Source organism: Delphinus delphis, chromosome 1 (assembly GCF_949987515.2).
Source record: "Delphinus delphis chromosome 1, mDelDel1.2, whole genome shotgun sequence".
In the NCBI taxonomy this organism is placed as follows: domain Eukaryota; kingdom Metazoa; phylum Chordata; class Mammalia; order Artiodactyla; family Delphinidae; genus Delphinus; species Delphinus delphis.
Genome location: NC_082683.1, coordinates 57558223 through 57846580, shown reverse-complemented (window position 1 = coordinate 57846580; position 288358 = coordinate 57558223). Strand labels below are relative to the sequence as shown.

At 42.4% G+C, this 288358-nt stretch overlaps 2 protein-coding genes and 2 long non-coding RNA genes across 7 annotated transcripts; 2 read left to right on the top strand and 2 right to left on the bottom strand.

Moving 5' to 3' along the window:
- Positions 1-166472: 166472 nt before the first annotated feature.
- LOC132432853 (uncharacterized) lies at positions 166473-168967 on the bottom strand. Its single transcript, XR_009521010.1, has 3 exons — positions 168324-168967; positions 167831-167869; positions 166473-166697 (listed from the first exon to the last, which is right to left on the bottom strand). It is a non-coding gene; the product is annotated as an uncharacterized lncRNA (long non-coding RNA).
- On the top strand, positions 168963-185346 carry SERBP1 (SERPINE1 mRNA binding protein 1). 4 transcript variants are annotated; one of them, XM_060023674.1, is made up of 8 exons: positions 168963-169382; positions 173171-173321; positions 173818-173958; positions 174089-174160; positions 174801-174875; positions 177583-177760; positions 181339-181512; positions 183106-185346. In XM_060023674.1, the coding sequence occupies exons 1-8, from the start codon at positions 169070-169072 to the stop codon at positions 183160-183162; spliced, it is 1161 nt and encodes a 386-aa protein (XP_059879657.1). In that variant the 5' UTR covers positions 168963-169069; the 3' UTR covers positions 183163-185346. The 4 variants fall into 4 exon arrangements, with proteins under 4 accessions (XP_059879657.1, XP_059879639.1, XP_059879648.1 ...); XM_060023656.1 differs by having other exon boundaries at positions 174756-174875; XM_060023665.1 differs by having other exon boundaries at positions 174071-174160.
- An 8336-nt stretch (positions 185347-193682) lies between these two features.
- On the bottom strand, positions 193683-266654 carry IL12RB2 (interleukin 12 receptor subunit beta 2). The gene is made up of 16 exons (XM_060023635.1): positions 266514-266654; positions 263866-263977; positions 262059-262346; positions 255086-255200; positions 253992-254176; positions 252631-252773; positions 251363-251513; positions 242309-242388; positions 228859-229078; positions 214270-214470; positions 210773-210871; positions 210524-210682; positions 206376-206513; positions 203515-203605; positions 201046-201145; positions 193683-196716 (listed from the first exon to the last, which is right to left on the bottom strand). Exons 2-16 carry the CDS (start codon positions 263939-263941, stop codon positions 196177-196179), a joined length of 2586 nt encoding a protein of 861 aa, XP_059879618.1. The 5' UTR covers positions 263942-263977; positions 266514-266654; the 3' UTR covers positions 193683-196176.
- LOC132432848 (uncharacterized) lies at positions 197003-201686 on the top strand. Its single transcript, XR_009521004.1, has 2 exons — positions 197003-198336; positions 199192-201686. It is a non-coding gene; the product is annotated as an uncharacterized lncRNA (long non-coding RNA).
- Positions 266655-288358: the final 21704 nt, after the last annotated feature.

Here is a 288358-nt window from a genome sequence, read left to right as displayed (position 1 = left end):
CTGGGGAGTGGCCATGTAGAACTGGATCATGTGAAAGAAACTTCTAGCAATCACTGAGAAGCAGACAGCTGCTAATCCAGTTTTTGGTTGTGGAGGAACAGAGCTGGGCACCCAATCAATCCTATTTGTGGTCCTCTAAGTGGAATGTCCTCTTCCTTGTAAAAGGGTTTCCAGGTGAAGTGGCAAGGGGAGTGAGTCCACAATGAATTTACTGAGTGCCTAGTAAGGATGAGGCGTTGTCTTCAAGGAAAAGTTCAGAGTCATAGGTCTGCAAAGCCTTAAGTAGGTCACCTTTGCTGTGACACAGCAGGAACTCTCTGAGATTGCAGCCTTCTGGTAAACCACCAACACTTTCTCTCCCAAGACTCTTCTCGCATGTGTGCACTGACCCAATTGCCTCTCCAGATGGTCCCAGGTCCTGTGCTGAGGGCCGTGGAGATCTTCCTCTTTGGTGTCCCTTCTCAGCAAGGCCTTATGTGTCCTGAACTAATTGCAGTTGAAAACATTTCCTTTTCTGACCTTTGCCAAACCACCTTTTACCTAATTCCTGGTGTTTACCCTGTCGAGAGGGGGTGTGGCCAGAACCCAGAGACCAGACAGACCCACAGAGGCAAGAGAGATTAGGAAAGTCCCAGTGGGATGCCGCAAGCCCCAGCTACAGGTCCCATGAGTGTCAGCCAACAAACTGAGTCACAGAATCCAGTGGCAAAGATCAAAACCAAGCCTTGAGGGCAGCCACCGGATTCCACAGATTGTCCCTCGGGTCCACCTTCACTCATCTTTCCTTCTCCATATACCAACTATTACTCACCAAATGTTTTTCTTTTTAAAATTCATCTTCATCTTTTATTTTTTTAAATAGGCAATCACTTTTATTTATTTTTTTAATAAATTTATTTATTTTATTTTTGGCTGTGTTGGGTCTTCGTTGCTGCATGCAGGCTTTCTCTAGTTGTGGAGAGCAGGGGTTACTCTTTGTTGCGGTGCACGGGCTTCTCATTACGGTGGCTTCTCTTGCTGCGGAGCACTGGGTCTAGCCGCGCAGGCTTCAGTAGTTGTGGCACTCGAGCTCAGTAGTTGTGGCACACAGGCTTAGTTGCTCCGCGGCATGTGGGATCTTCCCGGACCAGGGCTTGAACCCGTGCCCCCTGCATTGGCAGGCAGGTTCTTAACCACTGCACCACGAGAGAAGCCCCTAAAAGTCATTTTTAAACTTAAATAAGTAAAATTGTATATCAGTAGGATAAATGAAGAATGAAGGTCACTTGTCAAAAATAAAAAAGGAAGCCTTAAAAACAGATTTAACTATCAAGGTAGAAATCATCTGTCCACGTTTTACCTAAAATTGTAGGTCATGGCCATGGCAGAGTGCCTGCCTCACCTTGGCCTGCCTTGGGCTGGAGTGTCCAGGCCTGACCCAGAGTCAGCCTTGCACATGGGGCCTGTTTCCACCACCTGTGGTTGACAGACTGAAGTGACTTCAGCTAGCTGGACCTGTTTCCTTCCCCATCAATGGGGGACCACAATAGTACCTGCTTCGTAGGGCTATTGCAAAGATTAAATGAAATAATGCAACGAAAGCTCTTAGCACAAGGCCTGGCACACATTATACACTCCACAAATGCTGTCTATCTTTTCCAGAGCTCTCCCTATAAGTGCACTTGTGATTTTCAGACCGTTCATCCCACTGTTTGTTTGGGAAGCATGGTTTTTAATCAGTAAGACCAAAGTTCAACTTGAAATAGAAGGCATCTAAGTTATGAAACAGCGAGAAAAGTATAATTATAGTGCTATTATTGCTCAGGATGAGAAACAGTAAACTAGAACAATGGCTCACGAGGAGCAATTGGCCAAGATTAAACGCATCTTTATGAGGGCGGTCAGGACTGCCTCCAACAGAAGGGGCTGGCCCCGCCCCCTGGCTCCACCCCCTCACCCAAACAGCCCTGTGGGGGAACCTAACCCTGGCTTCTTGGCAGCACTGGGAGCGAATCAGGTCAGCCTGAGTCCAGAGTCCTGAGCCCCACTTGGCACAGCTTCAACCACAGGTCTGGGGTCACAGTCGTGCGCGCTCCAGGCCAGAGGCGTGGCTCCCTGCACTCAAGGTGCCTCTCAGCTCGGAGCAAAGGGGCACAGCTGTGGCTAGTTCCCAGCCTCCAGCACAGCAGCTTCCAGACATTCTGCCACAGAATTTTCCCAAATGAAACTTCCCCCCTTCCTGTACAGCTTGGCTCTGGCCACCTTGAACTCCTCTCACTTTCAACCACTTCCTTTCTTTCTCAACACGAGCTTCCCTCCACATGTCCTGAGTTTCTTCATCATGTCACTTCACCCACCTTCCAGGACACTAATCTACCTTCCTCCCCTCTTCTCCTCTCTCCCCTCTCATTCTCTTATTCTTTCTTTTTCACCCTACCTTCTCCTCCCCTCCCTTTCTTCTTTCCCAAATGTTTTGAGAGCATTTACTAATGGGCTAGGTATCGTGTTAGCGATTACTGTGGTAACAGGATCCTTGTCCTTATGGGATGCTTTCTCTAAAAGGAAAGACTAACACTAAAAAATAATTTCTTGAATAATTATTTAATTACACCCATAATAATGCTGAAGATAAGGGATCCAAGTGGACCAGATCGTACAGACCTGACTTGACATTGTCTACAGCCAGCTGGCATATCTAACGTGCTAGACGGGGACTGCCCTGTAGGGCAAAGATTATGTCTGCTTCACATTGTATCTCCAGGGTCTAGTACAGAGCCTGGCACGAACATAGTAGACACTCAACAATTACTTGTGGAATCAATGAATAAAGTGCTTTTAAGTATAACCTGTTAGTGCTCATTTACACATGGGAATCATGAGGGAAAGTCCCCTTTCTCAATCCCATCTCCTCCCCTCACCCTATCAACAGACAAGTAATTAATAGCCAATTTGATGCTAAAGGACTGAGGTGTCAAGGAATAGAGGAAGGCCAAGTGTTCTCCTAGATTCTCTGCCCTCAGCTCTCCCACTGAGGAAAAGGTACCCAGAACCTCCCTTCCAGGAACCCCCAGCTTTGGGGACACAAAAAGGGCAATGCCTCTGCCTGGCTTCACAACTTCTTTGGTGTGGAGTCATTTCGACTACCCTCACCATGGCCAAAAACGTGTCTTTCAATTCACATCCGCTTTGGGACTTGTTATTCCGACTGCCTCAGTTATGTAGGAAGCAGTGGGTTACTGAAAATCATGCTAATGTGAACAGCTATGAAAAGATATTAATCCAAAACGAGGGGCAGGGTACAACTTCCAGTAATAAGTGAAAGGAGAAAATATCCAGAACACGTCTACTCCATCACAGTTTCACTTCAAAGTGGAAAATAATAATAAGGTGTTAAAAGATGGGAGGAAACAAACTGACAAAGTAAACAAACCGTCCAATTACAGCACAGGCACCACTGAGAGGAGGGCAGAGTACCACTGTGAGCCTCAGGCCCTCAGGGAGATGTGTGGAGGTCACGATGTGTCAGAAGGGAGGAGATGGGTCATGGGGCAAGAAATAACCAGCCTTGGGCTTGACCCGAACTTGACCTGGCTCTGATAGGAATCCGTCCAACTTGGCAGTGATGTGACAGTAAATTCCATGGATTTGAAAGCACAATTCACAGCAAAAAACTTGATTGCATTTTGGACAGAATTATCCTCATTGTTACTGAGCTGGACAAAAAAAAAATGTGCAAGAGATGCAGCATCTCTAACTGTCTGGCCTGGGACACAATTGGTCCCTTTCTCGCTGGTACCCAGGGGAAGTAGGCTGATAGAAGGGCTGGTGAGGTCACCTTCAACGCACCGTGTGTGTGCCGACAGGCACGTCAGTGCGGAAGAGAGACGGATGCTCAGCCTGCCTGCTTCATAAACTCAGAATTTAATAGCTGTAAAGGATGTTAGAAACTGCCCAGTCCAAAAGTCCTGAAGAAGTTCAACCCCATTGTTTCCAGGGTGAGACTGAGGTCAAGACACAGGAAATGACTTACTCAGAGAGCATTGCTAAATTGGTAGCAGAGCCAAACCTGCTCACAAGGTGCCTTCTTCTACTTCAATTTCCTCATGTGGTAGAGGTCAGTAAATGTTAGCCATCATCACCTCTGTTACTGTTATATGCACTTTGCACACCCTGTGGCAATTAGATTGTATCTTCCTGCCTTGTGAAGGCAGAAACTGAGAGGCACACAGCTAAGGAGGAGCAGCCCTGGAACCTTGGTGCTCGGATTCCACTGCTATGCTCCCCCTGGTCCTCACACTGTCTCCGTGCACGCTGTGTCCCGTGATCCGTAAACTGCGAAGCTCTGAGCCTAGAAAGACCCTGTGATTGTTGGTTCTAGAAAATCGCTCTGCTAACTTTGTCTGCACAGCGGCTGGGCTGTTGGGATGCTCCCCAATGGGGACAAACGAACAACCTCTTCAGGATGACTCTTTTCTTTCTGGTGAGTGTACAACTGGGGACCGTGCCAGAAAGCAGAAGCAGTTCAGACAGGATGCTGGAGAGGCAGACAAGCAGTAGATCCCAGAAGGGCCCTGTCCAGCTTAGGGTGCTTGGATTTTAGTTTACCTATGGAAACGCTGGTGCGGTTTAGCGATCAGATGCCGTGGCAAGATCTGTGCTCGAGGTATTTCGTGCTGGCGTTTGGGCGAAGGATGATTTTGAGAGGGTTGGGGGAGCGGTGGGGAGATGATGGTTGTAGGGGAGCAGTGGAGGGGCAGACTGAGGCCAAAAAGGGTGGAGTCGGGGTGAGCCTCCAGTTTGCAGCTTTGATGGCTGAGTGGGATGAGGGAGGAAGACACATGGCACCGGGGGGAATACTAAAAGTTCGGATTTAGACAGTTTGAGATAAAGATGCCCAAAGGATATCTGAGCCTGGATTCCTCCAAAGCAAGGCCTGGCACACAGATTTATGCACTGGTTGTTTATTTCAGAAGTGATCCCAGGGAACAGGAGTGAGAGACCAGGGAGGCTAATATAAGACAGGATGGAAAGTCAATCAAGGATGTGTATCGTGTTGGCCCCTCCATGGGACACTAGCACTGGATCCTCCCAGGGCTTCCTGGGGGAACTTACACTACATCTCAGGATTGGCCACCAAAGAGACAAAAGGGAGAAGCATTATCCACTGGTTCTTGTACCTCATTGGTCCAGGGCTTCTCCATGGAATGTTAATGCCCGCCCTCTGCCCCCATATCTGAGTTGTACATGTGTAAAGGTCAAGCACTTCCACAGGTGGCCGGGATGAATGAATAGGTGTCCAGGGGCATCAGAGAGGCTCCAAGGCAGGAAGCAAGGTGTAAGCTACTTGCTGAGGTAAGTCACTATGTGAACTAAATCAAAGCCAGGGCAGACTGCCTGCCAGAGCTGCTTCTAGACTTGGAGGTGAGACCAAGGGTCTGTGAGATGGTGCACAAGAGGCATCCAATTCATGAGACATCTAGGTGGGACTGTCCAGTGGGCAGATGCATAAATCATCTAACCACTTCCCTGGTGGCGCAGTGGTTAAGAATCCGCCTGCCGATGCAGGGGACACAGGTTCAAGCCCTGGTCTGGGAAGATCCCACATGCCGCGGAGTGGCTGGGCCCATGAGCCATGGCCGCTGAGCCTGCGCGTCCGGAGCCTGTGCTCCGCAACGGGAGAGGCCACAGCAGTGAGAGGCCCACATACCGCCAAAAAAAAAAAAAAAAAAAAAAAAGTGATGCACTTTTAGACTGGGGGAGCACATGAGCTAGAACTGGCCATTTTTCTTTTCCGACTGTGATCTTCACACCTGAGGATCACAGGAAGAGTCTGCTCTAGCACTTAGTTATTGCTATTAGTCAGTTAGTATTTATGAAGCCTCGTGAAAGTAACTGAGGACAATACAAGAGTGACTGTGATCCCGTCCCTGCTTGTCAGGAGCACTCAAGCTTAGAGCATGGGAATTAGCTACACTCCAGAGGAAGTTAGAAACTGATCTGGGGTCCAGGAGTCTATTCATTCTTTCAACAAATTTGCTGAGGGTCTACGATTGGCCAGGCCTGATCTAGGTGCTGAGAATACATCAGACAACAAAACAGACCAAAATCTTGCTCTCGTGGACCTTATATCTTAACAAGATGTATTAGTCAGAAGGGTCTGCAAAGCATCAGGGGCTTAATCAAGCAATGCTTCATTTATTTCTCCTTCACACGAAGTCCACTGTGATTCTCCAGGGCAACTTTCCTCCAGGCAGTGATTCAGGGGCCCAGAAGGCTTCACCAACTCAGTCTGAGGTTCCTTGGTTGCTACGGCAGAGGAACAGAGGAGAGACGGGAACCTGCCATGGGCTGGTCAGTACAGCAGGAAACACCCACCACACTTTTCTTCAGGACTCGTCACATGGCCTCACCTAATGACACACAGGCAAGAAATCTGGAGGAGCAAATGGAATAACTGGTGAGCCCTATCATTTCTGCTCCTTGCGAGGAGACAGCCTATAGACATAATAAATAAAGAAGTTATACACTATATAAGAAGGTGGTTAAGTACCACGGGAGGAGAGCAGGGTAAGGTGGATGGGCAATGTCTGGGCTGGGGGGGAGCATTTTTAAAGAGGGTATTCATGGTAGGTTTCATTGAGAAGGTGGCATTTGAGCAAAGCCTTAAAGGAGGTGAGGGAGCCATTTGAATATCTGGGAGAAGAGTGGCCTCAGCAGAGGGAACAGTCTGTACAATGGCCCTAAGGCGGGAAGATGTCTTGGGGAGGAGACAGCAGTAGTAGGAAGTGAGGTCAGATGGGTAAGGGGTGGGGGGCGGACGGAGGAGAGGAACAGTGTATAGATTGGGTAGGGCCTTAGAGGCCATTTGTCAAAACTTCGAGGGGAAAGGAAGCCACTTACAGGATTGGAGCAAAAGAGCGTGAAGCTTTAACGTGACCCCTCTGGCTGCTCTTTGGAGAATAGGCTGTAGGGCAGGGAGGCTTCCGGGAAACCAGATAGAAGGCCGTGCTCGTCACCCAAGCGGGAGACAATGGTGGCTGGGGCCAGGAGGGTAGCACCGATGAGAAGCAGTTCAATCCTGGACATATTTGGAAGTCCGAGCCATGGGGCGGAGTTTCCGGAGCTTTTGTGCTTCATCAGCTCTGACTGTGTACGTCACAACAATCCAGAGTCCCCGAGGTGAAAGTGAGTCCGGGGGCGGGGAGAGCGAAGGTGGAGGGAGGGGTTAGGTAGGGAATCCAGTGACAAGGCTGAGAACTAACTGGACTCTAAGCCACGCCCTTCCCTGCGCAGCGAGCCTGCGGAGGGATTTGCCCTACGAGCTCACGGAACCTGCTGACTGGATGGTCATGTCCATTTCCCACGAGATCCCAGCCCTGCAGTCTGGCCGCTTGTCAGTTATCACAGATACACGTTAAAGAGCAAGGCGAAGAGCCTGAGGTCTGCACAGTCAAGATGACCTTAAAAGCCAGGGTCAGAGTCAGAAAAGGAACGCTGGTGCCCTGCCTCCGGGCTTAGTGCAGCTGCTTCCTTCTCCTGCTCTTTTCTCTTTTACCCATTTTTACCAAGGTCAGAAGAATTGGGGCAGCGGGGAGAGACGATCAGAGCGAGTCTTTCCGACCTATCCTCTCATCCCACCTCACTCCTCTGCACTTGGCACAGGCTTTGGGAGTCCCCGCACCAGCAGAATGTTCAAGTCTAGCCCTGTGAGGTGGATGGAATGTATCAGGAAGCACAGCAAAACAGCCGCAGTCTATGTAGTGGTTGGAGGTGAAAAGCAAAACTCTGGTATTAGAACTGGTTCCAGTCCTAGTTTTGTCACCAGTTATGGTACCTGGGACAGTTACTTTAGCTTCAGTAAGGTTCAGTTTCCCTATCTGAGAAATGGGGATAAAAGCTATGTCATAGAATTGTTATAACAGACATTATTATATGTAAAGTGTCTGGCTCAGAATAGGAGGATATGACAGATCCAGTACGTTGGTTCACTCAAAATCTTTTCTCAAACATCTTCTGCCTTCCTCTACTAGAGAGGGTAGAAGAGGGACAATACTCAAACTCCCAGCTCTTCTGTAGCTAGGGGTGGCCATAAAACCCAGTTATGGCCAATGGGATGTAGGTAGAAGTCCTTGACTTTTCCAAATAAAAAGGCAGGGCTTCCAAGCAGCAAGTCCTTACTCTTCTCTCCACCTCCCTCCCCAACCTTCTTGCCTGGAACTCAACTGTGAGAGTGGAGGTACAGCAGCCATCTTGCAGTCATGAGGTAACAAGACAAGAATCATAAGCAGATGATGATGGGGTGGCAAGACAGAAAGCACTGGGTACTTGATGACATCGTGGAGCTTCTATTTTAGTCCATGGCTACCTGCCCAGAAATTTATTGTTGTGCGAGACAAATACCTCCTCACTGGTATTCACCAGTGTTTGGTGGGGTTTCTGCTATGTGAAGCAAACACAATATCAATAGCTATCATCATTATCATCTCTGTTCTCCTGCGTCTATCACAACTTCCAGTCACAGATTTAGATTTTATTATCTAATTGGGGAGTCAATTAGGGTTTATTAAATGAACCTCTAAGGTATCATTTCCCAGGGAGTATTCCAAGAAACATTGGTTCTTCCAGATATTAATAGGTGTTCTGAGAAAAGAAAACTCTCTACTGTCAAGTGAACAAATGGTGGTACCTGGCAGAGATATTTTAACAGTGATTTCAAGTCGATGTACTATCTGAGGGCTTTCCAAAGGATATGTGTAAAAAGAAATTATATTAGAGAATCAGGTTCAGATCCTCAACTACCATAAGTACTCTTTGCAAAAATTAATACGTCTAAAGACTCCTCATTAGGGTTCCTCTCTCCCTCCTGTCTTTTCATCACGTCCATCTTCCCACCTTACAAGAGAAAGGTGCATCTCCCGCCCGGCCAGAAACTACCCTGAGGCATTGCACTAAAGTTGTAGAAAGCTCTGTGCCACAAAGAGACGATTCCGAATATTGCTACTTAACTGGATTCTAATGGCCAGGTCATCCTTTTGCAAGCCTTGTGGTTCCCAATTCTTTGCTTTCAACAGAATTGAAGGACACCCTAATTGAATTGTCAGCTGATAAATCATTAAAATCTTTTCTTAATGATGAATCACCATGTGATCTTCATTTTATATCTTTGAAATAGTGCAGACGTGAGTGGCAATGCTATTAAATATTTTCACCTACTTATTTATGTGAACACAGTTTCTCAATGCCTATATCTGTAAAAATAATAAATAGGAATAGAATGGATGCTGCACCCTGTCTCATTCTAGCAATAAATAACTCACCCATGGATACAAATAACAATTGAGAAAAAGGCATACTCAGCTTATTAATGAATGCAATTCCAATAAAAATTTATTTTTACGTTTAATAATTTTGTATCATAATGAATTGTAATATTTGTCTGTTGTTTTGACTAATTCTGTGCTAATGATAACTAAGTCCAGAAGAAAAACTTTTACAACACTTTGTAGCCCTCGACTTACATTTGTGTGTGTGTGTGTGTATGTAGGTACAGAAGTATGATAGAGTGACCAGTAAAGGCCTTTAAACATTATTTTAGAATAAAATTCTGTGGGAAGGACTTCCCTGGTGGTGCAGTGGTTAAGAATCTGCCTGCCAATGCAGGGGACATGGGTTCGAGCCCTGGCCCGGGAAGATCCAACATGCCGTGGAGCAACTAAGCCCGTGCGCCACAACTACTGAGCCCGCGTGCCACAACTACTGAAGCCCACGCACCTAGAGCCCATGCTCTGCAACAAGAGAAGCGACCACAGTGAGAAGCCCGCGAACCTCAACGAAGAGTAGCCCCGGCTCGCTGCAACTAGAAAAAGCCCACGTGCAGCAACCAAGACCCAATGCAGCCAAAAAATAAATAAATGAATAAAAATTTAAAAAAAAAATTCTGTGGGAAAAGTGGAAAGGAGAAAAATGGTGACCATGTGTATTAAAGAAAAGCTTGTTCATGTACTTTGAAACTAGATGGTGGTGGATATCAAATTCTCGTAGCCGGTGTCAAATTGCTGTGGTATTTAGAATTCCTTGGAAAATATTTAAGAGAGCAATGTAAGAGCTTTATTTTTAAATGGCAATATTTATAATGTCAGAAATCATATCCTTTGCAACTATTTAAACTTATTGTGAAACTTTTTAGATGTTTATTTTTAAAATGGATGGGGGTATACAGTTTTCAAAATTTTGGAGGCGTATACAGGCAAAAATTTGAAGATCACTGCCTTAGAGGATCTGCTTTCACGGATAGATTAAAATGCCAAGTATTAAGAATGATATTGTGGAACTAGTGCTTCTACAATCATTTATTCTTCTGAAAAAGGCTAATTATAATCACTGCCTTGCATATTATACTGTACCCAGCATCCTTTACACATAGATAATGCAAAGCTAAACTTTACTCCTCTCTCTCTCTCACTTAATCACAAAAGACAGCTGTTTGGAATCCAAAGTTATTAATCTATTAATAAGATTTCATCTAAATTGTGAGGACAAGAATATAGTCTACAATCAAGTAGCTTAAAAGAGAAATACATTTGGAGGACAAAATACCAAAAAAAAAAAAAGAAGATAGGATTCATAACAAAAAGCAAATTAAATATGTTGTCAGTGAGAGTTGAGTAGGAAAAACAGGCAGTGCCAAGGGATGAGAGTTAACTGCTCTGCCCCAGCTGTCTTTTGAAGAATGTATTGTCTACTTTTATGGGATGCATATGTTGGGACCCAGTAGATCTAGAAAGAGATGGAAAAGGCAAAGAATAGCAATCAAGGACAATGAAGATCTGATTTTATTGAAAGGCCTAGATTCACTTTAAAGTAGTTAACTTATTAAAAGATTTATGTTTCTGTCTAAATATAACAGGAAGTCAAATGGTAACCCAGGGGATGTTTTAGAGTCAAACCTCTCAGAAGAAGGAAATTACTTAGGGTGTATTAAGGATACATTAATATTTTTTTGAAGGGATATTTGTTTTGGTAAAGAATCTTTGGTGATCAAAATTCCTGCTTAGATTTCTTCCACTGTATAAAAGGGAAAATGGGATAAAAGGGAAGAAAATAAAACTTCAGATTATCACAACTATTGTAAGATGATAGAATTGTAGCTTGAATCAATTCTAATAACTAAAGCCAACTTTTGGTTAATAATCATAAGAGATGCTATGAATAATATTAACTCAATTTATTCGTTATTAACTAGTACTTATAACTGAATAAATTATTGTTTCATAACTAATTGTCAAGCTTCATTTAAGCCAAAAGTCCTAACATCTCCTCTGGTAGAGGTGTCAAAATGATCTAAAGACAGGAGAGATGTAGAAAAGACCTGACTGATTCACAGTAGGGACTCTTGACATCTGAAAATAAGGAGCCAAGAGAACAGGGCTGTTCTCGCCAGCCCACCCAGGAGAGAACAGAAGACCTGCTTTTAAGAAATCAAAACAACAACAAAACAATTCTCTCATTTTCAGTCCACTCCAACATCACATATCAAGTGTTAGTTATTTTGGTATGAAGAATAAGACTTTTCCCCAGTGAATTTGCTCCTTCTCCTGCATTGCCTTGCTCATTGTGAGTCCACAACCTGTACACCTGCACATGGCAGCCTTGATTCACCATCTACCATTCTCCCACACTAGAAACCTGGGAATCATCCTTGGTTTCCTCTAATATTTCCTTCATCCACTTCTCTCCATCTGTCTGTCTCCTAGCAAAGAACTCAAATATGTATGGAATAAATGACCTGATTTAATATGATCTATGATTGATCTCTTTCTTCAAGGAGTGCTCTGTGAAAAATGAGGAGATGGATACAAAAACCCCTTGCCCTTTAGCTCTTCAGGTGCCACCTCCTCCAGGAAGCCTTCCAGATCCCCTTCCACCAATCAGACTCGGGTATGTGACCCTCCTCGGATCTCCCAAAGCACCCTGTGCTTACATTTGCCGAAGAACTTATAATTCTGTCTTGCAACCATTAATTTACTTGCCTGAGTCCCCCACTAGTTAGGAACTTTTATACCTGGATCCCCAGTGCCTAGAAGAGTATCTGGTACAAAATACAAAGACAATGAATGTTGTTGAATGAATGAATGAATGATACAAGGAATAAGTGCAATAAGAGGTAGCCACAAATCAGTCCTATGGGGAGACATATGAAAGAGCAGCTAATTCTGCTATTAGGGTGAGTCAAAATATGAGTTGGAGTTTCCCTAGTGAATAAGGCAAGGAAAGGTGTTATAAGCAGAAAGAATAGCATGAACAAAAGCATGTGGGCAAGAAAGCACATGAAATATTTAAGAAAATGGGAGCCTGGCAAAGCTCAAGAACGGCTTTGAGTGGGAGGAAATGGGGCAGATGTGGCTAGAAAAGTTGTTTTAAACAAGTTGTAAAAGATCTGGAAGAGATATCAAGGGGATTGAAAATTATAAAGTAGAAAGTCACTGAAGTTTTTAAGCAGAGTAATAACATGATCAGATCTCTAAAAGAGAAAAAAATACTTTGTTTCCTTTTTGGTAACTAAAAGCCATAGATCTACCTTCCTCCATCTTTATATTTCTTGCTACTTCATGAAAGTAAAAAAACAAAGGCCAGCTGAAGCAATTCCTTGCCTGGTCTGAACTAGGCACTTTTTTTTCTTTTCCTTGTTTTCTGACCAGTTGCTTGGTGAAGTGAGTGCATCATACAGCTGGGAAAACACGAGCTTCTCGAGTTTGTTTGGCTTCAGAGCTATGTGGGTGAGCGTGAGTCTGGGCAGTGTGTCAGCTCCTTCCTGAAAGTCTGGGTCAAGGAAGTCCACGACACAACCTTGTTTACTTGATTTTGCTTTCAGTGTTGAGAACACTGGTTCTGATGACTACAAAGGTGTATGTGGTCGCTGTTGGCTCACAAGCCTGCAATTCCTTTGAAAAGATGATCTGATTGGGACAACTGTGACCTTATTTTAATACCTCAGTTCCTTTTGAAATGCCCAGATGGAACTCGATGCTTTATTTTCCTAGTGGATTTTGTTCCTGGCTAACCATCATAGTTCAGTGGGTCACTGGGAATAATTCTTCGGGACTGAATAGCTGGGCTTGCAGATTTGGAGGTGGGGGACTCCCACCTTGAGGGACCAGTCTGCTAGCCCAGATATACAGAGGTACAGTTAATTGACAAATGTTCACTGAGTGCCTGCTTTGTGCCAAGCACTGGGATCCCAAGACCATGAAACAGTTTCTACCAGAGTCCAGTAACTAGACTGAAAACTCATCAAAGGTAAAGCCAACTTTTATTTCTCTTATATCTCCCAAACTGCCTAGTGCAGTTAACTCAAGGTGGAGCCTCAGTAGAAACGAAGGTCTTAAATAAACAGGTATATTTCAATTTTGCCCAAAAAGTATTTACTAAGAACCTACTGTGGGCCAATATCATGTTAGGTAGTGGAGAGACAAAGATGCCTTTACCCCCAAACTGCTCCCGGTCTGGCGGGGAAGACAGACATTAAAACAATTATTCAGCCTATTTGAATCTGAGCCTCCAAGGAACCCCAAGGCCTCTAAAGAAACTTTTGCCACCTTGTCCCTCTTCTGGAACCCCCAGGCCTCCCTACAAAAAGGCTGGCCGGGATGCTGCCCAGCACAATGTCCAGTCTGATACTTTTGCCTTTTCAGCTGTTATTTTACTATCATTCCTACAGGCAGTAATAGAGGCACAAGCCTCTCTTACTTGGTGCTCAGAGGAGGGAACAACTTGACAACATGACATGAGACGAGAGCCTGATTAGATCTAGAAGGGGATTATGCAATCTCCAGCAAAACCCAACACAGCAGGTGATGTTTTGCTTCAAGGAGTCTACTCAAATCAAAAAAAACCCCTACTCCCCCAAGCATGGCTTGTGCAATCCAGATAGAAGGGCACCTGACCATTATTTCATGTTGGAAATGATGGATTCCAGATACAGAAAATCATTTTGAAATGGTATTATAAAACATTTTAATTTAAAAAGTTAATTTAAATAGTCATGTCTTCCGATTCTACACCCAACATTATCCACAAGCCTGGTTTTGTAGCCATCTTTGTTCAAATGATCTTGTTACCTGCTGAATCCTTACACTCACTCATGAGCCACAGTGATCCAGAGAACCTTCCAAGGACCAGTTTAAGAATCTCTAGAGCTAATCCTCCAGGCAGAGGAGAAAAGAATGCTTTTGTTTCCTTTTCATCCCTTGCAAAGCTGATATTTAGAGCCTAGAAATGTGGAACCTTCAACATTCTGAAAAACGAAAAGAAAGAGATGGAGAGAGAGTGAGAAGGAGAAAGGAGGGAAAGAAAAAAGGAATGAAAGGGGGAGGGAGGGAAGAAAAGAGAAAGGGAGAGAAAAGAAGGAAAACCATTTACCCAAACCTCTCCTCAGATTTTCAAAATATAAATTCATAAAATCCTAAAGCTGAAAGGGCCAATTTCCCACTTGTAAAAGCATCAAACATCACCTGAGCCGGTTTTTCAGTAAGAACCACAATTATTCTACAGAAACATGTCAACAGTTCTCTGTTCAATTTTATGAGCAAAAAGCAATGAAGCAAATTACACTCGTCTGTGTTCTATAGAATTTGGCTTCTTAAAATTCAGGTGTTGGGGGCTTCCCTGGTGGCGCAGTGGTTGAGAGTCCGCCTGCCGATGCAGGGGACACGGGTTTGTGCCCCGGTCCGGGAAGACCCCACATGCCGCGGAGCGCTGGGCCCGTGAGCCATGGCCGCTCAGCCTGCACGTCTGGAGCCTGTGCTCCGCAATGGGAGAGGCCACAACAGTGAGAGGCCCGTGTACCGCAAAAAAAAAAAAAAAAAAAAAAAAAAAATTCAGGTGTTGGACTGTTGAGCAGAACATGCTAGTTCCTTTGTTAATGCTTTTGTTTTTATCTCCTTTCACCCAAAGCAAGATTTCATAATTGGATTATTTAAAAATAAATTACTGGCACAAGACCAGACTAGTCTCTCGTCACTTTTCATCTGTCTCCACTTCTTGCTGTGCCCACAAACTAGAGCTCTCGATTCCCATGCAGACACCACACCATTTCACCTCCAGGCATTACCCACATCCCCTCTCCACGGAATGGCCTCTCCCGCAGTTCTCCCTGCACGCATGGGCTTCTCCAGGATGACCTTCCTCCTTGCCCTTCCTTTGCGCTCCTCTCTCACGCTTAGTGCATCTTCACCGTCCCACTTACCACCTGGCATTGTAAGGACCACATTGGTGCACACACCCCTCTCCCCCTCTCCCCAAACACGGTGACTATGCATCACTTATTTTTCACGCTCTTATGGCCTAGCATACTATCTGAAAATAGTAGGTACTGGTATCAGTTCTTTATTGCTGCCTAACAAATTGCCTCCAAACTTAGCAGCTTAAAGCAACAATATTGATAATCTCACTTTCTGTGGGTTAGGAATTAAGGTGCAGTTGCAGCTTAGTTGGGTGATTGTGGCCCAGGGTCGCTCACGAGGCCACAATCAAGGTGTCAGCCAGGCTGCCATCATCACAGGGGTTACTGCAGGAGGGCTCCGCTGCCTAACTTGCTCCTCAGGCTGTTGGGAGTCCTCAGAAGACCGACTTCCAAGCCAATCACATGGCTGTCCTGCAGGCTTTAGGTCCCTCTGGGCTGTCAACTGAAGATAGTATTTCCTTATCGCGTGAGGCTCTCCGCACAGTTACTCAAAACATGGCAGCTGGACACCCCCAGAGTAATGGCTGAGAGAGAGACAGAGACAGACAGAAAGACAGAGAGACAGAGAGTTCACGTGCGTTAGAGCACCTGAGCAAAATGGGAGTCTCTGTCTCTTTGTAACCTAATCTCAGAAGAGACATTCCATCACTTCTGCTGTGTTCTATTTGTTAGAGCCCAGTCACTAGGTCTAGCCCACGCTCAAGGGGAGTGGATTGAACAAAGACGTGAATACCAGGAGGTATCAGGGCCGACCATAGTGCTTAGTAAATATGTTGAACAAATCGATGCATCTCTCTAGTCAGAATGAGTTTTTCCCTCCCTGGAGATGTACAGCATTGAATCTGTTTATTAAGGAACACAGCACAGTGTGTGTGACTTTTTAGCTGAGCATACGCTCATACGCATCAGTGGATTATAAGCAACTGCATAAAAACAGTGCCAAATATATGGCTGAAATGAAATAAATAATTATTGATCGGGTGAGTAAGGGCAAGAAAGGTTGACAGAGACTAGTATGTGTCCACCAATATTTGTTCTTCAGTAAAGGAATTGTCTTCCTTTTAGCTGGGCACATAGGTGTTCCACCGGAGACTATATTTCCCAGTGTGCCTCACAACTAGAGATTGGCCATGTTACCAGTTTTTGGCAAGTGGGATATGAGTGGAAGACTGGGTGAGCACTTTTCTTCCTTTCTTCCCCTGCTGACTGGGGAAGACAGAGGTTTGGGTGGGTTCCTAAGAAAGAAGATAAACAATGAGGGTGGCAGGACCACCCTATCAGACAATTTCCCTATGGACTAATACCTGAAGCAGAACTAAACTTTTACCTTATAAAAGCTATGTGCTTTATACATATATATATTACTCAGCCATAAAAAAGAATGAAATAATGCCATTTGCAGCAACATGGATGGACCTAGAGATTATCATACTAAGTGAAGTAAGTCAGACAAAGACAAATATCATATGATATTACTTATACATGGAATCTAAAAAAAGTGATAAAAATGAACTTATTTACAAAACAGAAACAGACTCACAGACTTAGAAAACAAACTTATGGGTACCAAAGGGGAAAGGTGGTGGCAGGGGGAGAGATAAATTAGGAGGTTGGGATTAACACACACACATTACTATATAAAAAATAGATAATCAACAAGGACCTACTGTATAATACAGGGAACTCAATACTCTGTAATAACCTACATGGGAAAAGAATCTGAAAAAGAATAGATATATGTATATGTATAACTAAGTCACTTTGCTGTACACCTGAAAGTAACACAACATTGTAAATCAACTATACTCCAATATAAAATAAAAATAAAATAAAAACAATGTACTTTAGGGTCTTGCTGTTATATCAGTACAGGCTATTACCTGTCTGGTACAGAGTCTTTAAAAAATCCAAAAAGAAGTCTCCCACGACCCCGTCCCCTACCCCAGAGCTTGCCCCATGCTTTAAGCATGCTCTAGGAACTCCACAAATATTTCTTAGATCAAATTGTGCCTGAAGGCCCACTGGGCTGTGCTGGTGAATAAGAGAGGAGTATTAAGGTCACCACCTTTCCCTATAGTCAGGCAAGTACAGGCTTCTTGGGTCAACTCTTGTAAAATCCAGGGGCTACGAGGCTTCTCAGTGAAGCAGCTAGAGCAGCATGGAGTGGCCTGAACTTTCAAAGGTCGGAGGCAGAAAGCCAGCAGGGAGAGGCTTACGTCAAAATGGATTCTTCTCAAGGAAAATCTGTCAAGATTGAGGTTTCCTCACAGGATGTTGATTTGCTTTCCCCAAAAGGAGAAGAGTTCTCAGCCCAGCTCCTGCAGAGGGCCAGGCCAGCAGCTCCTCCAAACCCCACAGCCATCAAGGGCAGGTGTCCCACTGGGCAGCAGCGGCACTGTCAGCCTTGCTCCCCCCTCTGCTCTTGGAGAGCCAGCCAGCTCTCCCATCCTGGAGGAACAGGGCCTCTGCCTTAATCTGGAGCTGGAAAGGATCCGTGGCCTCGAACTGAATGTTTTTGTTCGGTTTGTGTTCTTTTACAGTATATGGACAGAAGGCTCCAACCAACACCATCCGCAGATGCCAAAATAAAATGCTCACCTAGCCAAATCATCTCTGCTGAGGCTGGCTCAGGGAGATGACAAACCCTTGTTAAAATACAGGAAGGGGAGAGGAAGGAAGTGGGATACACTTGCCTGGATTGAAAATCTGTTAATAAGATAGCTGTGTGCCAAGCGCAGAGTAATTTGAAGCTATTTCTCTTTTATGGGAAGGCAAATTGGAGAAACCAGAAGAGGAAGAAGGGCTGAGGAACTTCAGGTTGAAGTCTACAGATTCAATGGTCTTGGAACATGGGGAAGCCTTAAAGAAGCATTCAGGGTGCTAAAGATGACGGCCAGGTCCATTACCGAAGGTGATTCCGAGTGGGCAAATGTTTTCATGCTGTTGTTCTCAGAGGACGGAGACGGTCAATCTGACCGAAGGGTGGTTTTATGCAAGGGGACTGAAGGGACTCACCCTTGAAGGATGATTAAGGCTTTCCAGGTGGTCACTGGCATGCAGTGGAGGGCATGTCAGGCAGGGAGAGGCTTGAACCACACTCCAGAGGTCTCAAAGGGCAAGGTGTGTTTCTGGAATTCCCCATAACCTAAGAAGGTAGAATCATAGGACACCTGAATTAAGTCTTTGATAAGAAAGAATAGAGATGACTTCAATTAAAAATATGGAGACTATATATAAAATAGATAATGAATAAGGACGTACTGTATAGCACAGGGAATTCTACTCAATACTCTGTAATGACCTACGTGGGAAAAGAATCTAAAAGAATCTAAAAAAGAGTGGATATATGTGTATGTATAGGTGTAGGTATAACTGATTCACTTTGCTGTACAGCAGAAACTAACACAACATTGTAAATCGACTATATTCCAATAAAATTTTTTTAATGTTAAAAAATATGGAGAAAATAGTGCAAAGGAGATGGGAGGGGATGAGGAAGGGTTAATAGAGCAGAGAGAAAAGAGAGACGGAATCCATTCCCTAGGATCCAGCTATAACAGGAGTAGGTTCAGCAAAATGGTTGTAAAACTTGGTGGTTTAAAAGTCACAGGCTCTTGAGTCAGCCACTGCATTAGTGTCCTTGGGCTGCTGTAACTACGTACCACACACTGGTGGCTTAACCATCAGAAACTTATTGTCTCGCCGTTCCAGAGGCTAGAAGTCCAAGATCAAAGTGTTGGCAAGGTTGGTTCCTTTTCAGGCCTGTGAGGGAGAATCTGTTCCATGTCCCTCTCCTAGTGGTGGTTGGCTGTCAATCTTTGGTGTCTCCTGGCTTATAGATGCAGCACGCTGTTCTCTGTCTTCACTGTCACACAGCATTCTCCGGGTGTCCATGCCTGTGTTTGTGTCCAAATTTCCCCCTTTATAAGGACATAGGCATTTGGATCAGGCCCACCTTAATGACCTCATTTTAACTTGATTACCTCTGTAGAGACACTCTCTCCAAATCAGGTAACATTCACAGGTACTGGGAGTTAGGACTTCAACATCTTTGCAGGGACGGGGCACTCAGTTTAGCCTATCACAGCCATCTAAGTTTGAATCCCAATTCTGACACCTCACTGGCCGGGTGGTCTTACAGAAACTCTTATTAGCCCCATTTTATGGGACTGAGGGCATCCTCGGTGCAAGGATGAGCACGAAGCAAGCGCCTGACCAGCATCAGTGGTTACTACCGCACGCCCTGAAGGACCACATACGCAAGTCAAGCCCTGGCATCCTTCTACTTCAGGAATGGAGACTGAGGGGCCACAGACAGGCCCCTATTTTACTCAGTACTTTCCCCCCACCTCCACTGCCTATCCTAGTGCCTGGAATCTTAGGGGCTCAGTAACTACTTTCTGCAGTTTATGACTCTCTAACTCAGTTTAAATTTTGAGCCACTGTACCCCCAGGGTGACAGTAACAGAACCGATCAATCTGGGGTTTCCCTCTCCTTTTTCTTGGGATTGTGGCTCCATTTCAGTGAATCCCATGGTGCCGGGACTCAGGACAGAGGCGTGGGAGCTCGTTGTTGTCTCACTGGTCCACCAGGCCTCTGAAGAGGATCGGTTGGTCCTGGTTGGTCCTACAGCAGCAGTCTGCACAGGCCTTGGTCCCATCTGAACGCCCCGGCCTCTCCCATGCCCGGCCACCATGTTTCCTCCATACCAGCCCAGAACACAGAAGTCTTTCTGAGTCTGTCTGAGGCTTCATCTCTGCAGCCACCCACTCATGGGGCCTCCGTTTCCCCCAGGCAGAGCACTCCTGCCCCCGGGCTCCCCAAAGTTTCCTGAGGACATGCAGCCCCCCGACTCTGCCTCCTGGGAACCCCCCCCACCAAGACCCTCATTAACCCTCCCTCTACCGTCCCAAAGCCAGCTGGACTGGAGGAATCTTTCCTCTCTCTTTACTGTATTGTCCACAAGCATTTTGGGGATAGCCCCCCATCTTCTCCGTCCACTGAAGAACTCGGGTTTGGAAAGCAAAGCCAGGAAGAGACCTGCAGGCTTCCTCCCCACTCACCCTCCCAGGCATGGACCCAGACCAGTCTATTGACTCAAGGGGGAAATACCAGGAAAGGGGGAAAAAAAATAAGTTAAGATTGAAAAAATATTATCCAAGCTTGTTTGGGTGAATCAATAAATGAATACATGGCACGGGCCCACAGAGCTTGGGGGAGATCCTAGGCCAGCTTCATGAAAATCCTCTCTCCTGAGGCTCCACTGAGGCCTCTGTTCCCAACGAGAGGACCCAAACCCCCTCACAACTCTCCCACCCAGAGGTCTCAGCTCAGGGCTGAAGCTTCTACGGTTGAGGTGCTGCCTGGCCACGTGCCTCAGGTGGAATCACAGGTTTCTTCCCCGCTGTGCCCAAGTGTGGCTGGCAGTTCTAATGAGCACTTAGCCCTGCTGCCTGGTATTATCACAGTTAATATTTGACATGGCTGACCTCCTTGCTACCTGGAACCGGTTCTTACTCAACCTATGCAGCAAAGTGAAAGTCTTGCCACTTACTACCCAGGTGACCCTCTCCCAGCCTCATTTTCCTCATAGGTAAAATGGGGGTAAGAACTCCCACCTCCCGGATTGCTGTGAGGATTAAGTAACGTTACCTAAATAAAGCCCCAAGCCCATGGCCCTCTAGGCGATGTCTGCCGCTGCGAATCACTGTGGTTGTGGCTATGGCTGGCTTGACCGGGCTCTCCTGTACCTCACCTGTGCGGAGAGCGAGGGACGGTCAGGCTACCAGTGTTACCACAGCACAAGGGGCCCTGCCTGGGGACTTCACTCAACAGAAGGGCCATCACTAAAACCCACTCATGCCTTAAACCACCCCAGATTAAGATCAGCGTTGATCCACTCAATAGCTAAGCCCTTATGAAACATCAACTATGAGCCTGGCACTTGGATACGTCTGAAAAAGGGCTCCACAGGGAGGTAGATACACATGGGCAGAATAATAATGAAATGAGCTAAAACAACTGAGTTTAAATGGAGGGAAATCATTTGTTTGCTTGTGGTCATTGATTTATTCATACCACCTTCGGAGCCTCTTGTGTTTCCAAAAAGGATGTAAGGAGGCCTGGGAGAAATAAGGAACTTTACCAGGAAGTCGTCTGTGAGCTTGGCCTGGAAGATTGTCACTGGATAGCAGTGAGAACAGAGATACTCTGGAAGCAGCAAGTGCAGGGACGTGGCTGTGTGGACACGCCAGGCCCAAGATGCTACTTTTCCCGGGAAGGAAGCAGAGTGCTCATCCTCAGATATCCACACACCTTCTCCCTCACCTCCTCCAGGTTTCTGCTCAAATGTCACGTTCTCTACCAGGCCTTCCCAAATCACCAGCGGCATGCTGGAGCCGGCAAGTACCAGCTCAGAAGAGCTGACTTAAATGTTCAGGAAACTTGCAAGCTGGTTAGTATACATGGTGATTAATGAGAATTAAATTATGTAAATGTACAATTAAATGAACTGTATTCGAAATCAAGATTTAAAATATCCAAACTCATCACTTCTTAATATTTTTTGGCTCGTTTATGCCAACAAACAGTATTCTTTACATATATATATATACATATATATATTATTTTTCAGATTCTTTTCCATTATATTGAATATAGTTGCCTGTGCTATACAGAGGCCCTTGTTGTTCATCTATTTTGTATAGAGGAGTCATCACTTATTAACTATTTTACTATTATCTCTACTCAAAGTTATTTATATCTACTATATTGGTTTGGTAGAAATTGTGTATAATATTGTACTACTGTGCACTTCTTCCCAATTTCGTGTTTAGTGATGTCACATTCATAGCATGCAATCTGCCATGACAAGAATATTTACACCATTGAAATTGGCCATCGCTACAAATCAGGACTTTTTCCACCCGGAAAGCCAGGTATTAGACATTTCCCAGCATCCCGCTGCTGGCCACCTTCCCGCTTCCCACTCCCAGCCGCATTTGCTCTGATTTGTTGTTTCCATAGACCGTACTACTTTTTAACATGTTGCACAATTTGCTCGGTATCGTTATTTTCTATCTCACCACATCAGAATTAAGCTCCATGAGGGCAAGGATTTTTCTTCTATTGTGTCCTTCACGTATTTCCACACCCAAAGAGTGCCTGCCACCTGGCTGGTGCTCACTAAATCTGTATTAAATAATGCTGGTGAATGCTGGACTCACCGTGGGGTAAGATGGGTGGGCATGGGGCTGTGGATGGGGCAGGAGCCCCTTCTACCTCTCTGCCTTCGCCCAGCAGCACACAGCCGCTGTTTTCCTGAAACTCAGGCTGACCTGAGTTTCGGAAGCTCTCTTTCCCTCCCTCCATCCCTGCAGTCCCTGTGCTGCCTGCAGCCTGAGGTGTGTCTTATGTAAATGTGTCCCCCAAGGGCCCAAGTCTGAGGATTTCTACCCCCCCCCCCCCCCCCCCCGCCCCGCCAGCTCTAGTCACAGGCCAGAAGGTGCTCAGCACATGTTCCTTAGTGCTCTGGAGACCAGCGCTTTGCCACCTCTAGGGCAGTGGTTCCCAAGTGGCCCCAGGCCAGCAGCATCAGTAGCACCTCATTGGAAATGCAAATTCTGGGGCCCCACCCCAGACATTTTGAGTCAGAAGTTCTGGGGATGTGGCTGTCTTAGTTCGTTCAGGCTGCTAGAGCAAAATACCACAGCCTGGGCGGCTTATAAACAACAGGAACTTATTTCTTCGTTCTGGAGGCTGGAAGTCTGAGATCAGGGTGCCAGTGTGGTGGGGTGAGGGTCACAGACATTTCACTGCATCCTCATGTGATGGAAGTGGCAAGGGAGCTCTCTGGGGTCTCTTTTATGAAAGCACGAATCCCATTCATGATGGCTCTGCTCTCAGGACCTAATTGCCTCCCAAAGGCCCCACCTCCTGATACCAAGAGGGTTAGATTTCAACATATGGGGAAACACATTCCAACCCTAGCAGAGGCCCAGCGATTTGTGTTTCCAAGATTCCAATGCAGTGGCTTGAGGACCACTGAGCTAAGCCTGAGTTCTCTAAAGCAGTGGTTTTCAAATGGAGCTATGTTTTCATCTGCCCTCCTCCCCACCGAGGGGACATTAGGCGTGTCTGGAGACATGTTTGGTCATCAAACTCTGAGAGTCGGGGTTCTACTGGCATCCAGTGGGTAGAGGCCAGGGATGCTGCCCACCCTCCTACAATGCACAGGCCAGTCCTCCACAACAAGAATTATCTGCCCAAAAGGTCTATTGTGCGGGGGGTGGAGAACACTGCTCTAAGGTAGCCTCACTCCCCCGTATCCATCCAGCCCTCCTTTGCTTCTTTCCTATCACATGTTCCTAGCACCCAGCAGCTGATTAAAACCAAGATGCCAGCCTCTGACAGGCATCTGTGAGGAAGACAGATGAGACTGGGGACCTGCTTCATGCAGAGTCCCTGCACCAAGGAATACAAGCACTGCAGCTGACCTTTACAACCCAGCATGTAAGTGTTATGATCAGAGAACTATCAAGGAGATGCTCCCAACCCGAGCTTGGAGCATCAGGGAGGACTTCCTGGAGAAAGTGGCTTCTGTGCTGAGACTGAGTTAGGATTCATCAGGGAGGGATGGATGGGGGATAGCTTTCCTTACGGAGAACTTACTATGTTTCAGTCACTATGCTGTGTGTTTTATTATCTCATTTCATCCCTGAAACACTCTCCAAGGTTGATACTATTATTATCTCCATTTTATAGATGGGGACACTGAGGTCCAGCTACACTAAATAACTTGCCTAAAGCCACAGAGCTGGGAAACATTGAAGCAGGGATTTGAATCCAGGTCTGTAGATTTTAAAGCCTGATAGGAGGTGATTGCCTGACAGAGGGCAAAGAAGGTAGACTGGAAATTTTTTAAAAAAACACCACTAACTCTCGTGTTAAGGGGTGAACTGTGTCCCTCCCACTGCCCCAAATTCATATGCTGAGGTCCCAACGACCTCTAGTACCTAGAGAATGTGACTGTATTTGGAGATAAGGTCTTTAAAGAGGTGATTTAGCTAAAATGTGACCATTAGGGTGGGCCCTAATCCAATATGACGGGTGTCCTTATAAGAAGTAGAAACCTGGACACAGAAAGGGACATCAGGGACATGCATGCACAGGAAAGACCCTGTGAGGACACAGCAAGGCAGTCGTGCACAAGCCAAGGAGAGAGACCTCAGAAGAAACCAAACCTGCTGACACCTTGATCTTGGACTTCCAGAACTGTGAGAAAATGAATTCTTTTGTTTAGGCCCCCCAGTCTTCTGTGCCGGCAGCCCGAGCAAACTAATACACTTTGTTTCCTCTCCGGGGACATTGCTTTGAGGGTGAGAAAACTTAAGGCATGTTAAATCTTTTTGTGTTTTCTGTTGTAAGATAAAAGAGAATGAGAAATCTAGGTCTGTGTCCCCTTCTCTTCCCAACCTGACCCATGCATCCCCTGCCACAGGGACATCTGTTCAACCAAAGCGGCTAGGAGACACTTTCTCTCCCTGGCTTTTGTTAAGAGCCAACATTCATTCATTGAGGAGATTGTGCAGAGCGTCCTAGCAGCGGAGGAGAGCTGGGAGGGTCTTAAGTGGCAGAGGCAGATTCTCTGAGGTGAAGAGGTGATAGAGATCTGAGGGTGCCACCCAGGGGGACCCAAGCCCATTTCCTTGCAGTACCACAGGGAGTGGCCATTGGGCAGCTGACATGGCAGACCAGGCCTAAATTCTCATGCAACAGAGCACTGGCACCTCAAGGCATAGAGCACGGACGTCTCAGCCGCAGCCAGGGTAGATCCAAGACTGTAGACAGGGACCGTAGGAAGTTTTCTTTCCGGTTGTGAGCCCTAGAACTTATACTGCTTCTGAAGGATGTGGGGTGCAGTCAGCACCAACACAAGCTGAGATCGAGTCTTCCATCAGCCCAGAGGGATGGAGGGCCCGAGTTAGACTGAGATGAACTTAAATGTGATATTTTTGCACATCCAAACTTGTGCGTTAAGATCCAAACCGACTAAGCTTTATTTTCAGAATTGGGATACAGAAAAGCAGGGCAGAAGCCAATTCAAGGCAAACTGAAAACACTTCTGTCAGCAGGAGAGACAGTGAGCCAGAGGGGAGGAGTAAGCGACCCAGTGTTTTTCTTCTGGCTCTGCCGCTGTCTCCTGGCTCTGTTTTGTCTCCTGACTAGACCTAATTACGCTTGTCATCCGCATCAGAAGGATGGGGCTAAGATTAACAAGTTAATGTGGGTAAAAGCTCTTGGAGCTCAGTAGATGAAAGGAGATCTAATTAGCAAGGCCAGCAATGACCGCAGGCAGGCTGGCCAGGGTGGGCTCCACCCCTGTACTCACCAGAGAGCTGGTTATAGCTCCTGGGAGGGGCTTCTGCAAATTCCACCCAAGCCTTCAGCACTGAGAGAACTTTCTGCACTTTCTTTTCTTTTCTTTTTTTGAATTTTATTTACTTTTTTTATACAGCAGTTTCTTATTAGTTACCTATTTTATACATATGAGTGTATACGTGTCAATCCCAATCTCCTAAATCATCCCATCCCCACCACTTTCCCCCCTTGGTGTCCATACGTTCGTTCTCTACATCTGTGTCTCTATTTCTGCCTTGCAAACCGGTTCATCTGTACCATTCACACTTTCCTTCAGCCCTAGAATTCTGTGACTCTTCATGGGTAGAGGCAAAAATGTGTGCAACTCTCTAAACTGACTGAGACCAGGAAAAGGTACAACTCTCATCCTTCTTTTTCCTCAACATGGGCTGATCTGCCTGAACAGGCGTTAATGATTGCAGAGAGGTCGAGTGAGTTCTGTGAGGGGCATCAGAGGGGTGTGGGTTCAATCCCCATTGCCATTTACTAGATACGAGCATTTTGGCAAAACACTCAATACCCTCGAGGCTCCGGTTCTTCCCTTGCCCAAATGAGGATAATACTTCCTACCTCAGAGTCGCGAGGCTTAGATTTGTTCATGCTGGACCCAAATAAGTGCATTTTTAAAAATTAAAGTTAATAATAGTGGTGCCTGGAACATAATAGCTGCTTGAAATATTGGTTGGCGTTAACTCTTTCATTCAACAAAAACTTGTTGAATTATCTATTACGGGCCAGGGAGAATGGGCATTGTATATCCTGGGTGTACAATGATGAGCCCCAGAGACGACTCTGCCCTCACAGAGCGGATGTGTGTATCAGACAGTAACCTCCATAAACTCTCAAATCTTCCCCCAGTGCCTTGCTTCTACTCTTAAAAGGCATCACTTGAGAACTTTTTTAAATTAAAAAAAATCCTAAAACCGGCTCACAGGTATATCTGCCTGAAAGAAAAAGACAATTGATTCTACCCTAAGAATTAAAGGGGATGATTACTTTAAAATACCCCAAATTACCCAAGAATTTTTAAGTGCAAATGCTGGAGCAAACCTCGTAACCTTTCCCCTTCAGCTGCATGATGTGTTACCCAGAGTTTCACCTGTTATGTAAATGGAAGCCTGGCAGGCTTGGAAATGGGGGAAGAGTTTGTCCTTTGACTGTGAAAAGGACTGGTTCCCACTGGTCTCTCTCCTTCTGGGCACTCACTTATCACCATTGCTGCAGAGCACAGGTCTGTGTAAATATTTAGTTAATGGCTATCTCCCCCACTGGCCAGTGACCTGCAGGAGGGTAGTGACCCTGATTGGGGTTCCTGGTTGAACCTCCTGGGCCTGGTGCTACCTTGTACACCTGGGCTCGGGGCAGGCAGTATTCCCTGAAGTTCTCCTGCAGGATCCTTATGAACTGGTACTCTTATCAGGTACTTTTTGCACATATAGAGTAATGTGGCATGGGAGGATTGCTGACTTGCTAGCAATTCTACAGCTAGGGAGGGGCAGAGCCACGAATCAGAGCATACAGGCACGCTCACCCACTCCACCATGCTGACAGATATTAGGTGGACATGTGTAGGATGGGAGGAGGGGTGTGAGGGCTGTCTGGAGAGCTGGGTGCTCAGGTGCAGCAGGGCCCAAGAACATTATGTGGTGCAGGCTAGTCTCTACCCATTAGCTGAACAACCTTAGGAAAGTTACCTCGTATTTCGAAGCCTCAGTTTCCTGTTTGCATAATGGCAATTTAAAAACACAAACCAGGGGCTTCCCTGGTGGCGCAGTTGTTGAGAATCTGCCTGCTAATGCAGGGGACACGGGTTCGAGCCCTGGTCTGGGAAGATCCCACTTGCTGCAGAGCAACTAGGCCCGTGAGCCACAATTACTGAGCCTGCGCTCCGCAACAAGAGAGGCCACGACAGTGAGAGGCCCGCGCACCGTGATGAAGAGTGGCCCCCGCTTGCCACAACTAGAGAAAACCCTTGCACAGAAACGAAGACCCAACACAGCCAAAAATAAATAAATAAATAATTTTTTAAAAAAACAAAAAAACCCCCAGCAAATCACAAGCAAATGAGATACTACCTCACATTCTTTGGGATGACTACTATTAAAAAAAAAAAAAGGAAAAAGAAAAAGTATTGGCAAGCATGTGGAGAACTTGGAAATTTTGTGCACTGCCAGTGGGAATGGTGCAGCCACTATGGAAAACAGTTCGGCATTTCCTCAAAAAATTAAAAATAGAATGACCATATGATCCAGCATTTCCACTTCTGAGTATATACCCAAAAGAATTGAAAGCAGGCTCTCAAAAAGATATCTGTACACCTATGTTCATAGCAGCATTATTCACAAGAGCCAAGAGGTAAAAGCAACCCAAGCGTCCATCAAAGATGAGTGGATAAACAAAATGTGGTCTATACATACAATGGAATATCATTCAGCCTTACAAAGGAAAGAAATTCTGACACACACTACAACATGGATGAAAACTCAGTACGCTATGCTAATTGAAATAAGCCGGTCACAAAAAACTAATATCATATCATCCCATTTATATAAGGTACATATAGTAGTCAAATTCATAGAGACAGAAAGTAGAAGAGTGGTTGCCAGGGGCAGGGGACAGAGGATGGGGCATTGTTTAGTGGGTACAGAGGTTCCGTTTTGCAAGATGAAAAGAGTCCTGGACATCTACAGTGTGAGGGTCCTTAACACTACTGGTCTGTACACGTAAAAATGGTCAAGATGGTAAATTTTATTTTATGTGTATCTTACCACAATTTTAAAAAGAAAGAAAGAAAAAAGAAACAAGCCTGGGAATCTACCTGGGAGGAGTAGATGAGATAGAGTCTAGCACATCAACCATCTGGAATGAAGAGGTTAAGGGCCCAGATACCTTAGGATCTCCCTCAGACTGCATTTTAAGAGAGAGTTTCTATACTTTTAGCCCTAAAGAAGTGACGAGCACTGCAAGACTTTCATCCGGTGTGGCGGGCCACACAGAGAGGTTTATTGTTGGTGGTTGTTTGGTTGTTTTTTTTAAAGCAGAGAGGACTTTGGGGGCAACTGCCAATTACAAAGTAGACACCTCTCACCATCCGCAGCCCACAGGCCTAGGGAGGGTTTGGAACTAGCCTCCAGACAGGGTAGGGCAAGCACAGGGCCTGACGGGGTGAGGTCCCATTTTTATGTCTCTGCCAGACACTGGTGCCAGGTTGCTACCAGCTGCCGGCATCTTTCAGTGCTGCCAATAAAAGTTTCAGCAACACTCACCAAGCCAGAACTGCCAGGCCTAGTGCCCCGGTCAGCACCCAGCACAGCCGTCTGCACTGACGCTGCACTGTCTCTCTCTGCAGAGCAGGAACAATAGATTCCATTTACAGAGCCCTGGTGTTTTGCATATATGATCTCATTTAATCTTTACAGCAACTCAATAGGGTGTTATTATATTCACTTTTTAGGTGTGCAAACTGAAGTTCAGAGAGGTAAAGTGACTTGCCCAAACTAGTAGGTGGAAGAAACTAGACTTAAACTTAGGTCTGGGGACTTCCCTGGTAGCGCAGTGGTTAAGAATCCGCCTGCCAATGCAGGGAACACGGGTTCGAAGCCTGGTCTGGGAAGATCCCACATGCAGCAGAGCAACTAAGCCCGTGCGCCACAACTACTGAGCCTGCACTGTAGAGCCCGTGAGCTCCACTACTGAGCTCACGTGCCGCAACTACTGAAGCCCATGCGCCTAGAGCCCGTGCTCCACAACAAAAGAAGCCACTGCAATGAGAAGCCCGTGCACCACAACGAAGAGTAGCCCCCGCTTGCCGCAACTAGAGAAAGCCCACGTGCAGCAATAATGACCCAATGCAGCCAAAAATAAATAAATAAATAAATTTTTAAAAAGCTAAAGAAATGGCCAAAAAAAAAAAGAATCCTAACCAGTTTCCCTGCTTTCAGTCTAAGTCCTCTCCACAACAACACCTACAAATCTATTCTTTTAGATTGACTAAATAGTTTTAAAAATTATTTTTATCTCTTTACTAGATAGGAAATTATGCACTTTTTGTTTTAATGGTTATCTTTAAAATTTTAACATGCTTACTTAATAGTGTCTAAAGTTTATTAATATTTTTAACTTCTCAATATTAAAAAAACTTAAAATGCTTATATTTAATCACTCCCCTTCCATCTTGATATTGTTACCAATATTTTATTTCACCTTGTTTTGTTACCAGAAATTAGTAATTACTCATTTTTTAAAATATATATCCAAAAAAGATAAATAAATTAAATAATTAATTAAAAAAAATAAACTTAGGTCTGTCCAAAGCTGCCATCCATTTCATTATGCTACATTGGAACAGTGTGAATGAATGGATGAATGAGTGAATGAATAAATGAATGAAAGAAAACTGTAGGGGTTATTTCCAAATGTCTTCAACTGAGGATTTCAAAGCACTTCTCAAGAATTCAACAGTGATTTGTTGAATATCTACTTTGCAGGCACCTCAGAGCGCTGGATTTATAAAGTCAGGCCATGGTTGTCCTTGTCCTCAGGGAGCTTGCAGCCAGCTAGAGAGACAAACGTGTGATAACTAGTAATAGTTAATATTTATTGACATTGCTGGGCTAGCTTTCACAGGGGTTATTTTATTCAATCCATACCAAAAATAGCCTATGAAGGAGGAACTGTTATAACTCCATTTTTCAGATGAGGAGACTGAGGCTTTGATGGGCTAATAAACTTATTTCTGGTCCTATAACTCAAGGCTACTCAAACGATTGTCCTTGGCCCTAACTGCTTATCAGTGATCAGCTACAAAATTAGTACAGAAATAGAGTATTAGTGTATTGTATCAATCTAATAGAGAAATTTTATGTCTGCTGAATAAAATACTTTTTAAAAGTTGGTCTTGTATTTCATATATTCATTTCTTTTTATTTCATCTCATTTGTAATGAATTCCCCTCAGTATTTGAGGAGAATTGGCTCTATGACCCCCAAAGATACCAAAATCCACAGTTGCTCAAGTGCCTTATATAAAATGGTATAGTATTTGCATATAACCTACACACATCCTCCCATAAATCATTTCTAGACACCTAATACATGTAAATGCTATGTAAGTAGTGGTAAATACAATGTAAATGCTATGTAAATACTTGCTGGCATGTTGTAAATTCAAGTTTTGCTTTTTGGAAATTTCTGGAATTTTTTTTCAAATATATTTGATTCACAGTTGGTTGAAACTACAGATGCAGAACCCACAAATACAGAGGGCCAACTGTACTTCATTTCATTCTATTTTACAAAAGCACTGATCTACTATGGACTGAGAAAAAAACAACTGCTCCTTTGCCAGAGGTAGCTGGAGAAGCAATGAAACAGTTAAGCAGTAGCAGATGTGGGATTTGACTTGTGCAGTCTAACTTCATAGCCTATGCTTGTCCTCAGGGTTGAAAGATGGCTGCCGCGCCTCCAGGCTCTGTATCTGCATTCCAAGGAAGAGAAAGGAAAGAGAAAGGGAAAAGGCACATGCCAGCTAAGTCACATGGCTCCTTATCGTTTGTCTGTCAGGCCAAATTTATTCCCTAACTCATGGCCTTTGTTCTTCGTATTTCTCCTCTCCAGATATCCACATGGCTTGCTCCTTCACTTCATTTCCCATCTGCATTTGAATGTCACCTCCTAAGAGAAGAGGCTGTCTCTGGCCGACCTGTCTAAAATAAGGCCACTGTCCATTCACTCCCTAGCTCTGTGCTGTCCAATACCATAACCACCTGTGCCTAGTGAGCACTTGAAATGTGGTTGGTCCAAACTGAGATGAGCTGGAAGTGTAAAATACACACCGGATTCAAAGGCTGTTTAAAAAATAGAATTTAAGAATCTCATTAATAACTTTCATATTTACTACATGCTGAAATTATAATATTTTGAACATACTGTACTAGGTTAAATAAAATATATCATTAAAAATGAATATCAGGGCTTCCCTGGGGGCACAGTGGTTGAGAGTTCACCTGCCGATGCAGGGGACACGGGTTCGTGCCCCGGTCCGGGAGGATCCCACATGCCGTGGAGCGGCTGGGCCCGTGAACCATGGCCGCTGAGCCTGCGCATCCGGAGCCTGTGCTCCGCAATGGGAGAGGCCACAGCAGTGAGAGGCCCGTGTAACGCAAAAAAAAAAAAAAAATGAATATCACCTGTTTCTCTTTACTCTTTTAAATGTGACTACTAGGAAATTTGAAATTGCAAATTGTAAACATGTGGCTTTCATTATATTTCTATTGGACGGAGCTGTTCTAGCCCCATGCTGCTTTATTTCCCTTCATAGGCGTTATTACCACCAGACGTTAGATGACGTATTTCTACTTCGTTTATTATTAGTCTCTCCCACTGGGATGTAAGCTCCGTGATGTCAGTGACCTTATTTCCTGTTCATCACTCTAACCCCAGTGCCCAGAACAGTGCCTGGTGCAGAACAGTTACTCCAGATCTGTTATATGAATGGATGAGAAATGAACAAAACCAACTAGACTAGAGAGTCTCTCGGGCCCTTTCATCTTTGTGATTGTATCATTTGTATGTCTGACAATTGCTTAAAAATATGTTTTTGTAAAAAGTGGAATCCATGTGTGTATTCTAACTTTAATCTATACCCTCCAAGTGGTTAGATAATATTCAGTGTCCTACTTAGAAATCCACACTCTAGTGGAGACTGCTTAAGCTTTTCAAATACAGAAATCTGTATCAGGGGTTTCTTAATTAGCATCAGGAATGTCAAAGATAATTATTCATTGTTGGAGAAAGAGCAGCGCTCCAAGTAGCTTATCTAGAAAGACTATACAGTCCAACTTGCTTGCAGAACAAAGTAGAAGAATCAGCAAGTTTGGCAGCATTGTACCATGCAGCGCGCTTGTGGGATTCACCCCTCCTACCTCTCAGAAGAATTGATTGTGCCTAACTTGCTAATAAATACAAGTCTGGCAGAATTTGGTCTCAGACCTGCTTTCATAATAGCATACCCCTTGGTAGCAAGGTAAGGGGGATCAAGAGTATGCCCCCAATCCCACCCCGTCTACCTCTGATCCCTGGGGGCAGCTGACATTTATGAAAAGAAACTGACGGTCGTTAAACCAACAGACTGGCTTGGGCCTGGTAGTCAGAGACTGTTAGCCCTCATCCCAGATGCTTCATCTTCAAGCTCTCCCTCTGAGTAACAGAGCCCTGACCCTAGCTCAGACCATGCCTATCTGCACTTTGGCTGCAGTGCTTCTGGTCTCTTCCATGCCTGTTGCAACAAGCTGCTGCCAGGGTGGCAGGCAGCACGTCCACAGCATCAGAGGTCAGGGTGAGTTGCTCAATCTGAGCTAAGTGTTTAAAGGCAGCCGACATTCACACGGCCAGGCCTCTGGAATTAGCTGTGGGCCTTTATTCCCCCTTTGGTGAACACAGCTTCAATCTGTATTAACTCGGGGTAGGCCTGGCTCCAGGTTCCCAGCCCATCTCAGGGTGTTGCAGGTGGGCTGTGAATACACACACACACACACACACACACACACACACACACACACACACACACACACACACACACACACACACAGCATTGTCCAGGGGCTAAAGAAAACAATATGTTTCTCCCAAGCATTTACCATATTTTGTATGCATATAGATAAATACGTTTCCTTTTGATTGTGTTACTGACTTCATAAAAATTTCTCATCAATATCTAATCCATAGATCCTAAAGGAACAAATGCTATCCCTCAGGGTCCCCAGTACTCAAAGGCCGGGTGCTACTGAACTAATGATAAACTTTTGAGCTGGAGGAGAGTTTAAAGAGCGAAAAAGTCAGTGATTTTCAAAACTGGGGGATGGGGGGCGTGGGGGTGGGAGGGAGGCAGCATCTTTTTTAAAAAAACTAAAATACAATTTTAAAAAGAGAGAGAGAGCAATGAAAGTCCCAGAAGTCTCCTACACAAGCAGGTATATAGGGGACGGGCTTACCCCAGATGTACCCTTGCAGATCTGAGCTGAGATGTCCTGTCACTCATGCACCACAAATGTCTGCGAACCCTGCACCCCTTCAACATGAGGTCCGCTACCTACCGCTCTGGAGGAGCCATCGTTCATTCCATCACTCCACCAACATTCATGAGCACCTGTGTGTGCCAGGCAGAATGGTGGGCCCCGAGAAGAGACTGGCGTACAAGTCAGCAAGGTTCATCAGACAAGGGCACAGTGGTGTCATGGTGGAACAGGCAGCCATAGGAGTCCAGCGACAGAGCCTGTGACCCCTCAAGGGAGGCGATTTCTTAGGTCACCCTGGAAGGTGGATGAAGGGAGAGGAAAGAGTGGGGATGGGGGCAGCAAGGATGGTGTGAGCTCTCCAGGCCAAGGGAATCACATGCAGAGGAAATAGTTATTACAACTAATCCATGTGACAGAGATCTAAGTGCTTTTGCATGTATACAACCCACTAAGGTAGGTACTATTATTTGCTCCATCTTGCAGATGAGAAAATGAAGGCACAGAGCAGTTAAATAACTTGTCCAAGGTCACAGAGCTAGGAAGAGGTGGAGCCCGGATTTGAGCCCAGATTGTCTAGAACTAGAGTCTTTGTGCAGAACCACTGTATTGTGCTGCCTAAGAGTTCAGAAGAGCAGAAAAAACAAGTCAGTCGGGTTCAGTCAGGTTCAGTCCAGTGCTGCAGCAGACTCAGAGGTAAGGCTGGGGAGGCAGGACTTTGCTTTTAGTGCTGAGGAGCCAGAACTTGATCCTAAGGGCGATGAGAGCCCTTAAAGGGTTTTAATCAGAGAAGTGAAATGAACAGATTTCACTAAATTTCCTGCTACAAAACCAGATTCTTATAAGATCATCAACACTGCTCCCACAATCTCCCACCTCCTTGTTCACCTCAGTCACTTGCAGAAGGTCAAGGCCCCTTCTACGTCAACCACCAACACCCTAACCCTTATCTCCATGGCGCTCTGCACATCTATTAATCTGACCAGTTGCCACCCTGCCCGTCCTTTCAGCAGCCTCCCCTCCTATATCCTTAATCCCTTCTCAGAAGGCTTCTCTCACCTCTGGCCCTGTCTAGTGCCTGAATTTGCCTGAAAACTTTGCTTCCATTGCTGCTACTTGAAAGTAGTTGGCTTTTTTCTTTCTCTCATACCCTGCCCATGCCACACAACCCGGAGATGGGATGGGTATGTGCCTTGCTTCCCGTGGCCACTTCCAAATCATTTTATCCCCTTCTCCTTCAACCCTTCTTCCCTGGAAGCTTATTTCATTAGACTTTGCCCCACCTCTTCTGGACTGCCACCCTCTCCGGTCCATCCTGTTTCACCCTTTCTACTAATGACTTTTAGCATCTTCTCATTTCCTTCAATTGCAGCCATCCTTGGTTACTTCAGAATTCCAATGGCTTATCCATCTAATACCTTGGCTGCTTGTTCTTCAGCCAACTCCTGCTAATGACCCTTTCCTCCATCCTACCTAGCTATCCTCTTCCTTGGTCCTATCCTTTCATGTTGCAAACCCCACTCACTGTACCACCTCTGAAATTTCAACCTCAAATATCCTAGTCTCTGTGCTTCTAGCTCACTTTCTCTGATCCTCCAGTCCTGTAAGTCCTGAAGGTCATAAAGACCTTCAATGATTATTCACTTCAGAACTTTCTCATCAGTCACCTCACTCTCACCTCGCTCAGCTTAGATTCATGGTTCTTTCACTTCCCTGCAAACTCCCTCCCACAGCCTTACCTGCCAAGTTCCAACTTGGAACTCCCATCTCAGGTCAGGCAATCCCTCCCCTCATGCCCATGTGGAATCCCCTCTCGCCTTCTCTTGGACAGCACATCTGTAAGTATCTCCTCTCTTTCCTGCATCACTTTCTCCCTTTCTACTGGCTCACTCCACTTGCCCTTCCTCCCCTCCACAGAGGGTCAAAAATCAAGGTTCTCAAAAAATAAAAGGAAAAGCACAACAACAAACTTTTCTGAGCTCCCCATTCCCCTCCAACTATGGTCTAAAGCTCTATTCTCCTTTACTGCAAAACATCTTAGACGTGGTTCTCTACAGCTGCTGTCTCCTCTCTCCTACTTCAAATGTTCTACGCCACCCATTCCTTCTGAGGTTCTATCTCTCCACCTTGGTTGAGATGGCAAGTGGCTGGTGACCTCTGGATGACCAACCCAATGGTCCCTTTGCCATTCTTACTAGAACTCTGCAGCAACATTTCACAGTTTACCAGGCCCTCCTTCCTGGAAATGCTTTTTCTTTTGGTTTCTGTGACACCAGATTTTCCTGGTTTTACCCCCACTTCACTGGCAGCTCCTTCTTCATTTCCTTTGCTGACTTTCTTCTCTTTGATTTTAAATACTGGAGCTCTTTTCTATATTCATTCTCCCCTTTGGTGACCTAATTCAACCCCATAGTTCAAATACCAATTTAAGACCATGTTTCCTGAATCTCTGTCTCTAGAACCAACCTCTCAGCTGATTCTGAGACTCATATCCAGCTGCTCTTTTGACACCTCCATGTGGATAACAAATAGACCTTTCAAATTTGATGTGGTCAGAGCACGACTCTTCATCGCCTGCCACCCTGAGCTTCACCAGGCTTCTCAACCATGGTAAATGACACCGCCACCCACTTAGTTACTCAAACCAGAAACCTAGGAGTTATCTTGATTTCCTCCCCCTCCTTCATTCTCATGAGCCAATGCTCTTCACCCTCTTCTCCAAAATATTTCCAGTACCCATTCACTTCTTGTTCTCTCTACTATTACCATCCCCAACCAAGTCTGCAGTTATCTTTGAACTTGACTACAGCAAAAACATTCCTAATTATGCTCTCTGCCTCTTCTCTTGCCCCTCCCCTATAACCTATTCTCCACACTTCTGCCAAATTATCATTCTGAAAAGTAAAGCATAATATGTCTCTTTGCTCCTTAAATCTTCCAATGTCTTCCCATCTGACTTAGAATAAAAGCAATACTTCCTGTTCCAGCTCACAGAGTCCTCCATGACCTGTTCCCCACCCACTCTCCCCTTTGCTCACTCTGCACTACTTGGTGACCTTTGTGCTCTGGACTTGGAAGGTTGTTCCAGTCTTAGGACCTTAGCTCTAGCTCTACTCTGCCTAGAATGTTCTTCCTCTAGATCTCTGTATGCACGGATCCTTCTCAAGTCTCAGCTGAAGTGTAGCATCCTCAGAGAGGATTTCCGCATCATCCAACCTAAAGAATCACCCCACCACCATATACATGTCATTTCTCTCACGCTATCTTGTCATATTTTTATCATAGCTGGTGAAGGAAAAAATAACACCACTTGACATTCTTATGTTTATTTGTTTGCTTATCTAGTGTCTGTCTACTTCCATCTCCTCACCCCTGTCACACACACACTCTAGACTGTAATCTACACCTTTTCCTGTTCACTAACCTAGAAGAGTACCTGCACTGGTTGAATGAATGAGTTATAAACTATGTGTTTTACATTCCAAAGTCCAGAATCTGCACCTGTAGCTAGATGTACTGTGAGAAGGAAGCATGAGCAATCAAGAGAAAATTTTTCAGGTAAAATATGAAAAGGCCTGCAAATAAGTAATTTAAAACCTCCCAACAAACAAAAGTCCAGGACTAGACAGCTTTACTGGTGAATTCTACCAAACATTTACCTTAATACCAATCCTAAAACTACTGCAAAAAATAGAAGAGGAGGGAACACTTCCAAACTCATTTTATGAGGCCAGTATTACCCTGATAACAAAACCAGTTAAGGACACCACAAGAAAAGAAATTTTCTGGCCAGTATTCCAGATGAACATAGACACAAAAATCCTCAACAAAATATTAGCAAAACAAATTCAACAGTACATTAAAAAGATCATAACCATGACTAAGTGGGATTTATTCCAGGGATGAAAATATGGTTCAAAATAGATAAATTAATCAACTTGATATACCACATTAACAAAATGAAGGATAAAAATCATATGACCATCTCAATAGATGCAAAAAAAACATTTGACAAAACTCACCATTTGTTCATGATTAAAAACTCTCAACAAAGTGGGTACTGAGGGAATGTACCTCAATATAATAAAGACCATATATAATAAGCCCACAGCTAACATCATACTCAACAGTGAAAAGCTGAAAGCTTTTCCTCTAAGATCAGGAACAAGACAAGGATGCTCACTCTCACCACTTTTATTCAACATAGTACTGGAAGTCCTAGCCAGAGCAATTTGGCAAGAAAAAGAAATAAAAGGCATTCAAATTGGAAAGGAAGAAGTAAAACTCACTATTTGCAGATGACATGATACTATGTAGAAAAGCACAAAGACTCCACCAAAAACTTGTTAAAACTAATAAAATCAATATATGGAAATTTGTTGTGTTTCTATACACCACTTCAGAAGGAGAACTATCAGAAGGAGAAATTAAGAAAACAATCCAATTTACAATTGCATCAAAAAGAATAAAACACCTAAGTATAAATTTAAACAATGAAGTGAAAGACCTGTACACTAAAAACTATGACATTTTGAAATAAATTGAAAAAGACACAAATAAATGAAAAGATATTCCATGCTCATGGATTGAAAGAATTAATATGTTAAAATGTCCATACTACCCAAAGCAATCTACAATTCATTGCAATCCCTATCAAAATTCCAATGGCATTTTCCAGAGACAGAACAAACAATTCTAAAATTTGCATGGTACCACAAAAGACCCTGAATTGCCAAAGCAATCTTGAGAAAGAAGAACAAAGCTGGAGGTATCATGGGCCCTGACTTCAAACTATATTACAAAGCTATAGTAATCAAAAAAGTATGGTGTTGGCATAAAAATAGACATTTAGGTCAATGAAACAGAAACAAGCCCAGAAGTAAATCCATGCATATATGGTCAATTAATTTACAACAAAGAAGCTAAGAACATACAATGGGGAAAGGGCAGTTTCCTCAATAAATGGTGTTGGGAAAACTGGGCAGCTATATGTAAACGGATGAAACCAGATCACTATCTTACACCATACACAAAAATTAACTCAAAATGAATTAAAGGCTGGTATATAAGACCTGAAACCATAAAACTCCTGAAAGAAAACAAAATAGGTAAGCCCTTTGACATTGGTCTTGGCAATGATATTTGGGGTTTGACATCGAAAGCAAAGGCATTAAAAGCAAAAATAAACAAGTGGGACACATAAAACTGAAAAGCTTCTGCATATCAAAGGAAACCATGAACAAAATGAAAAGTACACCTACTGAATGGGAGAAAAAAATTGCAGAGCATATGTCTGATAAGGTGTTAATATCCAAAATACATAAAGAACTCATACAATTCAATAGCAAGAAAACCAAACAGTCCAATTAAAAATGGGCAGAGGATCTAAATAGACATTCTTCCAAAGAGGTACAGATGGTCAACAGGTATGTGAAAAAAGTGTTCAACACTAGTAATCATCAGGGAAATGCAAATAAAAAACACAGTGATATATCACCTCACACCTGTTAGAATGGCTATCATCAAAAAGATACAGAATAACAAGTGTCTATGAGGATGTGGAGAAAAGAGAAGGCTTGTACACTGTTAGTGGGAATGTAAATTGGTGCAGCCTCTATGGAAAATGGTATGGAGTTTCCTCAAATTATTAAAAATAGAACTACTATACGATACAGTAATCCCACTTCTGGGTATTTATCTAAAGAAAATGAAAACAGTAACTTGGAAAGATATATGCACCCCCATGTTCATTGCAGCATTATTTACAATAGTCAAGATATCCTAAGTGTACATTGATGGATGCATGGATAAGGAAAATGTGGCATATATATATATATATATATAGATAGATAGATAGATAGATAGATATAGATATATATATATATATATATATATATATATATATAAAATTCAGCCATTAAAAAGAATAAAATCTTGCCATTTGTGACAACATGGATGGACTTGGAGGGCATTATGTTAAGTGAAATAAGTCAGACAGAAAGACAAATATTATATTATCTTCCTTATATGTGGAATCTAAGAACAAAAACCCAAAATGCAAGCTCATAGATACAGAGAACAGATAGGTGGTTGCCAGAGGTGGGGGTCAGGGGTTGGTAAAATGGGAGTCAAATGGTACCACTTCTAATTATGATATAAATGTCATGGGGATATAATGTATAGCCCGGTGACTACAGTTAATAATACTGTATTGCATATTTGAAAGTGGCTAAGAAAGTAAATCCTAAAAGTTCTCATTACAAGGAAAATAAATTCTGTAACTATGTATGGTGACAGACGTTAACTAGACATTTATTGTGGTGATCATTCCACAATATATACAAATATAGAATCATTATATTGTATACCTGAAACTAATATAATGTTGTATGTCAATTATATCTCAATAAAAATACATTGAAGAATATTTATTGCAATAAGAAAATATACTACTTATAATATAATGAAAAATCAGTGCATATAATGGCAGTGCAAATAATGGCACAATGGTATGGTAACTATCATTTTGTAAGAAAAACAATATGTAAGAAAATATTGTCAATTGTTACTATGTTTCAGATTTAAAAATATTTTTAGGGCTTCCCTGGTGGCACAGTGGTTGAGAGTCCGCCTGCCAATGCAGGGGACACGGGTTCGTGCCCCGGTCCGGGAAGATCCCACATGCCGTGGAGCGGCTAGGTCCGTGAGCCATGGCTGCTGAGCCTGTGCGTCCAGAGCCTGTGCTCCACAACGGGAGAGGCCACAACAGTGAGAGGCCCGCATACTGAAAAAAAAAATTTAGTTTATTGTTTTCCTGTGTTCCTGCATGAAACTTAGATTCTCAGTGTAATAGGGGAAAAACAGTATTTTTTGAATGTTAAAAAAAAGGTTTTTCAAATAATTAGAGCTAAAAGGATTGGGTTCTTCTAGAAAGTGGAAAAGTTTCAAGGAACAATTATTTAGTACCTATCACAAAAGTTTCTCTCATTCTCACAAGAATGCCTTGAGGTACATATCATTATGTACCCCATTTACTTATGGAAAAACAGGTTCAGAGAGGTTAACTGGCCCAAAGTCACACAGAAGGAAGCAGGAGCTGAACCACGGATGTTTAATTCCATAGGCTATGCTTTTCACTACCACACTAACCTGGCCCCCTTACTTTATCTCCTCAAGTCTCAGGGTCCTCAAGTGCAAAATGATGACAATGACATGCTTCACAGGTTGTCATGAGTATTACAGAAGATAATGCATTGAGAAGAGTTTAGTCAGTGTCTGGCACATGAAGTACACTCATTCCCTATTCGTTATTATCAGTATCAGTGTTGTCTAATATTACAGAATTAGTGGATGGGAGAGCTAAGAGGTGAAACCAGTCCTAGCTAATTCCAAAGCCTGTGATTTTCCCATGGAGTTGGGTGGGAACTAGTCAGATCTGCTATAGAATGAAAGGTATTCAAGGATAGACGATCTACATAGTCCCACCTGATTCCAAGAGTGTATAGTTTCTGCCTTTATTTTCATGGGCCAATAGCAGTTAGAGTTAGGCTGGGTAGGAAAGACATTCCTTCATCCTCCCTACTTCCAAGTGGCCATGGCATTATGGGAGCACAGGTGAGGTCCCTTGGCTTCATCTCACTAGTCAAACCCAGCTGGGTGTGGATACCACTCCTATATCAAATTGGGTGAGCAGGCAAGTTCCCTTGTCACCTAAGGCCTTGGTTCTTTTATCTATAAAATGGGGATAATAATAGGAGTTAGCCTCATGGATGGTAAGGATTAAAAGGGTTAATACACGTAGAGCACCTGTCTCCATGCCCACAGAAACTGGCTAAAGTTCAGAGCGGCCTCCTCTAGCTGGTGGCTCTGTTTATTATTCTCATCCGGGAACCGAGGGTGAGCAGGGCATTGTTTAAGGACCCGGGAAGCCATGTTTTGCAAAATTCACTTCCTATTGTTGGACCTGTCCGACTTGTAACCGGCTGATTTAGCATTTGCTCACATGTGTAAAAGCCAGGACGTGAAAGGGCTTGGATCCCTGTACAGAACACATAATAAGGCAAACAAGTTTTGCTGTTCCTGTTTTTGAGCTGCAGGGAAAGACCAAGGGCTATTTTTAGCTGTGGTAGGTGTGGGTTCTGGGGAGGGCACTGGGGCCGTGTTTGTTACATTACGTTTTAACATAATACAGAGTCACCAGGCTGAAGGGATCTGTTACGAGTTGTTTTTATTAATCAAAGAGTGGTTCCCCCCCCACCCCGAGTTGAGATGTTCAGACTTAATGGGCAGCAAGCAAACGGTGCCTGATACACAGATTTAACCTAACAAAAATAAATCCTTTGTTCTATCAAGTTTCCATGAGGTATCCTAAAAACAGGAAAAAGAAATATGTCATAAACACAGCATTGTCTTCATTTGAGTAAGTTGTTCTCTCAGTAAAAAAATATTTTGTAATTATACTATTGTATATCTCACACAAATAAACTTTGGAAGAGGGTTCTGTGATTCAGGAACGAAGCACGAGCAAGACCTTCCCTTGGAATTTTCTTGAGCTCTTTCAGGTACAGACAACACATCTATCCTTCTCCTGAGATGAGAACCAGCACAAAGTGGGGGAGGTGGGAAATAATTACATCAAGTACAGATAATTTGGGTTTGAGATACTAGAAACAAAATGCATATTGCTGGGGTATAATAAATGATGTCCTCCAAAATCAGACATCACGAATTCACTTAAGAAACATTGGTGAGTGCCTGGGATGGGCATGCCGCGCGAGATGCAAAAAAGAACAAGACAGGGCTTCCCTGGTGGCACAGTGGTTGGGAGTCTGCCTGCCGATGCAGGGGACACGGGTTCGTGCCCCAGTCCGGGAAGATCCCACATGCCGTGGAGCGGCTGGGCCCGTGAGCCATGGCCGCTGAGCCTGTGCATCCGGAGCCTGTGCTCCGCAACGGAAGAGGCCACAACAGTGAGAGGCCCGCGTACCACAAAAAAAAAAAAAAAAAAAAAAAGAACAAGCCAGATTCGGTTCTTGCCTTAAGGGAGCCCGCAGTTCAGAAGGGAAAATATTATAGATAAGAAAACGGCGTGACAGGTGCTCTCACAGGGGAGATACCCTGCTAGGCTGACTGGACCATTTCCAAGTTGCTTAATATTCCTGAATTTCAATTGCTTCATCTCTGACATGAGGCTAAGAATTCCTGTGAAAGACGGAAAGTTTGTGCGTATGTGGTTAAAGCAAACAAAAAAACGCCCGTGTCCTCTTTCCCACACCACAAAATGAAACATTAAGAAAGAGGTAAGCACAGGACACAGAAATAAGGAGTTTTAACCTAAGAGAGAGGCACAAGGAAGGCCCAGGATGACAGTGAAGGATCCTGGGATGACAGCTGTATACTAGGCCCAGGGGCTACCTGTCCAGGTCAGAGCCGGTCAGAAGGTGCCCAGAGGGATTGCTTCAAAAAGATAACACTGATAGAATCCCAAATGTATTTGAAATTTTTCAGAAAAGATTTATGCAACTGCAGACAAGTTTGAGGTTGAATTAGAGCTAAGTACACAGAAAATTAAGCAAGCTTAAATAAACAGGAAAATGACTCCATGGGAAATTAAAAATTGTGCAGGAAAAGTAAAACATCTAGTGTGCTAGATGACACAGTTGTGAAAATGCTGATCTGGCTCAGATTAAATTACCTATACTGGGAAGATAGGAAAACTGGGAAAAGTGTGTATATGTGTGTTGCACGTGGAGTGGTGGGTTGATGTCAGATAAATCCTCATCTTCCCATGGTGGAAAGCCAATAAATAATGCCTAAAACAGAGAAATCACCAATTAGCAACATAAGCATGTTATAGAGAGATATGGAGTTGAATAACAAAAAAGTCAGCTGAGGTGTTCAAAGTGGTTGCCCCTGAACCATGGGAAACTGCACTGTGTGGGTTTGGGGCAAGAGAGGGGAACAGGAGGTAACTACCATCTCTTGTATCAAAGCATGCAGAACTTTTTGACTCATTAACTACCTGCACATATAACTAAGTTATCCAAAAACTAAAATTTAAATTATAAACTGAATTTTAAATTATAGCTACACAAGAACAGAAAGTGCTGGAATTCCTTGCTGTGTTTGTTGACAATCATAAAAGTCATGTGCACATCTCATGAAAACTTTTCTGAGAAAGAACTGTCATCACATGGTGTACCAGGCTGACTGGGCCTTCATATTATTTCTCAGATTTGCAAAGTCGGCGTGTTGATAAAACATCATTTGCTTAAAAACAGGAGGGAGGATAATAACATTATTTACCCTCATAAGGTAGCTGACAGGGTCAAATGAGAAAAGGCAGTGACTTAGCCCAGCACTCTGTAAATATTGGCAAGTTATCCTATCTGTCCTCCTCCTCTCTGTCCTAATTATATAATTATCCCCAGGTGATGCCCTTAGAGCCAGGGGGAGAAGGGGCTTGCTCTCTCCCCCTTGTACTCAGCTCTGGCTGCCATAAGAGAATGCCAAGGGCTGGGTGGGTTAACAATGTCTTTATTTCTCACAGCTCTGGAGCCTGGAAGCATGAAATCAGGAGGCCAGCATGGTCAGGTTCTTGGTGAAGACCCTCTTCCTGGTTTACTGGTGGTCAACCATCTTCTCATTGTATCCTTACATAGCAAGGTAAGTGGGGATAGGAGAGAGTGGGAAGGGTGGTGGTAGAGAGAAAGCGCTCTCATTTTTATTCTTATAAAGTCACTAATCCCAACATGAGGGCTCTACTTTCATGACCTAATCACCTCCCAAAAGCCCCATCTCCAAATGCCATCACATTGTGGATTAGGGTTTCAACATACAAATTTGGGAGGACACAAAGATTCAGTCTATAGCAACCACCATACTGGCTGGATAGCTGGAATGTCAGGTGTGGTGGTGAGCCAACTGGGACCATGCCAACAAGGGTCACCACGCTGAGGATGGTGAAACAACAAAATAGAAGGAGACATGACCTGTTGCCCAGTCCCCAACCTCCAGTCTAATAATGAGAAAGAGATACACTTCTATCTTGTTTAAGCTCCAGGCAGCTGTCATATTCTAATACTCATCTTAATTTCATTCATATTAACAGTAGGAGTTCTAGTAGTAGCAGTTACTTACGGTGTTCTAAGGAGGGACACCTAGCTCAGACTGGAGACCTGAAGTGCTGATATGTATACAAAACTGAACGAACTATTAAGCAATCAGGCAAAAAGAAAGGCAAGAATATTCTGGGCAGAAAAAACAACATAGACACAGCACTGAAGATGAGAGACACATAGTGTTTGGGGAACAGAAAGTGGTTGAGGTTGGAGTGGGAGAGGGAGGATGCAAGAAGCAAGGCCAATGAAGTAACAACGTTATGCCCTCATAGGTCTTACTGAGGAGTTTCAGTTATCAATCAGGGACAACAGGGAGCCACGGAAGGAAAGTTGATGTGATTCGATTTTTTTTTTCCCTGTGGACTAGCACTCACTGATCTTATTTTTTTTTTTTTTTGAAAATTTTATTTATTTTATGTATTTATTTTTGGTTGCTCTGGGTCTTCATTGCTGCGTGCGGGCTTTCTCTAGCTGTGGCGAGCGGGGGCTACTCTTCATTGCGGTGCACGGGCTTCTCATTGCAGTGGCTTCTCTTGTTGCGGAGCATGGGCTCTAGGTGTGTGGGCTCAGTAGTTGCGGCTCGTGGGCTCAGTAGTTGTGGCTCACGGGCTCTAGAGCTCAGGCTCAGTAATTGTGGCGCACGGGCTTCGTTGCTCTGCAGCATGTGGGATCTTCCCGGACCAGGGGTCAAACTCATGTCCCCTGCACTAGCAGGCAGATTCTTAACCACTGCACCACCAGGGAAGTCCCTGTGATTCAAATTTTAGTTGATGTGTTTGCAGTATGGAGAATGGATTGGAGTCAGACAGGATGGAGGCAAGGAGACTGTTTCAGTAATTAAAGCAAGAAATAAAAGGGGCCTGAACTGTGGTGGGGTACCAGGGGTGGAGACACGAAGGCAGATTTGGACAGATTCAAATGACAGGAGGTAGAATCTGACTCAACACGAAGGTAGAGGGGGAAATGGGTATTGAGAATTAGGACCAGATTTCTGTCTATTTCCCCGGAAGGATGACTGGGCCGTTCATGGAGACAGGCAACAAAGGAGGAGGAGTGGTTTTGAGGAGGAACACAGAAGATGCTGATCTTGGTTGCAGGAACCTGCAAACATCCAAATGCTGAAGTTCCAGGGGCTACTAGATATTCAAGAGAGAGTCTGGGGCTACCCATGGATTTGGACGTAATCCAGAATTAGTCTTTTCAAGCATTTTTGAAAAGTGAATTAGGAAGGTGATAGGGTAATCACCACCACCAGCAGAGGAAACTGAAGCCCAGAAACATCCAAAACCTGCAGCCAAGAAGGTTAATCCCCTAGTTTTGCTGAAAGGAAGGAAGGGAGGAAGGGAGGGAGGGAAGAAACCTAGACCGTACAATTAAATACAACATACAACCCTGGATCTTTGCAAAACTTCTACTCGGTACTACCAATCACTTCTCTCACTAAGTCAATTATTTATTCACCAAACAATAACTGAGGACCCAGCTGTGCTTTGCGTAGAACTAGGAGTTGCAAATATATAAGGTGAATGAGACAAAGTCCCACTTGAATGACTTCTTTTATTGAAGAGGCTATTCTGACTGGGGAAGACAGAAATTCAGCCAACAACAACCAGAGAATGTCAGGTAGCGAATGGTGAATACTACGATGAAAAGAAAGCAAGACGGGCTTCCCTGGTGGCGCAGTGGTTGAGAGTCCGCCTGCCGATGCAAGGGACACGGGTTCGGGCCCCAGTCCGGGAAGATCCCACATGCCGCGGAGCGGCTGGGCCCGTGAGCCATGGCCGCTGAGCCTGCATGTCCGGAGCCTGTGCTCTGCAACGGGAGAGGCCACAACAGTGAGAGGACCGTGTACCGCAAAAAAAAAAAAAAAAAAAAAAAAAAAAAGCAAGACAAGTATGATCAAGAGTGATGGGAGATACTTTAAACTGGGAGATCATAAAGACCTCTCTGAGGATGTGTTGTGAATAACAAGATGAGCCAGCCATGCAAAAAAATTCTAGGAAAAAAGGGACCTGCCCGTGCAAAGGCCCTAAGGTGAGAAGGGGCTTAGTGTGAAGGTGCAGTTAGAGGCCCGTGTGGCCAGGGTGTGGTGAGCCCAGGGAAGAGTCCCAGGAGATGGGGTCAGGGAGGTGGGTGGGGGCCAGATCAGGGGGCTTGTAAGTTAGAGTTTGGATTTTATTCTAAGTACAATGGGGAGTCATCAGAGGGTTTTAGCAGCAGAGTGACCTCAATGAACCTACATGACCAATGGTCCTGGCCGCTGTGTGGAGGGCAGACTTTGGCAGGAGTGGGAACAGGGATGAAAAGCCATAGCCCGCTCCTGTTCTAGCTCCACTTCTATGCTGTCTGTCATCACAATCTTCAGTTCCTCACGATGACTGGGAGAGGTGGGAGTTACACCCCAGTTTTCAATGAGGATTTTAGCTTTATATCCTTCCACAAAGCCAAGTTCAGTTTGGGGCATGTAGCTGTCTCTTTAATAATATTGGATGTCTGATTAATAAGTTAAACAACCCATTGATTCCATTTATTCCAAGAATCAGACAAAGCAATTAAAAGGCCTAAAAACAAAGGCCAGACATAGCAGCTGTTTGCCGGCCCTGGTCAGTTGCTTGACCGAGAAGCCCTGTCAAACTCAATCAACAGGGTGAAGGCAAGAGTTCACAATGACACAGAGTTCCCAAGTCTGCCATTGTTCTCTCTCCCCAGTGTTGAGCTGTGTCTCTGTGCCTCCAGGAATCTGCAGGAAAACAAAAACGTTCTTTCTAAACCTGGTGTTTTCAAGTCTTCAGTGGTGTGTCATTCTCTAGCCATCCTAGGAGCACCCCAGGTTCGGGTGTGAAGCAGCACACACCGGGCAGAGCGTGGCTCACACTTTATCTGCTTCCTCCCAGATTCACTAGTTAACACAGAATCTTTGGGCTTTCCTCGCAAACAAGGGCCTGAATCACCACAGAAGCCCGGGAAAGGCACCGTCATACTTCCTGCCCTAGCTATGCAGTTCCTGGGCCAGGCCAAGGCATCAACACCAACCACTGGATCACTGCCATTCTCACATAAAAGGCGCAGGGCACTAGAGCCGCCTACCCGACACAGCCCCTCCTGGGGAGCCCCACCCCGCCCCTGCTGAGAAGATTCCATGACCTGATGGTCAGGAGTGAACCTCTGACCCAAAAGAATTTCCAACATAGAGTAGCCTTTATCTTGCAACCTGGCATGACAAGATGAATGAAGGCAATCAAATCACTCTCCTAGGATGTAAAACCAAAAAACAGAGGCTTGATAGTCAAAAGTGGGCCCTGGGCTGAGAGGTGAGGCAGTAAAAGTAGAGCTAGTAACTGTGGTTGGCCACGTGTAAAGGATGAAGAGGAAGCCAGGGTGGAGTATTTGTGCCCATGCACATTTGAGAGAGGGAGAGAGGGAGGGAGAAACAGGGAGGGAAGCAAAGTCAAGAACCGTGCTGTACAGTACTGTAGCTGCATATGGCTATTCAATTTTATTTATTTGTTTGTTTGTTTATTTATTTATTTGGCTGCGTTGGGTCTTCGCTGCTGCTTGTGGGCTTTTCTCTAGCTGCGGCGATCGGGGGCTACTCTTCGTTGTGGTGTGCGGGCTTCTCACTGCGGGGGCTTCTCTTGTTGTGAAGCACGGGCTCTAGGTGTGCAGGTTTCAGTAGTTGTAGCACGCGGGCTTAGTAGTTGTGGCTCACGGGCTTAGTTGCTCCGTGGCATGTGGGATCTTCCCAGACCAGGGCTTGAACCCGTGTCCTCTGCATTGGTGGGCGGATTCTTAACCACTGTGCCACCAGGGAAGTCCCTCAATTCTAGTTAAATAATAATTTTAATTGATTTAAGTTAATTTGTTTAAATTTAAATTAATTTCTTTAAATAACATTAGAAATTAAAGATTCAGTTTCTCAGTTGAACTACACAGATATAGAACATTTCTATTATCGCAGACAGCTCTATTGGACAGCACTGGTCCGTAAGATCCACTAGGATAAAGAATAAAAGATCTTAGTGCCAGGTTTTCAATTCCTGATTCCAATTGACATGAAGCTCAACTATGTATACCTCCTGCCCTGTATTCCATGAGATCCTTTGTATCCTGATAATTTGCATCTACCACCCTACCTCTCCCATCACTACCTTTTACTTGAGCTAGATTTTAGTTCTTATTATATTCAAAAGAATCTTAATTAAGAACATATTTTTGACTGATATTACTAATAGAAATAATAACAACCAGTACAATTTATTGAGTGCTTCCATGTATGAACACCATGCCTTAGCATTTTACATGCATGTTTTTATTTCATCTTCACAGGAACCTTATAAGATAGATTTTTATCTCTATTCAACAGCTGAAGGAACCAAGGCACAGAGAGGTTAAGCAAGTTATCCAAGGTCACAGAGCTCACAGGTGGTAAAGTAGGAATGGAATCGATCTTCCATCTTCAATGATTGATGCATAGGTACCTGGCTTGACTTTTAACCATGGAAGCAGACTGCAAAAAGTGGCAGGTACCCCATCCTGGGACATCGTAAATAGGAACTAGAAGTCTGAAACTTCTTTAGAGATCTGTGGATTCTGGGACACCTACTTAGGGCAGCTGGTCTGGTTCCAATCATCTCTCTGCCTAGCATTTTTTTCTTCCACTAAAGAACAGGAAGTTTGAGAAGTGACAGGCCATGGGCACAGGCTGACCCTGCTGCAAAATAGCCCCTCAGGAGCAAACTGCATGTCCTGTGAACCCGGGGACTGGCCAGCGAAATTCCCTGATGCTAGAACTTTGGTCAGAGGACCTAAGTTGTATGCTGATTGGTGCTGGAAGCCAAGTTTGGTGGGGGGAGGGAGTCAGCACATACTTCTCTGCTGAACTCCGTTTCCCATTTGGTCTGGCAGCTTGTTTTTAACGAGGCCAATCCAAAAATTCCGTGTCAACATTGCTCCTTTTACTGGAACCGCAAATGCAGCCCCCTGGGACCTGGCTCTATCTCTGGGCAGACATCAAAAACAACTCCTTTTTACTTTGAAATCATAACAGTCTTCTAAGAGCTACCCACTTCCTTACTTTCTTTCCCCTCTCTGAGAAAGAAAGAAAGGGCCAGGCTTTGCGGGGTGCAGCACCCCAGGATTTACGGTCGGCAGAGAAAGCCTCAGGGCTGGCCAGGCTGAGGGGGTTTTCCTGGACCCTGCTGTCAGTTTTCCCTTTCTTGTGCTTCCAAGTCCTCGCGGTTCCTGCCTGCCTGCTTGTCTCCTGTCCAGGACCAGCCTGATGAGTAGGCATGGCTTTCCCAACCCCCTCTTCACCCTGCCACAGCTGCCTTCACGTTGTGACTTCTGGGGGTTGTAAAAGATGCTGCCACAACCAAAATCTTCTCTCCGTGGGTGACCGAAGCATGATGCATCCGTCAAACTTCCGTAGCTCCCCGGGGTTCCTCTGCTTTGGGGAGAGGGGCCACTTTTTAGCCGCTTCAGCACTTGAGATCCCAGCAGGAGGTGGGAGGTGGGGAAGGGTATGGGGGTAGGAGGAAAGAAGATATGTTTTGGGAAGGAGAACACTAGTGATTAGTGGACAGTTAAAGGTGGATTTGTTGGCAAGTGGTACGTACTGACGGGGCATGTCAACGGTGGGGTTTGCTGCATATAAGGTTCTCTCCAGGAGAGAGAAGGTGAGAGAAAGGCTTTTCATGCCCTGTCCCCTGGGCATGACCTGGCTCCAGGTCTCCTTTCTCTAGGAAGGCTTCTGTAACTCCTGACTCACCCAAACATGGATATGTAGTCCTCCTCTGTGTCCTCATAACATCCTGTGTTTCCCTCCTTTGTGGCACTAGCCACGCATTCATCGCCTCTCCACTTTCCTGCCATTCCTCTTCACTGTTTCCTGCGGTGTTCCCAGCACCCCTGCATCTACCTAGTGAGGTTAGCAGACACCTCCACTATTTTGAGTGAATGAAGGAATACTAGCTGCTCCTTGCAGAGCTAGGAGAGGAGCAGCTGAGGGAGTGGTGGGGAGATTGGTGCTCTAACCGAAGTTGAGGCTGTGATTCACGAAGAACGTGGTGGTTAAGCGGCGTGCGTCGAGTGTGTCGAGTGTGAACCTGCGCTCCATCACTTACTAGCTGTGTGCTTGGGCAGGCTGTTTCATCTCTCTGTGCCTCAGTTTTTTCATTCATAAACTAGGGATGATAATAATACCTATCTAACTTTTTGTGTGAGAAATAAATGAGTTAATATATTTAAAGTCCTTATAGTTTAACACATTGTAAGCTCTTAATAAATGTCAGCTTAAGAAAATTTTTAAAAACCCTAGAAGAGTCAGCTCTTTAAGCTGTCATCATTCATTGCTGACTTGCTTTATTCCCACCTCGCTGGCCTCCTCCTGTTGCTTTAACATGCTGGCCCATTCTTGCCTCAGAAGCTTTTCTTTGGGACTCTATCTGAAAGAGCCCACCCCTTGCCCTCTTTGGGTTTCATCATGAAGCACTTACAGTACAGTGCCAGACACCGCATCTGGGCATTACTTTATTTGAGTTTTGTTTGTGTCCACGTAAAAAAGTAAGCTCCATGAAGGCAGGGGCTTTGTTTTATTCACTGTATCATTCCTTGTGCCCAGTATACTGTCTGCCACATAGGAGGTGCTTAGCAACAGTTGTTGGATGGATGGATGGATGGATGGGTAGATGGATGGGTAGGTGGATGGATCCACTGACCTCCTTTGGGAGACTTCTGGGACCACTTCTCCCGTCCTTCCCCTCCTCAATCTCCCAATCACACACCCTCATGTGCAGCCCTTTCTCTGACTCCCATTCTACCAAACTTGCTCTCTGGGTCCCTTTCCCCTCAAATGGCCATTTGCCCAAGCCATGCACTGTCTCAGGTGGTGGGGTTCCCACACAAGCAGTTTGGAATTTGCTGACTAGTCCAGAGAGGTCAGCTGCCCAGTGTCAGCTGTTAAGGGGACACAGTGAACAAGACAGTCCAATGGGAGAGGCAAATGAATGGAGAGATGATTACATCTGCATTGAAGCTGTTTCAGAGAGAAACCCAGGGAGTACAGGGCCACTGAGGAGGGGCCCATAACCTACACCCAGGCAGGAGTTCCCCTTAGACCCAAAGCTAGGCTTGACCACAGAGCCTCATCCTAAATAAAGCACGTGAATAGATGACACACAGCTAGTCTGTTGGATTTCTCCTGAGCTGAAAAAATACCTGGAGGACCAAAGTGAAACCGAAAGCTTTTATCAGTCACAGGAGCGCAGATTTGATATCATCAAAGAAATACTTTCAAGACGTGGGGAAGGGCAGACAGTGTAATTAGCTGTGAGTAGAATACTTCCCGCTTTTGAGGGTGGAGAGAACTTGGGCTCCAGATGCTGTGGGCCCAGAATGGGGGGAGGAGTGACCCAACTCGACTCGCAAATCCCTGCTGGGAAGGGAACATTTCACCAGCCTCCGTCATCTGTAAATCACAGACTCAAAGACCGTTTTGGTATTTTTTAAATTAATTTTTATAGTCCCAGAAGATTCCTGCTGATCATAGTTCCTTGATATGATTTTTAAAATAATTTTCAAAATTAGAGTGTTATGGGTTGAATTTTATCTCCCCCCCCACCCCCGCCAAATTTATATGCTGAAGTCCTAACCCTTAGTACCTCAGAATGTGACCTTATTTGGAGAGGGGATCTTTACAGAGGTAATCAAGTTAAAATGAGGTCATTAAGATGGGTACTAATCCAGTATGTCTAGTGTCCTTCTAAGAAGGGAAATTTTGGACACAGAAAGGCCTTGAGGGAAGAAAATGTGAAAAGACATAGAAGACAGTCATCTACAAGCCAAGGAGAGAGACCTGGAACAGATTCTTCTGTCCTCAGAAGGAGTCAAGCCTGCAATACCTTGATTTTGAACTTCTAGCCTCTAGAACTGTGAGATAAATTTCCGGTGTTTCAGCCACCCAGACTATGGTACTCTGTTACAGCAGCCCTAGGAAACTAATACAGAGAGTAAATAGCAATTCTTCTTCAGACTGAGACAAAAAAGGACCCCATCCATGTCTTTCCTAATCACTGGTAAATTCAAGTATTTCACAGGATAGTTTAGTTTCTCAATGAGAGTATATATGTTATATGGATATCATACCTATGGTTTGGTACAAGACAGAGAGTAGCCAAGCCTTTACATTCCTGGAGGGGCACATAGATTCAACTCAGTTTAACAAATATTTATTGATCCTTCCATGTGCCAGATGCCGGGCTGGAAACGCAGAAAATATAGTCCCTGCTTTTAAAGAGCTCACAGTCTGGTAGAAAAAGTGCAAGCGTATAAACAACTATACCTCAGAATGATAAGCACAATGATTGAAATGCATAAAATGACACAAGGAGGAAGTGCGTATCTCAAGGAGCGGGGGTTGATCAGAGAAGCTTCTCAGAGGAGGGTCTGATCTGAGTTAAACTTGCCATCTTCTCTATGAGGTTACAAATCAGGGAAACAGATTGCACTAATACACGCTACCAGTCTGAATATGTTTTCAGAAGCAGAAAAACCATTTGTGAATCATTGCAGCATTGTTTATAATAGCCAAAAGAACTGGAAGCCTCCCAAATCTTTATTAATAGACAGTGTTAAGTAAATTATGCTATATTCATAAAATGGCCACCCTATAGCAATTATGCAACTGTTAAAAATGAGGTAGAGTTATATATACTGGAAAAGTATATATACTTTTATATACTTTATATATACTTTCCAAGTTATATATACTTGGAAAGATCTCCAAGACATTAAGTGAACAAATTAAACGGTAGAATAATGTACATAATATGATACCATTCATGTTATAAGTAAAAGGATATATGAATAGTTACTCAGATTTATGAATGCATGGAAAGAATCTGGAAGAATACATAAAAACTGGTAATATTAGTTACCTGAAAGGATGGGAGAGGAGAAGCAGGGATATTTTATATATATGTATACATTCATTTAATCTTTTACAATAAAAAGGTTTTAAGGCAAAAACAAATTTTAAAAATATTTCCTGGGAACTTGCTCTGATGCCTGAGCTGACTGCTGGAGAATTCACCTCCCAGACAACTCAGCTCTGCTCTTTCTCCTCATGCTGCGTCCACCCAGCCAGCATGTCCATTTACACAGTGGCCCTGTCCCCAGATCCTCAGTCATGTGCACACTGTTTGCTTTGCTAGACTTATAGCTAAGAGCTGTGAATTTAACAGCAGGCAGAACTGGCTTCAAATCCCCAAATTTTCACTCACTAGCTGTGTGACCTTGAAAAAATTATCTTTATCCTCTGAGCCTCAGTTCTCTCATCACAGGGTGATTGTATGAATTTAAAAGGCAATCCCCATTGAGGGCTCAATGAATCGTTGCTTAAAAAAAGATAAATAATAGGAATCAGCCAATGTTCAATTGATCCCCACTGAATTCAGACCACCCCCCAGGTTGTACTTACCTGTGGCCAACTGGACTGTCTACCTCATCTTAGGTGACTGAACTTCTCCAGTTTTAGTGAAAAATTATATTATATCAAACCAAAAGGAAGTAAATAATGGGATTTGAAGATCTGATCAAGAGAGTTCATCTTCAGTAAAAACAGATTCTACCTTCTCCCTCTGTCCTCTCTATTCCCACTCCCTCTGACACACACACCCACACCTCCCCACACACACCTCAAAACCACTAGAAGTTTGGGCAGAACTGTTCCCATGGGAAGAAAACCCAGTATGACACAATCCAAATGTGCAGATTTGCTCTATCCATCAAGAAGTTTCTTTAAAATAATGCTTGCCCGGCAGCATTTAGCATATGTTTATAGAATAAATGCAATTCACTAGATATTTATTCAGTCATCATATTAAAAATAATAGTGGGACTTCCCTGGTGGCACAGTGGTTAAGAATCCGCCTGTCAATGCAGAGGACACGGGTTCGAGCCCTGGTCCAGGATGATCCCACATGCCATGGAGAAACTAAGCCTGTGGGCCACAACTACTGAGCCTGCACTCTAGAGGTCACGAGCCACAACTACTGAAGCCTGTGCGCCTAGAGCCCACGCTCTGCGACAAGAGAAGCCACCACAATGAGAAGCCCGCGCACTCCCCGCTCGCCGCAACTAGAGAAAACCTGCGTGCAGCAACGAAGACCCAACGCAGCCAAAAATAAATAAATAAATAAATCTAATTCTTAAAGAATAAATAAATAAATAACTGTGCAAATAACAATCTAGAAACGCTAGCAGAGTATTTCAAATAATGCCTTTAGAAAGTAAACCCACCTAAAATAATAATGCACAAATTGGTGCTATTTAAAGGCAAAATAGCTGTACTATAAAACGTGACACTGATACTACAGTCTCAGTGTCTACATGTCTTTCAAACAGTATGAAAAGCTGTAACTTCAGGGTCTACCTCAAATAAAAGCAAAAACAAGTAAAATAAAATAATGGTGTAGTGAATTCTTGTCATTTTCAGCTATGTAGCACCTGAGCCTCCTTCTTATGTTAGGGAATTCTCTCATTCTGTGGGTTTAGGGAAGAAGCAGAGACCTTCCTCCTTCAACAGAAGCTGAAAGAAAACAGGCATCTTTTCATCCCATTCCCTGGCAGCCAGAGCTCTGGTCTGTACACCAGACTCAGCCATTTGGATGTCTCCATCTGGAACTTTAAATCTGGAGCAAGGAATATAAAGACAGGGGGAAGTCTCGAGGTGATCACAGCCTCACAGTGAGTCTCACAACCAGACAGTTCCTGGGTCCAGGCCTGGGCTGTGTTCTCAGCTGCCCAATCTACCTTAGTTCCTGCCCATTTTCCACGCCTGGTTCTCCAGCCTTCCTGTTGATCCTGTGAACTACCCCAAATCCTTTCAATAGCTTCCTATTCTCTTTAAGTTAACCAGAGTTGGTACCTATTTATTTGTAACAAAGAACCCTGACTGGAACTAATCACTGAAAATTATTGAGCAGCTACAAGCAAGGAATTATTCTAAGCTCTTACATGGAGTACTTCACTTAACCTTCATAACAACCCTGGGAGAATGTAACCGTTTACTCCCATTGGAAAAGTGAGAACACTGAGGGTTGTTGATGTTAAATAGCTAACACAAGGTCAACAGCCAGAAAAAAGGCAGAGTCAGGATTCAAATCCAGATCCATCTGACTGAAATCCATTTAGCTCTCTCCTACTCAGCTCCCCACATATTTGTAGATTAGTTTACCAGTTACTCAAAGTGTCTTATACCTTACCTCATGTAATCCTGACAGCTCCTTGAGGTTGGAATTTTTAATCCCTTTTTTACAAATGAGGAAACTGAGCCTCAGCAAGATTAAAAGCAACTTGATCCAATATTTATCATAAGCCTTAAAACTGCACATACTCTGATTCAACGATTTCAGGTCTGAGCATTTATCCCAAGGAAATAATCAGAGGTGTGACCAAAGATTATTCACTGAGTTGTAATCTATTGCAGAGGAAAACTAGACACCATCCTTATGTCTGACAATCAGGAAATGGCCAAATTAGGGAATACCATATGATGGAATATTATGTGGTCATTAAAATTAGTCTGTAGAAGCAGATCAGTGGTTGCCTGGGCTTGGGGGGAATGTGGGGACTGACTTCAAAGGGGGTATTCCGGAACTTTCAGGAATGATGAAGATGTTCTAAATCTTGACTGTGGTTATAGTTACATGAGTGCACGCAGTTGCCCAAATGCATCAAATCATACACTTAAAATGGGTGCATTTATTATATGTAAATTATACCTCAATACATTTTTAAAAAATTCTTCTGTAGAAAAGATTTTTATCAAGAACAATGTTCCTAAAATATTAAGTGAAAAGGTTACAAAACGATATTTACAATATATTTATTTCCATGTGTGTTACATGCATAGAGAAGAGATAAGAAGGAAATATACCAAAATAACAATAGTGGTTATCATTGGATGGTGGGGACTATGGGTAATTTAGACCTTCTTTATACTTTTCTGTATTCTTAAGTGATCAGAAGAAATAAACATGAAAAAAAAAAGTTAATGACTTGCCGTATGTCACACAAGTATTAGAAGAGGCTAGAAATTAGGACTTTGCAGCCAATTTAATTGTACCTTCTACTATGCCTCAGAGTTTCTACTCTGTACCAGGAATTGTTGTATTGCATGCTTTGGAAAATTGCCTATAAAACATGTTCTTGCCTATGAGGAACTTGAACTCTGCACAGAAGGGTGAGGAAGGAGTGATTACATCTGATTAGGGGAATCAAGAGAGGCTTTACGGAGGTAGATTCTATGATGAGCCAGGAAGGATGAGTGGAACCTCGATGGGCAAAGACCAAGGCCAGGAGGGCGAGAGAGTCTTCAGTCTGGACCGGGGGAGTCCTGTGGAAGGGAACACTGGGGGATGAGGTGACAGGAGAATCTGGAAACTCCATTAGGAGGGGCTCTTGAATGAGGCCTCAGCACCTGGGTCCAACAAACCATTGTACAAGGCATCCACATGTTAGCAGTGCTTAATCCCTCTTCCTGATAAAGATCTCTGAGTTATAATGTAAATCCGTGAGAAAATAAAACACAGTACTGAAAAACCTAATTTAGAACTAATTTGGGGGGCACATGACAGATGTGCCTGTACCATGGCCAGCTCAGACCTCCAGAAGAACAGCTAGGTGGCTCAGGGTTACTCAGCTACCTCTCCTTACCATACCATGAGGACCCCAAGGGCAGTATGAAGGCCTTATTGAATTTTGTATTCTGGTGCCCATCACAATGTGTACCTGTGACTGTTACGGAGTAGAGGCTCAGTAAATGGCTGCGAAACAAATAAGAGAGACATTTACATTTTAAAAGGAAATCTAAGAGAGGAAGTATGGTGTGATGGTTAGAGCATGGACTCTGGAACCAGATTGCTTGGCTTTGAGTCCAGGCTTTACCACTTACTGGTTGTGTGGCCTTGGGAAAATTGCTTAACCTCTCTGTGCTTTGGTTTCCTGTATCTATCAAATGAGATCATGAGAGTGTCTGTCTCCTAGGCTGTTTTGAGCATTAAATGAGTTAGTAGATAGAAAGCACTTAGAACAATGCCTGGTACATAGTGAACTCTATATAAGTGTTAGGTATTATTATAAGAGATTTTTCTAGTCCAACCTCCTTGCTTTAGAAATGAGGAAACTGAAGTCCAAAGAAAGGCAAGTGACTTGTCCAAGATCACAAAAGGAGTTGAAGGTGGAACTGAGGGCTTTGCGTCTATCAATCAATACATCTGTGGAATGAAACATATACTGGTTGGCTTCTTGCCCTGTGTCTGGCATTGTCCTAGATTTCGGCTGGGGAACATAAGCCATGTTTCCAGTCTTTGGATGGGATGAAAAGATGTTTACACAAGAAACAGCTGGAGACCAGTGCAATACAGAATGCATTCCTAACTGGACAGCACAGTGAGAGACGGGAGGTCAGAAAATGAGAAGATCAACATGGGCTGGCTGAACCAGACAGAGGCCTCTTGGATCTGCAGGGTGGAGAAATAATCAGGACAGTGGCTTTCCATTTTTGTGTCTGAGAGTGACTGGGAAACATCAGACACCCCAGCTCCACAAACTCACCCTCCACATAAAACTGAAAGGGGCAAGCCCTTTGGGATCAGGCAATCTGAGTTGAAATCCTGGCTCTGTCACTTATCAGGTAAGTGACCTTGGGACAGTCACTTGCTGTTTCTGAGCTTTAGTACCTTAACCTGTAAAATGGAGGTAAAAGTACCCTGACCACTGGGTTGTTGTGGGACCAAAGGAGCTAGTACCTGAGAGACACAGAAGATCAATCAAGATTAATCCCTTTTTTTTTTTTGGCCTTCTTCTTTGGCCCACCAGATTGAGGAGTCCTTTAATACCTCTCTAATGAGGGACAAGACGTAAGATGGAGACAGAACAAATCAAATTAAATCATTAGAAGAATTTTAGTTATCTTCCCCTGAGAGCTGGCAGGGGAAGGAGGGTGGTGAGGATGAGAGAGCATAAGGCTTTGGAAAGGGAGTGGTGAGGACTGCAGAGGAAAGTCCCAGTAAGGGAGAACATAGGCACTGAGGACGTTAGTTATGGCCAGCTCCAAGTAGGGTATCAACTTTCTTTTGGTGGAAAGGAAAGGTACCAGCATGTGTTGAGCCAGGCATCATGTTAGATGACAGGGATACAGCCTTGAACTATATATGAGTCTGAGCCTTAGAGGCTCCAGTCTTTTGATAGATATTAGCAGGAAAATAAAGCATTACAAGTCACATAATTATAATAAGAACAAGACAGCACAGAAGACAGCATGATGAATACTATGAGGAGGTCATATGGAAGGTGGGTTTTGAAGAATGAATAGGAGTTCAATTCAGGTCGGCAATCTAAGGAAGGGCAAATGACATAAGGTTCAGTACTGCTGGAGTAAAAATGGTTTGAAAAGATGAGTTTGAGAGATGAGGCTGGGGAGGTAGATGGAGGCTAAATGATGATAATTAGCCTTTATCCTAGAGTGATGGGGGCTAATAAAGGGTTTTAAATGAAAGAAGGACTGTGTCCAATTTTTAAGTTAGAAAGACACCCTGGCAGCAAAATGCAAGGTGCGTTGGAGTGGGGGCAAGCCTGGAAGCAGAATGCTGTTGAAGACACATTTCTGTGGCCCAGGAGAGAGGATGAGGGTCTGAACTAGGACACCATGTGGCTGTCTTCTCTAGAGCTCCTCAACCACGTGCAATCTTATCCTCTTCTATCCGCAGCATATGTTTTCCCTCACTCATGGCCCCCTGATTCTGGGCCATGTGTTGTGATTATCTGTATATTTGTCTTCCCTCCACTTCCAGTTTGGGAGCACTTTTCTTTCTCTGCATCCCTGGGCCGAGGAGCTGGTTCACAGTTGGCACTGATGTGTTTTGAAGGTCATGGGGTTTGGGAAGAAGAGCATGGGGTGAACACAGCATGTGGTCCAGTTCATGAGCCAAACAAGAGCTCCAGGCCTTCTGTTCACTCACTTCCCTTCTGTATAAACTGTGCAAAGAAATATTAACCGCCTTCTCTATTGTTTTGTGAATCAACAGAAGAGTCTTGCATGTTTACCATCCAGAGCTTTAAGGAAATAACACATAATCAGGGGAGGAAAAGCCAGCTGGTGGTAGTTGGAGTTTGCCCGCATGATTATTTGTTTCCCCTCTCATAAAAAAGTTGAAGTTGGTTCAGTCTAGGACATATTCCAGAGGTGAATTTGCCAGTCCACAAAGACACTTGGGTGCAAGTATTATTTTCTCCTTTGTTCTTCCACGACTTTCCCTTTGCTGCCTTCTGATGCTTCTGTGTGGGCACAGACAGGGCGGCTGCAGGATACCTGGAACCTAAAACTTGTTATCCCCTGACATCTGCACCAACAGCTTATGTAAAACGAGCTGGTTCCAGCAAGCACATGTCCCAGGCAGGAGCCGGTCCACAGCCAACATCCTCCAGGCGCCTGTGAGCTGCACACTGCCAGGGCCCGAGAACCAGGCAGCGCTGAGGGCTGCGGCTGCATGGGGCGGTGGAAAGAGCTGCCTCTGAGGAGGTCCGGGACACGTGGGCAGAGAAGTCAGGCAAGAGAGGACTGAGAGTCCCGGGCAGCACCTGTTCCCAGGGAGTAAATAATACTTTGCCCTCGTGTCATAACTCCTGTGTGTCACCCAGCAGGCAGCCAGTTCATCCTGCACTCTGGGCCGCCAGCCTTGCACCAGTGCGCTGCTGGTTTCAAATGTGCTTTGGAAAAGAAAGCAAAGGTCCTGATGGCTTCTGCTCCCTGCTCGGCTTGGTGTCTCTCCCAGACTCTCATTTCACAGCTGCCGTCCAGCTGTAGGGCTCACAGGGCGAGCCTTGCCAAGTATTTGAATCTGGTGCCTCCAGCTTTGGCGAGGAACGAGGTGACAGGGGTAGAGAGCCTGAGATGCACTCGGCTGTGGTCCCAGGAGGACAGGTGCTGGTGGCTGTAGCCTCATCCCTTCCCCCACTTTTCTCTCCTTCCCCTCCCCCACTCGCCTCTCTGTTTACAGTCTATTCGCAGGACAATATTTGAAGTATTCAAAATATGGGCGTCATATCCCAAGATTGAATGCCAGGCCCATTGTGCGGAAGGAGAATTAGTTATGTTTAGAGACAGGGAAGATTAATCCGTCTGTTTGGGAATGTGTCAGAGTTCGGCGATCACTCTTTTTTGAAAGGACATCATTTATCCGTTTAAGTAATAATGCAGTGGTTCAAAACTTGGGTACTAAGGGCAAACAGGCCTGGATTCAAATTCCAGCTTGGCCACGAGCCTGCAGCAGAATTATATTTGGGTAAATTCCTTTGCTCCCATTTGTTGAGTGACCAACTCATCCAGGTTTGCCCTGGGTTTTCCAAGTGCTGGGAACCCCCTCAGTCAGCCCTGGGCACACTTAACAGAGGATAATGATTGTGCTTAGTTTCTCCCGTGTGAAGTCTAACTGAATAAGACTCATACAGTGTTTGCCACAGTGCCTAGTGCACACCGAGCACGCTGCTAAGTAAGCCAGTATGATGCCCTTTGGAGTGCTCAAAGGTCTTGGCGTACTCAACTGTGTCTCTTGTACTGCTAGAGTGCGAGAGACACAGCTGCAAACAAAGCTGTCACTGTGTAAACATGGCAGCATTTGTGACCGGAGCCAGCCCTGTTAAGTAGCTAGTGTAACCTCTACTTTACTTTACTGATGAGGAAATTAAGACTCTGAGGGATAGGACTTGCCAAATGTTAATAGGAAAGGAAGGACATGGACTTGAACCCAGACCTTCTACATCAAGCCCTGAGTTCTTTTGCCCTAGATCATTCCACCTCCCTTGAGGCCATTCACACTACAGCTTGAGTACTGCCTAAGCCTTTGCTCAAGCTGTCCCCTCTTCTGGAACGCCCCAGCTCACTGCCCTGGCCTGTGAGCCCTCCATCTCTTCACCTGGCAAACTCCTACTCTCGGCACCCAGCTCAGGCATCACCTTCTCCAGAAACCTGTACTGACCCTTCTTCTGTCTCTACCCTCTGAACATCCCTTGTGTATCTCTGCTGCTATAGTTCCCTCATGGTATTGTAATGACTTACTGATAGACTGTCTCCTGTGAGCCCCTGGAATGCAGGGATAGTTTCTCTCTTTCCACCTCCCCAGAGCCAAACACGGTTCCTGACACAAATCAGGTGCTCTGTGAATGTTGTGGAACTGAACTGAATTCACTAAGGTCTGACATGATTGTTTTATACTTAGTAATAATAAAATAGCTACAATTACTTGAGTCTTATGATATGTCAGGCAGTATGCTGAGCATATATATTGTCTCATTTAATCCTCACAACAAACTCATGAGGTCTGATAAATGACAAATAGGAAAACAAGGCTCAGAGAGGTCAAATAACCTGCCCTAGGTCACACAGCCAATAAGCATCATATCCAAACTTTGAGTCCAGATCTGACTAACACCCTCTTAACCTCTGCGCTCTTTACTGTCACTGGTGCCTAACTCAGTTCCTTGCATAGATGAGGTGCCGGTTACTAGCAGACAAGGTGGATGGATGGCGTGGTGCAGGGACTGAAAAGCTCTCCACGGGATGGGCAGTACCGGACACAGGCTCACTGTCTTTGGGCCCTCAGAGCCAGCTGGGGTGTGTTTTCAGGAGCTGCCGGCTCCCTGGGCTGGCACCGAAAGCCCTTCCGAATTCCAGGGCTCATTTTCACCCTCATACCTTCCCAGACTTTCTCATCATCCCAGGGCAAGGTGAGGGCTGACAAACCTAAGGAATGCAGTTGAATTGTCTTCAACAAAGTTCTTGCCGGTAAAACTTGGGGGACTTTCCAGGCACTTTCCTCTGACATTTCAGCTAAGAACACCAGGATAAGCTGCAATGAATCAGCTCATGGAAAACGAGGGCCATCAAAGTCTCCCAGGAAGTCAAGTTGTTGTACACATGTCTTCACCCAGCCAGGCAGGAAGTCACAGGCAGCCCAGGGTCCTCCAGCCTCCCTGTGGGGTGATGGGCAGAAGGACAGAAGAAGGAGCACTGCTGCCCGGGTGAGAAAGGCTAGGTCTAGAGGCAACTTCTGAACTATAAGAAGCCTCAGGGAGAAGCAAGAAGAACTATGATCCTGCAGCCTGTGGAACAAAAACCACATTCACAGAAAGACACACAAGATGAAAAGGCAGAGGGCTATGTACTAGATGAAGGAACAAGATAAAACCCCAGAAAAACAACTAAATGAAATGAAGATAGGCAATCTTCCAGAAAAAAGAATTCAGAATAATGATAGTGAAGATGATCCAGGACCTCAGAAAAAGAATGGAGGCAAAGATCGAGAAGATGAAAAAATGTTTAACAAAGATCTAGAAGAATTAAAGAACAAACAAACAGAGATGAACAATACAATAACTGAAATGCAAAATACACTAGAAGGAACTAACAGCAGAATAACTAAGGCAGAAGGACGGATAAGTGACTTGGAAGACAGAATGGTGTAATTCACTGCTGCAGAACAGAATAAAGAAAAAAGAATGAAAAGAAATGAGGACAGCCTAAGTAAGAGACTTCTGGGACAACATTAAACGCAACAACATTCGCATAATAGGGGTCCCAGAAGGAGAAGAGAGAGAGGAAGGACCCAAGAAAATATTTGAAGAGATTATAGTCAAAAACTTCCCTAACATGGGAAAGGAAATAGCCACCCAAGTCCAGGAAGTGCACAGAGTCCCATACAGGATAAACTCAGGGAGAAACACGCTGAGACACATAGTAAACAAACTGGCAAAAATTAAAGACAAAGAAAAATTACTGAAAGCAGCAAGGGAGTGGCATGATATATTTAAAGAGATGAGAGGGAAGAACCTACAACCAAGATTACTCTACCCGGCAGGATCTCATTCAGATTTGATGGAGAAATCAAAAGCTTTAGAGACAAGCAAAAGCTAAGAGAATTCAGCACCACCAAACCAGCTTTACAACAAATGCTAAAGGAACTTCTCTAAATGGGAAACACAAGAGAAGAAAAGGACCTACAAAAACAAACCCAAAACAATTAATGGTCATAGGAACATATATATAGATAATTACCTTAAGTGTGAATGGATTAAATGCTCCAACCAAAACACACAGGCTTGCTGAATGGATACAAAAACAAGACCCATATATATGTTGTCTACAAGAGACCCACTTCACACCTAGGGACACATACAGACTGAAAGTGAGGGGATGGAAAAAGATATTCCATGCAAATGGAAATCAAAAGAAAGCTGGAGTAGGAATACCCATATCAGATAAAATAGACTTTAAAATAAAGAATGTTATAAGAGACAAGGAAGGACACTACGTAATGATCAAGGGATCAATCCAAGAAGAAGATATAACAATTATAAATATATATGCACCCAACATAGGAGTACCTCAATACATAAGGCAAATGCTAAGAGCCATAAAAGAGGAAATCGACAGTAACATAATAATAGTGGGGGACTTTAACACCTCACTTACACCAATGGACAGATCATCTAAACAGAAAATTAATAAGGAAACACAAGCTTTAAATGGCACAATAGACCAGATAGATTTAATTGATATTATCCGACATTCCATCCAAAAACAGCAGATTACACTTTCTTCTCAAGTGCGCATGGAACATTCTCCAGGATAGATCACATCTTGGGTCACAAGTCAAGCCTCAGTAAATTTAAGAAAACTGAAATCATATCAAGCATCTTTTCTGACCACAATTCTATGAGATAAGAAATCAATTACAGGGAAAAAAACGTAAAAAACACAAACACATGGAGGCTAAACAATACATTATTAAATAACCAAGAGATCACTGAAGTAATCAAAGAGGAAATCAAAAAATACCTAGAGACAAATGACAATGAAAACATGATGATCCAAAGCCTATGGGATGCAGCAAAAGCAGTTCTAAGAGGGAAGTTTATAGCTATACAAGCCTACCTCAAGAAACAAGAAAAATCTCAAATAAACAATCTAACCTTACACCTAAAGGAACTAGAGAAAGAAGAAGAAACAAAACCCAAAGTTAAAAGAAGGAAAGAAATCATAAAGATCAGAGCAGAAATAAATGAAATAGAAACAAAGAAAACAACAGCAAAGATATATATAAAACTAAAAGCTGGTTCTTTGAGAAGATAAACAAAATTGATAAACCATTAGCCAGACTCATCAAGAAAAGGAGGGAGAGGACTCAAATCAATAAAATTAGAAATGAAAAAGGAGAAGTTACAACAGACATGGCAGAAATACAAAGCATCCTAAGGGACTACTACAAGCAACTCTCTGCCAATAAAATGGACAACCTGGAAGAAACGGACAAATTCTTAGAAAGGTATAATCTTCCCAGACTGAACCAGGAAGAAATAGAAAATATGAACAGACCAATCACAGGTAATGGAATTAAAACTGTGATTAAAAGTCTTCCAACAAACAAAAGTCCAGGACCAGATGGCTTCACAGGTGAATTCTATCAAACATTTAGAGAAGAGCTAACACCGATCCTTCTCAAATTCCTCCAAAATTCCATTACTCAAATTTCCATTACTCTAGGAGGTGAATCAAAAAGTATCTCGCTGTGATTTATGTCAAAGAGTGTTCTGCCTATGAGTTTTGGAAAACTCCAAAACTCATTCTATGAGGCCACCATCACCCTGATACCAAAACCAGAAAAAGATACTACAAAAAGAGAAAATTACAGACCAATATCACTGATGAATATAGATGCAAAAATCCTCAACAAAATACTAGCAAACAGAATCCAACAACACATTAAAAGGATCATACACCATGATCAAGTGGGATTTATCCCAGAGATGCAATGATTCTTCAATATACACAAATCAATCAATGTGATACACCATATTAAAAAACTGAAGGATAAAAAACATATGATCATCTCAATAGATGCAGAAAAAGCTTTTGACAAAATTCAACACCAATTTATGATAAAAACTCTACAGAAAGTGGGCACAGAGGGAACCTACTTCAACATAATAAAGGCCATATACGACAAACCAACAGCAAACATCATTCTCAATGGTGAAAAACTGAAAGCATTTCTTCTAAGATCAGGAACAAGACAAGGATGTCCACTCTCACCACTATTATTCAACATAGTTTTGGAAGTCCTAGCCACGGCAATCAGAGAAGAAAAAGAAATCAAAGGAATACAAATTGGAAAAGAAGAATAAAACTGTCACTGTTTGCAGATGACATGATACTATACATAGAGAATCCTAAAGATGTCACCAGAAAACTACTAGAGCTAATCAATGAATTTGGTAAAGTTGCAGGATACAAAATTAAGGCACAGAAATCTCTTGCATTCCTATACATTAATGATGAAAAGTCTGAAAGAGAAATTAAGGAAACACTTGCATTTACCATTGCAACAAAAAAATGAAGTACCTAGGAATAAACCTACCTAGGGAGACAAAAGACCTGTATGTAGAAAACTATAAGACACTGATGAAAGAAATTAAAGATGATACCAACAGATGGAGAGCTATACCATGTTCTTGGATTGGAAGAATCAATATTGTGAAAATGACTATACTACCCAAAGCAATCTACAGATTCGATGCAATCCCTATCAAATTACCAGTGGCATTTTTTACAGAAGTTCACAAAAAATCTTAAAATTTGTATGGAGACACAAAAGACCCCAAATAATCAAAGTAATCTTGTGGGGAAAAAAATGGAGCTGGAGGAATCAGACTCCCTGACTTCAGACTATACTACGAAGCTACAGTAATCAACACAATATGGTACTGGCACAAAAACAGAAATATAGATCAATGGAACAGGATAGAAAGCCCAGAGATAAACCCAAGCACCTATGGTCAAGTAACCTATGACAAAGGAGGCGAGGATATACAATGGAGAAAAGGCAGTCTCTTCAGTAAGTGGTGCTGGGAAAACTGGACAGCTACATGTAAAAGAATGAAATCAGAACACTCCATAACACCATACACAAAAATAAGCTCAAAATTGATTAGAGACCTAAAGGTAAGACCAGACACTATAAAACTCTTCAAGGAAAACATAGGCAGAACACTCTTTGACATAAATCACAGCGAGATACTTTTTGATTCACCTCCTAGAGTAATGGAAATAAAAACAAAAATAAACAAATGGGACCTAATGAAACTTAAAAGCTTTTGCACAGTAAAGGAAACCATAAACAAGACAAAAAGACAACCCTCAGAATGGGAGAAAATATTTGCAAATGAGTCATTGGACAAAGGATTAATCTCCAAAATATATAAACAGCTCATGCAGCTCAATATTAAAAGTCAAACAACCCAGTCCAAAAATGGGCAGACCTGAATAGACATTTCTCCAAAGAAGACATACAGATGGCCAAGAAGCACATGAAAAGCTGCTCAACATCACTAATTATTAGAGAAATGCAAATCAAAACTACAATGAGGTATCACCTCACACCAGTTAGAATGGGCATCATCAGAAAATCTACAAACAACAAATGCTGGAGAGGGTGTGGAGAAAAGGGAGCCCTCTTGCACTGTTGGTGGGAATGTAAATTGATACAGCCACTATGGAGAACAGTATGGAGGGTCCTTAAAGAACTAAAACTAGAATTACCATATGACCCAGCAATCCCACTACTGGGCATATGCCCTGAGAAAACCATAATTCCAAAAGACATATGCACCCCAATGTTCATTGCAGCAGTATTTACAATAGCCAGGTCATGGAAGCAACCTAAATGCCCATCGACAGATGAATGGATAAAGAAGATGTGGTACATATATACAACGGAATATTACTCAGCCATAAAAAGGAACGAAACTGGGTCATTTGTAGAGACGTGGAAGGGCCTAGAGACTGTCATACAGAGAGAAGTAAGTCAGAAAGAGAAGAACAAATATCGTATGTTAACGCATATATGTGGAACCTAGAAAAATGGCACAGATGAACCGGTTTGCAGGGCAGAAACAGAGACACAGTTATAGAGAACAAACGTATGGACACCAAGCGGGGACAGTGGCGGGGGGGTGGGGGTGGGGAGGGCGGTGATGGTGGGATGAATTGGGAGATTGGGATTGACATGTATACACTGACGTGTATGAAATGGATGACTAATAAGAAAAAAGATTAATTTAAAAAAAAAAGAAAGAAAGAAACCTCAGGGATGGACTTGGAGGATGGGTTCCGGTTAGAGTCCTTCCAGTGTGACAATGGCCAATGATGCAGCCTTTCTGAGCTTTGGGGTCTTCTCTGCAGAATGGGGGGAATGGTACCTACTTTTAAAGGGCTGATGTGAGATTAAAAAAATTAATGTCTACATGGTGCTGAGCAGTCCCCACAGCGAGTAGCTGCTTGACAGCAGTAGCTCTTATATGTGAGTGAAGGAAGGGCAAAAATATGAGTGGGGCCCTGGCATCTGGGGTGGCCGTGAGTCTAGCCGATTCCTCACTGCTCCCCCTCTGAAAGAGTCTGCTTGCTGTGCCACCGCGACTGCTCCCAGGCTGAGCGGCACGTACCACGTTCCCCTGACCAGTGGCTCCCAAAGTGTGTTTTCCGCAGGCTGGTATCTGCAGGAAGGACTGGTGTAGCCACAGCCCACCGTGTTCACAGCGCATGTGTTTTGCAGCCCTGGCAAGCTGGGAGTGCGTGACCCTGCGACACTGTCTCAAGGGGACCTTTCCTCCAGAGGTCAGGCTGGGTCTGCACTCTTACTCAGCGAAGCCCTGCCTTTGAGAAATTCCTTCTGGACACATTGCAGGAAGGCTCATGGGCTCCACGGTCTTGGCCGTGTTCCTTTCCTCTCCCTACCACTCACCCCCTTTTTTGGCAGAACCTGAGGGCAGTGGAAAATTTGTACTCAGGTGAAGAAAGATGTGTGATGTCTTAGATAATATCTCTTCTTCTCTGACTTTGAAGTGTGTTAAAGAAATACACATGACCTAAAATTGATAATAGCCTTTAAAGTGTGGTCATGTCTTCTTGTCAAGTCAACAAGTATCTATTAAGTTGTTAAGTGTTTGAAGACTGGGGCTCATGAAGCCTTTATGGATGGAAAGGCCTGTGGAACTAATGTAAACAGTTAAGAAATGAGAGCCTCAAGAGAAGTGACATTCTGAAGATTATCAGCCGGCTGGGGGGATTTAAATCCAACACCCTGATCTTTGGCTTAATTGTCTCTCCTCTTTCTCCTCCTGCTTCTTATGGCCACCTCATGGTGTGGTTGGTATGGTGCTGGGCAACATAAGAACACCAAGAATTAAGGGGAACACCTCTGCTTTTGAGAACCTTTCAATCTAGTAGAGAAACCAGCAGGTTAAACGATGAGCAGATGATGCTTAATAGTATGCTCAGGAGAAAGAGCAAAGATATCGTACAAGGCTGATGTACCCTGGCTCCATCTCCTGGAAAGGCCCCACCACTCACCATCTGTGGGACCTGGGACAGGTTGCCTAGCCTCTGGAAGCCCCAATTTCCTCACCTATAAGCCTGCCTCTTAGGGTTGCTATGAAAGCATTTAGTGTACAGCCTAGAACATACTAGGTGCTCAATAAATGGAAGCAAAAATAAATCCAAGTCCTACAAAAATGCCACCTCTTCCTATTAGACTTTCCTGTGGGTACCCCATCATTTGCATTGCGAATTTACATCTGTTTTTTCCTTCAGTCCTCACAAGAGTGTTCAAAGATAACTGGAGAAGATTCTGAATAAACATTCATTGAATAAACAGTGCATGAATAATAAAACTAACAAGCGCAGCTCATATGTCAGAAACTATTCCTAGCACAACCTGTTCTATGTAACTTACGTAATACATGCATTATACCCATACAACCACTCTATGAGCTGGGTACTATTATCCCCATTTTACAGATAAGGAAACTGAGGTCCAGAGATACTAAATAAAATACCTAAGATTATACGGGTAGTATATAATTTAGATGAGAATGAAGTCAGGTCAGCTGGCTCCAGTGTTTGTGTTCCTATGAATGAATGGTGAATGAGTGAATATATCCCCTATCTTACAGACACTGAAGCTGAGGCTGCCAGAGCGTAACTGAATTGCCCAAGGTTACACAGTTGGTTTAGCGCTAAAATGGCCATCAGATGGCAGGAGACCACTTCCCTGCCCCCATCTGAAGTGTAGCCATGTGACTTGATTTATTCAGTAAAACGCGAGTGAGAGTTGCCTATAGCATTTCCAAGATGGAAGCTTTAAGAATTTGCCACATTTCTTAGAAGCACGTGTTGAAGTGAAGCCTCTGTCTGCCTGCGTCACAGAGAGACTAAAATAAGCAGAGTCCACCTGCCTATCAATGATAGCATTAAGTGAGAAATAAATTGTTTTTGTATTAAGCCACGGAGATTTGGGGGGCTTGTTATCACAGCAGAACCTGGCTTCTCCTGACTCATACAGGTAGAACTAAGAATGAGAGCTTGGGTAAGCAAACGCTCATACACCTCCTGTTGCATTACCTAACCCCAGTCTCCAGTGCACACTCAGGGGTTTACCCACCAATGGCTTCTTCCCCTGAGGGGCTAAGCTCAGACTGAGTGGGCTGGATCATTTATGGCAGGGGTCCCCAATCCCTGGGATCTAATGCCTGATGATCTGAGGTGGAGCTGATGTAATAATAATAGAAATAAAGTGCACAATAAATGTAATTGCGCTTGAATCATCCCAAAACCATCCCCCGACCCCGACCCTGGTCCTTGGAAAAAGTGTCTTCCATGAAAACAGTCCCTGGTGCCAAAAAAGTTGGGGACCGCTGATTTACGGCATGAAGAGAAGACAGCTGCAGAATTCCAGCTCCTGACAGAAGGCTCCAGACAGACATTGACAGCTTGGCTCTGCTGGTTTGATGCACCAGAAACCCCCTCCCCAAAGTGCTATCTTGTGTCCATTTTTCTCAGTGAATAGAATGCTGTAGAGAGAGTGAGCTTTTCATAAAGCAATCCATAGGTATTGAGATTAGCATCACTATCTCCCAAAGCTGAAGATGTAAAGTCAAGTTTAACTGACCAATTTGTATTTGACTGATTTTTTAAAAGGTTGTAAAGAGAGTGGCATGGACATATATACACTACCAAATGTAAAATAGCTAGTGGGAAGCAGCCGCATAGCACAGGGAGATCAGCTCGGTGCTTTGTGACCATCTAGAGGGGTGGGATAGGGAGGGTGGGAGGGAGACGCAAGAGGGAGGAGATATGGGGATGTATGTATCTGTATAGCTGATTCACTTTGTTATACAGCAGAAACTAACACACCATTGTAAAGCAATTATACCCCAATAAAGATGTTAAAAAAAAAAAAGAATAGTTACATAAGCTAATAGGCTTATCATTTTCTATTTGACAAACACATTAACATTGAAACTATTGATACTGACACCAAAAATGTTCAACTACTTTTTCAAAAAAAATTTTGATTGGTTAAATGAATCCAACTAGAATTTTTTTTAAAAAATGGTTTCTATATATAGAGATTATCCCTTATATTAAACTAATGAGAAGATTATACACAAGAAGAGTTTCAGGATTTTAAATACTGACTGACATATATTGATTTATCTTAATTAAAAAAATTTGGTGACACACACCAAAAAGTTAATGGTGTCTCAGACTAGATGAACTCTATGTTCATCCTTAGATTGATTTTTCTGCATCCTCTAAATTTCATTCCTAGGCTCTATACTTTTCTTTGTTTTTCAATATCTTCTGAATTTTTGCATTAGACTAGTCTTATAATCAAATAGAACAATCAAGGTTTGGGTTTTTTTTTCTAAGTTATGGTAAACTTATGTGTCCTTTCCTGAGATTGTCTGGCTATCTTTGGGGCCACTGGAGGCCAACTTGAAGGTGAATGTGAGCCCAGCTGTGTCAAACGGTGAGGGCAGACCCAGAACCACACCATGCGGGGGCTGGAAGAGACCTTGGAGCACACTGGGCACAATCTCTCCATTTCACAGGTAGGGGAACTGAGGCCCAGAGAAGGGATGTGCCCAGGGCCACATAGCTGGTGAGTGGTAAAGTAGAGCAACCACTAGAACCCAGGTCTGTCTGATGCCAAAGCTCATGCACTGCTCGCCAGTTTTGGGGAGACTGGAAGCCTCTGGTTTGCACTACTGCACTGGATGTTCTTCTGGAACTCAGGTAGATATAACATCATTCCCCATGTTCTGACACCATCTGCATTTGCCATGCACTTTCCAGGTAAAGCATATACAAATGCATAATCTCACTTGAACCCCTAACAACCCTGTGGGCTACAAAAGACGTTGAGCACTAAAACTCAGCCTCCTGTTTTCCTGGCCCCTCTTTGCATGTCAGCACTCTCTCTCACCTTTACACATTCAGGTGAAAAACTGTGTGGCACCAGCCATATCTTGGTGCTTCTGTTTCTCAACTGTGTGGTTTAGGACAAGTGACTTAACCTCCCTGAACCTCACTTCCCTCCTCTGTAAAATGGGTATATTAATGTAAGTTGTACGAATGATCAAAGGAAATAACGCAGGTAGTGTGCCCGGCCCACATTCATTTCCAGGCTGCAGCTCATCGGGCCCTCTCACAGAGGCATTTGACCAACAACTTCACAGCATGCCCCTTCTGTTCCCTTCTATGAGGGCTTCTCCATGTCATAGGCTGGTGTCCTCCGCCTCACCAAAACCTGCCCCTCCAACGCAGTGTCACCTCCTCTGAGAAGCCTGCCTTGACTCCTTCAGCCACGCTGAGCACTCCCACTTTTGCATTGCTATTGAAAGTATGGTTCCTGCCACACTTTCCTGTATTTTAGGCTCATGTCCCTAAGTAGGTGACTGCCTTTTCTTTCCGGCATCCACCGTGCCATACCAGAATCAAGGATCTTTCATAACAGATAAAGCTGGATCTTTAACTCAGGCTCTCAAAGAGTTTATGTATCTATACCTATATCTATTTATCTATCCATACACACACACACACACACACACACACACACACACATATATATAATGTGTATATAGGTATATAAGTAGACACAGGTATATTTGCATGTATATATAAAATATATATGCATATATATTTAACAATTCATCCCTAATTCTTGTTCCATTAGAAAAGTAGGTCAAGACCTGGAAGATCTTTGCTTTTCTTCACTAGTTTTGAAAAGCAAAGGTAAAGAAATGTGGATGTTGAACAGAGGTAGAGGAAACCGGGGAAAGGAGGAAGGGAAAGCTTGAGAAGGGAGAAAGGGGAAGACAATGGCTAAACATATGATCTCATTTAGTCCTCAGAACAACCCTGGTGTGACTTTCACTTTGCAGATGAGGAAAGTGAGGCCTGGAAGGATGAGTGCCACACACAAGGTTGCAGAGCCAGATAGATCCTCGCTCTGCCTGATTCTGAAGTGGGTGCTTTTGTTGCAAAACCAGGCTGTGTCCCCTCTGCCAGGTGTGGGATGGTGGTTAGGTGCACACACTGTGAGCCAGACTGCCCGTGTTGAATCCTGACCTGCCGCTTACTAGCTTGGGTGAGTTACCTCACTCTAGGCCTCAGTTTCATCATCAATAAAATGGGAGTGGCAAAAAGAGAAGGATCGCTTCATGTGGATGTTGTGGACATGAATGATCTCTAGCAAGTAAAGCACTTAGAAAAGTTCCAGGTGCAGAGTTCATCCTCCGTCAGCACTAGCGATGGTCATTCTCCCAGCTCTCCCCATGACTGGAGCAATGGCTCCAGCAGAATCCAGCAGACTCAGGTGGAGCCCACTTCCTCATTACTCCAGATCCAACTTCTCCCTTGTCCTCCTTGCCCAAGGTCAGGACCCCACCAGGACCCTGCTGCTCACATCATTACAACATGGGTTCCCATCATTTGTGTAGATGATTTGCAACTAGGGCACAGGTGGAATTTTGACGACAGGAAATATGTCTTGTGGAGAACCAATGAAGGCAAAACTCTTCAATATGCTCCATTTTACCGATTTCTTCTCTTGAGTTTCCAATTCATAGAGCACCAGCATTGGTTTCTGCTTCATTTTCATATCTCCCATCATTTCCAACATAGGAAAATGCCCAGGATCACACAGCTACCAGGTGGAGAAACTGGGATTTGAACATAGATCATCAGATTCCAGACCCTGCCTGCTTAACCACTACTCCACAGGGCCAACCTTTCCCTATAGAATATAACTTGAGGACAGGCATCGCCTATTACACTTCCAACCATGGCTGGTACCTCACAGCTTGCTTATAATAAATAATCAGTACCCACTGATAGACTTGTTGCCTGAAAACATTAAAGACCTTCATTTAATCTCTTCTCTTCAGAGTTGATTATCTCAGGGTTGAATTGAGGAAAGGCTGAAATAGTTATTCATTCATTCATCAAACATGTACTGAATGCCTAACCAGGACAAGACTCTAAGCTGTGTGCTAGAGAAATGAAAATCAGCAAGACAAGTCCCCTGCACTCCAGCTGCTTCATGTCTATGTCAGGGAGGCAGTGCAGGGATTCCCAACCCTGGATGAACATTTAATCTCCTGGGGAGCTTTTAAAAAAATCCAGATGCCTGGGCCTCACCTCCAGTGGTTCTGATTTAATTACTCTGAGGTGGGAACCCAGGCTTTGTTTGTTGGTTTGGTTTTTTTTTTAATAGTAAACTTTTTTTATTTTAGAACAGTTTTAGATTGACAGAATTATTATGAAGGTAATAGAGAGCACTCCTATAAACACCATGCCTAGTTTCCCCTATTATTAACATCTTACAGAAGTATGGTACATTTGTCACAATTAACGGACCAATATTAATGCATTATTATTAACTAAAGTCTATCCTTCATTTAAATTTCCTCAGCTTTTCCCTAATGTCCTTTTTCTGTCCCAGGATCCCACCTGGGACACCTCATTACATTTAGTCATCATATTTCCTTAGGCTTTTCTTCTGGGACAGTCTCTTGGCTTTGGTATCTTTTTAATTCCTCAGATTATATTACGCAGCCAGGGCTGCGAACTTCTGGTCTGGGGTCAAAAGCATGGAACTTCTAGAGGCGGCTGTCTGGGTGCAAATTCTGGCTGGGCTGCTTGATAGTTCTGAGGCCTTGGGCAGTAAGCAATCCCGTAGGGCCCCTATTTTCTCCCATGTAAAATGGAATTGTTAATAGTAGCTACCCCGTAAGTTGTAAAGGGCGAACGAGGCCAGTGCTTCTCAACTTTGTCATATCAGAGCAGCCAGAGAAAATACATAGTATTTGTATGATGTATTGACACAGCACACAACCCAAGTTCTAGTGGCATACATGGATGAATCTTCTCACAGCCAGGGATGAGGGGATCAAAGCTTGAGCCGCCTGTAGCTCTTCTGTGCCGGCTTGGGAAGTTCTGGGTTGACATGTGTAGAAGCACTTAGGCTCTACCTCGGCCTGTGCAAGCCCTCCATAAACGTGGAAGAGGCAGACCTGTAAAGCGCAAGGGGCAGTGCAGACTGGGGAAGTGATAGGGGCAAGGCAAGAGCAGTACTTCCGGGGCCCATTTGTACCGACCTTTTGCCTTTCCAAGGGGAATGGGCATTGTCTCTGGAGCAGGAAGGAGCCGCTCTCACTTCCTGAAGCTGGGTGACCAGCTATGGACATAAACCCAGGGCACCTCGTTACACTGCGAGGAACAAGAGCAGCCAGGCTGCTGACACACGAGGAATGCAGTGCGCCGGGAAAATTAAGTAGTGGCCCTTGGAAACAAGATTCAAGATTTCGTGTCCCGAGCCTCCTGCAAGGATGATCCCGCCTGCTCGTTACTGCCTCTCTGGCGCCACCCTGTGGTCTCGGCTGGGTGGTTCACGACCGGCCGAACCTGCCAAAACTCTGGCAAGTTTTTTTTTTTTTTTTTTTAACTAAGAAACTTAAGACTTGGGTAGATCAAATAAAAACAACTTCTAGGGGAAAAATTAAAAACTCCCAATGAAATAAAACGTTAACACTGTCTGGGCCACTGCAGAACCCAGAGAATATATTTGTGTATTTGAAAAATTCTAGGCACTTTATAATTAACCTTTTGATACAAAATGACCTGTTAAATTTGCAATTTGTAGTTCTTGGCTTTGAGGTTCACAGGACAAGCTGGGAAGTCTTCAAACCTTGAGCTGAATTAATCCCAAGAGGAGTTATTTGGCTTTTGAATCAGTTTTTCTTTGTCTAAGAGGTAACAGCGGCAACAGCACCCACCTTCTGGCCTCGGCGACCGTGCAAGAACCACCACAGCTTCATCTGCCTGGGAGCCGAGAGACTCGAAGACTATAGCACGCACAGCAGCTGGGAGTCGCCCGTTCCCAGCAACATTCCCTTCATCTTTCCAGCCAGCTTTGAATGCAGTGTTTGGATGAGTGGGATCAAACGTTCTCCCAGCATCTGCTTCTGTTCCTGGGCAAGTGCTGCAGCCAGCATGGAGGGGGTGGGAGGGTCCAGCCCCACGCACGGACCAGCAGGCTGTGCTCCCCTCAGAGGTGCTATGGTAGGATGAGGGCTGTGGCCTCTGGAGGCATATTTGTACAGTGCAAAGATGCTAATCATTTTGATCCCAGCCAAGCTTTGTTGCCTCAGAGTTGATCTTGGGATCAAGCTCTGGGTTCAAATGTTCCAGTCCATCTTCAGTAACAAAGTCTTTTTTTTCCTTCATTTGCTAGGTGTGAATTTCCCGAGTCTGAAGAAATTAGAGTTGTGAAAGATTGTTACCAGGAGATGGTTCTCTCTGCAATTTGCCCACAAATGTGTCAGCACCATCTCTAACAGACAGTCCTTGTACCTTTGAGACCCAGAGATGTTCATAGATGATTTAGAAATAATAAACGCTGATATGCAGGAAAGACCTCTCACTACTATAAAGCATTTCTGTGTTCCTCATCTTATAGTGAAGTGTGTCAATGGCAAGAGTTTTATAGTTGACAGACTAGGTTTCAAATTTTAGCCCTGCTGTGTGACCTTGGGTAGGTTGCTTAACCTCCCTGAGCCTCCATTTTCTCATCTGTGAAACTGAGATACAAATGCCATCCTCAAAGTGTTGTTTTGGGAGGATTAAGAAGCATAGTAATTGCTAAGCTGAATGTCTGGCATGTGGTAAAAGCTCAGTCATGGGTGGCTAGGACTGTGATTACTCCCACATAACTTTAGGAGGTGGGACAGGCCCACCTTACAGATGAAGGAATTAGAGCTCAGAGACACAGCGTGACTGATCCACGTGAGTGGCACAGCCCATGGGGGCTCAAACTCTGGTTCTCCAGGCACTGAGTCTAGAGCCCTTTCCTCATTCCACATATAGGGTGCCTGCTCTCCTCCCTGCCAGATTCGCAGACACTCAGCTGAGGCTCAGACCACAGGGCTGGAGAAACAGCCACATCAGAGGAAGCCAAAGCAAGGAATGGAAGATCCACCAGACAGGCATGAGCTGGCTGCCGGGAGCTCAGGGGCTTGAGGACCCAGACACAGGAGTGGGGAGATTCAGCCCTGTGTCCACAGCAGGGAGGGCCAGGCTGAGGTCTTGGCATTAAAGGACAGACGGCCTAACAAGCAGCCAGTGAAGGCTGACTCAGGGAGCCATGGACTCGAGAGGCCAGAGGCTGGAGACAAGGACAAATACGAAGAACCCAGAAATGGACAGAAATAGAGGGAGGGAAACTTGATGAGAGGCTCCAAGATAGTATTAATTGAGCATGGCACCTGGCTTCTGGGGTGTGGCAGGTGAAAAGTCTGTCTGTGGTGGAGTCAGTTAAGATACTCCTTTAAGATTCCTTCTAATGAATGACAAAAAAAGAAAGTGTCTTTCCTTAGCAAACCAAGCAAACTTTCATAAGCCAAGTTCCTCCAAGCCTCCAGTGAAGGGAAATTGGCTAGGAGAAATTTGATTTGCCATGATTTGATGTCAGATGCTCTGGATATCCGTGTGAGGTGTCCATGTGATGTCCACGTGTCGGCCCAGTAGAAGTAACCAGAATCTCTTTCAGCTTGTTTTCCAGAGAACCTGGAGTCGTGGAATCTTAGAATGAAAGGTCATCCAGCTCATATATTTCTCCAGTGCATGAAGCTTCCCTTTCAAAGTGGTCTGCCAGGCTCTGCTCGAACACCTCTGGTAATGGGGAGCTCACTAACCCCCAAGGCAGCCCTTTACATATATGGACAGCTCTGAATTTCAGACAATGCTTCCCTATTATATTCTTCAGTTGCCAGTGACAGAAAAGACTAACGGAAACTGCCATTAGCAACAAATAAATTCACAAATAAATAATAAGTAAGGAATACATTTTGCAGTAGACCCTTGAGGTGCCCCCCAGATCCCCCCCCCCCCCATGAAGGACTTTCAGCACTAGCTGCTGGAGAGCTGCCAGCAGACAACCTTTAACTGCCAACCCCTTCAGGGGTTGCTTCCCTGCAGCCGTCTTTCCTGGGGCAACCCACAGCTGATGACTAATCGACGCCAGACTGTAGCTATCTGGGTCATCTCCACCTAGGGCTCCTCCCGGGCTTGGCTGAAGCTGTCATCAGGACTGCATTTGGCTTGAGTCCTCCCTCTGCAGCTTCTGCTCCCTTCCCTTCCTCCGGCATTCATCCTTAGGGCACTCCTGGCACTCCTGAATAAACACCCTGCACCCTAAACTCTGCCTCAGAGTCCACTTTCCAGGGAACAAAATTGTGGCATACTGGCTCCCCTAAGTGGAAGGTCTAGGGCAGGGGTCCCCAACCCCCGGGCCATCTGCCACTCTCCATTGCTCTCATTACCGTCAGAATCATTCCCCTTCTGCCCCTGTCCGTGGAAAAACTGTCTTTCATGAAACAAGTCCCCAGTGCCAAAAAGGTTGAGGACCGCTGGTCTAGGGGATATCAGGCACAGCTGGTTCTAGGGGCTCAGGAGGAATGAGTTTGGGCATAGTGTCACCCCTTCTCTTGGCCGTGCCCAGCTTTGTGCCAACTTCACTTTCAGATAGTCACATCCATGCAGCCTCAAATCCAAGGGGAGCCGGCTTTTCACCAACAACTCCATAGCAGTTCAAAATGTACTTCTCATTGAACTGAGTTGAGTCACAGGCCAATTCTTGGATCAGTCATTGTGGCCAGAGAGGATGGGATATGCTGATTCTCTTAGGCCAGAGTCATAAGATCATCTGGATGAAGGGACGGAGTCATCGGCCAAAACAAGGGCCAAGAGTAGGGGAGGGACTCTCCCATGAACAACACGTGGGTTCTGTGACCAGAAGAAAGGAAGGCAGATGCCATACAGGAAAACACCCAGAAAGTCTATCACAGTTCTGCTGTGCGGAAGTCCATCTCCTCGCTGTTCCCGCTCACAGGGTCACGTGGCACGAAATTCCTAGCCCTCTTCCACGGGACGCATATTTGAAGAGCCCCGTTCTCCCCCCACCTCCAGGCTGTCCCTCCAGTGTCCATCTCCCATCTTCTCCTGCGTGGCTTGGCTCTGAGCCCTCTTACCTCTCAGAGCATTTTCTTCTAAAAACAACCTCTTTTGTCTTTAGTTTCACAGTGTGCCGCCCAGAATGAAATACAATGCTCTTAGAAGTGTACCAGATAATCACTTCTCTCCTTTGAGACATTCTGCTTCTATTAATGAAGTCCGGGGTCAAAAGAATGAGCTTTTCTTGGTGGACATAAAAATTGACTTCTAACAATAAATTAGGTGCTATTTGCCTAAAGCCCTGAGTTGCCTTCCCAACTTCCAGTACTGCCACGTACCTTCTCATTCCACAGTTGTGCAGTTAGGTTTTTGAACAATATTGCATATCATGAATGACAATTCTCTCTACATATATTGATTGGATATCAGAGCTCATCCTACTTTGACTCTCCGGGTGTAGGCGTATAAAATTATATACGTGAAAAAGATTATTGGACCAGAATCCTGGATTCAGGTTCTAAGCACCAACACTTAGAAGCCGTGTGACCTTTGCTGATCACTTAATTACCCGGTCTCCACTTCATCATATAGATATGAGTTAAAAATGAGTTTAAATTTTACCTCATATAAGTCATACATATCAAACCAAATATCATATATGCTTTGAAAACTATACGTATGTGTGTATATAGTATAAAATGTTTTATATTATTAAATGCTTTTCTTACTGTATAAGAAACATTACAGTATAAAATGTTTTCTTTCTGTAGGTCACAGTTTAAAACTTTGAAGAAAAATACTCATTCCAGGCCTATACCTGTCTTATTCACCATTGTACACACACACAGACACACACGCACATACCCGTGCGCGCACACACACACAAACTGAAACAAAGTTTCATGAAACAAAACTCCCTCTTCTTGGGCTTCCCTGGTAGTGCAGTGGTTAAGAATCTGCCTGCCAATGCAGGGGACACGAGTTCGAGCCCTGCTCCAGGAAGATCCCACATGCCGCGGAGCAACTAAGCCCATACGCCACAACTACTGAGCCTGCGCTCTAGAGCCCGTGAGCCACAACTACTGAGCCCATGTGCCACAACTACTGAAGCCCTCGCACGTAGAGCCCGTGCTCCACAACAAGAGAAGCCACCGCAATGAGAAGCCCGCGCACCGCAATGAAGAGTAGTACCGGCTCGCTGCGACTAGAGAAAGCCTTCATGCAGCAACGAAGACCCAACGCAGCCAAAATAAATGAATAAAATTAATAAAGAGAAAAAAATCCAAAAAACTCCCTCTTATTACATATGCATAAGATACAAATAACAAAGTTAAATAGCAAACATAATTGTATTACTATTCAAATACAGCATAGAAAGATTATCCCAAAATAAATAATACAAAACCCAAAAATGCTGGTCACGACCCCACTACGTTGATTTCATAGACCATCAATAATCACAACTCAGACAAGTGGATGGCGATTCCAGCAGAGTGCGGTACAGGCGGGGCTGAGGAAGCTACACCTACGGGTACCACTTACGGTATGGAAGCCCCAAGGGGGACACCCAGCAGAGACCCAGGACATTGGAGGCATTTAAGAAACAGAGAAAGTGGCGTTTAAGCTGAAAGCTGAAGGCTGAATATGAGTTGCAGAGGCTGGAGGGTGAGAGAAGCCTGGATGAGCATGAAGAACTGCAGGCAGAAGGCTCTGCAGAGAGAAAACAGACCCCTGGCCTCTCACCACTACAGTACAAGAAAAAGGAAGATGATGTTTCCTCCCTAAAACATCATGGTGAGAACAGGTCATTGAACTGAAAGTTTGCAAGATAAAAACAAAACAAAATCTTGAAAAAAATATTAAGTAGAAAAAAAATATGTATACCCAAATAAACAAAAATTCAAAATTCTTAAGAAAGGTCCAAAGAAGTCAATTATGATCAAAATATTTGATGGGTGGGATGAAGTTTAAGATTAGTCTCTCACACTTCCTTAGGGAGTCGTAAGTCAGGCATCATTTACCTAATTGCTCACACTTACTTTTAATCTCAGTGGAAATGAAACTGCTTCAATTGCAAAGTTGATAAAGCTTTGAAAAATGTAGACAGGTATGGTTCCTGGCTCCAGAAAGCTCCCTTCCTCCCCGGGGCCTGCCACTCTCAGCATTACTCACACCTGCAGACAGGCAGGGCCTGAGACTGCAGCTCCCAAGTGGAGACAGGGCAGGACTATAAAAAGCACCTCAACCGCAAATCAACCATCTTCCAGCTGACTCGGCCTCACTCTCCACTTTCGGGCGCTCTGATAACTGGGCCTCTGATTGACCTGTTTCCTGGTCTGGGTCCATCTCCCTCCTGCCAGGACCTGGCTCCCATACTTCACCCCCTTTGGCATGGCATTTAAGCAAAGGTTTCCACCCCCCCCCCACCCGCGCTTGGCTCCAGGCTCTGCCTCTGCCGTTTCCTATCTGCATAATCCTTCCACACACCTGCAAGCGAGTTACTGCATGAAAGGCCCTTAGAAGCCAGATGGTCTGAGAAGGAACACGCATTGTCATTCATTTTTTGGATTCATTAGAAAAGTGCAAGGGGATCAGAATAGATTAATTCTGAAGGAGAAAAGGTGGATGTGAGGAAAGAAGCAGGTCTGAGAAGACAGGAGGAGAGAGAAGGAGAGAGAGAGAAAAAGAGAGAAGCCCCGGGCATCCAACAGTCCACATGCAGTTGGAGGCTTTGAAGTGATGGGTTGAGGCAAAGAAAGAAAGGAGCCCACAAAACAAAGCTCTTTCTTTACATCAAAATTTTGCTGCCACCCTGGCCTTTCAGTTGCTCCAACACAAGTTCCTTCCTACAGCGTGTGGACCCCTCTGCTGGGTGGGCTATCCCCCACCTGGCTCCCTCCTATTCATTCTGTAAAGTCACCTTCCAGGTCCCCTGCTTGGGGAGGTCCTCTGCTTGGGGAGGCCCCCCTGGACCCTGAGACAAAGTCCCTATTGTAAACCCTCAACCCACCCTTTTCCTTAGTGTCTCCCATCTCACCAGGATTCCTCTGTTGAATCTGCCCTATTTAAGGTCTCTCTTCTCCACTAGATTGTAAGGCCTGCAGGACAGGGATCACATTTAGCTTGACTTTCTGCCCAGCTGTGCCTGATCGCCCCTAGACTGTCCACATATGTTGCAGCTTCACTCCTGCAAAGTGGACTCTGAAACGGAGTTCAGGGTGCAGGCTGTTTGTGAGGGAGTGCCCTGGGGGGTGAACCCTGGAACAAGGGAGGGGAGGGAGCAGAAGATGCAGAAGAAGGCCCAGGGACAGCCTCAGCTGCAGCCAGGAATTGCCCTGGAACTAGAATGGCCTCCAGAGTTAAGGAGTGGGGCGGAGATGATGGGCATTTATACTCAGGCATCGTCAGTCACTGAACGGGGCTGGGGGTGTGGTCACTTCAAGAAGGGGAGTGCTGGGGCGGGGTGACTTGGTGCAAAGCCATCCCTGAAGGGGCTGACTGTTAAAGGATGTCTGCCGTCTATGACGGCGCTGAGTTAAAAATTAAAACGCGTTCCATAACGATTTCATTGTTCCTCATGGTTACTGTGGTGGCAGTGGAAGCCTTTAAATGCACGATTTATTCATTTCTCCATCCATCCCTCCATCCATCCGACCACTGACCTCACAAATATTTGCTGAGTGCCTACGAGGTTCCACATGGCCCTCCATAGCACAGAAAGAGCCTACTCATCACACCTCCAGTGGAGGTTTCTCTAAGACTGGAGAAAGTACGTGGGGGGAATCAGGGGCCCGAAGAGTAATGAAAAGCAATAGAAGGGTCACCAAAGCAACACCTACACCTGTGGCACAATTTGAGGAAAGGAGCAGGTAAACGATAGGCACCAACCTCAGAGCAGCACTCACCCTACATATTTTCATCTCCCCAGTGAGCGACAGACAGCACTGTCACGTTTCATTAAAAGGAAAACTGAGTCTCAGAAAGTTCATGGAACTTGCTTAGAATCACGTAGCCCCAAAGGGTGCCAGAGGCAGACCCAGCTCTGCCCGAATGGAGGGCTTTTGCTCAACCTTTGCTGAAGACCTTGGCTCAGCCCTCGCTGCGAAGCCATCAGACAGATGGACACAGAAGCTGCAGCTGCAAGTGGGCCTTGAGGTTGTTGGGGAGACGCCACCAGCCAAGGATTTGACCAACTGTGTCTGAGCCACCGTGGTCCTCTCTGTCTGCTTCCCCTGCGGGTGAACCCCAACGTGCTCACCTTACCTGGCCTGACCCCTGACTGCGCTCCTTGCAGGATGAGTCAGCTCAGCCCTCCCGACCTTGGGCTGTACTCTGACTCCAGTTAACCTGAACACAGCCACAGCGGCTCAGCCACGAGGGCCCATAACCTTTCCTCTCATGCCCCGCCTACTCTTAAGTGAATGAGCTCATGGAGTGTAACAGGTATAGGTGACCTTGCTTCTATGGAAATTCCCAAGACTCCCATTGTCTGTGTCCTTCCATGAAAACATGAACTTGAGCTGCTAATTGGTAAACTCCTTCAAGGCAGGATCACAGTTTAATTCAACTTTGATTCCTGGTACCCAGTGCCTTACCCAGCTACAGCAAATGCTCATGACGCATTCATCAAAAAATGTACAACCAGTCAACACACATACACACAAAATGAGGAAGGCCAGGGCCATTCAAAACTAGAATGACACTAACAGAAATTACTAATGTGTTCCACTATATCAGAAAGATCCAGCTTTAGAACATCTTTTGTTCATTTAACAAATACTTATTATGCAACACTTGCTAAAGGTCAGGCATTGCGCTAGGTGCTGGAAAGACATCACTGAAAAAGAAGATACAGTTCCTAACTTCATGGAGCTTACAGGCTAGTGAAAAAATATATACATATAAAACAAATGGTTGACCAGATGGCAGTCATTGTGATCAGCAGTACAGAGAAGCAGCACGATGCTGTGCAAATTAGCATCACTGGGGGCTAGTCTGGTCCCAGGGGTTGCAGATTTTCCTATGGAAGGAATATTCAAGCTGGAAGTGAAAAGATGAATGAGAATTAACCAGACAAAGAGGAAAGAAGTACCATGACAGCAGGGAGGGTCTAAGGGATAGGAGTGTGCCTGTGAGGCAAGAGCCCTGAGAGGTCAGAGAAGGAAGGCATAAGGAAACCAGAGGACATTGATGAGGAGGGCGTAGCCAGGTCAGGCAGGGCGCTCTGAGCCGTAGCAACAGATTGGCGTTTTTTAATACAAGAAATGGGACATCACTGATCATGTTTAAGCAGGGGAGTAACATAATTAGATTTGTGTTTTTAAAAAAATCTTTCTGGCTGTGACATGGAAAATAGATTAGAGATCGCAAGAATGGACCTGAGGCTTCGTCCAGGCAAGAGGCTCTGGTGTCTGGTGTTGGGGAACAGGGTGCAAGCAGTGAAATGCAGAGCAATGGACAGAAGTGAGAACTCTTCGGGAGGTTATTGGGATGCAGGACTTGATGACTGTCCGATCATGCAGTGGATTGGGGTGCAGGGGAGGTGAAAGGGAGAGGCAGTGTCAGTGATGACACCTCCCAGATTTCCTCCTTGATTATCTAGGCGTTTGGCGCTGGTCATCCTCTGGATAGGAAACCAAAGAGGAGGGGCAAGTCTAGGAGACCGCTAATAAAGTCACTTTAAAGGAGTCGAGTTTGTGATGCCAGGCTGATATCCAGATGGTGGTGACCAACAAGTCATTGGTTGGAGACAGGGGTCTGAGCTCAGAAGACAGAACTGAAATGGAGATATATGGTAACTACTCCCACATTTATAGGTGGCATTAAAAGCCATGGGAGTGGGTGAGATCACGGAGGGAGAGACTAGAGGGGAAAGAGAAAAAACCGACAGGAGCCAGAGTCTAGAATAAAATCTTCACGACACCTCGCCACCAACAACAAAGGCTCAGGGAGGACCAGGAGATCCTCACATGTGCCCAGCACGGATCCTTCCATGTAGGTCTTGGAGCTTACAGGATCAACAGTGGACGAAGGTCAGGCAAGCCCTTGGCAAGGCAGCCTCAGGGGAGGGAGGGAAGTGCATGTTTACACACTGATAACCCTGAAATAAGGCAGTTCCCCACAGAGGCACTACTGGAAATCTAAGCGTCTCTTGGGGAAAAGTCTCTGTGTCCACCTCCCTCCCGTTCTCGTCCTTGACATTTTTGCAGCATTGAAATGCTGGAGTCCTGTAGGGTTGATCCCCACAGCTGAGGAAATCCAGTTTCTCAGACATGAAAGGGACTCTGGCTCCCAAGTATCAGGGCTCGCCCAGGAGCTAACCTACGCAATCGAGTTGGTTAAACATGAACTCGCCCATAATCAGAACATCACCCCACCGTCAAGCCTCACGGTCCCCAAACTGAATTACGGAAGCTCGGCGGGTTTACTAAGAGCTATTTGTCAATTTAATAGCACAAAACCAAGGAGAAGCCAGATTCTCGACTGAGGCAGACAAATTTATGAAGACTATGACTCAGGTGCTTTCCCCCTGGAAGCTCCCTAATGAAATGCTGCACGGAGATTAGCTTGTACCTTAGAAGCGGCGGCTTCCAGAAAATCAGTTGTGAGATTCTTGATACCCACCCACCCACTCATGTACCTATCTACACCTGCATACGTATGCATGCACACATGGACACGTACACATCTGTATCTGTGTAAACACCCATGTGGATGTGTAGATGTATAAATACTTTCCAGAAATGAGAAAAGCATTAGTGGGAGTGAAGTCCTAGATCCTAAGTCTGCCCGGTAACTAACCCTCCTTTGCACAATTTACCATATGTGTGTGTTGGTGTGTGCACACACATGCACATCCAAAGAAGCACAGTATGTTTTAAGCAATGACAAAGCGGTGGTAACTGACTTTCCCATCCCCCCGCCCTGCCCCCCCCCCCCCCCCCGCAAGGAAAAAAACACTTGGCTCCGTTCCTAGTGTATTTATTTGGAATGGAACAAGGCTTTCTGAAGAAGGTGGCATCTGAGCCAGGCCTAGAAGGTGGCCAGGGGTTCTAGTAGCTGGAGAGTTGGTGGGGATGGCGTTCTAGCAGCGAGGGAACAGTCTGAACAGAGATGGGAAAGTCAGGACCTTGAGAAACCCTAGGCTTTCACTAGAGCATTGGGTACATCTGGAAAAACAATGAAGGTAAAAACGAACAAGCAGGTTGGGCGGACGGTCCTATCGTGGAAGGTCTCAAATTTGGGGTGAAATAATTTGGACTTCATCTGTAGGACATGGGGCATGGGAAGCATTTCAAAGGGTTTCAACAGGAAAGGGACATGGTCAGGATGATGCTTCAGGAAGACTAATCTGCTCACAGGTTGGTGAGAACTGGAAATGGCAAATTCGGGAGGTTGTAACAGCACTCCAGGCCAGAATTTAAAATAGCGAGATTATGAATATCTCTTAACATGGAAAGATGCTTGTAATAAAGTCCTAAGGTTAAGTCAGTTGCAAGTTGATGTGTATTATATACATAATCTCATTTTTGCAAATATAAATACACCTACACCTACAAGCTATAACTGCAGAGGAAAAGTCCAAATACACAAACACTGGTTATTTCTTGTTGGTGGGATATTGGATCACTTTTATTTTGTATTTGATTTTGTGTATTTTATATTATTTCCTACAATAAACATTTTGTGTTAAAAAAAAATAACAGGAGGAGAGAGGAGGGAGACGGAATCTGCCTCTATCAACCAGAACGTCTGTCAAAGTATTTTCCTAAACAATAGAATCATCTACCTTGGAGCTGGATTGGGCCTCTCCCCTCACTTAATGGCCCAAAGTCGAGGTCATGGTGACCTAAACCAGGGAGGAAGCCACTGGAACGGAAAGGACACGGTATTTTCCTTCCGAGGTTCCTAGGCCAGTCAATCCTGGCACTTGAGAGCTAGACAACCTAGTTTAGGTGAAGAATGCCAACAGCTGTGAGTCTGGGCTGCAAACTGGACAGGCCACAATACCACTCACAGGCTGAGAAAGCCTTATTGCCAGAAGGGTTTGGGGATTATTAGACCAATCCTACCACTGAGTAGCACTGAAAAACAGGACAGTGAAAGTGAAAGGGCCTGACGGCGTTCGTGCTTGTTAACTCAGGCTGTATCAGTCACCACACACACCTCAACTCCACCCTCCTCGCTGAATCTAATCCAACCACAGCAAATCACGTATCAAGCTCTTACCGTGTACCAGGCACTGTTCTACGGGTGGGAAGCCCAGCGGCGATCAAAGCAGATGCCGTGGGTCAGACCGGTGGCATTTCACGTCCTTGAAGATCCCCGCCATGTCTTTTCCTCTTCCATTCTTCCTGCTCCCTTCCTTCTGGTTTCTTGAATGTAAGCTTCGCGATAGCTGGGATTTGTATTGGCGGTTATCTCAGCTGTGGGCCCAGGACCCAGAACACCTGCTTGGCCCATAGTAACGGCTCCACAAATAATTGTTGAACCAATGGCCTTTGCATGGGCTGTGTCTCTGACAGAGGTCACGCTTCCACTACCATTTTTGTCAAGCTTATTTCTCTGAACCCCTCAAACATCACTCTCTCTGAGAAGCTTTCTGGAATTTACCAGATTCTTCTGTTAATGATTCTCTTGGTATCCTGTGCTGCTTCTCTTAGCATTTAGCATCACTGTAATTACATAATTACTTAATCTGTCTCTCCTGTGAGTATAGCGACTCCATGAATCCTGGGCCTGGCTGGTCTTATTTACCTCTATAGCCCCAGTTCATAGCACAGAACTGGGCCCATGGGAGTCATTCAAAGTTATCAAGTGACTGACTGACCGAAAGAATGCATACAATTTGATGACCACTGAATCCGAGCTGGAAACAGAGTAATCATCATGCCTGTGGTTACTAAGGATGCTCCTGGACAGCTGTTGGCAGGGTGGATCACAGCAACCAGGCTAAGCCCCAGGGCATTTTTTTGCCACCTGGTCCTGTTTCTGAGAGTAAATTCAGGAAACTGGAGGAGGCACTGCAGTCGCTGATTCATTCAACAAATATCTAGGTGTCATTAGATGAGGTACAAAGATGACTAAAACAGTCTCTGCTTTTGAGGGAATTGTCATTTAGTGGGGGTAATGGAACTAACAAGATAAAGGCACTGATATTGTGGAAGCTGTATTAGTTTTCTAGGGTTATCATAACGAAGTTCCGTAAACTGAGTGGCTTAGGAATCTATTGTCTCACAGTCCTGGAGGCTAGAACTCCAAGATCAAGGTGTCAGCAGAGTCATGATCCTTCTAGAAGCACTGGGGAAAGCTCTGTCTCAGGCCTGTCTACTAGCTTTGGGAGTTCCTTGGCTTGTGGCAGCGTGACTCCAGTCTTTGCATGGCGCTCTTACTGTGTATGTCTGTGTCCAAATTTTTCCCTTTTTATAAGGACACCAGTCATATTGGATTAGAGCCCAGCCTAATGACTTCATTTTAACTTGATTACCTCTATAAAGAGCCTGTCTCCAAATACAGTCACAGTCTGAGGTACTGAGGATTAGAACTCCAGCACAACTTTGGGGGAACACAATTCAGCCCAGGACAGAGCCGCTCTGAGAGACGTCTGCACAGGACCCAGAATGGCAGCAGGAGGAAATAATCCACTCCCATGGAGATGGGGATGGAGGCTGAGGAAAGGGTGCAGAAAAGGCTTCTCAGAGCACATGAACCTCAGACTCAACCTTGAAGAAGGAACGAGTATTTTCCAAGTCATGTGGGGTGGAGGTGGGGTGCAGAGAGGGTTGGACAAGGTGGGCAGGAACCAGATGATAAAAGGCTCAGTGTAACCAAAGGGTTGGTCCTGAATGTCCCCCAAGTCCTCCAGCTTTCTAGAATGATCCTTTTGTTCAATATGCAAATGGAAAAAGCTGAAATAGCTATGCCGTGAACAGCAGGAAGCCTGATATCGCTGAGGATTCAGTGTGATTCTGGTGGAGGCAAGACTCTCCTGGGTCACGTGGCACTGCAACTCACCTGTGACTGGGGCTCGGCGCTGCTCTCAGCCTCTGCTGCTGCCATCGGCTTCTGCCACAAGGGCTGGTTTTGCCAAGGAGTTTGGACTTTATGTCATAGGTAGTAGTTTTGAGTGAGGGAGTAACATGGCAATGCCTGGCTTTCCAGAACCACTTTGTCACATGCCCGTGAGGGTAAGGCAGGAAGGCTCCTCAACGGAACTGGAAAATCAGGCCTGCCTAGGGGTGAAGGGATCCAAACATTGTTCCTTGGGAGCAGGAAGGATTTTGATTCCCTGTGCTAAGGCCCTCGTGTCACTGTGGTCCAGGGGCTATCCTTAGGGAAGGCTCATCTGCTCTCTCCTAAGAGACCCTAGGTGGTAGCCTTCACTGCCTGGTGGATGAATTCTCCACCTGCAGGGCTGGCTCTCTCACCAGACCAGGACTTGACTCTGTGGGTCCTCTCCACCCGGGGTCTTCTTCCCCAGGTATCCTAGCATTCACCAGGCACACACAAGAGACCGAGGTATAAGCCACAGGATCCCATTTGTCAAGGTCCAAAGGGAATTAAAGATGACAGGCAGACACCACACGCTGGTAGGGAGATCAGACCATTCCCTCCTTGAAGGCAAATTAGCGGGAAAGCCAAGTTGTCACGAGAAAGCCAGTTGATTCACTTATAAAGAGAAAATCAACTTTCAAGAGTACTGAAAGTTCACACTGGCTGGAGCATCTTGTTCTTTGCCTGTTGAAAAAAGAATCCAGAAGCAGCCAAATCATCCAGCAGAGACTTCGTGATCAAGGAATCGGGGCAGGGGTGATGGTTAAGCAGTAGCCACGTCTCGCAGCTGAATTGCTTGCGTTGCTCTCCTCCGCTAGAGGGGTTGCTGTGCCCAGTGAAACTCACTGCTCAGGTCTGCCTGCCAAGCTTGCTTCTTGCCTGGACGCTGAATGGACGGACCTCGCCAGCGTGTGCCCCTGAGACTTGCCATGTTCAGCTTCCAAGGCTGGCCCGTGCCCGCCTCTGACAGCGTGGCCCTCCCACCCCCAGAGGACTTGGGGCTTTGTTTACTCCCTCATGGTCACAGGCAAGCCCAGCCTCATCTATCCAAGAACACATTTAAGCACAATCTCTTGGATTTTTCCCACAAATGGCTTATCTCAACTTCCGGGTGTGTAGTTCAATATTTAACCCTTCACAAATGTACTTACAGGCTCTTCAGACTCCTGGCTGTCACTTACTGGGGACAAGCACCAGGAGGAAATGGCCTTTTTAATAAGGAACTTAATTTCCCTTTTTCATCCTGGGCATGGAAACCCTCCCTCCTCCTGGGTTGGAGTAGCCCACAGAGCTTGTGAAATAAGCAGGATTTCACCTGCAGTTGAGAGGAAGACAAGAGCTCGTAGCCCAGGGAAGTCTCATAAGTAGCTTCAGGGCAGCGATGGATTTTGCTAGGCCTGCATCACAGGGGTCATCTTATCAGAGCGTTAGCAGCACAGACCCTGAAGCCACACAGAGCTGGGTTCCAATCCTAGCTTTGCCTTAGAGACAGCACTCAACCTCTCTGAGCCTCGTCTTTAAAATGGGATAATAATACCTGTATCTCCTGGAAGGATGAAGTAAAACAATAATGCACAGTGCTTGGCACACAGTGAGCATTGTTCCTTCCTCTTTGCTTTCTCAGTTTTTCTCATTATTGGAAAGTGTCCCATAAAAACCTTAGACCTCCACAAAAATCTCCTCTTCACCCTCCCTGCACAACCCCACCCATTGGGCAATTCAAAGCAGTGGAAGAAGCCTAACAGTTAAATTTTCTTCTTCTCTTGTCTTTTTTCAACAATATCTTATACCCACCCTAATATTCACATCTATGTGTTTACTTCTAAGATTTACTTGAAAATAATAGGATGAGGAAGTGGGGAAATGGAGAGTATAGAGGAAAGATGATGGGCCATGAGTTGATAGTTGTTAAAGCTGCGTAGTGTGTACAAGGGAACTCATATACCATTCTCTGTACTTTTGTGTATATTGATATTTGAAATTTTCCATATTAAAACATATTTTTGAAAGAAAAAAATCATATTGATGAGTTTCTATTTGCCAGACACTGGTTGAGGAGAGAGGGTTTGAAAGAAGAATAAATTCAGACCCTACCCCTGAGAAATTCACAGACTGGTGGAAGAAGACAGTGCAGAGAAAGATATGCCTGAATGGACATCATTTCCATCATGACCCAGTTCATACGTCCAGGAGCCACTTCATCCTTCTCTCTTCCAAGCTGTGTTAGGTGCCTTCCTCTGAGCTTTGTCTTCCTGAGCCTTTATAATGCTGAATAGAGTGATTATATTTGGGTGGGGTGGAGAAGGGAGGAGTCATCCCTGAAAACCTTGTAAAATGCTAGGCTCCCATAATTCAGGACCAATCCTGACAGAATGGCACGTATGTCCACCTACCAAGCAATGGTGGCGCCCCCGTGTGGCAAAAGTGTGAACGTTATCTGCAAATGACCAGGTTCACCTGCGTTCAACTTAAGCAACTCAACCGATTTACAAGTTCAGAAGCTTCTCATTTCTTCAATATTTGCACATAAATGAGACTTAACATAGTTCTACCACACTCCTTCAAATCTGTGGCATAATTTAAAATTGCCTGTTTCCTGAATTGTAATTATCTACAATACAGGGTTCTCTTCCTTACCTCTTTTTTCCCAGCTGAGTAGGAGGGAGAGAGGAAGGAAGGAAGGAAGGAAGGAAGGAAGGAAGGAAGGAAGGAAGGAAGAGAAGGAAGGGGGACTTCCCTGGTGGCGCAGTGGTTAAGAATCCGCCTGCCAATGCAGGGAATCCCTGGATCAGGAAGATCCCACATACCTGGAGCAATGAAGCCCGTGAGCCACAGCCCCCATGCCTAGAGCCCATGTTCCGCAGCAAGAGAAGCCACCCCAATGAGAAGCCCACGCATCGCAACGAAGAGCAGCCCCCGCTCGCGGCAACTAGAGAAAGCCCGCGCACAACAACGAAGACCCAACGCAGCCAAAAATAAATAAATAGAAATAAATAAATCTATAAAAAATTATTTAAAAAAAAGAAAAGAAGGGAGGGTAAGATAAGACAGAAAAACGGTCTTCTCTTCCTCTTCTCCCTTCTCCATCCCCCAATGAAGAGGCATATCATGAGAATTTGACATTAGAGATCATCTTTTCTGTGCTGAGCAGTAATTGACTTATAAGTGATATTATACCCTGATGCTGTCTAGCTCCCCCATCTTGGGCTTGTCATTTCTCCTTCCAAAACCTTTATTCCCCCATCTCTCATTTAGGAAGAACAGTACCAACCAGACCTCTGGGGGGTCATAGAAGGGTCACATTCGATAATGCAGGAGAAAGCCCTTTGAATGCTGTAAAGCTGCAGACTCACGTTAGGGGCATTGTGACCGGCTGACACAGGGCACCCACAGCCTGGTACTTCCAAGTGACTCACCAACCTCTTATATGAACCCCTCTCACTAGGAGGCCCTGAGGGTAGCTGAGCTAATGTTTGCAAACCACTTTAAAGAAGAGAAGGGCTTTAAAACTGCTTGGATCACTTCCAGTTAGATGACCTCTTTACAAGAGTACAAAGAAAAGCAAATGTGGACTTTTCTCTTCCTTTTAATTTTCTTTCAAAACGGGAGACAACTCACTCCATCATTAGTGCACATCACTGTGTTTGAATTAGCCAAGCGAGGGCAGAAGAGTTTGGGGGGTGACAGGCTTATTAAAAATATCATTATTGTTATTTTTTAATGGAGAGAGCAATGTGTGCTTATTTTTTAAGTGTAAATGATATAGAAGTATAGAAAGTAAAAGGGAAAAGCCCGACTCTTCTGAATACCACCTCCACCCCTTCCCAGAATTGGCCACTGTTAAGACAGGTGTAAGAGCTTTCTGTGCATACGGTCCTGCAATTCTCTTTCTTCACTTAACCATAAACAGTAGGTTGTGTTTTTTTTTTTACAAGGATGGAAGTTTTAAAAGAAATTTAGAAGGCAGTATAAACGTTTTACCAAGGTGACTGCTTATTCAAATCTGTTTCTTAAGCCAAAACCCAGACTTGGAACATTACCCCAGCATCTGAGGGGAAGGATGTCCTGTGCACACCTTTGTCGCGTGTTCGTCCTCCCAAACTAGAATGTGAGCTTCCCAGAACCCAGCACCATGCCCGGCACAAATCAGTGTTTGATTGATTCTGCAGAATTAATCTCTGCTGGGCCCCTCTGTGCTTCACAGCATCTTGCTTTCCCAGCACTTTCACACTTTGGGTCATTTTGGCCTCACAACAGCCCTCTAATGTGTGTTGCACTTCATATTTCATTTTATGGTTATTTTATAGTGGGGGAAACAGTCCCAGTGAAGTCACAGAGCTGGGCCTAGAACCCTGGTGTGTTCTTTTGCACCCACTCTTTGTATTCACCAATGCCTGCCTCTACTGTGTACAATGGTCAGAGGATAACAGAATCAGTTGAATGTCTATATAGCTGAAAGCTTGCTTTGAAGTGGTGAGGGTTAATTCTCTTCAGTCTGTGAGCTAGGAAGGCTAATTTATGTTGGGTGCACTAAACTTTATGAAGGCCTCTGGTTTGCAAATCCATCTTCCGCCATCTGCTGGCTGAAAGCAGCATTTCAGTACTGCCGCTCATCAGCCATGGTAACAGTTACCATCTGTTAGGGTACTACTTAGTGCCATGCAATTAACACGTATAATTTCTTTTACTCCTCCAAGCAACCCTATAAGGTAGGTCCAATCTTATCCCCATTTTCAGATGAGGCAACTGAGGTTCACGTGGTTAGGTAACCCACCCTATAATTACTAGTTTCCTAGGGTTGCCGTAACAAATTACTGTAAAACTGGTGGCTTAAAACAATAGGAATTGGGCTTCCCTGGTGGCGCAGTGGTTGGGAGTCCGCCTACTGATGCAGGGAACGCGGGTTCGTGCCCCGGTCCGGGAAGATCCCACATGCCGCGGAGCAGCTGGGCCCGTGAGCCGTGGCCGCTGAGCCTGCGTGTCCGGAGCCTGTGCTCCGCAACGGGAGAGGCCACAACAGTGAGAGGCCCGCGTACCGCAAAAAAAAAAAAAAAAAAAAAAAACCATAGGAATTTATTCTCTCAATTATGAAGGTCAGAAGTCTGAAATCAAGGTGTCAACAGGGGCTTCTTCCAAAAGCTCCAGGGAAGGATTTTTCCTGGCTCTCCCAGGTTCTGGGGCTCCAGGCGTTCCTTGGCTTGTGGCTGCATCGCTCCAATCCCTGCATCCATCTTCACACAGCCTTCTCTTCCTTCTCCCTGTGTGTGTTTCCTCTGTGTTTCTCCTACAAGGACATTTGTCATCTAATTTAGAGCCCATCAAGATAATTCAGGGTGATCTCTTCTCAAGATCCTTAACTGAATTACATCTACAAAAACCCTTTTCCCAAATAAGGTCACACTCACAAGTTCCTAGGGTAAGAAGGTGAGCATATCTTTTGGGGGTTGGGGGAGCAACCAGTTAACCCAGTACCCTATGTTCTTTAGTTGACATGTTGCAGAGTCTATACTCTTAATCAGTTAGGTGGGATCGAGACAGCTGCTAGCAACCCTCCTCTCTGTGTCTCCTCTACCCCTCAATCCTTCCCATTGTAGGTCCACCCCTTCTCTCTTTTCAATTAAAGGACAGGCCAAAAAAAAAAGGCTTGCACCCTGAGCCTCCCTGCTCTTGATCATTGCATAGGGTGACCACATGATTTACTATCCAAATGAGGACACATTTGAGGATCAAAGAGTAAAAGTGAGTGTTAACAATGATCCTGTGATGACAGGCACATCAGGACTGTGAGGGCAAAGCTAGATGCAGAGGGTCCCTGCCAGGGCCTCCCCAGGGTGGGCCTCTCCTGCTGGCTTTCCCAAGACTCCGTGCCTCCCTTTTCTCTTGCACCCGAAGTCAACATCCTCTGCCAGGCACCTCCACCTGGCAGGTGATCAGGAGACTCTGAGGCCCAGGAGACACCTACTAAACGAGTGCTGAATTCTTTTTTAAAATATTTGTTGAACATGGACTTTGTGCTGCTCATCGTTGGCACGAAATCCCTGCCCTCAAGGAGTTTATAAACTAGCAAGGGAGTGGCTGACAGTGGAAGTGCGTTAACTTCACCGGCTGCCGCCTAAGGGGGACGTTGCACGTGGGAAAGGCTCACTGGGGCGAAGGGGAAGGAAAATGCCCCGGCAGGGCTGATCCAGGTGCTCTAGCCCACCATCTCACACAGCCCTCACATTCCTGTGAGGAAGGCATGGATCCATGGTCTATTATCAAAAATCCCTGGGGCCAATGTATTCTGGAATTCAGATATTTCTCGATTTCAGAGCAAAAGTGTGTTGTAACCATTTTCTATTCTGTACCTGATGGTCTGGGGCTATACTCCCCCCCAGAGTGAATATATTCACAATACATAGCAAAACATGTATATTCACATTAAATAAAACAAACACAGACTGTAAAAAGTTTCATGTCAGTTCAAGGTAGGATTTTATGGCAAATTAATTCAGATCAATTAGATTTCACTGCTAAATGAGTTAAGGAAAAAAATGTCCGTTTTTATAGTTTGGGGATTTGGGGATTGGAGATAAGAGATTGTAGGGCCGTAGTATTTGCTCCAGTGTGAAGACAAAGAAACTGAGGCTCAGAAAAGTTATGAAACTTGCCCAAGACACACAGTAAGTGGTGCAGCTGGAATTGAACGTTCATCTGTCTCCTGGCTCACCTGCAGTATCACTCTGTTTTGATTTTTTTTGATTCAGGTAAGGGAGTGAAGCCCGATCATGAGCAATATCATGATTTCTGAGATAATATTGGCTGCTCTGTCCTGCTTGTCTTTGTAGAAACACTTGAACCAAAGCTTTAAGTCACATAAACATGCATGATCTTTTTGTCTGCCCATGTTTGTAGCGTGCCATTCTTGAGCCATCTGTAGTGTGAATGATTCTGTGGTTTCAGGCACGGGGGTGCAGTTCCTACTCATGAACTTGGAAGGGGCTTTAATTAAAAAGTGATGCAGGTGACAATGCAGGCAGAGTTGCTTAGACAACAAAACCAGACAGCTCCTTTTTGTTCACCTACTTCAAACACATAGGATTACTTAACTTTATAAAAAGAAAATAAAGTCCCAGGGAGAGTAGTAATCATTCCTAACAGCACCTTTAAAAGAAATGGTCTGATTAGTAGAAAACACCCAACCCACGAATAATTTAAAATGCTTGCTTCCTCAACCATAGTGCGAGATCAGATTCCCTGACCTGGCAGTCCCAACACACACACACACACACACACACACACACACACACAGAGAGAGAGATGATAAACATCCTATGGACGGTGAAGCTTGGTTGAATTTGTTCTTCTCGTCCCCTCTGTTGGGTGGTGGAGTGCTAAACTCCACTGGATGTTACGAACCCCAGCTAAAGTCAGGTGACCAAGGATTCCGTATTGTCAGGCTTCATGACCCCATGACTTATCACCACTTTTTGGCTTCCTGGGGTGAGAATCCACTCCAGGCCAACAAAGATGGTAATATTCTTTCCATAGTTAAGCCTTTCAGCCTCTCCTCACGACTAGGTTTTCACCATTGTTTTGTCTCTTGACACAGAAGTTGACATGCCCAGAAAATTCCCTTAACAGGTCAGTTTTGTGTTCCTCACACTTCTGCAACAAGGAAAGAAATAACAACTTACTTAAAACGATCCAGAGTTTTCCATTCAAGTTGCAACAATGACAGTATGATGATTCCTAACTTTACTGAGAGGCTACAATGACCCAGGGGACACAGCATGCTGTGTGATTTATCTTGGGAGAAATGAAAGCGATCAAATTACAGCTTTCAGGACTGTATTGTATGCAAATACCAATAAATACTTACACAGCATTGTCATGGGCCAGGCACTGTTCTAAGTGCATTATATGTAATCCTCTCACTGTAACCCATACAACAACCCTATATGGTAGATACCTATGTTATGCCATTTTACAGATGGGGAAACTAAGACCCAGAGAGGCTAAGTAACTTGTCAAGGTCACACAACTAAAAAGTAGTGTAGCTGGAATTATGATTGAGACACTCATGTCCTAAAGTTCATGTTTTTCCTGTTACTGTGAAAACGTTGTTTCTCTAGGGATGAGGTCTATGTCTTATTGTCCCTGCATCCCAGCTCTCAGCATTGTACCTGGCAGAAATACATGCTTAACACATGTTCAAAGAGGAAGTAAAACATGGGGGTATGGGAGGGAAGGAGGACACCTGTTTCAGAGACATACCTGCACAGTGCTCCCCATGGAAATGAAGGTCCGGGGCCCATTAGTAATCAATGAGAGAGAAGAGCTGATGGATAGATCTTTGGGGGTTTGCTTTTATGAGCTGTCTGCTGCAACCCCATAAAGGGAGTACCCTTTGCAACTTTACCAACGGCCAAAGGACAGAGCCTATCAGAATATGCTTATCATCCCAACAGCAGGATTAAAGGGCTCTCCACGGATGGGGGTGCAATATGGGGAGCACAGAAGCATAGCTAGGTAGGGAACAATCATTCTGCTGGGTCCATTCTCTAAATAACAGTACTTTCTAATATTTGTAAGGAAATATTTAGATCTGAAGATTGTGAAGACTACGTTGATGCAGAGCAAAAGCCAAACTGTGCAGAGAACCGGGCCTCTATTTCCTGAGGTTTCCAGAATATCAGTCATACCTTAATAATGTAGGTAGCATGTTTTAGAGGAGTTATTTGTTTATATCTATCTCTCCTGCTAGCCCAAGTGTTCCTGAGGTGGAAGGACCTTGTTACTCATCCTTAGTATGGTGTGAGTGGTTAAACATGTGACTTGGGGAGTCAGATTACCTGAGATAACATTAAGGCTTCCTCATTTACTGTGTGGCATTTGGCAAGTTACCTAACCTCTCTGAGCCTCTCTTTTCTTATTTGTTAAATAGGAAATAATGTTTTCCATAAGGGAACTTCACCAGCTTCTGAGCAAAGATCTCTGGCTGCCTGGGGAAAGTCTTACTGGGGGGAAAGGAAAAAGAATGACATTAAAGTGGGGTTCTGCATGCATTACTTCATGAAACCTTGATGATTAAGTGAGAGATTTATGTAAATTGCTTAGCACAGCGCTTGGCTCATACTGCATGTGACAAAGACTGCTTCCTAGTACCTACACTCCCCTTCTTTCTTTTTTTTTTTTTTGAGGTACACAGGCCTCTCACTGTTGTGGCCTCTCCTGTTGCGGAGCACAGACTCCGGACGCGCAGGCTCAGCGGCCATGGCTCACAGGTCCCAGCCGCTCCGCGGCATGTGGGATCTTCCCGGACCGGGGCACGAACCCGTGTCCCCCGCATCTGCAGGCAGACTCTCAACCACTGCGTCACCAGGGAAGCCCCCCCTTCCTTTTTTAGTAATAGTATCACCAAAGTTTTAGTGGGGTGTGTGCCTGGTTTCAGAAAGAAGGCTCTGGAGAACCGTGAAGAAATGGTGGGGTGCGTGTGGCTAGGAGCAGGTGTCCACTTGGCCATGGCCAAGGTCAAGGTGAGAGGAATACTGAGCACCCTGTCAGTGGTGGAAAGGAGTGGTGAGCACTAGGGTGTTTCTGGGGCAGAGTCAGCCAGATTTTATGAATGACACAGGGAGAGAAGAAGGCAGGTGGCAGGGAGGGGAAGAGACCAGAGGGCACCCAGGTTCTCAGCATGATGACTAAGTGTGGGGACTTAGTAATTAATAAGTCACTGAGCTAGAGAATGGAGGAGGAGGAATAGGTTTGGGAGGCAGGTGATGAGTGCAGTTAAGGACACACTGGGCAGAGGGGCAGAGGGGATGTCCCATCCAGAGGGCCAGCCAAGTTCCTTTGTTCGCCGCCTCTGTGGAACGGCCTTTCATCATCAGTATGAATCCTTAAAAAGAGAGTGGCATGGCCATATATACACTACCAAATGTAAAATAGATGGCTAGTGGGAAGCAGCCACACAGCACAGGGAGATCAGCTCGGTGCTTTGTGACCACCTAGAGGGGTGGGATAGGGAGGATGGCAGGGAGACACAAGAGGGAGGGGATATGCGGATATATGTATACGTATAGCTGATTCACTTTGTTATAAAGCAGAAACTAACACACCATTGTAAAGCAATAAAGATGTTAAAAAAAAAAAAGGGTTTTGCAAAGATCACGCAAATGTTCTGTGCCTGGAAGATCAAAATAACCTGCAGAGGGAGCAACTTTCACACACACACACACACACACACACACACACACACACACACACACAGCCTACAGTCAGCCCTCAGGTGGCTCCCCCTGCCCCTCCAGGTCTCTTTCCAAGGCTGCAGCTCAGCCTGGTCTTGCCCCACACCAGGGTCCCTGGCTGGGATTCAAAACATGTGCATCCACAGCACAGAAAGACCATATCTACCCCGTCAGCGATGGTTTCTGCGGAATGTTTGGTCACAGTGTGTAAGTTTTTGTTTTACTGCAGAGTCGTTTCCGTGAAAATAGCCAACGTGATCATGTTGAATTGCACAGCTCACCTGGAGCTCTCTCCATTGCAGTTCTGCTCCCTGCAGACATTTCCCTGCAATTCTATTTTGCACCAACTCCATGCAGGCTCTTACAAGTCTTGTAAAACTACAAAGGGCCTGAAGCAAGTGTGCTACCCAATCCCCTGACCTCAGACCAGGGAGGTCAAACAGCAAGGATGGATGATCTTTTTTCTCAGCAGGGAGTTTTAAGAGGTCAAATCACCACCTTGAAGACCCAGCCCAGTATTTAATGAATGCTTGTTAGTGTCTGTCACTAAATAAAATATTGTGTATGTATTATCTTATTTAATCCTTAGACCTAAAGAACAAGGCAGGTAAGATGAGGCTCAGAGAGGGTGAGGAACTTTCCTAAAGCTGTGCAGCTAATAAATGGTAGAGGTGGGATTCCACTCAAACCTGTCTCATACCAGTTCTCAATGCCTAACCACTGGGATGAACTGCCCTCCACCATCAGTCCAGGGCTTCATTCTCCTGGTGACAGGACCACAGTTAGCATTGCTGTCATTTACTTCCAGGTCCTCTAGCTCAGTTTGCCCTATTTTCCATGTGTTGTTCTTCACATCTGGACTGGTTTACTGAAAGGGATGTGTGTGGCTTCCTACCATCCACCAAGTGTTAGAAAAGGAAAGGTCTTGGCCATGAGGAAACTCAGAAAAGGTATCTCTGGCTCTACTTGCTCTCCTAGAAGTGATGAGTGGGGTAGACAGGGGTGACCAGTGTCATGCTGGCTCTGTGAGAGTGGCCGCTTGGTGAGCTCTTTGTGCAGGTGACCATCACACCTAGCTCGGGGCATAATGGTCTTAAGACAGAAAAGCTATCTATTTGGGTCCACATCAGTGTACTTTTTATAAAGCAAATCTGGGCTATGAATGTTTAGAGTTCTGAGGTAAAACAAATGAGACAGGATGGACATGTTTAGAAGAGACTTTGATAGTTCTGTCTTCTCTCTGAATCATTTGTTTCCTCTGAATTGCCCTCTCGTTTTCTCTTTGTTTGCCTGCATCACCATCTTTCCCGGTAGACGCTGAGTTGTCAGAATGGGACAGGCTAAGTTGCAGTGCTTATAGGGTTGCAGAGGTAGAGGAAGAGCAAGTGTCGAGGTAGCACTCGGGCTTTAAATGCTTCAGCCCAGAAGCAGCACACGTCACTTCTGATCAAATTTCACTGCTGAGAGCTAGTTCCAGGGCTGGGGAAAGCGATCTCTCCCTGTGCCCGGGCAGGAGAGGAGAAAGGGACCTGGGGAGAAGTGGTGATCTCTATCATTGAGACTTTCCTTTGATGTCTACTGATAGTTGTTGACGTGATTAGGGACAAGGAGAATTCTGGTAAGATGTCACGGTAATGGTGCAGGGTTGTTTGTGAGGTGTTTTGTTTTTTTTTTAATTTTGTCATAAAATTCACCCACTTTCAGTGTACAATTCTATGATTTTTAGTAAATTTACCACTTTGTGCAACCAGGTAGTATAGCAGTTTTTTGTTTTTTGTTTTTTGGTTTTTTTTTGCGGTATGAGGGCCTCTCACCGCTGTGGCCTCTCCCGTTGCGGAGCACAGGCTCCGGACGCGCAGGCTCAGCGGCCATGGCTCACGGGCCCAGCCGCTCCGCGGCATGTGGGATCCTCCCAGACCGGGACACGAACCCGTGTCCCCTGCATCAGCAGGCGGACTCCCAACCACTGCGCCACCAGGGAAGCCCAGTATAGCAGTTTTTTAATCTCCTTGAATCCCACCAGTAAAACATTCACAGCCACTAGGTTAGCAAAACCAAAAACCCATGGACCCAAACCTGGCAAGCAGTGTTTCCTTGAACTCCAAAATTTGAGTCGGTAGGAACAAGCTGCCAATAATTGCCTGACCCACCTGATATCAGAAACCGCAGAAGAAAGAAGAGAAAAGGTAAAGGGGCTTCTGATGCCCCTAAGAATTGGAGGACCCCCCCCAAACACCAAAGAAACTCACTGGAAAGTTCCGCAGGTGTTGGGCTGCACCCGGCAGGCCTACAAGGCCTATGCTGGCCAGTTTCAAGACCAAAGAAAGAGCCCGGAGTCAGCGGCAGAGACAGCGATGGTTTAATGAATGGGGGAGCTTACCCATCTGTAGCAAGGTCCTGGAGAGACACCCCACCTTGTACGGCACACGGCAGGCAGGACATGATGGCAGTCTGCTCCCAGGGGGGAGGAGCGATTACCAGTTATAGGGGAATTGATGTCAGGTGGGCTTATTAGTTACCAGGGAAACCAGCAGAGGGGCACACCCCTCACAACACCTTTGACAAGAAGAGTCCCTAGCTGGGGCCTGGGGTAAGTATGCAGGAAGGTCTGTCATGTGCGTAGGTGTAGGTGAAGCAGGCACTGGTTGGGCAGGGGATGTACAGAGAGCAAGAGAACAGCCATCTGGAGTGGCCTGACCATACAGTGGGCCATTTAGAGAATGGAGGCAAAGCTGGGGTCTGGTTCAGGGGAGGTTCTAATGCACACATGAGTACAGGATGACTATGGGAAGATCTGATCATGCTGGTGGGGTCCAGGGGTCCCAGAGTCCAGAGGTCCAGACCCTATGAACTCTTAAAGCCAACAAGCCAAAGCACTCTTCCAGGACGAAGCCCCACCCTGAGGAGAAAATGCTGAGAGTGTCATCCAAACTGAATAAGTCAGGGCAAACAGGCAAAGAAAAGTGATGATAAAATAAAGGGTGGGGGCTTCCCTGGTGGCGCAGTGGTTGGGAGTCCGCCTGCCGATGCAGGGGACGTGGGTTCGTGCCCCGATCCGGGAGGATCCCACATGCCGCGGAGCGGCTGGGCCCGTGAGCCATGGCCGCTGAGCCTGCGCGTCCGGAGCCTGTGCTCCGCTACGGGAGAGGCCACAGCAGTGGGAGGCCCGCGTACCCACCCCCGCAAAAAATAAATAAATAAATAAAGGGTGGGGAGGTGAGCAGGGAAGAGGAACTCAGAACGTACAAGGTCATATTTATCGCTACTTCATGAAATCAACAGAAAGGGATGCTATAGACTGTGAAACTAGAAAAAGCTCTCTTGTTTTTAACTCCTGAAAGTAGAGGGGAAGCTCCTTTCCCTAAAAAAATGAGCCACAGGAAAGGACTGTAGTCAAATACCAATAACATTATTATAAGGAAGAAAGAGAATAAGAAGCAGAATAATACAACCATGAGAATGAAAAAATACCAAAAAACATGCCACAAAAAAGATGAAAATTGTGATCTAATATTTCAAGATGAGCTTAAAAAATAAGAAAATGATAGAAACTATGAAAGACAACATAAATCAGAATGAGAAAAAAAGTAGGATGATTTAGGAAAAGGAAGATTTGAAAAGAGATAGAATTCAAAAAAGAATTGGAGATAAAAGAAAAATCATTTCAGAAATAAAGGCTAAACTAGAAGGAAAAGAATAAACAAACCAAATGAAAAGTGCCTTGAGAGAAGTAGAAATGGAAAATGGAAAAAGTTTTTAAAACCAAAAAGGAAAAAAAAGAGATAAAAAGGGCTTGAGGGAAAGTAACAAGCAGAGAAAACAAGCAAAGAATATCCAACGTACCTATTAGAGTCCCCAGAGAAGAAAACAAAAGAATGAGACAAAAAAAATTATTAAAAACTAAAATACAAAAAGAACTTGAAATTTAAAAAAAAAAAACACCTTAAACCACATATTGAAAACCAAAAGAACCTACTATATAGTACAGGGAACTATAGTTAATATCTTGTAATAACCTATAATGGAAAAGAATCTGAAAAATTATATATATAATATATATACTATATATTAATGTACAGTATAAAATTTTTATTATATATAATATATATAGATATTGAATCACTTTGCTGTATACCTGAAACTAACAGAACATTGTAAATCAACTATACTTCAATTTAAAAAGACTTTTTGGGGCTTCCCTGGTGGCGCGGTGGTTGAGAGTCCACCTGCCGATGCAGGGGACGTGGGTTCGTGCCCCGGTCCGGGAGGATCCCACATGCCGCGAAGCAGCTGGGCCCGTGAGCCATGGCCGCTGGGCCTGCGTGTCCGGAGCCTGTGCTCCGCGATGGGGGAGGCCACAGCAGTGAGAGGCCTGCGTAGCACAAAAAAAAACAAAAAAAAAAGACTTTTTAATTTTTAAATTAAAAAAAGCACACATATTGAACAGACACGCTGCATAAATTGGAAAAATCAGCCCTCAATAGCTCCACACTGAAACTACTGAATTTTAGAGAAAAATCTTAACAATCCTTTTTGCAGCCAGACAAACAGAACAAGTATTTTATAAGAGAAAGAAAATCAGATTGTCGTTAGACTTCCAACATCAATGCTTCATTTCAGAAATCAATGGAGTAACTTATTTAGGATATTCAAAGAACATGTGAGTCAAGAATTTAAAATCCAGCCAAATTGACCTTCAAATATAAAGTCAGCAAACATCCTGTTATGAACACACAAGAACCTGGGAGGCAGTAGTACTTCTAGGAGTCTTTTCCGAGGAATCAAAGAATGCAACCAAAACAGCTGGAGACAACGGCATAAGAACTGCTCAAGTAGGCCAGATAACAAAGGAAGATTAATGATAGAATTAAAATACATCATTTGGCAACCCAGATGAATTAATAGATTTGTTTGTTCAATGATCATCAGTGGCTGCTAACATCACAAAAAGAGAGACAAAGATAAATTTGCCACCAGAGAAGCCACCAGGGAAGCCCCTATATATATATTCTTTTTCAGATTCTTTTCCTTTATAGGTTATTACGAGTTATTGAATATAGTTCCCTGTGCTATATAGTAGGTCCTTGTTGTTTATCTATTTTATATATAGTAGTGTGTATCTGTTAATCCCAAACTCCTAATTTATCCCTCCCTCTCCCTACAGATTATTCCATATTTTTAAAGAGAGAAAGACAGTGCACACATGATTGAGAGAGAGAGATTAGGAGATTATGGGAATAAAAAGTGAACTGGGGGCTTCCCTGGTGGCACAGTGGTTAAGAATCTACCTGCCAATGCAGGGGACACGGGTTCGAGCCCTGGTCGGCAAGATCCCACATGCCGCGGAGCAACTAAGCCCGTGCGCCACAACTACTGAGCCTGTGCTCTAGAGCCCGCGAGCCACAACTACTGAGCCCATGAGCCACAACTACTGAAGCGCACATGCCTAGTGCCTGTGCTCCACAACAAGAGAAGCCACCGCAATAAGAAGCCCGCGCATGGCAACAAAGAGTAGCCCCTACTCGCCGCATCTAGAGAAAGCCCGCACGCAGCAATGAAGACCCAACACAGCGAAAAATTAATTAATTATTATTATTTTTTTTAAAGTGAATTGGAAGTTCTGGGTGTGGTTTCTACTGACCTGGGGCCTCACTATAAAGTTATTTGCTTCAGCCATTTGATGGCAAACTCCTAATATCAGTACCTTTCAGTCTTTTAAGTTGGTCAGGTTATATTCCCCAGAATAGATTCTTCCTATTACTAGACATAGATGGTAAAGGCCTGGCGACCAGCTTCCTGGGAGCTGCATGAGGAATTGTGGGGTGAGGGCCTCAGCATTTCATGGTTAGGGTACCGCCATCCTCACCTGTGCCTGAGGTCTCTCCATCCGGAGACCCTATGTTTTTCCTTCTCCAGAAAATAAACCTCTAACCTTCTGCTTGGAGAGGGAAGCAGGAGTCATCCAGCAGTCCTGGGTAGAGGACGGGACCTACAGGTCTAACTACTTCTGAAACAGCCGCCAAAAAACACTCCTTATTGTAACACCTATTTTATACTATTTCTTGATATTCCAGGAACCAAAACTTCCTGAACCTTTTCAAGATTCTGCAGTGAAAATAAAGTTGGTTCTCAGCTGTCAACAAAAAATGAATCAATAGTCCATCTAACAAAGAAGTGGAAAATTTATTTTAGCCAACCTGAGGATTAGAACCTGGGAGACAGTCTTTCAGAAAGCTCTGAAGACTGCTAGAGGTCAAAGCCCAGTTACACACGTTTTTGAGACAAAGGATTATACATCAAATAATGTACTGACAGTTTATACAATCCAGATCTACATGAACCAGTAGTGGGTCACCGTGACCCCTTAGAGGATTGAGGGAAGGTTATCTCCTAATAAGGTCTAGTTAATGCAGATGCACAATACACACTAAAGGGGAGATAGGAGGCCCAAATGGGCAGAGAAAATTTTTAGGCTTAAATTTTTTTTTGTCTTGCCATAAAATTTTGGCCCAATGAATTTTATTTCATCACAGCTTTCCCCATTGCCAGTTTAGAATTCTACGTCAGTGAATCTGTTGAGCCATTTACCTCTCATTCATCTGTGTTCTCTTCTTTTACTCTCCTGGCCATGCGAGTCTACAGAAAACACATACACACACACACACACACACACACACACACACACACACACACACACGACATTTTTAGCTGGGTTCTGGGAGAGAACAAAAAATGAAATGTGTATACCAACTTACTCACCCTTTACCCATTTCTTTATTCTTTAATTCAAAAACAATAATATAAATACAGAAAAGTACATACAAATATGTATAGTTTAATGAATAATTATAAAACAGGTCCATGTGACCACTACGCAGGCCAAAAACAGAACACTGCCAACGCCAAGGAACCTCAGTGAGCCCCATCAGATCCCAGCCCCGTCGCCACCAGGGGCAACCTCCATCCTGACTTTTTAAAAAATCCTTCACTTGCTCTTCATTTATTTTTCACTTTTCTCTACAGTAGCCATCTCTATACCATATAATTTAGTTTTGCCTGTTTAGGAGCTTCTTTTGATGGGAAACGTACTATCGTATTCTTCTGTGTCTTGCCTCTTTCCTTCAACATTACGTTTGTGAGATGTATCCATGTTGCACGGAGCTCTGATGTATTCATTTTCTTTGCTATTATTCCATGATGAATGCACGGTAGCTTTGTTTTCGCATTTTATTTTGTATGGACACTGGACTGTTTACAGTTTGGGTCTATGATGCATAATTGTGCTGCACACATTCTTGGACTTGTATTCTTGCAGATTTACACAAATTTCTCTAGCTATATGCCTAAAAGTGAAACTGCATACGATAAGATATGTGAATCTTCAACTTAACTAAAAATCCCCAAGGTGTCTTCCAAAGCAGGCCACCTCACTGTACAATTGGAGAGGGCGTCACCGCCCCAAGTGTCCTATGCAGATGGACACTCTTAAATGTAAGATGAGTTGGCGACTTTTGGGCTCTGTCAATTTGTTCTCCCACCAGAAGCTTTTCAGAATTATTCCTATTGTTCCACGTCTTGCCAGCTCTTGGAATTTTCAGACTTTAAAATTTTTGTGAATCTGGTGAGTGTATAATTATGTTTCATTGCACTTCCATGGTTACAAGTAAGACTGAGCACATCTTATGTTTATTGGACTTTGGATTCCTGATCCTCCCTTTTTTAACATTATTTTGAAAATATGCATTTGTTTCTGTAATCTAAACCACGTAGTTAAAACCTTATATATTTGACACAGTGTGTTACCCCTGTAATGACTCGGGATGGGGCGAGTTTACTGTTTCTATGCCAATATGTTAAATTCTGAATAATGCCAACTCAACATAGTACAGTTGGAGTCTTTGTCCAGCATTGACAGCACAGCTAACACTTTTATGTTTACCTATAAAAATACAACTAACTCCATCCTTTTAACTCACAGAAATCTGATTTCTTTACCACTTTGCTCCTTAAAGTGATTTGTAAAAGGTTTTCTGGGACTTTTTGTGATCAAATGGTCTCTGACGTTGCTCGTCCTTCTTGGCTGTTCCGTAACATTTGACGCTTTATGCCTCCCTCCTTCTCTCTATTGGTTTTCTTCCTATCTGGAGACTCTTTCTCTTTTTCCTCCCCCATCTCTTCTTTCTAACATCCAATCAATGTTGGTGTTTTCCAGTGCTATGTCTTTAGACCTCTCATCTCTGGTAAATATCATTAGCCCCACAAGCCAACTCTAGTCCCTGGGAAAATTCCCTAGCCCCATCCCACATTCAAGGGGATGAGCCTTCAACAGGTGTGTTTGTATTGCCTTCCCTCCCTTAGCTGATTGGCCCAGGGTGGACAACAGACCAAAGATGGGTCAATCAGATGCCTGCTCCCCCAAATTAGGGACTGAGACCCAACTCTGAACTCTGGCTGGAATTGTGACACGAGAACCTCAGAGCCAGAGGCAGCCTCATTCTAACAAGTGGGCGAAGAAGTGAAGACAGCTGTCAGGGAGAGGACAGAACAAAGCACACAAGCACAGAGTAGCAGAGACAGAGACAGTGAGAATTCCTCACATGATGTTTTGGTTCCAGGCCCATTCTCACCCTTAGGTGAGACAGTCACAGCTCATCCTTATTTCAAGTCCCCTCACTGTGTTCAGGCTTACTTAGCACATTCACTGTATTCACAACTTAAGTCCCAACCAACCTCTTCTCTTCTACCTCTACCCACTTATCCTGGATGATTTTATTCCCACTGGAATTTATCCCAGAGCCCTATCCTACCCAGCTGAAAGGCCCCATTGCTTTGTATTTTTTTTTTTTTTTTCGGTATGCGGGCCTCTCACCGCTGTGGCCTCTCCCCTTGCGGAGCACAGGGTCCGGATGCGCAGGCTCAGCGGCCACGGCCCATGGGCCCAGCCGCTCCGCGGTATGTGGGATCTTCCCGGACAGGGGCACGAACCCGTGTCCCCTGCATCGGCAGGCGGACTCTCAATCACTGCACCACCAGGGAAGCCCTGCTTTGTATTTCTTGAGGAGAGAACTCCATAGCTCAGGAGAAATTCTCGATGGTGTGCCTGGTTGGTTCCCGCCATCCTGGGCTTGAGGCTTTTCTGCCATGGCTTTCAAACAGGAAACCATCTGCTCCTTGTCTTTCCTCTAGGCCCTGCCATCCTTCCCCAGCTTGGCAGCTTTACTTCAGTGCTTCTGCTGATGCCCCTTGTCCAGAACTCCTTTTTCTCTAAGCCTGGCTAGTATGACTTAGCACCTGCCTGCTCTCCCCAAGAACAGCCACATTCTTAGCTATTGCTGTCAGCACCTGCTCTGAGGATCCGGTTCCTTAACCCCTTTTCAGGACAGAGCCCGGTTCAGATACAGCAAATATATGGCACAGGCTGTCTGTTCCCCCATCCCACAACAGAAATGTTTTCATTAATCATATCACTCTTTCTTGCTGGTGCTGGACAGGACATCACCTTAGAATCTTTCTTAACACAGTCCTGGAGTATCAACAAATTATCCACCAGAGCTGGGTTCTGATGATATGAGAGAATGATGATGACATTGGCAAGAAAGAGACATTTAGAAAGATTTGGGAATATGTATTGAATTCTAGTTTTAGCCCTAGATTTGAGGAGAAGGCATAATTTCAAGTGCAGCAGACTCATAGGCAGCTGGAAGGCCAGGACCATAGAGGAAGAGACCCCAGGGGTGACACCTCCCTTCCCTCCCTGGGATCTCTCTGCAGGCTGGGCTTGCTCCCCTCAGCTGTCTTCAACCCTGGTCAGTAGCCTCTGCATCTCTGTAGGAACTATTTGGTTTTTGGATAATGTAGTGGTTAAAAGCATGGGTACTAGAGCCAGGCTTCCTGAGTTTGAATCCCAACTCTACCATTTACCAAATGTGGGAGGGACTTCTGGCAATTTATTTAACCCCTCCCGCCCCTGTGCCTTGATTTCCTCATCTGTAAAATGGGATAATAATCAGATCTACCTCATTGGATTGTTGTGAGGATTAAATGAGTTCATATGTATAAATGCTTAGAACAGTGCTCAGTAAATGTCTGCAACTATTATTATCCCACAAGGAAGCTACAAGTTCCTTGAGACTCAGTTGGTCTTCTTCATCTTTTCCTGGCACGTAGGTGGCTCTGAATTGAAGAACACAGTCTTTGAAGACCCAGAGATGAAATCTCAGCTCTCCCGCTCAATATTTGGGTGACTAGAAAATAAGTATCCTCCTTGTAAAACTGAGATGATAATACCTACTTTATAGAACTGATGTATAGAATTGTGAGTATTAAATGAGATATTGTATGTAAAGCTCCAAGGACACAGCAAACCCTAAAAAATGCAAACTCTTACCATCAAGGCTAGGTATAGTGTCATGTCTATGGAGCCACACTGCTTGGTTTTGAATTCCGGTTCTGCCACACAGTTGCTTTGTGATCTTGTCACAGTTTTCTCTCTGTGCCTCAGTTTTCTGAGTTCCCTGTGCCTCAGTTTTCTCCTCTCTAAAATGGGGATAATGCTAGCACTTACTTTATAGAGTTTGGGCAGGATCAAGTTAGAAAAAAGGTGTATGGCCCTTAGCCCAACGCCTGACACATATCTCAGCCAATGCCAGGTTGTTACTGTTTGTTTAATAAATGAATGAATTGTAGACAAGGCTCTCAAAAGCGAACTTGCTAAAGGACAGAATCATTGAGGGCCATAATTACCAAGACCCATCCTGAAGCCAGATTCAGGTTAAGTCAAACCCATAAATGCAAGGAGAGCTCTGGGAGACAGTAGCCCAGTGAACTAAGCCCTCTCTCCCTGTTGTCTTCACTCACTGGTCTGGGACATGGGAAGAACTGGCACCTACAATAATAGGCTGCTAGAGCTGGAAGGATCTTTGTGACTAGATCAGGTAGGCCGTTTTCTCCTGAGTAATTGAAACCCAGAGAGATAAGTGACCCCAGTTGCCCAAGATTCAGGTCAGGTCAGTGGCTTCATTGCAACACGCTGTTTCTCGACTCCACAGTTTCCTCCTGTGAAAATGGAGATGTGCTTGCTGCCCGTTGCCTGCTTCAAGGCATCTGGCAGCCGTGAACTTCAACTCTTCCTGGGCTAAAAAAAGTTCAGCGGGAACAGTAGAAAAGTGAAGCAAGAATGATGTAGGGTCTACTCGCAGCCTCTAGAGGGAGCCCTGAGCACAGGCTGGGACGCACCATCCTGGCGCGCACCCAGGCCCTCGGGGCGCGGGCTGCAGCCTGAGGACCAGCGCCAACCCCCCACCCCCACCCCGCCCCGCCCCGAGGGCTCCTAACATCAGGCTGATCCCTTCTCCGGGCACTCGGAGCTCTGGGAAAAGCCCAGGATACAGGCACAAACACAAGGCTTTCGGCCCTTATTCCATTCACGCAAGGTGTGTGCACCTTAACCCCACTGAGCCTCGGCTGTCAGGTGGGAAGTCACATCTGCCTTGCCTATTCCAGGATTTAAAAGACTGATCCTCTGACTAAATAAAGTCTAGGAATTTACCCCAAATAAATAAACAGAATCAGGTAGAAAGATTGGTATGCAACAGCAAATCTCACTGTTTTTGTCTCATGACCCCCTTATACTCCTAAAAAATTACTGAAGACCCCAAAGAGCTATTGCTTATATGGCTTATATCCATCAATATTTATCATATTAGAAATTAATTCTTAGAAATGTCTAAATATATACTCATTTAGAAATAATAAGTCATTATATGTTAGCATAAAGAGCATTTTTGTGAAATAATATTTTCCAAAACAAAAACATACATTTTTTCAAGTCTTTTTAATATCTGGCTTAATGTAAGAGAGCTGAATTCTCCTTTTGCACTGAGTACATGGCGACTTCACATGTCATGTAACATCTGAAAGACTCTACTATACACCTTGAGAATAAGAGTACAGAATAAGAGTACAGAGCCCTTGAGGACTCCCTAAAAGGACACTGCAAAGGTCCAGGGTCCACACTTGGAGAACTGTTGGTGTAAAGACATTTTTCTTAGTGTTCTTTATATCAGGGCGACTCCCCTCTCTCTTCTCACTGCCACCAGGCTGGTTCAGACTTGCATTACACGGGGCAGGTGACAACAAAGGTCTCAGAACTGGTTGCCTTGCCCCTACCCTCCTTCCACTCCCAACCGTGGAGAGAATTCTTCATAAAACACTGCACGAGGGCTTCCCTGGTGGCGCAGTGGTTGAGAGTCCGCCTGCCGATGCAGGGGACACAGGTTCGTGCCCCGGTCCGGGAAGATCCCACATGCCGCGGAGCGGCTGGGCCCGTGAGCCATGGCCGCTGAGCCTGCGCGTCCGGAGCCTGTGCTCCGCAACGGGAGAGGCCGCAACAGTGAGAGGCCCGTGTACCGCAAAAAAAAAACAAACACTGCACGATTATGTCACATGCTCCCCCCTCCCAAATCCTCTCATGATCCTTCACTACCTATTCAGTGCTCGTACACCTAAGGGTCAGGCTCCCTGGTCTGACTGCAGCCCAAATTCCCACCCTTATGTCATACTCCACCTGTCTGATGTGCCTGATGGCTTTAGCAAAACCAGACTATTAACCCTCCCTCATATGTGCTTTCTGTGTCCCACCTCCATGTTTTTGTTTCTTTGGGTCCCTTCACTTAAAATATTCTCTCTCCCAGGACTTCCATGGTGGTCCAGTGGTTAAGACTCCACGCTTCCACTGCATGGGGCATGGGTTTGATCCCTAGTTGGGGAACTAAGATCCTGCATGCTTCGTGGCACAGGCAAAAAAAAAAAATTACTCTCTCTCCCATTTCCTTCCATTCTCCTTTCTCTTTCAGACTCATTCCTCCAGCTGGAGACCTTCTACAAGCTTCTAAGATACTTGTTTGTCTTCTTTTATGCAAAGCAGAGTGTTCTGATGTGGGGCTTCTGACCCAGCTGTTGAGAGATAAGTTTCAAAAAAAAACACTTGCTTTATTAGTTTCCTATTGCCACTGTAATTACTACAAACTTAGTGGCTTAAAATAACACAAATTATTACCTTATAATGGTGGGGGTCAAAAGACAGAAATGATTCTTAGAAGCTAAAACCAAGGTGTTGGCAGAGCTTTGTTCCTTTTGGAAGCTCTAAGGGGAGGATCCATTTCCATGCCTTTTCCAGTTTCTAGAGGCCTCCTGCATCGCTTAGCTAGTGGTCCCCTCTTTCCTGTTCAAAGGACGTCATGTCTCCCCCTCTCTCTGACTTTCCTGCATCCCTCTTACAAGGACCCTTGGGATTACATTGGACCCACCTGGATAATCAAGGACACTCTCCCCATTGCAGGCTTCTTAATTTAATCACATCTGTAAAGTCCCTTTTGGCATGTAAAGTAACATAGTCACAGGTTCCAGGGATTAGGACATGGATATCTTGGGGGACATTATCCAATCTAATATCACAGTTGCTAATATCAAAAGATAAAAAAATCAAGATGCAATCTCAATGCATTAACTGTACAAATCTTGGAGTCAGACATACACCCTTATGTGAGATAAATCTCATTCATCTGATTGCTTTGAAGATTCAATGAGATGATCTGCATGAGGCATGATGACAGCTACCCTGAGATCACTCACCAAATGCCTGTGACTATTATTATTGGCTATTATTTGGCATTTTACCACCAGCTGACTTAGAGTTGCCTTCATAGCACTTGTCATATTTTATAATTATTAATTTCTTTGGGGTGACTGTGCAGTGTACAATGATTTTTAATTATGTAAATACGACCTTAATTCTCCTACAGACAAAAAAATCTATTTGTTTCATCTGTCTCTCTCACATTGGATCATGAGCTCCACATGGGCGAGAGCTGTTTTACGCACCATCAAATTCCCAGAATCCAGCCCACTCGTGAATACATACATACTTAACAATCTATAAATGTTTATGGAATTAATGAATTCAGTCTAATTTATAAAATAGTTCTTCTGGTTCCCCATTGCTTTCAAGATAAAATTCAGGTTCTTTACTTAGCAAGACAAATAAGTTTCAGTAAGAGCTAGTCCCATCTTGCTTCAAATCTCACTTCCCACCACTCCCTGCCATCGTGTACCTTACCCTCCAGCAACACCAAACTTGCCCCATCCTCTCAGGCCTCCAGGCCCTTTCTTGGGCCAGTGCAGCAGCTTTCTTTGTCTGGAATGGCCTCTCCCCACGCTCAGCGATGTGAACACACCCATACATCACCCCCTCCTTGTCACCTGGATAAGTCCCGCTCACCCCTGCTTAGCCCAACGCTCCACTCTGGACAGCTCCCTCACGGCCCCCCACATTCTGGACAAGGGGGCCTACCAGATCCTCCTTAGCCCCTTGAGCTTCTACCCACCCTGGCTTGAAGGGCACTGGATTGCAACTGCCTGTCCATCTGACAGCTTCTTCCCACCCTCACCCCAACAGCCTGTAAGATCTTTAAAAGCAGGGACCAGATCTTACTCACTGTTACATCCCCAGAGACTGGTAGGAAGTACATAATAGATACTCAATTAGTGTTAGCTGAACCCCTGCCTCTGTCTCTAGAATGTCAGCTCCTTGGGTACAGGGACGATTTTATTTATCTTTATGTCTTCAGCCTCTGGCAGGAACATCGTGGACACTCTACCAATGTTTGCCGAGTGGCCAAGTCTCTCCACAAGATGCCCTGCCCACATTAAGTTACAGGCTTGTGTGTCAATTACTGTGTGCTAATCACCACTGCTAGGCTTTGCAAGGATTAAAAATAAAAACAAGGGCTTCCCTGGTGGCGCAGTGGTTGAGAGTCCACCTGCCAATGCAGGGGACACGGGTTCGTGCCCCGGTCCAGGAAGATCCCACATGCCGCGGAGCGGCTGGGCCCGTGAGCCATGGCCGCTGAGCCTGCGCGTCCGGAGCCTGTGCTCCGCAACGGGAGAGGCCGCAACAGTGAGAGGCCCGAGTACCGCAAAAAAATAAATAAATAAAAAAATAAAAACAAAACACTATTCTTCCCTCCAGAGCTCACAGGAAAATACAGTGGGCAAGACCCAACATAATTAACTATTGATGGCCTCTACAAATGCTTTTCAATGGATTCTACTAGTTATACTTCTCACCAAGAAGTATATCTCACAACAAGAAAGGCTAATGAATAATCCTAAAATAGCCACTATTTCTCTCATTCTATCAGTGATGCTCTAGTTCCTACTCTCCGTATGCCTGCTCTGCACCTGCCCACACCCTTCTACGGATAACACCAGGGCTCCGACAACTCCTCTGACAAACCAACAGACCCACTGTGTGTCTAGCATCATCCCTTCCTCCTCTCTTTTGACCTTACTGACACTTTCCCAAGGAGGCCAGAGGACTTCCCTTCCCCAATCCACTCTTATCTCACTTGGCAGTCCCCAGATGCCCAGAGCACCAGCCCTATCTTCTGAAGCAGAACTCTGGTAGCAGAAGAAAGGACAGTTGGGGGCAGGAAAGAGGTGTTCACAGAACAGTCTCCAGAGCACCCAGACACACACACTGAAGCGGCAGATACAGCTTTATTTCCTGTATTATGGAGAAAAAAATTATCAGGCTCCTGTTAAGGAGCACATGGCTGGTTGTGTAACAGCATCCTTTACAACCGTTTACCTAATTCGTTTCTTTCCAACCAGCCTATTTATCAGCAGATATATTTTAAATTACTGTGAATTGGAGGGAATAGGAGATAAAGAAGGGAACTACCATTTGAGAAGAGGCTACTGGGTGCCAGGCAAGGACTGTGCTGGGCATCTTTATATGTGCTAGCTCTTTAATCCTCACCAAAACCAGCAAAAAGACAATGTAGTGCTAGATACTTATCATCTGCATCTCCCAGGGCCTCAGAAAGTTTTAAGTATTCACAGAGCTGATAAGCAGTGTTATCATTATGCGAAGACAATAGCCACAAAACCCGTGCTTTTTACACTACACGAAGTTTTCTGTTGTGGAGCAGCTGCTATATGGCAGTCACATGGCCAATGATATTCCATGCATCTTCCCACGACACTATGGGAAGTGGTTTCATGCAGTCACTTTATAAGCAAGGAAACCAGGCTCAGAAAGGTTAGGTACCTTGTCCAAGTCCATATTTACAAGGAGCTTTCACATTGAAATCTTAAAAACACCTGCTACCACTCCCCCACCACCCCGCCACACACACACACACACACACACACACACACACACACACACACGAGATAAAAGAATAGCTCCAGCTATATTAAGCAGGAAAGGATTACAGGGAATTGGGTGCTTACAAAACTGATGGAAGAGCGGGATCTAGGCTGGGCCCCCAGGAATGGCACCCGGAACAACATCCAAATGGTATCTCAACTGCTGTTGTGGCCCCGACCGCCTAAGCCACAACCCAGGATGGAGAAGCTGCCATTATCAGCGTTGGCGCTGCATCAGCCAGCCCTACACCAGCAACGTAGTGTAGCAGCAAGGCGGCCCCACCTTCATCCCCATTTAACTTGATTCCAATTTGAGCCTCCAGCAAGCACGTCTGAATGACACTCTAATCATACCCAGAACCTGTATAGGAGGCTGATAAGGTGGAGTTTACCTTTGCAGCCTCTGCAGTTCAGGAAGGCACGCAGAGGAAGGAGGGATAGATGCTGAGCGAGTCATTCTACTGTATCTGTCATAGTCTGTATTCCCACGGGCCCCCAACGGCTACTGCTGAGAAGCCCCCTTCCGAAGAAGCCAAGGATCAAGTCCTCCTACTTACAAGCACTGTGTATGTTGTGTATCTATTGCTTCTATCTGCTACATAGATCCCACTGTGTGAATCCACCACTTCTTACCTATCCAGTCTACTAGTGATGGAAACCCAAGCTGGCTTTTGGGCCTCCTTGGGAAATTACATAAGACATATGCTTGGCCCTGATGGGCTTTTGAGCTTACACCACCTGATTTCATTTTCATCCACTATAGAATAATAGAATATATAACTATATAAGTATGTATGTATATATGTACATATGTGTAGAATATAGAATGACAATAGGTAACTTCCATGGAGCATTTGCCATGAGTCAGATACTCTTCTAAAGGTTGTAATGTACTAATTCATTTAATACAGTCCTCATGGATGGTCATGAAGATTAAGTTAAGCAACACAGGTATCTGGCATTTTATACCAGGGACATAGTGCTGCTCAGTAAGTGACAGTTCTTATCACCAAGCACTAGGTCAAGGGAAGGACACCAAGGCCTGTCCATTGTCTGACACAGTCTGGAATGCACCGCCAGGCAAGATGACTCAGTTTCCCTCTGTGCGCCCACCCTATGGCCTGTGCCACTTAGATTCTAGCCCCTTAAACACAGGTGGACCTGATCTGTTTCTCTCTCTAACTCCCCATGAGATTAGGATACCTTTGAGGCAGGGGGTGGGTCTTATTCTTTTCTATACTCTTTTCAACACCTAGCACAGTGACTGGCACATGTAGACATTCAATCCATGACTGTTGGATGAAGATATTAGTGTGTAGGGGAGTTTATGATAGTCCTAAACCTCATAAGAGAAAATCCTTGGGGTGTAGATTCCATAGGCGTTTCAAGGAGTATGGGCTCATTGGCCTTTGAAGGTCAAAAAAGGGTATTTCATAATATGCCAGGGAACGTTATTCTCCTAGAGGATGAACTATAAGGAGATACCAAAAACCGGGGCTGTTTCCTACATGCCTGGCAGAAGTTCAGTTGGGGTTGGGATAACGGGGAGGCAGCGCCTTCCACAATGCTGAGGCAGGCCTGCTGTTCTCAGAAATGAACATTTCCTAAAGGGCTTCTTCTAGATCAGTTGCCAGACTAGGTGCTAGGCTTGCAAACTCAGATGCCTACAGAGGGCGGGCAAGGAACTTAAATGAGTGAGGAGTTCACTGAAGAAAAGAAGCAATGGGGACCACAGACATCTTATCAGTGACAGCTGCTGCTTAATCTCAGCCATTGTTGCCATGTAGGCTGTGGACCCAGTGTTAACCAGGTTCTTCTGTTTTTCAAAGAACGCCAGATGATATCGATTTTTATGGGTCTAACTTTTAATGTAAATTTGTAAGTTAAGATGGTCCTCAGGCCTCACAGGTTCTCTGAGGAAAGTATAAGCTTTTACAGTTATCCAGGAAGAAGTGATCAGGTGCTTACCTAAGGCAGTGGCAATGGGGACAGATAGACCTGGAGGAGGTAGGATAACTAGATTCAATGACTAATTGGATGTAGATGATGAAAGATGTTGTAAAAGACTCTGATGTTTCCAGCCTAAATGACTTAGAGGAAGCCAGTGCCACAGGCAGCTTCATGAAATGGCACAAGAATGGATCTTGAATCAGACAGAACCGGTTCAAACTCAGCCTCATCACTTACTAACTGTATGACCTTGAGCATGCAGCTTAACCTCTCTGAGCTTCAGTTTCTTCATCTATTATATGGAGCTGTCTCCCATATAATTATTTTAGAAATAAAAGCAAAAATTATTTTTATTTTAGAAATAAAAACAAAATAAACAAATGGGACCTAATCAAACTTACAAGCTTTTGCTTGTAAGGAAAGGAAATCATAAACAAAACGAAAGATGACTGTGGAATGGGAGAAAATATCTGAAAACGATGCAGCCGACTAGGGCTTAATTTCCAAAATATAAAAACAGCTTACGCAACTCAACAACAAAAAAACAACTCAATTGAAAAATGGGCAGAAGAACTAGACATTTCTCCAAAGGAGACAAACAGATAGCCAACAGGCATATGAAAAGATGCTCAATGTTGCTAATTATTAGAGACATGCAAATCAAAACTAAAATGAGGTATCACCTCACACCAGTCAGAATGGTCATCATTAAGAAGTCTACAGGGACTTCGCTGGTGGTCCACTGCATCCGATGCAAGGAGTGTGGGTTTAATCCCTGGTTGGGGAGCTAGGATCCCACATGCCTCTTGGCCAAAAAACACAAAACATAAAAAAAAAAAACAGAAGCAATATTGTAAAAAATTCAATAAAGATTTAAAAAAAATGGTCCACATCAAAAAAGAATCTTCAAAACAAAAATAAGTCTACAAATAACAAATGCTGGGGAGGGGTGGAGAAAAGGGAACCCTCCTACACTACTGGTGGGAATGTAAGTTGGTACAGCCACTATGGAAAACAGTATGGAGGTTCTTCAGAAAACTAAAAATAGAGCTGCCATATGACCCAGCAATCCCACTCCTGGGCATACATCTGGACAAAAATATAATTCAGAAAGATAAATACACTCCAGTGTTCATAGCAGCACTATTCACAATAGCCAAGACATGGAAACAACCTAAATGTCCATCGACAGATGAATGGATAAAGAAGATGTGGTACGTATATACAATGGCATACTACTCAGCCATAAAAAAAGAACAAAATGCCATTTACAGCCGTGTGGATGGAACTGGACATTATCATACTAAGTGAAGTAAGTCAGACACAGAAAGACAAAACCATCTGATATCACTTATATGTGCAATCTAAAATATGACACAAAGGAACTTTTATTGAAAGAGAAACATACAGACATAGAGAACAGACTTGTGGCTGCCAAGTGGGAGAGGGTGGGAGAGGGATGGAGTGGGAGTTTGGGATTAGCAGATGCAATAAACCACTAGGTCCTACTATACAGCACAGGGAACTATATTCAATATTCTATAATAAACCATAATGGAAAAAAATATGAAAAAATAGATATAACTGAATCACTTTGCTGTACAGCAGAAATTAACACAACATTGTAAATCTACTGTATTTCAATAAAACTAAATAAAAATTGTAAAACTATACAGGGTAATGTTGATATATATGTCACAGAGTTGTTAATAAAGATTAAATAAGATTGTGCATGTAGATTGCTTAGCATAGAACCCGGCACATAATAAGAGCTTAAATGTTTGTCAAATTTATTAGCAACATCTCTTCATTCTACGTCCAGTAAAATGAAGTGTTGGGGTTTTTTTGTTTTTTGTTTTTTTTCTTGGTAGTTTGTACTCTTCCCCATCCCCTGATCCAGGAGTATCATGTGACCCAGGCCTGGCCAATGAGAACATTACATTCTTCTGGTGATAGTGATTAGTTCAGGGACCAGATCAGATAGTCTGAGAATGGAATCAACGTAGTAAGCAGAGTTAAGGGATGAAAGAGAAACCGAGTGCTTCTGGAACATTTGGTTGTCTTCATCATGCCACATCTGAAATCAACTCTATGTCTGGACTTTTCAATTAATATTCCTTTAGATTATGTCATTGGGATTGGATTTTCTAACATGTATCACTGAAAGAATCCTGATTTATCACTACAACTACTGTTATTATGACTTTTTAACTTAGATTCCTAATGATTGGCATATCCTTCATAGAATTTAAAGCTGACAGCAGTTGGGAAAGCCGTCTCCAGCCATGGTCCCCTGGGGATGAGGCCCTGTTCTTAGATGAGAGTGAGAACATGACATGTATCTGAGGTACCCTTAGAATCTATCCCAAGGTGGGAACTTACCCCCTCACAGCTCAGCAGCACCTACCGAGCTTGAAGTTCAGAAACCCAGCCTGAGGGTGAGGCAACAGGCATGGGGTCACTTCTTCTGTAACTTCTGTGGTTCTTGTCTGGTTTCCAGAGGAGACTCTCAGGTTGGACATTAGCTCGGGAAGCAGAAGTCAGGTGAGATGTAGAAACTAAAGAGAACCCTGGATGTTTGGAGAGAAAACCCTTCATCTTGATCCTCCAGGGATATGGTACCTAGGCCTTACCAGCCTGCTGTCACATCCCATGGGGTCATGAGAGAGGGTGTTACATGTGCAGGGCTCTGGCTGGCATTTGGGAGATACGGGTTTTAGCCCTGTCTCCAAAACACACTAGATGTCTAATCTAGGGACATGCTACTTGCCTCTCTGATCCTTATTTTCCTCATCAAGAAAGCTGGGAGAATTTAATGAAATGATATATCTATAGCACTTAGCAGTGTCTGAAACATTGTATGTATGTTCTTAGCAAACACTTTTTTTTTCCTCTCTGAGTCTCAAGTTACTCATCTGTAGAGTAAGGGCAATGAGACTAAACTCTGGTTACTGGATAATCCGTGAGGTTCCTTCTAGCTTGAAAATATTTCAAAACACTCTGGATTTCTTTAGCTTATTTAAACTGAAAAAAAAACACACTGCAAGCTTATCATGATACTATAGAAACATAACCCTTCATCCAAAACTCTTGGTGTCAAAAGCAATTCATAATTATTTAGGATTCTTTATTGAATTCCTCAGTACATAAAAGACTAAAGCAGGCATTAGACTGCTCCAAAGCTTGTATATAACAGAAAACACCCAGGGAGGTATGGGTAGTGCTCCTATGGTGGTTTTGAAATACGTCCACAAGTTCTGTGATATTCTCTTCTTCAAGAGATGAAGACTAAATCTCTTCTTGTGTGTGGGGGGCTGAACTTGGTGATTCTCTTCTAAGAAACGGACCAAACAGAAGGGACAGTGTGACACTTTGAAGCCCAGCTCATAAAACGCATTGTGCTTCCTCCCGCCAAGAGCCGTATGAATGAGCTGCCTTGCAGGAGAGCCCTTCAGTCCAGTCAAGTCTGCAGGTGACTGCGGCCCCAGCAACACCTTGAGCGCCGCCACCCAGGTGAGTCGCTTTGGAATTCCTGACCCACAGAAACTGTGGGATAATAAATATTTGTTGCTTTAAGCCATTAAGTTTGGGGGTAATTTGTTATGTAACTGCTAATAACTAATACAACCCCATAATCAAGCACATTGATAATTTTGCAAGGCGACGTATAAATATTCATAGTAAGTGGTTTAAATAACATCTGTAAATAAACTTCCTTCAATTCAGTCAAGTTTGACTGCAAAGTGAGTTGCCCCAAACTTGACTTCTGGTTTTCAGCGCATTTTTATTTTATTTTATTTTATTTTGTAAAGGTAGATGAGAAATTGTGAACAGGGATTACATAATGCAAAACACTTAAGGTGGGGGGGGCGGGGGGGGACACATTTTTCAGTCCCAGTGTGCCTGTTAGACAATGACCGTGTCAGAAAAATGTCCTGAGTTAATTCTCTTATAAACAAACATTATCAGCCGCAAACTGCCTTCCCCACTAAACTGTGTACTCGAATGTATGGACTTTCTCATCTTCACAGTCTTTGCAGCCTCAGGGATTTTTAGAGATCATCTAGGCCATAGTTTTCCAAAGTACGATAAAGAGGTCACCCTCGTCAGAACTGGGAAGGTTGGGGGCTTCCCTGGTGGCGCAGTGGTTAAGAATCCGCCTGCCAATGCAGGAGACACGGGTTCAAACACTGGTCCGGGAAGATCCCACATGCTGCGGAGCAACTAAGCCCGTGCGCCACAACTACTGAGCCTGTGCTCTAGAGCCCCTGAGCCACAACTACTGGGCCTGTGCGCCTAGAGTCCGTGCTCTGCAACAAGAGAAGCCACCGCAGTCAGAAGCCCACGCACCACAACAAAGAGTAGCCCCCGCTCCCCGCAACTAGAGAAAGACCGAGTACAGCAACGAAGACCCAATGCAGCCAAAAATAAATAAATAAAATAAATAAATTTATTAAAAAAAAAAAAAAGAACTGGGAAGGTTGGGAGAGGTACTTGTAATGCAGACTCTGAGGCCTTAGCCAGGCCTGCTGAGTCAGAATCTCAGACCTAGGAATCATATTAGCTTCACGGTGTTGGGTAAGTTAGCTAACCTCTTTAAACCTGAGTTTCTGCATCTATAAAACGGGGATAATAATACATGCTTCTTAAGATTATTAGCAGGATCAAAGGAAATGGTATAGTAAAGTGTCCAACACAGTGCCTGGTATAAAAATGATTTCTGAATTGAGTTATATAATTAAGTCTATACCTTGATTCCAGGAAGCCCAGGACCAGGGGAATGCATAATACCACCTCCTCTGCCGTACAAGGCGTCAGTGGGGTGTAAGAGCTTAAGTATGATAATAGTATTAATAACAGCAACACTATTGTTGAATGTTTAAGTGTCAGGTACTGATCTAAACACTTAGCTAACATTAACTTATTAAATTCTCATAACAATCCTGTGAGGCAGATGCTGCCTTTTGACCCATTTTACAGATGAGGATAGTGAGACACAAAGCAGTTAAGTAACAGACTAAAGTTATAGCTCCCAGGTGGCAGAGCCAGGATTTGAACCTAAATAGTTTGTAAGAGTAAGATTCACCCAGGTTTGCTCTCCTTAAAATAAAAGAGAAGGGACCCCAAGTCCCAAAGCCTATTCCTTTCTTGATGAATGTCTGCTACTCTGCCTCAGAGCTATAGCTGAACCTGAGATCCCAAGTGAATTGTGGATCCTGGCAAAGCTGGCTCTCATGCTCTTACCAGGAGCACGTTTGGATGAAACAAAGGGAAGCACTGGGCCTAGGGCAGACGGACACTTTCTGGAGAAAGCAGTCCAGGCAGGAAGCCTGGAGGGCCCCCAAGAGTAGCTTAGCTTCTTTTAGCCTGAGCCAACTTCAGCTTTAGAGCCGTCACACAATCCATTTCCTCTGCCCAGAATTCTCCCTGGGCTTCTTTATCCTTCAAGTCCTATCCTTTACATCCTCCGAGAGGCCTTTATCTGATAATTCCATTTGAAATAGATGTCCCGTCCCATCCCCCATTCTCGATTATTCTCTGTAATAGCCCACTCTTTAGTTCCTACTAGCACTTACCGTAAATTTTAATGATTTTTAGAAATCTGTCATCTGTTTTCTGATCTTCCTCACTGCTTCAGGAGAGCAGGAACCATGTCTGTCTCATTCACCACTGTAAACTTCGGGACCTGACTGTAAACAAGGTGTGGCACATAATTGATTCCATCAGGACTTGTCAAATGCTGGTGAATATGATGAAAAACATGAGTGGATATACTGGCCTTTCCCTCTCCTGCCCACATTGACACCCATTCCTCACCACTTCACCCTACATCTTTCCCTTTGAAGGGAATCGCTGAGCTCGGATAGGGGACAGACCTGCTTTCCGCACCTGTCACTGTTCTCAGCAGAGGATTTCTCCCACTCTCCAGCCCCAGTCTTTATCACAAAGCACCCACATCTCCTGGGAGGAAGGCTGAACCAAGCACGGAAGCGTGACCTGAACAGAGTGGTTCAAAAAACCTACTTAAATATTTTTAAAAGTAACCAGCTTTGGAGCTCCAAAGTCTTCGGTCCTAGAAAGAAAAATAGAATGGATTCAGTGATTTATACTACTGGGGCCAAGGGTTTTCTTTAAGCTAGAACCAGCATCGTTAGCCATTGTTCACAATCCACTGAGTGATATCCAAGGTTTGAACCAATTAAGCCACAGCTTCAGATCATGGCTGGAGAAAAATGATGGCAGAGAGAAGGCCCCAAGGCCCCATCTCACACCCCAGCTGTAGACAACGGATAGTCCTATTGACTTTGGCAAGAAAAAACATTGAAATACATTTGGGGCAGGGCAGTAACTTTTCTGTTGAATGTGTTCTTTCCCTGCAGAGCCCTAAGAAAGTAAAACTGATAACTCGAATGACTTCCAAGTGGCAAATGGTACAATTCACTGAGAAAACCAGGGTTGCACAATCATTAAAATAGCAGAATCTCCCAGAAGCAATTCCTAGAAATAAAATGCCAACCGCAGTACAAATTGTCAGAAAGCCTTTGGAGGAGGAATTTCCAGCTTGACAGAAACCATCCACATAGTGTACTGAGACAAAAGAACAGCATTTTCCCAATTCCTTACACTTGCATTGTTACTGAGACTTGGAATTTAACTATTCAACTAAATAATTGCTCTGAAGTTCATTTGACATTTTTAGCTCGGTGACCCTGGGCGTGTTACTTGACTTCTCTGGGTCTCTATATCCTATAAAATGGAAATAATTGTAGTACATATTTGCCTCATGTAGTATAAAGATTAAACAAATTAAAATATACGTAAGTGCTTAGTACAGTGTCTGACACATAGTAAATGCTATGAAAGTGTTGAAAACCGATTATTTTTTGCATATGTTTATATGGTTATTGCAAATATGCTCACAGCGCAGCTTCACACATCTCCATCACATTGAATCCTACTACCAGTTTGTTCTTCCACTTCCTTCCTAGAGCAACCTGAGGGCAAGGACTCAGTCTCTTTCTCCATGTATCCTGGTGCCATCCATGATCTGGCAAATAAGCATTCAGTAAGGACTTCTGATGAATAAATAAAGGCATACTACTCTGAGGTTATAAAATGAATATCACACAGTCCGTGCCCTTGAAGAGCTCATACCCACTGGGGGAGAAAGACACTGAACAAAACTCCATCATGTGATTGATCAGAATTCTTAAAGAGAATAGAATTCTAATCTCTTAAAGAGATTAGAATTCTTAAAGAAAACACTGCTGTTAGAATTTGCTTGGGTTGGGGGAATGAGGGAAGAAGGTGATGTATAAACCAACCTCAAAGGAGGGGAGGACTTTTGCCAAGTAAAGGTTGAGTGAAGGAGGTGGCATCTCAACTGAGTCTGAAGGATGAGTAGGAGTTGGCCAGACGAAGAAGGAAAAGAGGACTCTGTGGGCAGATGAAGTAGCATGCATGCACTTCAGGCTCTTGTGTGGGGAGAGCGTGTGGATCTGTATATGTGTGAGAGAGACATTTTGCTATCGACTGTAAATTCCTGTAGAACAGGGGTCAGCAAGCTTTCTCTATAAAGGGTTAAATAGAAACTGTTTTCAGCTTTGTGAACCATCCAGTCTGTTGCAACTACTCAGCTCTGTCACTGTAGCAAGAAATCAGCCGTAGATAAGATGTAAACAAATGACGTGGGCAGACTCAGCCCGGGGAGGGCTGGATTTGGCCCATGGGTCCTAGGTGGCCAACTCCGACTACAGAACAAGGAAACTGCCCTCTGGCTTCCCAAGGATACAGTGCATGAAGGTGCCCAACCCACAGGGCTTATGCTAGGGAGCCCTTCACATGATCAGACTTGCTCTTTGCATGGGTTATCAAGTGCTGTGCTACAAATTATCTCAAAACTTAGTGGCTGAAATTATCAATATCTATGACAGTTTCTGTAGGTCAGGAAGAAATTTGGGTAGCTCTGGCTCAGAATCTCTTCTGAGGTTGCAGTCAAGATATCAACCAGGGCTGCAGTTATATGAGAGCTCTACTGGGGCTGGAGAATCTACTTTCAATAAAAGTAGCTGACAAGTGTGTGCTAACTTTGGCAGGTGGCCTCAGTTCTTCCCCACATGGGTCCTTCCACGTGGCTGCTTGAGTATCCTCCACAACATGGTGGCTGACTTCCCCCAGAGCACACAGTCCAAGGGACCAAGGTGGAAGTCATGACCTAGCCTAGGAAGTCACACACTGTCACTTTTGCCATACGTTATTTGTCACAAAGACAAACATGGATTCAATATGGGAACATACACTATGCAAGACATGAACAGTAGGGGGCAAGGAATACTGAAGGTAATGTTGAGGCTGGCTACCACACCCTTTCTCCATAACCCACAGTGACATATGCTTCACTCTTCTCTCCCCTCTTTCAGTCAAATGCTATAACAGAAACGTCAGAGAATTTGAATGTCCCAAACCCTTCATATTACCCATAAAAGACAATAAGAAGGCCACTTGGATAATGTGGAGATGTTAAAAAATTAAATAAATCCTGGACTTCTCTGGTGGAGCAGTGGTTAAGAATCTGCCGCCAATGCAGGGGAGACGGGTTTGATCCCTGGTCCGGGAAAATCCCACATGCCGCGGAGCAACTAAGCCCGTGTACCACAACTACTGAGCCTGTGCTCTAGAGCCCGCGAGCCACAACTACTGAGTCCGCGTGCTGCAGCTACTGAAGCCTGCATGCCTAGAGCCCATGCTCTGCAACAAGAGAAGCCACCACAATGAGAAGCCCATGCACCAGAACGAAGAGTAGCCCCAGCTCACCGCAACTAGAGAAAGCCCGCACGCAGCAACAAAGACCCAACGCAGCAAAAAAATATATAAATAAATAAATAAATAAATAAATAAATCCTTGCTATATTTACCTAGAGCATGAGAGAGACTGGGGTACAAACACAGGAAGCTCACCTCTGTAATTCTCCCTGAAGGAAAGGGCTTATTGGATAAACCATTAGTTGTTCCTCATCAATAAATCTCCACGCCAGTTTCCTCACTTGCCTAAAGGTGAGCTGTATGAGATAGCCAGATACTTTACTCTTCACCTTCCATAAATGAAGTAGAATCCAGAAACTGCTCAAAATTTGACCTAGAAACACAGCTTACTGTTCCCCAAACAAACCCAGTGGGGCTACTTGAGGAAACAGGCTGAACAACTCCATTTCTATCAAACTATTTGGGACTTAGGGTTCTAACACTTTAGAATTGACGAGACCTTACCATTTTTTTCCAGCCTCCAACTTGGTCCAGCACCCCTTTCCCCTGCACTCCTGACCAACAGCCTTTCTGCTTCTGTTCACAGGTATCACAGGTCCTTTGTGGCTAGGCAGGGCCTGGGGAGAAGCTAGGTGGCATCTCTGCAGAGTATCTCTTCAACTGGTGCACGGAGGCTCTGTGCTTTGTGACTGGGGGAAAAGAGAGTTTTATTTATTTTGCTTGTCCGGGTGACAGAGACCGTTGAGAGAGATGTAAAGGTGACAGGGAGGGACAGGATATTGTATTAATTTGACCCAAATCTAACTGTTGGACTTCTCTGAAACCCTATAACCAAGAATATGAGGGCCAGAAGCTGAGAGAGACATCTTGTTGTTGAGAGATAGAAGACTCTGGCCAAAAGTAGTGTTTCTTGGGGACTCATAATGACAAACTGTGGCACAGAAGTGGGACCATTCTCCACAGCTCTCAGGACCCAGTGACACACAGGGATGCTGAGCCAGAGGGACCAGGGTGCATTGTGAGGAAGCCCCCTTGGCACATACATTGGTACACACAGGGATGCTGAGCCCGAGGACCAGAGTGCATTGTGAGAAAGCAGACACTGGCACAGACATTGGTGTTCTAACAATTAGTATAGTTGGCAGAGGCAGGAGCAAGTCTGCCTAAATAGTGTCAAGAGCTAAGATGTCACCAAGAGGGAAGCCACAGTGTATGACAGGTGCTCATACCACATGCACTAGTTTGTAGGCGGAGGTAGGTACTCCATGGGGACTCCTGGAAATGACCCAGGCACCTCTGGGTGAGGGGGAGAAACTCCTATAATTCGACATGTAGGGGCTATATCTTGGGGTATTCATATAAATGTGCCCTCACTATAGTAGTTAAGAGCATGGATTTTGGAGCCAGACTAGCTGGGTTTGAGTCACAGTGTGGCCCTGGGCAAGTTACTCAACCTCTCTGAGCCTATTTTTCCTCATCTGTAAATTGGAGATAATAATATACTACTTCAGAAGGTTGTTGTGACTATTCCAGGAATTACATATGTAAAGTACTTAGAACAGTGCCACCATAATAACCACCACATAATGGTTGAAAACATTTTTTTGTTCTCAAGTTGGTGATGCCAGGAACAAACTTGTTATATAGACTTCCTGGGATGAAACTTATCTCCTCCACTATAAACACTGTTGCTTGTTGCAAAATTCTAGTTATTAAAATTCTTTCTGTTAAGGCAACTTTCCTCCTTGCAACTTCTCCACATTGGTTTCAGTTTTTCTCTGAGCTATTCCAGAATAAACCTGTCTCGTGGTAACAGCTCACTGAGACACCTCTCAGGATCTCCCTGAGTTTTCTCTTCAACATCCTGAGCAGCCCCAGATCTTTCAACCATTTCCCAGAAACCTGGCCCCCAGGTCCCTCTCCATCCCAGAAGCATGCCTCTGAATGCACTGCAGATCGCCAGCATTGGGGAGGGATGTGGACTCCAAGCAGACAGCCTGGGGACTGTCTCTAGGAGACCCCCCCCCTCACATGAACACATGTTCCTTATAGGAAAAAATGTCAGATGAACCCAACCGTTTCAAATTAATTTTGTTTGGGAGAGCAAAGGAAAGGGAATTTCCAAACAGGGCCAAGGTCTTTGTCAAAGCTGTTCCTCTAAGATAGAGACGGACAACTGGCTGCCTGGAGAGGGGCCAGCTGGGAAGTGTAACCCCGTCCAGGGACGTGAGCCAGTGCTGGCTCCTCCTTTCGGGAGGTGAGAAGGAAAAGCTGGTTTCCTCAGTAGAGATAAGCACAGAGTGTGTGCTCCAGGAATAAATAAAACTCTTGTACCTGGCACGGGCCGTAACTCCTGTCCCCAGCTGAGACATATGCCTCTCTCACTCCACTTTCACTGTCCGAAGCCCTGGAGAGCAGTTGTCTGCCCCCCACTCCAGGGCAGGAGGCTGCCAGCACATTTCCGGGTTTCACTGGCTCAGGACTTTCTAAATGATTTTCTTTTATGGGCCGGAGGGGTAGAAGAACAGGAGGTAGGAGGGAACATGGAAAATGTCATTTTGGTCTCAATCAGACTATTTTCTGAAGAATGACAGTTGAAACTGTCTTCAGTTGCTTTGTGTTTGGCAATATTTCATAAGGATTATGCCCAAGGACAGTTTTGGAAATAAGGCCTCCTCATTTCTTTTTAAAAAAGTTTCCACCTATTATAAAAGTAAGGCCTGCTCATCAAAGGGGGAAAAATCTATCAACCATAATTCAACAATCCAAAGGCAACCTTCATTAACACTTTAGTGCATCTCTTGCCAGAATTTGTCAGAACTTATTATCTCTTTTCCAAATAATTATAATTATAGTTTACAAAACACGATCTAAAATCATTCACACATTTTATGAACATTTCTTCTATTATTATATACTTTACACAAATGTGTTTTTTAACAGTTTTATTAAGATGTAATTCACATACCATATGAATTTAAATTTGCCCATTTAAAGTATATAGTTCAGTGGTATTTAGCATACACAGAATTGTGCAACCATCACCATAATCAATTTGAGAACATTTTTATTACCCCAAGAAGAAACCTTGTGCCATTAGCAGTCATTCCCCATCCCTAGCCCTACCCCAACCCCAGTCTTAGGCATCCACTCTTTCTGTCTCTATAGATTTGCCAATTCTAGATGTTTCATGTAAGTGGAATTATACAATATATGGTCTGTTGTGACTGTCTTCTCTCACTTAGCATAATTTTTTAAAGGCTCATCCAAGTTATAGCATGTATCAATACTTCATTCCTTTTCATTGCCAAATAATATTCTATTATATGGATATGTGACATTTTATCAATTTGTCACTCGATGGACATTTGTGTTGTCTCCACTTTTTAACTATTATAAATAATGCTGCTGTGAACATTTGTGTACAAGTATATGTTTTTATTTCTCTTGGGTATATACCTAAGAGTGGAATTGCTGGGTCATATGGTAACTCTATGTTTAACCTTTTGTGGAACTGACATAGTGTTTGCCAAATTGGCTGCATCATTTTACATTCCCAGCAGCAGTGTATGAGGGTTCTAATTTCTCCACATCCTTGTCAGCACTTGATACTATCTGTCTTTCTTAGTGTAACCATCTAGTGGGTATAAAATGGTGTCTCATTATGGTTTTGATGTGCATTTCCCCAATGGCGAATGATGTTACAATGGAATACTACTCAGCCGTAAAAAAACCAAAATAATACCATTTGCAGCAACATGGATGCAACTAGAGATTATCATACTAAGTGAAGTAAGTCAGAGAGAGAAAGACAAATACCATATGATATCACTTAAATGTGGAATCTAAAATATGGCACAAATGAACCTATCTACAAAACAGAAACAGACTCACAGACGTAGAGAAAGACTGGTGGTTGCCAAGGGGGAGGCGGGTGGGAGAGGGAAGAACTGGGAGTTTGGGATTAGCAGATGTAAACTACTATATATAGGATGGATAAACAACAAGGTGCTACTGTATAGCACAGGGAACTATATTCAATATCCTGTGATAAACCATAATGGGAAAGAATGTAAAAAATCATGCCTCTATGTGTATAACTGAGTCACTTTACAGCAGAGATTGGCACAGCACTGTAAATCAACTATGCTTCAATTAAAAGAAAAGAGAAATGCAAATCAAAACTACAATGAGGTACCACCTCACACTGGTCAGAATGGCCATATTTAAAAAGACTACAAATAACAAATGCTGGAGAGGTTGTGAGGAAAAGGGAACCCTCCTATACTGTTGGAGGGAATGTAAATTGGTGCAGCCACTATGGAAAACAGTATGGAACTTCCTCAAAAAACTAAAAATAGAGTTGCCATATGATCCAGCAATCCCACTCCTGGGCATATATCTGGACAAAACTATAATTCGAAAAGATACATGCACCTCTATGTTCATAGCAGCACTCTTTACAATAGCCAAGACATGGAAACAACCTAAATGTCCATCAACAGATGAATGGATAAAGAAGATGTGGTACATCTATACAATGGAATACCACTCACCCATAAAAAAGAATGAAATAATGCCATTTGCAACAACATGACTAGACCTAGAGATTATCATACTAAGTGAAGTCAGAAAGAAAAAGGCAAATATCATATGATATCACTTATATGTGGACTCTAACATATGACACAAAAGAACTTATCTGTGAAACAGAAACAGACTCACAGACATAGAGAACAGACTTGTGGTTGCCAAGGGGGAGAGGGGTGGGAGAGGGAAGAACTGGGAGTTTGGGATAAGCAGATGCAAACTATTATATATAGAATGGATAAACAAAAAGGTCCTACTGTATAGCACAGGGAACTATATTCAATATCCTATAATAGACCATAATTGAAAGGAATATGATAAAGAATATATATATGTATAACTGAATCACTCTCCTGTACAGAAGAAATTAACATAACATTGTAAATCAACTATACTTCAATAAACTAAATTTTAAAAAATAAAACAAAATAAAGATGTTTGACTACATTGCTTTCTCAGAAGTTTTTATTGGTTTACACTCCTTTCAGCAGTATATAGTTGGCCCTCTGCATCCACAGATTCAGCCAACCTTGGATCAAAAATATTCAGGAAAAAAAAATTCCAGGAAGTTCTAAAATGCAAAACTTGATTTGCTGCACACTGGCAACTACTTACATAGCATTTACAGGCATACTTCCAAGATATTTTGAGTTTGGTTCCAGACCACGGCAACAAAGCAAATATCGTAATAAAGCAAGTCACATGAATTTTTTTGGTTTCCCGGTACATATAAAAGTGATGTTTACACTGTCCTGTAGTTTAGTAAGTGTGCAATAGCAGTATATCTAAAAAAGTACATACCTTAATTAAAAAGGACTTTATCGTTAAAAAAAATGCTATCATCTGAGCCTTCAGCAAGTTGTAATCTTTTTGCAATAGTAACATCAAAGATCACTGATCACAGATCACCATAACAAATATAATAATGATGAAAAAATATGAAATCTTGCAAGAATTACCAAAATGTGATGCAGAGACAGGAAGTGAGCAAATGCTTTTGGAAAAATGGCACCGACAGGTTGCTCGACACAGGGTTGCTACAAACTTTCAATTTGTAAAAAACACAGTATCTGTGGAGCAGGATAAAACAAACCTCAGTAAAATTAGGGGTATGTCTGTACATTGTATTTATAACTATTTACAAAGTATTTACATTGTATTAGGTATTATAAGTAATCTAGAGATGATTTAAAGTATAGGGGAGGATGTGCATGGGTTATGTGCAAATACTATTCCACTCTATATAAGGGACTTGAGATTTTCATATCTGCGGGGCTCCTGGAGCAAATCCCCCCACGGGTACTGAGGAAGGACTATATGAGGACTGTATAAGAAAGCCCTCATTTTGTCATAATTGCAAGGGGATTTGTATTTTTTTTAATTTTTGCTAACTTGATTGGCACACACTTTTTTCACTAATTTGTTTTCTAGTTGCATTTCTTACTCTGAATTTTCTGATTCTGTCCTTTCCCACATTTAAGTGTCTTTCTTGCTTCCTTGTTTGAACTCCTTTTATAGCCCATCTAATTGTTTGGCTCCCTATCATTCATTACCCTGTAGCATACTGATCAAAAATTCTTGCTTGATCACTTGAATCTTCTGCCTCCATAGTGAGAACTTGCAAAGACTTAAGTTAGTTTTTTTTTAAATGTTTTAGCATCTTTTTACCAGCTGTTTCGACTCCTGGCAGTGCTCATCCTGCAAAACTTCTTATAGTTGCACCGTAACATTTTTGTTTCTTTGCTTTCTCTTGAAAATGGTCCTTTGCTTTCTTCTGAAAACTTACCAGTCCTGTGTTCCACCCCCTCAAAGCTCTTCTGGTTGGCTCATTAATTAATTTAACTGTGCAAATAATATAGCTATGTAGGATAAAGCATTCTGCATGCATTACTTCACATTGGCTCACATAAACACTAAGAGATAGTTATCACTGTCATTCCTGAGACTGGAAACCTGAAGCACAGACAGATTTAGTACTTTTTTCAAAGCCACATAGCTAGTAAGTGGTTGAGCTGGATTTTGACCCCAAGCCCTCAGACTCCAGAGCCACTGGGGTAGTCAGCTAGTTTATATGATCCATGAAATTACATCAAGGGAAAGTGGATGAATAGGGCCTGGTGTTACCATCCCAGGTCAAAATGTACACTTTCATAGTGACCTCAACCCAAAGTTATGACTAGTTTTGGGCACCACGACAAGACAGGTACAAGGTAGAGGAGCTATTTTAGGGTCAGATGCCATTGTTTCCCTTTCTCAAAGCACGCTGCTTTGTTCTATATTGTATCTGAGCTAAATATGTATAGTCCTGGCACAGAGTAAGTGCTCAAGAAACATTGGTTTTCTCTCCTTGCTTCCTTGGCCCCCAAGAGATGCCCTATCATCATCAGTGAAGAACTTTGGTGACAGGTTATCAACTTCACTCTCAGAGTAATAATAAAAGCTGCCCTCTGAATGCAGTCTATGATGCAGTCTATTGCCAGGCACTGGCCTAAGCAATTCACATACACACTACCTCATAAACTCATGTCAACCTCAGCACATGCCTGAGAAGTCACTCCTTAAACACATAGTCAAATGACATATTAAAACATCTGGAAAGATGATCCTTTTCCATATATATCAGGTCATGTTACTACTCTTCTGCTCAAACCCCCAGTGGCTTCTCAACTCATTTAGAGTAAAACTTAAAGGTTTTACATGGAGTAATGTTCCTTCTTACTTTTCCTCATTCATTCATTCAAAGCATACCTTCCACATTAGGGTCATTGCATCTGCTGTTCCTCCCACCTGGAATCTTCTCTACACTTAGTTCATGTTTCAGCTCAAACGTCACCTTCTCAGAGGGGCTTTCTTTGATCACCCCTTCTAAATAGCTTCTTTCCACCCCTCATGCCCCTTACTCTGCTTTGTTCATTGCACTTGCCACCTGGCATCCATATTTATCTATTACCTGTTTCACTCAACTAGATTCTAGGTACATGAGAAAAGGAGCTCTGTCTTTGTTCACGCCTGTACTTATTCCCCAGAGCCTTGAATCACACATTGCAGGTGCTCAAAAAAGTATTTGTGGAAGGAAGGAAGGAAGGAAGGAAGGGAGGGAGGGAGGGAAGGAGGGAGGAAGGAAGGAAGGAAAGAACTGTTAATATACCCATTTCATAGACGAGGACTCAGGTTAAGTAACTTGCTCAAGGTCACACAGCTAATTAAGTGGCAAGACAGAGATCTAAGACTTCAACTCTTAACCACTACATGGTTCTGTCACTAATTATCACCTCACACATACAGGAGTATTGGAGAGTTTATTTGCAATATTGGGTGATTTTTTTTAAAAGAGGCCTAAGTAAATGTTATTTATAGATTACTTGCTTTAAAAAAAAAAAAAAAAAGGAAAAAGAAAACACAGAGAGAACCAAAAAGCAACATACACATTCTGTGTGAAAACACAAAATTAGAAGTGCTTGAATATTTTAGTTGGCTATGGCTTAGTACTTTATTTTAACGCCTTCTCACATGTACACTCAAAAGGCATGGAATAATTCTGTCTGTGACATAGGGCAGTCGCTGCCAATGCCTGGGCATTGGGCTTATCTAGAAGGCCACACTCCAGGCATCTTCTCAGAATGCTGACCTATTCCTTTTATTTAGCCAAGGTAACATAATCCTTTAGACATCCAATTTGTAGGTCAGCTGTAATGGGGGTGGCAAGTTGGAGGCTGGGTATTATCCTTCTTCACTCTTTTCAGTTTTTAGTAAACAAAAAAGTGAAATACTATGTCCGAAATACATAAACCAGAGCGCACAAGTGCTAGAAACCCCTTTAGGGAGCATCTGGTCTACCCTCTCATTCTCCAGATGAGGAATATAAGTCCCTTGGAGGTGAATTTCTATATATATAATAATTATGTTTGACATTTGCTTTCAAAGTTAGCATGGCATTATGCCAAATGAACCCAAAAGCTGAGAATATATGGCCAAAAAAGTCCATGTGTTTCTTCAGGAACTCATTGAATCATGACATCAGTTTTCTTCTCAAGTCTCTAAAATCTGAGTCTCACTAAAAATGATCTCACACCTCAACAGGGAATAAATCTGTGGGACTGTTAATCTCAAATTGGCCAAATATTGGCACTCTTCGTGTATCCTGGACCGCATCTGATTTAACCCACCAATCCTCATTGAGCTCCATCTCTGTTCAAGGGTGCTGACCATGTACTACAGATATGAAGGCTTGGTCTTCAGCCAGGCCAGAATTAAAGTCTAAGGATGGGGTCTATGTGACTGCAGTAAGATCCTCTGCACAGGGAACTTGTTAGCTTCGATGGCCAGAGACAAATCTGAACAATTTATTTTCTTTTCTTCTTTGTTTCCCCTATTTTATTATTGTTTTATTTCCTACTGTTCCTTTTCTTCCTTCCTGATAGTAAAATAAATGCATGTTTGGGGACTTCCCTGGTGGCACAGTGGTTAAGAATCCGCCTGCCAATGCAGGGGACACAGGTTCGATCCCTGGTCTGGGAAGATTCCACATGCTGTGGAGCAACTAAGCCCGTGCGCCACAACTACTGAGCCTCAGCTCTAGAGCCTGGGAGCCACAACTACGGAGCCTGCGTGCTGCAACTACTGTGAAGCCTGCACGCCTAGAGCCTGTGCTCTGCAACAGGAGAAGCCACCGCAATGAGAAGCCTGCACACTGCAATGAAGAGTAGCCCCCACTCGCCACAACTAGAGAAAGTCTGTGCACAGCAACAAAGACCTAACACATCCAAAAAAAAATTTTTTTTCAAAGCATGTTTGATGCAAAAAAAATATGGAAAGAACAATTAAGTATTGACATTACATTTATAATTCCAAATACTGGAAACACTTTCATGTGCGTCACTTAGAAGTCCATTCATTGAGAAAACAAGGCTGTTTGTGAGAAATATGGGACCTCAGATTTGACATCATCAATCAGAACCTCCTCCACATCTCCCCAGGGCCCATACTGAGAAAGAAACTTGGTGTGGGTAGTTGAGCTCATGATGGGAAATTTTTTGTAACTGAGATCCTGAAAGTAGACTGCATCAGAAGGTTACCTTGAGATTGCAATGCTGGTGAAGGAGAAATGAAGGTTAAGGCTATGGTAGGCGCATCATGATTAAGCCCCTTGAGGTTTTGGAGCTTGACTCCTGAGTTAGAATCCTTCTCTATTACTTTAGGCAAGCAGGTTACTCAACCCCTCAGAGTCTCCTCTATAAAAATGGAGATCAAGGGGCTTCCCTGGTACTGCAGTGGCTGAGAGTCCGCCTGCCGATGCAGGGGACACGGGTTCATGCCCCGGTCTGGGAAGATCCCACATGCCGCGGAGCAGCTGGGCCCGTGAGCCATGGCCGCTGAGCCTGTGCGTCCGGAGCCTGTGCTCCGCAACGGGAGAGGCCACAACAGTGAGAGGCCCGCGTACCGCAAAAAAAAAAAAAATTGGAGATCAAGATCCCTTCTCTGAAGGAAAATTGTGAGGGTCTCATGAGATGGGCCTATAGAGACCTTAGCGCAGAGTCAAGCCCATGGTATGTCCTCACTCAGCATGTGCCGCTCTTGTATGTTGGCCTTCAGTGCAGTGCCATGGCAACCAAAACTAAAGGAAGAGTCAGAAGAAGTTGCTCCCTGCTCTGAATCATCCACATTGTCACAGGGGCTCTGCCCGCAACCTCGTGGTAGGTGGTTCATAGAACTCTGGCTAGGACCAGGCACAACCTGCCCATTGCTCCGGGCCTGGGGAGCCAGGGCAGCAGCTGCCAGGGATGCAAAGTATCTCTTCAGGTTGCCAGAGTCACTCCCTCCTTCACTCCAGCATGTTGTCCAGCATGAAATCTGGTGAAAATGAGGAGTCTGGACCACCAAAGGAGCAGGAGGAATGGAAGCCCAGAGGAACAATTTGAAGCCTGAGAAGGGGGTCATGTGGAGTCAGGGAAGTGATTGCCAGGTCCATTGCCCTGGTGATGGGGGCAGGAAAGGAAAACGAAGTCAGTTAGCTAGTTCCTATGACAGGAAAAGGAACTCCCCGAGTAAGAGGACTGGGGAAATCGACTTAGGAAATTAGCGCTTAATTTGTTAAACCATTGGAAGGATAGAGATACTGGGAAAGGGCTTCCAGGTACCTTGGGAGAGGGGACGGTGGGTGGCACATCCTCTGCAGGGAGAGATTCAGATAAATACACTTCTTCTGTTGTCTGTTTTTCAGGGGAAAGGAAAAACACACACACCCTCTCCTCCATAATAAGAGGTTTGGTCTATGCTTCTCTCTGATTTCCTCACAAACAACCACAGGGAGCAGACAGACGTCTCAGATTACTCTTGACCTTGGGAGTTGACCCTTAGAAATGCATTCTACTTCAAGATCTGAAAAAACTAAACAAAACAAAACCCAAAAACCTCTTGTGGAAAGTGGCTTATTTCTGTTGGGGCCCTGTTTCCCTTCTCTAATTCACTGCCGCTCCACAGTTAAGATCACTTTAATAAACACACACACACACCAGGCCATTCCTCTTCTAATTAAAGCACTTCACAGCTTCCTACTATCCTAGATTAAAATCCAAATGGCAAACTGTGGACAATAATGTCTCCCATGATCTGGCCCTTGCCCACCTCTCAGACCTCATCCGCACCACTCTCTGGGTGTTCATTATTTCCAGTCACCCTGGTCTTGGTCTTCTTCCAGGCTTATTCCCACTTAGGGCCCTTGCACCAGCTGGTCTCTCTATCTGAAATGCTCTTCCCCCTGATTTTGTCATGGCTGACTCCTTCCTGCCTTTCACATCCCACTCAAATGTCACCTTCTCGAGAAGAACTTCCTGAACCACACAGTCCAAATCTGAATCCGTACACACTCCATCACTTGCCAGCACTTAATCACTTTCTGGCCTCTTTCTTGTGTACTTGCTCCTTGATTGTTGTTGTCACTCCTACAGGGACATAAACCCCATTATCACAAGGCTTTAGCTTTCCTATTCATCACTATCCACAGAGTCTAGAGTCTTGCCTGACGCACAGCCGAGCTCAATACCTAATTATAAACCAGAAGAATAAAGCTCATACCTCCCTACACTTTCCCCCATTGCCATCTTTGATGACAACACCTGATTCCTTCTCATCTCCCACCTACACCACCCAGATACCAGAGCCTTATTTTGGCCTTCATCATCACACTCTGGGGCTCCTGCTCAACCATCACCAGCTTGGAACCCTTCTGATCTCTTTAAAATTCTCCATCTTCCAAGTGTCCTTTACCCCACCTCCACTAAAGCAGGAATTCCAGCTGTTCAACCCTTCCCCAATCCCCAAGCCCATCAGCTTCCTTTCAACTTGACTCCCTGCACAGACTTTTGGCATCATGGCTAAAAACACAGGGTGGCGGCCACACCAGTGACTGGGGTTTGAGGTTTGTTATGAGGATTAAACGAGCTCAGCACAATGCCTGGCACATCCTAAGTGTTCAGTCAACATTAGCTGGTCTTGTTACTACTAGTACCATAATTAAAGTTTCTTCTTTGCCTCTGCCTCCTACTGTTTCTTCTCCCCCACCCCTACTCCTACTTGGTTAGTTTTACTCTGTTTGGTTCATTTATGAGTTGAAGTTGGGACCCAGCCAGGTCTTCTTGGTGGTAGTGCATAGTTCTGACTGGATAGAACCAGCTCGGTGCAGGTTGGAGAAGAGCTAAGAGCTTTCCAGACTCCCTAGGAACCTTGTACACCAGCCTTTGGGCTTCAGGCTCTGGCTGTCTGGTGTCCATGGCTGGGGCTTCTAAAGCTGTTGGAAGCGAGGAGCAGAGGCCCTCCGAGCAGGGTATGTTGGAGGGATGTTCACCCATGTTTTCACTTATTAGATGCTTAAGAAGCCAGCTTCTACCCTTTGGGGTTATCAACTCAGGGTTTATTACAACCCCTTCAGTTTTTTAGCCTTTCTTGTTCAAGGTCTCAGGCATCTGGAGAGGCAATCCTTGGAAACGATCACAAGTAATTCCTGGCCTGATTCCCTGTATGGGGTGGGGTGGAGTTGGTACAAACAGGGGAAGCTGCCCATGTCTTCTGGCTATAGTTCTATGACCCAGGCAAACTGAAATCATGAAACCCTTTCTTTGCCTCTCCTCAGATATGTCTCAGGCCTCAACTGTGGGGAAGTTTTCATTTGAGGAAATCCAATTTATTTCAGGATGGTTAAAAGTGGTCACTTACCAGATTCTCAAATATTTGCAAGAAGGAACTCAGAAATAGATATGACTAGAGACCCTGCTGCTATGAGGGATTGGCAAGTCTGGAGTAACGAGGGTGACCTTATAAAATTAACTAAATTATTTCCACAAATGCCCTGAGCACATTGTATGTGCCAGATACTGTGCCAGATGCTGGACATGCAGGGGTGAGCAAGGCAGGCCCAGTCCCTGCCCTCTTAGAGCTCAGAGTGTACGGACAAGGATTATGTAGTGTGAGAGATGCTACTGCCAGAGGAGAGGTACAGGGTGACTTATCTGGGAGCACATGAGAAAGGACGCTTAACCCAGACTCGAAGCACTGGGCCCAGGGAGGGCTACCTGGAGGACAACACGATGCTCCAGGTGAGGCTTAAAGGATGAATGAGTCAGCCAGATGGCAGGAGGGGAGGTGAGGTTAAAGGGGAAGTGTTTCAGGCAAAGCCAAGAGCATGTGCAAAGGAAGACAAGAGAGGGCATGGTGCACTGCAGGAACTGAGAAGTAGTCAGGTAGGGCTCCACTGCCAGAGGTTCTGATTTATTTGGTCTTGGATTAAGCCCAGCCTTGGGTATTTTTAAAAGCTTCCCAGGTGACTTTCAGTGTAGCCAGGATTGAGAACTGCTGGACCGGAACATGGGATGGGACGGAGTGGTGAGAGGTGAGGCTGGAGACGTGAGCTTGGCCGGATCACACAGAACCTGGAAGACCGTGTCAAGGGACTTGAGTTTTCTTCTCTGAGCACTGGGAGGCTATTTAAACATTTAAGCAAGAGAACAAATGGCATGATCAGACTTGCAGACTTAAGAACATTTCTGTTTTGGAATAGGATCAGAGGGGGCAGGAATAGAAGGAAGAAAACCAGTTGAGAGGCTCTTGCAAGAATTGAAGCAGGGCTTTCCTGGTGGCACAGTGGTTAAGAATCCGCCTGCCAGTGCAGGGGACACGGGTTCGAGCCCTGGTCCGGGAAGATCCCACATGCCGCGGAGCAACTAAGCCCATGCGCCACAACTACTGAGCCTGCGCTCTAGAGCCCGTGAGCCACAACTACTGAGCCCGTGTGCCACAACTACTGAAGCCTGCGTGTCTAGAGCCCATGCTCTGCAACAAAGAGAAGCCACCGCAATGAGAAGCCCATGCACCACAACAAAGAGTAGCCCCCGCTCACCACAACTAGAGAAAGCTCGCACGCAGCAACGAAGACCCAACACAGCCAAAAATAAATAAATAAAATAAATAAATTTATTAAAAAAATAAAGAATTGAAGCAAAATATAATCATAGCTGAGTTAGGTGAGTGGCAGCAGGGATGGATGGAGGCAGATGAATTTCAGAGATTTAAGGAGTAGAACTACTAGGGCTTGATCAAAGATGGGCTGTGAGAGGGAGAAGTCAAGGGCCATCCCTTTGTTTGGACAGTCGGGTGGATGGAGTATCATCCCCTAGGATAGGGCTTGCCAGAGGGCAAGCACCAGGAGAGAAGAAGCTGATGTGTGGATGGGTGGGTGAGGACATCAGCCTGGGATCCATTGAATTTGAGGTGCCAGTGGGACATGCAAGTGAGATAAGCAGTCAACAGATAGTAGTTTAGCCCTCAGGTAAAACACCTAGTTTGAAGATAGAAATGTAGAAGTCATCAGAAAAGGGTGGAAATGGATGCGATCCCCCGGTGGGGAGGGTGTGGAGTACAAAGAAGAAAATATGTTCACAGAATCCTGCAAGTTGTTTCCTTCCTCCAGGTAGACAGCCCTGAACCCATTAAGGTAATTAGGCTACGTGGTGAAGCGACTTGTCCTAGCTAGTGCTCCTTAAGTATGTGAGCTGGCTTACCCCAGCCAACAGGAACCCTTGCCGCTGGCCTATATTCGGCCTGTCACTGTTAGTGCGATTGGATCACGCTGATTGGCAATGAGGAGGGGCTGGCAGTTGTGTCTTGCACCTACGGAGCTTAGCTGCAGCAGGCAGTTCCAAATTCCATGGCTCTGCTTAGGGGTTTCTAAATGCAGTGGTAGTTATGTGTTAGACATCTGAGGCGTTTTAAAGAACATAAGCCTGAATCATCTGAGAATGGGAACATTTGACAACTAACTCAGCAAGAAAGTCCTGGGAAGAATTTGCTGTGGAGAAGGGAAGGATGGGTAGGCAGAAAGCGACGCTTTTATTCTAGGCTCGGTGCCATTGTGATTCTATTTTACATTTAGTCCACCTTGATCTAAGTGCCCCAGGTGCCCTCAGATTCCAGAATCAGGGTTTTTTTTGTTTTTTTTTTTAACCCCTAACAAGAAGACTATAAATAAGGCAGGTGTTAGCCTCATTGTAAAGATGAGGGAGCTGAGACTGAAGCTAATGTATTAGCTTGCCCAAAGTTGCAGAAAATATAAATTGGGCTGTGGTTAAGAATCCGCCTTCCAATGCAGGGGACACGGGTTCAAGCCCTGGTCCAGGAAGATCCCACATGCTGCGGAGCAACTAAGCCTGTGCGCCACAACTGCTGAGCTCTAGAGCCCGCGAGCCACAAATACTGAGCCTGCATGCTGCAACTACTGAAGCCTGTGCTCCTAGAGCCTGTGCTCTGCAACTGCAATGAGAAGCCCGTGCACCACAAGGAAGAGTAGCCCCCACTCGCCACAACTAGAGAAAGTCTGCACGCAGCAAGGAAGACCCAACGCAGCCAAAAAAAAAAAAAAACCGATAAATTGGGCTGACAGTTTCTCACTCCAAATCCACTTCAACCTCTCAACTCTGGCTTTCACCTCTTTTATTTTGTTTTTGTTTTTGTTTTTTTTTACTTTTGCATTACACGGGCCTCTCACCGTTGTGGCCTCTCCTGTTGCAGAGCACAGGCTCTGGATGCGCAGGCTCAGCGGCCATGGCTCACGGGCCCAGCCGCTCCGCGGCATGTGGGATCTTCCCGGACTGGGGCACGAACCTGTGTCCCCTGCAACGGCAGGCGGACTCTCAACCACTGAGCCACCAGGGAAGTCCCTCACCTCTTTTAAAAGGGCCTTTTTAACCTGCTCCAGAGAAGAGCTACAAGAGAGGATGGGAAGAAGATGTGGAAAGAAGCTGAACATTTACCTCCTGTGATTGCTGTGTTTGTGACTTTTTCCTTTGCTCTTAATCTTGTCCCAGCATAAATCACACATGCCTAATAGCAAAAAGTTTGAAGTCTGGAGTGGGCAGAGGAATCGGGAAACCTGATTCCAGATGAATTATAGTCCCCTAGGACTGGAAGGAACCAATGGGTCATCTACTTTAGCTCCTAAATTTACAGATGGGAGAAAGTGAGAGGAACGTAACAAATGCATGCTCACCTAGCCAACTGTGGCCAAAGGAGCCCAGAACCTTAGCCTGCTGATGTACACCCAAATAACAGCATGAAAACAACCACAGACTCACAGCACCGAAACAAACACAACACCCCAAAATATATAGGGGAATAAAGAGCTGACCTAAAAGAAACAGTACACACTCTGCTATACATTCCCCTTTTCTTTTGCATACATTTTCACAGGGCTCTGATTGAGGAAGTTAATTAAGCAAATTATTATGGTGTTCTCTCTTGTCTTTTACTGATAGAAGTGCCTAGAAGGTAGAGTGGGTGGAATTGGGAAATTGCTGTGTAAGATTCAGGTTGGTGACAATGGGATTATTGATTCCACCAGTTTACTATTCACTAGGCACTAGAATTAAATGTAATAGTAGCTTGCATTTGTACAGTATATTCTAATTTACAAAGGGCTTTTATGACATTATCTCATTTGATCCCACTGATAACCCTTTAAGGTAGACAAGACAGGTATAATTATCCCACTTTATGGATGAGAAAACTGAGACTTGGAGAAATGAAACAACTTGGCCAAGCAAATTCGGTTACTAAACTACAGTCTGGACTAGAAAGTAGGTGTTCTTACTCAGAGAGCTTCAATTTTGCAAAGGTCACACAGCTAAGTAGGACTTGAATCCCAGTGAGGCCGCCTCCAGAGCTTATGATTTTTACCACCATGTTCTACTAGTCATGCAAAAGACATATGTTGAGTGACTCTTTTCTTAGTTCCCTACTCATTGTAAATATAACCCATGTGCTCCTGCTGAGACAGGGACTCATTAGTGAAGGCATGCTTGGAAAAGGCTTCCAAAAACCCTCTCCACACTTCAGCAAACACAAGTCTGTGTCCTAATTCCAGAGTCCCCACTAGCCCTAATTTCAGGGAAGATGAGCTAAGAGGAGCCTGGTGGACAGCCCAGCGATGGCTGCAACCTTCAGGCTCTGGGCTCGTGAGAAGCTGGTGTGCTACAGTGTCACCCTGGGTCCAGTTGGAAGTAAGGAAGCCAGATGAAGGCTCTTTTTCCCAGGAGTCTTCTCTGTTGCCCTCTCCTTTGCCCTGTTAGCACCTCTTCTGAAAAACTAGTAGCAGCTGCTAGCTGGTCTTGAAACTTGCCCAAACTGAGGGGAACGTGTCACAAAGTACACAGGGCCTCCTTGAGACTGGACCCCTGGGACAGGCGGCTCAGCCGAGCAGCTCCATAAATAGCACCGTCGTATGTGAAAGGGGAGGTAGGTCAGGAAAACATGCTGTTTCTCCTCGGTGACTGCAAACCAGTGAGTCTAAATGATGAGTCTCAGGAAAAAAAACAATTCCTATTACACAGGTTTAACGCTGAGGAGTCCCTTTAAGGACTAATTCCTGTTATGAGTTGTTTAGGACTTTCTATTCTTCATTTCTTCACTCTCTTTTCTTCTGTCAGTCCCTGTCTAACATGCCTTTTCCATCTTGTCCGTCAGATGATATTGTATAAGAATCCAGACAGAGTTTTTCTGACTATTTATAGAAGACAGTTGTGCTGCTTTAGCACGGGAACTAAAGTTTGGTTCCGGGTTATGTTACATGTAAAAAACTTACAGAAATGTGTTTGTTCTCAAATGTTCTCTCCCACTCCTGTCCCATCACATCAGAGAGGCCTCTTTGAGAAACATATCCCTTTCCCCTGTCCTTTTTAAATTAATTTTTTTTTTTTTCTGATTGCAAAAGCAGTTCATGCCAGTTACAGGTTTCAAGGACTATATAAATGTATAGTTAAAAATGTACAAGTGCCTCTTAGTCTCTAGCCCAGAGATAACCACAGTTAACAGTTGATGTCTCCTAGGATGAAGGTTTTTGCAATGATGCATAGGAAAGGTAAAGAATAACGATAGCAGGTTTCTATAGGAGGGGACCATACAAAAAAGTTTCAAAGCAAAATCAAGGGGAGGTGGGAAAAGAGAAAAGTGAAGGAAATTAGCCCCAGTCTTTCAGCCTGGGTGATTGGGAGGAAGGTGTTGCTAAGGGAAAGAACTAGGAAAGATGTTTAGTCTGCTAGGCCTGGGTGGTCATCCTGTGTCAATTATTATCATTGTTCTAGGAGCCACAGTCACAAATGCTTCAAAGCCTGCAATTGGCCTCCCAGATGTGCTGTTTGGTATTCCAAACTGAGACCACTTCAGCATCTCAACAGGAATTAAAAGCTGAGAAGGAGGGAGAAAGTTCAAATGTAGAAAAGACGGACTCACCTATGTGAGGAACCTAAAGTTTTCAATCATCACCTCCAGGCAGCTGTTCGCAACATTTTAGAGCTGCCATCCACAATTTCTATAAACTTACCCATAACCTTCTCAAACTCTAAACATTCTCTAATATTTCTTTTTTAACACATTTATTTATTTTTGGCTGCATTGGGTCTTCGTTGCTGTGCGCGGGCTTCCTCTAGTTGCAGCAAGATGGGGCTACTCTTCGTTGTGGTGCACAGGCTTCTCATTGTAGTGGCTTCTCTTGTTGCTGAGCATGGGCTCTAGGCACGTGGGCTTCAGTAGTTGTGGCTCGAGGGCTCTGGAGCACAGGCTCAGTAGTTGTGGCGCACGGGTTTAGTTGCTCCACGGCATGTGGGATCTTCCCAGACCAGGGCTCGAAACCCTGTCCCCTGCCTTCGCAGGCAGATTCTTAACCATTGCGCCACCAAGGAAGCCCTAAACACTCTCTAATTAATGCAAAATCACCTTCAACAAAATGCAATTTGAGCCAAACAAACATCTTAAGGCTAGGGTAAGAGGTAGACTATTTCTAAGTTAGAAACGTGAATTCTGTCCACCTACTTTGGGGGTACATCATATAATAATTAACAGCAGACCAAGAGTCAAGCTTTTGACCCCATCACTCTTGACACTATTAATGTCGCTGGTACTCATTGTTGTGTGTATAACCAGGCAAATTCCCATTTTAGGACCTTGACAAACAGGTCTCACTGGTCCTTCCCTTCTGAATCCAGTATCCTCACAGAGAGCATGTGTTATTAAGTAGGCTGAACTAATGCCAGTTCCTATGCACCTTGAATGAGGCTGGTGAGGAGAAAGTCAGCCCTTGGCCCTGCTGACTTCAGAGTGGGAGGGTAATTGCTGCTGACTTGCAGATCTAGATCCTGGGAGTCTCCTACTCCCTGGATTGCTCTCAATGGGGGTGATGATTGCTGTAACTGTACTTCTCTTTCTTTTTAATTATTGCAAAAGAAAAATAGGAATGTAGAGATAATACCGTTGTTGTCACTTGTTATTTAATTTTACTTTGCTATTTTAGGCTTTATCATTGGCTTAACTAAACGGAGAGCTTAAATTTTCTCAGCATAGCCCCAAGGGATAGAACAAGGATCAAAGAGAAGAAACGGAAAAGGAGGCAAGTTTTAGCATTTCTAAAGGCACCAATCAAAGAGTGAAGAAGCAACCTCCTGAAAACGAAGTTCCCTCTCTCTAACAAAAGTCAAGTACAGGCAGTAGGATCTTTTGTTAGGATGTTGTTCTCATCTGAATGGAAAGATCTGGGGTAAGGTCAGATGTGACTTGAGCCACAAAGCTAGTTGACCAACTAGAGAGTTTACCAGATGGTGGCATTAATTAGGGATAGTCTCCAGATTTCCAGGAAGGATTATACTCTTTAAAGGCTCATAAATTGAATTACAAGTACACCAAGATATGATCGAAAGCTAAGAGAGACAGTGTGCCATATACTCATTCCCTATGAGAAATGTAACTACACACGTATTGGATATGTCAACCAACTGACTGCATTATCAATTGTAAGTGTAAAAACACACACATTTAGACACATCTACAGAATCCTGGAAATATACTGTCAAGACTGTGATAATTAGGGATTTTATCACACTCTTGGGTTCTCTAGGAATATAGAACCAGCCTCATAACATGTAAGACTGTTGAGCAATTTTAGCACCTTCACCTTTTGGAACGTGTTTCCAACTTTCGACCCCAGCTAGCTTTCAAGAATATGTGTTTAGTAGAAACATTTGTTTTGAAAGGGAAGGGTTCACAGACTCTCTCTTAGGTCATTTCCTCAGTTACTAAGCTTATGCCTCACATTTTGATTCTTACTAATGCTCTTCCCAGAGAGTTCTGAGTTGAGTCAATTGTGAAAAAAACTGGCAGCTCACCCCTCTACTGACTATAGGGTATTCAGTTATTGAATGGGAAGCTGTACTAGATGACCTTTATGGTCCTTCTCAATTCTCTGGTTTTATGGTTTCATGAACCTATTCATAGGGGAATAGAGGAAGGGATAGGAAAAGTTATATAGTTGAGGCAGGGGAATAAGGAGAAGGTTGAATCTGATTTAACTAACTAAAGAAACTTTTTACTGAGGGCAGAGATATGGAATTATGTATGTTGAATTTTCTCCACTTTCATTGCTCATAGGCACTTGCCACATTTGGCAGCTAAAATCCAAGGAGGCTCTCCTGTGAGACAAACTAGGCAGCAGCTCAGAATCGTGTCTATGCAGCAGCCCCACTGCATAAGGGCCCACATACCTTGCACTGAATTACCATAAACACTTTCTGATTCCACACAGAAATTGGTTTGGCTGCAATTCCATTCAGCTAAGTAACTTGCTCTGTCTAGTCATTCATTTATTCAATCAACTTTTACTGAGCAGTAAGCCAGATGAGGGCAGAGAGAAATAAGTAAGATACTGTCCATTCACAACCTAACAAACAAGTAAGATATAGAAGGAATGGTTTTAAAACAGGAAATTTTGTGTCTTGCTAAAGGAACATGCAAAGTACTGGGGTATTCATAGGATGGAAAGAGTACCTCCAAGAACTGCTTTAGTTGCATCTCACAACAAATAGGTTGTATTTTTATTTATTTCTATGTACTTTTTATTCCTCTTGAGACTTCCTTTTTAACCCAGGGATTGTTTAAATGGATTTGTTTTGTTTATAAGTGCTTGGAGATTTTTCGGTAATCTTTCTTTTATTCTAATTTGATTTCATTGTGGTTAGAGAAAACACTGTATGATTTCAATTTTCTAAATTTTGTTGAGGTTTGTTTTATAGCAAACCTCATAGGATATGGTCTATCTTGGTGTATGACCCATGGGCACTTGAACAGCATGTGTATTCTATTGTTGTGAGGCAGAGTATTCTATAAATGTTGATTAGATCCTGTTGGTTGATGGTGTTGTTCTCTTATGTCCTTGCTAATTTTTTGTCTAGGTGTACTATCAATTGTTGAGAGAAGTATATTAAAATCTCTAACTATAATTGTGAATTTGTCTATTTCTCCTTTCAATTTTATAGGTTTTGCTTCACACATTTTGAAGCTCGGTTGTTTGCTGCATACATATTTAGGATTGCTATGTCTTTTTGGTATAGTGTCCCTTTTATCATTATTTTTTTGTGCCTGTCTTTGGTAATTTTCTTTTTATTGGAGTTTACTTTTTCTGACATTAATATGGACAATCATGCTTTCTTTTGATTAATGTTTATATGACATATCGTTTTCTATCTTTTCCTTTCAACCTACCTGTTTCATTATAATTGAAGTGAGTTTCTCATAGATAACATATTTGGATCATATTTTTAAATTCACTTTGCCAGTCTGTCATTTGATTGGTGTATTTAGGCCATTTACATATAATTATTGATATGTGAGGGCTTCAGTTTGCCATTTTATTTTCTATTTATTCTGTTCCATTTCTCTGTTTTCTTTTTTACGCCTTCCTGTGTATTACCCGAACATTTTTGAGAATTTCATTTCGATTTGGAGTATATTTCTTTGCATAGCTTTTTTGATGATTGCTTAGGTATTACATATACATAAGTTATCTACTCGTAACATCACTTTACCAGTTTGAATAATAAGAATGATTGAATTATAAGTGAAATTTTTCCCAAAGTCTGCAGCATTTAACTACAAGACATCACCTCAGGCACCTGGAAAGGTCTTGATGTCACTGAAATCCAGATTTCAGAACTTCCTCAAGTCTCCAGAGGTGCCTGCCTGTGAAATCCAGCTGTCACCACCACAGGAAAAAGAGGTGCACTGAAATGTTTGGGAAGCTACCAATTGTCCACATTTAAGAGCAAAGGGATAGATTAGATACTTAAAATTCAGATAGAACTTTCAAAATTCCTAATTTTAGTTGCATATACCAACTTGATAAACTTTAAAGAGGAAAGTTTAAAAACAGCAAAATTACATTATTCAAATTTTACCTGACAATTTTATTTTTTTGCTAGTATTTCATGTAAAGGGAAAAATGGGTCATAAATGACTCACACTGGATCATCAGACTGCAGGTACTTTGAGTGAGGCAACATAAATTTGCATATGGAAGATGTCTAGACTTGGATGTCAGATAGATGTGGGGTTGAATCCCATCTTTGCCATTTATAAGCTATGTGACATTAGATAAATTACTTAACTTTTTGGATACCTTGTTTATAATCTGTAAAGTGTGGTCAATCATTTTTCCTGTAAAAGTGAGGATTAAACAACACATGACATATATAAAAGGCTTAGCCTAGAGGAGATGAGCAACAAAAATGAATTTCCTTGTTATGTTTTTGTTGACTTTCACAGAGAGAAACCAAATATCTGTATTTACAAGCAAATGGGTATTTCCAAACTAGGCCTCTCTCATCAACCAAGGTTTGTATTTGTTGATACCATCTTGACATATAAGCATGAGGTGGTTATCAGAGAGCAGAGAAGTGTGCTAGATATTTAATATTTTGGTAGCATTAAAGAAGTCCCTTCTTGAGACTTCCCTGGTGGTGCAGTGCCAATGCAGGGGACACGGGTTCAAGCCCTAGTCCGGGAAGATCCCACACGCTGTGGAGCAACTAAGCCTGTGTGCCACAACTACTGAGCCTGTGCTCTACAGCCTGCGTGCCAGAACTACTGAGCCCACATGCCGCAACTACTAAAGCCCACGTGCAGCAACAAAGACCCAAAACAGCCAAAAAAGAAAGAAAGAAAGAGAGAGAGAGAGAGAGAGAAGGGAAGGAAGGGAGGAAGGAAGGAAGGAAGGAAGGAAGGAAGGAAGGAAGGAAGAAAGAGAAAGAAAGAAAGAAAGAAAGGAAGGAAGGAAGGAAGGAAGAAAGGAAGGAAGAATTTAAAAAGTTCCTTCTTAAAGGGTTTAAAAAACAAAACAAGATTTACTGATCACTGACTATGTGATGAGCAGGGGAGGGGCAGTTTGACATCTGACATCATGGCTTCCTTTCATTGCACCCACCTAGTCATCTCCAAGATCCAGAGAGATAAAGAGTCAGGCAAAAAGGGACCTGACCTGAAAATTAAGTCTGGGATCCAGATCAGAGTTGCCTAGGTAATTGTTTGACCTTGAAGAAGTTACTTAGCTTCTTTAAACCTCAGTTTCCTCATCTATTAAGTGGGACTAGACCTCCTTTGGGGAAGCTGTAAGGGTGAATTAGGTCATGTCCATAAAACACTTGAGGTCTTTGAAAGAAAAGTTTTTATAAACCTATAAACAGCATAATTAATGTCATCATTGCCATTATTGTTGTTGATGATGGGGAATAGTTTAGCACACATGCAAATTGCAGAATAGGGAATACTTGTTACAGAGAATATGAATCTGAACACTTTTCTATGGAGTATATCTTACCCCACACTCTTTTTTGCTGGCTTAAAACATCCCACTCCTACAGAAGTACTTTTGTTCTTAGAATTGGCATTTTATTGCTAGCAATAAAATGTATGTGTAAAAAGTCCCAAAAGCCATCACCACTATCTTTTGCAGTGGTTAAGAGTCCCTGAGGAGTGTCTTCTGTGGAACTAGAAAACTTTTCACCTTTCCTGTAATGCAATACCTTCTTTAATAATCTAAACAGCTAATATTGATATGGCACCCAGTGTATTCCAGACACTGTGCTAAGATTTTATCAGCATTATCTCATTTAAATCTTACAACAGCCTAGAATACACTTTACTTTCACTTTCTTTAGTCTCTACTCAAAGGGCACCTACTTACGGGGTCTTTTCAGACCACCCTATATGAGAATAAACTGCTCCCTCACCCCCAGTGTTTTTACTTGGCTTTGTTTTTTCCATAGTCACCACCTGACACAATTAAGTTTCTTGGTATATTCTTGTCTCCCATTAGAATGCAAGGTGTATAAGGATGGGATTTTGTTTTGTTAACTGTCTATCCTCAACATCTAATACAGCACCTGGCAGGTAGGTGTTCAAAAAAATATTGATTAGCAAAGTAGTGACCCTATGAGTTAAGATTATACCATTTTACTGATGATGAAATAGAGGCTTTGAGATTTGTCCATAGTTACAAAATAAATGGCCGAGCTGGTACTGGAAAGAAGTCTATCTGATTCTTGACTGGTCACTAACCATTGACCTCATGCCCCACTGCCTTCAAGGAAGATCACAAAGATGACACTTTATTGCTGTTTCGCTGTGGCATGTTTCTGTTAGAAGAGTCATGAAAGTAATAAAAATGAGATAAAGGCAAGGGATGTGTCTAAAGTGACAGATAAACTGGGGAAAATAATTAGATTCTAGTAAATTGTCCTTTTCTCCCCTTCCAACACCTTTCATATGTAAAAAAGATATATCAGTCAATTTTCTCTTTGGGTCTAGCTAAGATGACCTATAAATATGGGGCCCCATGTTTCTCCTTTCCCTTGTCTACCTTCTATAACTTCTCCATCAGTGTGCTGGGGCCACAAGTTCCTATAAGGAGAAAAGATGAAATAAACATTTTAAACATTTAACATGCATTGCCACTGCCCTAGACACACTACATTCTTTATCTCTACTGCACACCGATTTACAGGGAGTGGGTATTTTAAATCCACATTTTATAGATGAGAAAACTCAAGGAGGCTAAACACACACTTCAAGGTGTCTCAGCCTGCCTTCAAAGCATGCTCTTTATCTGTCTGGATTAGTGAAGACAGTCAAAGACTGGAGTAGACCCACTGGGATTTTTCTACTAGATATCATTTGATCTCCTAGAAGATTGGTGACAAATGCCAGTTCTTGAGTATAAGGAGTACTCAAAACTGCAGGGGTTGCAACACCAGAGCAAAATGACAAGATTGGTATCTCCGTACTTGGCTAAGATATGTCCTCATTGTCTCTACACTTGGTCCTCAGATGTTCTTCCATGTGGAAAAGATCAGGGTCTAGGATTGGGCATCTCTACCCTTGAGCCTTTATTCTCTTCTGGGAGGATGCCTATGCCTAAGGAAGAAGATCCCAATTAAAATAAGTTATCTTAGGAGTATGGTAGAGTCAGGTGAGAAAATGGATCTGACTCTGTAAGACAGAAGGAAGGAGTGTTGAGGAAAGGCAGCCCCAAGGAAGAAAAGGTGGTTAGGCTCCAGGGACAAGGTAAGAGTTGGACCTAACACTTTCCTCCCCTCTCTACTTTCTTCCCATTTCCTCTCCTAATCCCCTCCTCCCCAACCCCTGGACCACACCTATACACAGTCTATAAACCCCCTCCACACACCACTCACCCTCCCTACCGTGCATTGTGAAAGGATTCCCTCTGACAGAAACAGGCTCTGGGGGAAGTAGAAACGCCTAATAAACATTAGAAAAGCTGCCAACCTCTCTGGAAACCTGGGAAGTGGAAATTTAAAACAAAGCTAACAATGCTTGGAAGAGTTTTTAAAGCAGAGGAGTGGTGTTGTCAGAATACATGTACCTTTGTTTGACTTGGGATTTTAATGCAGTGTATAATTCTTTGGATACATCCTCCGAAACAAATGATTCAATTTCAGGTTTTAAAAAAAATATACCAACAACTACCCTGGTGTTTTGGTGTTTAAAAATAGCATGGTATCCTTGTATATGGAAAACTAGTTATGCAATAACTAGCTACCTTTCTTTTTTCGTATCTGAAGGATTTCTTTTACCTTGGGAACTTATAAAAGAAAAAACAAACAAATGATCAGTGATGGAAAAGCAAAGGGCAAGGCATATTCTAACATGCTCAATTTATAGTTTAAGTATTACTGAAACAGATTTAGATATACATAAATTCCATTTAATATGAAGACATACCTTTGGAGTGGGACTGGGGTTAACTGCATAACTTAAATCTTTAGAGAAGTTCTAAAAGCTGAAAGTTGGTGGTGTTTAGTTTGGTTTGGTTTAGTTTTGTAACTCATTCCTGGCAAGACATAATCTGATCTGAATTCATTTAGTGGCAAAAACCTGAACTAAGCTCATATGTTATGTGGCTATTTATAGTCTTTATTTCCCACTTAGTATGAATATTCATAAGTTTTTGTGCAGAAATAATGTTTGATTACAATTACGGGTCTGCTGTATATCCCACTAGAGTGTTACATAATATACTTTATATGCACATATTATCTTTCTTATATCTGAAAAATTCTGAATTCTGAAAACCTCTGGCCATGGTTTTGGGTAAGGAATTGAGGACTACCTTTCTTCACCCAGGTATTAATAGCTGCAAAACATTTTTATGTAAGGGGTTAGATGTTGGACATGATGATCTCTGAGATATCTTCCTGCTTTAAGTATAACACTTCCCCTCTTTTAAAGGGTGAAAACTATTGTTTACACAGGAAGAACCTCCAAACACACAAACGATAACTCATAAAGCTCAGGCCAGCATCACCAAGGCTTATCTCTGATTCCGGAGAAATTCAGCCAGTGAGTGGCACCTATGCTGTCCTGGCATGAATCATCTACTTTCACTGTCATGATGCTGAACCTGGCTTTCGTCCACCTTCTCTCAGAGGCTGAGAGAAGCCCAGGCCATGTGTGGTTTTTGAGAATCTTGGTATGTTTTTTAAAAATGCTAAAACAGAGTTACAAAAATTGTGGTCATGTTTACATTAAGTGGTTTTTAGTAACAGTTTTGTTAATAATGTATGATAAAAAGCTATGCACAAAATAATTACAGAATTGTCTTATTAGGTTCATTAATTTTATTAAAAATATTACACATTACAGGTGGTATGGTCCAGCAGTGAAACACCAGTTTAAAACTGCGTATGAGGGCTTCCCTGGTGGCGCAGTGGTTGAGAATCTGCCTGCTAATGCAGGGGACACGGGTTCGAGCCCTGGTCTGGGAAGATCCCACATGCCGCGGAGCAACTGGGCCCATGAGCCACAATTACTGAGCCTGCGCATCTGGAGCCTGTGCTCTGCAACAAGAGAGGCCGCGACAGTGAGAGGCCCGCGCACCGCAATGAAGAGTGGCCCCCACTAGCCACAACTAGAGAAGGCCCTCACACAGAAACGAAGACCCAACACACCCAAAATTAAATAAATAAATAAATTAAAAAAAAAACAAAACTGCGTATGAACATGACCCACTTTCAATTCTGTAAATATACCTCCAGGACAATCAAACATATAACCTCATTTGGAGATAACATCAAAAGTCTACATGGGAGGGCTTTGAACGTGAGCCCAGGCTCTGTGTCAGGCCTCCTGGACTGTCCCTGGATTGTTTGCTCTTCTATTTTAATGCTGATCTGCAAATTGCAAAGAACTCTCAGTCTCTGAAGCTGCCCAAAGTTGGGTCTTTCCAGGATGGAGTTTCCCTGCATTATGTATTTCTAAATTTATATTATTCTTACGTTTTGTTTCTGTACACAGTAGTAATAGACGAGAACCACACATATCAGGAGCCATGACTCTCTCTCCAGTCAAAAATCCCTCCGAAGAGTAAGTCAGAAAGAGAAAAACAAATATTGTATATTAATGCATATATGTGGAACCTAGAGAAATGGTACAGATGAACCAGTTTGCAGGGCAGAAAGAGACACAGATGTAGAGCACAAACGTATGGACACCAAGAGGGGAAAGTGGCAGGGTGGTGGTGGTGGGATGAACTGGGAGACTGGGATTGACATATACACACCAATATGTATAAAATAGATAACTAATAAGAACCTGCTGTATTTAAAAAAAAAAAAAAATCCCTCTGAAGGCTTTGGAATGCCAGGGACTCTTCTCAGACCTGTGGTGGAAGGACAGGCTGTTAGGGACCTCTGTGTCTAAAGTCTGTTGAAAAGAAGACTGTCAGGTTTCCCTGGTGGCACAGTGGTTAAGAATCCGCCTGCCATTGCAGGGGACACAGGTTTGAACCCTGGTCCGGGAAGATCCCACATGCCACAGAGAAACTAAGCCCGTGAGCCCCAACTACTGAGCCAGCGCTCTAGAGCCCGCGAGCCCCAACTACTGAGCCCGCATGCCACAACTACTGAAGTCTGTGCACCTAGAGCCCATGCTCCGCAACAAGAGAAGCCACTGCAATGAGAAGCCCGCACACCACAACGAAGAGCAGTCCCTGCTCGCCACAACTAGAGAAAGCCCGCGAGCAGCAACGGAGACCCAACGCAGCCAAATAAATAAATAAAATTAATTAATTAATTAAGAAAAAAAAAAGAAAGCCATTAAGAAAAGTTAAAAAAAAAGAAAAGAAAAGAAGACTGCCTTCTGAGCCAAGCACTGCCCGGAAGACTCTCCTCTTACTCAAAAGCCTTTTCCTCTTGGGTTGTTTCCTGCCTCTCGCTGTAACTGTCTCCCTGGCAGAGGAACCACCCGCTCTGGTTCTCCAGGGCCAACTGACCTGGGGATTTCTGTTTAACTACTCCATGCCTATCCCATGTGGGATATTACTCCCGCTCTGAAGGCAAGGAGACCTGAGGCCGAGAGGAATTATGTAACTTGCCCCAGATCTTGTAACTAGCAAATGGCAGAACAATGACATTAAAATCCAAGCTTTATTCCACTATGCTAGATAGGCCAGGTAGTCTACTCCTTCTGTCTTTTACAAAACGTTTGTAGCCGATTGTTTAATCAGTTACAAATCACCTAACTCCACTATCCTGTGGCCCACATTTCTCTCTCTTTCCCTCAAGAAATTCATGAAATGCTCTGCTAAATGCCTTGAATTCTTTATGAAATGTGTGGTAACTCCATCAAAAAAAGAAATAAAATTAGTTCATACACCAAGTATTTTTTGATGACCTGCTATGTGCCAAAAAAAGCCCTGTGTCTACCATGATTTATTCCTAATCAGTATGGGATCTTAGTGATCAGTTCTTCCTCTTTTTTTTGGTGGTACGCGGGCCTCTCACTGTTGTGGCCTCTCCCGTTGCGGAGCACAGGCTCCGGACGCGCAGGCTCAGCGGCCATGGCTTAGGGGCCCGGGGCACGAACCCGTGTCCCCTGCATCGGCAGGCGGACTCTCAATCACTGCGCCACCAGGGAAGCCCTAGTTCTTCCTCTTTTAGTAATTCACAAACTATTCCTTGAACATGCTATTCCAGAATCTAGCCCAGGATGATCACTGAAGTATTAATAACTAAGCTGTAGTTTGCAGAATTCAACTTTTTCACCTTTTTAGAAAATCAAACTATTCATGCATCCCCTCCCAAACCTTTTTCATTCTCCCTGATACCTTAGAGAGATAACCAAAATGGTTTGGCTCCCTCATTTTTAACTTCTTTCCATTGCTGCAATAAATCTAATCGCAAAGTATACTTTATTCATATTTTGACTTTTATTTTTTAATGGTAATGCTATTAAATTCTTTCAGCTGTTTCTGAGGCAGCTATACTGCCTGCCTGTTTCTCCCAGAGTCTGCCCAAAGGGGAAAAATCTCTCTGAGCCCAGGGAAGCCTGACTCCCGGTCTGGGATTTATGTGTTTTATTGTATACAATCAACCTTCTGTGTGACTTTTCAGCAGAGGATCCTTTCACAGACTTGCTATCTTTAGCATTTTTTGGTTAGGGCTAACTGCAGTTGTTTTGTGGGAATGTTCTCATGATCTATTGCTGCATAACAAACCAACCCAAGACTTCGTGAATTGTAATAACAGTTTATCATTGTTCCATGGGTTGACTGGGCTCAGCTGGGAAGTTCTCACTTAGGATCTCTCAACTGGTTGCAGTCAGAGTCTACTAGCACCAGGGTGGGCTTCATGGCGGAGACCTGTGCAGTCACACAGGACCCCATTCTTAGAAGGGCCTCACGCTTGGTTCAATGTCCTGTTGTTGCCATCTTGATTCTCTAAATACATTTTGAACAGGGAGCCCAGAATTTTCATTTTGCACTGGGCCTTACAAATTATGGAGCTGGTCCTGGCTGAGACTGCAGTCATCTGAAGACTTGACTAGACTGGATATCCCAGATGCCTCACTCACAAGGCTGCTAGCTGATGCTGGCTGTCGGCTGGGAGCTCCACTGAGGCTGTTACCTGAAATCCCCACACATGACTTCTCTGCATGGCCTGAATTTCTCAGTGACAGTATCTCAAGAGTGAGGTGTCCAACAGATCCAGGCAGAAGCTGAAATACTTCTTATGACTCAGCCTTGGAAAAACCAGAACATCACTTGCAACACACTCTGTTGGTCAAGCAAGTCATGAAGACCAGCCCAGACACAAGGGCAAGTGCATTGGACTCCACCTCTTTTTTTTTTTTTTTTGGGGGGGGGTGGGTGCGCGGGCCTCTCACTGTTGTGGCCTCTCCCGTTTCGGAGCACAGGCTCCGGACACACAGGCTCAGCCGCCATGGCTCACGGGCCCAGCTGCTCCGCGGCATGTGGGATCTTCCCGGACCGGGGCACAAACCCGTGTCCCCTGCATCAGCAGGCGGACTCTCAACCACTGCGCCACCAGGGAAGCCCCTGGACTCCACCTCTTGATGGGGAGTTGGAAGATCACATGGCAGGAGAGCACGTGGCATGAGACATTGTTTTGTTCATCTTTGGAAAATACACTCTGCCACAGGGCTATTTGGGGCACCCCACTGCTTTGCTTTGAGTGCTCTGCCTCTTTCAGGCTTCCCTGAATGCACTCTGCCTAGTTGGCAGGCATTCATGACCAAGTGTGGCTAGACAAGACAGCTTTGGGGTATCCGCCCTGGTTTTTGGTATCTGTCTAATATGATTAAAATGGGACTTGCTCAAAATCTCTTCAAACCAAGTATGTGCTTGGGGGATGAGAGGTGTGCTTAAGGGGGGTTCTGATCTTGAGGTGGGGTAGGGGCTGCTAGGAGGAACTACCTTTTGAGGTTTTGCCACAGTTCACGTTGAGTAAAAATACCGAGCTTTTCTAGATTACATTGCTAAATCTTGCAGCTTTCAACTAAAAGGCCTTACAGTAGAGATGAAAGAAAAGAAGGTGTAGTGTTTGATAATCCTTGGACAAATCCCAATTCCACTACCTGTTAGGTAGGGAAAACTGAGAGCTTCAGTTTCTTTATTTATAAAGTAGGACTAATGATATTCCCTTAGGGGCTATTGTGATGATGAAGTAGGATAATATATTAGCTACGCAAATAGTTACTGTTATTAATAAGTATACAACTTGTTTTTGATTTAGGTTATTACCTTTTAGGTTCCCTTTGCCAAACTCATGGTTGAGTTATTAGACCTACCTAGATCCTCTGGGGTGACTTACCGGTGTAGACATAATGAAAACACCCTAAGAGTAGCATGGTCCTGCAGCCTCTGTATTAGAAGTTGCTGGTTTCGGGCTTCCCTGGTGGCGCAGTGGTTAAGAATCTTCCTGCCAATGCAAGGGACACAGGCTCGAGCCCTGGCCCGGGGAAGATCCCACATGCCGCGGAGCAACTAAGCCCATGAGCCACAACTACTGAACCCACGTGCCACAACTACTGAAGCCTGTGCACCTAGAGCCCGTGCTCCGCAACAAGAGAAGCCACGACAATGAGAAGCCCGCGCATTGCAACAAAGAGTAGCCCCCGCTCACCGCAGCTGGAGAAAGCCCGCGCACAGCAACGAAGACCCAACACAGACGAAAATAAATAAATAAAATTAATTAATTAAAAAAAAAAGTTGCTGGTCTCTACCTTTCAATGTTGAGGGCTGACGTTTTGTCAACTACTAGTGGTAGTGGGTAATTAACATTTACTGAGCAGGGTACTTAAATGTGTTAGGGGCTTTTGATTTAATTCTCACTCAATCCTCTGAGATGAGTACTGTTTTATTTCTGATATTATAGATGAAGAAATAGTAGGTTGGTGAGAATTTGTTTTGTGCAAAACCATCCATGAGATAAATAGTGGCCCAGGATCCAAACAGAGATCTCTCTAGCCCCAGGGCCTGTGTTTCACCATTGTGTTACATGGCCTCTCAGACAGATTAAAGCATTCACATAATTGAATCCTTTGCGTGTGACCTGAGATCTCAGGCTCTTTTAAGCAACTGATTTGGGAGCTTAAGGCCCTAATATTTTACTATCAAGTCTGGTTGTGAGACCTTGCTGGAGAAGAGCTCCTAAAACCGTCCAATTTTTAGACTGCTGGTATAAATTTCCCCAGAGGATTATCTTGTGGTAGGCCAATCCCTTGTGCTTGTGGCTGGGTAGCTTTCAGCAAGGCCTCTCATCTGACATTTGGCATTTTTCCTGGCAGGCAGCCAAGGGGACTGAGTATTTCTCTGTTTTCTTTTACTTTCATTCTTAACCATTTCCTCTCAAAATAAACAAAAAAGAACTTGGGGATTTTACTAGTGGAAATGTATCTTAAAAAGCTGTTTCTGAGGGAAATTTTGTAGCTAGAGGGGAAAGGGGGGAAAAGGAGATTTAGGGAATGGAGGAAACAGAGCCCTTAAAATTATTAACAGAATTCAGAATTCCCTTGAGCTAGAAAGGTTCCATCTAATTTTAAAAGTTGTTTAAATTCCTCAAAAGAGAGGTATTCTGTAAGTATAAATATATGGTCAGGCACCTCTTAATGAGCTATGGAGAATCTCTAACGTGATTATTTATTTGTGCTGTGTCCCCAACATTTCCCTTTAGCAAATGTTTACAATGACCTTCTCTTTCCTAACATTTAATTCCCAAACTTGATAAAAAGTAGAATTGGCTTAAGTTTGGATGCTTTCTCTTCCCTCTTCTACTCATTTAGAAAGGTGTTAGCAGCTATTCATAAACCACTGAAATGATTATTTGGTTTTAGTGAACCTCCCCAAGAAAAAACTTTTTCCTCCTTTTTTTTTTTTTAGCATGCCTTGCTTTGTTTTAAGTGTTTTACAAGTATTAACTCATTGAATCCTCACAAACCTAAGAGATCTCTAACAATTACCTCCCTATTTAACAGATAAGAAACCTGAGGCTTAGAGAGGTTAAGAACCAGGCCCCAGGTCAGTGGGGTGATGGTTTGATGCGAGGGCCTTTTTTCACACAGTCCCAGGATCAAGACCAGGCTCTGCCACCTCCCAGCATGACTGGCCAACTCACAATTGCTTATACTGCCTGTAATATGCTTGAAGCTCTCACAGTATTTCAACCAATCCCAGTGAAATCTGACATTATTCCCATGAGAAATTAAGCGCATTCCAGTTCCTAATGGACTTTCTATCTATCTTCCCTCCTTAAATAGGCTAACAACTCCTTTTGCTCCTGTAGAGGTTGGAAAGGATTCTATTTATTCATTCCTTCCTTGACAGACACTCACACACAGGCAGTATGGCATAGCGTCAGAGTGCGGACATTGGAACCAGACTACTTTGTCTGAATTGTGGCTTTGCCATTTACTTGCTCAAGGTCACACAGCTTGTTAGTGAATCTTTCTGTGCCTCAGGTCTCTTATGTAAAATGGGTTAATGATTACACTGACCTCACACAATTATTATGAATTTAAAATGAGTTAATCTATATTAAATACTTAGTACTGTGCATGGCACAAGTAAATGCTCAATAAGCACAAAGTATCATTGAACAGCTACTTAGGAAATAGAAGTATGCCAGGCACTGCAAATAAAAGCACTTGAAATCTAGTGAGACATATAGGGCACATTCCGTCAATAGATCCACTCATGTGCTAAGCACCAGGCATTGGGGGGCATAACAGCTAAACAAAACACCCCCACCACAAATATTTACAAACTACTAGAAGAGGTAAATAGACAAATAATGACAGTGCAATGTAATAAGTACTGCAAATAGAGTAGAAATGAGTTATATTAGAGCATAAGAGCGGGTAGGGGTGCATGACATTTGAAGGTTGGAGGAGGCTTCTTCCAGGAAGTGAACTGAAGGTAAGACCTGATGGATGAGAAGGAATTTGCCACATATTACTAGAACAGGATGTGAATTGTAAGGTGTATAAAGAGCATGGAGCACATGCATGGGATAGTGTGAGTAGTTTTACCTGGCTTAAGGAATTGGGTGCAGGGGGCAGGAGGCAGGAAGAACGTGAGGAGGCTGGAAAGAAGATACCACCAGATTATTAAAGGCCTTCAGGGCTTTGATGAGGACTTTGGACTTTATCCTGTAAGTAACAGGGAGCCATGAAAAGCTGTCAAGTCTGGGAGTAATATGATCAGATAATCCAGACCTGATGAGATTTGAAGTCAGGGCCACAGTGATACTCCTAGAGAGATACGAAGGCCTGCATTGCAGTGCTGGCCATGGGGATGGAGAAGAAGAGGTATTTGGGAGATAATACGAAGAATTGTTAGAGTGTGATGACTGATTAGAACAGAATGGAAGGGCAGAATATCCTACATTGCCCTCAAAAGTAATATCCTTTTAGCTATGATGGGTACTTAGTTGGAAAAGTTTGAGGAGTACAGGTGGCATAATGGAAAGAACAGGAATTTTTGGAGCTGCATGCAACTGAATACAAATCTAGTCTCTACCATTTGTTGGTTTCATGTTTAGTGTAGATAACAATCCTACTTCAAAGTCTGTTATATAATAACATAAGCATGTAAAACACCTAGTACAGTGCCGGGCACATAGTACGCGTGATCATTGTATCCTGGGATTATAAAATAAGACACAATCAGAGGTTCATGCCAGACAGCAGTGGTCCTTAGTCTTTTGAATGTCTTAGCTATTCATTAAAAAACAAAAAACTTTACTGAGATACCATCACATACCATCAATTCACCCATTTAAAGTTTCCAATTTAATGTTTTCTAGTATATTCAGAGTTGTACAACCATCACCACAAGCTAATTTTAGAACTTTTTTTTTTTTTTTTTGGCCAAGTGTCCTGTGGGATCTCAGCTGTATGACCAGGGATTGAACCTGGGCCATGGCAGTGAAAGAGTTGAATTCTAACCACTAGACCACCAGGGAACTCCCAAATTTTTGAACATTTCAATCACCCCTAAGAGAAACTCCACACCCATTAGCAGTCACTACCCATTCGTCCCCAAGCCCCTCCACGGGTGTAGGCTGCCACTACGAGAATCTGCTTTCTGTTTCTACATATTTGCTCTTAAATTCTTCAAAAGATCTGATGAAAGCAAGGTCTATTCTGGGAATATGCAAAATTTTGTATGCAATTTCTAGGAAAGCAGAGGCCCCAGCTTAAATTTAAAAGGAATACCCTTAACAAATTCAAACCCAATCTCTACAAAGTTGGCACTAGAGGAAGAAACTCCCTGTGGTGACAGTGGGCAGCAAGGCCTTGTAGCCCTCACTCCTGTGTCTCTGCCTAACCTGAGATCTCTGCACACACACAACTTGCTCCAAAATTTCTACACATAATCTCCACATGTGAATGTCAGCCACAAGGATCCATCTCCTATAACCTCACCATTTGTTTCTTCTGGGAGCAGCAGAAACCTAAGAGATTCCAGCCAGCAATCAAGAGTAGTGTCTCTGAAGATTGGTTTAAGCTATTGTGATAACAGCTCCTATTCATTCGGTGCTTCTTATGTCTGAGCATTGCACTTATAATTAACTCTTCTAATTTTTCAATTTTAGGGATACCACCTGCACATGTACTATTTCAGTTTTTTGGTAGCTCCTGGTAAATAATATGATATCACCATGAAGAAACCTCCTGCCAACAATCTTTGTTTGGTACTGTTACATCTAACCTACTTCACAGAAGCCAAGAACAGTCAGAGTACGGAGAGGGAACTTTTAGTGAAAAAAAGCAATGTTTGAGCTCCTATGGGATCAATAAGAATGCCTTTGCGCTCTCAATGCCTAAAGTATCAGGTTAAAACTTCAAGAATGTGTTGACCTGGCTTCTTTCAGAATAACAAATGAGAATTTTGATTACAGAATAGTTTTAAAAGATTTATTTATTTATTTATTTATTTATGGCTGCATCAGGTCTTAGTTGTGGCACGCGGGATCTTCGCTGAGGCACGCAAGATCTTTCGTTGCGGCACAGGCTTCTCTCTAGTTGTGGTGTATGGGTTTTCTCTTCTCTAGTTGTGGCACACTGGCTCCAGGGCATGTGGGCTCTAGTTGTGGCATGTGAGCTCTGTAGTTTGCGGCACGCAGCCTCTCTAGTTGAGGCACGCAAGCTCAGTAGTTATGGCACGTGGGCTTAGTTGCCCCACGGCATGTGGATCTTAGTTCCCTGACCAGGGATGGAACCTGTGTCCCCTGCAATGTAAGGCGGATTCTTTACCACTGGACCACCAGGGAAGTCCCCAGAATATTTTATATTGTAAGCTTTATTACCATGTTAGTTTCTTCTTTTTTTTTAAAATTTATTTATTTTTATTTTTGGCTGCGTTGGGTCTTTGTTGCTGCATGCGTGTTTTCTCTAGTTGCGGCGAGCAGGGCTATTCTTCGTTGCGGTGCGCAGGCTTCTCATTGTGGCTGCTTCTCTTGTTGCAGAGCACGGGCTCTAGGCGTGCAGGCTCAGTAGTTGTGGCTCGCGGGCTCTAGAGCTCAGGCTCAGTAGTTGTGGCACGTGTGCTTAGTTGCTCCGCGGCATGTGGGATCTTCCCGGACCAGGGCTCAAACCCGTGTCCCCCCCATTGCACAGGCGGATTCTTAACCACTGCGCCACCAGGGAAGCCCAAGGGATTCTTCTTGGCAGAGAAAATTAGAAGCAATCTGAAAGCACATACAGACTAAATTACCTTTGTATTCACTGTAAGATCTGTCTTCCAGTTCGCCACTCCAACCTCATGCTCATCTGGCTACACACTCAGAGATTTTTGGTTTTGCTTTTGTTTTTTGTCTTGGAATCTACAAGCTCCTTCCTACTTCACGTTCTCTTGCTTGCTGTTTCCTCAGTTTTTTCTTAAAGTCTTTGCAAGGCTGGTTTCTTCTCATTGTTCAGGCCTTAGCTCAGAGGGCTTTCTGACCATACAATCCAAAACAGTTATCCCTTCCTCACATTATGCTCTCATAGTAGGTACCATTCTCTGAAAATGATGTCAGTGACATTTATTTACTTGTTTATTCTTTGCTTCTTTCCACCAGCATGTAAAGTCCACGAAGACCAGGGCCTTGCCTGTTTTGTTCACCACAGAATCCCTAGGACTCAGAGCAGTGCTTGACATACAGGTGGATGTTCAATAAATAGTTGTTGAATTAAATGTTTATTATCAAAATGAATAAATAGTATTAAGTGTGAAATATATTTTCTGTTTTCAAAGGGGTTTATACAGGTGCATTTGGAACTTCACTGGATGTATTTAAACCTAAAAACTTGCAATTTACTGTAATGTCCAAAATAAAATGTTTTTAAAATAGTAAGATGAAAAATAACCACCTTTTTTTTCCTTCTAAAATTTTTCTTTGGGTTTGACATATTCAAAATTAATTTAAATTAAAAGGAAGGGGAATACATGGAACAAAAAAATTACTTTTAAATGGATTATAGGCCTAAATGTAAGAGCCAATACTATTTTAAAAATCTATAAAACTTTTAGAAGAAAACATAGGAGTAAATCTTTGTGATTTTGGGTTAGGCAAAGGCTTGTTAGATATGACAACAAAAGCACAAGTGACCAAAGAAAAATAGATAAATTGGACTTCATCACAAAAGACCACATCAAATTAAAAAGGTTTTATGCTGCAAAGGATACCACCAAGAAAGTGAAAAGTCAGCCCACAGAACTGGGACAAAATATGTAAATCATATAACTGATAAGGCCCTTGATCTAGAATACATGAAGAATTTTTATAACTCAATAATTAAAAAATAAATATACTAGTTAGAAAATAGCAAAGATCTAAATAGACCTTCTCCAAAGAAGATATACAAATGGGCAATAAGCATGTTAAAGATGCTCAACATCATTAGCCATTAGGGAAATACAAATCAAAACTACAATGAGATACCACTTCACACCCACTAGGATGGCTATAATCAAAAGACAAACACACGGGATATGGAGAATTTGGAACCCTCATAATTGTTGGTGGGATTGTAAAATGGTGCACGCTCTTTGGAAAACAGTCTGGCTCCTAAAAACGTTAAACAGAGTTACCATATGACCTAGCAATTCCATTCCTAGATATATATCCAAAAGAAATGAAAGCATATGTCCATACAAGTTCTACAAACAAATATTCATAACAGCATTATTCATAATAGCCAAAAAGCAGAAGTACCCAGATGTCTATCAACCGGTGAATGTATAAATAAAACGCAGTCTATCTATACAATGGAATATTATTTATTCACAAAAAGGAATGAAGTACTGATACATGCAACAACATGGATGAAGTTAGAAAATATTATGCTAAGTGAAAAGAAGCCAGTCACAAAAGACCACATGAATCCATTTCTATGAAATGTCCAGAATAAGCAAATCTATGAGACAGTAAGTAGATTAGTGGTTGCCCAGGGCTGGGGGTGGAGGGAATGGGGGAGTGATAGTTAATGAGTATGGGTTTCTTTTGGGGGTGATAAAAATGTTCTAAAATTAGATAATGGTAATAGCTGCACAACTCTGTGAATATCCTAAAAACTTTTGAATAGTACTCTTTAGATGGGTGAATTCTATGGTGTGTGAATTATGTTTCAATAAAGCTGTGTGTGTGTGTTTTTTTTAAGAGTACAATGTAAGGGAAAAAAGGAAGGGAAGCTTAAAATCAAGAGTATCAACCTTCAAAGAAAGTTTGAGGTGACAGAATAGAGAGTGTAACATTTCTATTTTTAGCTTTGATATCCTAACTTTAGCAAGAGCCTAGACTTGAATATTATATTTAGCATTCCATACTCAGACATGGCGGATTTGCCTTTTTCTTCATAAGAACCACCTTTATTGCTTTTGTTTTAAAAATGCATTATATAGAGTACACTAAAAATCAGATTCTCTTATTTACATTTATATGATACCTGTATCCAGTGTCCCCAAAGTGTTATAATAGAATAATAGTTTTCTTTTGCTACAGGTGGTAGCCATGAAAGACTTTGTTCTCTCTATCATGCCACTCACAAGTATAACAGGCTGTGAGATCAGACTGTCCGGACTCTTCTAGGCAATATGAATTTGGGAGAGGCACTTAACCACAGTTTCCCTATGTGTAAAAGGGGAGTAGAGTAATATTATTTACTCCATAATGTTGTTCTGAGAATTAAAGGAAATGACTCATGCAAGGTATTTAGCACAGTGTCAAGTGCATAGCAAATGCTCAAACTGTAGTCCTTGTTAGTAATTACTATTATAATATAGCAACAGTTAGTAACAGAGACTTGAGATTTAGAAATAGGTAAAAAACAAGTTGTAATGTGGTTGACAACTGAGTATTAGCATCCTAAAAACAAGTGAGGGCCGGAAGGAGGTATAATATTCCATTTCTCAGTTACATTAACATCAGGCAACTATATTGGATATTTAATCAAGGTATTTGGATAGTTTTCAGCATTTACTGCTAGAAAACTCCAGAGAGCTTGCTATAGATAAGGCTGTGAAGTTGCACAAGTATTTTTCAGAGAACAATATGTGATTCAAGCATCGCTACAGAGAGCTGATATTTTAAGCTACATTTCTAATCAGTGATATCTTATACCATGTCACCTTACAACTCCTGCCATTCATCTGAATAAGTCTGCAAGAAGTCTCCTTTTCCTTCTCTCTTGAGGTTTATTTGGCCAATATTTTTTCTATTGAGAGTAGCAGGAACTTTTAAATATTTTTAAAGACTATTTCAACTTCTCAGAAGAAAGGAAACATTTGCAAAAATAATTACATATAAAATAAAATTGTGAGATGTAAAAGAATTAGCATTTGGAGCTTTATTTGTATACTTTAAAAATGGGCTTTAAGGGCTTGCCTGGTGGCGCAGTGGTTGAGAGTCCGCCTGCCGATGCAGGGGACGCGGGTTCGTGCCCCGGTCCGGGAGGATCCCACGTTCCGCGGAGTGGCTGGGCCCGTGAGCCATGGCCGCTGAGCCTGCACGTCCGGAGCCGGTGCTCCGCAACGGTAGAGAGGCCGCAGCAGTGAGAGGCCTACCGCAAAAAAAAAAAAAGTTCCTGTATTAACCAAAATTCCAGGAGAGACAAAAGGGAGAGAAGGAAGTTGAAAGTGCTTACAAATTTTTCCCGTTTTTCCCCAAACGTTTATTTATATTTTTACGTTATATTAATAGATAAAGTCCCTGAGGAGCATGACTGAAACTCAAAAATTCATAGCCATACAATTTCCCTACATGTAGCATATCTTTAAGTATTCTTGTTGTAAGAGTGCTTGGTGGTCATAAAGATCTGTCTGAGGAAATCAGAGACCTGTACATAGGATAAAAAACAACTAAGGACAGGCCTGCCCCACCCCCCAGACTGTGGTAGGAGTGGGTAAGTTACTTAGTCCCTCTGTGCTTCATTTTCCTCACCTTAAAAAGGCAATAATAATACCTTTCTCATAGAGTTGACGTGAGGCTTAAATGAGATCACACATGTAAAGTGCACCAAGTACCTAATAAAATATAAAGTTTTAGCTCCTGACATTGTTGTGGCAGTGGTCAGAAAGGGGCAAGAGGAGGAGGTGTAGCAGATGTCTCAAAGATGCAGATATTAACAGCCCTTGGTAAAGAGAGAGATGTTGTTAAAGCAGGGAGATCTTCCAAATGGCACTTGCGCTATTTTCAAAGGGGCATGAAGAGTATAGTCAAACACTCCTTGTCCTTTGTCTTGGTAGGAGCTACAAGAGCCAGAGCTCATGGAAGGAGGTGGGGTCTCTGTGTGAGATGGGAGTGTGTATGGCAGGGACTGAGGCGACAGAGAAATAGGTGACTTTGAGGAATGGGGGCTGGATTTAGAAGTAAGAAAAACACTAGGCTTGCTGCCATATGCCTGTAACACGACTCTCTTATTTTCCCTGTTAAGGAACTGATTTAAATTCTGCTCAGAAATCGATAAGATTCCATTTGGCCATGTGACATACCCTGCCTGACATGCAACAATATTTAAATCTTATTAAATACTGTAAATTAACTTATATTGACTGACTTCTATCAGAAATCAGAGTCTGGATTAAAGAGCTGATGTCAAGAGTCTCAGAGTGGAGTTAGAAGACTGGGTTAACTCCTGGCACTAGCACTTAAAAAGATGTGAACGTGGTACTGTGAAATGGGAAAACCACCTACCTAACAAGTTGTTGTCGACATTAAGGTTGTTCATAGCACCTGGAACATAGAGATGCATTTTTCTATATTTTATGTTAATGGAAAAAGGTTTTAAAATTATGATAGTACACTTACAGCGTTACCAAATATGCTGAATACGCACTGACACTCTATTACATTAATGGACTTTAGTATTCTCAACTAATATCAATGCTTTTAGTAATGACAGTTAATTCGCTGATATTATTTTCCTCCCCTCACTGCACCTCTCAGCAGACCACACATTCAGATGCTCTAAAATGTTATTTCTTGAGCACTTTTTACTGACACCCAATCCTTGGCTTGCCGGACACTAAAGGACAATTGGATTGACTCTAGAAAGTGTTTCTACAAACAGTGCCTTTTCGAGGCTTGCCCAGCGTCTGGCTAGTGTTGCAGTGTCAGCAGTTTACTTCAATTAAAGCACTAGTGGCAACACGGCATTCTTCACACAAGAAAAGAGCGCAACACTCACATATGATAGTTCAACTTGTCTTTTGGGTTGATTCTGCTGCTCGAGTTCAGTCCCCGCGAGAGGAAGCGTATTCCGCCTCATATTAAACAGAAGAGCCTCAATTCATTATTGGGGCTGCAGGAGGGCGACTCCAGCAACTGATCAGCTAGGGACTTGACACAGAGCGGGTCCTGCCTTCGTGAGGCAAGTGCGGCACCTCAGCAACCCTCCAGCCCTGGAAGTTTGTGAGTCTCCACTTGTAAGACTGGTAGTCACCTTGACCTCCCGGACAGGTGGGGAAAGTTAGCCCTGGGCCAGAGGCGGGACGTAAAAGCGAAAGCTCAGAACTTTCCCGAGCAAAACAAGCCGTTTTCCCGTTTTCAGCGCAGCTCGAGACCCGGAGAGTTTAAGGGTGGCGAGAGCAGGTGGCAGGGCTCCGCCCACCACCACTCTTCTCCTCCCTCTGCTTGCTGCTCCACTCCCTCGGTGAGGTCCCGCCTCTGAGGCGCGCGCGAAGAGTTGTCGCGCCGTGTGTTCTGGGAATTGTAGTCCTAACGCTGGGAGCCGCCTCGGGAGAGGCGACTTCGGCCTACACACCCCATGGTACCGCGCGGCTCTGGCCGCTCCCGGATGTCTGCCTGGCGCCGGAAGAGAAGACGGCCCCCCTCTCTCGGCCCGGCCATCTTGTGGGAAGAGCTGAAGCAGGCGCTCTTGGCTCGGCGCGGCCCGCTGCAATCCGTGGAGGAACGCGCCGCCGAGCCACCATCATGCCTGGGCACTTACAAGAAGGCTTCGGCTGCGTGGTCACCAACCGATTCGACCAGTTATTTGACGACGAATCGGACCCCTTCGAGGTGTTGAAGGCAGCAGAGAACAAGAAAAAAGAAGCCGGCGGGGGCGGCGTTGGGGGCCCTGGGGCCAAGAGCGCAGCTCAGGCCGCAGCCCAGACAAACTCCAACGCGGCGGGCAAACAGCTGCGTAAAGAGTCCCAGAAAGACCGCAAGAACCCGCTGCCCCCCAACGTCGGCGTGGTTGACAAGAAGGAGGAGACGCAGCCGCCCGTGGCGCTTAAGAAAGAAGGTAAAGCTGTGGTGGAAGGTGAGGGAGACCCGGGATGGAGGGAAGGAGCGAGGGGACTGGCGGCTACCACTGGCTTCTGGAGCTCCGAGGGTCCGCGGGAGACTTGGCCGCCGATTTCTTCGCGTTTCCCCCCCCTGATGAAAGCCAGGTCCTGCGAAGGTGCTGGGAGCGTGGTAGCCACAAGTTCAAACCGCCACCTGCAAGGATCCTGGAGCCACCCCTTCCCGCCTCAGGTTCTGAGCGGAGGAGCGTGGTCGGGATCCTGGGAGGCTGTTGTCTTCCCGCCGGATTCCTTGGCGGGCGAGCGCATGGGCCGAGGTTCGGGGAAGGGAGCTCCTTTTCGGAGCGTTTGTTGTTAATGGGATGGTGGGGCCTCCGCGGCTTCTTCCTGCTCAGAGCTTTCTCTCAGCCCGCCGCTCTGAGGTGCGGTTGTGTCTTTTAGGCTCCTGCCCTGCCGTCTTGTCCCAGGGTGGCGTGGGGTACCCCCGAGAAAAGCTGGGGGTCGGAGTTTCCACCTACGCCCCCCCCGCTACGTTCGAGCCTATCGGATGTTGTGGGGCAAGGTGCCCTTTTAGGTGCCCCCTGTGCTTTATCGTTACCCCCTCGCCCGCACCACTATTGCAAACTTAATAACTTGCTGGAGTGCGTCAGGCTGTTGGGAGGGAGAGAAATTTGGCCACCCTGGATTGAGCAGAAGCGGGAATTCTGAATGAAGATTGGTGATGGCAGGAAATCCTGAAGCTCGTCCTCGGGTCACGATCTTTTTCTCCGGCCGGACCCCCCGCATGCAGTGTTTCATGTGGTGTGGCCTGGCCTGGGCCTCGTGGTGCAAAGAGTGCCGAGGCTGTCACAGCGTTTAGCTGCTGCAGAGCCTTTTGGAGTGCAGCTTTTTCTCCCCATGTGCGTGAAGCATGGTCAGGATTTCATTGGCGGGTAGTAGTTGCTTCCAGGTCACTGTAAACTTCGCAGGACTGTCCTGAACTTGGTTTTTGCTCTCTCACTCGTTACTGGTTTGTCTTTTGTGATGGATGAGAAAGCAAAACAGTGGAGGATTAGAAAAAGTGTACACGATCCGTAATAAGTAGGTGTAGGACTTAAACTTTGAAGCTTAAAGGTTTCCTTTATGTGTTGAAAATTGAAATTTTGCCACGTGCTTCTGAAAGGAGTTCTCATTAGCTTTAGTCGAATTTGATAACATTCAACTAATTTAAATTAAAAAAATCAAAACAATTGTGTTAGGTTTTGGTTTAGAATTTTTAGAAAATACAGAGAGCTTTGTGGGGCTTGGGGTGAAGAACCTAGGTGGTAAATAAAACAGTTGTATTAAAATTACAGGTTGGGGAGGGAAGCACAAGTTGGAGTATTAGAAAGCATGTATATACATCGTTTAGACTAAATATTCAGCTAAGTTTTATAGCAATCTGTAGCACAATGTAATAAATCTAATTTCTATGTTAAGGAACACTGGTTTGTGTATTTATTTAAACTGCTCAAGTTTACCTCCTTCATCACACTAATCCAAAGAAAGTACGTGAAAAAATGGAATCTGAAGTGTGTTCACCCCTTTTGAATTTTTGAAACATAAAGCATGGTTTAAACCCCTCATATGTTTTGATCATAAAGCCCATTTTTGAAATAAGCTCTTAGCGGGAACCTAGTATTTTAAATTACAAAGTTAAAAATTCATTTCATAAATTTATGACCAGGACCGAGTTCAACATTCAGTAGTCTTTCCTTGGGAAAACTTCCATTATTACCTATCAACATTTTCCTTAGGTCAGCATTTCAGAGCACACTTAACCTTAAATTGCATAAAACACAAGCCTATAAAAATATTGAATGAAAAAAAATCATTTTGAGGCCTTACCTCTTAGCAGTCAATTCTGGGCATTGGGGAAGGATAGACCTGTAAACAAAGTCCCTGCCTCTTGTCATGGGATTGATTGTTAACCTGATCATGTGTTCCTTGCCTTTGAATAGAGGTCCTGGCATGATCCTAGACTTACTTGCCTTAGATGTGTGTTTGATGTTTATATTCTTTGAATTTTGTAGTTTGTCTTTTGGCCATTTGAGGAACTTGAGAATTGACACCATCTACTCATTTGTTTTTTTAATGTTAGAAGCCTGGAATCTAGTGAAAATCAAGAGACGCTTGCATTTTTAAATGTCAGTCATTGGGTGGATTTATTTTGTAAGTGTTGTAGATTCTGTAAGCCTGATACTGGATATTGGGGTGGGGAAGCAAGCCATTGTTCACTTGGGTGTGTGGCTTGGATATTATAAGGACTGGTTCCATAGCTCCACCCTAATACACTACCTCTGATGAAATTTATTTAAAATGCCTTGGTGTAAGATCTAAGATTTCTGGTCTGTCCTGAGAGTGTATGGAATGGACCTTAAAATTTCACTGACGAGTTTGACATTTACCGTTTGACTTTGGCTACCAGCAGCCGAACAATTGGGGGCATCCTGGTGGTGGTACACTTTCTTAGAAAGAACCAGAGTGAACCAACTTAATTTCTTGCGAAACCAATTCCTCAGGTGCTTTTTGACTTTGTCAGAAATTGTGGATTGGGAATTAGAGCATACCTAAAATATTAGTCATGAATTTAACCATCAATCTACTTATTATCTTTAAGGCTACCAGTAATGCATATTGGTTGCCTTTCTGGCCTCTGACACTAACAGGAAAAAAGTAATGAATGAAGGGGGAAATCAGTAAATGCTTCAGCCATCACTTAGTTTCACAAGTTTCTATTTCTGTGTCTTGCTTAAAAGGGGTCCTTTTGTGTATGTGGTTTTTAAAGATTCTTTGGAAACGAAGATACTTGAAAGGGCAAACCAAAAAAATCTCCATAATAATAAAATAAGTGGACTATTTCCTGTTGGTTGCATAACAGTATGTTTTAAAAGTTAGGTGTGGTATGTATGTATATGTATACGTATATATGTATGTAGACTGCAACAGGAGAGGAAAATGGTACTTTTTTGCTGTTATATAGCTATCTTCAACTATAGAGAAAATTTTTTATTGAAATATAGTTGATTTACAATGTGTCAGTTTGTGCTGTACAGTGAAATGATTCATCGATTATACATATATACATTCTTTTTTCTAATATATTCTTTTCCATTATGGTTTATCACAGGATATTGAATATATCAATAGTTCCCCGTGTTCTACAGTAAGACCTTGTTATCCATCAGAGATGTAATCTTAAATGCCATTTGTTTTCCTTTCAGTTTTGTAATTTCATAGAATCATCAGTCTTTTTACTCTGTTCTTTTTCTCCCCCTCCAGATTATATAAAATAAAATAATGTCTTCACTGGGGTTTTTTGGGGGGTCTTTACCTGGTGATTGTGTTGGTTTGCTCGGTTATTAGTTATGAATGGCTAATGGTGTTATCTTTGGTATCTTTAAAACCAAAATGTGTCATTTGCTTAAAATTTCTTTAAATTTAGAATTTTAAATTAAGAGACTGGCATCTTGAAAAGTGAGAGAAATAATGGCTACCCAAATGACTTCCAGGTCAGTTATAGAGAATGCTTTAGGGGAAAAAAGTGATTTGGCAAACTGAATGGAAGTTTGAAACAAGTTTATTTAAATAGGAATTTTTCTGAAGTACCTTGTTACACTTTAGAGATGCCCAGTGTTAGCCTTTTTCAGTGGGAAGTGCTAGTTAATGGACTTAAAGAGTAAATTTTTTTTCTTTTAACAGCCTAGGCCTAGTTTTTTGTGTTACAAAAAATAATTTGCTTACGTGGTTTTTTTTAAAATCATTTTAGGAATAAGACGCGTTGGAAGAAGACCTGATCAGCAACTTCAGGGTGAAGGGAAGATAATTGATAGGAGACCAGAAAGGCGACCACCTCGTGAACGACGATTTGAAAAACCACTTGAAGAAAAGGGTGAAGGAGGAGAATTTTCAGTTGATAGGCAAGATTGTTTCTTAATCTCTTCATGTTTTGTCAGTTTATAGAGAGACATCTTAACACAGATAAATTGAGCATAATTGCCAGGAAGCAGTGGGGCTAGTTAATTTTATCAGTTTTTCTAGCGAAACGTCTAAGTATGTGTTGTTGTTCTTAGGACATTTTGGTAACAGTTTTTAGTATTCAAACTTAGATTTCTTGTAATGAAACACTTCAGTTATGAAGGTTACATGTGTTTATTTTAATTTTTATGTATATTGGTGAATAGCAGTTTTACTAGATTATAATGTGAAATGAGTAACAAGGAAGAAGTACATGCATTAGTAGTAAAGTTTTAGAGAATGTCAAAGTAATTTTCTTACGTTGGGGAGTTTCCTAGTTTTGATTTCCTTTGGGATATGAGCCAGTAAATATGTTCCTGCATCTTTGAGCCTTTGAATTTCCCTTCTTCCTTTTACCAGAAACCTTAGAAGTATATAATATTTTTTTATTTGTTACAGACCGATTATTGACCGGCCTATCCGAGGCCGTGGTGGTCTTGGAAGAGGTCGAGGAGGTCGTGGACGAGGAATGGGCCGGGGAGATGGCTTTGATTCTCGTGGCAAACGTGAATTTGATAGGCATAGTGGAAGTGATAGATCGTAAGTCTTATATTGGTTTTTATTATACTTTTATATTTGAAGCTACTACTTTAATAAAACAAAATTTGAATTTCTAGAACTAAAGAGTATTATGTTAACTCAGTTTTGTTAGTTCTTTTTCACATTACAGTGGCCTGAAGCATGAGGACAAGCGTGGAGGTAGCGGATCTCACAACTGGGGAACTGTCAAAGATGAATTAACGTTGGTATTCTGGTTTTTTTAAATAAATACTTCTAATAAAATTGATCTTATACCTTACTAGAGGTTTGCCCATTAAATTTTTACTTGTCCCTGGGACAAGGATGGATGCTCTTATCTCAGAGCTACTTCCTTACAAGATAATGAATGCTTTTTTGGATATGTTTGGATTATAATATATCAAATGACCAGTTTTTCTACGTTTCAAAAATATATGGTACTAATTTTTCTTTTCATATGGATGTATAGCTTTTATTGAAATCCTATTTTGAGGTTATTTGGGTATTATGTTATTGTATGTTTCTTATTTAATAGTTCTTATTCTAGCTATTGACCCCTTTGGTGATGACAAAAATTTGAAAAGCCAGTAAGGCTTTATTTTAGAACTAACTGCTGTCATACTACTTTTTGAGTAATGTACTTGAGCTATAACTTGGATCAGTATACATTTTTAAATTATTTTCTCTTAGTGGTCTACTGGGGAGTAAATTTAGTAGGAAAAGACATTGGGAATGTGAGAATTTTAAAATATTTCTGTGAAGACTTTCAGCTACATGTAAATGGACCTAGATGCCTTTTTTTTTCTTTCTTTCCTTAGAGAGTCCCCCAAATACATTCAGAAACCAATATCTTATAATTGCAGTGACTTGGAGCAATCAAATGTGACTGAGGAAACACCTGAAGGTGAAGAACATCCAGTTGCGGACACTGAAAATAAGTAAGTGATTTGTGTGTACGGTAGCGGTAATGCTCGAGCATTGAAATGTTTGGGGTTTAACAAGAAAACAACCTGTAGGCTTAATGCTATTATTTATTTGCTTTTTAAAAGGAGAGACTTTATTGTACTCCATTCCCTCAAATAGTGTTTAGAGGAGTGGTTTACAAATGTATATGTTGGGCTCTAATGGTTTGACAAATAGAAGTGGTTATTTCTATTTGAAGTTACCATTGTCATCTTAAAACGATACGGAAGATACGTATTTTAGTAAATCCTGTTAACCCTAAGCACAAAAATAGCTGTTTTAACCTGAGAAATATTTGGAACTCGTAGTTCAAAGTACTTTGGACTCTATGTAACTATACAAATTTTATTCTAATACAGTTTAAAATGAGAAAACATGACCATTTTAAAATTAGTTGCTCCATCTCCTTGAAGTTTTTTTTTCCATCAACATAGAATTTGGAACATAGCATTATTGGCTTGTTTTAAAATGTGTGAGGAGAGCAAGCACCAGAATATGTTGTCAGTTCACTAGAAGACGGTTTTGAAATTGTTTGTTCAAGGGTGTGGGAGAGTTTTAAAGACTCAAGTTATGCTAGTAGAAATAATTTAATGCCTTCCTCTGGTTTCCATCAATACAAGCAGAAGTTATATGCCAGGCATTTCTTTCGGTATGTGGTTTAAAGTCTTGCATTACAGATTATTTAGGTCAGTAATTCTTAATCAGGGCATATTCAAATCATTTAGGGAGGCAATGCTTTTCTAAACTTCTCTTTTTCTCCAGAAAGAGTTGTTCTTACAGTGAACCACTATTAATGATTGGAAAATCATATTTTGTGGATTTGTTTGAATAAGGAATAATAATCAATTTACTATTGGAGAGAGTAGATAAAAATACATGGTGTTAAGTGATGTGTAGAACTTGGTAATATAAATTCATTTATACGAAACTATGGAGTCTTAATTTTGTGTGGTAAACAATGAAATTGTGATAGGTGAGATAGATGAACCTTACGTAACATTAAGTACTTTACAAAGCTCAACATAAATGTTGTTCCCTTAATGAAGAGTTCATGTTTAACTCACTTTAAGAGTAATCTGGGGGGCTTCCCTGGTGGTGCAGTGGTTGAGAGTCTGCCTGCCGATGCAGGGGACACGGGTTCGTGCCCCGGTCCGGGAGGATCCCACATGCCGCGGAGCAGCTGGGCCTGTGAGCCATGGCCGCTGAGCCTGCGTGTCCGGAGCCTGTGCTCTGCAACGGGAGAGGCCACAACAGTGAGAAGCCCGCGAACCCCCGCTCCCCTCCACCTGCAAAAAAAAGAGTAATCTGACAAGATTATAACTTTATCAGAAGGAAAGGATGTTATTGATAGGGTATTGGAAGCAAATCCTTAGCTCAGTTCCCAGGACTAAAAAGGGGGTATTGGGTCTAAAGACCATGATGATGACATTAGAACAGCCTCTAGTCTTACCCCAGAATAGGGGAGGATTTGAACATAGTATTATGTCTTGCATGTGCAGGTGTAAATTTAAGAAACAGCTTTGGCTGAATTTGATTAGCTTCCTTATGTGTAGTTCTAGAGCTTCTGTTTTGTCTCATTTGATCTTACAATCCTACCCTTGACGGTAGGTGTCATGGTTTCATGATATGATAAAGGTATGCCGAGTTCTTTTCTTGGCTGTGGTACAACTTACGCGTAGCCTAGGACCTTTTTTCAGTCTTTAGTTTTCTGATATGTAAACTGACAGGGTTGGACTTTACAGTCTAGATCTCATCAATTCAGTGTAAGCTTGGTCTGGGAAGTTTTAAGATGGGATTTGTCAAACAGTAAAGAGTAGTAGCACAGACAGGAGATATTTGAGCAAGGCTAACTGAATCACCTGCTATCTTTGGAAAGCAATGCTCCCAAAATAGCAAACAACTTGTTTGGTGACAATTGGAAATTGAGATTAAATAGTGGATTCCTAGGCCCATGCTTTGTTTCTGTAAAAAGGGAAAGGGATAATATGTAATAGTTATAGCCTGAGAATTATATTTAGAAATAACTAATTTGGTGTTAAGCATTGAAACCAGTATTTTGTAGAAACTTCCATTACTAGTGAAACTGTAGTCTTGTTTTCATATACCGATTCGTTTGAAAGTTGGAGTATATAACGTTAAGATCTGTAGAAATTAAAGATTTGCCTCAAGTGTTAAAGGATAGGGGAGCAGTTCTTTTATATTCTAGAATATGAAACTTGGTTGCTTATGGATGTCCTAGATGATTACATTCATATATGTTATAAATTATGTATTGTGAAAAATTATGGAAATTAAAAAATGTGTTTTAGGAGAAGTTAGGTTAATGATTTTAATCACATAGTGTAAGTTTTAAAAACAGTAGTATGGTTTTAAAAAATGTGTTCTAGGTTTGATATAGCCAATTCAAGATTGTGTTACTGATAGATGATCATTTAAGAGTTTATGAAGATGAATTGTATGTTCCTTAGTTATCCACGCTTTCAATAATTCAAACATTGGATTCCTGGTCTCTGCCAAGTCACATGTTAGCCACTGGGTTACAAAGAAAACTGTGATTCTCCTGTCCTTGGGTAATCTAGAAGATTACCAACCAGCCAAGGTTAACTTCCTTACTTATAATTGTAAGTTATATGATTTTATAAGCCCCTTACCACGTGTAAAACTTAAAACATTTTCCCACAGGGAGAATGAAGTTGAAGAAGTAAAGGAAGAAGGCCCAAAAGAAATGACTTTGGATGAATGGAAGGCTATTCAAAATAAGGACCGGGCAAAAGTAGAATTTAATATCCGAAAACCAAATGAAGGTGCTGATGGGCAGTGGAAGAAGGGATTTGTTCTTCATAAGTCAAAGAGTGAAGAGGTAAAATGAAGTTTTGTGGTGTTTGAAAATGTTCAGATGTCTTGAATTGCATTTACAATTTTTGTGTTAAAATTTCACGTGGGTAATCTGTTTATAAAAAGTTTTACGTAGGATTATTTGAGGCAGATAAATTGCCCCAAGAGGAAAATAAACTGCATTATCATATAGTCTAAGAAATTATTCTTTCAAATTTGTGTAATATTTTAAAAAATCTTACCCAACGGAGTCATTAAGACTTGTATTAGGTTAGGCGGTTTGCATTTTTATGTGGGAAACTGTCTGCGTATGCCATATATAATATCCAGGAATCTTTATCCTTCTTTACTGAGGAGTGATGTCTTGTAAAGACCAGAGAATTAATTTATGAGTTTCCTTTCCTTAGGAAACAAGGAAACTAATGAAAATATTTGAGAAAAACGTGTGTGGCTTTTGATTTGGTAGCTTCTATTTAAGCCTTGGGGCACATTCTTAGAGGAAAATCTCACTGCTGTATCCTTTTAGGGTTTGTGTAAGTATGAGATTTTAGTCACAAAGTTAAATTGAAATGTTACGAAGGCAACCTGTAATAAAAAGATTCAATAAAATCCACATTTTAATTTTCTAAACAAAAAAATAGCTGTGAAATAAACTTGGAAATACTTTTAAATAAAATAGAGGTTTGGAGATGGTTTTTTTTTTTAAACTTTTTTTGTTGTTGCTGTTGTTGTTTTTTGCGGTACGCGGGCCTCTCACTGTTGTGGCCTCTCCCGTTGCGGAGCACAGGCTCCGGACGCGCAGGCCCAGCGGCCGTGGCTCACGGGCCCAGCCGCTCCGCGGCACGTGGGATCTTCCCGGACCGGGGCACGAACCCGTGTCCCCTGCATCGGCGGGCGGACTCTCAACCACCGCGCCACCAGGGAAGCCCTGGAGATGATTTTTTAAACATTGACTTCATGAAGGTAGTATAAATGAGGATATTGTCAATTCCTGTAGGGAAGAAAAAACATCTTCCTTCATTAGAATGCTTTTGGTTATTTTTTTGTAGTTCTTGCAGACAAAGTTGTTTTGTGTATCTGTAAAACAAAGAGAATTCTTTATTTAAAGAACCATGGAAGTTCACTTCGGGGAGATTGTTCATTTGAACTAATTATTAAACTGTTCAGGTTAATGTGAAAGAGGTTTACCTTGGCACCTTGGAGACAATTATTCATGACCTTTTTGGGGTCCCGATGGAACTTTTCTCCAGAATAGGACACACAGATATAAAATGTTCTGATATATTGTATCATTAGTATCATTAATACCCTGAAGCCTCTTCATGCATTTTTTAGACATCAGGTTAGGTGTCCCAGCTTTAAGTATTATTTTACATCGAGCTTTTAAGAAATAACTATTATACAAGGTGATGTATATAATTAGAAATTTTAGAAAATTATAAAATGTGAAATTGCTGGTGAGTAATCTTGAAATCAGGACATTTTCATTATCAAGCCACTTTTGTATGTTTGGACCCTTATAGTTATGCTGCCTTTGTGATGTATGTACATGAAATCCAGCCTTACTGGCATATATGGCCTTATCATTTGAATACAGATGGATCCCAACTTAGAACTTTTTGGTTTTTTGATTTTAAAATGGTGTGAAAACAATGCACATATAGTAGAAACCATAGTTCAAATTTTGAATTTAGATCTCCCAGGCTGAATATGCAGTACTCGCTACTCTTTTGTGATGCTGGGCAGTGGCAGCGAGCTGCAGTTCCCAGTCAGCCTCCTGATCATGAGGGTAAACAACTGATACACTTAAAACCATTCTGTTTTTCACTTTCAATACTGCATTTAATAAATTATGTGAGATATTTAACAGTTTATTATAAAATAGGCTTTGTGGTTTTGTGTTAGATGATTTTGCTCAACTATAGGCTAATGTAAATGTCCTGAGCACATTTAAGGTAGGCTAGGCCAAACTGTGATGTTTGGTAAGTTAGGTGTATTAAATGTATTTTGGATTTAAAGATATTCAGGTTTTATCAGGATGCAACACCATTGTAATTTGAGAAAGATCGGTATGATAGGTCTTCAAGTTTGTTGTATACAGTGCTTTAAGTACTCTTTCTCTTTTACTTATCTTCATCTTCACAACAAATATGAAGTAGTTAGGGAAAGAAAGAAACTTTGAGAAATGGAGAACTGAATTATTGACAGCTGAGACCAGAGCTCTTATTTCCTCATTGTCATACAATGCTCTAGAAAAAAAACTTTGTAAAAAATTTATCCTACTAGTTAACTTGAAGGTTGGGGATGTAACCTGAACATCCAGACTTCCTCTTTATTATTATAGTAAAACCTTCAAGATGTTTTCAGTAGTATATCAACTTAAGTTTTTTTGCTTCTGTGCTCTGGAAACCTATAAATGCTTTTAATTGATAAATTGATATCATTGCAATAGCTAACGTTTAAAATCAGAGACTTAGTATATATCATTGACTTCAATTTGCTAGTGATTTTGTGGGTTTGCATCTGTGTTTTATGCTCCTTTATAATATTTTAAAAAGAATCTTCTGTTGCCTTTAAAGTTCACCTAAAGGGATGACATTTAATTTGGGTATTCGATGATTAAAGGAATGAAAATCTGTGTAAAAATACAAAATTTATTTGTACTTAAAAGGTAATTATTAACAGTTGTAATATTACAAGCTATTTAGAAAGAGTGAAATATCTCTTCAGAAAAGAGGATTATATGTGTATTTAGAAAAATTAAAACATACTTTAAATTAGTATGAGAAGTTTCTAACTAGAAGATTAAAACCCATTCACCCCAAGCATACAAAAGAGATCAGATATTAAGCAGTGTAAAATTCTCTGGCCTTTTTTTGCAGAGTCCATTATGTAGCTTAGGATCTGGGTTTCCCAAATATGATGACTTCATTTTTAAGAAGGTTCCTGTGGTAAATTTAAGGCATGGTTTTATTTGTGCACAGCTTTTCAAGGTTCCTTTCTTATGTAACGTTGTGTTTCACTTGAATTTGTAGTTCTCCAATTTATATGGAAGAACACATAGTTATATATGAACAGAAAAGCATTTTGAGAAGTTTATATATAATTTCTTTCCCAGGTCATAGTTGGAAGAGTATAGAGCAAAAGTTCTCTTTAAAACTTAAATATTCAATAATGTCTCTAATAGAAATATATACCATCTATCCAAGTCTTCCTCAGAGGTTCACATTGGAATGCTAATCTGAAGGGCATATTTTAAATGTACTTATTCATACTTCACTGCTAAAGATGATGATTCAGTAGGTGTGAGATGGGGCCCAGCCACTTGAATAATTGTGATTATATCTCTAATCAAGACTTGATAATATCATCTATAATTTAAAGTTAAGGGAACATGAAATAGAGAAAAGTGAAGGGAATTATTCCTCCTAGATTACTGTAGCTGATCCCAAAGCTTCCTTATTACCTGTAGAGGTGTTTCTATATTTTTTCACACAAAGAGCAGGTTGGATTTTTGGTCTTTTTAGGAGAAAACTCATTATTTAGAAGTGTGCAACATTACTTTCCTATTAATCATCCAGTGGCCTTCACTTAAATTTTTAGGCTCATGCTGAAGACTCGGTTATGGATCACCATTTCCGGAAGCCAGCAAATGATATAACGTCTCAGCTGGAGATCAATTTTGGAGACCTTGGCCGCCCAGGACGTGGTGGCAGGGGAGGACGAGGTGGCCGTGGGCGTGGTGGACGTCCAAACCGTGGCATCAGGACTGACAAGGTAGTTTTAAGGCTTCTTTTACCCTTTTAAGTAATTCGAGGACCTCTTTCCATATATCACTGCCCTAGGTCCTTTTGGGGACATAAGTCGAAGAAGAAAAAGGTTGACATGCATGCCTTTAAGAAATTGCATTTTAGGTTATATTTTTTGTTTAAAGCACTTATGTGACTGAATAGTGCTGCCAGTAGTTAAGTTTACCACCCTTCATCGAGTACTTATCTGGTGCCAGTTATGGTACTGTGCTAAAAAAACAAAAACAAACAAACAAAAACCCCACCATTTTACAGAAGATGAAATTCAGGTGAAGGGAACCAAGGTAATTCTTGGCCTTTGGTAAGGTCTGCCTGAAATGCCAAATACTTACTTTGCCTTGACAAATCTTCACTGCTTTTTAGGGCTCAGCTTAATAAAACCTTTGTTTCCTTTGTATAATTTTGTGGCATTGACTGATTGTTTTTTGTTCATGAGAGCTGTTCTGTAAGTTGGGATTCATTTGTGTCCTATTTTCTGTAATCTCCATTGCCTTGTACTAAGTGTGACAAAAAACAAATTCTTCTGAAATACGTTGATAGAAGCCCTAGTAATTGGTAGATTTGAAATGATCTGTCGGATGCCAAAGTCCATGGTTTTAATGACTAGATGTTACTAAAGTATTAGAGATAACTTGGGTTAGTTTATTGTCTCTTATGGTCTACCTAGGAGACAACCATAATGTCCTCCTGAATTCTCAACACCTGATATGCAAATTGGGGGACCCATCTGCTTGATTGAGTCTGCCAATGTTTGATTATAGTGGTAACTTAATATCCTAGATTTTATGGTCACCCATAACAATGTAGTGATTTTTTATTTCTTTCTGTGACATGGGTTCTTTTTAAAGGCATTGTGTATATGGATCTTTTCAATACTTTTTTGTTTTGTAAAAATTTGTATTTTGACTGTAAATAGCCATGAATGTGCTGCTTCAATAATTGTAATTGGTTTCTTAGCCTGCTGTCATATTGCTGCCATTCTTACTTAGCAAGTGGGGAAAATAAAAGGATACTGAACAACTGAGTAAGAATCCACATACATACCTTGTGTGAATCTACTTGTGTGATTTATTAGAAAAATAACCCATGCTGTTGCTAGGGAGTTTTCTGAGATCTTGATAGAAATTTAGGACAAGGCTCATTGCAAATATTTGTAGTCCTATTCTTTTTTTTTTTTTAATTGGAGTATAGTTGGTTTACAATGTTGTTAGTTTCTGGTGTACAGCAAAGTGAATCAGTTATACATATATCCACTCATTTTTAGATTCTTTTCCCATATAGGTCATTACAGAGTATTGAGTAGAGTTTCCTGTGCTATACAGTAGGTCCTTATTAGGTATCTGTTTTATATATAGTAGTGTATATATGCCAATCCCAATCTCTCCCCAACTGTAGTCCTATTCTGATCCATAATTTTGCCTTTCAAAAGTAAAAGCTTTGACATATTTTACTTATTGTAATAAGACTAAGTTTTTTCCAGAATTCTGTGTCTAAATGTAGACACTGGAAATATATTAATAAGATTTGAAAATCTTTAATTTTGCTTCTGTTTCTTTTTCAGTCAAGTGCTTCTGCTCCTGATGTGGATGACCCAGAGGCATTCCCAGCTCTGGCTTAACTGGATGCCATAAGACAACCCTGGTTCCTTGTGGACCCTCCTCTTTGAGGCTTGCATGCTTAAGGATCCCAAACGACTAAGAAATTTAAAAAAAAAAAAAAAAAAAAAAGACTGTCATTCATACCATTCACACCTAAAGACTGAATTTTATCTGTTTTGAAAATGAACTTCTCCTGCTACACAGAAGTAACAATATGGTAGTCAGTTTTGTATTTAGGAAATGTATTGGTAGCGGGGATGTTTTCATAATTTTCAGAGATTATGCATTCTTCATGAATACTTTTGTATTGCTGCTTGCAAATATGCATTTCCAAACTTGAAATATAGGTGTGAACAGTGTGTACCAGTTTAAAGCTTTCACTTCATTTGTGTTTTTTAATTAAGGATTTAGATGTTCCCCCTATTACAAACTGGTTTTAAATATTGGACATAATAGCAGTTTTAATACCTGCTTTGCATTTTCACACATGGTCAACTGAGACATGTAAACTTTGATTGTCAAATTTTATGCTGTGTGGAATACTAACTACTTTATGTATTTTAACTTAGTTTTAATATTTTCATTTCTGGGGATAAGGTCTTTTTTCACTTCTCATGATAGCTGTTATATATGCTAGATCTTTATATACAAAAATATCCGTACTTGAACAAATTCAAAGCACATTGGTTTATTAACCCTTGCTCCTGCATGGTTCATTAGGTTCAATTTATAATTGATTTCACAATTTTAATTACATTTACTTTTAAAATATGTCACTTTCCTGTTTTAAAAACCAATCTAGACACCTTACTGGTGAAAGTTGTTTAAGCTACTTATTGTTGATAGACACATACTGTCAAGTGAAGTAGTTTTATGGGTGTTGGGTTTTTCCTCCTCCAGTAGGGTGGGTGGAACAAGTTAATTTGGCTAATGCGTAATATTTAAACTGCTCTGTAAAGTAAGTGGCCGCTCAGTATGATTTGTATGTGTGAAAGGTCCCAAATCAAAATTGTACATCCATAATCAACCCTTCAACCCTTGTTCTAAAGAAACCAAAGGGCACTGGTTAGTATGGTAAGTGGGGGGGGTATGTTAATTTTTGGAATTTGGAAAGCAGACAGCTTTACTTTATAAGGTTGGAACAGCAGCACCATCCATGAAATACAAACCAAAAATTTTACTGTTTCTGAATTTCCTATATTGCTATTCATTTTGGTCTTAAGTTGATAGATTCCACAGAAAGTGATAAGTATCTTTTACCTCTTCCTCCCTTAGAGAATTAGGTTAATAATGGATTTCTTGATCGAGAGCATCACCACTGACTAAAACATACATGGAGAGAATAATCAAACAGGCTTTCTAGGACCTTTTTTTTTTAAGTCTTCTGCAACATTTATTGATAAACAGGAAAGGGGTTTTATTTACAGTTTTGAAGATCTTTTTGTCACTATTATTAGTAATTTTCTATCTATGGTAATGTCCAGTTTTTAAAATACTTTATGATTTAAGACTTTAAATCATAAAATGTCTGTTTAGCTGATTAGTTCTCCCCTATACTTCTAAATGAAAAATTGTACAGTACAAGAGTTGTTCATTGGGATTAGATTTATTAACCTAGTTACCTACTAGTTTGACATCTTAGGAAGGAGGTAATTGGTTTTTTTTTAATGATGGATAAACTTGTGCTGGTGTTTTGGATCTTATGATGCTGAGCATGTTCTGCACTGGTGCTAATGTTTAACATAATTTTATATTTACAAACATACCTGCTACCCAGAGGCAAGTATTAATTTAGTCCATATGGACTTTTACCCCTCTTGAGATTGCAACATACACACTCCTAAACACACTCATACATAAGTGTGTTTAGACTTAGAAGTATCTTAACTCATTTCTGGACATGAATGTGTTATAAACCTCCTGATTCTAGCAACATATAAAAAAACACTGCTATTAAAAACCCATCACAAGTTCTATTCATTGTCAGCCATTGCTGGCATTCTGTCACTAGAGAATACACAGCAATATCTGGTATGTTGCAAGCTTTCAAGATAGCTTGGAATTTAAAAGTTGGTCCATTAGTTGTATCTGATGGATGTAAATTTGCCTCCTAGTTCACTTTGTGTCAAGAGCTAAAACTGTGAACCTAACTTTCTCTTATTGGTGGGTAATAACTGAAAATAAAGATTTTATTTTCATGCTCACTTCTTAAAAGTCATAAAAACAATCAAATAGGAGCCCATTTATCGTCATGTGTTTTCTGACTATGTGTGCACCCCCAAGGGTAATGCTCATATTTCTTTTTTCCTCCTTAAACTTAGGTTTTGTTTATGTGGGGTGTTTATTAAACTAGGCTGTCAACATTTGGGAGGGATACCTATTTTAATTATTATAATAAGAAAGTTCTTGTAAAATGAATTTCAAGGACTGACAAGACAATTGGCATTTCTTTTTAGCAAACCATGTTTTTGAGCGTGAAGGTTAACCATACTGAATGTCGGGGGGTCGTTTGTTTTTTGGTGGCTGATAGAATGTTCTAATGAACTTTTATCTTGATGCTTTTAAATGGAAATAATGCCAGAGCTTATATTTTTTATTAACATGTTTCCAGTTTGCATTGATGATTGGGATGAGGTCTCTTTTTTTATAATTAAATGTTTTGAGACCTGTGCAGAGTTATGAAAGATTTTAATATGTGTCGCTAGGCACTATACGTCTAAGTTTACTCAGTTTTATTTAAAAAGTGGAGGCAGGACATATATCTAGTTGTAAATACATTTGGGGCTTGTTGGTGTGGGTGTGGAGGGAGAATATTAAGTGTTCATTTTGATTGTGTTATTTTTCGAATTGCTGTAGATGGTTGTCCTGAAATAGAAAAATTTTGTTATGCTGTTAGGGAGTTGCATAGAAAGTCTGAATACGGTATATCGGATTTTTAAAATATATTTTTAAGAGCACTAGCATTATATGGAAAGAATCAACAAATAGTAAAGGGCTAAATAAAAACTTAGAAATGTGGAGCTACTAGAACTGGAATGATTTTGACTTTAAGGTAAGATCATATCAGGTATACTAATGGACATCTGTATCCCAACGTTGAAGTAATTGGTAAAGCAAATTCTCAGGCTCTCAGATGCCTGTAGTTCTACTTTGTAAAGAAAATAAATAAATGCTTAGAAAATAGATTCTAATGCAGACATTTGTAATTCTGCTGAGATTAACGTGTAAATAAATATTTAGGGAGTCGGAACACTTACAAGCCACATCTCCAGGTTCACTGGAGAAAGCCCGGAACGTGATGACTAGAATGCTTTACAGTAGTAACAAGGCAGTAAAATCCCTAGTCAGATTTTCAGTTCTAGTAATTAGTGAGATAATCTATAAACATTGTAAAACTATCAGGTTTTACCATTGAGCTGTATGTTAAGTGGCAGCTTTCAGAAATTTGGGCTCAATGATTTTTTGCTCAGCCTGGGTTTACCTATGACATGTTCTCTCAGCTTCAGAATCTTACTTGATGTAAGTTAGACAAATAGAGAAGTGATCGAAATAAGTCAAGCTGAGAGGAATGCATTAGATCAGTAATATGGGGAAAGGTTGTAACCTAAAGGATAAGCTTAATTTCAGAAAGTGATTAGGATATAAATTATTGAAATCATTACTAACATTGGAAATGAGTAATGAGTATCATTTAAATAAGTGCTATGTCTAAGCCAGGGGTCAACAGATTTCAGCCTGTGGCCTGTTTTTGTATGGCTCCTGAGCTAAGAATGGCTTCTACATTTTAAAAGGATTAAAAATTATTCTATAAAGATGTGTGTAGCCCACAAAGCTTAAAACATCTGGTCCTTTACAGAAAATGTTTGCTGACCCCTGATCTAAGCATCACTCTCAGGTCAACATGTAAGTTCTTTTTTTAAAAAAAAAAAAGTTTACTTCCAGGTACAGATTAAATCACCCTACCTCCTGGGAAGTTGTGAAATTAGAAGTATTAAAAAACATTTTTTTTTACCCCTTACCTCTAATCAGAATAAGGGCAAGATACTTGATAGCTTCTTAGTAAAGAAGATCTTGTTATTTAAAAAATTGTTTAGCTTGCAAATTCTGAAAGCTGTTAGGAAAGTATAAATTTGCTAAAACAGTATATTTAGTGCCCGATTATAGTTTTTCACATTTAGTGGCACTTAACCACTTAGTGCTAAGATAATTCTGTTGTGCTAATTTTGACTTTTCCGTAAGATGACAATTATGAGTATTTTGTATAGGTAAGAAAACTAATGTCTCTAACTCCATAGGTTGACTGGGGTGGGTATTAATGGCTTCTGAGGACTGCATTTCTCAGCTTAACCAGGAGGTTATCTGGGCAGAATCTAGCTTTTGTGCCATTACTTCCGTCTTAAATAACGGAGTCAGTTGTTCGCTTCTGTCGTACAAAATAACTGGAGGTCAGTTCGCTTTGAAATGGAAGGAAAGAAAAGGTGAGAAACGGCCTGTTCAAGTTAGAAAATAATTTACCAAATTACATTTTCGTTGGAGATGTTAATTACATAGGTAGTGTTAAATCAGTAACATTTGTCCCTTTTGTTGCCCATTGAGGAGGGTATGACAGTTCTATTGCACTTGAATGTGTATTCTGCCACTTGAAGGTGTACTCTAAGTCTTGTGCTTGGAAAACATAAAAGAGATACTTGCTGATAACTAATCTGACAATTCTGGTTCATAATGGATTTTTTAAAACTTTACAGACAGTACCTAAAGTGATGAGAATTGCTCTGAACTGATCTTGCTGTGGCTTTACTCCTTAAATAGCTGCTTTAGTGTTACTGGTATGGAAATGTGAAAAGCAAAGGGCTAGTGAATATTTAGGATTTTGTTATTTGGAGAACTGAGAAGTTATTTGGGAAGTAGTTTGTTTGGACAGTATTGTTTACACTATATACAATACATAGTATAATATACACTGTATATAGTTTACACTGTCACCTTAATTGCAATTGTAGTTGATTTCTCTTACAGATTTTAGGACCTAGAAAGAGCTTCAATTTGAAGAAATGGCACAGGTTTTCATCTACCTAGAATGGAGATTTTGTGTAAAGTGATGCAGTTGAACTTGGTTCTTGACATTGCCCAGAATTTTGTCAGATTGGATCTCAAGTTTTTTATTAGCTGATGAATAATGTCAGAAATTATGGGAACTTTTACATGTTGAATTCGTTGTTTCACACCTTGGGTGTAATAATCTATAGTGAAATGTTACTTTGTTTGGCAGCCATACTGACAAAAGTTAGATGAGCACATGTTTAGGCATTTTGTCAAAGTGCTCAGGGGTTGACTAAACACATCAACGAAGATGGTAGAATCCTCCCCACCGCCCCCCAACACTATTTCATAGCTGAAAATGTGTAGGCTTACATGACTGGCAAAATGAACTAAACACAGAAAACCTTTCTGTTTAGAGATACAGTGGTTTGTCTTTTCTGTGGAAATTCTGAATTTCCAGTGAAGCTTCCACATTTTTTTTTCCCAGTAAAAGAGGAAGACCTTTTCCTAAAAACTACAGATAATTTGGTTTCAGCTTGCTCTTGTGTACTTGTTTATCAAGGCTTCACTTAGGTGCTACAGTTGTAGTAGCTTCTTAAATATGCCATGGAAGACTGGATTGGATAAAACTACTTTTCATGCAGGTGTTCATTGGTCACTAATCATACGAGGAAAATCAGCATACCCAGCGACGTATATTGTGTGTGCTTCAGACCACTGTGTTTTGTTCATAACAGTATCCCTTGAAGATGAGTGGCACTTTGTCACTGTATCGACAAAATCCAGTAGATGAAAGTGTTCAACATTGAACAGTTGGATTGGCCCACCCCCACTCAGCCCCACATTTTGAGTCAAATGGTAGAGCTGGAAGTCACGTTGACAGAAATAGAGAAGTGCTTTGGAGGCTGTATGATACCAGGTGAAAATATTTGCTTGAAGAACTTAAATAACCAGCACCTCAATTACAGCAAAGCATGGATGTTCCCCCCACCTTTTTTTTCAGGATCATCAGTTTCTTGCTACTTAAGAGTTATTAAACTTTAAAAATAACTGCAGATTTTTAGAGGAAAAAGTTTGAAGAGTATCTGTAGCTGGAGAAATTACTGAATTATCCTTTCTAGTTATTTTATCTATTTTAAGTATGTCAAAAGTGGGTGTTTTTTTTTTCTTTTACATCTATACAACTGCTCTGAAAGCTATCCTGCCATAGACCAGAGGGAGTCTAAAGGGAGTGTTCATAGGTATGCAAAGGAATCCAGTCATATGCAGTTGTTAAAGTGAAAGGAGAGAAAACTTAGAAAACTAGTATTTTCTACAGTATTGTGAAAAGGCAAATGGTCTTTTAACTCCCTTTGTGATGGGGTAAAGTAAGATTTCTGCTTCTAAATGAATTCTTGTGGCATCCTATTTTCACCTTGAGAGATTTTTTTGTCTAGGGATGAGGGTCTCCAGGCTCTTCGCTTTGAATAGCACAGGAAAAACCCTCTAGTTAACACAGGCTACATTTTCAGCTAATGTGCAGGAGGATATATAGTTGACATTTTAGTAAGTGAGTTAGATTTTGTTTCCTAAAGGAACAAGTGTGTTTCGTTACTAATAATTTCTATCCAATTTCAGAAGAATGTTTTTGCAGTTTTCTGAGCTTGCAAAAATGTTTCAGCTTGTGGGTGTTCTACCTTTCTGGTGAAAATTCAGGGCCTTTGAAAACAATTTAGTCTCTGTGAGAATCTCATAACAGCTTTTATAAGTATTTCATTGGGTCCAATTACCTATGGGTAGCAAAATATGTGAAATTGGAAAAGGGAAGGTATTGTGGGCCTCACCTGACATTCTCTTGCCTAGGCAAGGCCCAGGTCTCTTGTGGAAGAATTCCGTACAGTTGTGGAAATTGAAAAGTGGCCAGAATTGATGTAAAGGAACCCCAAGGTAGCACATAATAGGTTTGTATGTTTCTTGGAGATTCGGAGCCAAATTAAGAATGGTTTTGCCACTTGTAAATAAAAGAAAGGACGATTAACAAAATGTGGAGCCAGTTACCATAGAATGAAGGAAAGGCATTTATGTTTCAACAGTTCATACAAGCAACGCAGTTGAGTCAAATGCAGCCCTACTTTTTACTTAAGAAATAACCATGTTTGGAAAAAATCAGGTAAGTTGGATGGGGTTATAGTTATTTTAATTAAAGAGAGAACACACTGCTCTGGTTACTTTTCTCTTTCTTTGAAAGGCATAATGTTTTCATAGTTTTAAATACTTACCAATTTCCTTAAAATAATGGACTTTCTCAGGAGTGTTATTTCCCTTCTGTGGCCTTACACAGTGTGCCTTGTATTGTAGGATTTAGATTAGCTGGGTAGATAAGTTAGCAAATTCAGGAGTGCCAGATTTGTCCTGGTGTCATGCTTTTTGGGTAGATTTCTCAAGAACCAAGAAGGCTCTAGAACTTTAGAAGTACAGAGATGCCAGTTTTTGGTTACCTAGTAACAATAGCTTCAAAGATTATGGACTCACAGTTACAGTCAACTACAGTCAGAACCCTAATCGATATAAATTTGTTGTGTAGTCACTTGCACAGAAAAGAATTAAAGTAGTTGAAAATTATGCTCTAAAACCAGACCGGTATCAGGTACTAATTGTGTGACTTTGGTTAAGTTACTTGTATCACAGTTTCCTCATCTCTATAGTGGAGAGAACACCTACCTTAAACCAGTCATGGTGAGAACCGTCTTACACCCCTTAAAAACTGCATGTATTAACTACTGTGTTAGAGGTCATTGATCATTATTAACAATTACTGTTAGAATGGGAATAAGGCAAAATTTGGCTTTTTATATAAACTTTGTATTTCAAAGATCCATTGCTTCAGTTATTACTCTAACATCCCCCCCCTCCCCCCGCCTCACCTAGTGTGGAAGCTACTTTGTCTTTTCTACCCTCTGACTGGAGTATTAAGGGTCGAAGTGCCAGACAGGAGGTGGAGGATGAGAGAGACATGGGCCATAAAGAAAGTGGTGAGTGTCTGTCATTAGGACCCACTGTCTCAGGTCTTTGGAAAGAAATTGGTAATATTTTATATTTCATTGACTCTCCACTTCTAACAGTAATGAGCCTTTGTGATGAAAGGAATGCAAAAGTGTAATTTAAAAACCTGTGGCTGGATGTAGTCACTGTTAGCATTTTGGTGTATATTTAGATTTTTTTTTGCATTGCTTTATAAAAGTGAGATGATTCTATTCAGCCGTTTTAACCACTTCCATGTCAGACATTTTTATGTTTTTTTTAAAAGGCTGCATAGTATGCTTTGCATCAATTCTAAGACGCATCCCAATTTCAGTCACGTTAAAATTATGTGGAGGGGGCGGGGAAGTGTGCACCATAGCAATCAATGGCATATTACAGTTTAATTTGCATTTTTCCCTATTCATAGCAAAGTAATGAGGTGTCCCCTAAAATTGGTGGCGTCTTAGACTCCATGAAATTCAGTGATTGATTGTATGCGTGATTTAACCATGTCCCTACTGAAGGGCATTTAGGTTCCTCTCCCCATTATAATCAATGCTGTGATAAATCTTTTATAGACTATGATATTTGTACTGTTCTTTAGTCTACATTGCTAGTCAAATTTTATTGAATATTGCCCAGGTGCCTCCAGAAAAGAGCCAACTAACATTCCTGTAGCCAACCGCAGTTCTCTGATTAATAGTCGCTAATTTTTTCATTACTGTTGCTAATTTGGTAAGGGAAAAATGGTACTTAATTTTTATTTCTTTGATTACAGCTGGGGTTTTTTTATGCTTATCAGACATTTATATGTATTTTATGAGTTGCTCACTCCATTTTTCTTTGAAGTGTTGGCTTTTATCATATTGATCTGTAAGAGTGCCTTATTAAGTATCTTGGCATGTCTTGCAAATACTTTTATCTAACTTGGTGTGTGTGTTTTGCAAAGTTTTAATTGGAAATTTATTCCTGTGTAGGCTGTGATGTAAAAATATGACTTGTTTCTTTCTATCATCAGTTGGCCAGTTGATTAAATTGCTTATCTTTTTTTTTTTTCTTTTAGGTTGAAGAAGAGGCCTTTCTGATCTTTTATTCTAGAGATTGATTAATTTGAGGGTTCACCTATTAGCCTTTCATAAGGGTGGATAATGTGAGTGTCTTTGTGTCCTGCAGGCTAGGAAGAGAACAACAGGGCTTCTTTGGAGGGCCTGAGCTGGGACAGATGACGACTACGTCAGGTGAAAGAAAAAGAGCTTGATCGAGAAAACCAAGAATCAAACACGGGGGGATTGACTAGAATAGAATGTGCCTAGTTTGGCATTTCTTTGACTGGCCTCTGGGAATTGGAGAGTCGCAGCTGTAGGCTATTAATGGAAGCTGAGAAATTGGGACAGGGTGGAGGGGAAAAGGCACTAAAGGGAAAGAACTAGATAACACCAGTTTGGCTTTCCTATTGCCTATAAGGAAAACAGAGGCCCAGGAAATAGAATTTCTGGCTTCTGGAAAAGAGGGCCCTTTTAATTCAGGGTAATGATCTGTACACAGGAATTGGTAGACATTCCCATGAATTCATTGAGAATGAACTTGGACTATTTGTAGTATTTAGGTCCCAGAGAATTAAAGAATTTGATGTGTTTTAGTAGAGCAGAGATTTCTGGGTTGGCTTTTGGATATAAGGAGAGAGGATTTAAAGAGTTGCAATTTTCCTGAGGAATGAAAGCCTGGCTATATGAATATTAGTGAGCTCTACCTAGTCCTGGTAAACTAGGCAATCTGATTTGGGATTTTGACTGTGTGTGGGCAGAAAGGGAGATAACAAAAACTTTGGGGCAAGGGCAGAATGAGGTTACCCATCCTGTCATTCACGGAAAGAGGACATTTTATCTGGCAGGGTGAGCAGCCAAAGGCATGTTCAAATATGTTTTTAATATAAGAAACTGCTACATGTATTACAATAGTACTGTCAATAAACGGTAGGGTAGAATGGGGGTTGGGAATGAAGAGATTACAAGCAAATGCAATTGTCTCAATAAAGAGGAAGCAGGCACAGCTGGACTGGCTTCTGGAATAGAAGGAACAAGGTGGAAGTTGTGGCAGAAGACATCTTTTACTTTTTATTGATAGCCTACTATGGACCAGGCATGGTGCTGGAGATTGCCATGGTTCCTGCTTTCCAGCTATTTGCAGTCCACTAGAGGAAGTAAGTGCATCATGCTAGGGGAGCACTGAGGAGGCCTCTGCATCCTTAGAAGGAGCCTTTAGGGGTCAAGGAACTCTCCCTTTTCACCTTTTAGGAAAGCAAGTGAGGACTGCAGTACCACCTGGAGTTTTAAGGGAGGGGAAAAGGTGTGGAGGGGAAAAGGGAGACTGGGGCCTGTGTGTTGAGGCCAAAGGGGTAAGGCAGCGGTCCCAAACCTTTTTGACACCAGGGACTGGTTTCGTGGAAGACAGTTTTTCCGTAGACGGGGGTAGGGTGGGGGGAGGGGGGATGGTTTCGGGATGATTCAAGCGCATTACGTTTATTGTGCACTTTATTTCTATTATTATTACATTGTAATAAATAATGAAATAATTATACAGCTCACCATAATGCAGAATCAGTGGGAGCCCTGAGCTTGTTTTCACTTGCCGCTCACTGATAGGGTTTTGATATGAGTCTGCAAGCAATTGATTTATTATGGTCTCTGTGCAGTCAAACCTCTCTGCTAATGATAATCTGTATTTGCAGACGCTCCCCAGAGCTAGCATCGCTGCCTCAGCTCTACCTCAGATCATCAGGCATTAGATTCTCAACCTGGATCTCTCGCACGTGCAGTTCACAGTAGGGTTTGCGCTCCTATGAGAATCTAATGCCGCCACTGATCTAACAGGAGGCGGAGCTCAGGCAGTAATGCCAGCGATGGGGAGCGGCTGTAAATACAGATGAAGCTTCGCTCGCTTGCCCGCTGCTCACCTCCTGCTGTGCGACCCGGTTCCTAAGAGGCCATGGGCCGGTACCGGTCCATGGCCTGGGGCTTCCGGACCCCCGGGGTAGGGGAAGAGTGACTAAGATGGCTATCAGGTAATCAAAAGGAAAGTAAATATAGGAAAAGTAGGTATTGCAAGAAAGAAAAGTTGGCTCTTATTGTCAAGAGGTGATAGGTTGGCCTGCTTCTGAGGTGGCAGCTTTGTCATGGCCCATTGCAAACAGTCAAGGGGCTCCACATCCTGGGTGCAGACAAGCCAGTACTGAAGCTGCTGAGATGCAGGGAACCATGGTATGGGAGTGCTACACAGCAGCTAAATAGAGTAGAATGGAGATGTAAGGAAGAAGCTTAAGCTTTTCAAATTAAGCTCGGAAGAACTAAACGTGTTAGTCTGGAATAGCAGGAGGCATGGATGAAGTGTTGAACAAACAGAGCAAATGCTCATTTCAATTTCTAGAGCTCTGAGGGACATCTGGTAAACCAAAGCTGCCTCAGCTCCAGTGTTTGAGTGGGATGGTGGTAGGGTGTATGACCCAGGCTTGACAGGGATTTAAGAAAAAGGTTTCTGGACCTTTCATCCCATTTGTTTGCAAAGAGTACTATTAGCATATAGACTAAGAGTCTTCTCTATCAACTTAGCAGAAGTGCCTATAGTTAAGGGATAGAGGCAGTGATGGGTGAAGGGAGGATGATAAGCCAGAGGCCATATCTTTAAAGTTTTCCAAGTTCATGCTGGGGAAAAGAGAATTATCTTCCATGCTCAACTTGAACTGTCTGAGGACCAGCTCAAGAGTTTTCTTGAGGAAGGAAAGCAGGATGCCTTCAGAAGGGATGACTTATGAGTGCAATCTAGGCAGTTTGGTCTTAGACCCTGAGGTAGCCCTGGTCCTAAAGGCAGTATCAGCTGCAGCAGAAAGAAGAGGAAACACAAGGTCAGAGAAGCTTTGGCCCACTCTTTTATAAGACATTGGATTTCAGAGAGGGGAGGCTGCTTGCCCAGGGTCCTACAGTGGGTTTAGCAGTAGCTTTCCACGATCAAGCTGCTTTCACTGAAAAAGGGTGAAGGCAAAAGAAAACAAACGGGCAAAACTAAGGAAAAGGTACATTCTTAGGCTTCTACAAATAAGGACAACCATGACCATCTTGGGAGCCCTTTTATATTGGTGTTCACTGGGGTCTTTTATGCCTGCATATGTAAAACTAGGTCGATCTGTTTTGAAGGTACCCAGTAATTCTCACTAATATGTCCATCATTTAGAGTTGTGCTCTCCAATACAGTGGCCAAGTGTCATATGTGACTAATTACAATAAACAGTCAATTCCTCAGTCATACTAGAGATACATCCGTAAGTAATCAATGGCCAATGTGGTTAGTATCTGTTGGATCAAACAGGGCAGCTATACATAGAACATTTCTATCTCAGGCCTATTGGACGGTACTGATCTAGACATAAGACCTGGTTTGTAGTAGCTGCTTTATAAGTTGACCCTTAAACAATGTGGGGGTTGGGGTGCCAACTCCCCTGTGCAGTTGAGAATCTGCATATAACTTTTAGCTGGCCTTCCTCATCTGTGGTTCTGCATCCATGGGCTCATCCAGCAATGGATCATGTAGTACTGTAGAATTTATTATTTAAAAAAATCTGTATATAGGTGGACCCATGCAGCTCAAACATATTATTCAGGGTCAACAGTAAATAGTTGTTGGATGAATGGTCCTCTGGACTGTCTGCCATTGCTAGTAAGAGTTTTGGTTTCCACTCTTGCCTTTCTCCTTTCTGGCCAACATAGCCAAGAAAGTTGCAGGAACCCAGATTGGAGTCTCTAGGTCCACACAGCAGAGGATGTGATCTTAAGGCTCTGGAGAAGGCAAGATGAGGTATCTTGAGATGAGATTCACCCTGAGTTGGCTTGCCTGCCCTCTAGCTGCAACCAGACGTAACAACCACTGGAGCAGGTGGCTGGGGAGATGGGGCACGCTGTGCCACTTGGAGGCACATCGACTTTCCAAACTTCAAGCTTTGCCACTCAGAGCATGAGGGAGCCACACCCCATCTTTAACTGATCCAGAGTCAACTTTTTACCACAGGAGGAGGTGAGTGGGTGAAGGGAACTCGAGGGGAAAATGGAAAGAGAGATGTGCTGAGGCAGTTCTTCCCAAGGGTCAGTTATGGGAGGCTCACGTGAAGGGAGATAATCTATGTTGGAGGGTAAGTAGCCCTCATGGGCAGGAAGGTAGTCCACTGGGAGGACTGTCGAGGGGCTGGCTGGGTTTCCCGGTGTTGAGTCGGGGCCCTTGCTCCCCAGCACCTTGTACAGATCCACCCCTTGTCCTGTCTCTGCTGTGAGAGCTCTCGGAGGTGGGGGGCTCGAAGCACTGTATCCTGTGTCTTCCTCAGAGGTATAGTGACCTTGGACTCCTTGTCCCTTTTCTGGCCAGTTGGGGTGATGGGAACGTCTGAAGGCTGGGGTCACTTGGTGAAGGACTTTGTTGATGACCAGGATCTCAGGTTCCTCGGGAGTGGGCCAGTCTGTCAGGAGCCTATCCAAGGCCAGCTGCGTCTCCTCCTGAAAAAGGGGAGGAAGAAACTCATGTGGCTATGTTGAGTAAGTAGCCATGACGACCGACTTCTCCAGGGTTCCAAAAGGCCTGGCAGCCTGCACTGCCTAGTCAGCTCGAGGTGGAACACTGTGGGCCTTTACTTTGTGAGGTAAGAGAAGCAGTTAACATTGCTGGGGAGGCAGACAGGCAGGAGCCGTGGACTCCTCTCAACCCCAGCCAGTGAGCGATTCGCTATCCTGCTCAACCTTCAACTAGACTTGTTTCTGGTGAGTCAAACTGCACCAGCTGCTTTTCCTCTAGCAGAGAGGGTACGAGGGTGTGCAAAGGAAGGGCTGAGCTTGCATCTGTCTGGGGATGAGGCACAGAAGAATTTAAAAGGGTCACACTAGGGCTGAATCCTGAGAGATGTATAGTATTTTCCAGGTAAGGAGGTGGTGGGCAAGGAGAATTGGTCTATTCTGGAACCTGCTAGTTCTTTCTTAGGACAGACACACTGAGGCTTCAGAAATAGAAGGAGGTCACATGTTGAAGGGACTTTTATGGGATGCTAAAGAGTTTGGGCTTTGATACAACTACTGAAGGTTTTTTGTCAGGGTAATATCCTTGTCAGTTATGCTCATAAGAAAGAACCCTCTGGAATAACTTTTTTGGAAATGATGTTCATCCTTTCTTCCCTACAGCTAATTTCAGTTGGTACTTTTCTTGCTTTGTCTTTCTGGACATCTAATTGGTTACCAGCTCTTCAGTGTCATATCTTTCCTTTCCAAACTTATTACTGATTCCTGAGTCAAGTTCAAGCACTTTATTAACATTTCTTTTTACAGGCTTTATTGGGCTCTCTTTACGTCCTTGAAACTATGTTTTATGCTGACTGCTTGATCTTTCTGAAGCAGATCTCCAAAGCCTGCTTTCATGAAGCCCCTAGTGACTGTTCCCTCCACTGGATTCCTACAACAGCAAAGAAGCCACCTGTTAGGTTCTTAGCACAAGAAGCTTTATGCTGTCACTTTTTTTTTTTTTTTTAACATGTCTGTAAGCTATCTGCAAGTAGGGACCATGCCTTAAGGGAGGAGGAGAATAACAAAAAATAGCATTAGGACAGGGCAAACCCTGAGGACTAGTCCCAACTCGGAGACTCTACGGCTTGGGAAAACTCAGTCTACCTGTCTGGACTTTGGATCCCTCATCTGTCGGATGCCAAGTTGTGCAAGAATGGTTTGGTTTGAACTGGCCTCTGATGTCCCCACCCTTGCCTTGAGCATGGCAGTTGTCCCCAAAGTGAATGACGATGCTGTCTTAGGGTAGACTTCTGCAAAGGGCGCTGAGCAGCCAGAGGGTACGTGTGTACTTTTCTTTTGGGAGCCTGCTTTTTCCCTATCGCTATGCAAACTGGCCCTGGCACATTGGTCTGGCTTGGAACGTGACTGGCAGCGGCCAAAATGCTGAGACCACTGCTATGGAAGAGATCTCACTGGATGAGGATCACGTTGTTTTCACAGTGCGAGGCTCTGCCTTCTTGAAAGCTCTGGCAGTATCAATAGAGGCTGTTCCTCAGAGCTTTTACAAAGCAGCCCCCCTGGCTGACAAGTCCTGGGGCAAGGCGTCTTGGACCACTAATAACTCAGGTACATCATGGAAACTATTTTAAGCTTTTACAAGCTCAAAATAGATAACATCCCAGTGATCCCCTTTATGACTGGGCCTTTCCCTCTAGAGCTTTAAGACCCATGGCTTTTTAGCCACATTTTAAGAAATGGTAGGGGGATGTAAAGTCTGAGAACTTAAAGCACATTTTGTTGGAGGTGAAAGACTATTGTGTTTCTGATGTCTGCCCCAGCCTGTCACCAGGAGAGCAGTTTCGGTCTTTAAAAACAGTCTACCCCTTCAAGGGTCAAGTGACATGGGGTTCTGAGCCTGCCACAAGGCCATCATAGATGGCATGTTTAATTTTTTTTTTAATTTTCTAATTCACTGGTTATTTTTGCAAAAGAAATATATGCACATAGTTTTGTAAAAAAAATTTTTTTAAGTTCAAAGGGAATTTGTAATAAAAATTAAGTGGGCTTCATGCCAACAGCTGCCTCCCCAAAGGCAACCACCATTATCAGTTTCATATTTAGGCTTCCAGAAATATCCTGTGTACATGTTGGAGACTGTGTGTGTGTGTGTATAAAATCATCTTTTTATACAAATGAGAACCCACTTTAGACAATTAGTACAAACTTTGCTTTTTTTCACTTTTAAATATATTAGAGATGTTAGACACATATAGATCTCATTTTTTTTGAGTAGTTGCGTAACATCCTGTTGTACAGGTATACCCAAATGTTTAACCTAGCCCCCTGGTGGCAGGTTACGTTACGGCTTCTATTTATAATGCTGCAGTGAACATACTCATACTGTACAACTTTGGGCATATGTATGGCAATTTCTGTTATTTTTTCCATGTGTTACTTTCTCTAACTCTTTGTCTTTCTCAGTATCTATTCTAGGCTTTTGTGGGCTCTTCAGTGGCTCTGCATGCCTCTGTATCCCCTCGTGTCCAGGCAGTGGCAAATAGAGGCCATGATGCCACAGCTACCAGCTTGGGAGCCAGGTGTCAGCGACTGACCCAGAGCTGCTTCTCACTGTGCTATTTCAGGCTTTTAGGACATGGGACTGTGGAATCTCCGCATTGGAAGAGAGAGATCTCAGAGCTCAGTTGATTCAGTTCCTGGTACCTGAATCCCCTCTAATACTAGCAGTGGCATCCTTATTGAGTGCCTTCCCATAGGTCATCACAATATTGCCACCAAGTGAGGGCCCAGTGTGTGAACACCTCTTGAGTTAGTCTGTTCAGCTCAGAGGTTTTGACTGCTGGAAACACACCCCTCACCCTGTGCTTAAGATCTTTTAGAACGTATAGTATAATGGAGGACAGCACATCCTGCTTGTATGTGAATCCAGGGTCCACCTACTAGCTGACTAACACTGGGCAAGTTACTGAGTCCTCTGTCCCTCACTTTCCTCATCTGAAAAATGGGGATAATAATATTACAATCTCATAAAGCTGTTGTACAGATTAGGTGTTAATGCATGAAAATTTTTTTTTTAAGTGCCTGGCATAGAGAAAGTAATGTATGTTATGTGTATATATAAATGTAAATATATTATTATGTAATACTGTTGTATATCATATATAATTATATGTCATGTATAATCAAATATATATCAAACATCTATCATATATACGACATATACACGCACATACATATACTGTTATTATTATACTGTTCTTGCTACTGTAACTTAACAGCAACAAAACTCCTCAATAGAGAGAGGAGACTTCAAGTGTAAATCTTCCTGGGAAGAAAATGAATGATCTTTGCCTTGTATGAGCCATGTGCTTTACATGGCATCTTACTTAGTCTGTCTTCACAACAATATATATGAGAGATATTGTCAATTCCTATTTTACGGAGGATGAAACTAAGGCTTATGTCATCGGGCAAGCGCTCAAGGGTCATTGACATAGGAAGTGGCAGAGGTGGCCTTATTTCAAAGGCATTAAACTGCGGTGACTTAACTTCCTACGGAGGCAGACATGGCTGGGACCAGCTCTTTCTCTGAGAGGCGGCTGGTACCACTGGCTTCTGGATGAGGCATGGGTGACTGAAGAGAAGAATCTTGGAGGAGGAGGACTATACGATGCGAGAGTGCGGGGCTGCCGAGGCGCCGGGTGATGGGAAGAATGTGGGCACCCCTCTCCTCCCCTTCAAGACCCTCCGTCAGAGACAGACCCTGCTGCCCGCTGTGAGCTGCTCTTCCCTCCTAGGACTGTGGTAGCCGCTCCCTGCGTGTCCTTTACTCCCAGCACGCTCATCTGCAGCTGAGCAACCTCTCCTGCCTTCAAACCTTTTCCTTGCACAATGGAATGACTTACTGGCTTCCTGCCAAGACCAAAATAGTCTGGGCTCTATTTATCTGTTCTGTGCTCACACAGGACGGGGAACATCACAGTAAAGCTTCAGTGCTCTTGAATTTGGATGAGCCAATGCTCAGACTAGTGCTTGGCAAATATATTTGCTTTTAAAATTTCTTTTGAAGTGAGCTGAGGTGAGGAGAGGAACAGAAGGCATAGAGAGGAATGAAAAGTTATGGGTCTTTTAGTCTTGGTCATAAGCTTCAGAAAATCCTGTGCATGGGAGTGATGACTCAGATGGTAACCTAGCACTCGTGATAAGCAGCTTATCCATAGGATCTAAACACCGAGGTTTCCCTGTACTACAATGAAAGACTTAGATGTACTGATCACCAGAACCCCATCGACTGACCACTAAGGCTTTATACCTTACCTCCACAATGGGATATTTCTTGGCCCAAGTGCTATTCGCTGGGTCTGGAATTTCTTTGCTACACCACTGAGGTCTGAGGGCCAAAAGGAGAACAAATACCCTGCAGGTAAAGAAAACAGTGACATGGGTTAAGTGGGCACACGGTGGCATGGAAGCACAGTGACTTCAGTGTAGGGGTATGCAAATGAGTAAAATGTAAACACTGCAGGAGAAAGATGATGCATCGTCCAAGTCTGGACTAGTTTTCTGTGAAGTTTGGATAGATGATAAAGACTCGTGGTGCAACCGCTTAGGGTTTGCTAAATAAACTAGGGAACTTTTGCTCGGTGTAATGTTTAGCTATCACTAAGCAGCCAAGCACTCACTCAACAAACGTTGATTGAATCCTTAATGTATGACCAGCACAGTGCCACATGCTGGGGATAAAACAGCAGACAAGAGGACATGGTCAATACCCTTGGGGAGATTACTGTTTATATTTAGTAAATTAGAATGTTTATAAAGAGATTGTAATGAAAACAAAGAGTAAAACGGGATACAGGTGGTATAAACAGCTTGGACATAACCAATTAAAAAAATGCCAAAAAAAAATACCAATATGGAAATATCCAAACTATTAAAGTAGTTGTATTTGGTGATCAGAGGGTCTTTTTATTTCTTCTTTCCACATCTCTGTGTTTTTGAAAATATTTTAAAGTGAGTTTATTATGTGGAAGAAAAAATCCTAAAAATGTTTCTCATATGCATATGACTTAACTATTTTGACTTTTTAAAAAAAATTTCAAGACCAATATGAAGCATTTTTAAAGACTTGGCTTTAACACACTTTGTTTAATAAGAAAAGTAAGCTTCTGGGACGTGCTCAACCCTTTGAAACAAGAGATGAGGCCATGTGACTAGGTTTTTTCCAAAGAAATGTGAGCAGAGGTACCTGTGACCTAGTATAGATCATGCAGATGAGGAAAGTACCCAAGGGATGGTGGGCCAATAAAGTGGAAGACAATTGGATCCCTAAATGACAGTGTGGAGCAGAGCTGCCAACCAATCTGGATGACATACCTTAGAACTATTATATGGGAGAAAAATGAGCTATTTTATTAAAGCCACTATATTTGGGGGCTCTTTTTTTTTCTTTAACAGCAGAAGCCTCCACCCTAACTGATACTATTTCCCTGAAGAGAGGATGCATGTGATCCTAGTTGACTCTTTGAGTTCAACTTTTTCAAAGTCTACCTAAAGAGAGCTCTGCTTTGAATTATCTATCACATATGGGGGAACGTCAATAAATGGAAAACCTTTCAGACAGGTTCAATGACTAGTAGAATGACTTTGAGCTAGTTTTATTTTGACCTCTTCTCCTACATTACACAACATCTGAAGAAAACTATTGAATAACTCATTTAAAAAATTCTCTTTACCAAATAATACATGTTTAAAGAAATTTTAGGAAATACAGTTAAATAGAACTAAAAGCACTATGATTCTATCCCCTGTTATAACCACCATTAATGTTTTAGTGTATGTCCTTGGAGCAGACAGTATTAACTGCCGTCCAATACCCATTTTCCCCTCTTAGAAAGGGGACCCTGATTTACTAGGACAACAATAAGCCCAGCTAAAAGGCCACAGTCTTAAGCCTTCCTTGCCTCACCAAGTTCTGGCTAATGAGAGGTAACCTAAAGTGCCATGTGTGACTTCTTCATGTGTCTTGAAAAGGTGGGTGTGGGCACCTCCCCTCTCCCTGTAGTTGTAGAATGCAGGCACGATGGCCATAGTTCCTGCAGCCATTGGACCATGAGGTGAACTTGATGATGAAAGCCAATGTCGGGATAGTGAAGCAGAAAAAGAAGGAGCCTAGGTCTCTGATGACTGGGGACCTCCTACACCAGCCGTTACCTGAGTTTACTTACTTTACCTGGGTGAGAAACTTAGCTCATTTGTCATATTTTTATGTTACATACAACCAAATTAAGTGCTAACTAATATAACTTGCGTGTCTGTGGGCACGTGTGTATGCACTATTTTTTAAAAATGAAAGTACATGTTTTGCAACCTGCTTTTTAAAATGTAATATAGCAAATATTCATACCATTTAATTTTCTTCTACATCTTTAATGAATGCATAGTATGCTGTATAGCATGAAATATACTGTGATTTATTTAACCAATCCCACGTCGTTAGGCATTTAGGTTGCTTCAAATTGTTTTCCTTCTATGAACGATACTTCAGTGAACATAGTTGCCACTAAATATCTGTATATACCTATGATATACTTAGATGGGAATTGCTAGGTGAAATGTTTAATATTTTTTAAAATTAAACATATACTGTCACCCCAAAAAGGTGACTATATTTAGTGTGCTACCAGCGATGTAGGAGAGTAACCATTTTTTTGACCCATAGCAGCAACAGCTATTATATGAAAAAAAAAAAAAATTTACCAAAGTTGGCAGGTGTAATGAACTTACTTTTGCCGGAAGCAACGCACTGAGAGAACGCCCATCATGATGACACCCATGCAAATGCTTGGTGCCACAAATGTGCTCCAATTGGCTTTACCTGAAATGAAAAGTTAGCATACCCTGTGACTGAGTTATCGTCAATGAACATTTCTAAATACTGACTGTTGTGTGAACCCGCTGGGCTTTACCCACAGCTCCTGGATAGCTAGACTCAGGAACAAGGCCAACTCTCTTTCGCCCATTGAAGAAGGAAGAAAGGGCCCAAAGGGGCCAATACTAAGGTTCAAAGGAAGGAGCTCCAGCCCTACAAGGGCTTCTTCCTCTAATAGGTGCAGAAGGAAAGGGAGTGTGGTATACAAAGCACTGGTTGTGAACTGGAAGCCCTGGATTCCATTCCTAACTCTGCCGCTGACTGATGTGTGGACCTCAGATTCCTGATCTACAAAAGGTGAACGATGACATCTACCTTGCAGGTTGTTGTGAACATTAGAGATGGTGTATTTAAAGGGCACAGCCATGTACTTGAACAGAGGAGGCCTCAAGAAATGGTAGCTATTAATTTTACCAAACCATTGGATAAGCCCTCTGTCTACCTAGGGTCTTTGAAATTGTTCTGATTCCTTCCTATGACATGTAAATATTTCACTACGTGTTGGAATTTTTCATTAATTCATCCAACATGTATTGAACGTAAACCATGTAACAGGCCAGATTAGGTGCTGTAATACACAGGTGAATGGGACATAGGCTCTGAAGACAGTCCAGGAGACAGATGTGTAAACACGTAAACAGTAAACCATGATGCCACGCGATACATGTAAAAACAGCATGTACAAGGCTGTGTCACAGAGAACAGCATGGGAAATGGCTTCACGAGCAGCTCAGGAAGGTTTCCCAAAAGGCAGGATGTCAAAAGTTTAGAGTCGGATGGCTAGGAGTTGGCTAAGTGGACAAATTAGGGAAGTGCAGACTAGACAGCAAGCACGGAAGGAGGAAAGAGCGAGTGCTTCAGCAACCGCAAATAGTCTGGCCTTGCTTTCCAGTATGAATGATGAGTATGCGGCAGACAACAAAGCTAGATGGATGAACAGGACCAGGTCGTGCAGGGCTTGGTAACAAAGCAGTTTAAATTCTAGCTTGAAAGCCCGTGGGGAACCACCGATGGGTTGCAACAGGAGGTAGAATGTAGCAACAGGGATCTTGTAGAAAGATTCTTCTGATAGAGTGAAGAACAGGGTGGGAGGGAGGGTGACCAGGGGCCACTAGCGGCCAGAGACCTGCTAGCCCTTGTGACAGGGGCTTTTCCCAGGGCTGAACAGGGGAGTTAATGCAGGAAACCTTGTTACCACCCCACACAATCGGCACAATCTGACATTTCGTTAGCATCTGCCTTTCTTTCCGGGCAGATGGGACGAGTCTGGAGTACCAGGAGTAGAAAGATGCTGAGTCCTTAGTCCAATTAATTGCTCACAAGTTAACTTTCATGGGAGTGCTTGAGAAGAGGGCTTGTCACTTTCCCCAGTGGAGAAGTATCTGGCATAGAACAACAAAGTCCTGAATGATTAACTTGATACTCCATGTCATAAAGCAAGAACAGCTTGTTTTATGCTTAGAGCAGATGCAAACAGGGGCTGCCAGAGAGAAAAGCATAATTTAGCCAGTGGAGAGAAACTCATGTTAGCTGGGTCACTTCGTCACATACTCAAATTTAACTTAAGAAACTCAAATCTGTGTCTGATTTGTAGTTCTGCCACTTGCCACCTCTAAGACCTTGGGTAATCTTTTTGTACCTCACACCTGTAAAAAGGCATCATAATCTCTCATTCTTTTATTCATTTCGTATTGAGTGCCTGGTAGTATGGCCAGGTACAGGCATGTAAAGCAGTCACATTACTTGGTTGTGGGCAGGATTAAACGAGTAAACGTATGTGTTACATGTGTTGAATTGTGTCCTCCCACCCCCAAAATTCATATATTGAAGTTCTAACTCAGTAAGTACCTCAGAAAGTGACCTTATTTGTAAATAGGGTCATTGCAGAGGTAATTAGTTAAGACAGGTCAGGCTGGAGTAGGGTGGCCCCTAGTCTGACATGACTGGTATCCTTGTAAAAAGGGCAATTTTGAACAAAGAGAAACACACAAGGAAAACTTTAAGTGAGATGAAGGTAGAGATCTAGAAACCAAGGAATGCCGAAGATTGCCCCCAGTCGCTAGGTGAGAGGCGTGGAACAGATTCTCTCATAGCCCTTGGAGAAAGCCAACTCTGTTGACACCTTGATCTCAGACTTCCAGCCTCCAGAACTGTGAGGAAATGAATTTCTGTTGTTTAAGCCACTCAGTTTGTGGTACTTCGTTACAAGAGCCCCAGCAAACTGATGCAGTATTCAAAGAGCTTAACACAGTGCCTGGCACATAACTATCTGATATGCAGTAGCTGTATTATTTTTGGGATTATTCTCATCATTCATTGAACAGATATTCATTTAACAAGTACTATGTGCTGGGTGCCATTCTAGACCTTGATGATAGAGATTAAACAGATACTAGTCCCTGCCTGTTGGATTCAGAGTTTTGAATAGGGGTCAAGTATAGCGCATTATGAAGGAAATATGGATGTGCATTTGGGAAGGCTTTCTGGAGGGGGCAACATTTTTGCTGAGTTTAGAAAAACGAGTAGACACTGTCTCCAAGCAGACAATGTAATGGTAGGGCACTCTGGTTAGAGGAAATAGGAAGTGCAAAGGTATAGCAGCAAGAAAGTAATTAGTGAATTACAGGAAATCTGATAATCTCCATATCAAGTAGTGGGAGTATACGCCTGTATAGGAATTCACAGTGGACTTGCCCTCTCTAAGGGTGGTTCTTACCTTGCAGACAAAATTCTCTTTCATTTCCTTGGGGGCTTTCACCAGCAGCTGTCAGAGCTGTCATCCATAGAATGTATGTCACTCTGGGCCGCAGGCTGTCTATGGGATGAGAATTTGGGGAGACCCTATAGGGAATTTCTGAAAGGAAGATAAATATAAAGGTTAAGGCACAAATTAAAGGAAATATCTGAATGTGGGCTCTTACTCATTTTTATTTGTTAATGCTTCATTTAATTTGAAAGAGGAAAGCACATTGCTGCTTTAAAGTAGTCCTAATTCATTAATACTTAACACTTTAAAAGGCCCTAGGCACTGTCATTTATGACAGCACCACTTCACAGCATATCAGAAGAATTACATTTTTTTCCTGTGGTAAAATCTTTTCAAAGAATTTTTATTATTTTGCTTTTGAAACTATTTAGCTGTAGTAACTTCTTCTATTTCCTATGACTATAATGTTTCCGACATTTATCAGGTATATTTGAGAACTCCTGGGGAGGAAACTAAATGTACAAATTATTTTCAACGGAATTTTTAAGCAAGCTAAGTTTAGCAATTAATGAAATAGACATTTAATAACATTTATTAATTCTGACTTTCTTTTTTATTTTTTGGTAAGTTCTGGGTACTGGTCATAGTGGGTTTAATCATTGATCTGCTTCAATTTGACATAAAATCTAAAAAATGAGAACAATGGTACTTAGATTTATTTTGGTAGTTCAAGGCTAGACTGTCAGTTCTTTATGCTTTTAACACCCCTGCAGGTTCTCAGCAAGTAAGACTTTGGTTTTTGAGCAATGTGTTGATGCTGTTTTTTTCCTCCAAGAGATATGAATATCGGTAGCCTTTAGTAAATAGGCAGTCTCCTCCTCCACGGATCTGCTGGGTGTGAGTTTTGGAGTGACCTCTCAAAAACTGAGGGGGGCTATAGAATCGAGGCAAGAACTTTGACAGGTGTAGCCTACTGGTTTGCTCAGCAGACCTGTGTGTGTGCTGGTGATCAAAGTGGAAACTAGAACTCAGCACTTTGTGCCTCAACATTAGTTACTGTCTCACAAACCCCAGGGCAAGTCAGAGCTCGACCCTGTTTGCTGAATTTATTTCAACAGTCACACATATTTATTGAGTGTTTGCCCTGGACAAGGCACCAAGGCACAGAATCTGCCTCAAAGAGTTCACCATCTAGTAGGGAAAACAGACCCCTTACACTCACTCACCCCTACTTACTATGTGTGACCAGCAAGATGGAACCCTGTATTATTGCATCCACTCCACCCAAAGGAGCTGAGGCCTGAGCAGATCATTTAACAGCTGTGACTATCAGAGCAATTTCTATATTTTACATCCTTTTGAGAAAAAGTACCATGTGGAAAATTCCCAAGCCTACTTTAACCTGATGAAATTGCTTGCACAGACTTCAGCTCTATGATTACACTAAAATGTCTCTTATTCCCAAGGCAGGGGACTAAAACAATAATTTGGGAGAGACTTTCTGCTCATCTTTCTGCAGCAAAGCATAGGCGAGCATCAGGGAGTCAGTCATCCAACTGTGTTAGGGCATCCTTAACTCCAGAAGTGAATGAGCCGTTGGAATACAAGGGAAGGAGTTTGAATGATTTTTTGGGCCAAAAAAGTTTACACGCAAACACAGATACATGCGCATGTGTATATTTGAAGAATAAGAATAGAAACTATGGGGGAAGCCAAGAGGAAGGTGATGGTGTCAGCAGTTTGGCTGGCAAATAGGTTGAGGCAAGTAAAGGAAGAAAGAAGTCATGCAGGAAATACTGGTTCTGCTGCCTTGTCTGGGCTGTGATCTCTGGCAGAGATAAAGGAGGCCATTCTGTTCTTGGATCTGAAACTTTAGGTTTAAGGTGGTTAAATGACAAAGGCACCAGTTTAGGGAGATGTGATGGTTGCCAATCATCTGAAAGGTCACCAGTAAGAAGGTCAAGTGGTACCAGGCAAAACAGCTGCATGGCGCCTGGAAATCAGCTTTTATCTAAACATCTGCATTGGTTTGACAAAGCCCACGGCAGTATTAACCCATTTGTTACTCAAAAAATACTATTTTTATTAAGCACCTACTGGGTGCTTGGCTGTATTATAGGTAGGGGGGAGACAATGGTGAGCTAACTGCCATGGCTTCTGCCCTCATGTTGGCAAAAACAGCCAAGCGATAAGTAGAATGTGTGTGCCCATAGAGCAGTGCACATGGCAGTATCAACAAACTTCCAGAGGAGTGGCTGTGGACCCAAATCACCTGGGGAATGCAGATGCCCCGCCCCAGGGCTACCCCGCTCACCTGCCCAGGCAGGCGAAGTGTTCCTACTGCACCCTGCTTGTGCTGTTAGGGGCCGTGACAGAAGACGCCTCGGAACTCCATCCTCCTTTTGCTGATGTGCTTTCTTTTTCCCTCCTCCTCAACCTACTGCCCTCTACCACTCTCTAGAAATGGCACTTGTGGATTTGCCAATGATTTCTGGTTGCCCAATGCAATAGTAGGTGTCAGTCCTTGATTACAGCACTTACATATCACTTTTGAGTACTTTTCCATCTCCCTGGGTGCACTGTGAGCTCTCCGAAGATAGGGAACAGGTCTTTGTTCATCTGTAAGTGCTAAAAGGGAAACCATCTAAAACTGGTACAAAACAGGGCTTTGAATCTGCACCTTCTCCCCTTTAAACTTATTTTAAAATAACCTTACACAGACTTTAGATTCATCAGATTTGGTGCAAAAAAGGTAGGTAATTTCTTCAACATCTACAAGAGCAGATTTAAGAACCATCTAACCATGTTGATCTTGTTGTAAATAAGTATCTTGGTTTAAATTCTGTCAAAATGAAAAATTGAGGGGGGAGCAAATTTCATATGAAGTATTCCAAATGGCTCATGACGAGATCAATTGATTCATCACCTTTGGTGCATTTCAGAACTGACCCCGACAGTGGGGAGCAGTTCTGTTCAGTGATCTGCTGTATTTAACAATGGTGGATTATTAAGCTGATTATTGTAAGATCTTACAGTGGAATACTATAAAGCTGTTAAAAAAAAGAATGAGACAAGTCCACATGGATTGATGTGGAAAGATCTCAGTATGCATTATTGAGAGGCAAAAGTAAGGTGCAGATCAGAATACAGATGTTTATCCCAAATGTATGCTAGTGTATGCATTAAGTTTTTTTCTGGACGAACACACAAAGAACTGCTAACAGCCTAAGTATGGAGGAAGGGATAATTTCCACTTTATATCTTTTTGAACTATTTGAATGCTTTTACTATATACAAGTATTATTTATGTAATAAGAAATTAATTAGCTTTAAAAGTCATAACTTTTAGAGAAGCAGTACTGCAGATCTAAGGTCAAGAGAGAGGACCAATTCCTCAGGTTTCCCAGGTAAAAATCACTCTGCAGGCAGCCCTCTGACACCTACATCTCAGGCTGGCTTTGTTACATTCTTCTTGGACCTAATAGTTCTCACGAAGGAATAAAATGGTTGCTTCTTTATGATAAATGCTCCCGAAAGAAAGCCAGCTGCCTATGAAATACTAAAGGGAAGCTCAAGCCAGGAAAAACAAAACAAAACTGAGTAAATCAAAGATTAGAACATTAAATCTGGCAAGTGACTTGGAACTGCTCGGTGAACGAGTGATGAAATCATTTGAGATAATGCTCCAGCCAGAATTTAATTGCTTTAGTCTTACAGCATAATTACGGGTCATAAGGAGTTACTTAAATTGTATTTTATCCATTTAAGGAGAAAATAATATGCTATGATGATATTTGCAAGTGTGGTGATTCGAAGATTCTCCAAATGCATTTCCTGCAAGCCTCAAGGGTCTATGTAATAGTATCAACGCACGCTTATTGCTTTTTGAAATGCTATCTCCCCATATGAGTAAGCTCCTTGAAAGCCTCGTCCAGTAACTTCATTTCTTCAGTTTGCTTGGCACGTAACACATATTCAGTAACTTTGTGCGTGTGAGTGTGTGTGTGTGTTTAGATGTCTATTTTTCTTCATTCAATTAATTTCACATATATGGAGCACCTCCTAAGTGCCAGGTATGGTGCTAGCACTTGCACACCCTTGTGTTTTCCCAACATCTAAACAAGAAAGACCCTGCTGGCTTTGTTTCTCACACATACCACAAAGCTGAGGCTGGGAATCGGAGTCCTGTTCCTTCCAATATATCCTGTAATGGAGGATGCAGCCCATTTGCTCCCGGGCTGGAATTTCGTTCCATGAAATTAAAATGCTCCCTTTTTCCTCTGAGATGGCATTAATGTGGGGGCCACTCAGTGGTGCTGTGAAGTAGAACACAGGAGGCTTTTGTCACCCTCCAAATCCAAACCATTAAACTACAGCAAAATTGGGCAAAAGGTCCCAAGACTCACCTTTGTGCTTAGAGTTACCCCGGATGGAGTTGCATCCTCCCTGGTCCCCTGAAAGTGCATGCACGCGGATTTCATAACAGATGTAGGGTTTTATGTTTTCTGCAAGACATAAAGACAGACGCTACTCCGGGTGAAACAAGGATTTAAAGAAAACCACACAGACAGCTTTTGAAACAAAACTCACCTTCAAGGAAAAACTTTGACTTTTACAAATAAATTATTTGCTGTTTACAGAAAAGTAAGGGTGGTGTTTTGCAGACATAGCACCGGAACGGCTCTTCTAATTCCCTAGATGCTTATCAGGCTCTGACAGGGCAACATGGGATGACATGTTCAGGCGTGACTAATCAGGGGTGCTCAGTGCAATCTACCCCTTGTTCCCCCCCTTCCCCCACTCCTCGTACCATGTTCCACTCAGATCTCAGTTGTTTCACAGCTTGGAAGATTAGGAAGATACCTGGGAATGTTAATACTCCTTCCTAACTTTTTTTTTTTTTTTTTTTTTGCGGTACGCGGGCCTCTTCCGTTGTGGAGCACAGGCTCCAGACGCGCAGGCTCCGGACGCGCAGGCTCAGCGGCCACGGCTCACGGGCCCAGACGCTCCGCGGCATGTGGGATCCTCCCGGACCGGGGCACGAACCCGTGTCCCCTGCATCCCTCTCAACCACTGCACCACCAGGGAAGCCCTCCTTCCTAGCTTTTAAAGTGCCACACTTGGCAGTTTTCTGTCAGTCATGAAGTTTATTGGCAAGTCACTCTTCCCTTCCCGAACTCCCTATTTCCATGAATCTCAGATTTCTACTTCCTGTAAAGAAAAGTCCCCTCTCATAGATACTGCCCATGACATATCTTTAAACTCCCAATGAAACTTTAAAGGAAAAAGATTATTTCTGTTAGGTACCTAACTGTAGTCTCATGTGGTCAGGGTAAGGACTCTCTCCCATATTGTTCAATGCCCTGCCATAGGTAGGTCTGGTCCCCTACACTGACAATCGATTAGGGTTTAACATTTTCTTTTTTGGGAAGAAGAATTTTACATCACAAAATAATTTACTAGTGTGTGTGTTATATAAAAATCCGTTGTCCCTTAAATATTCCAGCAAGTAGGTAGTATATGAAGCGCAGACGTGCAACCAGTACCGTCAGAAGGGACCACGAGGAAATCAAAACTCACACCATGGGTGAGTTCCAACTCGTATCCATGAACCGAGTGAAATGGAGTGAGGCTGCAATCAGCTTAGTCCTGTAATCCAGAGATACTTTGTGGGTAGCCTCCAGACCCAGAAGCTCCGAGGGCAACACGGAATATGGAATCATTTCATTTGGGAGAGGCTGGTGCCTGGCTGCTCTGTCGCTAGTTCTGGAAGGGACCCACCAACCACTGTGCCATGTGGGAGTTCCAGATGAGCTCATTAGGCAAATGGTTTCGTTGCATTTTGCCATGCAAAGTGTGAGTTCAGGGCAGAGGCCTTGGGGAGCTGCTGCATCAGAAGCTGTGGGTTCCTTCTTATGAACAGCCTACCCTTAGTGGAGGAGGGAGGAAAATGTGGCTCCATAACTTAGCTGACATATTCCTTTCTATGAAGAGCAGAGCCCTAGCAAGCTTGTTCCCCAGTCCTGACCTTAGGAACTCCTGTTTTACTGGCTAATTCTTACATGAACACCCCCTAATCATTGTCTGCTCCCTACCTCAAAAATTCCTTAGCCTTTGCTGCTGGTGGATGAAGCCCATACTCTTTTTGTTGTTGTTGTTTGTTTGTTTTGTTTTTGCGGTACGTGGGCCTCTCACTGCTGCGGCCTCTCCCATTGCGGAGCACAGGCTCCGGACGCGCAGGCTCTGTGGCCATGGCTCACGGGCCTAGTCGCCCCGCGGCATGCGGGATCCTTGTGGACCGGGGCTCGAACCCACCTCCCCTGCATCGGCAGGCGGAACCTCAACCACTGAGCCACCAGGGAAGCCCTAACTAACCTAACTTTGATATGCAAATAATACCATTTCTCTTTGGGAAAATTAAAATAAGAAGAATTTCACTAATAGGTTTTTGGTAACATATTCATCGGTAAGTAAGGGAGGCCTCTGAGTACTTTAAACACAAAACAATCTTAGAAGCTGACTGTGGGGCTTCCCTGGTGGTGCAGTGGTTAAGAATCTGCCTGCCAATGCAGGGGACACAGGTTCGAGCCCTGGTCCGGGAAGATCCCACATGCCACAGAGCAACTAAGCCTGTGTGCCACAACTACTGAGCCTGCGCTCTAGAGCTCGCAAGTCACAACTACTGAGCCCCACTGCTGCAACTACTGAAGCCCGCACGCCTAGAGCCCGTGCTCCGCAACAAGAGAAGCCACCGCAATGAGGAGCCCGCGCACCGCAACGAAGAGTAGCCCCCACTCGCCGCAACTAGAGAAAGCCTGCGTGCAGCAACAAAGACCCAACACAGCCAAAAATAAAAATAAAAAAAATAAAAAAAGAAGAAGCTGACTGTGGCTAACAGACAAAGTAAGACACTTCAGAGTTTGTGAATTAAGAACTTGAAAAAAAATAAACCTGAGACCTTGCCCTTTAACGTTTGTTTGGCAAATGTCAACTGCCTGCTGTGTGACTAGGACTAGATCTCTCCTCTGAGAGAAGAGGTTAAGGATTCTTTTCACTGGTCAGGAATGGCAAGCCCCATTTAGGGATTGCTATGATGAAAGCTAAAGGGCAAGTGTCAGACTCTGATGGGAGGAAGATGTGCACCACAACAATCATTTATAAAAATGATTAAATGAGCCTTTGGCTACCTTGTTTTCCAATTGTCCAATGCGGTTTATGCTCAGGATTGAATGGGTGACTATTTGTGAGATTTCTTTTTCGTTTAAATTCATATTGCATGATACAGAAATTTAGGATGTGCTTGCTCCAAGGGTAAAATGAAATTGTAAAAAAAAAAGAAAAGGCATTGATTAACTTCTGTCCAATTATTTGAATACATTTTCAGACACTTTCTATCACTTGATTTTAACCACTGACAGATTCAGAATTTGAGGACTAGAGACACCAATTATCATATAGATAATTCTGGATTTGTTATCACACAACTAGTAAGTAGCAGAATTGGAAATGAAAGATCTTCTGGTTTCCTCATCTGTACAATGGGTATAATAAGTCTTGCTACACATGACTGTTCTCAAAATGAAATGAACTCCCAAATGCATGGTGTCCATCACACTGACTGGCTACTACTTAGCTCTCAGCCATGCTTGTTGGGTTCATTATTCAGTCATCTTATACGGCACTGTATCAGGCACATAAGTTTTCCATAAATTCTAGAGTTTTTAGTTAATCAGTGAGTCTTCTATGGCTGCAGTGGTGCATCCTGATGGGCTCTAGGTCATCACTATCCTTCTTCTCATGCAGCTGCCTGTAACTGAAGGCATGACTCTGGGTTCCCACCTGCAATTTCCTCAAAAAACGTGAACTTAGAAACCCTCTAGAAGGAAGGTGAATAATTAAGTACCTGAAATCAGAGCAGACAGGTTGTAGGGGGGACTCCACAGCCAGCCTAGAGGGGGCTGCGTGCTGGCCCCCGGATGGAGTTCCCTCCATTCCACCACATACTCCTGCACAGCAGCGGCAGCTTTCTCTGGAGGTGTCCATGTCACCATGAGGTTGTCCACGCCCTCTGAGTTTGCTGAGACCTGTTGAGGAGCCAGCAACCCTTTATGGGGAAAGAGGGGGAGGAGTAAAAATAAAAATCACAGTGGATAAAGACATAGAAAACAACAACTCAACCCAGCAAAGTTGTAGCAAGAACCGATTTCTTTTAAAGAACTGCAGGTTCACAGATTTTGTTCATCCAGCTTCTCAGATCAGTGCCAGGACCCTATGTAGTGTTATTTATGAAATTATTTTCCCCTTCACCTTCCATTTCACTTCCCATTTCTGTGTCCCCAAAGGTACCTGCTCTAGTGAATATAATATGCATCCTTCTAATCCACCTCCCATATGTTTATTTACATATATATGTGTCCTTGAGAATTAGTGTTGCTTTATGCTGGTGTGTTGAATTTTCATGAAACATGTTTGGAGTAAATCTAATGCATTTGCTAACTTTTTATTTCACTCAACATTATGTTTCCAGGATACATCCATCCTGCTGCTATATGAAAATCCAGCTCATTCCTTCAGACTGCTGCCTCAACCCTGTCTTTGTCCAGTCTCCAAGTGACAAGCAGTAGCTTCCTTCCAACTTTTTGCCAACACAAACAAGGATGCAATGAACATTCTCTAGCATGTCCTCATGTGTGCCTGTGCAAAAGTGTCTCTCTCACCCTCCTACACTGTTGGTGGGAATGTAAATTGGTAAAGCCACTATGGAGAACAGTATGAAGGTTCGTTAAAAAACTAAAAATAGAGCTACCATATGACCCAGCAATCCCACTTCTGTGCATATATCCAGAGAAAACCATGACTTGAAAGGATGCATGCACCCCGATATTCATGTTTACAATAGCCAGGACATGGAAGCAACCTAAATGTCCATCGACAGAGGAATGGATAAAGAAGATGTGGTACATATATATTAATACAATGGAATATTACTCAGCCATAAAGAGGAACGAAATAATGCCATTTGCAGCAATGTGGATGGACCTAGAGATTGTCATATAGAGTGAAGTAAGTCAGAAAGAGAAAGACAAATATCATATATCATTTATATATGGAATCTAGAAAAATTGTTCAGATGAATTTATCTGCAGGGCAAAAACTGAGTCACAGATTAGAAAACAAACTTATGGTTATCAAGGAGGGAAAGGGTGGGTGGGATGAACTGGGAGATTGGGATTGACATATATACACTACTATATATAAAACAGATAACTAATGAGAATCTGCTGTATAGCACAGGAACCTCTACTCAGTGCTCTGTGGTGACCTAAATGGGAAGGAAATCTAAAAAAGAGTGTATATATATATATATATATATATATATATATGTATAACTGATTCAATTTGCTGTACAGCAGAAACTAACACAATATTGTAAAGCAACTATACTCCAATATATTAAAAAAATTTTTTAATATCTTTATTGGAGTATAATTGCTTTACAATGTTGCGTTAGTTTCTGTTGTACAACAAAGTGAATCAGCTATAAGTATACATATATGTTCATATCCCCTCCCTCTTAAGCCTCCCTCCCATCCTCCCTATCCCACCCCTCTAGCATTGAGCTGATCTCCCTGTGCTATGCAGATGCTTCCCACTAGCTATCCATTTTACATTTGGTAGTGTATAGATGTCAGTGCTATTCTCTCACTTCATCCCACCTTCCCCTTCCCCTCCGGTGTCCTCAAGTCTGTTCTCTACGTCTGCATCTTTATTCCTGCCCTGCCACTAGGTTCATCAGTACCATTTTTTTAGATTCCATATATGTGCGTTAGCATACGGTATTTGTTTTTCTCTTTCTGACTTCACTCTGTATGACAGACTCTAGGTCCATCCACCTCACTACAAATAACTCAATTTCATTTCTTTTTATGGCTGAGTAATATTCCATTGTATATATGTGCCACATCTTCTTTATCCATTCATCTGTCGATGGACACTTAGGTTGCTTCCAAGTCCTTGTTATTGTAAATAGTGCTGCAATGAACACTGTGGTACATGACTCTTTTTGAATTATGGTTTTCTCAGGGTATATGCACAGTAGTGGGATTGCTGGGTCATATAATAGTTCTATTTTTAGTTTTTTAAGGAACGTCCATACTGTTCTCCAAAGTGGCTGTATCAATTAATATTCTCACCAACAGTGCAGGAGGGTTCCCTTTTCTCTACACCCTCTCCAGCATTTATTGTTTGTAGATTTTTTGATGATGGCCATTCTGACTGATGTGAGGTAATACCTCATTGTGGTTTTGATTTGCATTTCTCTAATGATTAGTGATGTTGAGCATCTTTTCACATGTCGGTTGGCAATCTGTATGTCTTCTTTGGAGAAATGTCTATTTAGGTCTTCTGCCCATTTTTAGATTGGATTGTTTGTTGTTTTGATATTGAGCTGCATGAGTTGCTTATATATTTTGGAGATTAATCCTTTGTCAGTTACTTTGTTTGCAAATATTTTCTCCCATTCTGAGGGTTGTCTTTTCGTCTTGTTTATGGTTTCCTTTGCTGTGCAAGAGCTTTTAAGTTTCATTAGGCCCCATTTGTTTATTTTTTATTTTATTTCCATTACTCTAGGAGGTCGGTCAAAAAAATCTTGCTGTGATTTATGTCAAAGAGTGTTCTGCCTATGTTTTCCTCAAAGAGTTTTATAGTGTCTGGCCTTACATTTAGGTCTTTAATCCATTTTGAGTTTATTTTTGTGTACGGTGTTAGGGAGTGTTCTAATTTCATTCTTTTCCATGTAGCTGTCCAGTTTTCCCAGCTCCACTTATTGAAGAGGCTGTCTTTTCTCCATTGTATATTCTTGCCTCCTTTGTCAAAGATAAGGTGACCATAAGTGCGTGGGTTTATCTCTGGGCTCTCTATCCTGTACCATTGATCTATATTTCTGTTTTTGTGCCAGTACCATACTGTCTTAATTACTGTAGTGTTGTAGTAGAGTCTGAAGTCCAGGAGCCTGATTCCTCTAGCTCCGTTTTTCTTTCTCAAGATTGCTTTGGCTATTCGGGGTCTTTTGTGTTTCCATACAAATTGTGAAATTTTTTGTTCTAGTTCTGTGAAAAATACCACTGGTAGTTTGATAGGGATTGCATTGAATCTGTAGATTGCTTTGGGTAGTATAGTCATTTTCACAATGTTGATTTTTCCAATCCAAGAACGTGGTCTATCTCCCCATCTGTTTCTATCACCTTTAATTTCTTTCATCAGTGTCATAGTTTTCTGCATACAGGTCTTTTGTCTCCTTAGGTAGGTTTATTCCTCGGTATTTTATTCTTTTTGTTGCAATGGTCAATGGGAGTGTTTCCTTAATTTCTCTTTCAGATTTTTCATCATTAGTGTATAAGAATGCAAGAGATTTCTGTGCATTAACTTTGTATCCTGCTACTTTACCAAATTCATTGATTAGCTCTAGAAGTTTTCTGGTAGCATCTTTAGGGTTCTCTATGTATAGTATCATGTCATCTGCAAACAGTGACAGTTTTACATCTTCTTTTCCAATTTGGATTCCTTTTATTTCTTTTTCTTCTCCGATTGCTGTGGCTAGGACTTCCAAAACTATGTTGAATAATAGTGGTGAGAGTGGACATCCTTGTCTTGTTCCTGATCTTAGTGGAAGTGGTTTCAGTTTTTCACCATTGAGAACGATGTTGGCTGTGGGTTTGTCATATATGGCCTTTATTATGTTGAGGTAAGTTCCCTCTATGCCCACTTTCTGGAGAGTTTTTATTATAAATGGGTGTTGAATTTTGTGAAAAACTTTTTCTGTATCTATTGAGATTATCATATGGTTTATATCCTTCAGTTTGTTAATATGGTATATCACATTGATTGTTGTTTATACTGAAGAATTCTTGCATTCCTGGAATAAACCCCACTTGATCATGGTGTATGATCCTTTTAATGTGCTCTTGGATTCTGTTTGCTAGTATTTTGATGAGGATTTTTGCATCTATGTTCATCAGAGATATTGGCCTGTAGTTTTCTTTTTTTGTGACATTTTTGTCTGGTTTTGGTATCAGGGTGATGGTGGCCTGGTAGAATGAGTTGGGGAGTGTTCCTCCCTCTGCTATATTTTGGAAGAGTTTGAGAAGGATAGGTGTTAGCTCTTCTCTAAATGTTTGATAGAATTCACCTGTGAAGCCATCTGGTCCTGGGCTTTTGTTTGTTGGAAGATTTTAAATCACAGTTTCAACTTCAGTGCTTGTGATTGGTCTGTTTATATTTTCTATTTCTTCCTGGTTCAGTCTCAGAAGGTTGTGTTTTTCTAAGAATTTGTTCATTTCTTCCAGGTTGTCCATTTTATTGGCATATACTTGTTTGTAGTAATCTCTCATGATCCTTTGTACTTCTTCAGTGTCAGTTGTTACTTCTCCTTTTTCATTTCTAATTCTGTCGATTTGAGTCTTCTCCCTTTTTCTCTTGATGAGTCTGCTAATGGTTTATCAATTTTGTTCATCTTCTCAAAGAACCAGCTTTTAGTTTTCTTGATCTTTGCTACTGTTTCCTTCATTTGTTTTTCATTTGTTTCTGATCTGATCTTTATGATTTCTTTCCTTCTACTAACTTTGGGGTTTTTTTTGTTGTTCTTCTTCTTCTTTCTCTAATTGCTTTAGGTATAAGGTTAGGTTGTTTATTTGAGATTTTTCTTGTTTCTTGAGGTAGGATTGTATTGCTATAAAGTTCCCTCTTAGTACTACTTTTGCTGCGTTCCATAGGTTTTGGGTCGTCGTGTTTTCATTGTCACTTGTTTCTCAGTATTTTTTGATTTCCTCTTTGATTTCTTCAGTGATCTCTTGGCTGTTTAGTAGCGTATTGTTTAGCCTCCATATGTGTGCATTTTAAAAGTTTTTATTCCTGTAATTGATATCTAGTCTCATAGCGTTGTGGTCAGAAATGATGCTTGATACGATTTCAATTTTCTTAAATTTACCAAGGTTTGATTTGTGACACATGATGTGATCTATCCTGGAGAATGTTCTGTGTGCACTTGAGAAGAAAGTGTATTCTGTTGTTTTTGGGTGGAATGTCCTGTAAATATCAACTAAGTCCATCTGGTATAATGTGTCATTTAAAGCTTGTGTTTCCTTATTTATTTCTGTTTGGATGATCTGTCCATTGGTGTAAGTGGGGTGTTAAAGTCCCCTACTATGATTGTGTTACTGTTGATTTCCCCTTTTATGGCTGTTAGCATTTGCGTTATGTATTGAGGTGCTCCTATGTTGGATGCATAGATATTTACAATTATTATATCTTTGTCTTGGATTGATCCGTTGATCATTATATATTGTCCTTCCTTGTCTCTTGTAATAGTCTTTATTTTAAAGTCTATTTCATCTGATATGAGTATTGCTACTCCAGCTTTCTTTTGATTTCCATTTGCATGGAATATCTTTTTCCATCCCCTCACTTTCAGTCTGTATGTGTCCCTAGGTCTGAAGTGGGTCTCTTGTAGACAGCACATATATGGGTCTTGTTTTTGTATCCATTCAGCCAGTCTGTGTCTTTTGTTTGAGGCATTTAATCCATTTACACTTAAGGTAACGATTGATATGTATGTTACTATTACCATTTTCTTGTTTTGGGTTTGTTTTTACAAGTCTTTTCCTTCTCTTGTGTTTCCTGCCTAGAGAAGTTCCTTTAGCATTTGTTGTAAAGTTGGTTTGGTGGTGCTGAATTCTCTTAACTTTTGCTTGTCTGTAAAACTTTTGATTTCTCTGTCGAATCTGAATGATATCCTTGCGGGGTAGAGTAATCTTTGTTGTAGGTTTTCCCCTTTCATCACTTTAAACATATTTTGCCACTCTCTTTTTTGGCCTGTAGAACTGCTGTTGAAAGATCAGCTGTTAACCTTATGGGGATTCCCTTGTATGTTATTTGTTGCTTTTCCCTTGCTGCTTCTAATATTTTTTCTTTGTGTTTAATTTTTGTTAGTTTGATTATGTGTCTCGGCATGTTTCTCCCTGGGTTTATCCTGTATGGGACTCTCTGTGCTTCCTGGACTTGATGAACTATTTCCTTTCCCACGTTGGGGAAGTTTTCGACTATAATCTCTTCAAATATTTTCTCAGACCCTTTCTTTTTTTCTTTGTCTTCTGGGATGCCTATAATTCGAATATTGGTGTCCCAGAGGTCTCTGAGACTGTCCTCCATTCTTTTCATTCTTTTTTCTTTATCTGCTCTGTGGCAGTTATTTCCACCACTCTATCTTCCAGCTCACTTATTCGTTCTTCTGCCTCAGTTATTCTGCTATTGATTCCTTCTAGAGTATTTTTAATTTCAGTTATTGTGTTGTTCATAACTGTTCGTTTGCTCTTTAGTTCTTCTAGGTCCTTGTTAAATGTTTCTTGTATTTTCTCTATTCTATTTCCAAGATTTTGGATCATCTTTACTATCATTACTCTGAATTCTTTTTCAGGTAGTTTGCCTATTTCCTCTGCATTTATTTTATACTCCAATTTAAAAAAAAAAAAAGAGTGACTCTCTCTCTCTCTCTCTAAATGCACAGAATTTCTTGATTATAGACTAAATTCACCTATTTCACTAAATACAGCCAGGGTGATCTCTAAAATAGTCAGTCAGTTGACACTCCAACAAGAAAAGCATAAGAAGTTCTCATTTCCCCACCAGCACTTGGTATTTTCTGACTTTCTCATTTTGCCAATCCGGTACATGTAAGGTGGTATTTAATTGTGGTTTTATTTTCATTTTCTGATTTCTTATGAGGCTGAGCTTCTCTTCCCATATTACTAGCTGTGTGACTTTCCCCTTCTCATACTTCACTCATTTTTTCTATTGTGTTTCCTGTCTTCTTCCTGACTTGCAGAAATAGCTTTTATATTCTAGATATTAATCACTTGTTAGTTTTCAACACCAAATATATCTCACTCCAGTCTTTCAATCTCTGAAAACTTTGTGATGTGTTTGTTGCACAAACATACTTTGATGTGGGTAAATTTATCCACAGTTTGTGTATTTTGAGTCTTGTTTATGAAATCCTTCCATTCTGGGGTCACAAAGATACTAAACTACATTTCCACCCATTGGCTTTTGGTTTTACCTTTCACATTTAGGTTTTTAATCCAAATCTAGCTAAAGTGTATTTTTTTTAAGGAAATAAACTTTATTATTTTTTCCACACAGTGAGTCCATTTTTCCAAATGTGGTTTCATCCCTGTCCCACACCAAGTTCCACACATTCATGGGTTTATGTCTAGGTCAGCTTCTTCACCAGAACACACTGGTTGCATTACGAGGCTCTGTGACACCTGACTATTTGGTGGTTAAAGTCCCTCCTCATTTTGCTCTTCTTTTTACAAAGTGGACTTGGGTATTCAAGAAACTTTATTCTTCCATATAGCTTTTAGAATCAGTTTATCAGAGTCCTCAAAAATTTCAGCTGGTACTTTTATTGGAATTATATTAAATTTATAGCTCAATTTAGACAATGTTAAATTGTCCCATTTATAAATATACTGTCTATTTGAAATTATTTAGGTCTCCTTTTATATCTTTTAATGGAATTTCAAAAATTCGTCCTTAAAGTTTTAATGCATTCTTTTTTAGGTTAATTCCTAGACACTTTATACTATTAGTTTGCAATTTAAATGGCATCTTATTTTCTACTGCTTTTTCCAGTATTAATTTGTGTATGTTATTCTTATTCTGGCAGACCTGCTAAACTCTCTAATGAGTTCTAATAATTTGTCTATTGCCCTTGTTAAAAAATTTCTATGTAATAATCTTATTAGCTGTACACTTAAAATATCTTCTCTTTTCAATCTTTGAATTAAATCTTATGCTTTTTTTTTTTTTTTTTTGCTTTTATCTTGTAATTTTAAAGAGAATGTTCCTACATATCTTTATTACGATGATGCTTGCTGCATGTTTTTGGTAGAAAGTCTTAGCAAAGCTGAAAAGTTTTCTTTTCTTCATAGCTTTCAAATTGATTTTATTTGTAATAAAATACTACTTATTTGGGCTTCCCTGGTGGCGAAGTGGTTGAGAGTCCGCCTGCCGATGCAGGGGACTGGGTTCGTGCCCCGGTCCGGGAAGATCCCACATGCTGCAGAACGGCTAGGCCTGTGAGCCATGGCTGCTGAGCCTGCACGTCCGGAGCCTGTGCTCCGCAACGGGAGAGGCCACAGCAGTGAGAGGTCCGCGTACCGCAAAAAAACACCCAACAACAACAACAACAAAAACTATTTATTTACTAAAAACTTTGCTTTACTGAATATATATATATATATTTTTTTGCTGTACGCGGGCCTCTCACTGCTGTGGCCTCTCCCGTCGCGGAGCACAGGCTCTGGATGCACAGGCTCAGCGGCCATGGCTCACGGGCCCAGCCGCTCCGCGGCATGTGGGATCCTCCCAGACCAGGGCACGAACCCGCGTCCCCTGCATCGGCAGGCGGACTCCCAACCACTGCGCCACCAGGGAAGCCCTGAATATTTTTCTACATCTGTTAAGAACATATCCTTTTTTTTCTCTTTCAGTATTAAAGTAATGAATTACAATGATGCATTTTTCTGATACTGATCTATCTTTGTATTTTTGGGAGCAACACCTGCTTGATCATTCTGCACTCGTATTCTTTCCTTCTATTACTTCTTTCTTTTTTAATAGACTTTATTTTTTAAAGCTGTTTTAAGTTCATGGCAAAATTGAGTGGGAGGCACAGAGATTTTCCACACACCCCTGCCCACATACACACATCGCCTCCCCCACTATTGACATCCTGCATCAGAGTAGTACATTCTATAAGATTCTTGATAAATATTTTAGAATACTTTTTCCCTTTCATTTACTTTTTTTCTCTTATTGGGACTCCTTTTAGGTGGTTGTCATTACTTCTCTTTTTATTCTTTCAGTGTTTTAAGTCTTCTCATTTTTCAAATTCTTTTCCCCTTTTGATGACTTTTCAAAGAGTTTCTCATCCAATCTTCCATGTACTCTTTCAATCTTCAGATGAGTCCTTTCTGCAATCCAACCCATTGGGTGAGTTCATTATTTCAACAACTGAACTTTCCATACTGAATCTCTTTATTTGGGCCTTTTCCACAACCACTTATTTCTGATTTATGTTCCTAGCATCCTCTCTTATCTTTCTAAGGATACTTATTATGCTTATTCTAAACTCTTGCTCTTTCTGTTGTGCTGGTTATACTTCCTACCATACAGGTAGTCCCATTTGCTGCCTTTCTTTCTCAGAATTTGTGCCCCTCAGATTTCTACTAATTTTCTCCTTTGGGATCATGTTTTATTTTCTTGGATTGATCAGCAGCCTTGGCCTTTATTTTTCTGTTGGGGGAGGAGTGAAAGTTTAGCCAGAGCTCATGCTCCTCCAGGTAAGTTTAGGTGGGGTGGAAGAGCTTTTCAGAGAGGAAAGCCAGGGAGCCTGTAGTGATTCACCCTAAGCTCTGCCTGCCTCCTGTTCCCCGTAGGTGTACCTGGCAGCTCCAGAACCTACCCATGTCTCTGTGGATGGCACTGCTCTTCATGGGGGGTAGGGCTGTTATTCTCTTTTATAATTGCCAGGCCATGGGATGGGTGGCAGAAGAAAATCACAGGCACTCTTTGTCAGGTTCCAGGGCTTCCTTGAAGTTACTCTGCCCTGCCCTCCAGACTTTCCTGCCCATAGTAAAAATGCCCAGGTGATGGACATCTCAGGGCAACAAGGGGAAGAAAAAGGAGTGCAACCAGGAAGTGCTACCTCAGCCCTCCCCCTTCATCACTATTACCCATCCACAGGCACTCAGCCATCCAGTTCTGTCTCTCCTGTGGTTATCTTCAGGGAAGGTTTGGTGGTGAGAGCCTGGAACCTGTGTGTTGGCTCCCTTGCCAGGAACTCAAATTCCCCAGCCCTGGTTCTTTATCTTCATTTGCCTTGGTATCTTATTTTCTGGCTATGTCACAAGTTTGCTTTTGTTTTGTTTTGTTTTGGAGAATAAAATGTATTCATTCAGTAATATGTATTGATCACCTAGGGTTTGCAAGACCCTTTGCCAGATGATGGGCTAAAATAGCCAAAGAGCCTTTCTAACCACTGCTCTCTTTGCAGTTAGCTAAGTAAATCAACCTGGCATTGCCCAGCCTCTGAGTCACCACACTTGGCAGGAACCAGCCTGAATTTCCTCTCCATCATGTTTGCCAGGGCATGCTCTCTCCTTTAGAACTCTGCTAACAACTCACCTCTCTGACACCTTTCAAAGTTATTCCTTTAGCCTCTATCATTCGACTTCCCATCTCCATTTTCACCGAGAACTTCTAAATAGAGCTATGGAGTCATAAGGTATTTGGAAAAAGTGCCCACCTAAGAGACAGGTGGCTTGGTTTTTCAGTCCAGCTCTGCCACTAATTGTGTATATGATCTTGGCCAAGTTACATCACCTCCTGGGGCCTCAGTCTCTGACATCTGTGTGGGCCTCTATTTATGGCTGTACTGCTTTCTGTTTCTTGTCATAGTTTCAAGAATTCTTGAGCATAGGGACTGGTCTGAAATATTAAATATGTTTTACTTGTTGACTGGTGGGTTTAGCACACATTCAATTTTCATCATAAACCAACAAAATCATTCTAGTGCTTCTTGATATGCAGTGCTGTGGCATATACCTTTTACAAAAAAGTTGTCCCTACTTTCTCAAAATCAACATAATTCTGCCTCGTGGGGCGTTATTTTTCTCTTCCTAGAAGGAAAGCTATTTATGTGAGTAGTGTGAACATATATTGAAAGAGAGGGAGACAAAAATCATGGTACGCTATTCCTACAAATCATGCAGAATTTGCATAAGACAAGAGGGCTCCAGGATGGGACCATGTGGTTTGCAAATCTGTCCTCCAGGTCTCGCTGGGGTGCACAACTACTCTTATTGGATGGTTTAGGTGTGGCATTAGGAGAGACAATAGGCTCTTGAGATTTCTGGGAGTAGGACCCTCTTAGTCACAGCTCAGTTCTAGAGAACTGTTTCAATATCCTACTTTACCACCCCTCCACGCTCCTCCTTATTGAGCCTCACCCTTATTTAACACCTTCCATTATGAGAGGAAGAAGTGTGTCTCTTACATCTTTTTTGCTATTGGATCCCATCATCTTTCAGCTCCCCAGGAACTTCATTCCATTAATGATCCCCTTTCCCCTTTACCTTCAACTCTTTCCCACCCCATTTCTCCTTTTCAACTTATATGCCTGCTCAGACCTCACTTTAAAGCAAACCCTCACGCTCGCACACCTGCACTACTTTGCCTGGCTAACACCATCTTGTCTCTCCGTTTCTGTTCACATGTAGCCTCCTCTCTAAGCCCATGCTTCAGCTTTTCTCTGTTCCTAGAGTGCCCTGTGCACACCTCTAATATTACACTTATCCTGTACTGCAGTTTACTTGTTTATATGTCTATCCCTCCCACCGGACAAAATATCAAAATATAACTGTAGGACCTTGACTGTATTTTTTACCTCTTGTGAATTCCAGTTACCTTATATAGTAATCTCAATAAATTTTTGTTGAATCAATAATGTAGAGGCCAACTCTAAAATAATGAATGTGTCATTTTGAGAAGCTGTTTCCAAATCTAAATAAAGAAGCTGGAATGGGCCCAGAAACTTCAAGAAGCTTATATCCTCAAGACCCATCTGCAGTGAGGTTTAAAGAAGTAACGTATTTTGACATACTACATCTTAACAAGAGCAGGATACTAAACAGTGGTAAGATCTCAATTTCCCCCCAACAGAATTCCCTTTAAAACTTATATACATAGTACTTATTCATTGAAGAAAAAAAATTTAAATATAAAAATCACCTGTAATACCATATTGTAGATATGGTTTCTGTTAATATTTCCATGTACATTCTCCTAGATTTTTTTTTTACTATGTTAAAATGTGTATTTGTGTAAATATATTTTTTAAATGACATCATACCATGTATACTTTTGAAAGCCTACTTTTTCACTTATTATGTGCATATTTCCATGCTAATAAAAACATAGCTACAATATCACTTTAATGCTGGAGTGGGATTAAGGTGGGTGAGGGTCATGACATATTTAACCAATCCATCCTCTATTATTAAATATTTAGGCTTTGAGGTGTTTCATTATTGAGGTGTTTCATTATTTCAAAAACATTTCAACAAACATTTTTGTGCTTACATTTTTTTAAGCTCATGCCTTATTATTCGCTAGGATACATTTCTTTTGTTGTTGTTGTTGTTGCATTGGGTTTTTATTGCTGTGCATGGGCTTTCTCTAGGTGCATTGAGTGGGGGCTACTCTTCATTGAGGTGCACTGTCTTCTCATTGGGGTGGCTTCTCTTGTTGCAGAGCACAGGCTCTAGGCACGTGGGCTTCAGTAGTTGTGGCACACAGGCTCAGTAGTTGTGGCTCGAGGGCTCTAGAACGCAGGCTTGGTAGTTGTGGTGCACAGGTTTAGTTGCTCCGCAGCATGTGGGATCTTGCTGGACCAGGGCTTGAACCCGTGTCCCCTGCATTGGCGGGTGGATTCTTAACCACTGCGCCACCAGGGAAGTCCCGAGGACACATTTCTAATGGCAAAATTTCTTGATCGAAAGATATGTTCATATTTAAAGTTTGTTGGTGTTACCAACTGCCAACTTTCTCTTAAGAAAGTTGTACCAATTTACACACCTGCCAGCAGTATACAAGGGTATATTTTCCCCACACTCTCACCAATATAGGTTATGCTAATTCTACTTACTCTTTCTCGGTCTGGTTTGATTTCTCATGTTTTTTCAAAATTTGCATCTCATTGATTGCTAACTAGGCTAAAAATTTCATATCTTTATTATTACTTTTATTTTATATTTATGTTTTGAGTAGCCTGTTCATATCCCATGATCTCGTATTATTTGAAAACTTATATATACAGATAATCAATCCTCTTTTCACCAAAAATGTAGCATACACTTTTCTTAAATTGCTCTTTGCATTTTAAAGCCTTATTTATGGTGTTTTAAAATTTTTTACTTTACTATGCATAAAGTTTGAGATTTTTTTCCCTATCGTTAATCCATCTTTTCCTTCAGGTTTCATGCCTTCCCCACATGAGGCAGAGATTACCAGTTACCTACCAAATACTCTCTCCTCAGCTTCTTTAGCAAGGGAACAATGTATTTCTGAGCCTCCTTTGCAGTTGGGTGTGATCAGGTGACCAGTTAGGGTCAATGACTGCAAGGGTTGTTGTGTGACCTGGGGCAAAACTCCTGAAGAGGGAGAGTTGAGGCTTCTCCCTTCTTCTTTTCTGTTGCCTAGAAGGAAACAGCTAGAGCTCCAGCAGCCATCCTGGACCACTTCCATCTTGTGGATGGAAGTCAACTTGGCAGTGGGTACGGAAGGAAGGAGCCTGGAGTCCTCACAATGTTATGAAGCTGTCACACTAACCCTGGGCTGTCTACCTCCAAATTTCTTTTATACAAGAGAATAAATAAGTCACTGTAGTCAGGCCTTTGGTAAGAGCAACTCTTACTCCTAAGAGCGATTCCTAACTCATATGCCAACCCAAGGTTATATCAATATTTATTTGTATTTTTATCTACTATATTACCTCTACATTTACAGATGTACGACTGAAATGACATATAACCAAGGTTCGACAGTGTCTATAAGATAATCATTTTTGGTAGAAGCTTCTTCAAAATGATAATTGCTAGACCCCCATGTGGATAAACTGTTACACTGAATTTTAAGGAAGGATCTAATTATAGAGTTTTATTCTATCAGGCATTTTTTGAAAAAGTTAGGCCAATGATCTTGACTTGAAATACTTTTATTATACAGATCTTGAGAAATAGCTTTAATATCTATTTTTTTTTGATGAATTACGGGCTTACATCCTAAGTTAGTTTTCAGGGGATGCAACTATAAAATGTGTATAGCTAGTTGGGAGGTTTTCAGTGTAGATAATTGGATACATATCTAAATTTGTGTAATAAAGAGCTGTATTATAGCAACATTGTACTATAGTTCCATAACAGCCAGAATTTCATTTTAAGACTATTGGTTTTAAAACATACTTTGACTATAGGTATGGTTTTTCTAGAACTTGACAACACATATTATTCTTGCTTCTGGAAAAATGAGCCAGATAAGAGCGTTCAATTTAATGTAATGAATATTTCCTTGACTAGTATTTATTAAGCACCTGCTACGTATTAGTCTCTGTATTTAATCTCACAATGACTTGTAATTCAGGTAATAAAATCCCTAGTTTAGAGAGGGGGAAATTGAAGCTCAGAGGTGTTAAGTCACTTGTCCAAGGACACTCACTGGCTAAATGGAAATTTCAGACGGCCTCTGAAGGCTGTTGACTCCAAATTCTAAACTCCTGTGTTACTCATACCAGGCCCTGAGCTGGACCTGAGGGAGATAAGAGATTAGTAAAACAATTTCCTTCAAGTAATATTAAAGAAAATTTGGTACTTACCTGCCCCACACAGGTCCGTTATGTTAATATGAGTGGGCAAGGAACTGCCTTTCGAGTTAGCTGCAGACACGGATACAGCCCAGTTCCCAGTTCTGGGAATGACCCAGGTCCAGGAGGTGTGTTCTGTGATGTTCTGTAGTGTGGCTTTCCCCCCTGCTACCTCCTGCAAGGTCACTCGATAGTGGAGGATTTTTCCTTTTGCCTCTGATAGACTCAGATTCTGCAACAAAACACATCTCCTTACTATGTACTCTCAGACAAGGTCACTGGATGCTCTATGCTAGGACCTCATGACTACCAGCAGCAGATGGCTACACTGGAGTGACCTTTTTATTTACATCTTCTCATCTCCTCCACTGCACACTTTCATGTCTCCACCCAGCCCTGCCACTTAGAAAAAAAATCAGTTAACATTTTTTAAAGCTAATTCTTAAAAACATATTGATTTTCCTTTCTTGCTTCAAAGTGACACTTCCTAATAGGAGAAAACTCAATTACATTCAATGGAACAAGTGAGGGATCTGGACTCAGAAGATCTGGGTTTGAGTTCCAGCTCTACCAATCACCAGCTGTGTGACCCTGGGCAAGGCATTCAGACCCTCTGAGTCTCCATTTCCAAATTTGTGAAACACACACACGTATATATTTTTACATAGAAAGTGCAATGCTGCTCCTGAAATCAAAAACAAGCTTTCTAAGAGCTAAACTAGTAAAATCCATACTTAGTGAATTGGATTAGCCATCTGTGCTAGGAAACTAAGACACTGTTTATAAATGTGTGACTAACAAGTTTTGGAACTGCAAGAATTCCAATTGAGACGGCTTGGGAACAATCCCAGAAAGTAAGCAGAAAACTAATTATTTGTACTGCAACCCTGTTTGGACAAGGACCATGGGAAACAGAAGCATTGGAAATGGGGAGTTGCCAAGGCCTGTGCTGGCAGTGCCTGTCCATGCCTAGTGCAGGGAGAGAAAGGCATTGCTCACCAGACTTAAGCATCACAGTTTTCTTGACAAGACTCTTCCTTCCATGGGGTGTGGGGTGGCCTCAAGCCGCTGAAAGACACACCTTAGGGTTGGCAAATGCCCCTTTCTCTGGTTCTCTGCTCCCTAAGCAATCTTTTAATAATTTGGTTTCCTATGTCATTTATCGTCATTTATCTGTCAGGAGAGCCTGGGCTAACGTGAACATCTGGTTCACTTAAAATTTGTATTTTTCACTTAAAGTGAAAAAATTGGCCTTCTGATTATAATTTGGCTTCTGAAATAATTAGCACGCTGGGAGAGGATGCTCCTATCTGCTGACTCAAGCCTTCTGGTTGGCCCAACAGCTGCAATTCTCACTATAAATTAATGCATGAACATCCAGCTTTTTATATTTCAGGCTCTAGGAGCTTGAATAATGCAGATCATGCCCTAGGTACCCTTCTGGATCCACAAGGCCCAAGACTGGGTCATAAACCATGGTCAACACACTGGGTGAATGCCATGTTGTTGGGGGCATTTTTGGGCGCACGTTCAGCCGTTCCCTAGAAGACATCCTGTGTCCTGGCAAGAACCAAGAAAGTTAGCGCTGCAAACGTCCATCAGCTGATCTCATAGGCCCATTGTGTGGATTAAAACAAGTGAGTGCTTTTGACATTGTGATGTTCTGAACTGTTATTAATAAACATGCCCTTTGTCATAGGAGAAAAAACAAGATAAATTAAAGCAAAAGCTGGCTAGGGAAGACCATTCCCTCAGCTCTCTCTCACTCCATTCTTCCCTCCCTGTCCCTTGTGCAGCTCCAGAGGGAGGACTGTCACCCCCATCCCAGGCACCCCACCCAAAGGCACTCCCCAAGAGTTAAATGGGCTCACAAAGCTCCCCATTCTTTTGCCCAAGGGGCAATAGGGAAACAGCCTGCATTACCACGCGCTCATTATTGTTCACAGACACCTCAGCAATCCAGCAGTAGAGTGCTGACAGAAGGGAGGAAACGTCAAGTCCTCTTGGATCCAATGAACCTACCTAGAGACCGCTGTGGAAATCCAGCTGATCCCAGTGACGTAGTAAACAGAGGTGTGGGTTGGAAAGATGAGTAAATGTTCCCAGAGGGCAGGGAAGGGCTTGGACCCACCTTGCATTAGTTTTGAGTTGCAAATATCAGTGAGAAGGTGAGGATGGAGCCAAGGAGTTAGACAAATAAATATGGTATCCCTTGAGTTATGCTTGTATAAAATGTCAAGCTCCAGTTTGGCTGTAAACATCTCTCAGATAACTGGTCTCCTTAACCAAACTGGAAAATGGGTCTAACTTGTCCAGCAGGGTCCATAGAATAAAAGATTCAATGAGTTCAATGAGCCAGTGGGAAAACAGGTATTTAGCTGGAGGGGCACTCAGTCTCCTGAAGCAACTAAAAAGAGTGTGATTAGGTTGGTTAAAAAAAACCCAGTAACATCAAGTTTGCGAATCAGGTATATAATGCATTACCCCTTGATGACACGTGGCCCTGACGGAATGGACTATCATCCCAGAACAACAGAACAGGAAGGGGTTCTACAGATTAACAATGAATTCAGTGTTTCATTTTATCAACGGGGAAACTAAGCCCTGGGGACAAGAGATGACTTGCTTAAGGCCACTCAAGGGACAGATAGAGGGGCTGAGAGTGGAATCCAGGGCTCCTGACTTCTGGATTCATGACCCCTCCACTCTGACTCACTGCTCCCTCTAACGGCAAGCGTGAGACAATGAACTGGTGAGTACGAGCGCCATGTTGCATAGTTGGATCCCCATTCACCCTTCTGGCCCAGAGTTGCAAAGCAACTGGAACATCAACAGTGGGCATGAGGTCAGCAATTTGGGGAGAGTGGAGATCCAGAATTCTTTTTTTCCAGAGCCAACGAGCCCTGAGTCAGAAGGAGAGAAGCTCTGAACCGAGAAAAACCTTGGCCTGAGGAGCCAGCTGGGTCTTCTCAGATAAATTTATTTTTACTCTAGTGTTTGTTTATTTGGGTGGGTGAGAAGGGGGAATCTATCATTTATTGGGCCATACCATGAGTCAGAAGCTCTACATCCTGTCATATTTATTCCTTATAACTCCTCATTCTGATGAGGGTGCTAAAGCTTAGAGAGGTTAAGAAACTGACTCAAGAAGTCCCTACAAATCTAAAAAAAAAAAAAAAAGTTCTGAAGAACCTAGGGGCAGGACAGGAATAAAGACGCAGACTTAGAGAACGGACTTGAGGACACGGAGAGGGGAACAGTAAGCTGGGACGAAGTGAGAGACTGGCATGGACATATATACACTACCAAACGTGAAATAGATAGCTAGTGGGAAGCAGCCACATAGCACAGGGAGATCAGCTCGGTGCTTTGTGACCACCTAGAGGGGTGGGATAGGGAGGGTGGGAGGGAGGGAGATGCAAGAGGGAAGAGATATGGGAACATATGTGCATAGCTGATTCACTTTGTTATAAAGCAGAAACTAACACACCATTGTAAAGCAATTATACTCCAATAAAGATGTTAAAAAAAATTAATTAGGGCTTCCCTGGTGGCGCAGTGGTTGAGAGTCCGCCTGCCGATGTAGGGGACACGGGTTCGTGCCCCGGTCCGGAAAGATCCCACATGCCGCGGAGCGGCTGGGCCCGTGAGCCATGGCCACTGGGCCTGAGCGTCCGGAGCCTGTGCTCCGTAACGGGAGAGGCCACAGCAGTGAGAGGCCCGCGTACCGCAAAAAAAAAAAAAAAAAAAAAAAAAAAATTAATTAAAAAAAAACTCCCGGGACTTCCCTGGTGGCGCCGTGGTTGGGAGTCCGCCTGCCAGTGCAGGGGACGTGGGTGCGAGCCCTGGTCCGGGAGGATCCCACATGCCGCGGAGCGGCTGGGCCCGTGAGCCACAACTGCTGAGCCTGTGCTCTAGAGCCTGCGAGCCACAACTACTGAGCCCACGTGCCACAACTACTGAAGCCCGCGTGCCTGGGGCCCGTGCTCCGCAGCAAGGGAGGCCACTGCAGTGAGAGGCCAGCGCACCACAACGGAGAGTAGCCCCCGCTCAATGCAACTAGAGAAAGCCTGTGCACAGCCACGAAGACCCAATGCAGCCAAAAAAATAAATAAATAAATAAACAAACAAAAAACACAAACTTTAAAAAAAAAAAAAAAACTCCCTACAGAAAAGTAATGCGAGATTTTAGTGCGCCCCCTGGTGGATATGAGAGAGGAGGGCGATATCCAGACGGAGTCTGGGGTCCCTAGGAGCATCTCAAAGACAGGGTACTTCCTGCCCCTTCTTGGGCAGTGCTGAGAGTGGGTTTCAAGCCAGTGGTCCTACTGTTGTTGTCACCCTCTCCTACTGGTAAGAATACACTAAAAAGGAAAAGCTGTCCACTGCCTCTCTCCCTTCAGTCTTCTTTCTGCTCTGCCCTGTGGAAAATGATCTAAACTTAGTGAGCGTAGCCTTTCTGACTTCGCTTTGTCTGAGAAGCAAAGAGTGAACAGCTCCCTCATAAACCATTATAAGAATTCTGCTGCCTGAAAAGGCTTTCAGCGTCAAAAATAACTTGGTGAATGTAATCCAAGAAAGGACAAAGTCTGATACATTTGTGAATGTGTGCCCCGTTTGTGTTTTGAAGTATATTATAGGAAAGGTGTTTCTGTGAATTGATAAATCATTTCCTCTTAAGACTTCGAAAAAACTACTGTACTTACAATAAAGTAATATTTTACTTCTGAACTTCCCCTGATGCAAATAATAACTTTAAAATAACTGTTAGAGCTTAGCCTGTATCAGAGAAGAGAGTCTGTAATCAAGACCCGTTGGAAAGCTGGGCAGTTTGAATACTTATTAGTCACAGCTTTATCTGTGAAGATTTTTTTGGTTTTTTTTTGGTTTTGGAACACTGCTGACTTGGTTCTTGTTATTCGGGAAGATCTTTTGCTTTTCTGCTCCACCACCTAGCAGCCACATGACCTTGGGCAAGTTATTTCACCTCTCTGAGCCTCAATTTCCTCATCTGTAAAATGAGGATAATTCTATATCCAGCATAGGCTTATTGGAGGATTCAATGAGCTAAGGGCAGTAAACTGTTTCAAAAGAGTGTTTGGTGCATGAGAGATATGAAGACACTTGGTGGGTACCCTACTCTCACTTAACTCATATAAAAATCATCATAATTGGCACTTTTCCCATCATACTTATATGGTTCTTCTATTAATCTTGACCTGGCTTATACCACAGCTCTCTATGGTACCCACACTTGGTGGGTACCCTACTCTCACTTAACTCATATAAAAATCATCATAATTGGCACTTTTCCCATCATACTTATATGGTTCTTCTATTAATCTTGACCTGGCTTATACCACAGCTCTCTATGGAAGTTTCACCAGTGCCATACAGTTGATTACAAAGTATATGCAATTTGTGGGTTTAAGTCTGGGTACCTTGACTTCAGAACTTATGACTGCCTTCAGCAACCCCAGTCCAAAGTGAAGACAATCCTCACCTGGAAGTTTTAAAAATCACTGTACTGGAAATTTCCATCTGTGGACCTATCTCCCCACTAGCCTGTCAGTTTGTCTTTGCATCCTCAGTGTCATGACCAGTGTCCGCCTCCTAAGAATGACCTGGCAAACACTTTTCACAATTCTTATTTTCATACCAACCTCATGTTATATATACTTTTATTATCTGCACGGTACTCATGAGGCAAGTAAGGCACAGAGAGTTTAAGCGCCTTGCTCAGGAACACAAAGTAAGTGGTAAAGCTGGAGCTTGAACCCAGCTAGCACAGCTGCTCTATCTGGAGAATGAAGTCTTAACTGCTGGCATGCTGGCACGTAGTAGGCATCCCCCAGGTGTTCCGCTACTCTGAACTGATTTAATTGATAGTCATACCTCCTGGTCGTTACCCGGGCATAATGATGTCTATCTTGTTTTACAGCTAGAAAACAGCAAAATAATGGAAACTTTTTAAGAGCAAAGCTTTAACTCCCCTTCCATCTCTGTTTTCTATCTTCTGTTAATTCTCTGCTACTTACTCTTATCTTTGTCACTGACCACATTCTGCTATCCAACCCAAATTCCCTGCATTGCATCTGGTACAGTATGTGTGACTAGTAAGCAAGGGAAAGCAACCTGTTCTGTCTGAAAATATCTCCAGAAATGCTGTGCCAGCCTGTGATGAGACAGGGTTGGGAAAGGGAAGGAGAGAGAGTTGAATACTGCAGCAAAACTAATCTTCCCATCTGCTGCTTTTGTATTTAAACATTGATTCTGAGGTTGGATACCTCCTATAATTATATAAGGGCCTCAGGCTCCTGGAAGCCAATCTTCCCTGGGGATTTACAATAGACCTTTGTCCTCCATCAATATAAACCAGGTTACAAATAATACTGTCTACTTTTACTGAATCCCTTTCATATGAGGAGGCCAAAGAATTCATCCCTTCAGTGCAATGTGATACAGGTTGGAATATTCTTCTTTCACCAAAGACAAAGACAGGGAGAAAGAGACCAAGTAATGTACTGAATAAGCCGCTTCTGGTCTCAACAGTCTGAGGCTGTGCTGTAAACTGGTGTACGGGGCTGGCTCTTTTCTCTTTCTTCTTGACTTCTATGGTTCGAGGGTAGCTGTTTATCCAAATGAATTACTTCATTGAACAAGTGAATATAAAACACCCAGTTTTTTCCCCACCTTTGGAACCAAAAGATTCCCTATCTCTCTTCTATCTTGCTTGTTAAGGCTCAGGACACTGGTTGTTGGCCACTACAGGAGGGAGCTCTGCAGCCTTCAAAACGGGGCTCTCCTGACCTGAGACGGGCTGCTATCTGGAGGGTGAGCCCCTGGCCACTGTGCCATACTGGCACTTAGTAGACACACCAGTTGTCAAAGACATAGTAGGAAAAAAAGAATGTAAAATAGCTCATTCATATTTTTAAAATCAATTACATGTTGAAATGATAACATTCCAAATATATCTGCAAGTAAAATATATTATTAAAATCGTCCGCCTGTTTCTTTTTACTTTCTAAAATGTGGCTACAAGAAAGTTATTTTTTCTTTTTTTTTTTTGCTGTTCGCGGGCCTCTCACCGCTGTGGCCCCTCCCGTTGCAGAGCACAGGCTCAGCGGCCATGGCTCACGGGCCCAGCCACTCCGCAGCATGTGGGATCTTCCAGGAACCGGGGCACGAACCCGCGTCCCCCACATGGGCAGGCGGACTCCCAACCACTGCGCCACCAGGGAAGCCCTACAAGAAAGTTTTAAATTATGCATGTGGCTTGCATCCGTGGCCTGCTTTATATTTCTATGGGATAGCACTTCACTAATGTGATCCTTCAAGCCGAAGTCATGTCCCCAGGGGTTCTCCTGTCAAATGTTCTCCCATCCTTGTCCTGACTAACTTGTTCTTCTGGGGAGCTCCAGTATTAACTTCTCTTTTTTTTTTAGGGTCAGAAAACTTTAATAACACCTGGACAGAATCAATACTAACAATTTAAGGGGCAGTTTATACGTGATATTTTCTAAAGATTTAAACTATTCCAAAAGATTTTATCCTTAAAATTGTTTAAAAAAACAAGCTAACAAACAAAAACTTCACCCTATTTAACCCTCAGCAACTCGACTGTGGACTCACTTTACCCACACCTCGAAATCCTTCCAACCAATTAAGAAACTAAAAAGCAGAAACTCACGTGGGATTCTGACTGTCAGGCCTATCTTTCGATGTGTAGACTCTCCTATGCCCTTTGTCCTTCTGATGCTCCATCTTTTAACTGCAGTGACTCGCTCATTGCCTGAGCTCCACTTTGTTCTATGGTTCACAAAGTTAGTCAGCTGCATGGAGAATGGACGATGCTGAAATCTGCAGTATTACATTCTGAAAGGTCCTCTCTGACTCCTCACTCCTTCCCCTGCCTGGCCATCATCCTCCCCAGCCGAACCTTGAACCCCTCCTTGAACCTGAGGGCCCTCACCACCTCCTTGCTATTTCTGTCCTCCTGCTGGACTGTGAGCTCAAGGGCATGGAGCCTGGACCTGGCTTGTTCACTTCCATATCCCCACATGCAGCACGGGCTCTAGGCCTAGAGGGGTTTTCATGTATGTGTTTGCTTGAATGAATAAATGAATGAGTGAGTGAATGAAGGAGTGAATTCAGCTCCATCTGCACACAGGTATTTCTCTTCCAGACCCGTGGCCCAAACCACCATTTCAGAAAGTTTGTGACTTGCTATGATCGAGACAGTGAGAGGACACTGAAGAAATTTACAGAGGAAATTGGAAAGGTTAATGTGGCTTTAACCCATCGTCATATCTTTTCATACATCATCTCCATATATATTTGAGGTGACTTTCTTCTTAAAGGATAGAAGCTGTATTAACTGAAGGAAAAGTGTACTGGAATCATGGATTGAAATGCTTTGTCAAAGCAAAGGAAACGGTATGAAAGTTTCTGCAGAAGGAGATGATAGAGGGAATCTGAGGGAAAGAATTGGTGACACTCCTCCCCCCACCCCTGAAAGGGCTCTAACCCAACACTGAGGCTGTTGCTAACACAGCAACAGTTTCTACCTGTTATTGCATTTACTGTTTTAACAACATCCAGGTGTTTTTGCTTGATTCATAGATTAGGTTCTACTTTTTGTCTTCAACATAGAAAGTATTTTTTCTCTTAAAAGCAACTATGGGGACCTCCCTGGCGGTCCAGTGGTTATGACTCTGGCTTGCACTGCCAGGGGCATGGGTTCGATCCCTGGTTGGGGAACTAAGATCCTGCAAGCTACGTGGTGTGGCCAAAAATTTAAAAATAAAAAATTTTTAAAAAGCAACTATGGCAAAAAATAGTACAGGATATTTTTGAGGAAATGGAGTTTTTCGGAGAAACCAAGGTGTGGGAAAATGAGTAACTATGTGGGAACCAGAACATCAAAGGTCTCCTTTACCCTCAACATATTCGCACACCCACCTTCATAAATCACACGCATATAGATACATTCATACACATTCACACTCAAACACCCACACATATACACCCACACTTATACCCACATGTATCCCACACACACCTTCACACTTACTCACTGCGGAGGGTGATTCACATGTTGGACTTTAACACCTAATGTGATGGTGTCAGGAGGTGGGGCCTCTGCAAGTTGATTAGGCCCTGAGGGTGGAGCCCCCATGGGTGGGATTAGCACTCTCTAAGAGACCCCAGAATGCCGTCTAGTCCCTTCCACCACGTGAGGATACAACAGAAGTCTGCGACACAGAAGAGGGCCCTCACCCAACCATGCTGGCAGCTGGATCTCGGACTTCCAGCCTCCAGACTGTGAGAAATTGATCTCTGTTATTTATAAGCCCCTAGTCTATGGTATTTTATTATACTAAGACACATCCATGCATAACATACATGCCCATACACACACACCATACTCACATATACACACCCACACACTCACATCCCTCCCACGCATACAAAACTCCCACGCATTCACACACATGTGCACTCACTCACATATACAACACACATGCACACACACCACTCCAGACACGCACATTCATACATCCTCAACTCCCTCCACACACACCGGGGCTGTACCCATTCAGCACCAAGTTGTTCTCCCCTAGTGTAAACATCCTACAAAAATGAAAGGTCATCTCACTTCTCCCTATCTGCAAGAGAAACGTGTTCTCTCTGTGTTCACAGGCTGATGGGGTTTTACTTGGGGCTTCCTCTGGTGCCAAAGCCCCAAATTCCCCTTTGCAGTGGCGGGGTGTCCCCCTTACCTGGTTTCCCAGTATTGATCAAAGTGAAAAAAGAAAAATCAGCCACCACACACGTCTTTGCTTCCTTTCCCCCGTGTGGTCTGACTGAGGCCCCACCACAAAGCTCTTGATCCGGCTACAGTGTTTCTTTCTAGCCTGAGGTTTAGATGAGTTCCTTGTGTCACAGCACAGCCCTGTATGTGAGACTCCCAAGCCTGCCTAAGGGGGGCAAGAGGAATCCCCAGGCGGATGAGTGGGAGAGGGGTGGTTCCAGAGGGCAGTATTTCCGCCCAGGAAAGGCTTCCAGCACAAGCACCACATCATGGAATCCTCTCATGGGAAATCACTTCCCCTCCCTAGACCTCAGTTTCCGTGTTTGTAAAACGAGTGTTAGAACCGCATGCTGCTTAAATGCCCTTTGGCTCTAGAGGTCTGGGATTCGTGGTTCTGGGGTCCAGAGCAGGACTGCTCATCTCAGCAACTCCAGCTGGGGTTTAATTGCCTCTCCCAGGTGGGTGGAGAGGCAGTTGAAGAAGCCCAGGATTCGACAGAGAAGGACTAAATCCTGCAATGACCCTATAAAACTGAAGACTGGGTCCAACTTTCCTTTCTCAGGCTGGACCATCACTGAAGGTTTTGAAGGTGCCCTGTCACGACTACCATCTGGCACAAGGTTATAGAAGCTTCTAGTATTTACATTTTTGGTTTCTTATTCAAATCGATTCCAGTCCAAAGCATCCTTCTTGGGCCCACAATTCTGGCTCCACAAAAGGAAAGATTTTCTAACTTCTCAATAAGAGATGCCATCGAGGCCTGGGCTTCCTCCAAAGCGATTCTCCCTGTCCCAGAAGGTCCCAGATATCTGTCTGTCCTGGCTGGGCTGGGAGCAATGTTTATGAGAGAAAGCGTGGACTAGAAGAGCTTTAAAGCCTCTTTGAATTTCAAGGCTTCATTTCAGAATCTAAGCTTCGTGAGGAATAGCGACAGGATCAAGATGAGTAGCAGAGAGGAGTTTGCATACGCAAGCTTGCTAAGCATTACCTGTTGGCTAACAAATAATTATTTTGACTTTGCTCTGACGTTGGTTTCAGGGTACCCTGCTCATGCCTGTTCTAAATTCTCTCTGTGACAGTATACACAGATATAGCACCAGGCACATTGCTTACCCTGTTAGGATAAAAATCATGATGCAGTATCATTTAATTTTTCCTTGGTGGCCCCCGTGATTTTTCTGCGTTTGTGTCTTCTCATTGACTGGGCCCTATGACGGCCTTGTCAGCTCTGCAGGTACCAGGCTCATTACCCTCATTCTACCGAGAGAAACCCTAGAGTAGAGAGGAGTGAAATGGGACCAGAACAGAGTATCTTTTCAGATAACTGTAAAGTACATTTTGGGAGGAGGGATCTTTATGGGAGGAAGAATATTCGTTTTAACCAGTCGCTTACTTCTGAAAATGAAAACCAATAGCCAGGAATTGAGCTGGGTTCTTCTATACTATTTACAAATCATGGCTGCTCTAAACGCCTTGCTTTAGGAATAATCTTGCTATTAACAATGCTTTATTTTAAGATAAATTTTAAGCTGCAGTTTTAGTTTCGAAGGGAAGAACTTGATTATGACTCACCAAGCTATTTATAGTAGACTCCTCTTATGCCAGACATTTTGTGTGTGTGTGTGAGAGAGAGAAAGGGAAAGAGGGAGCAAGAGCTCATTTCTTAAAACTGAAGAAGATTGCAATTATCAAAATCTATCCAGCTAACCCCACCAGAGGACTTCATTAGTCTGACTTCTGGTTTCATGCTCATCAGCTTCATAATTCCAAAACTGTTTATTTGCCCTTAACTAGAAGAACTGTCGTAAAAGGGATGTAAGTTTTGGGAAATAAAACCTCTTCTTATGAACATGCCAATCAGTAGCTCAATTCAAATAGTTATTTTTTGGGACAAAGATGAGTCATGCTGTAGCAGAAAGAGCGCTGGATGGGTTTCAGCCCCAGCTCTGCACTTAGTAGGTGGGTGACTTTGAGAAGAACCTCCTTTCTTGGACTCTCAGTGTTTTCATGTGTTAGTGGGGATTCTAGTATGTACCTCTTAGAGTTTTTGTAAGGATTAAGTGAAACGATAATGCCAGCTTTCAGTACTCTGTAAAACTTTTACATTTTGTAATAACATTAGGCCTCATTGTTTTCTGGAAGGTTGTCCAGTTTACTACTCTTTTACTACTATTCGTAAGGGCTGCTTCCTTTTCCTATTCCTATTATTTTCTACTATTATTAGTATTCCTGAGGTAGAGCAGCTTTTTTTCCATCCTTTCCCTTTTCAATGACCATAGAAAACATATTGTTTTCCATTTGGTTTTTTTTTTAACATCGCTATTGGAGTATAATTGCTTTACAGTGGTGTGTTAGTTTCTGCTTCATAACAAAGTGAATCAGCTATACATATACATATATCCCCATATCTCCTCCCTCTTGAGTCTCCCTCCCACCCTCCCTACTCCACCCCTCTAGGTGGTCACAAAGCACGGAGCTGATCTCCCTGTGCTATGCAGCTGCTTCCCACTAGCTATCTATTTTACATTTGGTAGTGTATATATGTCCATGCCATTCTCTCATTTTGTCCCAGCTTACCCTTCCTCCTCCTTGTGTCCTGAAGTCCATTCTCTACATCTGCGTCTTTATTCCTGTCCTGCCCCTAGGTTCTTCAGAACCTTTTTTTTAGATTCCATATATATGTGTTAGCATATGGTATTTGTTTTTCTCTTTCTGACTTACTTCACTCTGTATGACAGACTCTAGGTCCATCCACCTCACTACAAATAACTCAATTTCATTTCTTTTTATGGCTGAGTAATATTCCATTGTATATATGTACCACATCTTCTTTATCCATTCATCTGTTGATGGACACTTAGGTTGCTTCCATGTCCTGGCTATTGTAAATAGAGCTGCAATGAACACTGTGGTACATGACTCTTTTTGAATTATGGTTTTCTCAGGGTATATGCACAGTAGTGGGATTGCTGGGTCATATGGTAGTTCTATTTTTAGTTTTTTAAGGAACCTCCATACTGTTTTCCATAGTGGCTGTATTAATTTACATTCCCACCAACAGTGCAAGAGGGTTCCCTTTTCTCCACACCCTCTCCAGCGTTTATTGTTTGTAGATTTTTTGATGATGCCCATTCTGACTGGTGTGAGGTGATACCTCATTGTAGTTTTGATTTGCAAGAAACCATATTCTTAAACATCCACAGCTTTAATTTCCCCACAAATGAATAAGTGAGGTTGCATGGTCACTGTTGGGCATATTGTATGAATCAGAAGAGAAGGTGTACTGAGTGGGGTCAAAGGGTGGACATGCTCGGGGATGGGAGGGAACCTTGATCTGACTGGAAGTGGGTGAGGGAAAGATGTGATTGTGTGGAGGCAGGAAGTCAGAGTTCTCACCCTTGTTTGGGAAAAATAAATGACACAGAATCAAGCATCATGAGGATCTGGCTGAGAAAATGAGCTCCAACACAGACTCTGAAGGCTCATACCAAAGCCACTATGGAAACAGAAGGTCTTTTTCTGGCCTTGAAACTTATCATTCAAATATGTAATTCTCTTCATATGTCAATTATACCTCAACAAAAACAAAACAAAAAACCCAAATCTATAATTCTCCTGAATTTTAAGTGGACACTGCAAACTTACCTTCCAGAAAAGAGAAATCTGTTGTCTATTGTAGTCAATGTGCTGTCTCATGTACCAGACATCTAATGTTCCAGTAGGCTCTGTTTTGAAGGGGAAAAAAAACAGTTTCATATATACATATATATCTATACAATATGAAGACTTTGGAAGTCAATTGGTTATTCATTAAATAATTCAGGGGGAGTAGGATTATAGGATAATTTCAATTTTCTTTGTGTCCCAGTATCTTCCTTTTTCTGCTGTTACACAATGAACATGTATATATCTTTGACTACAGAAGTCAGAAAAAACAAGGTTACCTTGAAGACAAATTTTAAAAAATGACGAGGAAATTAGATTCTTAACTTACTCTTAAAACGTGTATTAGTAAAACAACTCAAAGAAAGTACGTCTGGTTAATTCTTTTTTATTGGAATGCAGAAAGAATTCTCAATAGAAAAATAAACATAAATCATAAGGGAAACATTTTTTTGATCCTGTAAAAATACAAAATACAAATGATGAACTTTGTGTTCATCTCCGTTCCTGAACTTATGCTGGAGTATAATTATTTGGTTTTATGATCACTAGACAATCTATTTGCAAGGAGGCCTATCTCATTCATCTTAATACTCCTCATACCTAGCACAATGCTTAGAATGTAACAGACTCCCAGTTACTCTTTGTTAAATGATGAATAAGCAAATGAAAAAACCAGGCAATATTATCTACTTGATGCTGAAACACAGGCTGAACTCATAGAAGAAATAATCACCAATCCATAAGACGATGGTCAAATATTACCTAATTTAATTTGAGAAAGTCAATAGAACATACTTGAAAAGAAACTGAATAATCAACTCCTGTGTCTAAGAGAGTGTGTGTGTGTGTGTGTGTGTGTGTGTGTGTGTGTGTGTGTGTGTGTGTATGTGTATGAATGGGTCAAGTAGTTTTATTTCTCCCACTGTCAGATTTGTTTTGATTTACAGCCAGGGGTGGAATCAGCAGAAGCAATCCCTGAAAACGGCTTCAATTGCACTAATTTTACTTGTGTAACAGTGACATTCAGAGTATATTAGGGTGAGGCTATCTTGGGGTTCCTTTTGGAGCAGCAAGTTCCATTTAACCAGATGGAAATTTCCAGAAACTAAGTCCCATCTGGAGAGCAGAAGACAAACAGCCAGAGAGGGGAGAAGAGAAAGAAGGACAGGGACGGAGCACATGTCCCAGCACATACTATGGGCAGGCCCTTTGTGGGCCCATTCAATTACATCTCCCGTCCTCCTCAGCCCCGTGATGCACTAGCTTCAGTGCAGTGGTTAAAGTGTGAGCTCCAGAGCCAGACTGTCTATGGGCAAATCCCAGCTCTGTGATCCTGAACAAATGTTTACCATGTCCTCAAGCCAGGTTCCTCATCTGTCAAATGAGGACAGTAATTCTACACATCAGATGGAGCTGTTGTGAGAATGTAAATGAACGGAAGAGTGCTGACACATGGTAAGTACTCAGTAAATTTTGCTGCTGTGTTTTCTTCCTTTGAGAACTGAAGTACTGAGAAGTTAAGGAACTTGATCAAGGTTCCAGAACTAATCATCGGAGAAGCCAGGCTTTGAACACAGCTCTGTTTTATCACATAGCCTGTGCTCTTTGCTCTGCATCATGCGGTTGCCTGGCTCTGTGAAGGGTTATGATTTCTCTATAAAACTTATATCCTCCATCAGGTACACCTTTCTATTCTCTTCCTTTGTCACTTCCTCTTCCTGCCTCTCTCGCCTTTGTCTCCCTTTTTTTATTTCTAAACATTCACTTCTTTTCTTCCCCTTCTCTTCCCACCAGTGGTAGTATTTACCCTTGCAGCCAGGAATTAGAAGTAAGAAATGTGTACAGAAGACATTCTGAAAGTGCTCTCAATCGTTCAGGATTACAGGGAGCCAGGAGTCAAGCTCAGAACTTTTTTTCTGCTAGTCCAGATGCATAAAAGGAAAAAAGCACAGGCAACAGAAGGAAAGGGGGCCTGACATTTATTAACCACCTACCATGTGCCAGGTAATCTTTGGATACTTTATATGCATGATCTCACTTAATCCTCACACAAGGCAGAGGGTACATGTGATTATACCTGTTTTGCAGCTGAGGACAAGGAGGTTGACAAATGTTAAGTGATTTACAAAAAGCGTGGAGCTGGTGATGGCAAAGCTAAGAGCCGAGCCCAGGTCTCACTGTCTCCAAAGACCCCGCTCGTCCGTTACAGTCCACCGTGTTGAGCAAAGATCTGAACACTCCACAAACTAGATAATCCAGACATTGACTACATAATCAGGATTTGGAAACTTGGGTGTGCTCAATGTCAAAGCCAGTGGACGTGTTCCATGGTGCTAAATGTCTTCAGTCAATTACATATTGGTAAGAAATTTAAAGGGAACACTCATTGCCTCATTGCCTCTCATTGTCACTCATTGCCTCTACAACCTACCAGATTATCACAGAGCTAAGAATCAAATTCTAGAGTCATATTTTGTTCACAGGATAAATTGCAAGTGAAGCTGAAATTTTAATGGTGCCCACTTGCAGCATAAGCCTCTATGGGAGAGAAATCATTAGCTAAATCTGTATGAGTGTCAAGCATAAAATTTCATGACCAGGAATGTCAAACCATTTCTGCTTAGAGCAACTTAAGGGCTAATATTAGAGACAATCTTTGACATTCAACTGTCATAAAATCACTTAAAGTTCTAACCTCAGTGTTATCTAACAAAAGACAGATAAAACTACTATGGGTAGACGAGAAAAGGTAAGTCAAAGGCCCATATGTCCAAGTGACAAAAAAAAGATGGGTACAAATGATTAAAAATATGAATATTGAGAAATGGAAGTCAGTTCTCCTGAGATGAATGTACCTTCAAGGTAAAGGAAAAAACCACTGGGTTAAAGAGGAGGGAATCACCAATATGAAAAAAGAGGACATCCTAAATTAAGCAGAAGATCAGTTTAACTGACCTAACTGACCTCGTGGGTTCTTTCAACTCTAAATCCCAAGATTCTAGGATTCTGTGAAACAGCACATGTGGTAAATAAATCAGGGCCAAGCCATGTGCTACTTCTGAGGTTAGCATCCGTCTCTGAAGCCAAGGCAAGTGCAAGGGCGTAAACAAGAGCAATTGAATTGCAAATGGAAAGCAATCCCTCCACAGAGATTTGAGCAGGCAGTGGAGTGGAGTAGAAAGATCTCTAAGAACAGTGAAAATGGAGAATTTAACACAAAGTAAATATGAAAAAGGAATATCTTGAGAGATTTCAGGTAGTGGGCTAAATTGAACCCATGAGAATATTTTGGTCCAAACCATGCTCCAAGCAGGACAAGATAGAGATAAGTCATTTGCCATCTTGGTTACTCCACGTCCACTCTTTGGGCTGTGATACGTTTCTCTAAAATCTAGTTTCAAATAACTCAAACAGATTTACAAACACCCATTTGCTTAAACAATTTTTTAGTGGTATACTCTTGCCTTTATACGTTACCCCCTGCTATGTCTCCATGGGAAGCCCTACACAGATGCTCCCACCCTTCCTCCTCTTTGATAACTTTCAACACTTGGTTCACTCTCTCTTTCCACTCCTTTCTGTCACTATTTTTGGTGGCTCATCATCCACCCTGGTGTTCCTTCCCAATGGCTGGTACTGTCCCTCCCTCCACCTGCTCACTTCCAATGATCTGATTCTCTCAACTTCTTCACTGAGCAAAAGGAAGCAATCAGAGAGGGATTCCCTAATCTTTCCACCCTGGAAACTTTCGAACTTCCCCATCAATTCCCTAACACAGCACCCCTACTGATTTTACTGTGGATGAAGCATGCCCACCTCCATCAAAGACCAACCCCTTGAGTTCTGGATCCTATCCTCTTGCTTCATCAAGGATCTCTCTCCCACCATTATCCTACTTCCTGTATCATTAATTTCTCCCTCTCTGCTGGGACCTTATCATCACCTTGCAAATATACTGTATTATCTCTGATCCTAAAAGCAAAAACAAATAGGGAATTTCTTAATACCACATCCTGCTCCAGCTACTGCCCAACATTTCTGCTCTCCTTCACAGAACTTCTTGAAGAGTTGTGAATTGTCACTGTCTTTATTCCCTCACCTAACATTCACTCTCAAGCAATGCCAATTGATTCTGTCCCCATCACACTACTGATGCTGCTCCTGGTCGGCAATGAATGCTATTTTGCCAAATCTAATGATCACTTCTCTATTCTCATTTCATTGGATTTATTGGCAGCATTTGACATAGCTGAATACTCCACCATCTTTTCTTTTCTTAAAGAAACATAACCTTTCAACATCCAGATCACAAGTGAAGAGCTTGTTCTTAATAGAAGCAGAAATGTTTCATCCATACTAAAGTCAATGGAGGCCTCATGTTAGAGTGCCAAGGGAAAAAAGTGAGTTGCAAAAGATTACATACACATATAATTTTGATTAAGCTCAAAAATAAGCAAAACTAATCACTGTTTAGAAATACATACATTTCTGAAAGCTACGAGAAAAAGTATGAGGATGATATAAACACACAGCCCAGAATAGTGGTTACGTATAGTGAAGCATGACACGGTAAGAATATATTGGTAATTTTATAGCATTTAAGCTGAATGGTGGGTTTCTAAGTGTTCATTTTATTGTTACACTTTGTAATGAGAAAGTAGCTTAAACTAGGATAGTCAGAGTAGCAATGGAAAGAATGAATGCATTTTGAATGTTTTAGAAGAGTCAACTGCTGGTATGAGGGGATCGGAGAAAAGGAGAAGTTAAGGATGATTTCTGCATTTTTGACTTGAGTAGCTAGGAAGATGGTGGTGTCAATTACCACAACAGGAAAGATTGAAACAGAGGCAATTTTGGAAACATTTTGCTTTGGAGAAAAAAATAAAAGTGTCTGTTTAGGCTATGTGAGGTTTAGAATGTCTGTTGACATCTAAGTGAAGATATGGAATAGGTGATTGGAACACAAACCTGAAGTTCTGGAAAGAGTCCAGGACAGAAACTATATTCTATCTTTCTCTCTCTCTCTTCACCTACCTATCTAGCTTTAGAGCCATGAGACTGAATGAGGTCAGCTGGGAAAAGAAGGGGGTCCAATATAAAGCCCTACAGATTGAGATTAAAAAGAGAAAGATGGCCAGCAAAAGCGACAAGGAAGAATGGACCAACATGGTAGAGTAAAAACCAGGAACAAGGGATTTCACAGAATTCAAGAGAATCAAGTACTTCTAGGAGGAAATAGCTCTTTTCTTCTACTGCAATAACCTTGGAGACCACATGTTCCAGATGGAGGAAGGCCACAAGATTCCCTTTGGACTTTGCAGGTTTTTCTTGGTGTCGTCTCTTCCAGGAATCTTTCCGTGACGTTCCAAGATAGACTATAAGCTCTTGAGTCTGAGGATCTGACTGGTTATCATTATGTCTGAGCACCTGGCATAGTTCCTGATATACACACATTCCTCACAGATCATCCAGAGAAGTATTTTTCCCCCAGTGGCTTCTTTTGGAGGGCTTCATGGAAAACATTTCTTCCCATTTAGGTGATCACTACCTTGTCAAATAGTTAAGCTCAGGCATTTACTTCTTCCAGGACAGATGCTGGGCTTAGAAGAGACCACAAGAAGAAGAAAAAAGGGTAGGGACACTCACTGGATCTAAAACATAACATTTTCCCTCTAATGAAAATGTTTGTAGGTAAATCCCTTTAGAATGTAAAGAACCATTCATTCTCATTTCCTGAAGCCTTAGGCAAAAAAGATGCAAGTATAATAGTTTCAAGTTTAGCTAGTTTAGGAGTCAGCAAACTATGGCCCATGGACCAAATCTGGCTGATTCCTTATTCCCTGTTTTGGTATAGCCAGTGAACTAATAATAATGGTTTTCACATTTTTAAATGGTTGAAAACAAGTCAAAAGAAGAATCATTTTTAGTGACATGAAAATTTTATAAAATTCAATTTTTAGTGTGCAAAAATAAAATTTTGGACACAGCTTTGTCTATGTATTTGTCATACTGTCAATGGCTGCTTGCCTGTGATAACAGTAGATTTTAGTAGTTGTGACAAAGATCATATGGTCTGCAAAGCTGAAAATATTTACTATATGGACCTTTATAGCAAATGTTTGCTGACTCCTAAGCTACACTTACCATCTTGCTTGCTAACTAAGATGGTAAAATAACCTCTAGTATTTAATTGTTCACACCTAACCTATCCTAGCAATAGTTCAAAGTCACAAATGAATGAATAATTGTCTAGCTTCTTAATGTGAACATGGGTGGCTGCAGCTGGTAGCCTTGCATTTTCTCCTCTTTGGGATCTCTCACCAATCACCTATGCTATCACCACAGTGGGGGAGGACTCCTCCTTTGCTGCTCTGGCACTAGTATGAGCATTTAACACTTCCTTTATTAATTGTTCACCGTCACATTTAGCAAGACCAAACATATAAATAAGACTGAAAAATGGTGAATGAACAGACAGAAACACGTAACTGATGATACAGCTCTAAGGAATGGCTCATTCATCTTTATTTTGGAGTCTCCTCCTGGGTGTTCAAAATGATGAGGGAGTGCCTTCCCCCCAACATCTGGGCATATTCTCAGGCATGTTTGGACACTATGCAGCCCAAATTCAGACTGTTTTCCCACTAGAAGTAAAATATGATTGCTTGTTTCCCAGTATCAGGCCCACTGATGGTTACTGATTGCTGGACTGTCCTCCCAAACATAAGAAAGTTATCTCTTTCCTTCCACCCCTTACTTAGTGGTCATTTTAAAAGTGTTTTTCATGGAGGACCATGACAAGAGTTGAATTTAATGACATAGGAAAGGGCCATATGGAGTGAATAATACCCTCATTCTCTGCTGGAGTGCTATAAATAACTGTGCCCAATCCACCAGGAGATAACATATTGCTCTGTTTTGAGTAGCCAAGGCTGCAAAGAAAAAGCTCTACCATAAGATCATTCAGTTTTAGACAGTAACTAAAAAAAAAAAAAAAAGAAAAAAGCTTACTAGTATTTTTTTTTTTAAATGCCAAGTTATACATCCGTACACATCTCAGGGGTCAAAAGGAAATAGTGTTAAAAAAAAATTCACACCTTTTAGGTTTACATCAGTTGATGTTTCATACAGAAACTGATGACAGGAACAGTGGTTAGAGGTGAAAACCATGAAGTTTAGAGTAAGAGAAAAGAGATCCTACAACAACCCACAGAAAGATCAAACACAAAAAAGGGAGATTCAGACACTGAAAGGAAACCAGCAGAGCTTGGTAGCGTGGTGTATCTCAGAGAATGCATTTCTCTCTTTATGAATGTTTGCAATTACTCTGAATAAGCCAGCTTCCTTGGTTCAATTCATAATCATCTACGAGTTCATAACCGTAACAAGTTGCTACACTCATTGTTATGATGGTGGTTTATTTTATAGGATATGAGAAAGTTACCATCCTGCCTTGGGTTTTTAATGCAACAGATAAACACTTGAAAAAAAGAAAGAAAGAAAAACCTTTTCATACATCTCTAAATGGGTCATTATCAAGTGTCAGTAAAAATGATAAGAATTTACAAGCCCAGAGTTTCCCTAGTTTATACTTTAGCTTAATGTGATATAACTTAAAAATTTTCAGCCTATTTACTACCTTGGACTTGGACATAAAATATGGCCCATTTCCAAGAATTTTATCTGTACTATGTATAAATAAAGTCTAAAAATCCATGAGGTATTTTTAAAATGCATTACTTTGACATTGTAATAAAAGGATAACAAGAGTAAGCTCCGGAGTATAAAAATGACACACATTTAAACAGAGAAAAAGTGGCTCAACATTAATTTAAGAGATTTTTATCATAAAATGAGAGGAATAAATTATAATTGCTGAATGAATTCATTTAAAAATATTTTTTTAAATAGCGAAATGCAATTATTGTCAGAAGAAAGGAAGAGTATACAATTATTCTACAATTTATATATTATTTATTTTATTAATAGTTTACATCCTTGAAAGTCACTGGAGTATCACTGATAAGTGTCATCAGTTACCAAAAATCACTAGTAGCTCACAGAAAATGAATGTAGCTTAATCATTAGGCTAGTTTACATGCACACATATCTATAAGTTTCACAAATAAGGACTTAGCTTTTCTGACATTAATGCTTCAAAATCTCCAGATAATAAAGCAACAGATTATATGTCAATTATTTTTCCTCTGAAACAAATTTTCATAAATTATGAAGCTGTATACTGTATCACTGAGTGCTTTTGAAAACTAATATTCAGATGGCTATTTCTTGTATCTCCAAAGATTTAGTATTGTCATAAAGTTCATATAAGCATTTTTGCTTTTTCGATTATACTTCAATAAAATTGTCTTCCCAATAATTACCAAAAAGAAAAGTCCATCAGACTTAAAAGTATATTTGATCTCCTCTTTATAGCTATGGGCAGTCTAGTGGTACTCATGTGAGCAGTGAGTATCAAAGGTTTGAAGAAGTACAGTGCTGTAACATTTGGAGGAGAGAAGATTGCCAGATGTTAAACTTTATTTTAAAATGTTGTCTCCAGAGTTTACCTTTTTTCAAGCTTTTAGTATGGCTTATAAAGCCATATTAATTTTCATAGAATCCAAAGGGTAAAATGTATCAAGGTTTAATGATAAAGGAATGAAATTACTGGTTGCAGCTTTGTGGAATAAGAGAAAGTAACTGAGAAAGTAAGTGAAATAGAAATAAGAGATATAATCAAACATTACTGAGGCATAAACTTGTAACCAGCATGATAACATGTGGCAAACAGGAGTAGGACTTACCTAATGTTAAAAAATTTTTAGCAATATAAACATATCTCCCTGGACAGCTTCAATACTTAAGTCAATGTCAAAATGAGCTTGTTAATTAATGCACTCATACTTTTTGATTCAGTAACAGTTCTTTAGAGATTCTATTCCAAAGAAATCATTACATCTTCCTCTCTCTCTCCTGTCTTTCCTCCACTCTATCCACCTCCCTCCCCTCCATTTTTTTTTAGACACATACCTTCTTCTGGTGTTTGTGTTCTCAATGATTCACTCCAATCACTCCAACTACCTTTATAAAGATGTAACTTAGAGGAAATCTGAAATTCATATTCTGTAAAGGGTTTCAGGTCCAGCAAATCATGTCTTCCTTTGGCATTTGTGGCATTAACCTTGAATCCAACAAGATTTTAAAAAGTGCCTGTTAATACTAAATTAATTTAAATAAGGGTAGGAAAACTAGACCAGATAACGCTTTTTACTTTTCAAATCTGTCATTCAATAAGAAGAAATATCAATGACTGGGTTACTGAATACACGTGATGTTAATCTGAAACAATAGCTTCTCATTAATAAAACAAAAAACTCCTGGGTCTAAGAATCCATCTATATGGATTCCAAGGGGGGATCCCGAAACCAGCTGAAAAACAAGATAGAAAACTACCAGTTTTCAAAAGGGCCTTGAAGAAGCTTGTTTCTACACTAGAGATTATTCTTTATTTGGTTACAACTAGGATGTGATGAATGTTTTAACACAGACATAAAACTGGTCCCAAACAGAAAAATTTAATTATATAAGAAAATTATATAGGAAAAATTATAGGTGAAAAATTTAATTATTATACCTCTCTACATGTGGAGCTGATCCTTTGTTATTATTATAAGCCATTATATTTTACAAAATACTGGAAGGAATTATAATCTTATATTTTTTATTGTAAAAAATTTAATGTTTAGGGAAATTCCTGGTGGTCCAGTGGTTAGGACTCCATGCTTTCACTGTCAAGGGCTGGGGCTCAATCCCTGGTAGGGGAACTAAGATCCCACAAGCCACGTGGCATGGCAAAAAAAAAAAAATTAATGTTTACTATTACATCAAAATGTGAAGCTTTTTCTTTGGAATATTCAATTCAGATAAGCCCCTCTTTGAACATTCCCTAATATTTCTCTTTCCAAAATGTTAAAAAAAATTACTAAAAAGTAATAATGGAAGTAATGATGGGGTAGGGGGTAAAATAACAAGGAAAAATGACTCACTAGAAATAAATTGTAGAAAATTAATGTGGATTTACAGAAGCCTGTGGCTTAAAAAATTTCGGAATCAGTGATCAAATTTTAAGATATTTCTTAATAAACAGAAGTGTAAGTGACTGGTATGTCTCAAATGTGTATGTGTACTTGTGGGCTAAATATTCTTAAACTCCATATTTTGCTGGTATGAAAAGAGAGATCTGGGCATTGCTACTAAGAACCCCTCCCTGGTTTCCCCTTCACTCTAGAGACCATTACCATATTCCAGGACCTGCTGTTAATGGGCCGATATCTGAGTCGATTAAGCAGCACCAGTCCCTCATCTCTCCACTGAAGGGTACACCTGCTCACGGAAGCGTTTACAAAGTTGATTCTGATGTCCCACGGAGGAAGAGGCCTCACTGGTAACCAGGACAAAAAAAAGTGTGATTCAGGCTCCATAATTGGAAATTGTCTTATGTATTGACATGGGCGTATAAAGAGTTGAACAAATCTCATTTCTAAGATGCATGGCTACTAAACTTGGTGAAATAGACAAGAGAGTAGTCCCTGGCTTTTAGAAAGAAGAAAAAGTTGGATTCATTTCTAAATCATTAAAGTAATTCCCTTTAATCTACCCTCATTTTTACTAAACTACGATGAACATCAGTAATAATTTCGATTCCATTTAATTCAATGATTGAAAGAAAACCAATGTGCCAAAACCCAGGAGTTCCAGTGGCTGAGAAGGTAGAGGTGTGGTTAGTGGTGATCACCTCAGAAGGAGAAGAAATATTGGTAGGAAAAGCCATAGGAAAGAGAGCAACAGAGGAATAGAAGAGAAGAATAAGAGGGAAAGAAGGTGGCTAGAGATGATCAATGTAAAGAGATGGAAGGTGGAATGGGCAGAACTTTGATAGGAAAATATAGAGTAGATACCGACGTTCAGACTCACAGTTAGCAGTATGTGTGCAAAGAGGTGCTTTGGGAAGAGAGAAGAGAGACACATAGTGTGAGGCCAGAACTTCAGGCAGGCCTGAAGCCCAGTCCTACATGGGATGTTGAGACCTTGGGAATGCCTGGGATTGGCCTCTGATTCAACTGGGCCAATTACATTTGCTCAGAAATGTGCTGGGACTGGCTCACTCTAGCTCCCAAGCTGATGAGAGGGGTGGAGGTAGGTATTCTCTGAGGAAGATGGATTGGTACAGTGATACACTTTCTTTATAGGTGGCACCTGGCTGCTCTGGCCCTGCAGGCCAACATGCAGCCTATCTCAGAACAATGGAGTAGCCATGGGGGTGAAAAGACACCTGAATAACCTCACATGACCCTTGCCTCAGTCAGATGGTATCACTGGCAGCCAGTACCTTCATGGGATTTGAGGCCAGGGGGCTCTTATTTCTCCAACAGAGAGAATAGTGTTCAATATCCCATTTTGAACATCTCTCTATAGCTCTAGAGACATACATCCTTTTGCTTGCATCAAAGAAACATCTATCCTTTGCCTATGCCTACTGGCCACTTTCCATGAACCACTGTCCCTTTTGAAACAATCACACATAGAACATTCAAGTGATTTAAAAAATAATATTCACGTGCTAAAGATCGACACTTACAAAAAGTGAAATAATACATACCTATGTCCAACAATGTGAATGAGGATGGGAATGAAGAAGCACTCCCAAGACTGTTGATAGCAGTAACCTTGGCTGTGTAACTAGATTCAGGTGATTCAGGGGTTAGGTTAATTCCAAGGTCCAAATGATCACAATAGTGATCATTACATTGCTTCTGCAAGGTTAAATTTTTTGGTCCCTTTAACCTGTAAATGAAAGACGATTGTGTTTAGCAAGATACTTTATGTGCTGTTGCCTTCTTAGCACAAAGGAACAAAATGTTCATATATTTAAAATTCCTCACATTTTTAAGGTCAGTTTTACTACTAGGGGATACACAATGGGAATATTTGTATTCTGTGGTCATAAATAGGACCATACTTCACCCCTCTCTTTTTTTATTGGTAGGACTGAGACTTTTTGACATTCGTATGGGTGAGTAACCATCTCTACACTGTCTGAATTCCCAAAACCCCGGCTGACATCTTAGCTCCTTAGGACAGATCCAGTCAACCAAAGGATCCATGGCCACCTTGGCATTTACTGCACAGAAATGCCAGATGCTGGTACAGACCAGAACCCTGAGCCCCACTGCCTTTTCCTTATCTCCTACTCACTTAGGCATAGTGCTACCAGCGGGATCTTTGGAGAGGATTACAGAATCAACTCCAAGGAAAAGAATCTCCCAGACTCTCTCTTTTTGTGAACTCTCAGGTCAGGCAAAGGTGCTTTAAAAAGAAACTCCTCCAAGGCAAATGGAATGCTACCACATAAAAGAGTCTATTTATAGACTCTAAGAGTCTATACCGTGACCCTAAGAGTCCACAACTGCAGAAAAGGAAAGGGATATAATGCAGCCAGTTTAATCCTATAGAGCAGGGAAGAACGACTACAACAGGGGCCTTGGATGCCCTGAAGAGAACTCTGAGTTAGTCACACTTTAGATGAATAAACCAGTTTTACTTGATGAACACTAGAATTTTTTTTAAAGTATCTAATTATCTAGAGGTGTTTATTGCTTCTTCCCTCTGGTAAAACTAGAACTGTTCGGTACTTCTAAATGTCATCTAAGAGAAGACCTACCAAAAAAGCTGTGAAAATACAGTCTCACTCACTGTAAAGTATAGGCAGTATACAGGTGGGTGTCTTGTCCTCTATCCCAGGTGCATCTCACGGTCCCACGTTCTCCCTTCTGTATACAAGATAAGTTTTGAGGCTGTTCTGGAACAACTTTAAAAATAAATAACAAAACCACCTATTTTAAACAGCACACAGGTGATACTTCTATTACATTGTTATTATTTGCCAACAAGATAACAATACTTCCCCTATGTCTCCTATACCCAGAGGAGCTGGGAGCTATTTCAGATCCCATGAAGTTCAAATTTGCCTCCTAGGCATGCATTTCTTCTAATAACCATGGCAATAATAGTGAATATGGATCAAACAATTATTATATGCCAAGTCCTATGCTCAGTGTTTTATGTGTGGTTTTTCTCAATTGGAAATCATAGCAGCTACATCAAGTACCTAAGACTTAGAGATGAAGTATCTTGCCCAAGATTACAAAACGATGAAGTGGCAGAATCAGGTCTCCAGCCCAGGAGTGGCTGACTTGAATCCAAGTCTTTCACCACCATATTTTACTGTTCTCCCTGACAGGTGAACGTTCAGTGCTAGCTCCATTACCCCAGTTGATGATGAGTTTACTTTTTTAGAATGAAGCCCATTCAAATATTAGAAACGTTTAAAACTGAGGGGCTTTCTTTCTCCATTGACCTGAGATTTGTTGCCAAGGCACTTTTACGCACTGGCCCTTAGTCATGCCTTCCTGGGCTGTACCACCTGAATCTAATTTCTGCAGCATCACTTGGAGCACTTAATGAACACGTATAAATTAATTCTTTATGTACACAGACATTGAGAACCTTCCATGGGCTAGGCAGTGTTAGCTGTGGAAATGCAAAGGTGAACAAGGCAGGCATGGTCCCTTCTATCATAAGGTGTGTATTTTTAAATGAAGCCATTTTATAGTCAAAGACAGAACTCAAAGCTACGAGTTTCTCAGATTCAATGGAGATAAGAGAGAATACTCTGTTACTGGGTCATCTCATTCTACCCTAATACTGAGACCCAGATGTAGACAGAGGCTTCCTTTGGGTGAGATAAAACAAGGGTACCACCGAAGCCCTAGACACTGTCTGCTCAGAAAAAAAGAAAGCTGTAATTGATGGAATAAAAGCTTTTTTTGTCCTTAGCACACACCATAGATCTGGGGACAGTAAGTACCCACTGTGTGATCTTGCCCAGATGAGCTTCTCAGAGCTTCAGTTTCTTCATCTATAAAGTGAGTAGAACAATATGTAGCTCATAGAGGTTTGTTTAATGGAATAATAAACTCTTTCTTTTCCTAGGATAATAGACTCATATGTGTATATATAGATATACATATATACATATATACATTTATATATCTGTATATACAACCGCTTACGACTAATACTATGTTAACTTTTCATTTTATGTACAACTTCTTGTTTATCTTGGAGGTAGTCATTTTCTTGTTTTTCCATTTGTTTAGTTTCCTTATTATTAATATAATTCTAAACTTTCAAGTCAATTATCTGAATCACTGTTCAACATACTCAGAAGCACTGAGAATTCTATTTGTTTCATCTGCTTGGAGACCAGTTTCCGGGAGCCTTGTGAACTTTCCAGTGAGATGGGTTTGCCTCTGTACCTGTACACAGCTATCTTTCTGGAACTGCCAGACCTCAGTGTCCTGGAAATTCCTTCTCTTTTTTTTTTTCCCTGTGTTGGATCTCCTGTTTCTTAGATCCAATGCTTTCTTCTTTCTTGATTTAATTACTTGTGCTGGTGGAGTATATCCTCCAGTGGTTCCCTGGGAAAGGTTGCAGGAGAGGAAATATTTTGAACATGGCTAAAAATGTCATTATTCTACCCTCACACTTGACTGATACTTTGGCTGAGTATAGACTGTGCTTAATGGGGTCTCTTTTCTTTCATTCTTATGGATTCTCAAAGAGATCATAACTTCTGGGAACTTTTAGTTTTTATTTTGGGAAACATTTTTGAATTATTTCTCTGATAATTCTTATCTGTTTTTTTCTTTCTAAAAATCCCTAGTTTCATAGGTTGGACCTTCTTCTCTAATTTTGTATTTTATCTCCTATATTTTAAAACTCTTGATCCTTTTGCTCTAATATGAGGGAAAAAAACCCCTCAGTTTACATTTCTTCCCTCCTATTGAGTTTTTCATTTCCACTTATTTTTTCTGGGGGGGGGATGTTTTTTATTCTCTGAATATTTCCTTTTTATAGCATCCTATTTTTGTTCTACATGCAATATTTGCTTTTAGTTCCTAAGTGTATCAAGGATAGATTTTGTTTCTTAACATTTCTTCTCCCTGAATACATCTGTTTCTTCCACTTTGCTTGTATGCTTTGTTCCACATGTTTGTTTCAGTTTCTGTTCTCCGTGTTAGGCATTTTCCTCAGATCCTTGTTTTTTTTTTTTTATTTTTGGCCACCCTGTGTGGCTTGTGGGATCTTAGTTCCCCAACCAGGGATTGAACCCAGGCCCTTGGCAGTGAAAGCGCTGAGTCCTAACCACTGGGCCACCAGGGAATTCCTGGATCCTTGTATTTTTATTCATATATAGGAGGGGGAACACTACATTATAGATTGGAGCTCTGTGGGTATGTCAGTTGAGGGACATTTGTTGACTCTGGGTTTCACTCCAGGATGATCTGACTAGGGTTTCTTAGGAACCTCTATTGCAAATAATTTTAGATATTTCCTCTTAGCCTGGTCTGATTTCCAGAAAAGGATTTTCTAATCTGCCAGGAGGAGGGTACAGGTCTGAAGGGAGCTATATGCCAATGTCCTTTTCATCCTTCTGTTTTTCAGTGCGTACCATCAATCTCAACTGAATGGGCTGAAACTAGCTCAGTGGCCCTCTGATACCAGGCCTCCAGGGCTATGCCAGTGTAGAAAAGCAGCAAGTAACTGGATACATGAAATTGGGAAGGGAATCTGAGAATCTGTTTTTTAAATAGATTTTTCAATTAAAATCTCCCATTTTTATCCCCACTGCTACCCTCACTCCCAGCAGTATATGGTATCACCAATTTCTGTCTGTCTGGGGTGGGAGCTTCTGCATTAAATCAGGTTGCATCTTGAAGTTTCTCACTGCCAGCTGTAGGCTAAGCCAATTATCACTGGCCCACCTGTTTTCCAGCTTCCAAAACTTTGTTGCTGTGTCTCCCCTCCCATTCCTTTTGTCCTTTACGGTTTGTGCCTCTACAAAACTTTTTTTTTTTTTTACTGCATCTTGGCTTTATTTCACAAGGAATGAAAGTAAATGCATGTGTTCAAACCAGCATCATTACCCTAACGCTTCATACAGTCTTTTGATGACCAAATGAGATAAAGTACCTGGCACTTTTGCTTAATGAAAAAGTTACTCACCCTCACCTTTACTCCTAAAAGTTTGCAGAGCATCTCATTTTAAAGACCACAGCTCTTACCCACAAATCAAGTCAACTTTCTCGGTGTGAGTTCCCTGGACCATGAAATCAAGGTGTCTACTTCAGCCCAGGACTTGGTTTGGGCAGAGACTGTCTGCCCCAGGAGAAACCAGATGTGATTCTCTTCAATACAAATATATAATAGCCGATGCTAAGGAAAGGTCAGAAATCAAAGTCTCTGAAAATTAAAATGGTTTACCATGTAATGAATTGTTATGCGTATTATGCTTATTATTTTTAAAAGCCCTACTTACTAGGTGAAATAAAAGGTCTTAGAAAAACAGCTTTCAGAAATATCAACAGCTAAACATATATTGAAAACAACTAAGCAAGGATCCATTGTCTTTCATTTATTTCCTTGATTGTCCAAATAGTTTGTGGCCCAATCCTCTGAGGTTAGGTAGAGCACTGGTTGTTTAGTTACCGCACAATTTGGATGAGCTCCAGGCAGCAGAGCAGCACAAGCCCAGGAAGGGGCCAGAAAGAGAAGGCTTAAAGGCCATTTACCCATTCCCAGTTCTGAAGAACCAGTCAACTTTATGACAGGCCCACTCAGAGTATGCAATGGCACTATGGGCTACTGCTTATCACAAAAAAGAAAATGGGCTGCTCACTCCCTCACTAGATAGGTTTAAGCTTACTACACTGGGTTAAACCAACATTCATTGTGTCTTTTCTTGGAATGACTAGCCATACTCAGAAAAAGGTGTTGCTTCCAGTCAGTTCTTCACCTCAAAGGTGCTAAACTTGTTCAAAGAGCAGCCATTTGATAGTGTGGTTACCACCTGAGTATGCTGCACAAGCAACATTCCAGCAGTGTCACCCAACTGAGCTGCACTGGGCAGATACCCCTCACTATCTCCCTAGATCTCCTGATGTTGCAAACTGTCACAGATGTATCCACAACCTCTGGATGGAAAAGTAAACAAATGAGGGCTTCCCTGGTGGCACAGTGGTTGCAAGTCCACCTGCCGATGCAGGGGACGCGGGTTCGTGCCCCGGTCCGGGAAGATCCCACATGCCGCGGAGCGGCTGGGCCCATGAACCATGGCCGCTGAGCCTGCGCGTCCGGAGCCTGTGCTCCGCGACGGGAGAGGCCACAACAGTGAGAGGCCCGCGTACCGCAAAAAAAAAAACAAAAAAGTAAACAAATGAAAAGGAGTTACATCACTCTCATGCACCTAAGCAAAGATAGGAAATGGAATGGAATGGCTTAAGGACATCTGCAAAGATACTGACTTTCAAGGCCATTGTTAGCCCCCTAAATAAGAAGAAAACACCTGCAGCACTGTGGACACCTGGAACTGACATCACAGGGCTGAGAATGTCTGATACCAATATGGTATGATGGTCTGTAAGATTGTGAATTACCTGGATGAAATATTCAGGTGTTCTGAGGACAAGGGAGGTGAGGACTAATGGTGTTTTTAAGAAAAAATTTTCATTTTGTCTGTAACCAATGCTTATAATTCCTTTCAAGAGAAACAGGCTCAGCACTTAGCATGCTGCACACATGAAGAAAAGAGTAAAACCGATGGACCTGCAACCCTAGCGCTCATCACTTAAGTGCCTCCTATGTGACCGGTACTAGGTTAAGCACTTTGCATACAAGGTGTCATCTAATCACTACAACCATCTTATGAGGTAGGTGTTAGTATCTTCATCACACAGATGGAGAAACTGAGACTCAGAGAATTGAAATTGTCTAAGAGTCCACTGCTAGTGGCAGTGTTGAGATTCAAAGCCCAGGTACCTTTTACTACACCACAGGCTATCAGAGCTGAGAATACATGACCCATAAGTGGTGTCAACAGGAGCCCCTGATCTGGAAGAGGAGTACAGGACCTAGTTTATGCCTCCGTGCCCACAAATGATCTGCTTAGACGTTTGCTTGGTGTTCTGCTCAATGCTTGTGGCTGACCTCCAGGAAGACCGCCTGGTACCAACCACCTTCTTATAGGTCACAGAGAAGAGGTCCCTAGAAGAGGGAAAGAGACTCTTTCCATCCTGAAGAGTCTCATTGAGCTCTATGTCACTCTCTTTATGAGAAGGACCCTGTCCTCGCATCTTGGTCAGTCAGCCTACTGCAGCAATTCCTCCCACTCTTCTTATGCCTCTCACCTGCCCCTTCGGAGCTTCCCTGGATCCACAGAGGCACAGAGTGCCGTGGGATCGCTCAGGGCCTATGTATGCTCACTGGTTTGCTGGGCTGGGCCTTAGAGGCTGCAGGCTGCAGGCTGCAGGAAGGTGTGCTGTTGGCTCACCCTGTGCACTGTGGCTCAGGCTGCAGACGCCAACTCTGACATCTTAGTTCTTTCTCCCCACGGCTGCGTGGAGGAGCCCACACACAGTGCAAGCAAGCAGTGCGGGGGAGTTGGTGCTCTGTGGGTGAACTCTGACCGATGGCAGACTGTTAACTCTTTCACGTGTCACTCTATTTCTATATGTTCTTTCTGGGGATGTCGCTACTGACCAAGAAACCAGCTGTATCTTCTGTTGATGCCAAGGCCAGCTCAGTCACTTAACCACCTCGTGTTTGCTCTGCTCCTTTTCTAGTTCATTCCCTCACTCTTGCTTCTCTAGAACTGTACAACTCCCCTCCCCCCATGAAGTCTTAGCATGTCAGTTTTGTCTCAGGCAGTTTTCTAGAAAACCCAGGAAAAGATACTAAGTATGATGATAGTTCTCTCAACTTCTGCTAAGTCTGATAACCAGTGGTCAGGAGTGAGGTGGATGGAAGAACTATTTTTTGTGCATTAAGTCAGAAAGAGGAAAAGTGCTCAGCCTTGGGTATCAGCCTGGGCTGCATAAGTCAAAAGAGACATTTCTCTTCTTTTTAGGGGGCAGTGGCTTTGAACAATTCTCATAAGTAAGAAGGAATGAACACTCAGCTGTGGAGAGCCATTTTCCTGCCATTGGAGGCCACGGGCAATAGGTAAATGGTCTTAATGGCCAAAAAGAGGAGCGAAAGAGAGAGGGGAGGAGAGGGGTGGAAAAGAGAGAAGAGAAGGAAGAGGAGACTTACTAAATGTGATCCCAGTTCTATTGATTTCTGGACTTCTTACATTGAGGTGCTCATGTTACTATCAAGATTAAATGTATCCAGGACTTCCCTGGTGGTGCAGTGGTTAAGAATCTGCCTGCCAATGCAGGGGACACAGGTTCGAGCCCTGGTCCGGGAAGATCCCACATGCCGCGGAGCAACTAAGCCCGTGTGCCACAACTACTGAGCCCATGTACCACAATTACTGAAGCCCACGTGCCTAGAGCCTGTGCTCCACAACAAGAGTAGCCACCACAATGAGAAGCCCGCACATCGCAACGAAGAGTAGCCCCCGGTCGCTACAACTAGAGAAAGCCTGCGTGCAGCAACAAAGACCCAATGCAGCCATAAATAAATAAATTTATATTTAAAAAAAGATTAAATATATCCTTGTGGTGGGAGAAGAAAGAACACTGTCTCCTACTTGGATTTCTGCTTAATCATGACAAATACAAGAAGATCACCAATTTTTAGGAATTCAGGATGGAATGCTCACCACCAACGGAGATCTCTGCCCCACATATTCGAATCTCGTCATTACTGCTACAGGCCAGTTTGCAGACAAACAGGGTTGTACCCAGGGGAAGACCTGTGACTTGCGAGCTGAGGGAATAACCATGCTGAAAATAGATTCTTCTGTCAAACTTGTAGAGGATTAACTTGTTAAAACTGGAGAATTGCAAGCAGCCTTGTTTGGTCTTCAAAGAGCACGAAATGTTGACAGCTGACCCAAGTGAAATTACATGGGAAGGCTGCACAGTCACATCCCCTCTCTTGCACACATCTGCAATAGACACAAATGCAAAAGACATAAGATGGCATATAAGAAACCCATTGCAAGATGGAGGGTTTGTGTAATTCCCCAAAGCTGGATAAAACTAACCCTGTCAAATGATGGAAATATACATAAGCTACATTGCTCTGGCTGTATTGGTGAAGCACAATGAGGAGAGAAGGCAAACATATCGAAGGCTAACTGTATTTGAATTAAAATGTACATCCTTCTCAAAACAGTAATACTATAACCAGAACTATAAATAGGAAAGTGGTGAGAAAATAGGGTTGGAAGAACATTCAGGAGCACAGTTCTAGGAAAAACCAATCTCTCTTATATGCAAATTATTCACCAGACTACTAAAAATCACTTCCCAGAATAAATCACATTTGTTTCCATCCCCACTTATGATTTATAACACTTACTTCAATACTCATACCAAAATGATGAACAAGCTATTAGAAATGTTTAAAAGGCTATTACAAATGTTAAAGGGAAGATTTGGGAATAATTCCCTCTCTTGCTATATTAGAGGTCTAAAGTATGTGTAATCTATTATTTTATAACAAAGAGAAAATATTTAGGGGCTCTGTATGTGTAGTTTGCATCAAGGATGGAAATCAAGTCTTACCATGGTATTCCTTCAAGATGTAAGACCCTAGGTAGGATGAACCATTGCCCAATACAGCTAATACGAAATCACATTAATGTATTCTTCTTTTAAAAAGAGTTCTCCGTATTATTTTCTATATGCCAGGTCCCACAATAAACTCTTAAAGAGAGGTCATTCTTACTCTCCAGGAGGTTTTGTATATGTAGATACGACAACTAATCAGAAATTAGCAGTTTTGGGTAGTACTCACTACTGCTGATGAAAAAAAGAAAAAAACCCTCAGAAGGTTGTTTTCAAGGTTATAGACTCACCTTGAATTTTTAGATGTGATATAAAGCCTCCACTGAAAGCCTTTTTTGGTAATTATCAGATTGCTTGGATCAACTACCATAAACAAATTGGTAAAAAAGTTATTCAAATCAAATAAAGGAAATACTGAATTCTGAAAAGTTTCCATTTTTATTTTCAGAACTAAGTCTCTTTCTCTCTCTAATCTTACTTATATTTTTGTTTTCTGTTTCTTTGATCCTAAGGGGCCAGAAAGTAAAAAATAAGATGCCAATAAAAACAGCAAAGAAAATGCCAGCCATTATTTTTTTAGCAGAGCTGAACCATCCATGAATACCCTCTGTTAAAATGCACTATAATGTAAAACATTCATTCATGATGCCTAGCTTGATACCTAGTCATTTTGTTAAGAGGAAAAGATATCATTGGACTCTTAATCATTAGTATTAATGAAATAAAATACATATTAGTAACAGACATAGAACCAGACTTATCCACTTAAACTTGACAGAAGATTGACTACAAAAGACCAACTACCAGAACATTTACCACAAATGCATATTTCATCTATAACTGAGAATTTAAACCAAAAATCCCTCCACAGATTAGATTACAGAAATATCTTACCTATTTTTGCTTTAACTAACAGCCACACGATGATAAAAATAAGTGCCAATGGGCACCCGTTAACTGTATGTACCATGGACAGTCAACTCTGGAATACACCTCTGTATTTTTCCTTGTAAAAGAACACAAATTCATTCATGTTAAATACATTCACAAAATACCAGAACCAATACTATTCAGAGGGCTTAAAATGCCCCTTTAATTTTCTTCACGTTGTTAAGATTTTTTTTTTTTTTAATGAAGTTTACCTTTAAAACTAGTAAACTGAAAATCTTAGCCACCTCTAACCCCCATGTCCTTTAAGCTTCTTGGGGTCAGCAAAGGGTGGGGGAAGAGATCTGGCCTTTGGAGTCCTTTAGAACTGGTTTAAATACTTTTGAGACTATTGGGCAAGTTACTTAACCTTCTGAGCTTCAGTCTCACACAAAACTTTTTTCTTCCAAACAGGGCTGCATCATCATAGTCAAACGCAGTAGTATTAAATTCCAAGAGTAGTGAGAATTTCTTTCTTTTTTTTTAATTTTTAAAATTTAAAGTCTTTTACTGAATTTGTTACAATATTGCTTCTGTTTTATGTTTTGGTGTTTTGGCCGCAAGGCATGTGGGATCTTAGCTCCCTGACCAGAGATGGAACCCACACCCCCTACTTTGGAAGGTGAAGTCTTAGCCACTGGACCACCAGGGAAGCTCCAGTAGTGAGAATTTCTGATCTAGTTATGTGCTTCTGGAAGTAACAGGAGATTAAAAAGTGGCTCATAGGCCCGTAAGCCATGGCCGCTGAGCCTGCGCATCCGGAGCCTGTGCTCCGCAACGGGAGAGGCCACAGCGGTGAGAGGCCCACGTACCACACACACACACACACACACACACACACACACACACAAATAATAATAATAATATAAAAAAAGTGGCTCATAACCACACACACCCCGGCCCCCCCCCCCCACCAAGAATTTAGTAAAAGATTGATCTCTTTGGCAGTAAGAAAAGAATTCCAAGGGTTCTTAGGGGGCTGTTTGGGTTTTTCTATAGAAGTTCAATTTTGTTTGTTTGCTTGTTAATTCATTATTTATTTATTTTACTGAGTATTTTTACCTTGAATGATTTGGAAAACGCAAGCTGGTGATTTCTGTTTGTTTCCAAGTTTAAACTTAAGGAATGGCTTTAGCAAATCCCTAAATTCTATTAAAGGTGGGCCAGAAATTCACGAAGCAGGCTGAAAAGCTGTGTGATGTTGGGCCACTGGCAACCAGCCAATGCAAATGTTCACCTCACATTCCCATACCTAGAAATGGGCCAGAACGTACTGGAGAGCCTCAGAAAAATTAACTTATTCATTCAACAGTGATGGCTACCTTTCATCTGCCAGGCACCGTGTTAAGTGCTAGAGATACAACAGTCCTGCCCTAGTGGGCTTCTAGAAAGTGTCCACTTGTTCTTTCCTTTTTTGCGGTACACAGGCCTCTCACTGTTGTGGCCTCCCCCGTTGCGGAGCACAGGCTCCAGACACGCAGGCTCAGCGGCCATGGCTCACGGGCCCAGCCACTCCGCGGCATGTGGGATCTTCCTGGACCAGGGCACGAACCTGCGTCCCCTGCATCGGCAGGCGGACTCTCAGCCACTGCGCCACCAGGGAAGCCCCACCTGCTCTTTTGACTCCTCTGCCTCTAACCCAATCATCACTCAGGGTAGCCCCCAGATAATATCAGCATCTTTTCAATAGTCTTTGCTGGTGGCTCTTCCTCCTCCTCCTGACTGTTAAGTCTTGGAGGACCTCAGTGTACTCAAGACATTTTTGTCTCTATTTCTAGTCTCTCCCGAGGGATTTCCTCTGGTCACCTGGCTCTAGATACCATCTGTATGCTAAAGACTCTCCGATGCTTATCTTCAACTCAGACATTGCTCTGAGCTCTAGTCTCATACGTATGTCTCCTTGGCATCACTTCTTGGACATCTAAGAGACTGCTCAATATTAACATATTCAAATTGAATTTTTGGTCTCCCTTCTCCAAACTGGTTCTTCCTCCAGCCTTTTCTACCTCCGTGAATAATATTTTTATCCCCTGAATTGCTCAAAAACCTAGACGTCATCCTCGATTCCACCCTCTCTCTCATGCCCCACAGCCAAACCATCACTAAGTCCTGTCAATTTTATCTCCTGAATACATCACAGATCAGTCCACTTCTCTCCATTTCTACCATCCTCACCCCAGTCCAAACCACTGTCCTCTCTCCCCTAGATGACTACAGTAGCTCCTTAATGTGCCTCTCCATCCATCTTTGCCCCTTTCTAAGTCATTTTCACATAGCTGACTACCTTTTAAAAACATACATCAGATTATGTTACCTGCTTCATATCACCTCTATTTAAAACCCGTCAACAGGGCTTCCCTGGTGGTGCAGTGGTTGAGAGTCCGCCTGCTGATGCAGGGGACACGGGTTCGTGCCCCGGTCCGGGAAGATCCCACATGCCGCGGAGCGGCTGGGACCGTGAGCCATGGCTGCTGAGCCTGCGCGTCCGGAGCCTGTGCTCTGCAACGGGAGAGGCCACAACAGCGAGAGGCCCGCGTACCGCAAAAAAAAAAAAACAAACAAAAAAACATCAACAGGTCCCCATTGCTGTTAGAAAAAAAATCCCAAGTCCTTACCATACATGAGTCTCTCAGCCACTGCATGGCTTCATGTCTCCTATCTTGCCACCATCATTTGCTCTACGTTTTTGCCTTGCCAGCTCTGCTTCATTCACACTGGCCTTCAGACTGTTCCTTGAACAAGACATGCCCTTTGCTGCTCCGGGGACTCTGCGCTTTTCATTTCCTCTGCTAGAATCCTCTTCCCCTGGCTCTTCTTAGTGGCTGACTGGCTTACATCTCTCAGACCTCAGATCATGCGTCACTTCCTCAGAGAGCCCCTCCCTGACCACTCAGCCAAAGTGGTCTTGGCCATCTCCTTTCTACTCATCACCTTATTTACTTCATGATACAATCTGTAACTATCTTGTTTATTTGATTGTCTTATTTGTCATCTGTCTTTGTGCTAGAGTTTAAGCCACCATGAGAGCAGGAACTCTGACTGTCTTGCTCACTGCCGTATGCGAGCACTTGGCATTGGGAAAGAGTCCTCAATATGTCTTTATTGAACGAGAGAAGGGAATGGAGGGGCTATAGACAATTCCCTATAAACGTCCCTGTGGTAGGCAGCATAATGGCCCACCAAAGATGTCCATGCCCTAATCCCCAGACCTGTGAATATATTATGTTGCACGACAAAGGGACTTTGGAGATGTGACTAAAGTTAGGGACCTTGAGGGGAGGAGGTTATCCTGGACACCCAGATGGGCCCGATCTAATTATGCGAGTCCCTAAAAGTGGGTGAGGGAGGCAGAAGGGTCGGTCAGACAGCTGTAGAGCGAGGACTGTGCAGCTGCCTTTGAAGATGGAGGGAGGGGGTTATGGGCCAAGGAAGGTGGTGCCTCTGAAATCTGGAGATGACCCTCAGCTCACAGATACTGTAAAATGTATTCTCTGGGTCTTGGTTTAAAATGTTTGAGAAACACTGATCTAAATTGAAATCCAACAGTTTTGCTCTCTCTAAATCATGAAGGCCCAAGTCATGGCACACAATGGCTTCTGTGAGCTAATTCCTGTCTTCATTACCAGCCACATCCACCACTGTTGACACTGTTGTCCAGTAACACTGAGCTGCACATCCCATGCCAATACATGCTTCTGTGTCTTTGTTCATGCTATTCTCTTACATTTCCACTGTTCTTAGACTGGCTAAGTCTTTTTTTTTTAGTGAATGGTATTTTTTTTTAATTTATTTAATTTATTTTTGGCTGTGTTGGGTCTTTGTTGCTGTATCCGGGCTTTTCGCTAGTTGAGGCGAGCAGGGACAACTCTTTGCTGCGGTGCACAGGCTTCTCACTGCGGTGGCTTCTCTTGTTGCAGAGCACGGGCTCTAGGAGCGCAGGCTCTAGAGCGCAGGCTCAGTAGTTGTGGCGCACGGGCTTAGTTGCTCCGCGGCATGTGGGATCTTCCCGGACCAGGGCTTGAACCCATGTCCCCTGCACTGGCAGGCGGATTCTTAACCACTGCACCACCAGGGAAGCCCCAGATTGGCTAAGTCTTACTCATCCATCCCAACTCAGCTCAGGCACCTTCTATTCAGTCATTTATTCAACAAATATATATTTAGCCATTGCTATGTGCCAAGGACTTGGGAGAGAGTGGAGAAAAAGACAGACAAGGTTTTAGGTCTCATGGAACCAACATTCTGGAGAAGGTAGACAAAAGACAAATAAATAACAAACAAATACCTTCAGATAATGACGAAAGAATAAGAGAGGCTAAGGGGAGAGAGAACCCGAGGAGGAGAGAAGCCAGTCAATGAAGGTGTTTCTAGGAGGTGAAACTTGAGCTGAGATTGGCACAGGCCAGACAAAGACTCAAAAAGACTTCCTGACAGAATAAAGGTTGAGTGCAAAGCCTGGAGGCAAAGGAACAAGCTTGCTGTGGTTGAGGCATAGAAATAAGGTCAGGGTAGCTGGGGAAAGTGACTCTGGGGAGAATGGTATGAAATGAAATTTGAGAAGAAGGTAGGAGCCAGATGTACCATGGGCTTGTTTGCCATGGAAGAGAGCCTGGATTTTACTCTCCAATCTATGGGAAACCATTGGTATATCATTAGAGGGTTTATTTATTTATTTAGCTGGGTTTTAACTAGGGTATCACAAGATATGAATTACATTAAACACACACACAAATACAAAAGCAAACAAACAGAAAAACTAGTCTTGGCTCTGTGTATGGAGGCTGGAGTAGAAGCAAGCAGACCAGTTAGGAAGCACCTGGGGAGGCCCAGGTAGGAAGTGATGGTGATGTGGACCACAGTGATAGCAGCAGAGATGGAAAGAAGTAGCCAGATCTTAGCCTTATTGATGTCTTCAGGTAGACTGAAGCCTCCTACTAGTATCTTCATAGCATCCTGGCATCCTCCTATCTTAGCACCTGTTGTATTAAATAGGACTAATTTCTTCTGGTATCGGCTTGTCTCCTCCATTAGCTTGCAAGTTCCTCATGGGCAGAGGCCACAATCCGTGGCACATAAAAGGCATGTGCTGAACTGAATGAAATTTAAATGGTTTTTCTGTTTTTTACTTCTGGTTTAGTTTAATATAACTACAATACATTAAAAGTACATTAAATCTTATTCTGCTACATGGTGTTCGACATCATTAATAAGTCTTTTTTTATTGTAGCTACCTTAGTTTAGTTTAAAATTCGTTAGTTTTCATTAAGCCTTGGAATATTCTGGCATAAAGGAAATTATGGATTGAATTAGAAGATAACTGAATGAACAGATATATAGGGATTAAATAGGTTTCTGCTTCTTAACTGCAAAGGGTATCTACAGGGTACCTTTCAATGTGCCTTGCAACTTATAAAGCAATAACATTCTCCAAATATTCAACAGTAAAACATTACTTGGTTATTATAAGAATTTTAAAAATGTATATATCTGAAATATGTACATATATGATAGATATATACACACACCTATATATGAAATAGGCAAAATAGAGGATAAATTTGAGTTTATATAGTACATTGATTCAAACACAAACATGCTCATTTCCTCTGAATGACCAGATAAAATAGCTGCTTCATTTATAAGAAACTCAGAACCCCAAAGACCTTCAAGTAAATGAGGTATCTTCCAATAAAATGAAACCTCCTATCAACTGTAAACATCCTTCATACAGCCTGCCTGGAGGGTCAATATTAAAACTACAACTCTGTCTTGAATCAGAAAATCAAAAAGTGTGCTATGTCACTGACTCATCACTCAAGTGGTGACAATTTCCAGACAGTGAAAACAACATCTCAATGAGGGGGGCGGGGACCAGCCAGAAATAAAGCAACTGGCAGGAGGGCAGAGACAATTCCCCCTCAGTGAGCCTCTCTTTCCCCACTGCTCCAAGAAGCACAAAATAAAGAGCTAAAATCATATTTGACTAGGCTAGGAAAAACCCTTACCACAGGTGGTAATTTCATGTAGGCTAGAACTCTTCCTACTTCCACATCACTTTTCTTCTGTAGCACCATAGTAAGCTCAAGGGGCAGCATGGTATTGTGGAAAAGAAAAAGGCTAGTGAATCTCAGTTCTACTGTGTGCTGTTAACTGTCAGGGGGCCATTTCCTCATTCATGCAATGAGTTCAGGAATACCTACCTAGACAAAGTTACTAGGAGGATGAATATGCCAGTGTCATGGACCCATGAGAATACCTAGCACAGGGTAGGCACTCCACTGAGGCTAGCTCCCATTTTCCCTTCTGGGTCCAGCTTTTGTATCTCTTTTCTAAATCGTTTACGACTTTCAACGTATTGGAATTGTATGTTTTGTTAGACTAGGTAAAAGGTCATATGTTAGGCAGTCTTAGCCCTGGCTATCAAAGAATTTAATAACTCAGAGGAGGAAGGAACCTCAAAGGTTAGCCAATAATTACCATGTCCTACTGCTCCTTTCCCCTCCCAAAAGCTGACATTTGAGTCTGGGCCACCAGAGAACAACCAAGTGAGTGTTCTGAATGTGCATTAAGGCTGTCTGCCTTATAAATCCATGCCGTTAATTACCCAGGTGACGCAATGAGGCAGGGTACAAAATCATTCTCTTCTGCCAGCAAAGCTACTGACAGACATATCTTACTGGTGGCAGATCAGTACAGAGACAACACTTTGGAATGTATTCTACATTCCTCATTTTTTTTTTTTTTTTTTTTTTTGCGGTACGCGGGCCTCTCACTGCTGCGGCCCCTCCCGTTGCGGCGGAGCACAGGCTCCGGACGCGCAGACTCAGCGGCCATGGCTCACGGGCCCAGCCGCTCCGCGGCATGTGGGATCTTCCCGGACCGGGGCACGAACCCCTGTCCCCTGCGTCGGCAGGTGGACTCCCAACCACTGCGCCACCAGGGAAGCCCTACATTCCTCATTTTATATACAGATAAACTGAGCCCTAGAGAAAACAAGGGACTTGCCAAAGGTCCAAAGGTCACATTAATAGCAGAATCCAGATCAGAACGGAGGTGTCCCAATTTCCAATCCAAGATTACTTCTAGCAGGTGAGATTGCTTCTGATCAGTTGCAACTATAGCAGCATAAAACTAGAAATACCGCTAATATTAACACTGCCCTTAATACTAATGCTACAGTTTGTTGATCTTTTATTATGTTTGATGTACATTACATACAATCTTTATGATACCCATCTAGTAAAGCACTTACAATGACTAATGCTTTAGTTTTCAGAAGGTTGAATCACCCACCTCCCTCAAAAGAAGATCAAACAATAAAACCCAGTGTACATACAATATGTAACCATCTCTAATGATCTATTCCACTCTGAGGATGGAAGAGGAAAATCAGGTCCACCAAGTAGCTAACTTGCAACTCAGCCACTGGAGCCAACTTCTCTTCCCCATACCTTTCCATGGGCTATGTCATGAAAAAGAAGAGTTTCCTGACCAAAGCATCATCTCCTTTTTGCTTCTGAGTCTACCATTTGTTGAAAAATCGAACAAGCCATAACACGGACAAACCCTGGCCTGCCAGCCTCAGATCATCAAATCACCCCCTTCATAATGTCATGTCAGATGGCTTAAAGGGGAAGGAAAGTAACCACATCAACCCCTTCTGCTTTTTCTTCTCTCTAGCCAACAGTTCCAACCCCCATTACATGAGCCGAATTGGACGCACACCTGTTTTCCTTTCTTATGCAGCTGCTGAGGCTCTCTTGAACCTTCTCTCATCTCACTGGTTAGCATTTGTAGTCCTAATTTTACCCATTTACAGGAACTTTCTTCTCTTGCTTGAATTCAGGAGACTTCTGAAGTTTGGGTCCCTCTCTCTCTCTTTTTTTAAATTTTAGGGTGTTTTCTCCTTTCCCGCTTTATGACCTCTTTATAATTTTTCTTAACAAAGATCCCCTTATGCTTTTTTCCCTTCTTTCCTGTTTTTCTGGAATGTTCTGTCAGACCTATTCGTCTCTATTTCCAATTCAGATATATCACCCTGGACAGAATATACTGGCTCCTGAAATGTTGTGTGTAAACAAATTACATTTAAAATGCATTAGGGAATCTTATCAGGCCCCAACCCCAGAATCATGTGTACTGTGAACTGTCTTATAAATTGAACAAGCATTCCTACAATAGAGCAATAAACAGGAAATAAAGAAAGAAGAAGTAAGAGGTGGATGGAGTCTTGAAGAAACAAGGTACTTTCAGATCAGTTGGTGTTATTTGCTATGTTTTTTCTTTCTTCGATTAGCTTCACAAGGCTACAATTTTCATGGCACTTGTTCAATTAAGTTTCAACAATCCAATCTTCTCTAATTTCACTCTCTGCATCTTTCAATAGCTATAAATAAAATAAGCCATCTCTTGGGCTTCCCTGGTGGCGCAGTGGTTGAGAGTCCGCCTGCCGATGCACGGGACACGGGTTCGTGCCCCGGTCTGGGAAGATCCCACATGCCGCGGAGCAGCTGGGCCCGTGAGCCATGGCCACTGAGCCTGCGCGTCCAGAGCCTGTGCTCCGCAACGGGAGAGGCCACAACAGTGAGAGGCCCGCGTACCGCAAAAAAAATAAAAAAATAAAAAATAAGCCATCTCTTACTGAAAAGGATGATATACCGGAAAGAGCCTGGTATTTAGGGCCAGAGGATCATCCTGGGGCCAGGTGTCATCCTGGTTTCTCCACTTCTACCTGTGTCATCATAGTAACATCATCACAAGTAACTCTGAAAAATGGCAATCCACATTTATTGAGAAAATTAGATCTCTTTCACTAACTTTTCTTCCTTAGTTTATTGGAAAGGTCTCTCCTTTGACACATTTAACCTTGAAGTCTCTATTCGTGGACAATGGCATGGGAGTGGCAGGTTTATCCTTGAGTCTTGTAAAATCCTGGCAAGTTTTGTAGCTTCAACCCCTGAGTCTTTTCTTAGTGCTATAAGGCATTAAAAATATTAAAGCACATTACAATTACTTTGTTTTAAGAGTCTTCTCGGAATTTCACAACTATCCTAATATAATTGGAGGCACCCTGGGTGTAGGGGGCAAAGACTAATGATCACCATGCTACAATATTCCTCAAGGTTTCTTCTATAAACTAAAAATTCAACCGAAATCTCGACACTAATAATCCCATATCTCAGCACCTCTGCCTGTTTTACTTAATATTTTCCTTTTACTGCAAAAGGGATGTAAATTAAGATTCTAATCTTAATAATCTTTTATAGGCATTTACTTAGCAATTTATCACAATGCAGAGCATGTGACTGAGTTGTTAACATTTGGTCTTCTACTAAATAAAGTAACTATTGGTATCTCTATTCTGCAGGTGGAGAGATCTGCAAGTTGATCACGCTAATACAGAAAAACCAGAAGTAAATTCAGAATTAGCTAAATTAGAACTACCTTCCATGCTTGAGTTTCCTCAATTGTAAAATAAAAATAAAGATAGCACCAAACTGACGGGATTATTGTGGGAGTTAAATGAGAAGCTCTTAGCAAAGTGCCTGGTATATAGAAAGAGCTCAATAAATACTATCATCCATTATTATTATTTTAAGAAAAAAGATAATATCATTTACTTATCAAGGACATTGTTAGAATTAAGCTAGACAGCCTTGCTTTTTGACCTCTCTCTTGGCCCATTCATCTGGCTCATCACTGAAGAATTAATTTGATTAAAACTAGATCCCATACCTCCTTCATAAAAGGTGACTTCATGCCACTTATAATTTATGACATACTAAGTGTTCACATAATTATTGTCTTCCTAAACAGTTTTAACTTTTTTGAGGACAGGAACTGAGACTTACGTTTCTTTATATTACAATGACCAGCACAATGTCTTGAACATAACAGATGTTCAATACGTATTTATACTTTAAAAACACATTGTTACCATTAGCAAAGAACACCACCATGTTCCAAGAACAAAGGAAATTGGACAAAGCTTCTTTGGGATTTGGGTTTCTTTCCAGATTAGCCTGCACAAATGTACATGCAGAAGTTGAGAGCAGTGCTGTCAGTGTAATTGCAAAGATGACAAATAATTGGCCAAAGAACAAAGCAGGTACAATTAAAAAAAAAAGTCCACAATTGAGAAATGATGTACATCTACTGTACTTATAGGATTCTTCTCCCATAAAAATCTCACATTTGCTTTAGAATTTTTTCCACACTAGAACTCATTCTAATGTAAGAAAGATTCAAAGCTTGCCAAAATTTGGGAATTTATGTAAGCATCATGACAGTCAAGAAACATGATACATGATAAAAGAATGCTGCAAACTCTTTTAGAGCCTTTTGTGCCCAAGAAAGTGACAGTAATGAATTGAGAATTTCACATTAAAATGGAGGGAAAGAGTATCAGCTCTCAGCCACTAAGGTCCTTTCAGTTATATGCTGGACAGAGAAACAGGGCACTGTACCATTCCTTGTTAATGGGAACCAGAATCTAATGTTTGTTTGCCCAAGTGGAGGTGGATATAATGTTTTGAGTCAGAGGTGCAAAGGCAAGGAGCACAGAGTCTGGAGCCAAAAACCTGTAACTCACTATCTCTGTGAAAGTGTGAAAGTTTCCACATCTGTAAAACGGGAATACTTACAACCAGTTCACTGAGTTTCTAAAGAATTATAGAGGATAACAGTGATACCCAAGGGCCAAGTCCATAGTAGGTGCTCAACGAAGACTTTTATCCACACAGGATATACTCGTAGGGGATTGTAACAGACATTCGGAGTTTTGCCTTGTTCTTTAGAGATACCAGGAAAAAACTTTTTGTATGCATTTGCATTGCTATTCGTAAAACCTGGATCTAATCGCAGGGATACTTAATCTCCTCCAATGTTTGTATTTACTGCCCCTCAACCAAGTGAAAAGAGCCTCTCTAAAGAGACATTTCACAGATGAGAAAAGCGACTGTCCAGGCGGCTCGCCCCAGAGCATTCTGCTAGTGACTAGACAGGTGGGGACTCTGCGTCTACAGAGGCCCCAGGAAAGTGCTGCGGAGAAAGGGACAATTCACCCCCATGCAAGACTAAGTAAGACTCCTCCATATCTTATTCACAAAAGATCCACTTCCGAGCCGCGAGTCACGCCCGTGGGCCTGGCCCCTGACGGGTACCCGCTGCCGTTTCCAGACACCAGCCCTCCCCTCCTCACGTTCCCACCGTTCTGCGAACGCCTTGGAAACTCAATCTGAGCGCCCCTCCGCTCCATCTGGCCAACCGCGACCCGGCACTCTCAAGCGAACGTCCAGCCCACAGTGAGGACCCAGATGAGCAGAGGCCGCCCCCAAATGCCCCTCCCCGGGAGAAGCGAAGCACGAAAGCCGGGGGTCCCAAGCGTCCGCGCCCCACCGATTCCCCGGCCACTCACCGCGCGTCTCCAGCCCGCGGGCCCGCTGCGGGGCGGCGCGGAGCCGATGGCCCGGGTGCTGCGGGACGCACGTGCGGCGCAGGCAGTGTGCGCTCCGGGCGTTCCGGTGCCCGTGCGCGCCCCGCCTGTGACCCCGGGGTGGGCGCTCCGGCGGCGCAGGGGCGCGCGCGGACGTGCGTCGGGCGGCGCCCGGGCCGAGGAGATGGATGTGGCCGTGGTCGTCGGCAGAGGGAAAGCGGCTGCACTGTCAGCTGTCGAAGCGGGCCGGCCAGGGTCCGGTTCCGCTCCTGGCGGGCTATGCCCGTGCCCGTGCCGCCCGGAGCAAGGTAATTACTGCGGCACACGTCGGGTTCCCCTTCTATACAAGGAGGGTAGGAAAGCCTCGCTCCTCAGGCGGGGTGGTGAGGTGAATTAAGCACCAGGGTATGAAAAGCACGGCCGAATCATGTTCTCGCCCTTCACCGCCACGGGGAAGCGGCACTTCGTTGACACTCTGTAGAGAACTTTCCTCAGAGACGTTCTTCTGTGCTTGCCCAGCACTTACCACACCCTAGTGCTGCGGTCACCGAAGCGGGCTGTGTGTAAGACTGGGTGTGAGAAGAAAATACTAGAACTTTCATTTGTGTTTGTAACTAAAAAGTAAGAAAGAATTCACATTAAATAGGTGGCATGACCCTGACTCTAAATGGTCCCATGTTCCATATGTTATAAGTGGGATTCTGAGGGAAGAGGGAAAACTGTCCAAAATGCAGAGGGGATGACAGCGGTGCTTTTACTTATGACAATATTTTATTGACGCTAGGAATTCAACTCTAAGACGTACTATTTTTTTGCTTTTTTTTTGGTGGTACTTGGGCCTCTCACTGTTCTGGCCTCTCCCGTTGCGGAGCACAGGCTCCGCACGCGCAGGCCCAGCGGCCATGGCTCACGGGCCCAGCCACTCCGCGGTATGTGGGATCTTCCCGGACTGGGGCACGAACCTGTGTCCCTTGCATCGGCAGGAGGACTCTCAACCACTGCGCCACCAGGGAAGCCCCGTACTTTTTTATACACTAGTAAGAAAAAGAACTGTCTTATAAACTTGTGACATAATGCTTTCTTGTCACTTAGAATATTTTTAATTGAAATTTTTATTTTCAAAAAATCTTTTTATTTTATTATTTTATTTTATTTATTTATTTTGGCTGCGTTGGGTCTTCGTTGCTGCGTGGAAGCTTTTCTCTGATGGCCGCGAGAGGGGGCTACTCTTCGTTGCGGTGCGTGGGCTTCACATTGTGGTGGCTTCTCTTGTTGAGGAGCATGGGCTCTAGGCACGTGGGCTTCAGTGGTTGTGGCACGTGGGCTTCAGTAGTTGTGGCCCATGGGCTCTAGAGCGCAGACTCAGTAGTTGTGGCGCACGGACTTAGTTGCTCCACGGCATGTGGGATCTTCCCGGACCAGGGCTCAAACCCGTGTTCCCTGCGAAGGCAGGCAGTTTCTTAACCACTGCACCACCAGGGAAGCCCCTAAAATTTTTATGTTTTAAAAAATATCCCTTTTAGATTTATTAGACATATGTGTTTGCTATCAGTCTTGTTCATTTGAAAAGAAAAAGGAAAATAGAAGCAAAATAAATTTGGTTAAAATATTCTTTAGATACATTCGCGTTCAGTCTGCAACATTCCTGATGACTTTTTTGTTTCACTCAATATCATCTTCAGTGACATGAGTATTAATAAAGCCACATTTCTTAAAAGAATGTCCCACTGTTACCTCTGGGATGTTCTTCCCTTCCACTGAAACCAATCCAGGCTTGCTTAGTATGTGCAGAGCCAACTCCATCACCATACCGTTTGGGCAGTAAGCATAAGACACCTCCCAATTTCTTTTTAATAGATCGTTATTGGAGTATAATTGCTTCACAATACTGTGTTAGTTTCTATTGTACACCAAAGTGAATCATCCATATGCATACGTATGTCCCCATATCCCCTCCCTCTTGAGCCTCCCTCGCATCCTCCCTATCCCACCCCTCTCGGTCATCTCAGAGCACGGAGCTGATCTCCCTGTGCTATGCTGCTGCTTCCCACTAGCTAACTGTTTTACATTTGGTAGTGTATATATGTCCATGCTACTCTCACTTCGCCAAGGCTTCCCCCTCCCACCCCATGTCCTCAGGTCCATTCTCTATGTCTAATCTTTATTCCTCCCCTGCAACTAGGTCCATTAGTACAATTTTTTTTAGATTCCATATATATGCGTTAGCAAATGGTATTTGTTTTTCTCTTTATGACTTACTTCACTCTGTATGACAGACTCCAGGTCCATCCACCTCACTACAAATAACTCAATTTTGTTTCTTTTTATGGCTGAGTAATATTCCATTGTATATATGTGCCACATCTTTATCCATTCATCTGTCGATGGACACTTAGGCTTCTTCCATATCCTGGCTATTGTAAATAGTGCTGCAGTGAACATTGTGGTACATGTCTCTTTTTGAATTGTGGTTTTCTCAGGGTATATACCCAGTAGTGGGATTGCTGGGTCATATGGTAGTTCTATTTTTAGTTTTTTAAGGAACCTCCATACTGTTTTCCATAGTGGTTGTATCAATTTACATTCCTGCCAACAGTGCAGGAGGGTTACCTTTTCACCACATCCCTTCCAACATTTATTGATTCTAGATTTTTTGATAATGGCCATTCTGACTGGCGTGAAGTGATGCCTCATTGTAGTTTTGATTTGCATTTCCCTAATAATTAGTGATGTTGAGCCTCTTTTCATGTGCCTCTTGGCCATCTGTATGTCTTCCTTGGTGAAATGTCTATTTAGGTTTTCTGCCCATTTTTTAATTGGATTGTTTGTTTTTTGATATTGAGCTCCATGAGCTGTTTGTATACTTTGGAAATTAATCCTCTGTCCGTTGTTTCATTTGCAAATATTTTCTCCCATTTTGAGCATCCTCTTTTCATCTTGTTTATGGTTTTTGTTGTGCAACAGCTTTTAAGTCCCATTTGTTTATTTTTGTTTTTAATTCTGTTACTCTAGGAGGTGGGTCAAAACAGATCTTGCTGTGGTTTATGCCAAAGAGTGTTTTTCCTGTGTTTTCCTCTAAGAGTTTTATAGTGTCTAGTCTTACATTTAGGTCTTTAATCCATTTGGAGATTATTTTTGTGTATGGTGTTAGGTAGTGTTCTAATTTCATTCTTTTACATGTAGCTGTCCAGTTTTCCCAGAACCACTTATTGAAGAAATGTCTTTTCTCTGTTGTATATTCTTGCCTCCTTTGTCATAAATTAGGTGACCATATATGCATGGGTTTATCTCTGGGCATTCTATCCTGTACCATTGATCTATATTTCTGTTTTTGTGCCAGTACCATACTGTCTTGATTACTGTAGCTTTGTGGTATAGTTTGAAGTCAGGGAGTCTGATTCCTCCAGCTCTGTTTATTTCCCTCAAGACTGCTTTGGCTATTCGGGGTCTTTTGTGTCTCCATACAGATTTTAAGATTTTTTGTTCTAGTTCTGTAAAAAATGCCATTAGTAATTTGAAAGTGATTGCATTGAATCTGTAGATTGCTTTTGGTAGTAGAGTCATTTTCACAATATTGATTCTTCCAATATAGGAACATGGTGTATTTCTCCATCTGTTTATGACATCTTTGATTTCTTTCATCAGTGTTTTATAGTTTTCTGAGTACAAGCCTTTCTCCTCCTTAGGCAGGTTTATTCCTAGGTATTTCATTCTTTTTGTTGCAATGGTAAATGGGAGTGTTTCCTTAATTTCTCTTTCTGATTTTTCGTTGTTGGTGTATAGGAATGCCAGAGATTTCTATGCATTAATTTTGTATCCTGCAACCTTACCAAATTCATTGATTAGTTCTAGTAATTTTGCATCTTTAGGATTCTCTATGTATAGTATCATGTCATCTGCAAACAGTGACAGTTTTACTTCTTGTTTTCCAATATGTATTCCTTCTATTTCTTTTTCTTCTCTGATTGCCATGGCTAGGACTTCCAAAACTATGTTGAATAAGAGTGGCAAGAGTGGACATCCTTGTCTTGTTCCTGATCTTAGTGGCAATGCTTTCAGTTTTTCACCACTGAGTATGATGCTTGCTGTTGGTTTGTCATATATGGCCTTTATTATGTTGAGGTAGGTCCTCTCTATGCCCATTTTCTGGAGGGGTTTTATTATAAATGGGTGTTGAATTTTGTCAAAAGCGTTTTCTGCATCTATTGAGATGATCATATGGTTTTTATTCCTTAATTTGTTAATGTGGTGTATCACATTGATTGATTTGCATATATTGAAGAATCCTTGCATCCCTGCGATAAATTCCACTTGATCATGGTGTATGATCCTTTTAATGTGCTGTTGGATTCTGTTTGCTAGTATTTTGTTGAGGATTTTTGCATCTATGTTCATCAGTGATATTGTTATATAATTTTCTTTTTTTGTGATATCTTTTTCTGATTTTGGTATCAGGGTGATGGTGGCTTCATAGAATGAATTTGGAAGTGTTTCTCCCTCTACAATTTTTTGGAAGAGTTTAAGATGGATTGGTGTTAGGTCTTCTCTAAATGTTTGATAGAATTCTCCTGTGAAGCCATCTGGTCCTGGACTGTTGTTTGTTGGCAGATTTTTAATTACAGTTTCAATTTCATTACTTTAATAGGTCTGTTTATATTTTCTAATTCTTCATGGCTCAGTCTTGGAAAATTGTATCTTCCCAAGAATTTGTCCATTTCTTTGTGGTTGTCCATTTTATTGGCATATAGTTGTTTGTAGTAGTCTCTTATAACCCTTTGTATTTCTGCGGTGTCAGTTGTGATTTCTCCTTTTTCATTTTTAATTTTATTGATTTGCTTCCTCTCCCTTTTTTTTTCTTGATGAGTCTGGCTAAGGGTTTATCAATTTTGCTTATCTTCTCAAAGAACCAGCTTTTAGTTTTATTGATCTTTGCTATTGTTTTCTTCATTTCTATTTCATTTATTTCAGCTCTGATCCTTATGATTTCTTTCCTTCTACTGACTTTGGGTTTTCTTTGTTTTTCTTTCTCTAGTTGTTTTAAGTGTAGGGTTAGATTGTTTATTTGAGATTTTTCTTGTTTCTTGAGGTGAGATTGAACTGCTATAAACTTCCCTCTTTAGAACTGCTTTTGTTGCATCCCATAGGTTTTGGGTCACGTGTTTTTGTTGTCATTTGTTTCTGTGTATATATTTTTTTCTTCTTTGATTTCTTCAGTGATCTCTTGGTTATTTAGTAGCACACTGTTTAGCCTCCATGTATTTGTGTCTTTTACAGTTTTTTTCCTGTAATTGATTTCCAATCTCATAGCATTATGGTCAGAAAAGATGGTTGATACGATTTCAGTTTTCTTAAATTTTCTGAGGCTTGATTTGTGATGCAAGATGTGATCTATCCTGGAGAATGTTCTATGTACACTTGAGAAGAAAGGGTATTCTCCCACTTTTGGGTGGAATGTTCTATAAATACCAATTAAATCTACCTGGTCTACTGTGTCATTTAAAGCTTTTGTTTATGTATCTATTTTCTGTGGATGGTCTGTCCATTGGTGTAAGTGGGGTGTTAAAATCCCCTACTATTATTGTGTTACTGTCGGTTTCTCCTTTCATGGTTGTTAGCATTTGCCTTATGTATTGAGGTGCTCCTATGCTGGGTGCATAAACATTTATAATTGTTATATCTTCTTCTTGGACTGATCCCTTGATCATTATGTAGAGACACCTCCCAGTTTTGAAGATGTTAAATATGAAAAATGTACGTCTTAGACATCACAAAGTACAGTGGATTGCTTTTATGAGACTGTGACATGTAGTTTACATACTTCAGCAATTTATCTACGTGAATAATTTGATAAAAACAAATCCTTAAGTTATAGAATCTTAACATCACTGCCTAGTGAGCTGGTGAGTGACTGTGAAAATTATTTGCAACAAAGTTAAAAGAATCTAGTTAAAACTGAGCTATTATTTTTTTTTTTTTTACGAAGAAGGCAAATATTTTAAACTCACTGATCTTTTCTGTAATGATGTGTCTCTTAGTAGTATGTTACCTAATAGATATTTTTGGAAAAAAATAAAAAACAAGGCTTTTTTGTCCCTTCAAGTAAAGATAACATTTCAACACTGGGTGAGAAAGTGCTATAAAGAGAACATTTGAAAACAAATATTTCAAAACGTTACCACTATTGTGGGATTTTTTTTTTTTTTGCTAAAAATATGTAACTTTGTCACCTACAAAAAAATGCTTAAAAAACTTGGAAACAATTTACTATCTTTTTCAGTCTTTCAGTTGAGTAATTGAGTGAATTTTCAACCCAGGTGTTAAAAAATATGAAAATGCAGCAGCTTCTGCTCAGTTTGAAAGGACGACTAATCAATATCAGGAGTAATAAAATTATGTAACCAAATGTTAATAAAAAGCTTATATAATTCATAGATTAGCTTATTTTTCTACAATTTTTAGTGAGAAGAAAGGCTTCTTATTTTGTTAATAAATTATTCAAAAAATGAATTTTACTCTCATTTTAAAATTAATTTCTATTTTTGTGTACATTTTACAATATATATGTTGGAAATTTATATTTATAATATATATTTATGTATATATAAAATTTTTAAGTAAATTTTTTAAAAAGCTGACCATATATTGGGGCTATATTCTCAAGTCCCTTTTTTCTTAAGGCATGCACAATCTAAAATGTTTAGAAACCACTAGTCTGTTAACTTCTAACTGAAGCATGTTATAAAATTGCTAAATCAGACACAAGATGGTATTCCAGTACATCTGAGCCATTTTCTGTAGGGGAACAGATGAGAGGTATTGGAGAAAGGACTTGAATCAGTTAAGCAAGCAAAACAAATTATGAGAAAACTATAAGATGCAGGCAACAATGATAGCCTTCATTATTCTCTTCTTTTCCCTGGATGCAAATAAATCAGAAGATGACTTATCTTACATAAGCATTATTAGAGAAATTATTTTCTTCTAAGTTCATCAGTAGCTCATTCAATTTAGGGTTAAATATTGAGGGAAAGCTCGTGCTAATAGTTATTGATAACAGGGGTTCTCCCATCCTCCCTGCATCCTTCCTGTTATTGTAAGCTCCAGGACTGCAAGGAGTCCTGTCTTGTTTGCCCCCTTATCTCCAGCACTTGGCACAGTGAGCAGCACAGAACAGGGGCTCAACAAATGCTTGTTGAGTTGAATTGACTTGCTCTGGAGAGATCTCATTCTCTTTGGTCAACCAAAGTTATAAGTGATATTGAATCTTCAAACTTTCAACAGAGTTAAAAAAGAATAGTTGGAAAATTATATATAGTTTTGCTTAGCATGTCAATGACCCTTCCGTATGGAATTTAACCATCTGTAGAGGTCTTTCTGTTTTCTTTTTTCCTTTCTTTTCCTTTCCTTCCTCCTCTTCTTTGAATCTCTGGGGAGTTTCCCTAGTAGATACATGGTGGTTGTCAGTGGTTGCCTATCTAGTTAGAGAAAAAAAAATCTTGCTTCTGTATTTTCTGAGAACAAGCCCTAGACAGTTGAGAAAGGCTGGTGAAGCAAGAGCCTAACATACAAACCAAACTATCAACCTATGATGGTTAGGATGATTAAGTCTTTGGATATGAGATGGTCATCTGTGTAGCTATAGCACTTGCAAATCAAAAGCTCAATTAAGTGAATAACCACACTGACAGTGACAAAGACTTTTCTAGGAAATACTGGTTCAGTTTCCATTTCTGGTATTTTTCCATTCCTTTAAATGTCTATTTTGGCTCATTGTTGATACCAGAAGTCCTGAAAGTACTTAATCATACTGTGCTATGAACAACTGAGTGTCATTTGTCAGAATAAATATTAAGAGATGGTTGCCAACATAGTGATTTAGTGCATCAGACAAATGCTGGCACACTTAAGCTTGGTAAGAAGTTTTGACATACATTTTAACCTTTTATTTTAATAAGAAGATTAGAATCTAAGATTAATTATTCATTCTTACTGCTTCACTTTGCAAAAGTTCCATTTCTGAAAGTTTTTGCTTAATTATCAATTTTACTCATCTGTCCAAAGTGTTACACTGATAGGACACCAATGTAACTCCTAAATATACTTATAGTGTCATATGTTGAAAATATAAAATATTGTAGTGTAAGATTCTTAGATTATTTGTGATCCCCAAAGATTCTTAAAATGCAGAGTTGTAACTTTTCCACAACTGACATTCAGCAAGCGCAGATGTTGTTTATAGATGAACAAACCACATGGAAAATGCCGTGTCTTAGATAGGAACAATGCATTTACAAGAGGTTTTTAGGTTGCCAGAAGCCTTATTAAATGAAAATAAAGCTTAAATAGTAAAATGAGACAGGAGGCAAATTTAAAACACTGACAGCCACAGGCCCTGCACAATATAAGTTTGATTCGCAGTCTGGCTTGGCTCTTCTCAACAGCTAAATCTAAGAGACATATGACACACAGGATTCACAGATCCCATCATATAATGGCTTGTAACCTGGGCATCAGAAGCAGAACTTGCGGTGGCCCAAGAGAAAGTTCTTAGGTTCTTCTAAAGAGGAGAGTGGTTCACATAAAAGACAAATTTCTCACAAACATTCCTACATAAAATCACACAGTAGATTCTTATTTATTTAATTAGTTAGTTAGTTATAGATTTGCTCAATGAAAATCTAATGAAGGGCACTCTGGAACATAGATGCTTGGTGAGCATTAACATTCTTTTCTATGTATCAGTCTTTTAGGCTCCAAATATCTCTTTGCTCCATGCTTTCCATACATAAAAAAATACTCTCTGGAATGGACTTGAGGACACAGGGAGGGGGAGGGGTAAGCTGGGACGAAGTGAGAGAGTGGCATGGACATATATACACTACCAAATGTAAAATAGATAGGTAGTGGGAAGCAGCCACATAGCACAGGGAGATCAGCTCGGTGCTTTGTGACCACCTAGAGGGGTGGGGTAGGGAGGGTGGGAGGGAGACGCAAGAGGGAGGAGATATGGGGATATATGTATATGTATAGCTGATTCACTTTGTTATACAGCAGAAACTAACACACCATTGTAAAGCAATTATACTCCAACAAAAATGTTAAAAAAAATACTCTCTGATTTCTGTAGTGAGATAACCTCCAATCCTGTCCCGTCAATGTATCCAGCTCAGAGCCAAGCTTTCTGGGTAGTGAGCAACAGTGGCTGCCTAGTGAGCTATGACTCCTCTGGTCCACTGCCTATAACCGCCAGACACACATTACCTGTACCCCACTCCCTCACCCATGATGTAAAGTGGTGGAACAGGAACAATGAATGCTCCCCTTTGGAAGGGAGAAAAATGTGAGACACCGGAAGTCATTGGTCTGAAGCACTGCTATCTGCTGGGTGATGTATTAGTGTTTTTGATTTTAGTCTACAGGACCTCTGTTAAAACTGAGACAGAATCTCAATTAAGTATCCTTTGCTACAAGTCAAACACAACAGAGTAATAATAGGGTAAATTAATAATTTGGCCTTTCTTTCTAGTCCCTCCCTCCAAAGTAATAGTTTTTTTTTTGTTTTTTTTGCGGTACGCGGGCCTCTCACTGTTGTGACCGCTCCCGTTGCAGAGCACAGGCTCCGGACGCACAGGCTCAGTGGCCATGGCTCACGGGCCTAGCCGCTCCGTGGCATGTGGGATCTTCCCGGACCGGGGCACGAACCCGTGTCCCCTGCATCGGCAGGCGGACTCTCAACCACTGCGCCACCAGGGAAGCCCCTAAAGTAATAGTTTTGTGAGAATCTTTCCACATTTTTCTTCATGTCTTTACAGATGTATAGGGGTTTTTTTTTCTGCTTTAAACAAAAATTGAGTCATTCTATCTATCTTTTGTTTTTCTTTACCACTTGGCATAAACTTCATTCCACAACATACATAATAGATCTAATTCATTTATTCCATAGCTACAAGTATTCCATACTATGTATACACTAAGATTTATTTGACCCTTCTCTTATTTATAGGTCTTCAGTTTTTGTCCTATTTTCCTCCAAACAAAAATACAACATACTCACCAAAAGAAAAATATTCTTAAACATAAACATACACAAATGTATAGCGTGTAGTAGAATCTCACATGTGGCTTGTTGAATCAAAGGGTTTGAGCTTTTTCACTTTAATATATTATGCAAGATTATTATCCAAACTGTAATAATTCACACTCTTACGAGCATACCACATCATCACTAACAATGAATGCTATCCATCTTCTGTAATTTTTATCAATATAACAGGTGAGAAATGGTATCTCATTGCTTTAAACTGTATATCCTTGACTACGATCATCTTTTCCTATGTCTGATAGTTTTTACAAATAAGTATTATTAATTTATCTCAGCCTACCTTCAAATAATGTATAATGCAAGACCTTTACAACAGTAGGCTTCTATCTTCATATCTTCTGTGCTATTCCATTGCACATTTTATCTTCGTACATATTACAAGCCACACAATACATTATTACTACTTTTGCTTTAACTATCTTTTAAAGAAATTTAAAAATAGAAAACAAAATTTTCTATATTTCCCACATATTTTTCAGTGCCAGAACCCTTTATTCCTTTGTAGAGATCAAAGTTTCCACTGGGTATCATTTCACTTCTGTCTAAAGAAATTCCTTTAACATTTCCTATAGTGCAGGTGTGCTAGTGACAAATTTTCTCAGCTTTTATTTGTCTAAAAATGTCTATTTCACCTTCATTTTGCAGTATTTTTCGTGTTTATATAAAGTGACAAGTTTTTTTCTCCGTAGCATATTAAAGATATTATTCCATGGTCTTTGGGGTTGCATTGTTTCTGATGAGAGTCAGTGGATTTCTTATCTTGTTCTCCTATATGTAATGTCCTTTTTGCCCCCTTGATGTCTTCAAGATTTTTCTCCTTATCACTGATATTCATATTATATTATGATGTGCTTTGGTGTGATTTCCTTGGTGTTAATTCTGCTTAGTGTTTGTTGAACTTGGTAGATCTGTGGGGGTTTTTTGTTTTTGCCAAAACTGGAAAAATATTCAGACATTGTTCCTGTAAACCTCTTTTTTTTCAGTTTTTTTTTCTCTTTTTGCTTCAGCTTGGGTAGTTTCAATTGCTGTGTCTTCAAGTTTATTGCTCTTTCTGCAGCAGTGTCAAATCTGTTAAATCTATCTAGTTTTATTTATTTATTTATTTATTTTTGGCTGCATTGGATCTTTATTGCTGCGTGCGGGCTTTCTCTAGTTGCGGCGAGCAGGGGCTACTCTTTGTTGCAGTGCACAGGCTTCTCAGCATCGTGGCTTCTCTTGTTTCAGAGCATGGACTCTAGGCGCGCAGGCTTCGATAGTTGCAGCATGCGGGCTCAGTAGTTGTGGCTCGCAGGCTCTAGAGCGCAGGCTCAGTAGTTGTGGCACACGGGCCTAGTTGCTCCGTGGCATCTGGGATCTCCCTGGACCAGGGCTCGAACCCATGTCCCCTGCATTGGCAGGTGAATTCTTAACCATTGCACCACCAGGGAAGCCCCCTATCCAGTTAGTTTTAGAAAAAATTTTAAAATGTTTATCATCTTTAGAAGTTCCATTTTTAATAGTTTCCTTTTCACTTGTTATCAGTTTTTCCTTTTAATCCTTGAGTGCATTTATAATAGTTGTAGTAAAGTCCTTGTCTGCTATTTCTTTCATCTTTGCTATTTCTGATTTTATTTCTATTGCCTGCTTATGAGTCACATTAATTGTGCTTCTTTGCCCATGTAGTAATTTTTTACTGAATCCTAGATATTGTAAATGTTACAGGATCTACAGAGGCTAAAATATTTGTTATCTGGTCCTATACAGAAAATAAATTTGCTAACCTTGCCCTAGATGTATAGAATCATGTTGAGTATAACTGCCAGTACATGGAGTACACAGCATGCAGTTGTCTTTTAAAATCCTACCCCACCCCTGCCTTTCTTCTTTCTTTCTTTCTTTCTTTGCAGTTAATACATCAGTACTTTTTTTTTTTTAATTAGGCAACAGTCAAGAATATAAGAGTGGAGAGCAAAATAAACAATGCCCTTTTTCCCCACCCTCATCACAAACCCGACAACTATCAAATTTAGTTTAGGGAGATTTTGGTCCTCTTATTAATATCTATCAGTCCATCCAGACCATACTTTGATAGTGACACCTTCTGTTGTTTGAATTTATGCAAAGTCCCAAGCAAACACAACTTTTAGCTGGGTCTACTGTTAACAATTTCTAACCTCTACACCCACTTTCTATTCATTGTATTCACAAACATACGCCTTTCTTTGTGTGGGTACATTTGGGACCATGGTATACATATTGGTCTTTTCTACCATTGTTCATCTTGGAGTTCTTTCCATGTCAAAGTGTGTAAGCCTATCTCATATGTTTCTTAAACAACTTCATCACATCTGTAACACAAATAGGCCACAATTCATGAACTAGTTTCATTTTAATGGACATTTTGTTTTGTAATTTTCCATTATCAACATGATATTGCAAGAAACATACTTTCCATAGTTTATATACGCATTTCTGAACATTTGTGGCTATTTCATGGGATAAATTTTGGAAGTAGAATTTAAGCATCAGAAAAAGTGCATGTTTACAATTTTTATTGAGATATAATTGACATATAACATTATATTTCTTTCAGGTGTACAACATAATTATTTGATATATGTGTATATTGTGAAATAATCATCACAGTGTCTAATTAATGTCCATCATTCCACAGAGTTACGATTTTGTTTTCTTGTGATGAGAACTATTAAGATTTTCTTAGCAACTTTTGAATATGTAATACAGTTTTTTTGTTTTTTGGGTTTTTTTTGCGGTACGCGGGCCTCTCACTGCTGCGGCCCCTCCCGTTGCAGAGCACAGGCTCCGGACGTGCAGGCCCAGTGGCCATGGCCCACGGGCCCAGCAGCTCCGCGGCACGTGGGATCCCCCTGGACCGGGGCACGAACCTGCATCCCCCGCATCGGCAGGCGGACTCCCAACCACTG

Coding starts and splice junctions, on each gene's coding strand:
- IL12RB2 (XM_060023635.1), bottom strand. CDS start 263,941: ATGGTACATACAGTTAACGGGTGCCCATTGGCACTTATTTTTATCATC. Junction 210,683..210,772: donor GGGTAACTCTAAGCACAAAG/GTGAGTCTTGGG, acceptor TCTACTTCACAG/CACCACTGAGTGGCCCCCAC. Junction 196,717..201,045: donor AGAAATATCCCATTGTGGAG/GTAAGGTATAAA, acceptor CCCCTTTTTCAG/GAGGAGACGCAGCTGGCCTT.
- SERBP1 (XM_060023647.1), top strand. CDS start 169,070: ATGCCTGGGCACTTACAAGAAGGCTTCGGCTGCGTGGTCACCAACCGA. Junction 173,322..173,817: donor GGAGAATTTTCAGTTGATAG/GCAAGATTGTTT, acceptor TATTTGTTACAG/ACCGATTATTGACCGGCCTA. Junction 173,959..174,070: donor CATAGTGGAAGTGATAGATC/GTAAGTCTTATA, acceptor CAGTTTTGTTAG/TTCTTTTTCACATTACAGTG.